Genomic DNA, 288,358 nt, shown 5'->3' on the forward strand with positions numbered 1-288,358 from the left:
GTAGGGGAGGTGACGGAGTCAGGGAATGGGAGGTATGGGAGGGTGTTCATGGATCTCATGTGGTCAATCAAGGTAGTTGTCTTTGGGAAGGGACATGCAAACTACTTATCTACATATATACAATATACGTGTAACTCTCACGTAAAAAATAATTTAACTGAAAATAAATAAATGCTTTGCACATTCTCTTAACATGCTGAGCCTTCAAGACTTAGGAAAATAGAAATATATATACATATATATCCCCCGCCGAAATCATGGTAAATCTAAGCGTCCTGGTAGCGCAACTGGTAGAGCACCTGGCCGGCAATCAGGAGGTTCTGGGTTCGAGTCCCAGTCAGGCCGCATTTTTACCCTCTGATTTCTGGCTTTTTTCCACCTACCACAGCACCGTTGTCCTCGTCCTTTTTCCATTATATGTTCCTATCCCTTTCTTTCCTTACCTCTGAATTTATATGTATGTTTGCGCTTAGGGCGCCGTGTGAATGAATGAAGTAGTATATATACATACACAATGTTTAGAAAAACGAGATGCACGTAGCTTGCAATATAAATAGAGACCACCGGATTTAAATACCATATTTAAAGCCACCCGCCCTCTTCAAAAGTCGCAGTCAGTCACTATCTCCACACCCTCACCTTGCAATCGTCCCAGGTGTAAAACTTGCAAGATATTCTCCCCACCCCCTGCCTTCTCCCCAAGCTTAAATGCCTACCGATTTTCCCCTCCACTACTTGTACTTCCACCAACATCATTTACCTTCGTCATTGTAATTTCTGCCCCGCTTTCTATATTGGCAAATGCGCTACCCCCCTCAACCTCAGAATTAACTATCATCGCGCCTCCTGTTGTCCATCTTCCCCCCACTCCTCTCTACCAGTTCCTACACATTGTCTGTCACACGACTCCATCTTCAATCAATGCTACAAAGTATCCATTATTGCCTCCCTCCCTCCCACCGACTCCGCCCTCAACCTCCACACCCTCGAATTGGCTTGCATTTGGCACTTTCAAGCCAATAGCTTTCCAGGTCTGAACGTCGCATCCTAACCCCTATTCCTAACTCCCCCTCCTCATATACCTCTCCCCTTACCCCTCTTCTCCCTCTTCCAACCCTCTCCTTTCCTCACCATTCATACTTCAGCTGACGAAGAAGCCTGAAGTGCTTCGATAGCTTCATATATATTATATATATATATATGAAAGCGCACTAAGCGATAATAAAAATATGGTATGTGGCCGATCAAGGCGTTCTGTTGAAGCTGAAGTTCACCTTCAGCACTGAGGATAGCGGATCAATCCGCTGAAACGTCTGAACGTTTTTTTGTGAGTGTTCCTTTTTTACGTGTGTCTATGTTTTTATTAGTACAATTTTTGTTCGTTCACCTTGATCGGCCACATACTTATATATATATAATATATATATATATATAATATATATATATATATATATAATATATATATATATATATATACACACCCAAAGTCGATCCTGTGATGCTCGTAAGCGACACTATCAAGTTTTGCCGACGGTTGAAATGGAAATTCTTCTGGGACGCTCAGTCCTCTCCAACAGCTCCGGCCACTGTTCAAACTCCTAGCTCTCATCCCTCTCTAGCTAAATTCAAACCTCCTTCGCCAGACGAACCGAAACCTCTTCCTGCCAATCACCCTGTAGAAATATTCACCAATCTTCTTCTTTCCAAAGTTTCGGACCCCGCTTTTCTTAACTCTCTTCATCCTCCAACAAACCTCTCCACTACCGAAAAAAGAGCACTGAGCAATCTGAGAAAAAATTCTGATATTGTCGTTACTTCCTCAGACAAAGGATCTACTATTGTTGTGCTCAATTCCACCGACTATCTAACCGAAGCCCAAAGACAACTCTCTGACACCTCTTCCTACACACCTACCTCGCATGATCTCAACCCTGCCTTTCACCGAAACATCCAATCCTTTTTAAAAAGGAAAGCAGCAAAAGAAGGCCTTTCTAGTGGTGACATTTACTTATTATCTCCACCCCATCCGCGAACCCCTCACTTCTACATTCTACCGAAAATTCACAAGGCCAACAATCCTGGTCGCCCAATCGTCTCCTCTTTAAATGCCCCCACAGAACGAATCTCTTCCTTTGTTGACTATTATCTTCAGCCTCTTGTACACTCCCTTCCTTCCTACATTAAAGATACATACGATTTCCTCAATCGCCTCCATTCTACCTCTCTCCCGGTTGATAAAGACATCATTATGGTCACTATCGATGTGACCTCACTATACACCTCTATACCTCATGTAGAAGGCCTTGCCTCCCTTCGACACTTTCTTAACAATCGACTTACCTCTCAGATACCCAGCACTGAGTTTTTAGTCGATCTCTCTCACCTAATCCTCACTAAAAACGCCTTCTCCTTCAACGATAAACATTATCTGGAGATCAAAGGTTGCGCCATGGGAAGCAGATTCAGCCCTTCATACGCAAATTTATTTCTTGGTCTCCTTGAAGAATCCTTCCTATCATCCTACCCACTTCAACCCTCACTTTGGCTTCGCTATATAGATGATATTTTCCTTCTCTGGCCTCATGGAGAAGACTCACTGAGCTCTTTCATTTCAGCACTCAATGAATTCTCCGAACTATCCTTTACCTCTAACCACTCCCCCTCCCGAATAACATTTCTCGATGTTACCATTTCCCTAGAAAATAAAAGTTTCATCACTTCAGTCCACATTAAACCTACTAACAAACAACAATATCTTCACTTCAACAGCTGTCACCCCTCACATACTAAACAATTCCTTCCTTACTCTCTCTCAGTAAGAGGCCACAGAATTTGCAATAATCCCGAATCCTTGGACATTTTTCTTAATAATCTTCACCACTCCCTTCTTCGTAGAGGATATCCTGAGAACCTTCTGCGTAAGAAAATCCTACACAATACTTACAAACCCAAAATTCATACCAAGAAACAACCCACACATCCCTCCCTTTCCACCACATACTTCCCGGGCGTGCAGGCTTTGAACAGAATCATCAAAAGCCTTTTTCCGATTCTTTCTAACAATGTCACTACTGGAAAAATCTTCTCTAGCTGTCCATCCTTATCCTTCCGTCGGCCGCCAAATCTATCTTCCATTCTCAAAACGACTAAACCACTCTCAAGGTTCACCACCCGTACTAGCTCTTTACCTATCCCTTGCCAACGACCCCGGTGCAAAACGTGTGCTATCCTCATTACCCAGTCACCTCCTGATAAATTTCTCACTTTTCCGCTTCCTTCCACTCCATCCCCCACCTGTACAACTAGTAATGTAATTTATATCCTTTTATGCAATTCCTGCCCCGCCTTCTACATTGGTTTAACCACCACCTCACTCAACCTACGGATTAACAATCATCGAGCTTCTTCCAAACCCACTTCCCAATCTGCTTCGCTTCCTGTCCCTACCCACGCCTTTTCCCACAATTTAGAATTTGATGATTGCTTTCACATAGGAATACTTGCCTCTCTCCCACCCTCCGCCTCACAGCTAGAATTGAAAACTCTTGAGCAGTCTTCCATTTGGCTATACCAAGCTTTCAACCCGCCTGGTCTTAACAGGGCCCACTGATCTCTATAGCCTTCTCCTCTTTCCCACCCCCCATTCCCCACCCTCTCCCTTCCCCTATCTTATCCTAATCCCCTCAGCCTTTGGGCATCCTCTGTCCTCCTCCTCAGTCTCTCCTTGTCTCCTTTCCGACGAAGACCCTAAGGGGTCGAAAATTTGAAACTAACGTGTGAGTTCTCTTTTATTTGTGTCTATGTTTTTGTGGCCCATCATGGCATTTATTTATGTGGCCGATTGAGGGGAACGGACAAAAATGGCACTAATAAAAACATAGACACACGTAAAAAAGGGACACTCACAAAGAAACTTTCAGATGTTTCAGCGGGTTGACCCGCTATCCTGAAGGTGAAGGTGAACTGCTGCAGGCATGGTAAGTTCCTCCAGTAGCCCTCCTTGGTGAAGTAGTGGGGGTGGAAGAAGGAGAGAGGGGGGGAAGGGAGGGTAGGGTTTGTTTTGGCTGTTAATGGGCGATGTTTAGCCCGGGCGTTTCAAACGCCCTTTCAACCCAGATGTGGGCCATCTCCCTAGTCCTCACCTCGATGATAGTTGCCCTCTCTGGCAAAACTTCAATGAAAGTTAGGGAAAAACATTGGTCGAAGGTACTGTTGTGTTAGGAAGAGTGAATGGGGATGGGTTCATGAAAGGGGGGAGTTTAGCAGGAGTGCCTGTGGTTATTCATTCGGATGGATATGGGTGTGGTACATTCTCCTATGTAGTACGAGGGGCAAAAATTACAAAACAGTCTGTAGACAACGTTGAAGGAAGTGCAAGACGGTGTGGAGGAGGATCTATTGATGGCAGGTGAAGTGGTGGGGCGTAGCAGAAGGCAGCACTTGCAACGGGGGCGGTTGCATGGAGTCAGGGAGGAAAGTGGGGGCAGTGCGTGCCGTAGGAGGGGGTGGGTGGATTTTAAAATATTACCTAAGCTAGGTGCTCTTCTGTAGGCAATGGAGGGGCAGGATGGAAGAAGAGCAGCCGTGATTTTGTTTTTGCCGATGACAGGGTACAGATCTTTTAATATTTTTTTAATTTTTTGAGTGCCCGGGAAGAATGCGATGGTGAGATTAAGTTTGCTGGTTTGTTCTTTTTTGGTGCATGGGGTGTACTGTTCGGAGGGAGAGAGTATTTTCTTTTTAAGCAGGGGTTCTGGATACTCTCGTTTGAGGATAGCATGGTGGAGGTTTTGTGTGGCTCTTTGAAGAGATGGTGAATTGTTGCAGATGCGATGGGCACGGACTGAGAGGGAGTAGGGGATTGCGTGTTTGGTGTGAGGTGGATGGCAACTGGTGTAGTGCAGGTATTGTTCATGGTTGGTGGGTTTTTTGTGGATGGAGGTGCTGAAGGTATTGTTTTCAAGGCGGATGTTTATGTCAAGGAAGGTAAGGGAGGAAGCAGAAATTGATGAAGTGAAAGAAACGGATGAGGTGGAGTTGAGGGATGCAATGAATGTGTCTAGCGAATCACGCCCATGGGCCCATAGTAAAAAAATGTCGTCGATGAAGCGGACCCACGGGAGAGGCTTAAGGGTTTGGGAATTTAAATAAGAGTTTTCCAGGTGACCCATGTAGAGGTTTGTGTAGGCTGGGGCCATTCTGGTGCCCATCGGGACTCCTCGCTTCTGTAGATAGATGGTGTTGTTGAAGTTGCAGGCGTTTTTGTTGAGAATCAGTTCAGCTAATTGGATGATGAAGTTGGTGGAGGGAGAGTGAGGCTGAGGGCGTTGGGCAAGAAAGTAATATATATATATATACAGTGGAACTTGGTTAAAACGGCATCGGCTGTAACGTCAACTCGGGTTTAACGTCACATTTTATACAGACCAGCCAAAATTGAACATTTTATGTTGTACGAAAACCCGTTTATATCGTCTACAAATATTGCGACGCTCGGGTATAGCGTCAAAAATTTTGCGGTTCTCAGGTTGCGAAAGTGGTAGTGTGATCGTATTATGTCCCAAAGTTCATAGAAACATCAAAAGCAAAAACAGGTCACAAGCTGGACGTTGAGCAGGTGACGGGATGCAACTCTTCTGCGTAAATGGTGTCTGGAGGGAGCGGGGGCTGTCCCGCATACCTGGGTCTTATCCCTTCCCACCCCTACATTCCATAAGGTCACTGACACAGGCACACTGTATTGTATTGTTTGTTTCGTTAGTTACGGTAGATCATCAGTCACACCACTACCTACCTCCATGTGAGCATCGCGTATGTTGGCAGTTGTTTTAATCGTCGTTAGTTGTGTTTTGTTTGTGCAATGTCAAGTTGCGGTGTCACTCAGATTTAAGGCTGCTTTTTTTTATAACGTCACTCGGATATAACGTTAAAAATCTTCTGGTCCCTTTGATGACGTTATAGCCAAGTTCCACTGTGTATATATATATTGTAACCCGTCTCGTCGGGTTTTGGGGGGTGGGGGAGGATTCTTTGGAGGGTTCGCTCAAGGCGAGCGGGTTGTGGTTCGGGAGTAGGGGGGGCGGTGGAAACAAAAAGGGAAAAGTGGGGTGGGTTTCAATTGCTGAATCGAGGCTGGCGTGCACGAAATAACGAAGGCTTACACGACAATTTACAATTTCAACAAAACTTTTAAAACACTATTTAACTTTGAAATGAACAACAAAACACATAAATGGATTATTCATCTGCATAAAAAAATTGAACTACTGCTACTGGCCTGTTAAATACTATGTGACAACAATTATCAAACAATAAAAGAAGAGAAACTCTGTTTTAACAAATTTTGGCGTAAATGAAAGAAAACGGAATTGATGAATAATGACAAATGCCAATATCAAATTATCACATTTGGTCCTAATTACTATAAATAACCGTTCACACGCACGCGGGGAAAAAGGGGAGGGCATTAAAAAAAGATTAAAAAAATGCACGGGAATGCTTCACAGTTCTTTTTGTCTTGAATAGTGGGGGAAATGGGGCTCTTCAGAATTCAGGGGGGGGGATATAGATGACAGGAGTACTTATTGCTCTCTCTGAGTTGCCATTTTGATACCTGTGTGTAAAAAGGTTAACATTATTAAAAAATGAAAAAGGGGCATATCACTGCACAATCAGACATGTACAAAGGCACAGTCAAAATTGTGTCGTGTAAAGCAGTGAATTGCTATAATGCATTCGAGAATGCATGGATGCGAGATGGTAAAATAGCCCCTGTTCTAATCCCAAGCTCACATTCTCAAAATTTTACACCATATTAAAAATCAATGCAGTTCTACTAACTTGCGCGATTACGTGCCCTGTGTAAAGCAGCCTTTAGTGATTATTGACCACCATCATTTAGTCAGTTTTTGCCCAAGTGTTTGAAAACCTGATTACTGATTAAGGGCCGGGCTTTAGGTGTGGTATTTCAACTACTACAAGCCTCTTGCTTTTTCAGCACTTTGTAGCTACAGCTCTGCCAGATCATATGATAAAATAAAATTACTTTGTTTTATTCCACACTTAATTTCAAATAGCACGACCCGGGTTTCAGCATCTAATGCTATCATCAGGTACAATTCGATTGGTGGCTTGCTCTTAAATAGGTAACTGTGGGTGGAGGGGGGGAACATGAAAAAAGGGGGTGGGAAGGAACTGATGACTGGTAAAGCTGTTTTTGAAGAAAGGGGTGGAGGAAGGCCTTGGGCTGGCTTGCATAGGCTAAACAACAAGGAAGGAAGATAAAGGGGATTCTCAAAAGGATTAAAAAGCACATGAGCACTGATATATTCCTAAAATATGTTTGTCCATAGTTAGATAATATCAACACCAAACCACTTTATGATTTTGAGACATATCTACACAACATTTTGAGACACTTCTAGCCACAAAATAATCAAAAGGTCAAGAAATACTGACATGAGGATGCTCACCAAAAATGTTAACCCAAACCATGAACATGCATGTTCATGACCCAAACATTCTGAAACCTAAATTACTCCCGGTGCCCAATTGTGCATCAAATATTAATATAATAACGGTTTCAAATTGATGTGTACTTTTCTATGCAGCTGAAGCCTAGTATTTCGCCTTTGCATTTTTCAATAACGGCAAACAACAGGTGCAGGTATTTCGAATTAGTAGTGGCCAAGTACCCTACACCCCCTACGCCCTACACCAAGGGGGCGACATACCCATAAGGATAATGCGTATAGGTTTTGAGGGTTTTGATACACCAGTGCCATCTATGCCAGTGGTCCAATGCTGCCGCGAAGTTTGAATGCACATCTCGGCGCGTGTTTCAATTTTTTTTACGCGTCACGATAGAGCGTGCTATTCAGGCCTAATAATGATACTGCAATTGCGAGAAACTTAAAAGCAGTGAATGTAGGAAAATCTTCCTGAAGAACTTCCCCAGGTTACTAAAGCAGTAACCATAATACAAGATTAATGTACAAAGTCAACTGGCGATCTGGTGGTTGGTAAGAATAATGATCTCGGAAACTTACTTCAGTGGACATTAGTATTTATTGATACAATAACTGGCAAAAGAAATACAACAATAACAATTTCAATATGACATACTAGAGATGAAATCTGAGAAAGTTAACCATTCTACAAGCACATGAGATGCACAAGCAACAAATATCAATGACAACATGAGATGAGCAGCCTTTGCGTAATAGGAGAAAGATTCCATTACTTAAGTAAACACTCCACAGTTATAGACAAAGAGGGTGACCCAATTTTCCTTGAGGTAGATGTATCTTGCAATAGCTCTGGTACAGGGAAAACAATGCTAATCCTGAAACCATAGACCATAACAATACTTCACTAGAAATAAGCATGCAAGTTTGGATATCATTTCATGGAAGATAATTATTTAATTATGAAAGGAGGACATTATTTCGTAGGAAGTTGTTCATGATGAGTACCCATTAAGATATGCAACATATCTTGGCAGAGGAGTCTTAAAATGAAAGGTTCTTATAAGTTAATATCAATCACTTATACGAAAGAAAGTATTCCAAAAGTAGAAAACGAGAAAAGTGAAGAATATTTTATACCAATGTAGTAGAAATTAAGTTCTTACTTCAAAATGAAAGAGATTAAAGTTTTAAGAAATGTAAACATCGTAGAACACTTAATGAATAATGCTCAATTAATGACAATTAAACAGTTGAAAGGACAGAGTTGAAATAGCAAATTACATACATAACCAACAAAATGATTAGCATTAAACAAACGAAAGCATAGCACTAGCGATAAATGAGTAGTTTGAACACTAGAAAAACTGCAAGTACAATGAAAAACATATTGAAATATAAGGAATACAAGACACCATAAAATTTTGAAAACATGAGAAAAGGTTAGCTAATCACAGGTTGAAATCAAAATGGAATAATGAAGGAAACAGAATTACTCACATTTTCATCACCAAATACATTTCATACCCATGCAATTTTGCAATAACCAAGATCATTGAGACTCGTATCCTTCATCGAGCACATTCCAAAATCGTAAGGGACACTATAAGCAATAAAAAGAGTCTGCAGTTAACACTAATGACTATCAATAAGCCTCAATATCACGTTTGTTTACATCGAGATTCAATATGGCAGCCCCCAGTTCATTACTGCACAGAAAAACAGGCTACACCAGCGCCTCTATGTTGGGTAGGCCGTTGGACCACTGGGGCTCCGGAAAAATCGAATCGAAAGAGGTTTTCTATACGATATATCGCAGTTCTGTCGCCCCCTTGCCTACACATTCCCGCGTGTAGTTACTCATTTGTTTTATTAATTCCAAATCTTTCAAATATCACCATAGGGGCGCTGTGTCAGATGCGTATCTGTGTACACGGGTGAAAAAAAGTTGATTGTCATCAGGCAGAATTTTGCGGGCTCATGCTTGGCAAGGTGGGAAATAGTATACTAATCAGTTAGTTACAAATAAGAATCAAGAGGGGCAGCTTCTAAATTAAGTGGAAACATGGCTCGAGGTAGCAGTGCTGGCTTTGACCGGCATATTACCATATTTTCTCCGGAGGGAAGGCTGTATCAAGTTGGTGGGTCCTTGTAAGGTTGGCGATGTTAGCCGGCCTCATATTCTTACGATAATTTTATCTTTAATTTTATATTTATAGAGTATGCATTTAAGGCTATCAATCAAGGAGGCCTTACATCTGTGGCCTTAAAAGGCGTCGATACCGCTGTGTTTGCGACTCAGAAGAAAGTACCTGTAAGTAATTCTGCCATGTACATGTAAGCATTTGTAACATGCCTTCACAACGGAAAAATTTGGCAATGAATCAATATACCCTTAATGTATTCCAGGACAAGTTGCTCGATGCAAAAACGGTGACTCACTTATTCAAACTCACGGACAGGATTGGATGTGTGATGACAGGAATGATAGGTTTGTTTTATCTACGCAATTAAGGTTAAACCATTGTAAGATATAGGTATATATTGTGTCAAAATCGATATTTTAGTAGTCTAAATAACTTTTCGTCTCGCGCTATGAAGTTATGTAAGCCAATCTTTTTTACTTGCCCATTTATATTCTAGCGGACAGCAAATCTCAGGTTCAGCGGGCGAGGTATGAAGCAGCGAACTGGAAGTACAAGCATGGCTATGAAATACCGGTGGATGCTCTGTGCAGAAGGGTGGCAGATATATCACAAGTATATACTCAAAACGCGGAAATGAGACCGCTAGGCTGCAGTAAGTTCTATTCCTTTCTTTTCGTTATTGTTGGCAAATGAGTGGCTGTTATTGCAATGCTATCAATTTTTCCTTATCTAATTGCAGGCATGGTTTTGATAGCCTATGATGAGGAGCTGGGGCCTTGTGTCCTTAAAGCAGATCCAGCCGGTTATTATTGCGGTTATCGTGCCGTTGCCGTTGGTGCGAAGCAGACGGAAGCAAATAGTTATCTCGAGAAGAAGTTGAAGAAAAAGCAAGAGTTCAGTGGCGACGAAGCTATTCAGGTAACTACATGCATTCAGCTTGTGTTCTAGGTCTTACTATGATGTCACTGATGCTAAGAACTAATTGACTAACTTGCGTGGGAAAACGTCATTTATTTGTATCTGTGATAGGGATTGTTCACACATGAGATTTTCAATTTGAAACTTATTGTAGATTAAACTGTGTAGAAATCATGGTCTTGTATGAGGTAATCAAGTATTACCCATACGACCTTTTTGGTTGCTCCACTTATGAAGGGAAAACAATTTGTCTAGACTTATCCTATTCCATCCTGGGTCCATAGCAGTATCAAATTCAGAAATGGACGATTGATGTTCAGGGGAATTGAGAGGTGAATCCAATTTGTGCATGGAGTCCATCCTTGAAGGCAAATAAATTATTTATGACGTTTGTTTAAGGTGGGGTAATTAAGTTGAAAGCTCTTCAAGCAATTTCCCATGGATATGTACCATCTTTTTCTTATGACTATTTGTCATGCACACTTCTTTTCGTGGAAGGCTTCAACAGAACTCACTCTGGAAGAGCCTTCATCGCAGACGAAATGCATGTCATGTTGGTACGAATCCACCTAAAAAGATGCAGTTAAGGAACAAGAGAAATAATACTATCTGTGCGTGCAGGAGATACTTACTCACCAATTGCCCATGATGGCGTGAAGCCCTTCTTTTTGATTGTCATCACTAATTAAGTCCACGCTGCTGTGGAATGCTCTACAGTAAAGTCTCCATTATGTGAAGTCAGTGGAACTGGAAAATTGGCTCTTTGTAATATTGAATTTTATAATTTCAACACTTTCATCACGAAAAAGTGTTTGCTTTTGTTTCCACCATTCTTTTTTGCTCATTGTGGCCGGTTTTTAAAGTTTTTGGTGGTTATTTATGATAGACATACTAGAAAAAGCTTTTTGTAATTGTTTTAATGCTGTGAAAGATTGTTAAATAATTATCCCACCCTAAAATTTGTATTCTTGATAGTTAAATATCTACGATCCTAGCACTAAAGAAATTCCTTTCTGTTTTATAAAACTTTTTGAGACAATGAATTCAAAATCTTGTCATAAGAAATAAATTTTAGGAATTTGTGGTCAGTAGCAAATAGCAATTATTATCTACGCATTAGGTAGATATTTGTTTCCAACACCGTTTTAATGGGGAAAGCCAAGCAGAGAGAAGAGGGAAGGATTCGTGGAAGATGTGATACTCTATGATGTCGCCCTCTATGTCTCATTGACAAGGAAAAAAAAGATTCTTAGCCCGTTTCCAAATTAATCTTCAAGGTTAATATTTGTAGTTCCTCCCGTATTCTTCTTTTATGCCAACAGGAACAAGATTCCTACTGGAGAAAGGCTGGAGAGGCATCTTCCATTATTGAAACCCCAAAACGTATATACCTCAACCTCACATGGTTTTCTTGTTTCTTGCTCCATCGCATTGAAAATTATGCTAAGTATCATTGATAAAGAGAGAATATTTGCTTAGTTTTTTAACTAAAAATTAGTCGTTCCATAATGGTAAATAAATAGTAGCATGTAAAGGGCAAAGCAAATAACTAATTTTCAATTGAAAAGTGTGTAGAGAAGAAGAGTGACAATTGTATAAACACAGCACCACACACCTGGTAGGTATCAATGGCCATGGTGGCTAATGATGGGAAAGTCTTATTGAAAGAGGTAGATGGAGCGGCTTACCCAGACAGAAACCCAAGAAGAAATTAATTTGAACATTAATTAATTTTTTCTTTCCCCCTTCAATGCTAATATTTCTTTCAGTTTATGCCGTGCCAATTTCTAGTGCTAAAATTAGCAAAATCTTTTGTCCATATCATTATAATATTATATAGTATCATTTTAACTATAGTGAAAAATGAAACCCGAAAACGAAAGAAGGTCAACGTATTCAGGTATAATTTTCAAGAGGTTGCGAAGGAAAACCAACATTTCAAATTTATAAACCTGGACGATACTTAGAAAATTATGAGCCCAAAGGCTACATAATTCTGCCATCATTTAAATTTGTTTATCATGTGTATAGCTGTTTAATGAATTCAAATAATAAGATCAGTATTTCAGATTGACGTCATGTTGTGGCTCAATCTTTTTCAATTATGTGGCAGATTGCTAATTTTTTAATCCCATAGAGATAAAATAATTAATATAAAAAAGTTCGTGTTTTGTTTAGTTTTCCCCAAACCATGACTTTTGCTTCCTGTCTTGGCTAAGTTGATTAGGGTCAGTTATGGGATATGCTGGGGAGGTAGCCCAGCCGTGTCTTTGGGTGAACGTAATGGGAGGAGATGCCATGGGAGCTAGGGCAGGCTAGAAATAACTTCTCCAGCCTCTTTCCAGTTAGAAACTTAACCCTGTTGCCGGTAGAGATGAATCAAGCCCTTTTAAACAGTCGGAGAACGTTCAAAAAGGGTGGGGTGACCAAGTGAAGAAAAGAGGTGAGTGTAACGAGAGGTTGAGAGGGCAGGAGAAAGAAGGGTGGGTCAAAGTCTCTCAGCCTTGCCTAAGATTACGTAAACGAGGAGGAGTGCTAGAGGAAAGTTCATGGCTAGAGTTGGTGTGCCTCTTCATTACGAATAGCCTGAAGAATAATTAGCTGGTAAACAGAGCCAAATATTTAAGATATTAAACTTGTTTATTCTGGAAAACTACGATACATATGAAAAGACATTGCTCAAAAAGGTATGAATTTATTGCTTTTTGCTCTTCTTCATCGCCGATTCTATTATGCATTCCATCTTGCATTAATGGGAACTTAATTCAGAGTCCAGATCGTTCACCTGGTCAAAATTTCTTAATGCTTGGAGGGCTGCATAAACTTCATTTTAATGTGGTGGAATTATTTCCTCACTTTCATCTTCGTCATCATAGCTGTCATGACCAGTCCTGGCTGCTGCTTCTTCCCTACTGTTTGTTGCTTAGACACTTGCACAGCACTGACTGATACCCTTTGCAAACTCTCTCATAAATTTAGTGCAAGATCCTGATTATGGGATCATGTATAAACTATGATATCATCGATGATATCCTTACTACCTCTCCCCACCACTTGTCATTGACAACCGCAGTATTATCCTTGACCTTCCCCCTTGGAAATGTAAGGTTGTCTCTAAAATGAAAAGTATTTTCTCTATCATTGAGTGACTTCTATTCCCTTCCTTCCTCATATGTCTCACTGATGATTTAAAAAGTGTTGTCACCAGGTTTCTTATGAAATTGCAAGAACATTGAAATCGAAGCATTAGAAGAATTCGAACATTGAAAGGGAAATGCCGAAAATTCTGCATTAGTGCTTCAGAGATATCGATCGGTGCAGTGAATTCTCGGTGAAGTTTCATTCAAATCACTGCGATATTCATGAGCTCTACCGCGTATTCTGGCATTATTAGATACAAAATCAATAAACATTAATATAGCCTAAGAGTTGCATCTTGAGCGTTGCCAATCAAAATGTGTAATATTATTCCCCAGATTGACCGATCACGTGGATTCGGGAAAGTACGATATCTCAATGCTACATTACTAAACCGAATACTTAAATTGATTCATTATGTTACAGTGGAACCTCGATCTGTCGTTTTTCAGGGGGATGGATGAAGAAAACGATGAATGCGGGAAAACGATTGATGCGGGAATGTTTGTCTGGGTTGCCTATGTCCCAGGAAACGCTGAATTTTTGCGAATTATGACATTCATTAATGGATTCAAACAAGATTTTAGCTGATTACGGGAATATTATTACTTTATCGAAACATTTAGGTCATATTGTTGATTCGACTTATCTCTCTTTCAAATATCCTAAAGGAACAAGCCGTCTTGCAGAAAAATGTTTGCACTCCATTCGGAATTTTCACTGCTATTATGCATTTCTGTCTGATGTAAAAATTCTTATCCATCAAATGCCATTTCAAGTACACGTATTTACGAGAGAAATGTGCGTGTTATGCCTCAAACAACTGAGTCGCACATAGTTCTGCGGGACTAGAAAAAAGACATAATTTTAGAAGGCCCAGAATCTGAGCAAGGCTTTCCAGTGAGGGATACTTGGGCTTAGGTCATCGTTTTGATGGATACATTTGCTCCTGAAATTGTGTGATGCTCTTTTTTCATGTGTTTCATTAAGGTAAAAGTTGATTTGCTGCTCCAACCTCTTGGAACAAGAGAGCTATGTAAAGAACATGTGGCGAATTTGTCATTAAAATTTATTTGAAAGTACTTCCTCACGTTTGAGGGCATTGTTCATAAAAAGAGTACTGGAATATCTAGCCAGTGCATTTGCAATGACACACACAGGACAGCAGTTCTATCAGTTGTCTCCACGCTTGAATGGCTTCATTGTTTTATTGCTGCGGTAGCCAAATTACTATGTAGCTTTCAGTGCATCCACTGGAGCGGCCTGATGAATGTGTTTATGCAGTGGTTGGAGCTCCGAATGCAGCATGTCAAGTTTGCCCACAGGCTGCGGCAGCTTACATATCCGTCCCTAAGTAACAAAAGGCCCCTACATGCATTTCTCAGTCGACCCTACATAAGTGGTGGGGGGTGATTCCGTCGTCAAGTTCTCTGAGATGACGTAGATGATGGCGCAGCGCCAATTTTCCATTCTGGTGGCATAATGGGACCTAACAATGAAACTTAAGAACAGACATCCGATAATTTTCAGGCGTATTGTTAGGGTAACGGCTCAAGGTAAATTAACAATCGGTGTGGTCTGCCAGGTCGTGTTGGTACATTAATTATCGCTACAAATACTGTCATATCGAGCCAAAACTAGAATCATATTGTCTTTAAATTACTTCAAAAGCAGTGTGGTAGTTTGTGCTATTGGTTTCGAAACATTGCAGAAGAAGCCAGGGTAGCCAATTGTGCTCTTTGATCTCAAAACTGTATCCTGTAGTACTTGCATCCCATGCAATATAATCATAGCAACTGCATGTCGTGATGTTCTGGCATCTCTCGGTGGTTTGATGTAGCCACTTATATGTGGTTCCTGGAAATCAGCGCTTTATATACTGGAACTCCCAAAATTCACGTAGAAGGTAAAATGATTATTTTATCATTTTTTGCACAATTTATTTCGTGTTGCTCATTTTTAAGTTGTCCTTTACTTAAGTGTGACAAAGAGACCAACAAAATGTATGGTGGTATACTCTTGCACGCTGAAAAAAATATATAAGGACACAGTCTCCAATGATTGCTTGTACTGATAGACATGTTTCTTTTTTGGAAATAACAGTTTTTCACTTCATAGTAATTGATGGCAGGGTGTAAAACTCTTTGGATATTGATAGAATGATTTCTTCCTAAACAACCACTAACTTTATATTTTTAAATTTTAAGACTTTATAAGATTGCATTCAATGTTAAGGAATTTTGTTGGCTTCATTGAAACTTATTATCATCATTACAAACTAAATCATTAAAGAAAATTTTGTTAAAGGTTAGCTTTGCAATATCAATTTTGATGATAATAATCTTCTTTAATTTTCTGATGATGATCGTCTGTAATTTTTGTGTCCATTGATTTTCTTTGTATTGAGGTTCTACTGTACATTTGCTCCTTTCTTTCAGCTTGCCATTACTTGCTTATCAACTGTCCTCTCGGTGGACTTCAAGCCATCGGAGATTGAAGTCGGCGTTGTCTCCAAGGATAATCCAAAGTTCAGGTGACTGATATAATTTACTTTTGATCCAGAGCTGTCAAATGAATAGTAATGACTCATGATTTGGCTACATATTTGAATCTGACAGCACAATGCAACTTATTTGTAAACTCCGCAGATCAACCCCCCCCCCCCCCCCACCATATGGGGTATAACCAATTATGTAAACAAAAAAAAGCAGCTGAACAATACAGGTGAAATGTATTCCCACAGAAGTAGCAGTCTGGTATGAGTAAGTTGTAGTCCCGTGTTTATGGATATTATCTATACAGGCTTTTATAAAATAAAAAGTAGAAATAAATTATAAAAACAGTGCCAGGCAAGGGCAATGAACCTAAGACCTCCAGATGGAAGTTGATCATATGTGGATTGATTTGCGGACAGCTCCCAATGGGCTGCCAAGTTTGATTGAATTCTGAGACCCGTTTTTCACGCACCCTCCCCCCCCCCTTGTGGGGTAAGAGGTTGATGGTCTTTTGCTGAAACGTCAGTTATTGATGAATGGTGAGCCCACCTCGTGAGCAAATGAGCACTTCTTACACATTGACATGTAGCTCTACCCCACATTTTTGTGTGACTCAAGCACAATCTCCGAGAGCATGCTGTGAGAGTTGATTGTTTTTTTCTAACATCTTTCTTATTCCAAGTGTGTTGTTCTAATTCATGTCACATACCTCCACCTTAGGCCGTTGTTTGCATGGCATCGTGGTCAACTTGTCCCACGCTCCAGATGAGTTGCACCATTGGCATTGCCACATGTATGGTAAGCCTCTCTCCCAATCAAGGCAAGGCATTTGCTGCACTCAACTTTCCCTCGCAGAAGTACATTACACTCCCGATTATCCAAATGGGCTAATAATGATGGGAAGAGATGGCACGAATAAGCGGAAAATACGGATAATCAAAACTTTCTCTTAAATGTCTAGTAATGTGCATAATTTACCTAAAACAGACAATATATTATTATTTATGGAGTTATTCTGTTATGTAACAGTGCTTCCCGAACTCATTGAGAGCTTTCTTCGCCAGTTTGTGATCTTTTTAGAGGCGATAACATGGTTGTAGTCGTATTATTAATGCTCCATGTAAGGCCTGGTTTCGAAAACCACACATCTGTAGCTGTGTGATAATGGCTACAGGAAAGTGGTTCGCACAAATGCTTCAAAACCACTGCTCGACGTGGGAAACTACACTGTCAGGCACCACACCACGTAGGCGCGTCTCTCACTAGTTGCCTGGGTTGCAACTGCTGCAGGATGTGTATTCGTGATCAAGGACCACGGTCGTGCACTGCGAGGCTTGGAAAACAGGGACACGGTGCTCCCGTGAATGCAGCTAGCGCGTGATCGCTTCGGTTTTATGAAGGGGATTCTAATGCTAATAATAAGCCTGGTGTACCCTGGAATTAATGCCCTTATTCCAATGATTTTTCGTCAATTTTTTTATTTGTTAAGGAGAATGGCTAATTCTGAGGATATGTAATCCTTTATACATTCACAGCTAAAGTCCTCCCTTAAAAGAGATTCTGGTTAGAATCACTGCCACTGCATTTGGAACAAGTGCAGGATGAGTTTCGGGGGAGGGAGGGGGGGTTTGAACTGCATAGGGAGGGAAAGCATAGAGAGCCATCTCATCCGAATCAAAAGAATTTCACCTGGTATTTAAAGATTGGTGGAACATGCAACCAACCCTGAATCTCATCTCCTCCTTTCATCTTAGCCCTTTTCTTTCGAATGTTGGACAAACTCAACGAAAACTTTGCGATTTTTTTCTCTGTATTTGTTGTTGATACGTAGTTCATACTTTTTAAAATTGGTAGTTCAATGCTTTTTAAAAATGTTATGAATTTTTCTAGTAACGAAATTTGATAACTTTTGTTTTTACAATGACTTTTTCACTTAATGGTAAGTTGTTATTTTAGGTAATCTTATAAGTTTACAAATTACGTGAAGTCTGAGGCACTCCATGAATTTAGTTCTCTGCAAATGCAATGATGCATTCGTTTTCTAGGTCGTTGCAACAAATTGGGCAAATTTGACAAAGTGGTTTTCAAATTATTTGAGAATAAACGAAGTGTTGCGTTAGTGCAACATTGGCAGGACTCCAATAATCCAGGGCAACGGCGTGCCACCGGCAGTAGTTGTTAAGATTATTTCTTTTAGGACTGAAAAATAAAAAGCTTATCAAGAGTATGTTACAATTTTTATGGCGAAACTTTAATTTTAGACAATTCTATGGTATTTGATTCCTACACTTACATCTACATAAGTGCTGAAGTGTTTGCTCTATGATGTTTGGTTGGTGGTGAGTTTTCACCGACTAGTAATAGTGTTTGATATTTTTAACTTCACTTATCGAGCAAGATTAAATCAGTGTTTACTTATGCTCTCGTGGGATTTTACTGTGACCTAAACATAAAAGATGCATCTTAACTCAAAACTTAACCATAAAGTTGTCCAGAAAATACAATGATTTCTTTAAGCGCCTGCAATTCCAAGATGTATTGGCACCCTAAGGTAGGAACGATCTGTTTATCACAGTTGACAGGTACTCTTGAAGCAAGTAGGTGTGTGAAAATTAGGAAAGAGATCGTAGAGTCTGAAGGTGGGTTAAACTGTTCATTTTGATGAACCGTTCGTTCACTTTGAACCTGTTCAGTAAAAAGAACAGTTCAAAATATCTGTTCATGGCAGACAGTCATAGTCATTCAGGTTGAAAATACAGTTTATCGGACGATTAGAGTAAATGAAACTTTAGTGTGGTATAATTGGGTTTGTGCAGCTTGTCATAGTAATTTCAAGAAAATTCTGTCCCGGGCCTCTACTTGGTTATCCGTGTGCAGGACAATATCTGCTGTCCACTTGTAGAATAAGCCAGAATTAATATTTATCAACCCAGCATCTGATGTTATTCGAAGCTCGAAGTTATAGCACCAGAAAAGTTTTTAAATGCAGCTCTTATTAGCAATCTAGACTTTCATGCACTGCTAACTGTTCTTTATAAATATTTTTAATCATCATCATCATTGGTCAACAATCCTAGGATTGGTTTGACGCAGCTCTCCACTCAGTTCTCCTATCAGCAAATCTTTTCACACCTACGTAATTCTTCTCTTTCACATCTCTCTTTACTTGTTCCATATATTTTGTCCGAGGTCTTCCTTTTCCATTCTTGCCTTCCACTTGCCCTTCGACGATTGTCTTCATCAGGCCATCATGTCTCAAGATGTGGCCTATAAGGTTGTTCCGTCTTCTTATTAAGGTTTTCATGAGTCTTCTCTTCTCTCCTACCCTTCTTAGGACTTCCTCGTTACTAACTCGGTCAATCCATTTGATTTTCATCATTCTTCTGTAGCACCACATTTCAAAGGCCTCTATCCTTGCTTTCTCCGCTGCGGTCATTGTCCATGCCTCACTTCCGTATAGGAGCATACTCCAGATGTAGGTTCTTATGAATTGTTTCTTTACTTCCATATTTAAGTTTCCCGCTGTAAGCAGGTCTCTCTTCTGGTGGAATGCTCTCTTCGCCTGGGATATTCTGCTGATAATTTCTTTCTTGCTTCTCCCGTCACTAGTTATCTTGCTTCCCAAAAAACAGAATTCATCCACCTCTATCAGTTTTTGCCTCCCTATTTTAATGTTGGTCTTGACTTCTTCTCTTCTGCTCCATACTAAGATCTTGGTCTTCTTCGTGCTTATTTTCAGTTGATATCTACTCATTACCCTACCCATTTTAACCAGAATATTTTTCAAATCCTTCTCTGTTTCTGCTATAACGGCTATGTCATCGGCAAATCTTAGCATGCTAATTTTTTCTCCATGGATATTCACTCCCAATTCCTTTTCTTTGATTTCATTAATGGCTTTCTCAATGTAAACGTTGAAAATTACGAGTGACAATGTACAGCCTTCTCTCATCCCATGTCATCGGTATCCACTTCCCTTGTATTCTTCCCGCTATCCCCTACCTCTCCCTCTCTTGCCCACCTTTCACTACAGTTAGTCAGCTTGCATGCATCAGCTCTACCTACCTCCCCATCCTCCTACTCCCCCTTGGTTTTACGACCAGGGGAAGACCCCTCCCCTCCCCTTCCACCCTCCTAACCCCCCCCCCCCCCAAGCCTACAGTCACCCATCCACTTGCTCTGGCTATATGTAAGGTATTTAAGGATGTTGAACCACTGTACTTGTCGCTTGAGAATGATGCGGAGCGTCGAAACCATGGTCGTGTAATTATAAATATATTCGGTGGAAAAACAAAGTTTAAATTTTTTATTCATCATGAGTAAGTTCCACTCAGTAACGCCTCATACCATCAACACTTCCCTCTCGTTTTCGATTGCATTGGTTCTGAGGCGACTTCCTTTGTACAAATCTTCCAGATATTGCTTCCATCTCTTCCCTTTTTCTTCGTTTTCAATCAATAGTTCTCCGTTTTTGTCCCTTAGGGTATTACATCTAGTGCCCCTTTCCTTAAAGTGGTTCCTCACTATCCTATAAGCGGCCTCTACTTTTCCATGTTTAAGATTGTTTTGCACGTCTTCGCAAATGCTTTTCATCCACGTTTCTCTAGCCTTCCGCGCTTTACGACATATTTCGTTCCTTATTCTCTTGTAACGATTCTGTCCTTCCTCTGTTTTTGCAGCCTTGTATTTTCTTCTTTCTTCAATGAGATCTAATACTTCCTGCGTGATCCATGGTTTTTTCATAACGACTCTTCTTTTACCAAGAACTTCCTCAGCTGCCGCCTGCAGACCACTTCTAATAGTTTTCCAACTCTCTTCCATTGGTTTGTTGGTCGTATCCTCCCCTATTTTATTTTCTACAGCCTCTTTAATAGCCAGTTGATGCTGAACCTCCCTCAATTTTTTCAACCTGCCATATGTTTTTCACGGCTTTCTTCAACTTTTTAAATTTAAGGTGGCATTTCATCATAACTAAATTATGGTCACTATCGATATCTGCCCCTGGATAACTTTTGCAGTCCTTCACCTGGTTCCTGAATCTTTGCTTCACTAGAATGTAGTCGATTTGGAATCTTCTACGGTCTCCTGGCATCTTCCACGAGTATCTCCTGCGCAGGGGATTTTTGAATGAAGTGTTGGCAGCCTGTGCTCCGTGCAGAATTCAAGTAGCCTTTCTCCTCTTTCATTTCGGTTACCCAACCCATATTTCCCAGTTATTATTCCGTCTTGACCTTCGCCGACGACTGCGTTCCAGTCACCTAAAATAATAAGATTTTCTTCCCCTCTTACCTGCTTGATAACTTCCGCTATATCTTGGTAGACATCTTCTACTTCTTCGTCTTCATAATCTGACGTAGGCATGTAAACCTGTACCACTACAGTAGCTACGGGTTTAGTATCTATCTTCACCATTACTATCCTTTCATTAAACTGCAGGTAGCTTTTAACATGCATCCCGGCGCTCTTTCTAAGCATTATGCCTACTCCAGCATTACCATTTAGCGATCCCGTGTGTATCATTCTGTAGCTTCCACTCCAAAAGTCTCCTTCCTGGGGCCACTTCATTTCGCTGATGCCTAATACACCGAGGTTCATTCTTCGCATCTCCACCTTCAAGTTCTCTAGCTTACCGCAGGTACGAAGTGATCTGACGTTCCATGTTCCTATCCGTAACATTCTATCTCGTTTGACCGATGTACCCTCTCGAGTAGTCCCCGCCCAGAGATCCGAATGGGGGACTAGTTTAGCTCCGGAATATTTTACCCGAGAGAATTCCATCATGTCATTATATAAATTGAGTGGAGTAGCTGTGACTCCTCGGGATGATAATGTGGTGGTTTCCCCTTGCCTTCCACATCGCAGTACTACAGCCATTAAAGTAAATGTTACCACGCCCGTAGTGGAATGTGTGTCGCTGTACTGACCAGTATGGTCTCCACCTTCGCACATGTGAAGAAGAGCTGCTGCCCTCTCCCCCGGGTGATGAGAGGCATAATTGTTGGCGGCCCCCAGTCGCCAAGTCACGGTATCTTCACAGGTTTTGGTATCTTTTAAATGGTCTACCTTACCCAAGGGTAGCCCAATACCTCCTCAGAATACCGCCGCTTTTTGTCCACGGCTGCTTATTCGACGAGAGAACTCGCTTATCTCGCAGCTAACCTCTATATCTAAAGGTCAACCCACCATCCACAACCCGGTGGACGCACTCGGTGGCTTTAAGCTCAGCCGCGAGGTATTTTTAGTATAAACTTCATTTATGAATCTCTCTCTATTATATTCCTTGGTAAGATAACAACTTTCTTCTCCTCGTTACAGCCTTTGTCAGGTATCTATCCACTCTAGCGATGCAATCAACTGTGAATAATAGCATGCGTAAGCCTGTGAGAAATAATCAGTTTCATTGCTAAATTATTACTTTTGGTAGAATGTAAAAAATGGTCAAATATGTTACACCCATGGAATTATGTAACATCTTTAATTTTTGAACATGGAAAGCAAAGAAAGAGTTAACGCTTTTAGGTGTATTTATGTGAAATTAAGCTTAGTGGTCAAAATAAACTACATATAATGTCGCGACGTGAAATGTCATCAAATAAAAGTGCTGGTAAAAAATTTCATTGCTCTACTGCGTATCAGCTAATTAGCTGTCTCCTTTTCCTAACATTGCCGCGCATGGAGTGATGTTCATTCAGTATTGCTATAAATTGACGTCCCGGACTCCCGATGGAAGAGTCAGATTTCGCGGCATAAATATGCACGCAAGACATATGACTGTTGCTAAGCGCAATAAAAAGTAAACTAGGATTGTTCACGAAAGCATTGAAAAAATTACCAAGGCGGTAGTAAGAAAGTGCTACACAGGGAAATATGGGAACAAAATAATTGCAAAACTGTATTTGATTTATTTCGAGTCGCAGTAAATTCATGAAATATTTTCATTTTAGGTACGGAAGTAGCAATTGGGTTGAGTAATTCTGTCTCCATGAATAGGAAAGAAGTTAGTTGCAGTATTTCCACCGGCAAGGGATTATAGGCTGCGCTGGTCGCCTCTTTTATTAACTGAAAATAGTATGTAAGCACTTACAGGAAAATAAAGCCATTGTAAGCACTAAGCTTAATAGGAAGGGCCAGGTTCGTAGAAGGCAGAATGAGATGACAAGTCTGGTTCCACACGTTTGTTACAAAGTGTTGGAGAAATACGTGGAGACCAATTCCCACGCGAGAGCAAGTTGCAAGTTGTTGATCGGAGTAGGGTGTCAGAGTCATGCATGAGGATGGATCCCACGCGAGAGGTTGCAACGTGTTATGAGTTTCAGATACTGGACCCATCACTCGAACGTGACTCTGCGATTCTTCCATTACCCCGAGAGCGAAACCGAGCTGACACAAGACGGCAAGCGACACCCTTACACCATAAATAACAGAAAGCGAGTGCTATCGCGCTATTTTTACCATGATTCGAGAGAAAATGATGCGTTCCGTCTTCATTTACTGTCACTTAAAATGATTAGGATAGTTGGTTGCCTTTTTCTTATTTACTGTAAGGTATGCTCTCATATGGAGCAAAATGGCCCTAACTAATGGTTAACATGAAAATTACATTATAGTAAAGGTGTGAAAGAAAAGAATAAGCGTGAAACATTTATTGCTGAAAATGTCATTCCATGTTCGTTATCGCGGGTGCATTAATGGTCTCTAGTTGTCTCGGTACGAATTGTGGAGGTAGTTAGGCCGTCTTGGGGGTGTCTCATTGCTATGATATATAGAGGTTTTACCATATAAAGAGGCTCACTATAGAGAGGTTTGCCTATAAATTTACATGTAAATCTGACAGGACCAGAGGGTTGGTACGAAGTATGGAGGTTTACGATGTAAAGAGGTTCACTACATAGAGGTTTTACTGTATCAAGTTACAATTTATGAGTTATGCTATAAATCTCTATTGTCACAGATGAAGGGATATTTTCTCAGGACATTTGGTTTTTCCCTGCTAACAACTCGAATTCATCTGCTTATCTCGTGAGAACTTCCAAAGATGGACTGAAAATAATTGAAGAAAAACCGGTGGAGAAGCAGGTGTATTTTGCAAAATGCTAATACATAATATTTCAAGATGATTTTGATATGTCATTCATTGGTTATCCTCTGCAAAATTCCTGTTCAACTATCCCCTTTTATCGTTAATCCAATTAGTTACAGCCATTCAATATATTTTAAGAAAAACAGATTCGATATTTATCGAATGTTAGACCAATAACACATCATATTTCCATTTGGAATTATAATAAATACCATGATGTACCCATTCATCAAATGTCATCAGTTCAACGGAAATACTTGTCAAGTTATTCTGATTTGCGATAATAATCGAATCAAACTTTCCATTATACTTACCCCTCTAAAGTGAAATCTGCAATGCTATTGAATTATCTTTCAGTCTATGGTCATGCACTAAATAATTCCTGCTCAAAAATGTCCGTGGATGTTAAATCCTATATATGTATTGTAGCAATTCGATATACTACTGAAAACCCAGTTTTGAGATTTATATCGAAAATGAGACTACATACAAAATATATTTCCATTGTGCTATATCAGGATTACCAAGATGTACCCATTCACCAAATTTCATTGGTCTAATGGAAATACTTGTCAAGTAATGCCAATTAGCATATTTGCTATAATAATCAAATCGAACTTTCGAGTGTACCAACACCTGTACTGTAAAATATGCGATCCCATTGATTTCTATTCCAGTTGGTGTTCATTCCCCATGTAATGTCGGCGCAATTATCCCCAGTGATGAATATTCCAAATAGTTATTAGCATTCGATAAATTTCAAGAAAACAAGATTCGATATATGTATATGGAAAGTGAGTCCACCAAAAGTAGTCAGTTCAACATAGAAGTATGGAGAATACCAAGATGTCCCCTTTCTCCAAATTTCATTTTTCTATCGGAAACACCAACCAAGTTGTGCTCTTTTGCGTTTTTCGATGGCGGAATAGGTAGTTAGGCAACCCGAAAAGGCAATGGTTGTTCCAATCATAAAATTCATCTACATATCCATGGTGCATGAGGTAATAGATATTTATCTTAAAACATAAGAACAATACATTTCAAAAAATGGACTGTGATGCTTGATTGTTAACCGTTGCATCCTTCCTTGATGCAAATTCCTTCTGTCTACTGACATCGCTCCCTCCTCTGATGCGGCGATGCTTGTATTTCTTACAGGGATCGACTTCGTCCGTTTCCTGGGGAGGAATGGCGGCTATTGCCGAGGACTCAAAAAATTTGGGAAAATTTCAAAATTAAATAATTCTTTATTTAATCAATAATATCAATTATGTTACCTAAATAAAAAAGAAAAACTAAAGTGTACCGTATAGGTACACTTTTAAAATTTTCATCGCGAGCTGAATCGCTTTAGTTTCCTTGGCCAGCTCTCAATTGGAAATCCCATAAGATCACATGTAAATAGATATCTCGAAATCGGCCAACTTGGGAGCTTCTAGCCTATGCCAAAAAATTCAGCCAAAAAATTAATGATGAGATTCTTTCCCGGCGTATTAATTGAGTGAAGTCCTCTCGGGATTTCCACCGGTTGATTTGATTTATAGGCACCAACGTTTCAATGAACACCTCGTTCATCGTCCTCAGGGTGAATAATAAATTTTTACTGATTAAAGAATGTTTATAAGTAACTATAAACAAATTGCAACAATTAAGTTACCCCTGATCGGCCGGAAAAATCTGAATTTTTATGAAACGGTGGGGTTCTATGATTTTTAATTTTCTTTAAAATGGGATTCCACGCATTGCTAATTTTGTATCCAGTGTCCCTATTGAAATTATTTTTATTAAGCCTAATTTCAATGGCCTCCTTAGCGAGTCTGTCCCAGAAGTTGTTGGAACGGCAGATTAATTTGGCGCTATCCCATTTAATTTGTTGATCCCTATTACTGCTATGTTCAGCCACAGCAGACTTATCAGGCTGTCCAAGTCTGAAATGCCTCCGATGCTCCTTAATCCTGGTGGCTATCATTCTACCAGTCTCCCCCACGTAGATTTGGCCACATTCACAGGAAATCTGGTAGACGCCAGGTGTCATTAGGCCAACGGGGTCTTTTGCCTTCACTAATTGGTCCCTCAGTTTACTAATAGGTTTATGTATTGTCTCTATATTGTATCTTTTGAGCATGTTCGAGATCTTAGTAGATACTGTCGACATATATGGCAGAACGGCCCTGGCTACAGGCTTAGACTCTTCTTTCCCACCCGACAAATTTTCGTTAAAAGTTCTTTTCATGGCCAAAGTGATCTGTCGGTCACTGTATCCATTTTGCCGGAATGTTCTCTTCAAATATCTCATCTCATCTGGAAGACTTTCCGTGTCCGCGATGGCTTTGGCACGATGTACTAAGGTAGAAAGTACCGCCGCTCTGTGAGAAGGGTGGTGATGGCTGCGAGCATTCAGATACAGATCCGTGTGCGTCGGCTTGCGATACACGCTATGTCCCAGGCAACCATTACTCTTCCGGTGGATCAAGATATCGAGGAAAGGAATCTTGCCGTTTATTTCTTTTTCCATAGTAAACTGAATGTTTTTATGTTGGTTATTCATATGTTCTAAAAACTTCATTAAAGCCTCAGACCCATGAGGCCAAATTAGGAAGGTATCATCCACATATCGGAAAAAATACCTTGGGCGTAGCGGAGCTGTGGAGAGTGCCTTTTCTTCAAAATGTTCCATATAAAAATTTGCAATGGCTGGAGATAGAGGGGATCCCATAGGAACTCCGTCCGTCTGCTCGAAAAATTCCTTGTCATATTTGAAATAAGTTGACGTCAGTACGTGATGGAATAGTTTCACCGTGTTGTCATCAAAAATATTCTGCAGCAACTCAACGGTGTCAACGAGTGGCACTCGAGTAAAAAGGGACACAACATCCAAGCTGACCAAAATGTCCGTATCTTTCACTTTAATATCATCCAGGATATTCACAAACTCGGCCGAGTTTTTGACATGGTGTTCACCAAGCCCAACATACGGAGAAAGGAGCCATGTTAAATATTTAGCCAAGTTATAGGTGGGCGAAGCGATAGAACTCACTATTGGTCTTAACGGCACTCCTTTTTTATGGATTTTGGGCAGTCCATAAAGCCTAGGGGGAGCCGGAGCATCAGGTTGTAGATTCTTTGCTTCTTCAGGTGCTAAACCGGACTTCTTGATGAGGGAAATCGTCTTTCTTGTTACCGCTTCTGTGGGGTCTCTATGCAGTTTCCGGTAAGCCTGGTCTTCTAGAATATCACGTATTTTATTACGATAATCTTCGGTTTTTAAGATTACGGTGGCGTTCCCCTTGTCTGCTGGCAAGATAGTAACCTCCTCGTTCCCACGAAGGGCTCTGATGGCAGATCGTTCCTCTCTGGATATATTAGGTTTTGGTGGGACGGCCCGACTTAAAACATAGGAAACTTCGACCCTCACTTCTTCGGCCAAATCATCCGGAAGTTTATGAACAGCATTTTCTATTCCACCTACATAATCTAAATATGGGATGGTCTTGGGTGCTGGAGCAAAGTTAAGTCCCTTGGACAATGCCGTAAAAGTTGCCTCGTTAAAACTTTCATTTGTCAAATTAATAACAACACGTTTTGGGTCCAATGGAGGAGCGACAGGCTTAGACTTTGGAAGGCGATCGTACTTACTCTTCTGTCTTATTTTCTCCTTTTCCAATAAAATTTCTCCCATGGCAGTAGTGACTCGGTCAATAAATTCCCAGTCCAGAGGAGAGAGAACCGATGCAATTCGAAGATGTAGTGCCATAAGTTTCTTTGCGCTGCAGTCCAAAAGTCTTCGCTTATCGTGGATTCGTTCACGGACCAAAGCCAAGCTGGTTCTTCTTAGAATGCGGCTTACTGCTGGTGACTTAGTGGACGCACGAACCATGGCGAATTTAGGTATAGTTTCTTCATCGCGACATCTCAAAAGGAAAGCAAGAGAACTAAGAAGTCTTGCCTTTTCCTTTCGCAGTTTCTCCAAGAGGCGTATGTTGCAGTGTATTTCCTCCCCGTAGAGGAATGTAAAATATGATGAGATTCTTTCCCGGCGTATTAATTGAGTGAAGTCCTCTCGGGATTTCCACCGGTTGATTTGATTTATAGGCACCAACGTTTCAATGAACACCTCGTTCATCGTCCTCAGGGTGAATAATAAATTTTTACTGATTAAAGAATGTTTATAAGTAACTATAAACAAATTGCAACAATTAAGTTACCCCTGATCGGCCGGAAAAATCTGAATTTTTATGAAACGGTGGGGTTCTATGATTTTTAATTTTCTTTAAAATGGGATTCCACGCATTGCTAATTTTGTATCCAGTGTCCCTATTGAAATTATTTTTATTAAGCCTAATTTCAATGGCCTCCTTAGCGAGCCTGTCCCAGAAGTTGTTGGAACGGCAGATTAATTTGGCGCTATCCCATTTAATTTGGTGATCCCTATTAATGCTATGTTCAGCCACAGCAGACTTATCAGGCTGTCCAAGTCTGAAATGCCTCCGATGCTCCTTAATCCTGGTGGCTATCGTTCTACCAGTCTCCCCCACGTAGATTTGGCCACATTCACAGGAAATCTGGTAGACGCCAGGTGTCATTAGGCCAACGGGGTCTTTTGCCTTCACTAATTGGTCCCTCAGTGTACTAATAGGTTTATGTATTGTCTCTATATTGTATCTTTTGAGAATGTTCGAGATCTTAGTAGATACTGTCGACATATATGGCAGAACGGCCCTGGCTACAGGCTTAGACTCTTCTTTCCCACCCGACAAATTTTCGTTAAAAGTTCTTTTCATGGCCAAAGTGAAAACGTTCATTGAAACGTTGGTGCCTATAAATCAAATCAACCGGTGGAAATCCCGAGAGGACTTCACTCAAAAAATTAATGTTTCCCATTTGGATCTCGACCCCGCACGGCGATGTTAAGTGGTCTATATCGCGCATTACTTTTTTTTCCTTAAGAGCCCATGTTAAAGTAGATCAATATATCACAAAGAGTATTGCACTTTTTGGCATCTTCAGATTCTTTCTCCCGATGAATATTTGTTTAGTTTTACCACAAAAATTTCAGCTTCAATCAGCCCGGTAGTTTGGGCTGTGAATTTTGGTCAAACACCCAATCAGTGAATCAAATCCTAGCTATAAATATGTAATAGATTTATGAACAAATTTCGCTACATTGGATCCATTTATAAATATGAAGTTGAAATTGGATCAATCATCAGTCAGATATATTTTCATTCTGAAATAGTGTTATGTTTTCTCAAGAAAAAGAAAAAAGTGAAGGAGCAATTACTCATTATCAATAGCAGACACTTTGTTACTTTTTCGGTACAAAAATTTCTAATATTTGAACGTTTTTTTTTCTGTACTTGATAATGGTGTAACAGCCGAAACCAGTCAAATAATAGAAATTTTTGTAAATACTTTGTGGAAGTGACAAAGTGTCTGTTATTGATAATATGGAGCCCCTCTACCATGTACAAGCTTCAAGTTTCGATTTGAGCAACTAACCTTGTAGTCACTAAAATTTCCATAATATAGGGCATAACAGAATAAATAGTTTGCGAAATGCAGTTACGAAAGACTAAGTTGGCCACAATATTGTTCGTGACGAAAAAATTCACGACAAAGTTGCTGAGTTTGTAGCATCCAGACAATTAGTGTGTGGCAAAAGTGCAATATTAATAAAAATATAGAAATCGATAATTTACCTCGTTTGCAGGGATGTGCGAGTACTTGAAAATTCAAGTCGAGTTGTTGCTACTCAACTCGAGAGATTCAAATGGTATTACAAATGTAGAGTCGAGTAATTTTGGCTGCAGAGCTGTCATTTAACCTATGCAATGGGTTAAATGACAGCTCTGCCGTATTTAAAGTCGATAAGTCAATATAATTCCTTGAACTGTGAGATTCAACTTTTGTATATGTAGCATTCAACCTCTTGAGTGTTCAACAAGGGTGCCGAATACCTTATCATCAGCAGCAGCAGCATCCGACCGTCTTCCGCCCCAGCACGGTGGCGTAATTGGAGTGGACCACAGCAACGCTCATACTTTCTTATGCTATACTTTTATACCCTACCATACTTTCTTTACTCTAAAGTTGAGGACATATGTAAAAATTGTTAGGATTTTTATGGAAAAAATTAAACTTTTCAGTATTAGTGGGCAGTGCCAGTTTTTCCCATTGTTTGACATCACAAGTAGTGCCTCAATCTCGTAGCCTTTTTTGAGCACTAAATACATTCAATTCTAATTGTTGTTTATTCCTTTATTGCGTTTAGTTTCTGTCTTGAACTAACAGAAAATAGTTGCTATGGTTAATTAAGCGAAGTAAGGAAGAGAGAAAATATCTTTTTTGATTTAAAAAGATATACCTAAGTTCTGTAGTTCGTTTGCTATGTCCTCTTAATGAATATTCAAGATTCATATGAATCGTTGATATAACTTTTAATGAAACTTCCCAAAGTTCCCATTGAAACTTTAGAAAGAAAGTACTTGTCCAGCTACTCAAGTGCGTTGCGGAAGACATATTTCTGCAGGCAGTAATACAGTGCTATGGAGACGTCAAAAACTGCTCCTGAGAATGTAGAACAATTTGTTTTACTGCATGATAGTTTGAAAGGATCAAATATTACATGATACATTTGCTGTTGCCGTGGGAGAAATGGCTGGGGCGAGGATGAGCATATTACCCCGGAATTCACGTGTAATTATGTATGTCCTCAAATTCGCGTGGTAAGGCACAATTCAGAGTTCCATTTAAAATCCATAAACTAATATGAAAATTAAAAAATCCCAAGTAACAAAATAAAAAAACAAATGGGGATGAGTTGTGACAGTGACCGGGACTCGAACTGTGGACTCACGCAGCGAGAGGCATTGGACGAGTGCCTTAAACCCCTCCACCATTAGGGAACAATTTCTCAGGGGAAGTCATGGTGCGCAAAATCTTTACATGCGAATATCTCTTGAACTCGGGCGTATGCGGAAGAAAGCTGTGACACTTTTTCTACATTACCTATGTAGTTTCAGAAAATAGCTTCGGCATTGAGATCCTGAACGTCACTCTCGCAATACCTCCTTGTTAGTCCGTACCGTTGTACTCATGATTACTGAATCCAAGACTCTTGTACTCTACAGGTGAGTGTGTATAGTTCAAGATGAGGCAAATTCAGTGTGATCCACTCCCCTCTGCAATGTTTTCAGTTCTCTATTGTCTTGGGTTTTCAAACACTCATAGTGTTGCCTCTAGCTATTGACAGTTTTGCTGCTGCATGTTGCCTCAGAATGAATGCATTCCTGAGGCATGTGAAACTTCATTCCCATGTTTTTTTGTCTTTGAAATGCATGCAGTTTCAGTGGGGTAGAGAGAGAGGGGCGAGTGCAGTGAGTTGTGAGCTGTCTTGCATTTTTACTTGTGCTTCATCTGTTTGTCACATGATTCTTCTGCATTTTGTGGGAGAGTGTTGGGAAGAGATCATTTGCACTTCTTACGATAGTGCTATTGAAACCCTTGTCTCTCTTTCTTGTCGTTACAGAATCCTTGGTGAAGCAGAAATTGACAAGCATTTGACAGCCATAGCAGAGAAGGACTGAATCTCTGAGGAAGCATTGTGTGCTTATTTTCTTCACATTGTTATGTCAAAGGCGTCAGTTTTGTTTTTAATTAAGGAGTCGGAAACAATAAATGTGTGAACATAACATTCATTCTGTTATTGTCAGCCTCAGTGTTGTTCTCAGTCATCCTCTCCTATCTTGTGACTTTATGAATTTTTATCCATTTCCAAGTGGGCTGAATGTTTGTAACATTGATTCCTTCACTTGTTTATTGTGAAGATGTTATGGCGACCATTTTTCTTCCGCAGGCTTTGGTGTCATTGAGCATTGTGAAGCAATTGAATAAAGCTGCGACCCCTAGTATTCGAGAAAGAAGCCTTTAGCTTCGTAAGCAAGAAAAATTGTTTATATACTTATGTACAAATAAATTCATTGGTAAGGAAAGAAAGGGATAGGGACAAATAATAGGAAAAGGACGAGGACAGTGGTGCTGTGGTAGGTGGAAGAAGCCAGAAATCAGAGGAGGGTAAAAATGCGACCTAACTGGGACTTGAACCCATAACCTCTGGATTTCATATTCACATAAGTCGCCACGGGCGAATGAATATACAAACATAGCTGACTGATAGCAATTGAAACAAAGAGACGGACTCATAAATGCATGATGATGACATGGCGTGGAGTGGAATATATGAAACGCATGTACCTGTCTTTTTCAGGACGAGGACAACAGTGCTGAGATAGATGGAAAATGCCAAAAAATCAGAGGGTAAAAATGCAGCCCGACTTGGACTCAAACATAGAACCTCTCGATTATTGGTCGAGTGAAGAAAGATTTGAGGCTTTCCCAGTGTATGATGATGTTGAAGTTGTTTTGGGTTTCCCACCGGATGAGGCTCTCCACCTTTGCCGACGTTTCGATGGCCGTATCGTCCATTCTCATCAGGGCTTGATGATGAACGACACGGCCATCAAAACGTTGGCAGAGATGGAGAGCCTCACGTGGTGGGAATCCCGAAACAACTTCAAAATACTGGTGGAGTGCTCTACCAGGACACTAAGATTCACCAGGATTAGGAAGGGGTTTATACGCAGAAAAGCCCCTTTGCCTTAGCCTACAAGAGTAACCAATAGATGGCACTGGGGCAGCTCACCTCTCATATATATATATGAATGGATGGGCTGCGTCTCGTCGAAAATTCAAAGAAACTATCTACCCCCCCATAATCTCCATGTTTTCATTTTTTCTATATAATGAAGGGGTTTTTGTGTGCCCACCGTAGGGCAAGGAGAAGTTATACCTATATATGTGTGTGTACATATTTATAACCTACTAGCACGAAATAAGAAACGGGAAGAAAGACGGGAAATTTTTTTGTAGCTTTTGAGCAATAGCCGGCCACGGGTGATGGAAATATTGAATCATATGATATTCGTCAGTCAGCAGAAAAACTGGTGGAGATCCTATATCACTGCTCTTGGCCTCATACCATGGCAATGCGTGATAAGCATTTCCAATCATCGCCACTATAAAACAACCGAATTTTGAGCTCCCTTCCACGGTATCGTGCATTGAACATGCGAATAGATATTTAGAGCCTGTATAACTCGATGAGAATGAAATTAATCGAGGTCAAATACTCAGCCGTGTGTGAGATCACTCTCATAGTAACGAATGATTCCCCTCTGTAAAGGCAATCAATTCGTCTCGTAGGAATTTTAAAACATAAGGCGTTTGCACACAACGGTGATAATAAACGCCGATTTACGATTAGGTTAATTGACGGCTCATTTTTCTTTCGCAACGGGTTGACTTTATAACCTACATGAATACCCGCGTCGTATATTTTGGACGTGACAAGACAGATATCCTATATCTTCGTAGTCGAGAGGAACTTCCATTGGTGCGTACACCGACTTGCGCCTCGTACCCGAAAGAAGTTCGAAAACAGTACGACAAACTATAGCGGTCCTAAGGTCCTATTATTTCATTCATAATCCGTAGTAGACTAAGTTCTCCTCCCACCCTGACACTCGCCAGATTAAATTGAAAATTGTGTGTGACAGTTAATGTAAAAGGCGGCATAATGTAAGTGCTTGTGATCCAAACAATGTAGATGGGGGATCTTTAACAAGAATAATCCCAATTGAGTTACCAGATGGTAAAATTAGGGATACAATATAAAAGTATGAGCGATCATTCGTTATCGAAAAATTACTTTGGTTTCAGAGTCCATGGTTAATGCTAGATCACGGTGGCGCCCGTCGTAGTCGCTTATTGATAGGCGAAGATTTACGCAGGTTCATTTGAAGTGATAGGTATATCGCAAGGTTCTCAGACTGTAAGAACCTTGGGTATATAGTAGCCTACGTACCCAGTAGGCTACGGATGCGAGTATTAAGTAGGTAGAATTCATACGCCCACCAAAAGAGGACTCCACCGACAGTGTAAACTCGAGTAGCGAAAGTAGTTGGAAGGGGGGAAGGTGTATGCTCTGAATTCACGTAACATTCGTCCAAAACAGATGTTTCAATCAATATGGCTGCGTTTCATTATGTCGAATTAGGTAGTGTGAGCCTCATGTTGGCTAAATTTGATTTTAATTCTTAGACTTTTATTAATTGCTTGATATTTATGTCAAGTAATGGTATGAAGTGATAACATGAGTGAAGGCTCGAGTGCTTTTTCGGACTCCCAGTCTGATTCTGCATCGACCTTGGACGATGTGTCCCAGGCTTCATCCCATCAATCCACAAGTGATCAAAACAGTACTAGAAAAGTTTGCTTCCCTGAAGAAGAAAGAAACTTGGTCACCGGTTATCTCGAACCACCCGATCCATGGCAGTATGGTGAGTTAAGAAAGTCACCTCCATTTGGAGAATTCAATGAACTGAGATAACTGGTTCTCTACTGTGTTTCTTTGTATTTAGTATTTGTTTGGTTATCAAGCAAAATCCGAGCGTGGTTCAAATTTATTCATGTTTCAGAATAACTTCCCTTTCTTAAATGTGTGTTAGCTTTTGCCACAGGTACAAGGTGAATGATAACTTTGTTAACAGGACCCGTGTTTTGTGTATAAATTGGATCCTTTCTCTTTCAGTTGAGCCAGAAATTTTTAAAAGCCATTGCCTCAATGTTAGATGTACTTATTACTTAGATAATGCTAGTATTCATATCTTATGGACTCCAACATCAGTTTTTAACTATTGTATCCATCGAATAACTTAATTTATTTTTTCATTCCTTGTACAGAAATTGATTTCTGAGTATAAAATGTTTCATACACTTTGGAGAAACATGTTCTGTAATACTTTATGCATGACATGAATTCTTTTTGTAAATAAATTTGTCTTCCTAAAGATCTCACTCTTTGAATGTCTCCTACCGTCTCCTGTCCATTGAATAACTACGTCCTACCACATATGGTTCAAATTTAATTGCGCTGTAGGTAACTTGGGATAGAAATTCCCTGTAGGATGAAAATGTTATGACTGAAGCTGTCTCTTACATGTTGATGCAATTTATTAGTCGTTGGCTATCTTGTAGCCGGATTGTGTTTTGATATTCAAATTTATTGCAATTTGGGAGGAAATTAGAATGCTTCGTAAAGTCTTTGTTCATGTTGACCTTTATGCCGATATATTCACATGACCCCATGCCTAGGTAGTGGTAAGGGTGCTACTCGATATATCAATGCTTTGGAAGTAGTTTTATATTATTGATGCACAAATGTAACTTAAGGTTTGATGTCTATCCCTTGTGTGAAAATATGTTATTTATTTATATGTATCGTTTATTGCACCTCAGTTGCTTTTAGCGTAATATTTTGGGCGCATTGCATCCAGGAACGTGGTATGTGAGAATTTCTGTGATGTTTGTTTTTTATTTTACTTTCACGAGTGGCTGTTTTGCTTATGTGTGCTTGGGCGAGGTTATTGTCATGCCCTTAATTGACAACCAAATACATCCAGTATGATATTTGTTTTGTTATTTTGTGGAATTTTATTCTACATTTTCCATTGACACTAATTGTAAGTGTTGGCTTATTGAATGAAAATACCTGATGGTGAAGAGTTATATTGGTTGAGCAGGAAGTTTCCCTGGACTCAAGTGTGATACACCATTTACTTAGCATCTGAATGTTTGGTGTTGGAATCTATGATAGCAATCACAAAATTCTATGCAAACTTAAAAAAATACATATAATTTCAATTTGTGTAGATGTTTGAAAGTTTCAATCTAGAAATAGTGAGGTACATTTCTGTGAAGGGTTTTGAGAGAATTGTGCAGATGATATTGAAAATTGGTTGAGAATGGTGATGCTGGCAAATAGAAGAACTTATCTCAAGAGTCCATGTCGTAACAAAGAAACTGAAACTATTAGATAGTGCTGTTGCTTGTATCGTTAGAGGGAACTCCAAGGCTCCTCCTAATTGTTATCTTCTTTTTTGGTTACAATCCTAGGATTTGTTTGCTACAGTGATAATTATGCATAACTCCATACATACTCCAATTAATTTCCATGTAGCTGTTAAAAGGATAGAGAAGTTTTTGGCTCCCACTCCTCTCCAATTTTGTCTGTATGTTTTATGTGGGGATGGTGTCATGGATTGTACAACTATGTGAATGGCAAGAGAAGAATAGTTATGCAAAGCACTGCTGTGCTTCGCTTGGAATGTCCACTTGTTGAGGGCAGTGACTCCTTGTGGGTGTGATCTGAGTGGTTGGGGTCTTCTTGCACAATTGTGAATCAGAGGGAGTGAACTCTATTGGAGACCTATGTCCCGTTGATAATCTGAGGTAACTTGTCAGATGGATGATCATGGTGTGAGGTATATATTCCTGATATGTTGATTTTCACCCCTAATTAAGCAACCACAATTGTGCACGTCCTTGCTCTCTTCTGCTGGGAGAGAGTGAATTAGGATCTTTGTATGTTGTTGTCATCTTTGTGAGATGTGTTAATCTTAAAGACTGGGTAATAGTGTTGAGGAGTTTTGTTGGGGGATCTTATTTGAAGGAGGGTTTAAGAGTTGTTTGTTTTGTCCAAGTTAATTGGTCTCATCAGGAAATGCCTTCCAGGAACTTGGATGTTAGTAACATAACAAGTAAAATGAAATTTAATTGGCTCTATAAATCTAAATATAGACTGATGAGGGTGAGGAGAATAGTTCTTGGCCTCACAGTGAAAGTATGACTTTCTGTTAAAAATTTGTTTTATTTTTGCTTGTGAAAATATTCATTTGTGGCCCTTCAAGCTTCTTCGTTGGATGCAAATTGCTTCCCTGAAAAATATCTTTCATCGAGTTTGGGAACAGATAAAATTGTGAGGGTGGTAAATCAGGAGAATTGGGGTATGGCTAACCAGTTTGTGCCCTGAATCCCTGAATAGTTTTACCATTGCTGACACACTCTTGTGTGCCTTGTCTGGATGAAAGATGGCTTTTTTCTTCTTCAGGCTGGGTCTATTCATGCGATTTTGGAATCCTGCTGTTTGCAAAGTTTGTAGTAATATTCACCTGAAATTTTTCTGCCTTTTTCAAGGTAATCATTTAACAGGATCGCTTTTGCAACCCAAAACATCCTAAAAGATACAGTGTCCGGCGTGATATGGTGGAAATCTTTGATATTCAGCTTAGTAAAACCACTTGTCTGTTTCGCACCAGTAGCTGAAACCATGGTCGGTTTGAATAAAAGTGTGTGGAAACAGACAATAACAAAACATCCTGGCCATGATCTTTCCAGCAGCCGCTGCATGGATGGCTATATTTTTCTGGCGTGTAGCGGTGCACCCATGTCTTGTCCATGGTGACAAGTTGCCTTACAAAATTGGACAGATCCCTATTGAATCGCTCCAGCAGTTGCTGCTAAAGTAGTTTGTGCATTTGCTTCTAATAGGCATTAAGCAAATGTGGCACCCATCTTGCGCAGAGCTTAGTCATCCTTAATTCTTTGTGCAAGGTCCTGCTCATTCTTTCTTCTGATATCCCCACTGCTTCAGCTTTCTCACTCCTCTACACTCTCCTGTCGCTATGAGAATTACCAGGTTGGGGTATGCCTGTTTCTTTTGTGTCTCTTAGAGGTATGGAATGCAACAGTCGGTGATTCAATTTCATATGGAAAGAAATTCTGTTGCCACCCAACTTGATGATTAATTTGAGTATGTTTTTAATGCAGAAGGTAGTTTGAAAAATGTGTGGTGGTTACTTCTGGTTTTTCAGTCAGAATTTTAGTATATTACTGCTCTACTAATTGCAAGTATATTACTGCTCTACTAATCTCCACATTGTATTTTAATGGAATTCAAAGTTCAGAGCTTAACACATTCAGTGCGGATGACATATATATATGTCATGAGGGCTTTTCCACTCAAGCGGATGACATAAATGTATGTCTTCGGGAGCTCGTTTTTCCGCTGGTCACTAGGGTGCTCCAAGCGCGCCTAGCGTTACTTTTTCACCCTCCCGCAGTTCGGGATTGACCTTAAACCATTGCAGAAGTGTCCGTTTCTAGTTCTACGTGTTCCTTCATTTTTAGTGTTTTTTTGTTTACTTTAGTGCTATTTTTGGAACAATTTGGCAGGTTGAGATTTTTCTTTTCAATTCCTTCACCTCTATTTCATTATTCCTATCGTAAATATCATCATCATGTCTTACATATGGATTATCTTTTTTAATTTGTTTCTTTACCTTCATTTTTTATTTATTCATATTTTATGTGCTATCACAAAAATTATGAGTAGACTAACTTTTTTATTAAAGATATTTATCCCCGTTTCATACTCACTACATAATAAAAAAATGATCTTAGTGCGGTGCTTCATTTAATGATGTTATATTTGAATTTGTTTTTGTAGGAACATTTTTTATTAATGCAAATTACGTTTATCCTGGGTGATTTTTTTTGGGTCTTTTTCCTACTTTTACGGCATATTTTCTCATTAGTTTCCCTAGGTCAATTACCAATCCTCTATTCATTTCGATTTTATTTCATTTTCTGAGTTATTCATACGTGTTGGGTTAGTTGCAGATTTTCTTCCTTTTCATAAAAAAAATAACATATTAATGGCGTATGCAACACTGCATTACATTATCTACAGTATTGGTCTGTATTTTTTTACTCGTTTATTTGTTTCCTTAGCTTTGTAAACAAAATTGCGGAAAAGAATAGACTCAGAGGTATTTTAAGCATTACGGCATTTAACCATTATTTATGCCCTTGAAATAGTATTTTTATCTTATTTTTTAATTTATTCATATCTTATGTGCAACCACAAAAATTATTATCAGACTTATTTTTTGTTAATAACGTGTATTCCCGTTTAAAAACTTACTATTTTATTTCAAAATGTTTCCATGCGGTCCATAAGGTCGTATTTTATACTTTATTAATAATTTTAAAATAATTATTGCAAATTACGTTTTTTTACATAATTTGGATTTTTTTCCTAATTTTACGGCATATTTTCTCAGTCATTGCTCCGCATCAATTACTTGTCCTCTGATCATTATGGTGTTTTCATTTTGTAGGTCATTAATACATTCTAGTGTTAGGTACACATACAGTCTAAATTTTCATAAAAACTAAGGTATTAATCACATATGCAACACTCCATTACACTAATTGTACTATTTTCCTGGATAATTATTAAGGCTCAAGGTTGGAGTCCCTCCCTACCAGCGGCACTCGCAGAGTTTATTTCAACTTGCAAATGATATTTCCTTTGAAATAATCCTCTCATAGACGGAGAAAAATGCAGAAAGCATTTTCCTCCAAAATCCTTCACCAAGGGCCTTCACTAAGGGCATAATGGATTGGAAGCCGTTGGACAGGGAGAACTGGAAACTTCCACACATGGGCGCAATTAGGGTTAACACGATTTCTAACGATTGGAGGTCAGAATTAGTGTGAGTAGCGATATTCGGGAGAAAATGTGCCGTGATAGGTTTTTAGGAATGATGCAGGCTCTTCATTTCTCCGCTAACCGTGAAGGCATCCGTGGGACAGTGACTACGATTTGCCCAGAATGTGAAGGTCAACCAGGGCTCTGTCTAAGGCCTTGCTTTCAAATATATCATAAACATTTGTGAGAACTTTTATTGAAATGTTTCAATTTTGCAATAACTCTGAGGTAACATAGATTAAAAAAAATGTTTATCCCATAAATTTATATTTTTCTTGCCGTTCATTGTGTGTTCTACTTCTGTGACTTGAAAAAATTAAATCTGCGGCCGTTGAAACAAAAAAATACACGTAAAGACTAATTCCAAGATATTTTCGTCATTAACCTAAGGAATCAACGGTAGAAGAAGTATTATAAACAGAAATATGAAAAGTTCACTTCTTCATGCAAGGAAAATTGCATGTGTGTAATGCGGGTTGCGTGAATTGTCAATTACTGGTGACGGGTGGCATACATGTATGTCATTAGGGTTTTCTACAAATTGCTTGAAATAGAAACAAAAAAAATTGCAAATTCTGTTGGATTACTTCCAAGACCACCGTTATGAAGGAAAATCACCCATCCGTCACTGGAGGTTTCGGTGAAAATATCATCCGCATTGAATGTGTTAAGGCAGACAGGTAAATGAAAATGAGTGGTTAAGAAATGAAGGCCACGGAGGAATGTGTAACCCTCATATGGATTCGCTGTGCCTTAGCGGGATTTGTGGTTTTAAAAGTGGTGTAAAAGTTTTCCATCCTCATGGATCATTTTGAAATTTTCTGTAGTCAAGTTTTTCTTCTTTCTTAGTATAAAAAAATGTTTTTTTTTTTGCTTAGTGTGGATAGATTTCATTTTATTGGCCCTTAAGGAAAAAAAGTTACCTTGTTGGATTTATGGCACTTCTGCAGTGCCGAGAATTTCCTCGTTACTACTTTGGGGACTGCACTCTCTATGTTAATTTTAAAGTAGGGTGGTTTCCCATTTTTTTATTGCCTAAATCAAAATATTATTACTCCTGGAGTATGCATTTCATGCTCTTAGATTTTTAAATGATGATATCTATTTTTTGCAATTAAATAAAAAGTGAAAATTTTCAAGCACACGAAAACATGACAGCGAAGTGTGATTGCTGGGAAAAGTCTGTTTGACATCATTCTGGTTCCGGCTGCTGCCATGTGAGGCCACCTTGTTGCGAGGCTATGAGCGCTGCTACAATGCAGGGTGCTAGCAGGGGGAGCAGAGAACCCTACTGGCAGGTAGCGCTTCGCTTAAATAAGGATTATAAATACCTTATCAAATGAAGGAAACTTTTTGACATAAGGAAACTTTTTGACTTTTAGGCAGTTTTAATATGTGATCATTAAGAGATGTTTCCCTGGGCTCTGTGCTTCATGCATGCATTGGTAATCTCAGACAATGTAAAACTCCTATCGACTCGTGTAGAAACTATGTCCCTACTATATCAAACTATGTCACGTGGAGTGGCATCACATGGGTGCCAATGTGGCCTTTTTCAAATGCAGTTAAAATTGACCATTGCCATTCATCTAAACTGGGATTTCTAAAACCAAGTAATTTGTATATTATGAATACACTGATGGTGGGTAACTATTCGCAATCAATGCCTTTTGTTTTCTTTGATGAAGGAAACTACCCTAATGTTTTGTATGAAGTGCTATAATCTATTAATAACGATATTATTTAATTTTTTAAACTTTATTAACAAAATGAAATTTGTAATAAAAGGAAAATATTACTTTACCAATTTTGCTATATCTATTAGCTAAGGATCATATTGTTTACCTCTTTATAATGTTCATTGACAAAACTTCATCTATTTGCATGAATTATTCTAAAACTAATGGCTTGCCAAGGTTGTATTTTCCATGGCCTCCGGCTTAGTTTTGCTGGGGCACTTTCTCTGTTCCGCATCCTTCCCTTGCATCCAGGTACCTGCTGTGGTGATGGTAACCTTTGGGGAAATCCCAGGGTTACTATGTTTAGAAAACATCACACTGGAATTTTAAGAAAATTTTAACACAATGTGTTATCTGAATTCGTAGAATAATGCTTCTTTATCACTGTGTGAATATAGAGGTTGTGTTGAGGTGAAGGGGTGTAGGTACGTAGTAGTGTGTGGGCTGCTAAGGATCAGGGAATACTGGGATTGTTAGGCCAGGTAAGCATAGAAAATCTGTATCATGAAAAAGCTTGAGAGTGAAAGGAGGCAATGGGGAACTTGCATGGGTCCTCTATTGCTATAAAAACTATTTTGAACGGATTTAACGGATACACTAGCTCGCAAAAATACCTAAAGTTTCTCCATTCACCATCAAAAGAAATAAAAAAATTGACTTTAATATTTAACAAGAAAAATTTCTCTGAGCTGACCACTGCGCAAAGACACCTGAGCTCTGCTGAAGCAAAGCGTGACGTCATAGGTGCCTAAACTGCTGTCAGGAGTCGGGAAATACACAGAGGGAATGCTGTTAACATTGTTTTGAGGGAGGATTTAGCCGCTCATCGTCATGTGCGTATGTGCTGTTACTCTTGGTAAGTTTTCCTATTGCTATTGTGCCACGATTATTACTTTGGATACTGAAAATGCGACATTGGGATGGTGAAGTACAAGCATTTCACTTTGTGTGATTTGTGTGATGTTTCGGCACCTATGACGTCATTGAGGCTTCGTCAGCAGTGGCTTGGGGGGTGAGGGAGTTTTTGGCACCCTTTAAAATTCGTTATATTTATCATTGAATATCTCGCTAAGGAAAACTTAGATTTACATGAAGTTTTCTTTGTTGAATTCAGAAAATAATTTTCTGTCCACCTGTGAAATAAAAAAAAATCATGCAAGTTCCCCATTAGACACAATAGCGTGCTCTATCTTTATCCTTCCATCGCTGCATTAAGGACAGGGAACACACGCCTTGTGAAAAGCCCTGGGGTGGCCCTCTCATTATTCCGAGAAGGTCAGGTGGGTCATTAGGGTGGGTAGAAGTTCAGTCACTTTTTGTGGGAGGAAGGAAGAAGGCGGTGAATGATGAATATGTAAGGTCAGTGGGAAAGTAGGGATGGTCTCAATGTTTGGTTCATTGCAATGCTATGGAAAAAAGTGAGCTGGATTCTCCCTACGTGAGTGTATTTTTGTCACCACAGAACACTAGTCTTCTTCCATCAGTCCCTCACGCAGAGCCGGACTGAAGAAAATAGATGCCTGCTCCTTTTTTCTTACCACCTATAACTCTTAGACTATAACCCTATAACTTCTTAGAAATAATTATTTTGAATTGTCCAGCAAAGAAGCATAATCTCATCTACTGCACTCCCTCGAATCACATTTACCATCCCATCTCTAAGGAAGTGTCCTCAGTGAGGACGATGGGCTCAGCTGTAGGCAAAAAATACTGGCTCTCCTAGCTCCACCTCCAAAGCGGCTTTGGATTCTTAAGATGCGTCCCTCATTATACCATATTCTTTATGTTTTAAAACCCATCTGACTTTACTTTTAGAAATTGCAGGGTATAAGCTCCCAGAATGCATATTGATGACATTTGCCTCGATCGTCAGAATCCTATAAAAAAACGAAAGTGACACTCGTCTCTTTTCACTTCACGTACACTTTTTCAATCATTAACGATTATGAACTCAGCCTTCCAAGTGCAGTATGCAGACATAACATGTTGCTGGATGCAGTGAAGCACAATATATCACATGGACACATACGACTTGTAGTTGGTCCTCATTTTTAGTATGGAGATACATAAAAAATCATCCTTTGTGCAAAAAATACATAAAAAGTGCATTTTAAAAACGGAACGGATAAAAAAGGAAGTAGATTTCATTAGCATTATCAATCAGAAAATATGCCAATAAGTGCCAAGTTTGGAAGATATTAACAAAATAAAACGCAGCTCTGCTGCAGCGCTGTAAATCCAACAATGTAACTAAAGTCATAAATCCATGTGAGGGTTAAAGAAGGTTTTTGAGCAAGAAGTAGTGTTGGTGTTGGCTGGGTTGGTGCTGCTCTCAAAATATGTGTTAGGTTGGCAGGAAAGGCAGCGTGGACAATCGTGAACGTGGTCAAGAGGTTGCAAGATGTGAATATAGAAGCTCAGTGCAGTTTGTGGGGTAATACATGCCATTGTCCATTTGATTCTAAGAAGTGCTATTAATCCCAGCTTATGTAACACAGAAGGGCGAAGTGGTGCAGCTTGAGGAGTGTTCATCTCTATCAATCAAATTTTCTACATGGGATCCTCTCTCAATCACTGTGAATGGCTCATAAAATGGCTCATGTGGGAAGTAAAATTGTATTTTTAATTCTTTCTTTCCTCTCGCAATGGATCCTCACAGCTTGCAGTGTGAGTGACACGAGTTGATTTGTTTGGCCGCTTGTGGTAGTTCAAGTCCAACAAGGTCCATGGCCAATGGATGGAGGAGTGCCTGCCTCATGGTGATGATTATTTGTACTTCAATGAGAATGAAAGAGGAAGGTAAAGGTGGGTTGCAGGTCGCAGGGTTGTTTATATGGAGCAGTGAAGCAATTTATGGGGGGATAGAGTTTTAGAAATAATTACTAGGTTTATTTCTAAACTCCTGAACTCTATATCTTTTATCCTGTTACATATCAGCAGTGAACAACCAACAACTCACACAACAATAATGTACATAGATACTAAACATAAATATTAAACATGAACTTATGACTGTCGCCACAACAACTATAGCAGTTAAAATATTGGCTGTTACCTAAATTTATAGAATAGAATAATTTATTAGTCCAAAAGACACTGTACGAAATAAAAGTATAGAGTAAGTGTATAGGACACGTCAAAAGAAAGAGTGAGGAAATCACAAAATCACATAAGATATTCTTTCACGCTGTAAAAACACCTCATGACAAGGAAGTTAAATAACTTTCTCGTAAACACTTTGTATCTGTCCTCTTGTTTTATATCGGCTGGTAATTTGTGATAAAGTTTTATGCACATGTTTCTCGGACTCCTTAGATGTTTAGTGGAGCATGATGACATCACATGCATATCATATTTTAGCCTAGTGTCGTAGGAATGGATTAATTATTCTTTACAAAATCTGATACATAATACCATTTTCACAATTATAATGCTGAATGCAAAGTAATTAGGAAATCTTATAAAAAATTCATCTGATACATTTTTTTCTCAAAGTTAACGATGGAATAACTGCTCTTGAATGCTATTATTAAATATGAAAGCACTACTATTATAATAAATTACTATAAGATGCAAGATAATGACAACATTTAGTGGTAAGAAAGTAACATAATATTTCATCCTAAAGCTAGCAACGGAAGAGCAATTTTTCATGTTTTGGGCAGGGTGTTCCAAAGATGTCACACAGTGACCAAGAAAGAATTTTGGAAATTCGTTGTGCAATGACTAGGAAAGTAAAGATACTCAGGATATCGTTGAGTACAGATACTATTCATATTGGAAGGTTTCACAGAAAACACGTAGAATAAACATTGAGGGGATTTTTCTTGAAATGAGCAGTAAAATTGGTGAATCTATTTCCTTTGGGCTTTAACATCATACCATCTAAGTTCATTTTAATAGAGGGTCATATGGACATCTCTACAAAATTTAAAAATAAACCTAATTGCATGTAATTAGAGCATGGTGTAGTATGGTGTTATCTTCTTCGTTGTAAACTAGACAACAGTAATCAACAACATGGAAGACCAATGATGAAATGAGCATTTTCCTACTGTGTTGAGGAAGAAATTCATAATGCACCTTAAATTAGTGTAGGATGGTGTCGAATTTATGAGAAATATTATTAATTAGATTACACCAAGACATATTTGAGGTGATGGTTGTTCCAAGACTTCAAACTCAGTCAGAGTAGGGAATGAAGGTACTGTCAACACAGATATATATATATGTATTTCCATGATGGAAACAAATTTTTGATCTTGGGGCTGCCAATAATTATTGATTTGGTCCAATTTGTATTTAGAACAAAGGTATCACGTTTGGACGTAGCAGAAATCACTTAGAAAAAGTCAAGATATGTCTGTAGGTCATCTGAGTAAAGCATGAATTTTCTGTCTTTTGAATTTATGGAAGGTCATTTGCAAAAATGGATAGGAGGAGGGGACCAAGTACAGAACCCTGTGGCTCTTAACAGTTGACTGTGGTCCAGCTTGAAAGGTTCCCATTAGTGTCCTTAGCGGGCTGTCCACAGTTAGATAAGAATGAAACCAGTTGAAGACTGAACGGGAGAAATTCAACTTCCTCATTTTCTTAAGTAAAAAAGCATGGTCTACCTGATAGAAGGCGTTACTGAAGTCAAGTAGCACAAGTGTCATCATCATGTTCTTGTAAAACACTTTAAATGTCATCAGTGATTTTCATAAGCACACATTCGGTAGAAAATCTGTGACAAAATTAAGATTGAAATGAACATTTAATTCTAGTCCTTTGAAGATGTTGCATGGATGGATATCAGTCTGTAATCTGACACGTTCGTTGGATTTTTAACCTGTTTCATTAGTGTTATAAGTGATAATTTCCAGAGGGTAGGGAATTAGGAAGATTTTTGTGAAAATTATTAAATTAGGATTGCTGGGAGATGGGAATCATTTATGTGTAGTCTGTTTTGTGGGATTTAGATGGGGAAGTCTAAAATATTACATGATAACAAACTGGCAATTTTCTAAAAAAAAAATTATAGAACACCTAATATCCATATTGCTCATTATATTTAATTATACATTGAGGCCGCTCTCAGACGGAACGACTTTTTGCCAGCCTCTGTTTATGTGAAATTCAGACGGCTATCACACGAGAGGACTCTGTAACACCGTGGTGTGTGTTATGCCGAGAACGGCGACCAGCAGAAATCATTTTGTCTGAAAGTGGTCTTATTATTGAATAATGTATATTTACAGTTAATCTTCGACATGCGAGGAAGATGTATTCCAAGAACTTGCTCGTAAGGTGCTAAACCTATGCAAGGCATCGAAAAGTGTTAATATCCTGCAGAGTGCAACACTGCATTATACTTTTGCGTTAGCTCACTGCCACTCAAATTTTCCACGGTGTCACTGTACCAGCGTGTTGAGTAGTTTATTGTTGTCGTTATAAGAACTGTGACAGTGAAGCATGGGAATCAGTTGTCAGTGAAAGTAAAAAATTAAGCTACATTGCAGAATACGTAATATATTTTGAACTGACTCACAAGTTGCAACAAATTAACGGATGGTGTCATCAGAAGTTGAGGGAGTTTCACTATTCATCCTGATGATATGCTATATGTATACACTGCTCCAAGCATATTTCGTGCCTTCAAAATCAACATCGAGTACATTTGTTGTTGAACACCTGTTCAATACTGCAGGCAATATTTCTGCCATGAAAAAAGATAGATTAGACCCAGACAGGGTAAGAATGTTGAATTTTTAAAATCAAAACCTGGAGAAAGAACCAGTGGCTGCCTCATGTGATGTAACACGTTGGTCTATCATGCATTCTTTAACGTGTTAATTAAACTGTTTTACTTGGCAAATAAAATTATGGAGATGATCTTAAAAGTTTATTCCACAAAGATTTCCTGCTAATTTACATCGTTAGTGAGATTATTTTAATCCACTTCTTGTGGTTTTATTTTGATTTGCCATTAAGTCAGATTATAAGAGTTCATCCTTGGAACAGAGTATTGAGAAGTGATGGGGAAGAACTGGACTGGTACTGAGAACCAAAAAAAATTTAAGAACCGACCCATCCTCAATTGATATAATTTTTAATAAGAATTCCCAAGGTTCTCAAATCTTGCAATTTTTGCGTTTTTTTTCAGGCACATGAGTGTGTAGCAGGAGGCAATTTTCTACAGGTAGTAATACTGTAACATGGAGATGTAAAAATCTGCAGCCTGAGCATATAGAACAATTGGTATTTCTGCATGAGAATTTGAAAGGATCAAATACTACATGATTCATTTATGAATTAAATCTTTATTACAATTGTGCAAATACCTTAACTTAGGACTCTTTCTAGCAATTTGAATGCATGTATTAATTAAATTTTTGACATATTACTAGAGGTTAATTCATTTCAATTGTGCTCTTGGAACTCTTTAAGACCTTGAATTTTAATTCATCTCCTAATTCAGACAATTACCATCAAGGTTCCTCATTTTCCTTTTTACATCAATCTAAGCATTCAGAAAAGAAAATTCATAGGGCGATTGGAAAAATGAGAATAAGAGTGAACATACATTGTTGTATTGCCTGGTCCAGAAATTACCATACTCGACTCAAAACTCTCTTGTAGTTTTCAATTTGACTTGATATGCGACTCGATATCAAAAAATACCTCACACGTCCCTAAAAAATAGAAAAAAAAGTTTAGGAATATCCTTTTTCAAGGTCATTAGAGGTGAGGGGATTTGACTTAGGTTATTAGGGGAAAGTCGTGGAATATTGCTAATGATGGTGCTAGGCCAGGGATCGTATTGGCCAGGGAAATACAAATGATGACTAGAAGTGATGGGAATGTGTGGGAAATGAGGCAATGGCTTGGAGAAAACTTCAGAAGCTTAGCAGGGACATGAATGATTGGAGCGTTGCTGCATTGGAGTGGGCATTTTGTTGGGCTCGTGGCTAGCCGGCACGGGGCCTGGCTTATCTTGTCGCTATTTGATGTCATTTCTGCTATTAATCCCCCTAATGCTTGACATAATTTCACTGTATATGTACCTAGCTGCAATTTTAAATATCCCGATATGTGACTGTTTTTCCATTGATCTATCAATGGAGAAATTAAACTTATTTGGACTTGAAGTTGAGAATGGGACCCTGCTGTGAATATTCTGCCATCATAGGCTGATTAAGGGGAGGGGAGCACATGCCCCCTCTCCCCTGATGCTTAAGAAGTAGACAAGATTTTTTAAACGGTTATCATTATGTTTTTTTGTGTATTAAGGAGCCTCAATCATTCAATTTCATGGTAATTGGTTTTATATTAAAAAAAGATGATATTTCATGCAGCTATTGTTGTTCTTAATCTCAAATGTGAGGAGACCATTTGCCTGTCAGACCCTTGTGCTCCCTCTTCGTCCCCCCCAGGAAAAAATTCTGGATCCACCCTTGTATGTCATGATGGATGAATCTAGATGACCATTACTCTTAATTCTGGCTGAGTTTTACTTGTTACTTTGGATAAATTAAATAAATATAGATACTGATATATCATCATACTGCATAGTAGGGATTATATTTTATTCACAGATATTCAACATGTTTTCTTACTTCCAGTTGATTCCATGAGCAAATTTCTCATCTCTGTGCTCAGCTTACCCTGTTTCTCTCATCAAATATGTTCCATCTATACGAGTTTCTCTGAATAACATGTGCAAACAGCAATGAGTATTTCATGGGCGCTCACAGTTAAATTTGGTTGTGGTTTGCTAAGTTGAGCAAGCAAAAGTGTCATGTGAAAGTAGAGATGGGGATGTGAATGGAGATTTTGATTTGTTTGGGGAATTTGGGAATCTTATCACTATTGAAATTTATGTACTTGAGAACATTAATTTATTAAAGAAACATTACAATAATTCTGTTTTACCTGCAGATACTAGTTTTCTTTTTCTAGTTTCTCTCTGTTTGTTGACTCCCTTAGTAACGTTCATAACTACAAAATCGGCGTCGCAGCACCATCTCTGGATCAAACGATAAACTTAGAAACCTGATTTTAACATAATAACTTGAACAGTCGCTTCAGTTTTTGCATCAAATTAGTAAAAGTGCACAAAGTCAATGGATCAATGAGAAATGAGTGATTTAATTTGCCTTTGAATGTGATGAATGAGTATATATCCTTATTAGTGCAAAAGAGTACTTATAGAGCTGCCAAATGTTCCCAGGTGGCAGAACTGAAAGGAGGGAAGTGGCTTTTTGGTCTGCCTGCCATTTTAAGTTGCCTTTGCTCCTAAGCTGTGGGAATAGCTGTAGAGATGAAATTGAGAATGCCACTTAATCAGCAATCATTTTGGAGTGCCAAGGAAGAGAAATAAATACTCCGTGAAGATAAACACGAATGTCATTATGATTGTGATTAGAGGCATAGCATAAAGGCAAACAGTGGTGAACTGTATCAGGTACATATGTAGTTTAATTACTTAAGTGGCCAGCACAATAAAAGGAGCGAATTGTGTGCAAATATCAGGAAGAAGAAGCTTGAGTAGAAAAAGGGGCATGAAGTTGTTGTTGGAAGGAGATCCAATGGGAGTGGCAAAATGCGATGGGGTGAGATTGAGGTGTATGTACGCAACCCTGTCCCTCTTCCCTCTTGTTTGTCTTTGCAGCCCAGAGCGTGACACAGGAGGAGGTTGTGGCGTGCTACAAGTGGTCGTGCCGTCGTCACGGCAGCGAGCCGCTCACCAGTGTCCTGCAGCAGCTCAAGGTGAGCTGTCTTTCCACCTCATGTGATATTCTCACGGGATGAATTTAAGGTTCTCGTGTTTCTGGATTGCAGCATGATATCAGTGACTGACGGCCTGACCAAATAATTGTTCAAAATTCCTTCAATGAATGCAAATTATTAAATGTGAATCCAAACTATTTTTAAAAAGTGGAGCTTGGAGACAAAGTGACCATGATGACCTCATTAGTGATGTCATTCCTGGTGGGTCGTTTTCCACTCACATTTACCATTCTAAAGATATTTTGCATATGTTTGGGAAATGTTTGAGGGTGCTATTGATACTGCATACTTCACTCGCGTAATTATTATGCAAGTTATGAAATGAAAAAGTTAGAACTGTAAATAGTTTTGAATATCCTTGACTTCATTTTGCCGGACCACATATGAGTGCCACGTAGGCATGATGAAGTGTGCCATCAAATACGTGTATTCGTTGTATGTGTTGCAGGGTGTGGAAGATGGAGGCGGGAGGGGGGTTGGCGGCTTGACCCTTGACCTGGCTGGGGAGCGCCTGGAGCAGCGCCATTGTGAGCCGTTGGAAGAGGTACTCAAGCGGGTGCAGTTTGACACCATCAGCCTGGAAGGCAGCTTCCTCGAAGATGAGGTGCGTGAGGTCTTCTTCTAGCCACCCCTAACAAATCCTCCTTAGCTTATGCATACATATTAAGTTGAAGGCATCCATTAATTAATTGTGTGACGAGGGGGTGGGGTAGGGATGGTTTGAAACCCCTGAGGGTGAGTGAGGTGGCCCTGGGAGAGGGACTGGCCCTCTTTCCCAGAATGTGTGATTTTCACATGCCTGTGACTTAGCCTTGGGTGACCTCTACCCTCACTTATTCAAGCCAACCTTCGCGTTGAAACGCTGACGAGGAGACATCGCCAAAGTGATGTTCGGGATCTGCATGCGGATGTTATTTTCTGAAATTATATAGGTAAGGTAGAAAAAGTGTCAGTGTGAGTGTCAAAAGTCCACATAGGCCTGGGTTCTAGATATATTCGCATATAATGATTTCGTGCACCATGACTTCCCTTGAGTAATTGCTACCTCTTATCTACGGCCGTGGCGGCACTAGCGGCGTGGCTAGGGTGCTAGTCCTCTAACCTGTAGTTGGTATCCCGGGTTCGAGTCCCAGTGACGGCAATATTTTTTCTCTCTTCTAATTTTTGAAATCACTGTTACATTTTATCCCCATTTGTTTCATTTAGTTACTTCGCAATTTTTAAAATTTAATATCAATGTATGGATTTTAAACGAAACTCCGAATTATGTCTTATCACGCAAATTAGAGGACGTATATATAAGTACTTACACATGAATTTCCGTGTAATGTGCTCATCATGTGCACTGATGCACACCTCTGCCTCGCATCAGTTAACCGATTGTACATCTATTTATAAATCGTTCCCCGGTTTTTGACAGGTGTGCCTCCACTCTCAATGTCTTTTTTCCATTTCTGAAGCACCGGTATTTTCTGGCTTCAACTTTTTTATTCAAAATATCATTTCCACTAGGCTTTCCCTCCATTAGGTTTTCTCCACAGCCCACCCACTGTCTTCCCAACAGATCTTGATCCTTACAGCAGAATATCCTTCCACTCACCATGCCTCCCTTATGACCTTCCTTCTAGTGTCCTTCAAAGAGTTCTGTCCCAACAACCCTCCCTCCACAGCTGACCCTCCATAATCCCTGAATGAAGCACCGATGCCCAGCTGTGTGAAAACGGGTGCGAAAGCTAAACAAAGAAGACCTCGAAAACGGCTTGATTAGGCTGCTGGAAAGCAGGGTACTGGAAGGGTAGGAGGGGAAACTGGCTAGGATCAGTAACTGAATGTGAGGATAGGCAGTGGTGTTTATTTGTTTACTTGAGATTACGAATATACAAAGAGGCTGTGGGAGCAATGGCTAGGACGAGGATGATCAACTTCCCCGGAAATTTGCGTGTAAGTTATATATACGTCCTTTAATTTGCGTGGTGAGGCACAACTCAGAGTTTCATTTAAAATCTATAAATTGAAATGAAAATAAAAAATACAGACACTTATATAGCCGTGACATATATTATTTGTGTTTGGGATTACTTTTTATTGTGATAGAGGGTTGTGATTCACATTTTTTAGTATCATCTGTTTCTCCATTAAATTTTGAAAAGTTGAGTCAATTTAGAAGCCTCTAGCTTCAAAATTGTTGAATTGTCATGTAAAAACGAGAATTTGTGCATGCTCATTCAGCATGCACACAATGCTTGGAAATCGGAATAGACTAAAACTTCAAATTACCACATCTCTGGAACTTTTTGTCGGAATGAGCTGAAATTTTGGATTTATTCTTATCTATATTGTGCCACTCCCAACTCCCGGATAAGCTTTTGCCCACCCCCCCTCCGTTCGCTCCGAGGATATTTGGACGGGTGAGGTTAGCCAGTGGGGCGACACACGTAATTATTTTTCCTGGGTCGGAGAAGTCATAGCCTTCATCCACCACTCCTTTCCTCCGATCCAGATGTAGGGAACTTGAATTTCAAGCGACCAGTGCCGTTTGATTTGCATAAAATAATAAAATTGAGAGGCTGTTGAGGAATCACAGAATAAGGTGAAAAATCTCCCCCCTTAAATAACAGGAAGCCAGGCCTATTTCTTTTTAATATAAACCAATTTTAATAAATCAAAGCATGAGAACAAGAAATAACCCTCAAAACACAAAATACCCTTTGAATAATACAACAAACTGCAATAATTATGAACAATGAGATTTAACACCCGTTAGCAATGCCTTTAAAAGAAAATGACTTCATTGTCAAGGCAATTTAGGTAAAATTGATTGCTTGAGGTGTAACTTTTTAGCAATTTAGGTAGATAGTGTACAGTGAGAGATTAACACTCTTTAGCAATGCTTAATAAGAAAATGACTTACTCGTCAAGGCAATTTAGGTAGATAGTAAACAGTGAGAGATTAACTAAAAAGGTCTTTCTTCTTCTTCAACTTACATGTATGAGAGCATGAAGCACTTGCTAGAGCACACTTTTTAAGCTTTAACAAGCTCCGCTAGGGGAAATAGGGAATTGGGGCGTAGTTAGCTTATGTTTCCTTTCCGGCGAGGATCAACTGTAGAAGATACTCTGACTAACAGACGGTGGATTGCGTCTGCTGGATCGTGGCGGGTACTTCTTCCAGGACGTCGACTCTCCAATGCCTGAGAACATTCGTAGCGTAGTCCAAAAAGTAAAGGCCCCACTTTTCCTCATCTCGGCATGTTAACTCCATCGTGGTGCGTTCACTAGAACCTTTCTCTCTCCTTCTGTATTACTGCTTGCTTGTGCGCCACTATCTGCCCCTGTCTCCTTCTGCGATTCCCTTTTTTATTCATCTCACCTACCCAACATTCCCAGCACAAACGTTGCCTGCACTCGGCATGAACAACGACGACATAGTGGGAACTAGGCGAACTAATTTCCAATCACATTCACCATTCACTTGTTCACTAATTCAAAAAAATACACAAATGCAATGCACACAATAATGAGTAATAAAATAAACTTTTTGGGTGTTATTTAAGGAATGCCATCACTATATCAATATAATATTAAGTACAATATTATAAATTTTCATGACAAAGTGTGACTTGTGGGTGTCAACCCCTGGATAACTTGACATATAATAGCCATTAATGAGTCCCTTGTACTTGAATTAATTCATTTATATACAGACTGTCCCAAGTGTCGTGTGTCATTTTTGACCTGTAATTTTAGTAACTTTCCGTAGAGCTATGTTCATGAAAATTGGCACACTTATGGGAAAAGGTCCTTAGTTTTGTTGAGTGTAAGCAAAATTTTAAAATTTTGACCATTTGACCTCACAATTTGGGTCCAAACCAAAAATTTGAATTTGCCTTATGGGGTTTCAATGTTAAAAAAATCGAGATAGAAAAATGTCTGAATTTCATTGACCAAGGTGTCAATTCTTATGGTTTCGGACCCGAGAAACCCGAAAATAACAATTTTATTTACGAAAATTCAACCTTTGACCCAGTAAGGTCACCGTCAAGGTCATAAGGGTGGCAAAAAGAATAGCATACCGACAAAGGTGTCGATCTATGGGTTTTATAGGGTGCCCAAGTCATTGGTATTGTCCAAATACCCGAATTATTCACTAATTGGCCTACGAGGGTCACAATGGGGGTCAAAGGTCATAGCGTTAAACGTCGGGCCATCGTGGCAACTAACGTGTCAAACCATAGGTTTTGAAGGGTCCCAAAGTCGGTTAGGCAGTTCATAGATCAGTATTGTTAGTTTTTTGACCTCCGAGGGTCACAATGGGGGTCAAAGGTCATAGAGTTAAACGTCGGGCCTTCATGACAACCAACGTGTCAAACCATAGGTTTTGAAGGGTGCCAAAGTCGGTTAGGCAGTTCATAGATCCGTATTGTTAGTTTTTTAACCTCCGAGGGTCACCATGGGGGTCAAAGGTCATAGAGTTAAACGTCGGGCCTTCATGACAACCAACGTGTCAAACCATAGGTTTTGAAGGGTGCTAAAGTCGGTTAGGCAGTTTATAGATCCGTGTTGTTGGTTTTTTGACCTCCGGGGGTCACAATGGGGGCCAAAGGTCATAGAGTTAAACGTCGGGCCATAATGACAGCCAAAACGTGGAACCATAGGTTTTAAAGGGTGCCCAAGTCAGTGTGGCAGTTCGTAGCAGTTTGCATATTGTCGATTTTTTTACCATCGAGGGTCATAAGGGGGGTCAAAGGTCACAGATGTATGTTTTGAAATAATAGGAAAACTAATTTCCCCAACTAAAGGTTTTGAAGGGTGACCATGTGAGTGGTGTAGTACACATATCCACTGCCTTTTCCGACAAGCCTCCCTTACCCTCTTAGTTTCACGCCGTTCGTGATTATTTATTTCCCTAGACATCCTTTTTCCCGACTCTGTGTCCACATTCTTTCACTACATCTCTCTTCAAAGAAGGTCCTAAGGAGGTCTAACGCCAAATAGGACTTTCTTTATAACTACGCTGAAATCCCATTGGTTTTAAAGATCAACAAGCAAATAACAAAACCCATTCATGCTGCTTTTCATTTAAGTATTAGACCTCCATTGGTAACGCTTAAGTTAAGGGTTGCGAGTTTTTCCCATGAAAGTCCTAAAAATATGTTAAATAAGTAGTTAAGAAAAAGTCCCAGTTTGACTGTAAACACCGCAACCTTCTGACTGACCCTCGTCCTGCAAACATTACTGGCTGCAAATTTATCAGGACCTCACTTCACATTCAAACTTGCAAATTGGTTGGGTATAACACCCAACAGTCTCATTGTTATGTCTTGGCCTTTCCATTAAGATGCTTTTGCCGCTGAGCACTATTGTCCGCGCAGCGTGTACTGGACAATTCCAGGTGTGCGATATAACAAAATTTAAATATTCTAAACTTGAATCCCTAGAAAGTGTAATGTTGCAACTTCGAGAAGAAGAGCATGGCAATCAAAACCATTTCTGCAATTGGATGGTTGACTATCCCAATGTAAACTAATTATTGACTAATTTAGACTATTAATTTTGTCGTTTAAAGATATTTCTCTTTAATGGTTAAATATTTACCACAACGCATGATACAATCAATATAAAAGCTGGATTTATCCATTTCTTTTACGTTTTACCTTATGGTTTCGGACATAGCCAATATCTTTTTAAACGGAGTTTTGTCTTTCACTTTGAGCTGAAAATCAAAATGATGTTTAGAGAAATAAATGATCAACTTCGGCATGAAGCTAAGATGTCATGGGAAGCCTGCCGGAAAGCACTGCGAGGAAATGGAAAATTTTTGGAAGGAAGGGGGGTAAGCGCATTGCATATTTTCTTTGTGACCTTTGATCCCCATTATGAATTTCGGAGATCAAAAAATCTGTTATGCGGAACTATGAAATGCAAAACTGACTTGGGCACCCTTTAAAACCCATGGTTCCACTTTTTGGCTGTCATGATGGCGCAAAGTTTAACTCTATGACCTTTGGCCCCCATTGTGACCCCCAGAGGTCAAAAAACCAACAACACGGATCTATGAACTGCCTAACCGACTTTGGCACCCTTCAAAACCTATGGTTTGACACGTTGGCTGTCATGATGGCCCGAAGTTCAACTCTATGACCTTTGACCCCCATGGTGACCCTCGGAGGTCAAAAAACTAACAATACGGATCTATGAACTGCCTAACCGACTTTGGCACCCTTCAAAACCTATGGTTTGACACGTTGGTTGTCATGAAGGCCCGACGTTTAACTCTATGACCTTTGACCCCCATTGTGACCCTCGGAGGTCAAAAAACTAACAATACTGATCTATGAACTGCCTAACCGACTTTGGGACCCTTCAAAACCTATGGTTTGACACGTTAGTTGCCACGATGGCCCGACGTTTAACTCTATGACCTTTGACCCCCATTGTGACCCTCGGAGGTCAAAAAACTAACAATACTGATCTATGAACTGCCTAACCGACTTTGGGACCCTTCAAAACCTATGGTTTGACACGTTAGTTGCCACGATGGCCCGACGTTTAACGCTATGACCTTTGACCCCCATTGTGACCCTCGTAGGTCAATTAGTGAATAATTCGGGTATTTGGACAATACCAATGACTTGGGCACCCTATAAAACCCATAGATCGACACCATTGTCGGTATGCTATTCTTTTTGCCACCCTTATGACCTTGACGGTGACCTTACTGGGTCAAAGGTTGAATTTTCGTGAATAAAATTGTTATTTTCGGGTTTCTCGGGTCCGAAACCATAAGAATTGACACCTTGGTCAATGAAATTCAGACATTTTTCTATCTCGATTTTTTTAACATTGAAACCCCATAAGGCAAATTCAAATATTTGGTTTGGACCCAAATTGTGAGGTCAAATGGTCAAAATTTTAAAATTTTGCTTACACTCAACAAAACTAAGGACCTTTTCCCATAAGTGTGCCAATTTTCATGAACATAGCTCTACGGAAAGTTACTAAAATTACAGGTCAAAAATGACACACGACACTTGGGACAGTCTGTATATTAGGGATGGACAGATCCAGAATTTTTTTCGGACCCAGATTTGGATAGGATCCTTGATTTTCGGAGCCAAATCTTTCAGATCGGATATTTTCGGATCCAAATGCATTTTTAAATTCCTGCTGTTTAACGAAGTAATTATTCAAGTTTATTCTGGGTACATACAATCTAAGGAATGCTTTTTAGATTTTCATGCACATTTTAATATTTTTATAAATTAAAAATCATTTTTATAGGCTTTCAATGTTGTGTTTTAAAGGACCTAAACTGATAAGCTTGGGTTTGGAAATGAAAATAGGAAAAATCTTCGAATAAAACACTGACCAGTGGCATAGGGAGAGGGGGAAGTCCGGGGGGTTCAGACTCCCCAAAAAATAAAAACACAATTAATTTCCTTTAAACAAGGAAACAAAATATTGAAAAATCATGAATTTACAATAGATTTATTTGAAAAATGAAGTTTTTTTTTTCGATTATGAAGGGTGTTAAAATTAGTTTGAAACCCTCTACTTTGTACCCTGTTGTTTAAAAATCCCCCCCCCCCCGGGTTTTGAACCCCCCTAATGAAATTCATGGCTACCCCACTGCCATCGACTGAATTAGAATTTTCCTCACGCATGTTTCACCCGAATTTTATCACTTTCTGATCGCATACAGACTTGTGTTTCACCCGAAAATGCTTCAGTGTGGTGAGGTGGATTTAGCACTTCCTCGCGATAATTTCACACCACAGTGCACGCACATGGCATACATCTCCTTATCTCAATAGAAATGTTTCTACAAAGTGAAAGACATTTTTATCAGTGTATCATTAAATTAAACTGCGCAATCAGCTACACAATTAACAGTATTTAAAACATCATTAACGTCACATGTGACAAGGTACTCGACCGCTCAGCATGAGGAAGGGGTGGGCCGCAGAAGCGCGTAAAGGGGAGGTGGAGGGGATGGAGTGCGCTCCCTCCGTATTTCAAGCAATGAGGCTAAAAATGAGGGAGTCGAGGACAAGCAAGTCAGATCTTTGTCAGTTGGTGAGACGGAGTAGGGATGAAACACGATTTAATTGCTCCTGTGTAATTTGATATTCTCCTTAAAAGACAATGATTTATGGTCTTTGTAATTTCGGAAACTAAAAAATCAACAGATGCACAGGCTGATGGACAGCAGAGTGTAGTTTTCTGAAATCTGCAACGTAGTTACTTTTGACGTTGTTATCCTACGACATTGAGATTCCCCCGATGATTGTTCAATCTCTTGGGAAGAGTCACACTATGTGCCAGTCGTATTTTGCCTTTCTTTTTTCCACGGCTGAATTTCTGCTATGTAACCTCTGGGAGAGCTTTCAAACAAAACGATTCATGAGTAGGACAAGAATCATATGCAATCAATGCATTCAAAGAGAGAATCGGAACTCTTTCCACTCATTGCATTCGCTAAAGCTGTATTTTAAAATTTCGGATCCAGATCCGATGTCTTCCTCAACTTTGGATCCGATGTATCTGATGAAGGGCAATATCCGTTGATATTTGAATTATGATGATATTCTTTCTCACCAAGGTGTATCTTTCTCTTCTATTCACCTAATTCTTGGAATAAATTTAGATTTTGGGTTGTGAGTGAAGAACCCCATTCTGATGGGGTAATTTGATGGTGAGTTTCAAGTGGCCATATTAATAATCAGAGAGGCAGATATGATACCGGGTGACTGAGCCAAGATGATAGCCTACCTCTACATCTCCCAATAGAATTAAGAAATGGAAAGCAAAAAAATTAAGAAAGTGCTTTTCTCCAATTTTTAGTGGGGGGTCATGTTATTGCTTGCACATCTGTTACGTGTCGGTACATATCTCCTCCCGCTGTTGTGTTATCCAATGTATCTTATTTGTATTAGTGAATTAGTGTGATAGATTAAATGTATTCTTATACAACCCGCATGTCTTTCTGCCAAGAAAACTGCACTTTCCTCTGATTTCTCTACACTTTTCTCATCCTTTATATCTCAATTATAATTACCTAATCCCTTTAATTTTAGTAATTTTAAGAGGAATTAAAGTTAACTGTCGAAAATCATTTAGTCGTAAAAAACCTTGAAAGACATCACGTGTTCTTGCTGTACATGGATACTGTCGTAGTGTTACATGGGTATATTTGAGTGGATCCTTTCCAATGATGTTGAAGATTTGTGTTGTCTTTTCTTCAGACTACATGCATTGTGCTCTTTCCCTTTCTGTTTGAAGGCATCTGTGGCAATGTTTGACATGGTGGAGTACTACGAAGCAGCCAAACAACTGAACATCTCTTCTAATGACCACATCGGGCCGAGAGGTTGGCAGGCCTGCTCGCAAATGCTGAAAAAGGTGTGTTGACATATGTTTTGCTTTTTATTGAAACAGAGTGAGTTCATTAGAGCTGTTATGGGTGATTAGGGCAAAGTCAATGGATTTGAATGGGGTAATCAGGGAAATCTTAATGATTGTGCACGACTCAAAAGAACTGCCATATTGTTGCCTGCCTCAGGACCTATGCTTATGCGATGTCATTTGACTGAAATTAAATCCAAAAATTAATGGTTTCTTAAGTGTTCATTGTAAAGAACAGTGTGTTCGACAGTAACATCTGACGGCTGTATTTTTCTATCCAGGACCCATTCCATCATCAATAAAAAGTGGTTCTTTAAACTTATTGTGTTTTCCAACCAATACTGTATTGTGGTCGCACAAGTTCAAGGCCCAGCAAATATACCTAAATGATTTCTCCTTTTGCTTATTTTGATAATCTAGTGAGGAAAATGTTGGGTAAAAAGAGAGAATCCATTAAGGGTAGCAATGTCGATTAATGCAAAGAAGACAGACATCGGCCACCTTCTTGTAGATCTTTTGGTGGAATATGTACTTACATAGCATCTGATCAATAACATCAACTCCTCCTTTGGTGTTGTAGTAGAAAAAATTCATATCATATTTATTTTTGAAACAATTACTGACATTTATATCTGAAATGAATAAATTTCTATAAGCTGTGTTGATAGAGAAACGATATTTTTCTTAGGTTTCTCTTTGGTGATGAATGATAACAGTCACTGGTGGACTCCCTGAGCTCGGGTCTGTAAATTCAAACAAACTTGCAAAACCTTTCCTGACCAGCTGTTCCTTTCAATTATTCAGGAATATGTTTTCTATTACTCTGCATAGCTCCTACCATAGTCAATCCAAAATATTCATAAAGTTCTTCTGCTGACTCCACAGACTTATAGTATCTACCCGTTGACACATTTTGCCCGGAATTCTTGATGGGGACAACCAGGCATTCAATATTTCGTTTGAACCTCTACTTGTTGATGGTTCATTTTTTTCTCAGGCGATAACTTCCATGTTGAGCACATACCTCTCATCACAGTTGGTGAACATTCTTATAAGCATCCCATATTGCCCTGGTTATTCTTTCATGAATACTTTGAATAGACACCTTCCCCTAAACAAAGGTAACATTTCATCAACTAACATATAGGGACCACAAATGTGATATTTGGATTATATTGCATTGACCATTTGGAATTCCGAAAAATAGGTGCAACTTAATCTTTTTCTCTCCGTCTTTCCCCGATTAGACTTGTCATCAAATCTAATTATAGGCAATAGTTCCTGATATTAGTTTCGACTTTTTGTAGCAATATAGGAGGGCCTTCTGAATTATGTAACCACCAATGATGCAATTCTAACTTGCTATCACCATTGGCACCAAACAGTATCTAAACTACTAGGAAGGATTGTTAGTTCTACCGTATCCTTAGTAGACTTCGAGGTCATTCAGCTTCTTCATCCGCATGCTGTAAAAATCATGTCAAGAATTTTAGGAGTGAAATTTTTTCAAATGCCTTGTGCATATTCTTTTCCTTTGCAGTTGGTAGTAATCATTGCTTTTTCCGCAATAAATTCTGAATGGATCGCTTAGTCATGCCGAGGATCACTTATGTTTTTCTTTGCTGTTTTTGCAATGTACTCGATATCTTCCTCGCTGCCTTTTTTCCTACAAAAATCACTTCCTTCTCCTACCTCAATTTCATTATTTGCAGAGATGGGTCGAATAGCAGATTTCTCGAACTTGAATATCGAATAAGAATAGTAAATCATAGCTCGAATACTCGTATATCTCAATTTTTAAATACCGTGAATACTAGAATTGCTCAAAGCATATTAAATGTCATTCATTTATTTCACTCGATAAATGTATTAATAAATAGGTTTATACGAAATACATTTTAAAAATCAACTGTTTATTTCAAATTTAATGAAATCATTTGCATTAAAAACCGCAATTAAATATAACAACATTAAAACGAAGAATCATTAAAACCTAGAGATGGGTCGAAAGCTGATTACTTGAATAGTAAATCATAGCTCGAATAATAGCGGTCCCTACGTATAATTTTCCTGCATCCATCTTTGGCGAAAATGAGACGAAATATATACAATGTGTCATTTATGGCTAATAACGACTGATATATACACCCATGTCTCGTATAGCTCAATTTCAATTAGCGCAATTTCGATATAGCGCAAATTCGTTCCTCGGGGAAACATAGCAACACAGTGTAGCCTAATCAAAAATTTTAAACGCTCTCGTGATAAAACGTGAACTTGCGCTAAGTACACACGTAATTTCTATCAATTTACGCATATTAATATTATTTCTTGCCTCAAATCTTCTTTTTTGTTTATATATTAATCGAAATTCATTGCTGTGCAATTGCCAAAAGTATTACTCGTCATTGGGTCCAGATAGCCGGCCTACCGAAGATTTATCTCGTCTCCTTAACAGAATGATAATAAATAATTTAGATCCTTAATTAAGCGTGGGGCTAGTGGAAATGAGTTTTTTTTCAGCAATACGGTTTGAGACATATTTTTGCCGTCGTAGGTTACCGGGCGATTGACTTCCAGGTAGAGGGTCTACGCTAAAGCCTTCAAGGTCATCAGTATTCACGGGGGAGAAATGGAGCGGTGGCCGAGTTGCGCATGAATAGCATCAACACATAAAAGGGTCCGCTATAGAGTCTCAAACACAATGGCTTCGTTCCCTCCCCGCAGTCTTAGGCCTTCTGCGTCTCAGGAATACAGTTCAGCAGAAGAAGGTGATTTAGATAGAGCCATACAGAGTAAAAACCAAGAGAATATGGCAAAAAATAGGAATGCGTGTAGAAAAATCAAGATTTTATCAAGAAAAACCAAAAACCTAGAAGAGGACTTGAGAGAGGTCAATTGCTTTGAAAATGGAGAGCGTCAAAGCGATATTGCGCGGAAGTTTAAACTCACGATGCCTTATTCTGAATAAAGACGAAGCTAAAATATCAGTGACCTCAGCCGCACCAACTTCAACCAAGCAGTCTACACATACGGAAAGTTCATGGTGAATCAGTACAAAAAGACGAGAGTGGTAATCGCTCCGAGACATTTAGTGAAAGCTCCGGTTGGTTCCAGAATTGAAACGGCAAGAAGGTATTTTCAGTGCGGCGATATCAGGTGAATCTGCAAGTGTTCATAGCGCAGCCACCACAACATTTTCTGATGAACTCCAAGCTGTTATTGAAAGTGGCTCCTTTCCCCCTCAACTAGTTTTTAGTGTTGACGAGACGATATTCTTTTGGAAAAGAATGCATTCTCATTCATTCATTTTCAGGGAAGGAAAACCTGGGTCAGGTTTCAAGGTATTTAAAGACTGTTTCACGTAGCTGCTAATGACTCGGAAGACTTCAAATTAAAATGATTTATCATTCATAAACTCCGCTAGCTATGAAATGGCATTTAATGTAGCATTTTTCTGTCATTTCGATGAGCTACAAAAGGGCCTGGGTGACACAATAGTTGTTTTTAGACTAGTTTGAAAAATCGTCAACTGCCGGCAACGCATTACGATCCCTTGAGATAGCAGATGTTAGCCCACCCGCACGACAGGATGGAATTTCGAAAGCACGTAAGAATTTTTTTTAACGTGAATAAAAGTCTTTGAATGCGTGAATACTATCTTTAAAGATGTTTTAAACTATAAATATTTATAGAAATAATGTTTTATAAGGCTTTTTATGGGAATATAGATGTTTTAGAGGAAATTCAATACCAAAGACCTATGCTACCAGGAACGCATCCCTATCTTCCCTATGTTAAAACGCTCTCGTATAACGCAAATTCGTATAGCGCAAAGACCCCAAGGAACGCATCCCTTGCGCTATACGAGACATGGGTGTAGTTTGAATCTTCCCTTTGTGATGAAACTACCATAGGGAGAAGCTCAATGCCATGGGATAGTAACATAAGCGCATTTCCCAAGATCCGCTATACCCCTATATTCAGCACTGCCCTTCCCCCTCTAAGCTTTCCTTTTCTCCAAAATCAAACAAAAGATTCCAGCTGGCACATTGATCGTATTACGAAGACCTTAGCTTCGAAAGAAAATATCAAGTTACGCAAGAACAAAAGAAACCTTTTTTCACGCCTCCCCCTTTCTCGCCCACTGACCTTTTTCAGCTTACCCACTTCAAAGTTCCTCATTCCTGGAGGTCAACTGCAGCATGAGTCCCAAAACTGCTGCCCAAAAGGCGTCTAGCGATGACTTTAGGCAATTGATATTATACTTTTATTAGATTGAAATATTAGTAATGTGGGCGTAATTAAAAAAAGATTGAGACCAAATGCTGCGTATTTCTATCGTTATTTAAGCATTTTAGGCAAGGAATTAGTTGGAAAAATACAATGGAGACTTTGATTTCTTTTTCTTCTTTGTTTATATATTAATCGAAATCCAGTGTTGCACAATGGCCATAAGCATTACTCATCCTGCGGTCCAGATAGCCAGCCTACCGAAGTAATTTATCTCGCCTCCTTAGCAGGATAACATTAGTGAATTTAGATCATTAATTAAGCGTGGAGTTAGTGGAAATGAGATCGGCCGAATTGACTTCAACGTAGATGGTCTACGCTCAAGCCATCAAGGTCATCGGTATTCACAGGGAAGAAATTGAGCTATGCCCCAGTTCCGTGTGAATAACATCAAAACGTAGAAGGGTCCACCAGAGAGTCTAAAACACAATGCCTTCATCCCTCCCAGCAGTCAAACGCCCTCTGCATCTCAGGAAGTTCAGCAGTAGAAGGTGATTTCGATTGAGCCATACGGAGTACGAACCAATGTAACAATGGCAAAAAATTAGAATGTGGGTAGAAAAATCAAGAAGCTATCAAGAAAAAGCATAAACCTAGAAGAGAAATTTAAAGTGACCAATTGCTGTGAAAATGAAGAGCGTCAAATCAATATTGTGTGTGTATATGTTTAAACTAGAGATGGGTCCATCAGCAGATTTCTCGAACTCAAATATTAAATCATAGCTCGAATATTCGAATATCTGAAATTAGGAATGCATCGAATACTAGAATTGTGCAAAGCATACTAAACGTTCATTTTCAGATTTCTTCTCCCCCCTCCTCCCGATCATTTTCGGTTCCCCATGTCGAACGATATTTATTCACCACTCTTTTCCGCAAAGGGCATAGCCGAATAAGAGGGTGAAAAGTCCTCTCTCCGGGATTTTTCTCGTACTTGGTGTGCGCGATTTGGGATCAAATTGGACAAACCTCCCCACATTTCCAGCCCGCTAGAGGCCCATCAGGGCCGGCTAGATCAAAAATACGATTTTCACTCTTTTTTAAATATCTCAGTCAAGAAGGCATATTTTTTATTATTTATTTGCGGTTTGCGGCATTTGAAACCTTATGAAATGGAGCATATTTCCTATTGTTTTCAAGAACTTTGAGCGGGACATGAAGATGTGGCGTTGAATAGGAAATTTCTAACGCATGTTTTTATAAAATATGTTTGAGAGGGCCAAAAAGGAAAAAACGTTTTCTGGAGGTGTTTTTTAATACCTTTCGGCTGGTGTATTGAAAAAATAATTTTTAGGTGGTGGAACATCGCGAAAAAATAAGCTAAAAAATATGCGATTTTGGCCGTTTGGCTCTATGCTCTGGCCCTCCATAACACCCCTTTTTATTTATTATATAGTATTCTACTGATTAAGGTGCCCACCACAAGGACAGAATTGCATGTATACTGGTGAAGAAAATGACTTCAGGGCCTCCAAAAACTGCCTGGAATTTCAGAATATAGATTGAGAAAATGAGCTCGATTTGAGTTTTCCCCGTGTTGTATCTATGCATAAGTGTTGTTTCATTTGTGTATATACTAGAGATGGGTCGAATAGCAGATTTCTCGAATTTGAATATCGAATTCGAATATTAAATCATTGCTCAAATATTCGAATACCTCGAAAACTAAATGATGAATGCTGGAATGTTTGACTCGGTTGCCTATGCAGCAGGCAACACAAGATTTTGGGGAGTAATTTTGATTTCCTTTAAATGATTCGAACAGGAATTTAGCTGATTAATGAATATTTTAATTTTATGGAAACAATTGGGCATATCATTAATTCAACTAGCATCGCTTTACCCCCACTCCTGCTGCCAAGTGCTAGCTGACAATCTGAGGCATTTTGCAAAATACAAGCTCTATTCCACCGGATTTTCTTCAATTATTTTCAGTCCATCTTTGGGAGTTCTCACGAGATAAGAAGATGAATTGGAATTGCTATCAGGGAGAAACCAAATATTCTGAGAAAATATCCCTTTGTCTGGGACTGTAACAATAAAGATTTATAGCACCATTCATTAATTGCAACTTGATATACCTATGCTTTCGGAAAAAAATAACGCATCAACTTCCAAGAAGCTCTGCTGCTCATATCGAGTTTCGCCAGAATGCTAAGACTCCGTCGTATTTTGACATTTATTTCTTTGCGTAAAATGCTTAGATAAATTCAGAAATACGTCGTGTTTGGTCTTATTCTTTTTGAAATTACGCGCACATTACTAATATTTCAATTCAATAAAGGTGTAACATCAATTGACGAAAGTCAATCTTAGACGCCTTTTGTGCTAATAGATGACTGAATAGATGAAGAATAGTTTCCCATGTTAATCTGCATAAGGCCAGGAGCGCGGTGTTGTCAATAGCAGCACGAAAATTAATGTTGTGTTATGCTCTGATTAAAAATTCCATTCTAATGTAGAAAGATATGCTGCATTCATAAGTTCTAATAATTTTTCGCTAAAAATTATAACAAAAGCTATAAAAAACATTTCCTTAAATTTCCGTCAGAAACGTGGATTTTTTTACTTTATCTTCTTCTCGCAATTTCTGCCTGACCGTTGTCTGTATTGAATTGAATCTTCTGCACAAAATTCTTCACACTATTTTCTCTTTAAAGGTATTCACTAATTGTACAAATATTGAGTTTAAATGTTGTTATGCCGACGTAACACCCTTTAAGACATGAAAATTTTTATTTTTGCAATGTAAAAAGTAGTCGCTTACTAACTTACGTTTCTTAGGTCGTAGGTCCCTATATGCCGCGTATCAAATGTGAAGAAAACTACAAAGTTATTTTTGGGGAAAAAATAATTAACTTACATCAATTCTGAAGCGAGTTACAAGGTTTTGATCTTAAGAAAAAATATTACGGCGCCGCTGGGCCGGGCTTCTTGCTTTTTCTTACGCGCAGAGGGAAAATTCTCGGGCGGAAAAGGAGTTTTTTGTCAATGCATACTATGAAATGTACATATCTATTCATTTGATATCCTAAACAGAGAATACTCATACGTCGTAACAGCAGTGTTTTTACCTGAACATATTGATACACGAAAGTAAGCAAGCGGCTTGGAAATAAGACGCTTTCGCCTTGGGTGTTTCGGTCCCATCGCGGAAACCAAGAAAGAGAATATATCTCATAATCTGTGCGAAACACTACCCCATCCAGTGCACGCCTTTTACAAAAGGGGGCTTGGGTTTTTTCTGAGTTCCTTTCATAGGGTACCATAAAACCTGCACCAGAATCGACCCTAGCCGAAGGGGCCGTGGGAAGAATTTACGAAGGCGTTCAGTTTGTCGTTGCATTTTTTTTTGAGTGAACAAGTGTTGTGCGGTCTATTAAATTAGAGAGTTGTGAAGTGTGTTTTACACTTATCTCTGCTGTAACACGACCAATCAATATGTCCGATGCAAAGAAGAGGAGAAAAGGTGAGAAGCTCATAAGCCGCGAAAGACAGTTGCTGCTCAAAGTGTTCTCGTACTTCAGGAAATCTCTCAGTATTAGTGAGGCCTGCCGAGAAACTTCGAAGGCTACTGGGTGCTCGGAGTCTACTGTTTACACAGTGAGAAAGGAAAGCTCCCGTGGTCCATTGGTAACTCCTTCAAAAAGTAAAGAAATTAGACAGCCTTACAAAAATTCGAGAGCGGTGATTTTCGACGATTTTGTGAGATCGGGAATTAGAAGGAAGGTAGTACATGAATCCTTCGTGAAAAATATTCCTCCGACTTTAAAATCCATCTTAAACTCGGTATATATGGATAGTATTCTCCCAGATTACAAAAGGACAACACTACATCGTCTTCTTTTGGACATAGGCTTTGTGTACGAACACAGGGGGAAAAGAATCATCCTTATCGAAAGGGATGATATTATTCGTTGGTGGAACAATTAATTATTTAAGGCAGCTAAAAGAATATCGTCGCGAACACAGGACGAGTGTATTCACAGGCGAAAGTTGGATTAATGTTGGACAAATAGTGAACATTAGTTTGCGAAACAAACAATTAGAAAATCCGCGTCAAGCTTTCCTTGCTGGTCTAAATACTGGGCTTGGCCCCCACTTCCCGAGGAGGACGATTTGCAATTATACACGCAGGAACGGAAAATGGGATCATAAAAGGAGCATTGCATATGTTTCTGTACAAACAGAACTCAATGGATTATCATGAAGAAGTGGGTGGCGAGTGTTACGAGAGATGGTTTGAGCACTCACTTCTTGCAAACTTACCCGAAGGATCAATTATAGTGGTAGATAATGCCTCTTATTACTCAAGGAAATTGGAATCCATGGCTACTACAAGGTGGAGGAAAAAGAACATTAACGAAATTAGCTTTGAAGATGTCAGCTTGAAAAAAGATCTTTAATTTACAATAATAATAATAATAATAATATGTTTTATTTGCCCAAAAGACCAAGGTACATTTGCACAGGTATAAGGCACGTCCATCAAAAACATCACAAGCATAAAATAAGTGTACATATATATCACATATAATAAAACACTCATAACAAAGAAAGGAAAAAAAAATCACGTATAACATTCCATCAAGCCCTTAGCTCATGTAATATTCTTCCAAAGAGTAATATGAACCTGAAAGAAGGAACCTTTTTAATTGTATTTTGAAAGCATTAAATTTTTTAATATTTTTTAAATCAGCAGGGAGTTTATTATAAAGTCGTACCCCCATTTCCCTCGGGCCCAGTTTGTTTAAGTTTGTTCTTGTAGTAGTGTAATGTATGTCATGCTTGCATCTTGTGTGATGGGGGTGATGGTCACTATTAAGGGGAAAGCTTATGATATTAGATTTGATGTACAGCACAGTAATCATGATATAAATGCAAGGCAGAGGCAGAAGGCCTAGCTCCTTGAATAGGGGTCTGCATGAGTATCTGGATGGTTTCTGGGCTATTATTCTTACAGCCTTTTTCTGAAGTCTGAAAATGCGTAATGAGTTGATATGAGAGGAGCCCCAAAAAATTATACTGTGTAAGATATGGGAATAAAACTCCCCATAGTACAGAGTAAGGAGTGTATCCCTTCTTACTGAACTACTGAGTTGTCTTAGTAGGTAACATGTGGAACTTAGTTTATGACTCAAGAGATCAGTATGTTGGTTCCAAGAAAGATTTGAACTCAAACATACACCCAGAAACTGAAGAGAAGACACTTGCTCAATTGATTTGTGATTACTCTTAATAAGTAGGCTTGATGAGAGATTTTTCGCTTTGGAGAAATGAATCAATTTGCTTTTTTCAGCGTTTACAATTAAATGGTTTTCATTGGCCCACTTACCAAGTATTTCCGTAACTTGCCTAGCTTTATCAATTAGGTAGCTACGTGAAGAGGAGGAGATGATCACATTTGTGTCATCTGCGTATAGGATTGGTGTAATATTATCTGTGTATGATAAAGTTGTAGGTAAATCATTAATGTATATCAAGAATAGAAAAGGTCCAAGAATAGACCCTTGTGGGACACCCACTGAGGATGAACAAATACTAGAGGTATGTTTAGTGCCATCGATCAAAAGATTTACCGTCTGAGATCGATTGTGAAGGTACGATGCAATCCAGTTGAGAGGTGTGCCTCTGATGCCCATACTATCTAGTTTGCACAAGAGCAGCTTATGATTCACAAGGTCAAATGCCTTGGAGAAGTCAAAGAAAAGCCCCAAAGTTTCACGTTTGTTATCAATGGAAAGTAGTATATTGTCGATTGCTCGATAAATTGCAGAAGTGGTAGACTTACCTTGAAGAAAACCATAAACTAAGTACGGGAAAATTTTGAAAAATTAAAGATTGATGTCTTACACAACATCGCCTTTCATGTAATACTAGCCAGAGCCAAAAAATATTGCATAATATGGGAGGAATAGAAATTTTGTCTCATTCAGGAGTGGCGATACTTTTTATTATCCTTCAATTTATAGTTATTTTTTACATTACAGATTATTCACTATTCAGCTTGTGCATTGAATAAGTACATACATAAAATAACAAAAGACTTTTCCTTTTATATTGCAGCAAAGGTATAGTAATTTTCGCTAAAACATTCCTTAATTCACGCCGTCTTTCGTGCGATCCATAACTCCTTTTTGAACTAAACCTTTTTGGCGCCAAATTATGTGTGGTTGCATACGCCGTTAGGATGCCTGTCGGCGGAGCGGAAGTTTGGCAACACTGTTATCCATAAGGCCCGTACTGTCAACTAAATGTGGAACGCTCTATAGGAAAAAAAAGGTCAGTGGGGGAGAAAAGGGAGGGCCCGAAACACGTTTCTATTGTTCTCGAGTAACTTGGTATTTTTTCGAAGCTAAGGTCTTCGTAATATGATCCCTGCGCGAGCTGTGACCTTTTTTGTATTTCGAAGAAGAGGAAAACCTCAGTTGGGGGGGGCTAGTGCTGAATGGAGAGGGATACCGGATCTTGGGAAATGCGCTAATGTAAGTATCCCACGGTAGTCACACAGCAGTCGACCTCCAGAAATGGGGAACTTCGAAGCAGGTAGCCAGAAAAAGGTCAGTGGGTGAGAAAAGGGGGAGGGCGTGAAACACGTTTTTATTGTTCTCGTAACTCGATATTTTTTTCGAAGCAGTGGTCTTCGTAATGCGATCCCGAGCTGGGACCTTTTGTTTGATTTCGGAGAAGAGGAAAGCGTCAGAGTGGGTGAGGCGAGTGCTGAATGGAGGGGGATAGCGGATCGTGGGAAATGCCCTAAGGTTGCTATCCCACGGCACTGAGGTTCTCCTGGTGGGGGGAATCGGGGATTTTCAGATTTTTTCACCCGAGCATTTTCGGTTCCCCTCGTCGAACTCTTTTCACCGCTAAAATCCACGAATTTGATGTAATTGGTCAACTTGCGTAAAACGGCGCTGCGAGCACTAAATGACTACAGTTCTCTACATTTTTCCGAGTCAACTACCAGCGACGTGTGTGCGACAGTGTATGACTCAAAATTCAAAGTATTCGAGGCGGTACTTTTTGCATAACTATTCGAAACCTCGAATATCGAATACTTTCTAATATTCGAGGTATTCGAGTATTCGCGGATACTATTCGCACATCTCTAGTATATACCGCTACAATTTATCTCCATCCTCGAAAAAGGCTATTCGGGCTTCCAGCCGGGTGGTCTCCCTCCATTCTGAGACCACCCTGCTGGAAGCCCGAATAGCCTTTTTTGAATATATTCACCGTAAAAGCATCAGGTTTTTACTCCATCCTGTTACCGTAGAAGCTCGATTGCAGGTGAGAGAAGGTTGATCAATCCTTTCAAAAATGTGGCCTGTAAAGATTATCTACATGATGAGTGGTTTTTACCTATGAAATTACCACTTTCCGTACCGATCGCATAAGTAATTCCTTGCATGTTTCTAAAATTCGTCTATGACTTTTCACCCTCTTGACCGGCTATGCCCTTTGATGTAGTTCTTCAACTTGCCTAAAACGGTGCTGCATGCACTAAACGACTAGAGTTTACCCTATTTCCAAGTGAACTACCAACGACGTGCGTGCGACAGTGTATGGTGCAAAATTCAAAGTATTTGAGGTATTTGAGATTGGGCTTTGAACAAAATTATTCGAGATCTCTAATAATGAATACTTTCTAGTATTCGATATTCATCACAATTGATCGCGCTCTGTAGCAATTTCTGCGCCAGAATTTGCCGTTACATTTTTTAAAGACTCTCTCTTCAATTCCTATGTATCAATCCTGAAATATTTAGAATTAGGCGCTTTCTCACCTGAAGAATTAGAAATTATGAATTCAAAAGTGCCGAAAGAAATTTAACGCGGCCGTGGAAGAGTGGAAATACAAGCTCATGCGCCCGGCATGCGTCAATGCCGAGAAGTAATTCCGGTGACTCACCGCGACGCATTAGATAGCATTATTGGATAACTTGTTGCAGGAAAACCTTGAGTGTGGGTCTAATGTAACAATTCTGTTGACTTAACCCTTAGGTGCAAGCATCTGCACTTAAAGCGCCAGTGCACGCTTGCGGCTTTTTTGCCACACTTTTACATTTTTGATTTTCCCAAATATATATTCAAATTTGAAGGTGGTTTAATGTATTTGGGTAACTTTTAATAAATTGAAACACTTTAAATATTTTTCACATTTATTTATAAACAAAAATATCGTATAATTATATGCAATTTTTTAAATAAAGACTAATTTTTCTAAAGGAATTGCAGACGATAATCTAGGCACTATCAAGTCAAAAAACACACATAAAAAGGAAATGAATATGCCAAAGGTGGAATGGTTATTGCATATAAATCAAAAACATTCGTATACTTGCCATCTTATAATTTTTATATTTTCCACGTGTAAAACAATGACCCGTCTTACATTGAGGTTCATGTGCAGAAGCAGATAATTCAGGAATTTTCCCAAGTCTCATTGCTAGAAAAGCCTTTGTGTCTGCTGGAAGATTACCTTTTTCACCCTGGACTTCAGATGTTCATCTACAAGGCTTAACGTGGGAGCTTCCGTGAACTCCATTCTTGGTTTTCGATGGATTAAAAAATAATATTATTAGCTACAAAAATCATGTGGTCGCTTAAAGTAGCCATATCAAAAAACAGGAGAAATTGTGATAGAGGTCACTTTCGTGTTCGTCTTGAAGGGGAGTAATTTACACACTTCTGGTTTACAGAATTGACATCTCCCTTGGTTGAGTTGTAGTTCAGGATCATTTCAGGTTTTGCAGTTTCTACATCGATGTCCTCTTTGCAGTGCAACATAGAAAGCAGAATTTTTACATATGTTTGGTTTAGTGAAGTACGAAACAAGAGTGCAGGTATCCTGGAAACCAAGAAATGAAGTTCATGCCTATAGAATTTTGCAGGGTAGAAACTCACTGTGGATTTAAGGTTTTTTTCACGGGACCTAATAAAGTTAGACCATTTTATAGCAAATGCATGGCTAAATCAAGACTTGAATAGTAATATTTTGTTGTTATTTTCCCATTTGAATTCCCGTACTCCCGTTGCTATCCCAAACGCTGTTCTCATTTGCTTGCAAATCATCAGGCCTGTTCCATCTGTTTTACAAGCTCTTCTCTAGCATCTGGCTTGCAACTTTTATTTTCAGAGAGAGTGTATTTAATTCCAAATAAAGATATTATTTCTATACGGGAAGTAGTGATGCAATCTTTGATTCTCGAGTACACATGAGATGTCAGTTTTCCTTTAATATACAAGTTGGTATTCTCGACACTTTTTCAATCACGTTCAGTGAAATCATTTTTGGCAACAATTAGAGTTTGGTGGCAACATTCTTAGGAAATGATGTTGGCCCTGGTGAAACACAAACGATATCTTTAGCTTTTGTTTTGGTGTTAGCAAATTGTATCGAATACTTAAGCCAAAACGTTTAACTGTTTCCGTTGAACTAGGTAAACGTTGAAATTATGTGGGTGGCTAACTATATTATTATCATAATACTGCTAACTATCGCTGGAATGTAATGCGTCTTCAAAAACATTCTTCCTCCCCTTCACTTTCATGTGAGAAATCAAAAAAAATATTCTCCATATCGTGATTGACCTGCCCTTCCCTCCCATCTTCATTATCAAGCTTTTGAAGCACTCGTTAGAACTCATGAGGGTGATAAATGCGTTTTGACCTGGGAATTTCATATACTCTACATTAGTCACCACCGACTCAATTTGTTCACAATTCGATAAAATAGTAATAGAATTTACGTCCATAGGGAGGTTATGATTCCCGAATCTTGTTATAATGCCATTGCAGCATTATGTTCTTTTCTCGCAGATAGATACACCAAGTGCCGACTCTTCGCATTCAAACTCCGATGCATAACACATTATAAAAAACGTGCATAACTTATTTTTCGGTCTCTAGTAAAGTGTAAATAACGCATTTTTGCACCAATGTAATTTATATTTGAGTGTGAGGATGAAATTTTTAAATTACGACATGTGGTTTGAGGTTGAGATAAATTATACAAACAATAATAATAGCGACATAATAATGCAAATGCTTACAAAAAATATTATAAATACGAGAAAACATATTAACATATTATTGGAAAAAGAATTATGCTTCCAAGTTTCCACGGTAGCGACAGATTAACAGAAATTCCTTAGTATCGTGTGAACACCATCTAGCAGCAAATCACCCGAAGTTACGTTGTTCTCAATTTGTAAGATTCTTACGCAATAGTTGATCGTCACATTGACGCAAACATATGTTCTTGGTAGAAGGAAAGGTACAGAAATAGAATACCAAAGGGTACCACCAGTGATCCATGTGCAATAAACGCGCTATTTCGAATTTTTGAAAAATGCGGCAAAATCCCCGCTTAGCGTGCACCTAAGGGTTAAACACGGCCGCTGCCGCCGTTCACAGCCCACAGCGTGGCAGGGAGTCGTCTTATCTGGAAGCGGCCTGAATTTCACGGAGTCATGACTTGAGCAGCGGCCGGCAAAAAGTCGTTTTGCCAGAAAGCGGCCTCCATGTAGCACCGCCTGTATTTCATGCCGTAGATGGTACACCAGCAGGCCAGATTGAAATGGGCACTGTGGGGGTGCCGTGGTGACCAGGGAGGCCGTCAACGGCACTGTGTTGTCAACTGTGCGATTCGATTTGCTTAAAGACATCCATAGACAAGTATGATTATTTGAAAGAAGAAAGCGCTAGCAGTCGGGGGAAGGGAAGGAAGGAACAGTAAGGGGAGGAGGAGAGGGGGTACCCCTTATTAGCGGACGGATCGTCGGATATTCGGCTCTCCACAGAGCTTCAATACAAACAAAAATAATTTTGACATTGGCCAAATCTAATATCTAATTCTTCAGCTGAGAAAGCGTATCATTCTAGATGTTTCAGGATTGATAAATGGGAAATAATTTTTCAAGTTTCTTTGAATTCGATTATTTTTAGTTGTGTGCTTCTTTCACTGCCTTTCCTCACCGATTGGCTACTGCTGTAATCAAAACTAAGCGATTTTGTTGTATGTAGTTGCTATCCTACCTTCCCTCAACACCTGGGTGAGGGGTATCGAAAGGGAACCCACAACATGAAACATTTCGGCCAATTTGTAAGTTATACAGTACTATGGTTATACTGTAGCTACCCAGCACTCAAGTTTGAAAACACCATCGTGAGTGGTTGTTGTTTACAATTAGACTTTTTTTATAGTAGTTCCAGCTTTAAATATCAAACAAAGGATAGGAATTTTAAAATGCCAAAAGCTAGTGATACCGCTCATACCATGGCGAGTGAATTCAGCTCAGAAGGATTTTATGTGAAAGACAGAGTATTAATGTGCTAAGTTTACGATAAAAGATTTTAATATGAAAGATGTGACACGCTGTTAAAGCACATCAGTAGCGATACACATAAATGTGCAAAAGAAAGGGGACTTGCAAAACGACAGCTATCATTTGAACACACAGTCACTCACTCAAAGAAAGCAAAGGAGGAGCTTGTTGTTGCTACTACAGAAGCATTTTTAAAGGCTTTATTTAGTGTAGAGAAACTTGACAATCCAAAAATTCTAGAATGGCTCTCAAAGTATACACATATGAAGTAGTGGGAATTTGCCGTTTGCCGATTGAATTCGCCAAGACTACGTACTTGAACCATTCATATACCTTGAACCAATATAACTTGAACCATTTCCTTCATTTAGTTTTATCAGAAATTTCGTACAATCGAAATTGTGTTAAATTTGATGTAAAATGCTTAATAAAAGTATAAGTATTCATGAAACGTGTACCATAAAATAATAAAACGCCTATAAACATGGAAAAATTGTAGCATTATAATGACTCCGCCAAGATTTTCTATACCACCGAAATTACACGGTTTTAAAACGAATTTGAGCACAAAATGAAACCACTTTTACGGACCTCCAATTATTGATAATGATAAGATATTTTCAATAAAAGATAGATATTAAATGAGATACTTTTATTTTAAATTTAAACATGAGTGCTAATATTCTAAAGTAACACTTATGAGGTAACACCACTTTTCAGGTATGTTCTGTTTTGAAATTTAGCTATTATTTTTTAATTACGTAGTGATGATATGAAAGGTACTTTTGTCAACTGATTCTTCCACAGAATAATAATTTTTTTAGTGTTTGTCTTGTTCTCTTGAATTAAGTGATATTTATCTTGGAGGGTATGGCTTCAGAATTGATGGAATCGGTATCGGTAGAATGGGAATTGAAATGTCATAGTCGGAATCGGGATCGGAATCGTTAAAATTTTTTAATCGACCCATCGCTAATTTTTTCCATAGAAATCCTAACAATTTTTACGTACTCCCTTACTTGGTGTTTGAGTAAAGAAAGTGTATAAGGGTAAAAAAGTATCGCATATGAAAGTATGAGCAATGCTGTGGTCCACTGCGTTTACTCCGAGTACGTGGAAGACCTTCGGACGCCATGGCCGACGAAAAGGTATTCAGCACCCATGTCGACTACTATTAGCTGAAACTCTTAGGCCAAGGCATTTGAATGACTTATTGACCTTATAAACGATATTACTACATGAGTTTCATGATAGTGCATTCGGTTGGCAGATTTCTGAACTTACTGGCTATGACAGCTCTGTAACCGAAACTACTTTACTTGATTCGACACTCGTTATGCCACTGGAATGACTCAAATTTTCGACTACTTGCACATCCCTATAATTGACTAATAGAAATATGCAGTGGAGTGCATGAGCACTTGTACTTTTGAACATGCGAATCACACTCATCTGTCTACCTTTTGTATTTCAGACGAGATGCCTCGAGAAGCTAGTTGCACGCAACACTAAGCTAAGTGAGCAACAGATGCCAACGTTATGCCGTGGTCTGCGCATTGGCACCAACCTGCAGGCTCTGCACCTCGAGAACTGTGGCCTCAGTGGCCGATCCGTCGCCATCCTCGGTATGCAATGATGCCCTAACATGTGCTTGCCCTGTACTCTGGGACACCCTCTTACTCTCTTGTTTACATATGAAAATATGTACCTTATATAAAGGGAGTTTTCTGTCCTATTACCCCCACCAAAATTATGGTGGATTTGAATTTTATGTAAAATAAGTCAAAAATGTATATTAGCACAACTGTAGAGGCAGTGGAACACCAATGGGAAGGTTTTGGGTTTGAATCCCAGTCTGGCTACATTTTTTCTCTCTGATTTCTGCCTTTTTCCATCTATCCCAGCACCATTGTATGTGTGTGTGTGTGTGTAAAATGTGTTAGCGGCACAATGATAATGTTCCAGACAGCTAAGCATAAGTAAAACTATATACAGTAAACTCTTGATTTTACGAAGTCAGTGAGACCGGAAAATTGGCACTTCGTAAAATCGAGTTTCGTAATTTCAAACCTTTTTTTTCAAACAATAAAGTTATGTATTGCATTGCATTACCAGCTGTTACCGTATGGTACTGCTAGGCATTAGCGGGCTAAGATGGCAGGGAAAGATTTTTAGTAGTTGTGGAATTACTTCAAAGAATGGGTTAATAATCCTTGAAAATTTTTCTTTAATTTTCTTCTTAGCCAGGTAAGTAGGTCATACAGATGGAAATAGTATTTATGGGTTTTAGATTGTTTAGAGGCTTGTTACAATAAAAGGTTCTAAGGATTTTGTATTCATTTTTTATTTAAAGAATGGTGGGACATTTTGAACTGATGATATTTCCCTCAGGATGTTAGTTGAAAAAATATTAACATAAAAAATATATTATTAGGATTATTATTACTAATGTGATGGTGGTGCTGAGAAATGAAAAGGCAAAGTGAGTGTAATCCTGTGTCTGTATTTTCTCCTCTGTCTCTCTTGCTAGTGAATGCATTGAAGACAAACACATCCCTCAAGGAGCTGCACCTGGCGGACAATGGGCTTGGCGTTGCGGATGCCTTGCACATCCGGGATCTCCTGAGGGTCAACTCAACGCTACAACTGCTGGATGTGAGGTGCGTTCCCACAAACTCACCCAAAGTGATCTGCTGCTGAGTGACCAGGCCATGCCCTTCATTTCAGGTCGTCTTCGACTTGAACTAACACCTGATGGTGAATTTGAAAGGCACTTTTTGTGATTAGTGGTGGCCTGAGCAATTGTTTCCATTGACCAGTGGTTTGCTTTGGCTGTCCACTAGGGCAGATCGGAAAAATTGATTTTTTTCAAATCCATCTGGCCATTTGAAGTAAAGTTGTGGGACCGATCAAAAATAAGTCCTGAAAAATTTGAGACCTCTAGGTGAACCCCTGACCTTCGATCAAATGCGATTTAGGGGGGGAGGGTCAAAATTCGAAAAATTTAATATTCTATGGTCATTCCTTATCGATTTTACCGAGATTTGTTTTTTAGGACAAAAATTTTGTGTTAAGCCTCAAAATGCCAAATTTAGGCCCATAGATTGCCCTCCCAATTTTTATGTCGCAATGCTAAGCCAACTTAGTGCAATTAATAAATATACATTGCAAGGGATGAAATAATATTTGATGCTTTCCCTGCGAATAATGTGGGTAAACTCTTCTTGGCGTTCAATGACATTTATCCCTGAGGATGAGCCCCGAGTCGGAGCTTGAAACGTTGGTTGTAGTGGAAAAATAAACCGGGTGGAAATAGCGAGAAGAGTTTACCCACAAGGCAAAGGATTTTGGAATTATGCTTGTAGCAGACGGGTGATGCCTCATTTCGAGGAGGTATTCACTTGGTACCATCATATCCAATTCCTTCTGAATTTGGTGTTCCCACTTTTTCTTTCGCAAAGAAATCGATAATCGCAGATTTTATAACTTTTGCTAATGCTCCGATGGGAGAGACAAACCCCAAAAAGTGGGACCCTGTTTCTTCGACTAACATCACTTATTCCTCTCTAAACTGGGATTGATAACTTCTCTTGCCATTTTTCATCAGACAAGAGCGTAAGTCTTTCATTCCATCAAAATGGAGTCCTTTGATGACACCTTTGAGACCTCTCTTTTCATTTTCACTATAATTAGCATCTTTTTCTGTCTATGTAAGTATTCTTGTGCACTACCTGAATGTATTTTACGAAGTTATGATTTTTGCGTCAGCCAAAGTTGCGAGGGTGATCATTGCTGTTGCTTGGTTCTTGCACATACCTCTATCACAGTTAACAGTCGCATTTTCCCTGCAGAAGGTCCAGTTTGATTGTACTCCTTAGTGTGTATTACATGAGGAACATAGGTATACAAATGGGCTGATTTCTTATCAGTTTAATTTTCTTCGAGTGAATTGATGAAGAACATTTATGATACTTTTTAACTATACCATACTAGAATTGACAATGTTGACTCAACGGATTCCGAAGATTCCTTTTTTTCCTCAGTTGTCGTATTTCTTAAGGATTCAAACCAGCAGCCATCATATATCGTTTCGTCTGCTGGTCTCTCACAATGCTTTGCTCATTAAGAGGAGCCTTATGCTCCTCCTTGCACTTGCAGTGTTCCCACTCAACCGTGAAAACCTTAAAACCGTGAATAAGCCGTGAATTACGTCTACCGTCAAAAAACCTGGAAAAAGCCGTGAATTTCATCTTAAAACCTTAAAAATCTCTCAATATTGATTTTACGATGGTAGAACTACGATTGACCGATTGAAAGAAAAATGGATATTTCGTTCATATTTCAAGATCAGCCACGCGCAGACATGGCCACGGATTTATCTGCTTACATATATTCGAAGTGCAATTATTGGTCCGTGTGCCATGATGACTCATTGAACCAAAGCCTGTATCGAAGCCGGAAGACTGGTAACCAAAGTTTATTGACACTTGCGAAAATTCAGACACTTCTCAACTTCCCTGACACCCTGGTCCCTCTGTTTTCCCACTCACAACCTTTAGTCGGAGCTGAATTTTGCAAACGATATGTGACGTCAGGAGAGAGAGAGAGCACTTTCATTGCTGCTGCGTTTGCATTCACGGCGTCGGTCGCGTTTGTTAAATTTTTAGTTAACGTGCGGCCGATGATTGTTAAGTGGTCAATATTTCTGCCTAAAATGGTTTATCTACAAACCGTGAATTCGAAGACATTTAGACCGTGAAAACCTGGAAAAAACCGTGAATTTTATAATTTCGTTAGAGTGGGAACCCTGACTTGTGCACATGCACATATATCTCATAATTTCAAATGTTCTTTAAAATTGTTTGAATTTTGTTTTTCAATGCAACCCCTCTTTTGGCCTCTTCGCATTTTCCGTAAGTTTTTCCAGTTCCAGTGTTTTTACCACTAAATCCATTTAGTCACAGACATTATGGAAGAGAAGTGCATATCCATAGTTCGCACAACTTTATAGCCACTCGAGAGGCCTCTTCATAGACCATAGGCTCCTTGCCTCTGTTCTCAGATATAAAAATATTCCATCACTTTTCTACTAGTTGGTAACATCGATTTGTTTAATGCCCACGAGGCGCCAAATGAGGGACAAGTCGTCTCACTACGCATCGTTTTTTACCTTCTACCATCTTCTGATTTATATTATCAAAGATAAACGACCTCCTAGCAGCACACGCGGGATGAATTTTGCTGTATTCGAGGCATTGGAGGGGGAGAAGCGAGCAGGGAGGGGACGGGAGCGGCCTGCCGCTAATGTATCCACGAAGCTGCGTGAGCGTTGGAATATTTTCGTCACGGATGCGGACTCAAATTAGGCATTTTGAGGCTTAACAGTGACAGATACATCAAAATACACACAATATTTGTCCCAAAGAATAAATCTCGTCAAAATCTATAAGGAATGACCATAAAATAGTAATTTTTTCAAATTTTTACCCTCTCCCCCTAAATCGCATTTGAGCGAGGGTCAGAGGTTCACCAAGAGTTCTCAAAATTTTCAGGACTTATTTTTGATTGGTCCCACAATTTTACTTCATTGGGCCAGATGGATTTTCAAAAAATTGATTTTTCCGATCCGAACTGTACACGCCCACGCTCTTCCTGGGTGATAGGGTCTTTGATGTCGTCTCACTTGCCCTGAATTTTGGAAACATTGGCTTATAGAAGGGGAGTGTCCCAATAGTGCCTCTCAGAATTCAATCAAACATATTGAGTCCATCAGATGCTGTCCACACGTCCACTCCCTTTTGGGGTCATAGAAACAGTAGTTCAACAAAAAAGCATTTTGAAGTTTGTAGCTATTATGAATTCTTGTATGGAAACCATCCCCTCCATATCTTAGATAGCTATGACGCTTGATTCTTAGATGTTTTTGCATTGGTGCTTGAAGTTTTTTCTTCATGTTACTGTATAGACGTGTGTTAGAGACTCACCCCTATTTTGAGAATAGTAGCTAAAGAAAAAAATTTTTGCTGCATCGTTTTTAATTCTATCACGTGGTGTTGCACGTATAAGCCAGGACTTTCGACAGTTATCAATATTTACCCTTTCAATACCAAAAATTTATGCGACATTTTTCAGCTAAATTTACACGATATGTAAGGCACTAGGAGATAAGTAGGTGTTCACCTGTAGTGTTAACCTTATGATGCTTACTAGGGATGGTCGCTTTGGATACCTTGGATTCTAATATCCACGGATAATGCTATTCTTCTTATACTTCGGATCCAAATTGGGAATTCCACTGATAATAGATGATTATACAGTGAAGAAATATCCTCCACACTGAAAATTACAGTGAAAGCAGTTCTTCTATAACCTGCATATTATTCGTGATATTCCACTTTGAAAATTGTGTAGTAATCTTGCGCTCCAAGCAACCCATGACCATGTTTGCTGAGCGTGACGTCAGAGTCCAGTAAACAATACGTTTACGTGGTGCCAGTAGACTAATTGCCCCAGTTTTAGAAAAACCTATGTATTTAAAGTACCTTTTTGTTGATACAATTTATTCTCCAAGCTCTAGATTACTAGCAAACGAGATGGTTGATTTAATTTATGTTACATTTCAATTTTGTGGCTTCTCCACTCCTCGCCAAGAAATCTTCATTGTCGGAGAAGAAATACGCACCCATAATTAATCTACATTCAGAATGTTTTGAAATGTGCCTTTTCAAAGTCGGAGTGAGTCGTTGTGCAATATGTACGCCGTAAAATTTTTAGAACTATTCAAAACTGTTTGTCACACACTCTTCAAGTCATGAATTAGTATTGTCATTGCTGTTTGTTATTGCTATGGATTGAATCTGCTTACACGTATCCTGAAGTCACAGGGTGTTCCTGTAGCGCGAAAAAATTTAGTAATTCTCGAGAACTTTGAAGCTCTGTTGCAACAAGATTTTTTAGAATTATGAAGTCATATTTTGCATACGTCAATAACTTCCACTTAATTATCTATACATGCAAAAATATTATGTACTATTTTAACTCTATGAGAGCACCCCATTCTTCGAAGAAATTGAATCATGAATTCCTCTATGATGCTTGTCCTGCTCACAAACAATTTTTAAAAGCTCTTGTAGGAGTAATGCAATAGAATTTAAGACGTGGAAAATTTTAAGGCAAAACACAATAGGCAGATAGCATGAATCTTCCCAAGAGATTGAACAACAATCGGGGGAATCTCAGCACGGTAATATAATAATCATTGAGAGGATTTCACAAAACCACCCTAGGGCGTACATCACCTCATGCCTCTAAGTTTTTTCCCTTTGCGAGGCCACCCACACCGTAAATCACTATCTTCGAAGGAAAATATCAAATTACATGGGCACAATGGAAACGTGTTTCATCCTTACCCCATCTTACTGACTGACTTTTTTCGATCTAGTGCCTTCAATACTCCCAGTTTCTGGAGGCCAAATGCTAGGTGAGTCACTTACTGAGCCTGAATATATCTCAATAGCTTTCAGCAACTGTACGATGTGCACAAGGTTTGAAAAACAATGAGACCTAATGCATCGCATATCTGACAGTATTAAAGTTTTTAAGCTCTAATTGATTGACACAAAAGCTTTATAGTTACAACAAGGCTACTGATTGCGATGCTTTACCTGTTAAACCTAATAAGTTTGGGTGCCAGGTCTACCAGACCAACGGAAATTCAGGATCAAGGTTGCATCCGACCATAATCCAACCTGGTAAATTCAGTGGTGACGACTGCCAGGGTTCAAGTGACTTTGGACAAAAGCAAAACAAATAAAACAGGATCCCCACTCTGGCTAAACTTAAGTATTTATTTAAATAAATTTGTATAAACAGTGAAAAGGTCGGCAATACATAATAGCACCTGATACATAAATTCATTAAGGCTCATTCCCCTCTCTTGACAACTCGGAAGAGACTATGATTAATTCAACTTCACACAAAATAATCGATTGTTTAAACTGAAATAAAATACACCTCGAGACAACACGCGAAAAAGCAACCCCACCGAGATGCTAAACACACTATCTGCGCACCAAGCCACATACCTTACATTTGGAATATGAGATTTTGAGATGAACACTAGTGGTAGGCACTTTATCAATTTCACCGTGCTTTCAACCCACACTGTAGAGCTGACAGGGAGAACCATCCCCGCTGAAGTCCGAGATCCTAGAGAGCGAATGCCGCGCGACCAGCCATGGTGGCAGGCTATGACTTCCTCCTTTCTGCACATGCGCCATCTTGTTGCGTCGTCTGCTTTCTCCACGGCCCGCTACCGACACACCAGCTTTCAGTCGATGGGCCCAGCCGAGTTACTTGCTGGCAGGCGGAGTCGTGGGAGACTTAAATTGGCCAAATCTCAGCCCTCTCCATCAGCACCGCAACCACTCTCTGTCCCTCTCTCTTCTCTCTCTCTCTCTCACTCTCTCTCTCTCCGTCTCTCATGGCAATGGGAAGAAGCAAGGTACATGGCTCGATTTCCCCCCAACACAATGCTAAATGGCATAAAAAAAAACAATCATCAATCATAGTTTCTCAGAGTTTCCCCCAAAACATTTACAAAAAATACCAGACAGGCAGTCAGAAAACATTTCAAAAAAAGAAAAAACTTAATAAAAAAAATAAATACGGCTTTTACCACAAAAATGACAAATATGGCTTAACACAAATATTGCTTTTGCTAAACAATTACAAAATACCTTTTTTTTTTTGCTCTTTGATATCTGACTTTTACTAATGTGCCAAACGCACTTTCCCCCATTACATGATATTCAACATAGTCCAAAAGAGCACAATTTCCGAAGAAACAAGCATAGCGTGATCACATTCAAATAAGATGAGATGGACTGGAACCTTCAGGCAACGCAAATTGTGTACAGATGTGTATCTTAAAATTTCGCTTATACATCACAAAGGCTTTACACCCTGTGGGCCTGGGTTCAAGTCCTGGCAGTAGCAGAAACTTATCAGAGATGGCCCTATCCCTACTTGAGTGTAATGTGGAGGGCACTTCCAGTGCACCACTCTGTTCAGCAGATGGGAGGGAGATTTTCCTGGTCCCTTTTGAGCCTATCATTACAACCTGGCTAATGCCAACATAGGGTTCTTATCCCCCCAGCCCTTACTTCATGGCGCAAATACACCAGCTGTCGCTTACCTCCTTCCAAATAGCATACCATAGATAATACGGAGCAAACAGGACCCAGGATATTCGGAAATTCAGATTTTTCCGGTGTTTAGATCACTTTTTTAAGTGAGCTATTTAAATAACGGCGCAACTACCGTCATGCCGCCAGTGATGAATAAAAACATTATTAATAGTCCGGAATAATTTTTCCTCTTCATAATTTTTACGCATTAAAAAAGCATTTTCTCATGAAATTTTAGCATCAGTACACCAATGTCTCGTATAGCGCTGTCTTTGCGCTATACGAATTTGTGTTATACGAGAGCGTTTTAACATAGGGAAGATAGGGATGCGTTCCTGGTAGCATAGGTCTTGGGTATTGAATTTTCTCTAAAACATCTATATTCCCATAAAAAGCCTTATAAAACATTATTTCTATAAATATTTATAGTTTAAAACATCTTTAAAGATAGTATTCACGCATTCAAAGACTTTTATTCACGTTAAAAAAAATTCTTATGTGCTTTCGAAATTCCATCCTGTCGTGCGGGTGGGCTAACATCTGCTATCTCAGGGGATCGTAATGCGTTGCCGGCAGTTGACGATTTTTCAAACTAGTCTAAAAACAACTATTGTGTCACCCAGGCCCTTTTGTCGCCCATCGAAATGACAGGAAAATGCTACTTTAAATGCCATTTCATAGCTAGCGGAGTTTATGAATGATAAATCATTTTAATTTGAAGTCTTCCGAGTCATTAGCAGCTACGTGAAACAGTCTTTAAATACCTTGAAACCTGACCCAGGTTTTCCTTCCCTGAAAATGAATGAACGAGATTGCATTCTTTTCCAAAAGAATATCGTCTCGTCAACACTAAAAACTAGTTGAGGGGGAAAAGAGCCACTTTCAATAACAGCTTGGAGTTCATCAGAAAATGTTGTGGTGGCTGCGCTATCAACACTTGCAGATTCACCTGATATCGCCGCACTGAAAATACCTGCTTGCCGTTTCAATTCTGGAACCAACCGGAGCTTTCACTAAATGTCTCAGAGCGATTACCACTCTCGTCTTTTTGTACTGATTCACCATGAACTTTCCGTATGTGTAGACCGCTTGGTTGAAGTTGGTGCGGCTGAGGTCACTGATATTTTAGCTTCGTCTTTATTCAGAATAAGGCATCGTGAGTTTAAACTTCTGCGCAATATCGCTTTGACGCTCTCCATTTTCAAAGCCATTGACCTCTCTCAAGTCCTCTTCTATGTTTATGGTTTTTCTTGATAAATTCTTGATTTTTCTACACGCATTCCTATTTTTTGGCATATTCTCTTGGTTTTTACTCTGTATGGCTCTATCTAAATCACCTTCTTCCACTGAACTGTATTCCTGAGACGCAGAAGGCCTATGACTGCCGGGAGGGAACGAAGCCATTGTGTTTGAAACTCTTTAGCGGACCCTTTTATGTGTTGATGCTATTCATGCGCAACTCGGCCACCACTCCTTTTCTCCCCCGTTAATACTGATGACCTTGAAGGCTTTAGCGTAGACCCTCTACCTGGAAGTCAATCGCCCGGTAACCTACGACGGCAAAAATACGTCTCAAACCGTATTGCTGAAAAAAAAACTCATTTCCACTAGCCCCACGCTTAATTAACGATCTAAATTATTTATTATCATTCTGTTAAGGAGACGAGATAAATCTTCGGTAGGCCGGCTATCTGGACCCAATGACGAGTAATACTTTTGGCAATTGCACAGCAATGAATTTCGATTAATATATTAACAAAAAAGAAGATTTGAGGCAAGAAATAATATTAATATGCGTAAATTGATAGAAATTTCGTGCGTACTTAGCGCAAGTTCACGTTTTATCGCGAGAGCGTTTAAGATTTTTGATTAGGCTACACTGCGTTGCAATGTTTCCCCGAGGAACGAATTTGCGCTATATCGAAATTGCGCTAATCGAAATTGCGCTATATGAGACATGGGTGTAGATTGAATCTACCAGAAATAGCTTCTCTGTTGGCATTCTTCCGCAAATTCAGCGCCGGGACCTTGGACTCACAAGCCGTGTGACTCATCTTCACGTAATACATATTTTGCTTCCCCATATCTGATAACAATGCCGGACACTTTTTGTATTTGTATTTAATGGTGCTAACCCATTCATGAGTTTAAAGGGACTGCCTTAACATTCACGTCTTGAATTTGACTTCAATGATTACATGACGATTGACGAAGCAAGTTATTCTCCGAGGGCATAAACCCCTGTTCCGTTAAAAATAAATGCTAGCCACCTACCGGAGTTAAGCTGATGGCTTTTCAAGTTCCAACCATGTTTAATTTAAACCCACCGACAATGAGATACAATGAATTCAATTGTTGAGGCCTTCACTTTGTAGAATTCCATATTTAATGTTTGGAAAGGAAATTGCTTAGCTTTTCTACAAAACACACACTTTATTGCCGACTAGTTTCGGTTACACTGTACCATTATCAAGACTAGTGATACACATCAGAATTTGCCGGTATATATACTCTGTGGTCGGGTGATTGGAGGGGAAGGGGAGGGGGGAGAGGTAAGTGACGGGGAAGGTGAAGGAGGGAAGAGATAGGGAGAAAAACCAGAGGTAGTTACAAAGTAGAGCGTGGGTTGGCGTCACAAGGATTTTTTGGGGTGTAATAGTGGAATGTCTAGAAGGGGGGAGTGGAAAGGGAAAAGGTGGTCATTAGCAATGGGTTCTTTCCTCTTTACAATTTTTAAAATTTCCAACTGTTCTCTGATGTCCAGCTGTGTTCCTTTTTTGACTCGGTGAAGCAATTCCGGGGTAAAATCCGCTTGGTGGCCTTCCTCCCGAAGATGGGTAGCGAATTGGGACATCCCAGTGTTGTTGTAGTAATCGCGCCGGTGTTCCTCCGCTCGTACGGTCAGACTTCTTCCTGTTTGTCCTATGTATTTGGAGTCACAATCACCAATTAAGGTGTGGTGATTGTGACTCCAAATACATAGGACAAACAGGAAGAAGTCTGACCGTACGAGCGGAGGAACACCGGCGCGATTACTACAACAACACTGGGATGTCCCAATTCGCTACCCATCTTCGGGAGGAAGGCCACCAAGCGGATTTTACCCCGGAATTGCTTCACCGAGTCAAAAAAGGAACACAGCTGGACATCAGAGAACAGTTGGAAATTTTAAAAATTGTAAAGAGGAAAGAACCCATTGCTAATGACCACCTTTTCCCTTTCCACTCCCCCCTTCTAGACATTCCACTATTACACCCCAAAAAATCCTTGTGACGCCAACCCACGCTCTACTTTGTAACTACCTCTGGTTTTTCTCCCTATCTCTTCCCTCCTTCACCTTCCCCGTCACTTACCTCTCCCCCCTCCCCTTCCCCTCCAATCACCCGACCACAGAGTATATATACCGGCAAATTCTGATGTGTATCACTAGTCTTGATAATGGTACAGTGTAACCGAAACTAGTCGGCAATAAAGTGTGTGTTTTGTAGAAAAGCTAAGCAATTTCCTTTCCAAACATTAAATGAGATACAAGTTGAGTCAGTTCTGATAAGCGTGCCGCGTAACTTTCCCTCGCCTCCATTTGTCCTGCAGATTTGGGATTAGCCTGCAGAATGAGACAAGGCATGCTGCTTTTACCATCGTGTTGAATCACCATCGACTTATGTCCATACTAGAAGTACGAATATCTTTTTTGCATTACCTTGGAAGCCAAAATTTTGGCACCGGAGGATTTTTAACGACTCATTTCGCCGGGGCGACGGAAAACATATCGTTGGCAAAATTCTAGAAAACTAGTGATATGTGAATAGTATCCACGAATACTCGAATATCTGGAATACTAGAAAGTATTTGATGTGCGAGATCTCAAATAATTATGTTAAAGGCACGACCTCGAATATCTCAAATTCCTTTGAATTTCGCGCCATACATTGTCGCACGCACGCTGTTGGTAGCTGACTCTGAAATTGTCGTTTAGTGCATGCAGCGCCGTTTTAGGCAAGTTGACGAACTACATCAAACTTGCAGATTGGAGCGAAGAGAGTTCGACATGGGGAACCAAAAATGATCAGGTGAAAAAATCCTATAACCTCCACCAGGAGAACCTCAGTGCCATGGGATAGTAACTACGTAACACAATTCCCAAAATTCGCTACCCCCTCCATCTATCAGCCCTAGGCCCTTCCTCTGATGCTTTCCTCCTCTCCAAAATCAAACAAAAGGCCCCAGCCCACGCAGGGTTTGTATTACGAAGACCATGAATCAAAAGCTTCAAAAAAATATATCAAGTTACAGGAGAACAATAAAATCATGTTTCACCCTTCCCTCTTTCTCCTCCACTGACCTTTTTCTGCCTACCTGCTTCGAAGTTCCCCATTGCTGGAGGTCAACTTCTGCATGAATCACCTATTAGCCAAAAAGGTATCTAACAATGACTTTCTGCAATTTATATTGCACCTTCATTGATATGAAATATTAGCAATGTGCCCATGATTCAAAAAAGAATAAGACCAAACACAAAATATTTCTGACTTTATTTAAGCATTTTACGCAAGGAAATAAATGTCAAAATATGATGGAAACTTAGCATTCTGGCGAAACTCGATATCCTTGCAGCTGAGCTTCACTTGCAGCTGCAGCGGATCACATGGACCACGAGTAGTCTATTATCTGAAATGTTCCTTTCTAATGGGTATATTTTTAATATAATTGAGGCAATGTGTAAAGGGTGAACAATGTTGTGTTAGCCGTCAGTGGCACGCCCACCTCATCCTCAGCTTCATCCGATTTATTGTTTTCACCTATCTATCTCGCTCCTACCCCTACTGTCATGTGCTAGCGGAAAACCCAAGGCTTTTTGCAACTTTCACGTTAACTTCACTTCGTACGAGTGGTTCCGTACTTACAGTGTGGGTTGACTTTAAATCAGTGAGTGTTTTCCATGTGGGTCAATTAAAGTCCAGTTTCATTTTTATTAGTTTTATTTTTATTTGTCTTCAGACCATGACCCTTCCAAAGAAACAAGTGAGAACTTTAAAGGATGGAATGAAAATAATTGAAGAAGAAGAAAAGAATCCGGGGGAGATGCCAGATCAGTTAGTCACAATCGTGAGTTAGCGCTCAATTGTTATGCAGTGTTGCATTCTGCAGGATAACCGTACTCTTCGATTACTTGCATACACACTGGCTGGCGAGAGTTGTCCGATTACGGCACAATGGGAGGGGTGGATAACCCTGCGCCAGCACGGTTTGCAGCCAATTGCTCTGTCCCCCAAACGCACCTCACACCCTCGCCTAGTCATGCAACATTGTCAAATGCATAAAGGAGCACCGAAAAAAGCCTGATCCACCAAAACAAGTGATTGTTCCTCTAGGTCCTTCACGGTCGTCGTCCCTTCCAGTTTTTTTCTTCACGGAACCCTTTGTAAGCGCTTCCCTTTCTTACCTGGCAGCCTTGCCCCCTACCCAGACCTAGACCATTTTGTCTGTCGTTGGACAACTCTTAGCGGCCGTACTGTAGGTTTATCAACCTAGGAACAAGGTTTTGGAATGCATCTAGTTCGTATATCGGACTTAATGTATTCGGGAAGATATCAACCCTCGATTGCATCATGCCGCATTCTTCTCATGAAAAACTGAAACGAATTTTCCTGTTTATATATATTTCCGCATAATTTAATCGCGTTTATGATATATTTATTTTTCTCGACGATTCCTAAAGGAAACGTTCCTACGAACTTCGTTATTATGAACCTCAGGTGTTTCGGTCCTGTGAACTTCATAATGACGAGATTCTACTGTAGTATGATTGCTGCTTAGACTTCAAAATTACTGGAATTCTAGATTCTGAAAGTAATTTCACAAAAAGATTATTTAAATAAATGATGCATATTTCAATAAATAAAAATCTTTGAGATAAAAGAGCAGACCTTGGCAATTTAAGTAAAATTTATTATTATTTAATTAATCAAAATTGATAGGTAACTATGAACTAACTCAGCTTAGTTACCATCAATAAACAAATCCAATTCAGTGGAATAAAAGGTATGTGTAAATTCTAGTCTCTTCTTTTTAATTAATTTACAACAAAATATTTTTACTATCGTAACAAAAATTCCCATAACCTTTTATATATCACAGTTATGTACTCATATTCATTCATAGCCTGGATGAAGGAAGGCAAAAACTTGAATTGAAAATTCCTCAAGACCTAAACTGCAGGACAATTAATCAACATTAATTGATAATGTTGCTCTACTCCTTTGAGAAATTAAATAAATTGTAAGCTGCTTTGGAAACTTCAAATTTGGAATCAGAGGAGGAAGCCCTAATTAGAAAGAAGCGAAAGGCAGTGAGGTTCCAATATTCTGGAAGAATTTCTAGAAGATACTATACCATCACCTCCTGCTCCACCAGCAGGATGTCAGTTGAAAAATAAACTCATGCTATGCTGAAATATATTACATTTGAGTCATTTATCCTGAATTTTCCCCATGGGTCCAATTTCAATATGATTATCTAGAAAATATCTTCTCAAGATATCTTGTAGATATCAGAAAAGCGGACATTCAGATGACTGCAAAATGTCTGGAAGCTACTACAAGATATTTTCTGGATATTTTATGCTATGTCGATCCTTTTTCTCATCTATGCAATATTTTTTATTTAAAAATTCATGAGATGAACCAAAGCATTGCAATGGACATTAGCTTTCATCATGAAGAACTATCTGCACATTGTTAGGGAAGAATTCTAAATTTCCTGCTTATTCAGTGGTGGTATTTTGCTGGGAATGTATAAGAAAGGACTTAAGCTGCTGGGTATTTGGTTTAGATATAGAGTGGTTGAGGTTTTGGTCTCTCATTTCTTCAGGGATTTTCCTCCGCGTCAGCTTGTTTGTAGACAGCAGTTTTGCTGGCTATCCTGCCAGCGTCTTCAGGTCAAAGGCGTCGGCTGTCGGTTTCTGCCTCGCTAATATCCCGTAGGCTGGATGGGAGCTGCTCTGTGATTGGCTGTTTGACTGGGCACTTCTCTCTGATTGGCTCTCTCTTTGACGACTCTTTTCGAGGCACTGTGAGGTTTTAATGGTTTTAGGACAGCACCTACTGCTGTTTTAATTTTTCCACCCAATTTCCATGTGGGTCCCACGTTTATTCCACGACCAAAAACGCATGGTATCCACGTTACATTTCCACTTAAATCTCCACCGTAATTTCCACGTGGGTTCCATGTGGATTCCATCACCCATTTTCCAAGCAAGCATATCCTTTCAGTTGAAAAGGTGTATGAATGAAGGTGTATGTATGTCCACTTATGGCTCCACCTGGTGATAATATGGTGTAATACGTACGTATGTGTGCTCATGTATGCTGTGGTGTGTGTTTGCAATTGCAGTAACAACTGCATGCAGGACAAGGGTGTGGGCCACTTGTGTGATGGGCTGGTGGACCAGGCCATCCAGCATGGCCACTACAGCAACTTGCTCAGGGACCTCTCAGCCATTGGTGGGGGGGGCTCGGTGTCTGGGAGTGGTCAGCAGGCGGCTGCGCCAGCTGCTGGTCTGAGCGTCCTAATCCTCTGGAACAACCAGCTCACCAAGAACTCAGCATTTAGCATTTACAAACTCATTGTAAGTAGTTGCTGTCTTCTTATTCTCTTGGGTGAATTGTTGCCATGACACTCTTCCATGTGTTTTTTTGTTTCATTGTTGTTGATTCCAGGTGGTTTGAGGATAAGTGGGATTTGGCATGCTTTATTTTCATTGCCATAAAATTGTTTATGGGTGCAATGATGAGGTATCTTAATTGGATTGAAATATTTGCATTGTGCACAAAATTCAAAAGAAAATGACACCAAACATGGTATTTTTGACATTTTTAAGCATTATAAGCATGGAAGTTGTACCCTGTGAACAATAGAAGTGGAATAGGAAGTAGGAATGGATGGAGAAAATTTCACTCCAGTCAAGTAAAAGTTACAAGTTCCCTGAGAACAAAGGGAAGTGGTTTTGTTTGAATAGCTTCCCCCCTCCCCTTCTTGCCACTCTCGACCTGCCTTCTTGGTCATTAATTTTGGAAACACGCTGATAGCATGAGTCACATATGTACCCTGTTCTTCGGTGACAACCAATAACTTTCTGCAATCAGTGTTTTACCTCAATATAGGAAGGAATAGGAATGCGCACCAAATATTTAAAAGAATGAGTCCAAATAGGACGTATTTCTGACATAACTTGGTTTGTTTTGGTCCTGTCACTTTTATTTATCAATTCATCAACGAATCACGCGTTCCTCAACCACAGACCACAACCAAATAGGAATGAGAAGTTTTCAATACAACATAATCATGATTTTGCATTAATTTGCATTAAATTACAATTGGTTTTCGCATTTAGTGTTTATTTTTTGGGGTCCCGATTCATTCCCCATTCGACCAATGTTAAAATTATCCTCATTTAGTGTTTCAGCATTCTGCGTTTATCCGCATTTAAGGTCATAAAAAATTTTCTGGCTCAAGATATTTATGCCCAATTTAATGTTTTTTCATTATGGCTGATTCAAATGATTATGGAAATCTTTGAATCTCTGCTCAGCAGCAATAAAATTTAATGAAATTTTAGTAAGAGTTGAATCTACCCAGGAATGCGTCTTCATCAGCATTCTCTCGCGAATGTGGCACTGGGACCTTCAACTTGCAAGCTGGGTTATTTGTCTTCACAGGATGTTTCACTCCCCTTCTTATCCAAACACTTTTTGTTTCAAATTATTATTTGATCTAATGGAGTTATGTCATCCCTTACTAACCTGTAACGACCTTATCTTTCACTTATTGAACTTGACTTTGATGATTATGTGACGACTAATGACACGTTATTCTCGGAGGGCGGCTACTATGATGGTTTTCTGGGAATGCTTTTCATTGATGGCTTACGGACCTTTCAACTTTCATCTCTGATCTCTACAGGAAGTGCATTGTTAGATCAATATTTATTCAGTCCGCTATTTTCCCTTCGAAAGAGGAGGCCCAATATCATTTGTGCAGTTTATCTGAAGATTCTTTCTACAATCCATTCCAAGGTCAGTTTCTATGGTTGAACCGTAAAAGAAACCAGGAAGTGTTTTCCCTGACATGATGGTGGGTGAGAGCATTCTTTCTCTGTGGAAAAACATCACATTACATGGTATTTAGATATCCCGGAGCCCATTCGCGACATGCGGATGGCTATAATCTAGGGATGGGTCGAATAGTAGATTTCTCGAATTCGAATATCGAATTCGAATATTAAATCATTGCTCGAATATTCGAATACCTCGAATTTCGAATACCTCGAATACTAAGCGATGAATGTGAAAATGTTTGACTAGGTCGCCTATGCAGCAGGAAACCCAAGATTTTGGCGAGTAATTGTGATTGCCTTTAAAGGATTCAAACAGGAATTTAGCTGAATAATGGAATATTTTAATTTTATGTAAACAATAGGGTAGTTTCCTTCATTAAAGAAAACGAAAGGTATTGATTGTGATTCGTTACCCACCATTAGTGTATTCATAATATACAAATTATTTCGTTCTAGAAATACCGGTTTAGACTAATGGCAATGTTCAATTTTACCTCATTTGAAAAAGGCCAGATCGGCGCCTATGCGATCTCAGGGAAAAATTTCTGCTGTGTAAGTCATTTGGAACTGTCATTTATCTGCTTTGTACCACTGATTTGTATGTGCTTTTGAACTACTGTGGAATTGAAACACGGTACACAGCAGTTCATGACGTCATAGCATCCTACCATGTCATCAACTCATTTGTAGCACATTTTGAACTGCCTTGGATTTCCATTGGAAACTGCTATGGGACTCATTTGGATTTAAATTTGGAACTCGTTTGTACCACTCGTTCATCCGTTTTGAAACTGATTTGTACCACTTGGACACCCATTTGGAACTCATTTGTACACCATGCCACCTGCTTTGTAGCAGTGCAAGATAGCGTATTCAATTTTCTTGAAGTTTATTTTAGTATGTTTCGGATATTTAGGCAAGATGAGTATTACGAATTGAAGTGCGGCAGTGCCGCCATTTCGCAATAGCTCCATTGCTTTGAAAAGCATTAGTCATAAACGAAAGACCTTCAAGCTCGACAAGCTTAACACAATGTTAATGTTTTCCTATTGCGGAGTGAGGGGTAAGTCACTTTGGTGGCCAAGAAAGTCCTTATCGAGAGCTTAATTCCGATCTTACGTGGTTGATGTGGATCATTCAGTGTCCATTTTTGAGTGAAATGCCTTCGTTTCTGGACATTTTTTCTTGAAAACCGTCATGTTAAATATCTGAAAATGCAATGGGAAATGCGAAAAAAGGCCTTTCCGGGTAATCGAACTTGTCAACCTCGACATAGAAATATATTTTCGAAGGAGGGATTCATGGCGAAAAAATTCAGCCCTAAAATACGGATCCAAATATGGACATAAACCATTTCCTAGGGATCGCGAAGGCAATTAATACATCGGTATGTTTTATCATAGAGTAAGTATATTATATACTTACTCTATGGTTTTATGTATATTAATCTATGGAAAATACTACTTTTCCGGTAATATCAAAGAACGAAAGCAATGAAAGAAAAGGTTGCAAAAATGCCGTAAAATTCGCAATATTTATAATTGCGAAGTATACTTTGAAAGTATAGACATTGAATTTTTACGATAATAATATACTTGGAAACGCAAAAAAACGCGAGCGCTATGAATTTGTTATTGAATACCTTTATTATACGCAACCAAAATTCTCGGTACGTAGTGAAGATAATCTTGTCGCATTTCAAATCGGACCCAAAAATACGATTTAAGCCACAAGGAAAATAGAATAATTTTTAAACTAATTCGAGTGATTATTTGGGAGTTCCGTTTCTATTAACTGACTTGCGATTATTTCTTAAACCACTTATGCATTTTTATTGCATATATTAAAGAATTTTCGTTTTCTCGACCAAACGTATCAGACTGAACCTGGCCATGGTATGTTGGCGCGTAGAAGACAGTTCCAAAACAAATGATGACGTATATAAATCGCATGGATTTGTTCACAAAGAATTACAAACGTATGGAAAGCCGTTATACATGAATCTTCTCAGTACACAACAGTTACAATACGAATGATGACGCCCGGAAATCCTGTCATCTCGTTCAAAGGGAGTTCCAAATGAATTTTCTCCGTACACAGCAGTTACAATACGAATGATGACGTCTGGAAATCCTGCCGAATCGTTCAAAAGTAGTTCCAAATGAGTAGAAAGCAGTTCCACACAAACACACTCTGTACAAAGGAGTTCCAAAGGGGATCACAAATGAGTTACAAACGTCTTCATATTTCTAATTTTTGGTACAAATGAGTAAAAATGAGTTTCACAGCAGTTCCAATGCAGATTTTGGTGTTCCAAAGCAGTTTCAAAAGGGTTCCAAAGCAGTTGCAAAGCAAAAATTTTTCCCTGAGATGCCACTCCACGTGACATCACAGGGACCTAGTTTCTACACAAGAGGATCGGAGTTTTACATCGTCTGAGGTTACCAATGCATTAATGAGGCACAGAGCTCAGGGAAACATCTCTTAATAATCACACGGTCCGTTTGATAAGGTATTAATAATCCTTATTTAAGCCAAGCGCTACCAGCTAGCATGGTACTCGGCTACCTGCTAGCATCCTGCGTCGTAATAGCGCTCAGAGCCTCGCCCCAAGGTCACCTCACTTGCGGCAGCGGGAACCAGAACGACGTCACGCGGAGTTTTTCCCGGCATTCATACTTACCCGTCGCGTTTTCGCGCGCTTGAAATTTTTCACTTTTAATTTAATCGCGAAAAATAGATATCGTCTTATAAAACTCTAAAAGCGTTAAATACGTACTTCAGGAGTATTAATATTTCGATTTAGGCAATAAAAAATAATAGGAAACCACCCTATTTGAGCATTACGCCTCCGTCGTATTTCTTCTTCTTCCCGGTATTTATTTTCCTGCGCAAAATGCTTAAATAAAGTCAGAAATATGTCGTGTTTGGTCTTATTCTTTTTTAAATTACGCGCACATTACTAATATTTCAATCCAATAAAGGTGTAATAACAATTGCCGAAAGTCATTGTTAGACACCTTTCGGGCTAGTAGATGACTCATGCAGCAGTTGACCTCGAGAAAGGGGGAAATTCGAAGCAGGTAGGTAGAAAAAGGTCAGTGGGTGAGAAAAGGGGGTGGGTGCGAGACACGTTTTTATTTTTCTCGCGTAACTTGATATTTTTTGAAGCTAAGGTTTTTGTAATACAATCCCTGCGCGAGCTGGGATCTTTTGTTTGATTTCGGAGAAGAGGAAATCGTCAAGAGTGGGTGAGGCGAATGCTGAATGGAGGGGGATAGCAGATCGTGGGAAATGCGCCAATGTCACTATCCCACGGCATTGAGTTCCTCCCTATGGTAGTTTCATCTCCTGGGGAAGATTCAAAATAAGTGCCTGTCATTATTAGCTACAAAGGACACACGGCAAACACCTCCTCTCATTTTATCAAAAGATGGATGCGGGAAAATGGTCAGTGGGGAGAAAGAGGGAAGGGTGAAACACGATTCTATTATTTTCCGGTAACTTGATTTTTTTTTCAAAGCTGAGGTCTTCGTAATACGATCCCTGCACGAGCCGGGACCTTTTTTTTTGTTTTCGGGGAAGAGGAAATCGTCTGAGGGGGTGGGGCGAACGCTGAATGGATGGGGATAGCGGATCGTGGGAAATGCGCCAATGTTGCTATCCCACGGAACTGAGGTTCTCCTGATAGGGGACACCTGGGATTTTCGGATTTTTTTCATCCGATCAATTTCGGTTCCCCACGTCGAACTCTTTTCACCGCTCGAACCCGTGAATTTGATGTATTTCGTCAGCTTGCCTAAAACGGCGCTGCATGCACTAGACGACTAGAGTTCTCATTTTTCCGAGTCAACTACCAACGACGTGCGAGCGACAGTGTATGACGCGAAATTCAAAGTATTCGAGGTATTCGAGACGGTACCTTTGGCATAACTATTCGAGATCTCGAATATCGAATACTTTCTATTATTCGAGGTATTCGAGTATTCGCGGATACTATTCGCACATCTCTACTATAATCGAAATATCGATTCAAAGATCTGCTACTACACCTCGTATAGCGTTTCACGTATCGCGCTAGGGATGTGTTCCTTGGGGTCTTTGCGCTATGCGAATTTGCATTATACAAGAGCATTTTAATATTGGGAAGATAGAGATGCGTTCCTGGTAGTATAGGTGTTGGGTATCGAATTTCCTCTAAACCATATACATTCCCATAAATAGCCTTAGAAAACCTTATTTATATATAAATTTTTATTGTTAAAAATATCTTTAAAGATAGTGGGCATGCTTTTAAAGACTTTTAATCACGTTAAAAAATATTCGTACGTGCTTTTGAAATTCCCTCCTGTCATGCGGGTAGGCTAACATCTGCTATCTCAAGGGTTCATAATGCACTGCCAGCAGTTGACAATTTTTCAAACCAAACTATTGTGTCACCCATGCCCTTTTGTGGATCATGGAAATGACAGACAAATGGTACTTTGAATTCATTTCATAGCTAGTGGAGTTTATGAATGATAAATCATTATAATTTGTCCTCTGAGACACTAAAAGCTACTTAAAACAGTCTTTAAATGCCTTGAAACCTGACCCAGGTTTTTATTCCCTGAAAATGAATGAACGAGATTGCATTCTTTTCCAAAACAATTTTATCACATCAACACTAAAAATTAGTTGCGGGGGAAGGGAGCCACTTTCAATCACAGCTTGAACTTCATCAGGAAATGTTGTGGTGACTGCGTTATCAACACTTGCAGATTCACCTGATATCGCCGCACTGAAAATACCTGCTTGCCGTTTAAAATTCTGGAATCAACCGGAGCTTTCACTTAATTTCTCGGAGCGATTACCACCCTCGTCTCTTTGTACAGATTCACAATGAACTTTCCGTATGTGTTGACCGCTTGGTTGAAGTTGGTGCGGCTGAGGTCACTGATGTTTTAACTTCATCTTTATTCAGAATAAGGCATCGTGAGTTTAAACTTCTGCGCAATATTGCTTTGACGCTCTCCATTTTGACGCTCTCCATTTTGACGCTCTCCATTTTGACGCTCACGCCTGAATACCTGTATAATTTATTCACTTACAGGACTAGTGTTTCCCTCCGAAGAACCCGGTCAGACCTTAACCTTCTCCATATACCCCAAGCCCGTACCAACCTATACCTAAATTCCTTCCATATCACTGCTTCTAAGTTTTGGAATTCATTACCCCCCTTAATAAAACGCTCCTCCACCCCGGAAGCTTTCAAGAGTAAACTGTATGAATATTTAAAACCGTAAATGTATTGTTTTGAGTTGTACAAATCATTGAGTTGATTAATTTTGCTTATGTTGCTTATGTTGTGATATTTCATAATTATTGTATTTTTGAGCAGAATGTTTAATTGTATTTAGGTTTTTTGCTCTTATGGGTTTCCCAGAGCATCAATAAAGCATTCATTCATTCATTCATTCATTTTCAAAGCAATTGACCTCTTTCAGTTTCTCTTCTAGGTTTATGTTTTTAATTGATGACTTCTTGATTTTTCTACCCGCATTCCTATTTTTTGCCATTTTCTCTTGGTTTTTACTCTGTATGGCTCTATCGAAATCACCTTCTTCCGCTGAACTGTATTCCTGAGACGCAGAAGGCCTATGACTGCGGGGAGGGAACGAAGCCATTGTGTTTGAGACTCTATAGCGGACCCTTTTATGTGTTGATGCTATTCATATGCAACTCCGCCACCGTTCCATTTCTCCCCCATGAATACTGATGACCTCGAAGGCTTAAGCATAGACACTCTACCTGGAAGTCAATTGCCCGATAACCTATGATGGCAAAAATTACATCTTAAACCATACTGCTTAAAATAAACTCATTTCCACTAGCTCCATGCTTAATTAATGATCTAAATTAACTATTGTCATTTTGTTAAGGAGACGAGATAAATTACTTTGGTTGGCCGGCTATCCGGACCTAATGACAAGCAATGCTTTTGGTCATTGCGCAGTAATGTATTTCGATTAATACATAATAAAAAGAAGATTTGATGCAAACAATATTATTAATATGTGTAAAATGATAGCAATTTCATGTGTACTTAGCACAAGGGCACGTTTTATCATGAGAGCGTTAAGTTTCTTGATTAGGCTACACTGTGTTGCGATGTTTCCCCGAGGAACGAAATTGCGCTACGGGAGACATGGGTGTATTTATATGTCAAAAGAGAATGGCAATCAGAGTTTTTAAGGCTGTATCACAGTCCATGACTCTAAATAAATCGCTCACACAGGAAAAAAAAACTGCATAATTATGGTAAAATCAATGTGCTCGGAAAAATACAAAATCCAGCAGGAATTCCTTGGTGGTTGACTTGGATATCTTAACTCTCACGAAATTGCCGAACTCCAGAGGCAGTGACAATTTTTCATATTAGCTCAAGTTCTGTTGAAGATGAAATCTTTTCACTGCGCAGAGTTAGCTAATTGTTACTCAAGGTCTAACTATGTTTTATTAATAACTGACAATAAACAAGGTGAGTCAGTCAAGGTGATCAGTCATAAGCAACCTTTCCTGGCTCCAATCGACCTGCATGAGGCCGTGGATACGGCAACAAATCTGGAGTTACCATCAAGTTCAATCACCTTCGACTTGTATGCATACTCGAAATAAGATTCTCCTATTTTGGATGATCTCGGAATCAAATATGTGCAAAATGAGGATGTTTAACGGCTCATTTGGCCCTGATATGATGAGGCAACAGAATACATTAAGTTGGCAAAATTCCTGATAACCTTCTGTTAAATAGATATTCCGTAGTGAATACAGAATTAAAGATTAAGGATCTTTTACTGTCCCTTTATTCCACTTGTCTATAATGGTGCCGTGATGAGGATTTTTTTGCGAATTATACGTATTAAATAATTTTAGACTTGCTGTAGTCAGCAACATGTCACTCTTATACATGGAATAAGTTTTTTTTAATTCATCAAGACCACTGAAAAATGAGTAAAAATGAATTCAAGTTCATTGTAACATTCTGCAAGGAAATGCTTTTAAGTTAATGTATATAATAATTTTCTTAAAAATATAATCCACTCATTGCTTTATTTTACTTCCAAATTTTTTTAGCTCTCTCCTGAAAATTGTCTTAGTGGGATGGGAACATTTAATCTAGAGATGTGGGAATAGTATACGTGAATACTCTAATACCTTGAATTCTAGAAAGTATTTGATATTTGAGATCTCGAATAATTATGCTAAAGGTACTGTCTTGAATAGCTCAAAAACTTTGAATATCGCGCCACACACTGTCGCACGCACGTCATTGGTAGTCAGGGTTCCCACTCAACTGTGAAAACCTTAAAACCGTGAATTAGCCGTGAATTTCGTCTACCGTGAAAAAACCTGGAAAAAGCCGTGAATTTCGCCATGAAACCTTAAAAATATCTCAATCTCGATAATAATACTACGATTGACCGATCAAATTCAATATGTTAATCATGTTTCATGGTCAGGCACACGTAGACTCTTAGTCTGCGCATTTGTCTACACACGAATATTCGAAGTGTAGTAATTGGTCCGTAATATATGATGAAACATTGACTGATATTTTCCATTTTAATGGAGGAAGTCTGCTAATTTTGTCTAAGCGTTTCAATTTCAGTGATAGCTTGGGATGGTGTATTCGACAAAGGACAAATGAAATAACTTGCATTTCTAATGGACCCAGAATGAACCATTTACGAAAATTCTGATTTGTAACTCGAGGTTCAGTTCCCCCACAAAATTAGGGCACATGCCATATGCTTTGAAATATGAGTTTGCCAATGGAATTTTACATAAGGAAACATTTCTACGGCAATTTGGCTTTCAATTTATGGCAATGGCTCTCAATAGACTATGCTCACCACGTTTGAATCTAAGTGAATAACAAAGTAAAAGTGAAAATAACATGTTTCAGTAGGTATTTATTTTGTCTTTATTTATTCAAAACCAAGTGCATTATACAGTGGAACCCCAATCTATCGTTCCCGCATTCATTGTTAGCCGTTCCTGATTCCCAAATAAAGTTCCGTAAAGGCTATGTAATTTTTTCCCGCATCCATCGTTCTCCGAAGTATCATTTGCTCTCATTGATCGTTTGAAGATTGCGGTCCCATTGGATAATTTTCCCGCATCCATCGTTTGACGAAAATGAGAGGAAGTGTTTACAACGTGTTATTTGTGGCTTTTAACGACAGACACCCCCAGGAGATTGAATAACTATGGGGAAAAGCTGAGTGCCGTGGGATAGTAACATTAGCGCATTTCTCAAGATCCGCTATCCCCCTCCACTCAGAACTTGCCTCCCCCCACTGAAGCTTTCCTCTTCTCCGAAATAAAAAAAAGGTCTCAGCTCGTGCAGGGATCCTATTAAGAAGACCTTAGCTTCGAAAAAAAATATCAAGTTACACGAGAACAATAGGAACGTGTTTTGCACCCCTCCCCCCTTTTCTCACCCACTGACCTTTTTCAGCCTAACTGCTTCAAAGTTCCCAGTTTCTGTGGGTCAACTGCTGCTTAAATACCTATTAGCCCAAAAGGTGTCTAACAATGAATTTCGGCAATTGGCATTATACTTTTATTTGGTTGAAATATTTGTAAAGTGCACGCATTTAAAAAAAGAATGAGACCAAACACGACGTATTTCTATCGTTATTTTAGCATTTAAAATAAGAAAATAGTTGGAAAAATACAATGATGATTTCTGGTGAAACTCGATATCCTCGTAGCTGAACTTCTCGGCAGTTAATGTGGCATTTTTCCGAAAACAGGATATCAGGTTATCATCAGTTATCAATTTACGAGTTATACTATAAGTCTCAGTTGTAAGAGATACTGAGGAAGGGATATCTTCTCAAGATACAGTAAAACCTCTATGTAGTGAACCTCTTTACATCGTAAACCTCTATACATCGTACCAACCCTCTGGTCCCGTTAGATTTACATGTAAATTTATAGGCAAACCTCTCTATAGTGAACCTCTTTATATCGTAAAACCTCTATATATCATAGCAACGAGAGACCCCCGAGACGGCCTAACTACCTCCGCATTTCGTACCGAGACAACTAGAGACCATTAATGCAGCCGCGATAACGAACATGGAATGACATTTTCATCTATAAATGTTTCACACTTATTCTTCTCTTTTACACCTTTACTTTACTGCAATTTTCATGTTAACCATTACCTAGGGCCATTTTGTTCCATACGAGAGCATACCTAACAGTAAATAAGAAAAAGGCAACGAACTATCCTAATCATTTTAAGTGACAGTAAATGAAGACAGAACGCATCGTTTTCTCTCAAATCATGGTAAAAAATACGCGATAGCACTCGCTTTCTGTTACTTATGGCTTTATTTTCTTGTAAGTGCTTACATACTATGTTCAGTTAATAAAAGAGGTTACCAGCGCAGCCTATAATCCCTTGCCAGCGGAAATATTTCAACTAACTTCACTCCCATTTATGGAGACAGAATTACTCAACCGCATTGCTAATTCCGTTTCTAAAATGAAAATATTTCATGAATTTACTGCGACTCGAAATAAATCAAATACAATTTTGCAATTATTTTATTCCCATATTTCCTGGTGTAGCACTTTCTCACTGCCGCCTTGGTAATTTTTTCGATGCTTTCGTGAACGATTGTAGTTTACAATTTATTGCGCTTAGCGACAGTCATATGTCTTGCGTGCGTATTTATGCCGCGAAATCTGACTCTTCCATCGGGAGTCCGGGACGTCTATTTCTAGCAATACTGACGAACATCACTCCATGCACGACAATGTTAGGTGAAGGAGACAGCTAATTAGTTTATACGCGGTAGAGTAATGACATTTTTTACCGTCGCCGCCGCATTCTGAAGTAGTTCGCCCAGCATTCTCACTAGGAAATCACGTAGTTTTGCAGACCTAGCGTTTCTTTGTGCCCTCAACAGAGTTTTTCTACGGAGCTCTACGAGCACTGTATTTTAGAGATAGGGAATTCAACGAAATTTTCAAAATTACGCTCAATTTCTTGTTTATTTTTTGCAACAGCCACGTGTTTATTTATTTTTTATAATCTTTAACAAGTCATACGTTATACGAATGATAAATCAATTTTCTAAAATATATTATAAGGAGTATTTTCAATTATTTGCCATAAAATATGAAAACATACGAAAATTACTTAATTAATTATAAGTTGATGATGGATTCGACAAATAAAACAAGGCGGCTGCTTGACATTACCACATTCCGAGGAATTTTCCAAGCCATCGACGAGGGCAGGCAGAAGAAAGATGTAACAGTGACCTTTGGAATACCATCTATTTTAAACAACCGAGGAAAAACAGAAGAAACTGTATATCTAGGCTGCACAAATAAAAAACATGGGCAGTGAAATAAGAGGATGAAGGAATTATGTTAAGAAATATAAAAGTTGTGTACTTCCCTCCAAACACTACTAGTAAATTACGACCCTTAGACCAGGGAATTATTTCTTTGGTCAAAAGGCATTATCGAAAACAGCTAGTGATTTATTTTTTATGGAGAGTGAATAGTGAAAACGACATTAAAAGTGCTCATGGAACATCCTTCAGACCATGCACAGGCTGTGCCTTTCCTCAATTTTTGAGAAATGCTTCGTCAAGGCTGGATTACGGGTGGTAGCAAACAGGAGGAAAGTGAGATATTTGAGAATGAACCTACAGAGTACGATAAAATCAACAAAATAGTTGACACAAATTCAACATTTGAAGACTTTGTAAATGTTGATAATGATTAATTCATTTGTTCCCCACATGAGTTGGAAGATAGTGGTGAAGGAGATGTATATTGCAGGATGCCGGAAGAGATGGATTTAGAGGAAGATGTTGGTAATGAGGAATCAGTTACAGTTCCCACCAAAACAGAGGTTGAGGATTTATTGAACATAATTAAATGGTTTTTTATTAAGCATGGAGGAATGCGATCATAATATGATTGTATTCAATAGAATTAAAAACATTATATCGAAAGAGTTTTAAAAAGGTTAAAGCAAACCCAATAACTAATTTCTTTCCTAAAAAGCCCTCTTGAACAAGTTACTTTTACCTTTGTGTAATCATTAAATTGTAAAAATATGTTCACTAATACATGCATGTATGTTTAAATATATTAATATTATGGTTTATCAATAAAATGGTGCCTATCACTAAAACCTCTCTATAGTGAACCTCCATACATCAAAATGCTCAAATTTTGGTCCCCTCCATTACGATGTAAAGAGGTTTTACTGTATTTTATTTCTCCCTACTAACAATCCGAATTCATCTACTCATCTGGCGCTGCGATTATTAGAAAAGAATTTGTAAGTTGCCTTCTCTTTAGAACAAAAATTTTCATGGCGCAGTCATATGTTTATGCTTCACGCTCTGCAGTATGTTCTGCGTAAGACGTATGCGATAGCATCAGTTCCGAACTTCACCTCGCACGAGTGGTTCTGTGCTTTCCAATGTGGGTTCACTTCAAACTAGCGAGTGTTTTCAATGAGGGTTTAATAAAGTAAGGTTTCATTTTTTTAGTTTTATTTTCATCCGTCTTCGGACCATCGCCCTTCTGAAAAAAAGTGAGTACTTTAAAAGATGGACTTAAAATAATTGAATATGAAGAAAAGCATCCGGGATAGAAGCGCGTGAATATTGGAGAACGCCTCGGGCTGTCCGCTAGCACATGACGGTAGGGGGTAGAGCGAGCTACCAGGTGAAAACAAGAAGTGGGATGAAGCCGAGGCTCAGGCGGGCGTGCCGCTGATGATTAACGCAACATTGTTCACGCTTTACACATTGCCTAAATAACATGAAAAATATATTTATTAGACAGGAACATTACAAATAATGGACTAATTTTGGCCTATATGATTCATCTCACAACCAAACACTGCGCCGGCAAAAGGGGTTGTTTTAGGTATAACATGCACATGGCTCTCGTGGATACGTGTACTGGAAATGGCGTTTCATGGATTTTTATATCAGAGAGAAATCCATAATAGCAGGGTAAATGCCGAGGCAAACATTTTTAGTGAGGTGGCGTGTTCCTTCAGGATATTTGAAAGAGATATTATTCGAATCAACAATATGGCTTTAGTGTCTCGATAAAGTACTAGTATTTCTGTAATTGGCTAAAATCATCTTTGAATCCTTTAACAAATATCATAGTTACGCGTCAAAATCCTGCGTTTCCTGGGACATACGCAACCTATCCAAACATCCCTGCATCAATCGTTTTCCCGCATTCATCGTTTTTTTTGCCCATCCCCCTGAAAAACGATAGATTGAGGTTCCACTGTAATTGTATGAAATTGATTTATTACATTTTATAAACATTTTTAATAAAAATTTTCCGTGATCTCAGAAAGATTGGGTAAGGGAAATTTGGTTACTGTGCGGTAATAACAACATGTGCAAAAAAACAATCTCTCAGCGAGGAATTAAAAAAGGACTTCCGGTGTTCAGACAGAAGAAGGTCCTAAGGGCATTCGCATATTCAAGGAGGCCATGGTATTCGGCGTCCGGGCAAGAGTGCGGTTGGGTTGGGCCTTTAGTTGGCCCTGAATTTTCCAAATGTTGACGTCATAACAGTTATCACTTTTCATTGCTGTATTTACATTCACGGCGTATGTTGCGTACGTTAATTTTAAGTTAATATACGGCCGGTGATTGTCCTATTGTTGACTTATAAACGGACCATGAATTTGACATTGAGACTGTGAAAACCTGAAAAAAACCTTGAAAACCTGGAAAAAAAAACCGTGAATTTCATTATTTAGGTAGAGTGAGAACCCTGGTAGTTGACTCGGAAAAATGTAGAGAACTCTAGTCTTTTATTGCATGCAATGGCATTTAGGTAAGGTGACGAACTACATCAACTTCGCGGATTAGAGCAGTGAAAAAAGTTGTATGCGGGGACCCGAAAAGGATTGGGTAAAAAAATCCGATAATCCCCGGTTTCCCTAACCAGGAGAACCTCAGTGCCGTGGGATAGTAACTACGTAATACAATTCCCAAAATCCGCTACCCCCTCCATCTATCAGCCCTAGGCCCCTCCTCTGACGCTTTCCTCTCCAATATCAAACAAAAGGCCCCAGCCCACGCAGGGTTCGTATTACGAAGACCTTAAATCAAAATCTTTACGAGAAAACACCAGTTACAGGAGAATAATAGAATCGCGTTTCACCCTTCCCTTTTACTCCCCCACTGACCATTTTCCCGCATCCATCCAGTGCCGTAGGATAGCAACATTGGCGCATTTCCCACGATCCACTATCCCCCTCCATTCAGGATTCCACTCAACCCCTCTGATGATTTCCTCTTCTCTGAAATCAAACAAAAGGTCCCAGCTCACGCAGGGATCGTATTACGAAGACCTTAGCTTCAAAAAAATATCAAGTTACGCGAGAACAATAAAAACGTGTCTCATGCCCCCCCCATTTCTCACCCACTGGCCTTTTTCTGCCTACCTGCTTTGAAGTTCCCCAATGCTGGAGGTCAACTGCTGCATGAGTCATCTACGTATTAGCCCAAAAGGTTTCTAACAATGACTTTCCGCAATTGATATTACACCTCTATTGGATTGAAATATAAGTAATGTGCGCATAATTTAAAAAAGAATAAGACCACACACGACGTATTTCTGACTTTATTTAAGCATTTTACGCAAGGAAATAAATGTAAAAATACGATGGAAACTTAGCATTCTGGCAAAAGGCGATATCCTCGCAGCTGAGCTTCTCGGAAGCTGATATGGTATTTTTTTTCCGAAAACATGTATCAAGTTACAATTTTTGAGTTAAAATATAAATCTCTATTGTCACAGTCACAGACGCAGGGATATATTCTCAGGATATTTGGTTTCTCCCTGATAGCAATTTGAATTCATCTGCTTATCTCGTGAGAACTTCCAAAGGTGAAAATAATTGAAAAGAAGAAAATCCGGTGGAGAAGCGCGTGTATTTTGCAAAATGCCTCGGATTGTCCGCTAGCACTTGACAGTAGGAGTGGGGGTGAAGTAAGCTACCTATTGAAAATAAGAAGTTGGATGAACCCGAGTATCAGATGAGCGTGCCGCTGAAATGGCGTTTGGTAGATAAGAATATATACATTGGACAGTAATTCATCGTAGCAGTGTAAATGCTGAGATGCAAGAAATCATTTTTTCGCGAGGTGGTGTGTCCCCGTAGGATATTTGAAAGAGATGTTAGTTGAATCAACTTTATGCCCGAATTGTTTCCATAAAATTAAATTTTCAATTAATTAGCTAAATTCCTGTTTGAATCCTTTAAAATAAATCACAATTACAGTGGAACTTGTTTAGTACGTTTCTGAAGGGAACACAAAAAATAAACGTACTAACCAGGAAAACGTGCTAACGAGGAAAGTAAAAAATAGCAGTCTGGGTAATTGCAATCTGTGGAAAAGTCGTCATAATTACACTTACTATCGGTAGTTCTCGTAGGATCGCCTTCCTGAACTCTTTTCACCTTTTAAATAAAGATAATGGGCGCTACATTGAATAACAATACCATGTGAATAAAAAATCACAATGTTTCATAGATTTCCCGAAGACAATTACATGAAAACGGCGTCTTTCTCCCGTGATTTATCCTATATGTATTTATAGAAAGAGGACAAGTAAAGCTAAGTCATTTCTTTTTTGTCACAGCATACTCGGAGAATATTACAACAACCCTGAGTATGTCAACGGGTTGTTTTTAAACATCATAAAAATTGGACAAAATTATATTAACCTTAAATTTACGGCAACAGCTGTACACATTCGCTTCTGGAATAAAGCCATATGGATTGTTATAGCGATCGATATATCGAATAATAACACGCAAGATTATTAAATTACGACGTAATTACAAGAAGATTATATATTATACAGTTGAAATTTACTTTTAAAATTTGTTTAATGTCGTATGCTTTCGTGCCGAGATCAAGTATTTTTAAGCGAAGCTTCGCGTGGAGATCCAGAGCATCGTCTGCTTCCGCAGCAGTAGTCAAATACGCACGTACTCCGTAGCATTGACGTCGTGCTGTACTGCTTTAGATAAAGTGGGAATTGGATGAGACTCATTTCTTCATCATGAGAACTCGTGCCATAGCAACAATTGCCCACTCGTGAAATTTGTGCGCAGTGGGCACTCCAGAGGCAGCAGAAGGTGAGGAGCTCGGGGTGGGGAAAATTGGGGCTTCTCATTGGCTGCAGTTTTGCATAGTCAGGTATTCCTGATAAATGGCCATATTTTATTATTCATCGCGTCATAAGAATTGAGAAATGCATTTGGATAAATCACGGTCGAAGAAAGATATGTGGAATGAATGCAAGAATTTTAATGGCTAGTAATAATAAATTAAATCATGAATTCGGAGCTTACGACCCTTAAGATACTGGAGAACGAATTGCGGGTTGCGTCACGGCTAGCAATTGAGCATACTAACTAGGAAAGCACAATTTTTTCAAATGTAATAACCAAATACTTTTGCCTGTATTTTGTTCCGATGGTACTGGGACAGAGAGAAATCGTCGTACTAAGGAGGAACGTACTAACCAAGTTCCAGTGTACTTGCAAAAATCCTGAGTTTCCTGCTGCATAGGCATCCTAGTCAAACATTCCCGCATTCAATGTTTTTTTCGTCCATCCCCTAGAAAAACGATAGATAGATTGAGGTTCCACTGCATACCTTTTTATTTATACATTCATCGAGTGAAATGGAAGAAGAAACGTACGTTTAATATGCTTTGCGCAGTTCTAGTATTTGAGGTACTTGAAAATCTAGGTACAGTCGGATCCGGATTTAACGTCTTCGCATTTAACGTTTTTCCGCATTTAGCGTTTATTTTTTGGGGTCCCGATTCATTCCCCATTAGAACAATGTAAAAATAATCCGTATTTAGTGTTTCCGCATTTTGCGTTTTTCCGCATTTATGGTCGTAAAAATTTTTCCCGCACAAGATTTTTTTGCCCGATTTAACGTTTTTTCATGACGGTTCCTGCAAATGATTATCCAAATCTTCGAATTTCTGCTCGTCAACAAGAAGAGTCCCATAGAAGTTTACCAAGAGTCGATAGAATCAACCGGGGAACGCTTCTTCAACTGCTTTCTTCCGCGAATGCAGCGCTGGGACCTTCAACTCGCTAGCTGATTTGTCTTCTCGTAATGTTTCGCTCCCCTTCTAGTCCAAACACCAGGCATTTTTTGGATCAGATCCGATCTAATGGAGCAAAGTCATCCCTTAATAACCTCGAACTACCTTATCCTTCACTTTTTGAATTTGACTTCGATGATACGTGACGACTGATGACACGAGTTTTTCTCCGAGGGCCGCTACAATGACGGTTTTCTCGTAATGTTTTCACTTGATGGCTCGTAATGTCAATGACAGTTTTCTCGTAATGTTTTCACTTTATGGCTTATGCCCCTTTCAACTCTACTCTCTACGGGCAGTCCATTTTTAGCCCAATATTTTTCCAGTCATCTACTTTCTCTTTTCAAAAGAGGAGACACAATATCATTTGCGCAGTTCACCAGGTGATTCTTTCTATAGATTTCAGTTTCCACGGAGGAACAGAGAAAGAACCGAGGAAGCGTTTCCCCTGTCATGATCGTGAAAGATAGCATTCTTTCCCTACGGAACAACATCGTTTCACATCGTAATTTAGATATCCCGGAGCCCATTTACCGACATGCGGTTGGTTGATATCGCTGTCGATTCAAAGATATTTATCTGGGGCTATTTTATGTCAAAAGAGAATGACAATCGGAGTTTTGACGAATTATCACGGTCAATGACTCTAAATAAATCGCTCATTCCGGGAAAAATCACCGCATAATCACGGTAAAAAAGATCGCGGAAAAATACGAAAACCCAGCAGGATTGCCCTTGGTGGTTGACTCCGACATCATAACTCGGACGAAGTTGCCAAACTCTGTAGGCACTGACAATTTGTCAGAAGAAATCCAGTTCTGTTGAAGATTAAACCTTTTCACTAAACAGAGTTTAGCTACTCGCTATTCAAGGTCCAACCAAATTTTATTAAAAGCTGCGGTGAAACAAAGTGAGTCGGCGTCAAGGTGATTAGCGCGCCGCGTGAGCAACTTCTCCCGGCTCCATTTGACCTGCATGAGGCCGCGGATATATGACAACGAATCTGGTGTCATCATCGAGTTGAATCACCATCGACTTGTAGGCATACTAGAAATAAGATTCTCCTTTTTTGGATGACCTCGAAATCCACAATGTGCGCACGGGAGGCTTTTTAAAGGCTCATAAATCCCTCGTTTCGCGGGGGCTACAGAAAACTAGTTTTAAAGTATACCGGGATTTAAGTTTTAAAGGATCCGGGTTCGAATCCCGGTCAAGGCGAATGATTTTTTCTCCGTGGATCTTTCGCACGCTGCAGAAAACGTTAAGTTGACAAAATTCCAATAAACCTCCCTTTTACTAGTTATTCGGTAGTTTAGAATTCGGAATTAGCGATCTTCTGTTATCCTTTTATTTAACTCATCTTTATTGTTGCAATGACGATTTTTTTAGGACATACTTACACCTTTTCTTATTATATTAGAAATGCTATAGTCACCTACATGTCACTTTTACAGAAAAAATTTTAAAATTTCATCGAGACGACTGAAATATGAGTAAAAATGGAATCATTGATGTCCGTAATGATATTCCGTGTGGGAATACTTTTAAGTTGATGTACATTATAATTTTCTTAAAATATTTCATTAAAACAATTGTCATCCTCTCATTACCTACTTATTTCTACTACCCATTTTTATTAGCTGATTCCTGAAAAGTATTATCCAACCCTCACTGGGCAGAGAACATTTAATCAATGAATTTTTTCTGCATGCAGCACCTTTTAGTTACTTAAAATAATATATTTTATTCATAAAAAGCCATTCCAATCATTACAGACCCTAAAACCTGAAAAAAATGGCAGGTCCTCATTTAGTGTTTTTCCGCAAGTGTTTTAAATTTTGTCCCCCCTGAAAAACCTTAAATCAGGATTCTACTGTATTTGAAATTTGAGGTATTCGAATATTCAAGCAATGATTTAATATTCGAATTCGAGATTCGAGTTCGAGAAATCTGCTATTTAAACCATCTCTAATTTAATCAGTGAATTTTTTTGCCGCGTATGGCACTAGTGACGAGAGGTTGGGGTCTGGAATTCCCCCCACACCCAAATATGAAAATTCAATTACTTTGATTCTTCACTAAAGAAAAAAAAAGTTGAAAGTTCATATATATTCGCAAAAGATTTATTTGAAAAATAAAGTTGTTTCCATTATGAAAAGTGTTAAAATTAGTGTAAAACCTTTTATTTTCTAAATTTTTTAAAATTTTCCCCCTCACCCTACTTTTGGACCCCCCAAACAATATACCTGGCTATTCCGCTATGTGGCACCTTTTAGTGGCTTTGAAATATATTATTTATTAATAGAAAGCCATTCCAACAATCCTATCCTGATCAATAGTGCGAAATTTTGAATTTATAAACGTCTTGTGAAAAATATCGCATGAAAATTAATTAATTACAACCAAACTAAGGCCCATTCAACAGAACCACTACTAGTTCAGAGATGTGTTCATCATTCCGAAGGCCATAAAAAATGCGGCATTGAAAAAGTCGGAGCAAGATACGTGGTCTCCCCTTGTAAGTGAAGTTAATTAATTTCTGATTCATACAGTTTTTCCTTAGAGATATCCTGGCTGAATTTCAGTCTAAGTAATTCATGTTAGTGTGACTGATAGCCAGGCTTACATTGTAATATCTCTTGTTCGTATTGAGGTCTGTCTTGCCATGTCAGAGGTAACATTGTGCAATGTTGGCAAAGAACTCAGTGCTGAATGTCACAAAAAGAGCTACACAGCCCAAACATTTATTTCAAAGAACATCAACAGAAGTGGACTGAGAATTAATTGCCTTGCGGTGGAATATGTATTCCTATTTCAATACTGTTGATTGTGTGCTCTCAAAATCTTCATTGCTACATAAAGAAATACGAGTGTTATCAGTTTAAATGCTGTAACCATTTTTCCATACATAAAGGTCCTGTGAGGAAATTTCTGAGGACCATACCTCTAAAAAAGTGTAAGGCTGTGAGAGCAGCCTATTTTGCCATGCACATCGTGCATTATGTGATCAATCTATTGTTTTGATATTTTCCACTGAAAATTCAACTATTGCTGATAAAACTGTATCGTGGTAATTTAATGGCTCAAGTGCTACCATTGGTGTATGTTTATTGTTCCTGAACATTTTGTGGAAGTTATGTGAAATAACTTGTTGCATTTGTTTCTGCTGACGGAAGGTGGTAGAACAACCCTGCCTCAGAAGACCTTTTATATCATCCAATGTAATACATTCATTATCTTCAGAAAAAAGTCTGCTAAACATTAATGATGTGATTAAAATTGCCTATGTTTCGAAAAAGTTCCATTTTGAGAGTTACGCCCACGACGTCATTTAAAGAATACATTGAGTATATAGCAACAGCACTGCAATAAAAACGATTTGAATTAAAATTGGTAATATCAGAAAAGGTATTAACTTGATATTATTTCATGAAAAATATAACGCCAATATTATGCTGATATCACTTAGGTAAAACTGATAGAAACAAGAAACTGCGACTAATATAACAAGCATGGGTAGTATGTACAACAAAATGAAAAATCACACGGATCTGATGGATCCTAAGGCCAACAAAACTTACTATGTAGTATGAATTCATTGATTTAATATTCTTAATAATGACTGAAAAACATGAAAAATAATGAAGAATTATTTAAAGTAAATAAACTAAAAGAGCATCATCAGCTTTTACATTTGTCATCATTAACAGCGCATTACATGTCTCTAGAAGCATCATTGCAAGGGTTTTGTGGGGAATTACCTTCAAATGCTCTCTATTCACACAACTCACAGACGTGCGGGTATGCTATCAACTGCCTTCTGCCACCTGAGGAACACAGATCGAGCATTTGCAAATGTTAATGCCACAGTATTTTCACCAAAATGAACTAATTATTTATCGAACGACGGTTCACCACATGCATTTGAGACTGAGCACTCCATTTTAACTTCATTTTTAACATATTGCCAGCAATTACAGAGATAAGGAACTCTTGGTGAAGGTTTTCTGGCGATGAAAACTCTTGCTATGGCAAGTGCCAACACCAAAAGGGCCTCGTAAAAACAGAGTTTTTTACATGCTAATCATAGGGTCAATTGACAGTGCTTCGGCTATCTCTCGTAATGGCGGGGGTCTCACAATAGCCCGTACTCGCTGTAACGGGATTCCATTGAATTTAATTTGTTGGGCAATTAGTATCAAGAGCTCTCAATTATTTTTATGGCAATTTTTCTTTATCTTCATGAGACAATATCCATGCCTGAGAAGGAATTGGATGCCGAAGCTGTTTGTTGTGTGCTGTGGTGTGGACTGCAGCTTTCCTCATACATCCTCAGAGCTGTACTGAGGTGTATATAGCCATTTCGTTCTGCAAGTCTCTGCTATGGGAGGTGTAGTGAGTCACTTCTTGTACTTTGACAAAGCATTGTTGTTTTTAATTGCGCTCTGCCATGGAAGGCTCTGCGCTACCAGCATGAGCTCTTCATCTCCTCTGGCGTTGCTATTGCCACGCGCGCATCTTACTTGTAGTGCCACTTTACTCCACTCCAGAGTGCACTAAACAGTTGTGATATGCAATCAGGAGATAGTCTGCTGTGTTGTCAATGTTGGTAAGTATTATTTATTTTGTTTTCTGAGTTGCATGCAAAATCTGCCTTTGCATGAATTATGTTGATTATGTGTTATGTGGCTGTTTTGGACTTCAGGTGGCGTTTGTGTGGGAGCTACTAGTTCTTTGAGTCATCACATGCAAAGGTGGACATATTCAAAGAATGACTCGAAAGCATATGAATAGTAATTGAGGATTTTGCAGTGGTTGTAGGAATATTTTCCTGTAATGAGGATGGAATGGATGCTGAGGCTACATGTGGAAGGAAGGAGGGAAGAAGGATGAGGGAAAAATGCTGTGGCATCATCACGCCTGTCTAGTGACAATGCCTTTGGAAAGAAAGACTGCAGCAACAGGTGATGATGAAGCATCCCAGTAATTTCCTTGAAACAAGGAGAGTTTGCAGGTAAGCAAGAATTAGCCTTGTGCTTAAATTGATGTAACTTTACTGTTTAGCTGAAAACTCGTGAAGGGTGGTTGTTGACTTACAATAACTTAAAATAGCATAGGTAAACTGAGGAAAGTAATGAGTCAAGAAAATCTCATATTTCTGTAGTAATTAATCAGTAACAAGGAAAAACTGTCATCCAGAGAGAGATGTAGTAACTAAGGTAAGTGAACCTCTAAAATGGATTTCATGAATGATGAACGGCTGCGACTGAAGGAATCAGTTACTAATTGCTTTCATTTACAATTCGTCAAGTTACATTAAGTTAAGTTGTTGAGGATGGGGCTTCACTTTGGATTCTAAATTCTGAGCACTCCAGCTTGACGGTGTGAAAACTGAACATAAAGAGATTGACCAGCTCATGCTAATTTCCAATAATTTGAAATGAACTAATATGAATATTAGATGTTTACGAGGAAGTGCCCAAACATTTTTTAGGTTGCTACTAAAGATTCATTTGTAGCTGAAGATCGGGCACCTGAAATCAAGGATCTGATCTGGATGCAAAAGAAAATCCTGGATATGTACATCCCAAATAAAAACTTTACATTAAAGTTTTACTCATTAATATTTCATGCTCATCCAGCAATGACATTTCAAAAATCATACTTGAGTTGTTGCTGTGAAATGAATGGTCTAGACCAGTGAGTGACTTAATGAGTAAACTTCACTGCTATCTATTGCATGATTTTTTTCATGCCTTCAATTTACTATGTTTCATCATCACGCCTTTGTTGTCATTCTTTCGATAGTGCAAAACGTAAACATGCAAACTGAGCGCATGACATCAGAGCAAGTTGTTGCTCCCTCTATAAAGTGAAAAAAAAAGTTCCAGCTTAAATGGCTCTTGATTTATTTACAATATGCAACATAAAAAATTTTACCTTGGGATTGACACTACAAAGATGTGAAGTTCACTGTTCAGTCTCTCAATGGCCAACCCAACCCAAATAGTCTATCAGTTTCACATGGTTAATCTGTAGTCAAGTTATTATGTCTCATTAATGTTGGGTCCTTGGTGGTGTACCTACATTTTCATTAGCCTAATTTATGCCAGCCAGCATCATCTGTAGCTCCAAAGTATTTCATTCATTCAGAAGCATTTCATCCGTTGATTTTTTTTGTTGAATTAGCTTTTGGTGTTCTCTCATCTGTAGCAAGTTAGGAATAAGTGGTACAATATTGAGTGAGGATGAGTCATCAGTTTGACTTTTTCGTTGGATCTGATTCCACTTCAGCACAAGTGTTCCATTTTCATGGCTTGATTTTCAAAAGCTATGCATGATATTTATTATGGCAGTGTGAAAACTGTCGAAAATAACACGTACATATTATCAAGTGATCATCTTTAAAGTGATGGATGCGACAGTGTCCAAAGTGTGTGATGTGATTGTGGCTTTAGGAAAAAAGGCTACCAAAATGGGTTTGCTGCAAATTAATTCTGTCCCTATTGTATTTGGCCCCAGTTCTGATTTGGATTCAAAGCTTACGAAGTAATGGAACGACAACTTAAGAGCCAAACGGACAGCCATCCATATAATTTTAAGATGTTTTGAGTGGATGTGAAATTACACATCATCATGAGGAGAGGATATTCCACCCCTCCAGCATGACTACCATCACGTGACTTTCTCAACCATGTTTGCTCATTGAGACTTCATTCATTCAAAGACAAAACCTGTGAAATACTCGTTAAGACTTTTTGTCAATAAAGCTAGAAAACACGTAACATTTTATTAGAAATAATTAGAAAATTGAACTGAAATTAGAAATAATTAGAAAATTGAGCTAATTAGAATGAGCTGCACAATACTGTGAAGAAGCAGGAACGTCAGTATGGCTTACAATGCTTTCTTATTTGCAACTTGCGCAAGACGCGACTACGTAGTGTGGTGCCTGACAGTATAGTTTCCGACATCACCCAGCGGTTTTAAAGCATTGAAGCAAACCAGTTTTCTAAATCCGTGATCTCACAGACACGGGTTTGCAGTTTTCGGAAATACGGAATTTTTGGAGGCATGTATTACAAGGAGCAATAGGAATACCAGTGTAATCATGTTATCACCGCTAAAAAGATGGCAGTCAGGAAAAAGAAAGCTCAAAATTATTGCGGAAAGCTATTTAAAATAGCAGAAAATGTGTGTAATTAAGAATAAACTGTTTGATTTATGTAAATTATGAAAATTACAAGAAATTAAAGCCAAAGTTTGGATTATTCATGTTTTCTGTTTACAGTTGTTTACTCTCGTTAGTACGAAGTTCAAGGGACTGAAAAAGCAGAGGTTCATAATAGCGAAGTTCCTTGAATGTTTCTATTAGGAATCATTGAAAGAGAAAAAATCATACTTTGTCAAAATGTCTTGTCTCAAGGCATCAAGGAGAGTGGTTTATCCTGCATAATGCAACACTGCATCACAATAGTACGTTAACTCACGATTGTGACGAACTGATCTAGCTTGCAACGTAGCCGAAGCCAAAAAAAATCACTGTCTGCGGGATGAAAGAATGGGCGAAACGCTGAACAGTTCCTGACTTCACACTGGATTAAATAATACTTTGGTCAGCTTATGCCCTAAGTACGAGTTGCTCAACGCCACGTCATGTCGCATTCGCAAACTCCAAAGGCGCCAACTTTGAAATTTTGGGCACACTTGAATTTTTTGAATGTTCGTATCTCTGGAAGTTCATAAATCCAATGTACGTAGGAAGAGAACTAACTGTACGTCCAATTTATGAGCGTTAATGAGTGGGTCACCATAATTCCACAGAAATGAAGCTTATTACATGATGTTGCGTACATATTGAAGTATCTTCTATTGGAGAAAGAACCAAAATTGATGGTCTTGGGCACAGTGCAAGAAGAGAACTTAAATGTAGATCAATGATGATAACGTAACGTTGTGTATATCCACCTAAATGCCGTTGATTTTTTGCGGAACTTCTTAATAAAGTTCATTTTGTAACCGCTGGGACCGGGACTGAGGTTCGTAATGTTTAATTCAAGTTCGTTAGTGTCATCTAAAATTGGCAAAGTGAATTGGTAAGCTGAGACGTAAATTAAAAATGAAGAAATATCATTCCTTTTAGACCAAAGATCAACCGGAGAACTATTGATTGGGGCCATTGATTGGAAAACCACAGAAAAACATAGGAAGAAGGCTGCCAAAGAAAAAAATTGATAGAAATGGAGAAATCATTTGAAAAGAGGGCATCCTTTGCCTATGAAATTTGTTCTAAACTCAAGTCTTTGTTCTTTAAAGTTCCAGATGACTTGCCGCCTGAGCTCTGGCAGCCATCCTCAAATAGCGCAACATCCTGAAGCTGCCTGTGACCTGCCAATTGGTGGAAAGGCACAACATAGCAAGTGGTTTGCGGCAGCTATTGTGACTGCAGTGCTTGAAGATGTCGGCCAGGTCACCCCTGAGAATGCATTGATGATTGTCGACCGGAAGAAAATTGCACGCCAAAGGAAGAAATACAGAGAGCTTGCGACTGCAGGGGATATGAAAAAGCTTAGAGACCAACTGAGGATAGCATTGTTCTTCGAGGGAAGAAAAGACTAGAGGAAAATCAGGGAATTGTGCAGCAACAATAAAGTGTGCCTCACGAGTCAACCGAAGACCATGTAGTTATTCTTGCAGAACCCGGCGGGGTTTATTTGGGACATGCATCAGCTGAAACGGGAGATGCTGAATGCCTTGGAAACTCTATCCTCAACTTTGTCGAAGCGGCTAGAATTGACACGTCTTCCATACGGTGCATCGGTTGTGATGTAGCACCTTCAAACACCGCGACCGGCTGGAAGGGAGGCACTCTTATGTTTTATTGAAGCACATCTCGGGCATGCCTTATAGATTTGTGTGGGCCTTAAGCATTCAAATGAACTCCCTCTTCGACATATAATGGAGAAATTTGATGGGCCGACGACAGCACCAAATATGTATCTACATTGGGTCAATTGGTCGCCAACTGAAGACCTGTGTGCAGCTACCTCTACTCAAATTTCAGACGGTTGATCGTGGTCTACCTGATCCTGAACTAGATTCATCACTCATCAGCACACACGAAAAACATTTGCTGGACATGGATTGTGGTATTGCCAGGGGATACATCCCACAAGAGCTGGCTTATGGCGATAATGGGGAAATGAATAACAGCAGATGGGGAATGATGGCCAACAGAGTGATCCGCGTTTACATAGGAACCAGACGACTAACAGTGGCTTTGAAAACAATAACCAAGATTATCATGAAACTATATTCCTATGTGGTTCACAATAAAGGAAAATTGGAAGATTACAGAAGGAGCAAAGCATGTCTGGGAAATGCTGTAAAAAGAGAGTAAGAGAATTCCCAAAAAGTACAGTTATTGAGAAATTCATCCAGAAGAAATCGTTCTTCTCTCATCCAGAGAACATCCTCATTGCAGTGGTGAATGATGAAAGGGCCAAAGTGCGGGGAGTGGCCTTCCAAAGGATAGTGCAGGCAAGAAAGATGTATTCGCCAGAGGAAGGCATCAGGGCTTTTCACATCCCTGAGAAGTGCGTTGACATTAGTTCATAGGGGGGTCATACGGAGATGAGGAGATCCTTACTTTAGGATGGGAGAGGGGAAAAGTGTTGTTCTATGTAAACGGTAGGGTCATATTAGTGCGATGATGCCCATACGAGTGTACCAAATTAAAATATTTACCATTAATTAAGAAATTTTCAAAGTTTTTTAAGTTTCTTTGAATTTTAATGTCAGTGATTGTATAAAAAACGTAGGTCTTCGATCTATGTTGCTTACCTTGACAAGTTAAGACATGTCTGGTAGAGAATCGGCTTAAAAAATGATTTAAATCACAAAATTTATCGCTGAAATAGTGCAAAAAGAGGTTCTGTGTTGCGGGTTGCCTAGTCTCAACATAAATTGCCCTGGGTGCCACCGTAGGATGTCAACCTACAGGAACAAAATTTTTTCTCTGTTCATTTGGTACCTCGGGCTACATTTTGACGTATGTCGAACTTTGAATTTCGAAAAAAGTTGTTTGATGAATTTATTGTAACTACTACAGTGAGTCCTCGTTTAACGTCACTTACCGTTCCTGAAAAATGTGACAATAAACGAAATGACGTTTATCGAAGCACAATATCCCATAAGAAATAATGTAAAAAGTGAATTTTGGCTCCTAGACCTCACAATTCCTACGCGAAAAAAATGTAAGCGTATCATATGTGGGGCATTTTTTACGGTGGGAATGCCAAACTATCGCATAAATACGAGTTCCTGTCTTCATCGACGACAATAGCAGCAGTGACGTAAATCCTTCTCCATTTTTGTATCTTCCGGCATTTGCATTTCGGCTTCGCTATGGTGGTCGCCCGGGCGAGCGTCGCCTGGGCATCATCATCGCTGAAACATCGTCGCAGTCACAGGAACCAAAATTATTGTGAACTAGGCAAAAAAGTGACGACAAAAACTCCGAGTTCTACACGGAAAAATGCCTTGAAATCACTTTTTAGGTTCCTGAAAACCATTATGTCAAGTAAAACCTTGCGCACCTACGTAAGAATTCATTTTGCAGAAATTTTTGCCAAAACCGTAATCGCAGTTAAGAATAAACACACCATTTTATACTTTGCTTAGACTGACTGTATTACCGCCCACAAAACGAACAACCTGCAACGCCAGCCGCTTCGCTTTTTTTTTCCGCGCGAAATTTAAAAGACTTGACGTTATCGCGAAGCGAAGTTGCGATAAACGAATGACGGTCTCAAAATTTTCGTGACATTATCGCGAAATGACGTTAAACGGGGTGACGTAGAACAAGGACTCACTGTATTGCTGCAAAACAGGTAGAATGCTGAACTTAAAGCAGTTGTATGAAAATCTGCCAAAGCCCCATAGGGGTGTGTCATATATTGTTTTACTCATTGTTTATTATGGCTAGAACAATGAATCATGAAGCATTGTTTAAACGTAAAGGTTTAGCTTCTACGTTCGAAGGAGTGAAGAGTAGAGATGTGCGAATAGTATCCGCGAATACTCGAATACCTCGAATATTAGAAAGTATTCGATATTCGAGGTTTCGAAAAGTTATGCGAAAAGTACCGCCTCGAATACCTCGAATACTTTGAATTTCGCGTCATACACTGTCGCACGCACGTCGTTGGTAGTTGACTCGGAAAAATGTAGAGAACTGTAGTCATTTAGTGCTCGCAGCGCCGTTTTACGCAAGTTGACGAATTACATCAAATTCGTGGATTTTAGCGGTGAAAAGGGGAACCGAAAATGGTCGGGTGAAAAAAATCCGAAAATCCTCGATTCCCCCCACCAGGAGAACCGCAGTGCCGTGGGATAGCAACCTTAGGGCATTTCCCACGATCAGCTATCCCCCTCCATTCAGCACTTGCCTCGACCACTCTGACGCTTTCCTCTTCTCCGACATCAAACAAAAGGTCCCAGCTCGCGCAGGGATCGCATTACGAAGACCCCTGCTTCGAAAAAAATATCGAGTTACGGGAACAATAAAAACGTGTTTCACGCCCTCCCCCCTTTTCTCACCCACTGACCTTTTTCTGGCTACCTGCTTCGAAGTTCCCCATTTCTGGAGGTCAACAGCTGTGAGAGTACCGTGGGATACTTACATTAGCGCATTTCCCAAGATCCGGTATCCCTCTCCATTCAGCACTAGCCCCCCCTCTGAGGCTTTCCTCTTCTTCGAAATAAAAAAAAAGGTCACAGCTCGCGCAGGTATCATATTACGAAGACCTTAGCTTCGAAAAAATACCAAGTTACACGAGAACAATAGAAACGTGTTTCGGGCCCTCCCTTTTTTCCCCCACTGACCTTCTTTTTCCTACCAGCTTCGAAGTTCCCCATTTCTGTGGAGGTCAACCGCTGCATGAGTCATCGATTAGCACAAAAGGTGTCTGAGAATGACTTTCGTCAATTGATGTTACACCTTTATTGAATTGAAATATTAGTAATGTGCGCGTATTTTAAAAAAGAATAAGACCAAACACGACGTATTTCTGAGTTTATTTAAGCATTTTACGCAAAGAAATAAATGTCAAAATACGACGGAGACTTAGCATTCTGGCGAAACTCGATATGAGCAGCAGAGCTTCTCGGAAGTTGATGCAGTATTTTTTTCCGAAAACATATATCAAGTCACAATTTATTAGTGGTGCTATAAATCTTTATTGTTACAGTCCCAGACAAAGGGATATTTTCTCAGAATATTTGGTTTCTCCCTGATAGCAATTCCACTTCATCTTCTTATCTCGTGAGAACTCCCAAAGATGGACTGAAAATAATTGAAGAAAATCCGGTGGAAAAGAGCTTGTATTTTGCAAAATGCCTCAGATTGTCAGCTAGCACTTGGCAGCAGGAGTGGGGGTTAAGCGATGTTAGTTGAATTAATTATATGCCCAATTGTTTCCATAAAATTAAAATATTCATTAATCAGCTAAATTCCTGTTCGAATCATTTAAAGGAAATCAAAATTACTCCCCAAAATCTTGTGTTGCCTGCTGCATAGGCAACCGAGTCAAACATACCAGCATTCATCATTTAGTATTCGAGGTATTCGAAATTCGAGGTATTCGAATATTCGAGCAATGATTTAATATTCGAATTCGATATTCGAATTCGAGAAATCTGCTATTCGACCCATCTCTAGTGAAGAGGAACACCTGAAAAACTATGGAAACGGCAAAATGGTTGTCTTCTTCATCTCGTCACCAGATAAATATTTGATTGCTTCATTTCATTTTATTTGTTATAAAAAAAACAACATGTTCGCTTTAAATGGAGCTTTTTAAAATTTAATATCACCTGTTCCTTGATTTTTAAAATGGCTGAAAGACAGATTTCAATTTCCGAAGTTTAGAAAAATGCATGTATATTGGAGTTATGTATGCTATATTTAAAAAATATTTCTAAAATTTTCATCTAAGGAAATGTTGTGTTCCTATTACTTAAAATAAACCATAAAGATGACAAATGCCCCTAAGCCATGCACTGTACCGAAACGACGATTTTACCAAATCCAAATCGTCGTTTACGAAAGTAGTGAGTAGTGAAATGGGTATTGTACAATTTAACTGTAGTAAATTGTTTGAATTTTGTTAAGAGCAGGAAACAGTGTCAGCAGGTGAAGGCAAATGCAATTATTCACAGAAGTTATGTTTCCGACAAATAACATCTTGGAAATCTTGCTGGATTATGGGGGTCCTGGATTAGGGAATTCTGGTTTTAAACTGTAGTTAAGAGTATTTTAAAAGCTGTCATTTCAGTTGCAGCAGAAATGACCCATTGATGTCTATGGTAATGGGGGATGATTGGATTTCATAGTGACCCCTTTTTTATCTAAAATGTTTTCAATTCTGCTTGCGAGGTTGATCTCTGGTCAAATAATTTCATCCACTTCCTCTGAATTGAAAGAAATTATTAAGTTGCTCAATGCCTAGCTAAAATTGCATATCCTCATCAATTCTGTTATTAATGAGTTACTTTTACTACTCTTTACCACTACTACGGCACAAATGTCTTGCATTCATTTAAGTTTAGACCATACATTTAGCCTACATTAATACTTTGGTTACTTTGTCTCAATGTCTTTCATTTCTCTCGTAGTTGGTGGTGGACAGTGTGGAAGAGTGGGGGTCAAGAGGCCGCAAATGCAAAGTGATCGGAGCCGCCAGGAGATTGTGTGTGCGGATCCTGGAGTGGTTTATTGCCAATGCTGCGCTACTAGCACTTTCACAATGCTATGTCCACTTGGGAATAAATCTGAGGAAACGAGCTTCAATAAAACTTGTGCTTCATCTTTCACTGTGTACATTTTATTGATCACTGCAAGGTGAGAGGCAGACTGGTGCGCTGAGTGATCAAGTGCGTCAATTTGTCTTCCGCCTCCAAGTGCTCTTCTCCAAGGATAGCATTAATCATGCATTATTTGCTTTGATGCTCTGCCCACGGTTCACATTCACATTTTCAGGGTTGGTTAAGGTTAGCGCAAAGTCTCGGGATTTTAAAAGGGTCAACTGGGAAACGTTAGGAAATCTCATCGATGGCATCTGGGAAAATTCTCATCGCTTTAAAGGTTGAGTTGAAGTAAGCGCCATTCTGTGCTTTTGGGTGGCTGAGGAGCTAGCATGTTTGATGACACGGAAGGATGAATGGCGAATCTGCCACTTGAAATATTGTATAGAATACTTCAATTTACAACGTATTACTCATTGCTATAGGATGATGAAGGTTCTGATAAAGTAGCATTATGTGAAATTGAATATATTCTTCATCACCAAATATTTTTTTTCTTATATTCCAGAAATTGTTGAATAGAACTCCATTACTATGGTCGCACATTTGCAATGTTTCTGTTGTCTTAAATTTGACTGCAATTCAAGCTACTCCAAACACCTTGTGAGAACTTCAAATTGTACCTATTTCCTAGGCTTACTAAAATCGTAGGTAAAGTTGGCTGTGACTGACTGAGCCAAGCCAAATTGATCTGTAATGAGTGAAAGGAGAGTAGTTAACAGATGAATGAAGATTCATGTCTGGAAAAAAGGGGGCTGAAGTCAGAGAATTTGGATTCTGGAATATTGTGACAACGCTGATTTTGTCTTTGGAAGTAATAATATTACTGTGTCATTTGTATTCCACACTAACAATAAGTCATTTGAAGCGAATAACATTGGAAAATAATTGCTGTGTGGAATGAAATACTGCAACATACTCTTATTATTTCAAGCATAAGGTTGTAAATCATTTTCAATGCATCCATCAGCTGACTAGTATTCATTACCACCAAAATGAAGGCATGTACACCCATGTCTCGTATAGCGCAAGGGATGCGTTCCTTGGGGTCTTTGCGCTATACGAATTTGCGTTATACGAGAGCGTTTTAACATAGGGAAGATAGGGATGCGTTCCTGGTAGCATAGGTCTTTGGTATTGAATTTCCTCTAAAACATCTATATTCCCATAAAAAGCCTTAGAAAACATTATTTCTATAAATATTTATAGTTTAAAACATCTTTAAAGATAGTATTCACCCATTCAAAGACTTTTATTCACATTAAAAAAAATTCTTACGTGCTTTCGAAATTCCATCCTGTCGTGCGGGTGGGCTAACATCTCCTATCTCAGGGGATCGTAATGCGTTGCCGGCAGTTGACGAATTTTCAAACTAGTCTAAAAACAACTGTCGTGTCACCCAGGCCCTTTTGTAGCTCATCGAAATGACAGAAAAATGCTACTTTAAATGCCATTTCATAGCTAGCGGAGTTTATGAATGATAAATCATTTTAATTTGAAGTCCTCCGAGTCATTAGCAGCTACGTGAAACAGTCTTTAAATGCCTTGAAACCTGACTCAGGTTTTCCTTCCCTGAAAATGAATGAACGAGAATGCATTCTTTTCCAAAAGAATATCGTCTAGTCAACACTAGATCTAGTTGAGGGGGAAAGGAGCCACTTTCAATAACAGCTTAGAGTTCATCAGAAAATGTTGTGGTGGCTGCGCTATCAACACTTGCAGATTCACCAGCTGATATCGCCGCACTGAAAATACCTGCTTGCCGTTTAAATTCTGGAACCAACCGCTTTCACTAAATGTCTCGGAGCGATTACCACTCTCGTCTTTCTGTACTGATTCACCATGAACTTTCCGTATGTGTAGACCGCTTGGTTGAAGTTGGTGCGGCTGAGGTCACTGATATTTTAGCTTCGTCTTTATTCAAAATAAGGCATCGTGAGTTTAAACTTCCATGCAATATCGCTTTGACGCTCTCCATTTTCAAAGCCATTGACCTCTCTCAAGTCCTCTTCTAGGTTTATGGTTTTTCTTGATAAATTCTTGATTTTTCTACATGCATTCCTATTTTTTGGCATATTCTCTTGGTTTTTACTCTGTATGGCTCTATCTAAATCACCTTCTTCTGCTGAACTGTATTCCTGAGACGCAGAAGGCCTATGACTGCGGGGAGGGAACGAAGCCATTGTGTTTGAGACTCTATAGCGGACCCTTTTATGTGTTGATGCTATTCATGTGCAACTCGGCCACCGCTCCATTTCTCCCCCGTGAATACCGATGACCTTGAAGGCTTTAGCGTAGACCCTCTACCTGGAAGTCAATCGCCCGGTAACCTACGACGGCAAAAATACGTCTCAAACCGTATTGCTGAAAAAAAAACTCATTTCCACTAGCCCCACGCTTAATTAACGATCTAAATTATTTATTATCATTCTGTTAAGGAGACGAGATAAATCTGCGGTAGGCCGGCTATCTGGACCCAATGACGAGTAATACTTTTGGCAATTGCACAGCAATGAATTTCGATTAATATATAAACAAAAAAGAAGATTTGAGGCAAGAAATAATATTAATATGCGTAAAGTGATAGAAATTACGTGTGTACTTAGCGCAAGTTCACGTTTTATCACGAGAGCGTTTAAAATTTTTGATTAGGCTACACTGCGTTGCAATGTTTCCCCGAGGAACGAATTTGCGCTATATCGAAATTGCGCTAATCGAAATTGCGCTATACGAGACATGGGTGTATGTATATTATTCTGATAGATTATATTAGTTCAGAGGGTATTAGTGTGCAGTGGTATGGCAATGGTGGCGGCTACGCCTAATGGCTTCCGCCGTGCGCTACCCAACCCACCCCCATGGTCCGTCGACCACACACTGTGATTTAGCCAAGAATCGCTACGCGCAGTGCAGTACCAGAAAGTATATTCTTTGTATATTTAGTTACTTTTCCTCGTTCAATAAACAGTTATTCTCCAATATTAATGTCGATTTTGTTCATTAATCGTGTATATCAAGAACCAGGGTTCTTGGTGTATATGAACACTAAATGCATTAAAGCTATGTACTGTTAGTTCACAATAGCACCGATAGAGGGGGGTGTCATCAAGTTTCTTTTAAAGCTGCACAGATGGCTCTGATGTTGCATCGGGAAGTTTTACTCAGAAAAAGTATGAATTTTACTTATGTTTTACCACCAAATTACCCAAATTTTACCACTTAAATTTACAGATATTTTACCCGTTAGCGCGCAGGTTAGCCATATTTTACCACAATTTTACCGGTGTAAATAAGGGTAGTAATGGGGTAATTTATCTTTTGTGCTGACTGGGATGTTTATTTTCTTTGCTTGGAGCATTTATCATCAAGCCTTATTGGCCACCCTTGAATTTCCCCATAAAATTACTTCAAATTTAAGGTGGGAATGGACGTTGGTATAGGAGACCATTTTAAATTTAGCGACAGATGTACAGTCCGGCCGCCGAGAGTTGTCCGTTGACAGCTCAGAAGAAGGGGTGGGGAACCCTTCGCCAAAAACGGTTTGCAGCCAATCGCTGTCCCCCAAACGCACCTCACACCCTCGCCTAGTCAAGCAACGTTGTCACATGCTAATGAATCACCGAAACAAGCCTGAATCACCAAAACAAAACTTTCCATAGATTGCTATTTTTCTCAATGAGGGCAGAGTAGTAGGAAAGTCAAGGATAAAAAGGTAATGCTGACCGCGATTCTTCCTTTAGATCCTTCACGCTCGTCGTCCATTCTGCCACCTTTCTTCACGGAACCCTTTTGTTTACATGTGAGGTGGGCGTTTCCCTTTCTGACCTGGCAACATTGCCCCCTACCCCTTCTAGCTGTCAACGGACAACTCTCGGCGGCCGGACTGTAATTGGAGCTAACTTTCTTATGCAGCCAATTGCCAATTTTACTTCTCAATTTCCCAGCATATCCTGTGGGTCGTTTCCCTTTCTGTTGTAAAAAATTTCATTTTTGATAAATATTAGATCATTTGATTATTTTAAACAAAGGGCTACTCACTGGAGATAGTATAATACAATAAATTTGCATGTAAGAAGTTTGGATATTTATAATTTTTTATAGTTTATGTAATGGCACAAGAAATGATTGGGGATGGAGGGGAAAAGAAGATTTTAGGGGCAAGGCAATTGTGAGATTGTTTAAAATGTTTCTTTTTGGGTTTGGGAATGCTAAGTGCCAATTTTACTTCTCAATTTCCCAGAATATCCTGTGGATCATAACCCCCTCTATTATCAAAAGAATTGAGTCTACCTTGAGAAAGGAATCCTTAAATTATCATTAGTGCATTATTGCCTCATATGTAGTCTCTTTTGAGCCTTTTTAGTTACAGGATATTTGAGCAATAGTACTTAATCCTTCAGGTTACATCATATTTTATTTAAGAATTCATCAAAGAAAAATCAATGAGACAAATTATCAATGGTAGAGGCAAATACAACTCCATATATGTATGTATACATATCAATGCATTTACTGTCATTCTACCACATTTCCTGCGCTCCACATCCAATCTCTCTCCCATTACACTCTTTTCGAAAGGACAACACTTACCATCTCTCATCTTCCCCTTGCACTTTTTCCATTTAGCTGTAATTTTTCCATTACTTATTATTGACTTACTTGCATCCTTTTAACCTCTCCCCCTCTTCTTAGCCTCTTCCTGTGATATGTTGGTCGATTTAACAATCACGCCAGAAGCATCCCTGGGTAATGCTGAATTGAGGACAGTGTTCATAATTTAATTGCTTCACTCATTTCATATTCCGTTGCTAGCTCTCATACATATAACCAAGGGCATGTGTGTTGCGTTTCAGGCAAACAGCAAGACGCTGGACACCCTGAACGTGGGTCGCAACATGCTCACGAGTGAGAGCATTTTGCAGATGAAGGCAGCGCTGCAGCAGAGTTGCTGCTTGGGTCGCCTTGGCCTCCAGTCGACCTGCATCTCCTGCGAGGGCGCTGTTGCACTCGCCGAGTGTATTGCCGTCAACTGCCACCTGCAGGTACCCAATCTCTCCCTCTGCCCTCCATCCCGTACGTGCTACATATTTACACTGGAACCATCTTTGGAGCCTTCAACTCCAATATTTGGAAATGGGGTTTAATGAGTACATACGTGGAAGCTAATGGTGACTTACAGGGGTGTGATTGTTAGGGAAGTATGAAATTTTGGAAAAGTGAGGCAAAGGTTGTGAGGAAATGCACGCATGGGTTGGGGAGCAACTTGGATTCCGTTGGTTTTCTATGGGTTTGTTTCTTAGTCAGCCTTGCCCTCCCTCTAGTTCACCAACCAATACATGTGTTTGTCACTGACATGCGTGCTTAGTAGGGTGAATCAGAAAAACTGATTTTTTTCAAATCTATCTGGCGATGAAAAAAAGGTGTGGGACTGATAAAAAATAAGACCTAAAATATTTGAGACCTCTAGGTGAACCCCTGACCCTCACTCAAATGCCATTTATGGGGGGAGACTCACAAATCAAGTAATTTAGTACAGCAGGGTCTCGATTGTCCAGCTGCGGTTTATTCATGTTGCGGATAAATCGTGCAGGAGTTCACTATCCTTTGACGTTTTCAGCTACATTCATGAAAAAGTAAAATAGAATGCAAAAGCACCTAGATATTTGAATTTTAATGCAAGGCTACACCGGTCTTTTTATTTCCATTAAGAGTCCCCTTCGTAAAATGGAATTATTTTATTTACTTGCTTCCAAGGAATGTTTTAAGTATATGTATTAGGACGTCTGCTCTAGCATTGCAGACGATGATCAGCAGTAGAAAAAATACTCATGATTAATTTTAGAAGATTCTTCAATGGTTAACCAATTGCAAATTAAGAGAAATGTTACTAACGATCTCCAATTGTATATTTCTTATCGCCAATGCGCAATAATTGCCGTGGTCTCACATGCAGTTGAATACGGCCCAAGGGAACCGGAGATTTTGTTGCACTCGGGCATGTCTACGCGGTTACCAGTCAAGGCCAAACTACTAAGGAATGGAATAGTAGATGTGAAAGCAGCGGGGGAAGTGGAAATAAAGATAGCATGAGTCATAGCCAGGCACTCCCCTACGTAGACGATTTGCCATAAGTCCTGGTTTCCTGTAACCAATGCCGCATGATGGCGTGATCGGGCACCCGTTGCCTTTACGGGAGTTCTGTGGTCCTTTTTTCCAAGTGTGCATAGTGGGGTGCGATCGCACTCAATGATCACAGATCTGTGTCCTGCAGCAGTTGCAGCCTGGGCAACTTGCGCAAGAGGCGACTACGCAGCATGGTGCCTGACAGTGTAGTTTCCGATGCCATAAAGTGGTTTCTGAGCATTCGTGCAAACAACTTTTCTGAAGCAGTGACCTCACAGTCACGGGTGTGTGGTTTTCGGACACTAGGCAAACAGGGAGCAGTAGGAATACAATAGGAGTGCAATCGTGTTATCACCACTAAAAAGATTGCAGTTGGGAAAAGAAGTCTCTTAATGAAAAGCAACCTAAAATAATAGACATAGGAGGTCAATTGTTGATGTTGTATGTGTAAGCAGACTCCTCTCTCGCTCTTGGGTTGGGTTTGTGGGTTGCCTGCGGTCGTTGGTGAGAAAAATAACGAAATGAAACAGACTTTACTTTTCAAATCTAGTTATATTAAAGCCTACACTGGATACAATTAACAAGACTCTAGTAAGCTTGAACAGCAGGAAAAATAGGATCCCGGGAGGTATTCAGGTGCCCGACTCCCACGAAGAAGCCTCTCCTTTGTCCTTGGACTGCTCCCGCTTGCACCTTCCCCCAGTCTCTGTGCCCTCCGTCCTCCCTGTCGCTGCTTCTGCTCCTTTTTGTTTTCTTTGTCCGTATTCCGGCCGCTGGCGCTGTCAGTCCAGGAGCGAACACCATATTGGTCACTTATGCAATCTCCTGGGACCTTATAAAGCTGATACTTATTTAGAGATAGAAGATTAGGTACTCGAAATTTTAAAAAACATTGGATGCAATATGAGTTCACTATTTACATAGCCACTTTGAACATTTCCCAAAGAATTTAGAAGAGATAAGTGAAGAGCTAAGTCAGATATTTCATCAGAATATGACAAATATGGAGGACCACTGCCAAGGACGATGAAATACAATTGCAAATGATTAAAGCTGGAACCTTCAGAAGTGCTAATCTATTCTTTTTCATTGTTTTTATTCTTCAATTGAGTATATGTAGTTGTAAATATGTACCCACAATATTTTCTATGAGTTATTTCTTTCTTCAGTTACTCAAGAAAATATAAAGATAATAGCAGTCAGTAAATTATTAATACTTATGTCGTTGGTAACACCACAAAGTGAATTTAGTGGAACTTGGTTAGTATGTTCTAGGGTGCCTCGTTTTGCCACTTTTTTAAAGGAGCGAATCGTAATACCCGGCAAAAGTTGCGTACCCGGGTGGGTGTTACAGATATGATTTTTTCAAAATCAGTTAATATCTTCTGTTCGCCATTTTGTCTTGAAATTTGGAAATTTTCAACGAAAAACGTTAAAATTTAAATAATTTAAATATGGTTTTAACAAGCTCTCATTTTTTCTACTAGAATATAGCATTGGTCTTTCCTTGATATTTTAGACCAAAAACGTCACTTTTATTGCTTTCAATTATCAAGAAAATGACCTTTTATCGTGTGCCCGAAAGCAGTTTGGTGGGGTAGGCAACCACAACTCACCGCCTCAGTTTACGCCATGCATGCGATAAATGACGCGAAATAGAGATTTTTTTCAGTCAAAAACGTGTAAATCATGTCTGAAGTTGTCAAGGGAAGCCACTAGGAAGATAGTATGCTCTTTTATGCCATCGCCGACTACATTGACCACATTTTTGTGCAAGAAGATATTACTGAAGATGGTAACTATCATTCGGAATTCACTATGGTGGTTTTATGTCCCTCTAGGGTCAAATTCACCTCCCCTGCAGTTAGAAAAGGGGTTTATTTTAGTATTCACTAGCAAATGTGCAGCTCCTCTCTAGAGAAGATAGACAAGCGACCCAGGGCCCACCTCGTGGAGATGGCTGTACCTTGGGCTCCTCCGCCTCCTCTACCCAACTAACCAACCAACATATGTAGACCAGTTTGTTCGTTCTGAATCGTCACCGTCCGGAAATATTGTAAAAAATTGAGATTTCGATTGAAATTTTTGCAGAACTTGCCGTGAAATCCAAGTGGATCGGATGACGCCATCCCTGGCGTTATTGGCACATACATAGGTAGCCGCTTTGGAGAATAGCTTCACAGTCCGTTCCATTGCCACTGTGTGACAGAGATATACAGCGAATGACTATTCTGGCGAAGTATTTTAAGGAAGAGACAGTTTTCAACTATTTCGTCACTTGATATATTCCTCACAACTGGTGGTACGGTAATAGAAACATCGGTGCTTTCCCAATGAATCATTTCTTCATAATCGACATGGCCACAAAAATCAAATGGGGAACAATTTTTCATCTGATGCAATGATTTGAATTATCTGCTTCGTGTTCTATAGCTCCAAGAATTTTAATCAGTGCCTCCTGTCGGACAGTCAGCTGATGATCACTTATCACTGCTAGAAGAATATTTTCTGGGAGTGCGGGAAACTGGCATCTTTCAGTTTTAAATGTTGAGTCTCTGTTTGGCACCTAACTAAATGTGTAAGTGAGATGGAAATGATTTAATTAGTGGAATTAATTACAAAGTAAATTTTCTCTCCTATTCTGTGGAGACGTGCTCATGAACAGGAATACATTCCACTTTGCTTGCTGCCTTTGTGAGTGTGAGGAAACACACTGTACGGGTGTGGTATCTTGTTGAGTAAACTTGAGTTGAATTGTGGACATGTTCTCTTGCAGAGAATCGACCTGCGAGACAATCCCATCCAGATAGGGGGCTTGATGGCGCTTGCTCGATCCATGAAGGAGTACACGGGAGTGACGCGCATTGACCTTGACGATGCTCCAAAAAGGCCGCTGGTGAGTCTCTCAAACAATCCCCCCCTCACGCTTACTCCAAGTCAGAACATGATGACTGCAATTGTTGCCGTGCCAATGCGTTTACTCCCTGCTTAGTGTTTATTTATTTTGTAAAGTTTATATTAAGAAGCTCTGAATTTTGGAATTTGCTTAATTTAGGAAAATGCAGATTCTTTTTAACATTTTCAAATAAAATTTAGACTATACCGTAGTAGCTTCATTTTTTAAGTGAAACTGGAAGAAGATTTATCATTCACTTATCTCAAGTTAAAAATGGTGAAAGATCACTATTATACCTGCATGCCTTTTTGCACACCTTTTAATCTCAATGATTTCTCTGACTTCCCATGGTGATGCCTCATTAAGAGTTATAATATTTAAAATTAATTTATGATTGGCTGTAGAAGATGCATGGCAGAGAAAGTATTTATTCCGTGCGAATCACAGTACGAATGTGGGAAAAGTGATTAATGGGTTCTAATAATGGGACTTCCTGCTCAGATATAATTATGTTTAACTGATTTATGTTGCTTATTGCCATAAAAATGCTTATTACCATATTAAATATATTTTTAATGGTAAAAACCTCAATAAAGAATGGTCAAAGCAAATGCTAAAGGAATAAGTTAAGCATTTGTTTGATACATATACCAGAAACATTCTTTGCTATGAATGTACATATTTCAACCTCATAACGCTAGAGAAATGAGGGAGTTGTACAGACGGGGAATATTTTTGATTGGTATACATTTCACTGTCTCATTGTCCTTCATGATGTAAAAAAACGTATAGTTTTCACTTAACTAAAGATGTGCGAATAGTGTCCGCGAATACTCGAATACTAGAAAGTATTCGATATTCGAGGTCTCGAATAGTTAAGCTAAAGGTACCGCCTCGAATACATCGAATACTTTGAATTTCGCGTCATACATTTTCGCATGCACGTTGTTGGTAATTGACTCGGAAAAATGTAGAGAACTCTACTCTTTTAGTGTATGCAGCGCCATTTTAGGCAAGTTGACGAACTAGATCAAATTCACGGGTTAGAGCGGTGAAAAGAGTTCGACGTGGGGAATCGAAATTGATTGGGTGAAAAAATCCGAAAATCCCTGGTGTCCCCTATTAGGAGAACCTCAGTGCCCTGGAATAGTAACTACGTAGCACAATTCCCAAAATCCGCTTCCCCCTCCATCCATCAGCCCTCAGGCCCTACTCGGACACTTTCGTCCTCTTCGAAATCAAACAAAAGGCCCCAGCTCCTGCAGGGTTCGTATTACAAAGACCATAAAGCAAAAGCTTCAAAAGAAAATATCAAGTTACAGGAAAATAATGGAATCGCGTTTCACCCTTCTCTCTTTCTCCCCCACTGACCATTTTCCCGCATCCATCCAGTGCCGTGGGATAGCAACAGCATTTTCCACATTCCGCTATCCCCCTCCATTCAGCATTCCCCTCAACCTCTCTGACGATTTCCTCTTCTCTGAAATCAAACAAAAGGTCCCAGCTCGCACAGGGATCGTATTGGGAAGACCATAGCTTCGAAAAAATATCAAGTTACACGAGAACAATAAAAATGTGTCTCATGCCCTCCCCTTTTCTCACCCACTGACCTTTTTCTGCCTACCTGCTTCGAAGTTCCCCATTTCTGGAGGTCAACTACTGCATGATTCATCAACTAGCCCAAAAGTTGTCTAACAATGACTTTCGTCAATTGATATTACACCTTTATTGGATCAAAATATTTGTAATTTAAAAAAGAATATGACCTAACACGAGGTATTTCTAACTTCATTTAATCATTTTACGCAAGAAAATAAATGTCGGAAAGAGGAACAAATACGACGGTGACTTAGCATTTTGGCAAAACTCGATATCCTCGCAGCTTCTCGGAGGAAGTTGATGTGGTATTTTATCTGAAAACTAGGGGTCGACGGGGCCCCGAAATTTTCGGGTCGGGTCGGGTCATCGTCCTGACCCGACCTTCGGGTCGGGCCGTTTCAAATCTCGGGTCAAAATCGGGTCGGGTCGAAAATCGCGAGAATTTTATCCATCGCGAAAAATATTTCACTTTTCTTTTTTATAACTTCTATTGTCCCCAGCAACATTTTAAATTGATTATGGCCATCATTTGTGACAGCGCTCTCAAAATATAACATATTTCATACATTTTATGGCGTTAAAAGTCGTAAAATACAAGCCAGCGAATATTTTCTATGTAAATGGCGATCTTAAGAAAACCTAAGTAACGTTAAAGTTAGACATTATTTTATATTAGAATGCAATAATCAGAACTAGCTGACATTAGAAGGCTAGCATCAATTAAGGGCGCTAAAGGCAGAAAGTAGTTTCTAATATCTACGCAGTAGCGAGGAGTGGCGACAGGCAGTCGTGACGACTGCCGGCCCAATTACGTTTCAGTCTGACTCCGTCACTGAACTATGAAATAGTAGGGACTATAAAGAAATATTCACGGGTGATTGGTATTGACTTCCATATTTTCAGCTGAACATTATACATATATGCGTTATTGGGCTGAAATATTATTTCTTTCCGATCGATAATAACTTGACAAATGGGATACGGCATATATTCCATTTCTTATCCATTTTAGCACCTGCGGTAACGAATAAAACTTCTCGGCTAGGCACCAGGTTAGGCTGAAAAGTTTTTAAAGCCTAACCCCTAGAGATGTGCGAATAGTATCCGCGAATACTCGAATACTAGAAAGTATTCGATATTCGAGATCTGGAATATTTATGCCAAAGGTGCCGTCTCGAATATGTACTTTTAATTTCGCGTCATACACTGTCGCTCGCACGTCGTTGGTAGTTGACTCGAAAAAATGAGGAGAATTCTAGTCGTTTAGTGCATGCAGCGCCGTTTTAGGCAAGCTGACGAACTACATCAAATTCGCGGGTTAGAGCGGTGAATAGAGTTCAACGTGGGGAACCGAAATTGGTCGGGTGAAAAAAATCCGAAAATCCCAGGTGTCCCCCATCAGGAGAAGCTCAGTGCCGTGGGATAGTGACATTGGAGCATTTCCCACGATCCGCTATCCACCTCAATTCAGCGTTCGCCCCACCCCCTCCGACGATTTCCTCTTCTCCGAAATCAAACAAAAGGTCCCGGCTTGCCCAGGGATCGTATTACGAAGACCTCAGCTTCGAAAAAATATCAAGTTACCGTAAAAAAATAGAATCGCGTTTCACCCTTCTTCCTCAGGAGATGAAACTACCATAGGGAGGAACTCATCAGTGCCGTGGGATAGTGACATTGGCGCATTTCCCACGATCTGCTTTCCCCCTCCATTCAGCGTTCGCCCCACCCCCTCCGACGATTTCCTCTTCTCCGAAATCAAACATAAGGTCCCAGCTCACGCAGGGATCTTATTACGAAGGCCTTAGCTTCGAAAAAAATATCATGTTACACGAGAAAAATAAAAACTTGTCTCACGCCCCCCCTCTACTCACCCACTGGCCTTTTTCTGCTTACCTGCTTCGAAGTTCCCCATTTCTGGAGGTCAACTGCTGCATGAGTCATCTACTAGCCCAAAAGTTGTCTAACAATGACTTTCGGCTATAGATATTACGCTTTTATTGGATTGAAATATTAGTAATAAGCGCGTAATTTAAAAAAGAATAAGACCAAACACGACATATTTCTGACTTTATTTAAGCATTTTACGCAGGAAAATAAATGCCGGAAAGACGAAGAAAGACGACGGAGGCTTAGCATTTTGGCGTAATGCTCAAATGCGGTGCTCTCCTATTATTTTTTATAGCCTCAATCGAAATATTAATACTCCTGGAGTACGTATTTAACGATTCTAGATTTTTATAAGACGATATCTATTTTTCGCGATTAAATTAAAAGTGAAAATTTTCAAGCGCGCGAAAACGCGACGGGTAAGTATGAATGCCGGGAAAAACTCCGCGTGACGTCGTTCTGCTTCCCGCTGCCGCGAGTGAGGTGACCTTGGGGCGAGGCTCTGAGCGCTAACACGACGCAGGATGCTAGCAGGTAGCCGAGTACCATGCTAGCTGGTAGCGCTTGGCTAAAATAAGGATTATTAATACCTTATCAAGCGAAGAAAACTTTCCGACCACAGCCAGTTTTAATAAGTGATTATTAAGACATGTTTCCCTGATCTTTGTGCCTCATGCATGCATTGGTAACCTTAGACGATGTAAACTCCTATCCTCTCGTGTAGAAAATAGGTCACTGTGATGTCAACTGGAGTGGCATTACATGGGTGCCAATCTGGCCTTTTTCAAATGAGGATAAAATTGGCCATTGCCATTGGTCTAAACCGGTATTTCTAGAACCAAATATTTTGTATATTATGAATACACCAAAGGTGGGTAACAAATCACAATCAATGCCTTTCATTTCCTTTAATGAAGGAAACTACCCTATTGTTTATATAAAATTAAAATATTCCATTAATCAGCTAAATTCCTGTTTGAATCCTTTAAAGGCAGTCACAATTACTCGCCAAAATCTTGGGTTTCCTGCTGCATAAGCGACCTAGTCAAACATTTTCACATTCATCGTTTAGTATTCGAGGTATTCTAAATTCGAGGTATTCGAATATTCGAGCAATGATTTGATATTCGAATTCGAGAAATCTACTATTCGACCCATCCCTACTAACCTCATTAAGGTTTGTGAAGGTAAATGATGATATTTATATCATTCTTTTAGTTTACGGAGACATAGATGAAGGAGACTCCCGACCTGTTCTTAAAAGGCCGTTGCAGATGCCAATGCTGTTGTCAATGCGACTACGACTTTATCTCAGCAGCTGATATCTTAGAAATGTTTAACATTGATTTAAAAGGATTGTTTTTGGCTGGAGTGGAATCAATATTAACAGCTTTATTTTTATAAAAATTTATAAGTTCATTTATTTTTATAAAAACTTATAAGTTCATTAAAATTATATATGTGAGGATAAGTTTATAAAAATAGCCATGCTTTCCATTTTTGCCTATTTTAAGCGGCTATCTGCGAAGTCTAGAATACGGAACGAGTATTTTCCTTCCATCTACCCGTTCATATAACAACTCTTGATGTTACCCCTGCCCAAACGCGTTCCACTCCCCTTGTTTACAAAACTCCAGAAGGGTTCGGTGTATTTAATTTTCCATACGGAAAGCATAAAAAACGAAACCAAATTACTGTCGACACGTCGACTTACTGGAAGATTATTTAACCCATTACTTCAATCAGCCAATCATGATCACTGCTAAAATTACTTAAATAAACCCACGTTTATCAATCTTCCAGTTTTTAATTGTCTCGGCCGGTTTTAACGTCATAGTCCAGTCGTTTTAACAGGTCTGGAAAGAAACCTGATGTGCTGCAGTTGTAAATGAAAGGATTTCTTCGAATTAATGGAGAGCGCTCTGTGGGGTTCTTGGTGCAATTGGAGTGCCCTGGGTGAACAAACTGGAAGAGAAAGGAGAGAGCAAGGAATATTTGCAAGGTTACAGTGCGGGGAAGAGAGCGGAAATGGGTGGAGTAGTGTGTGTGGCAGTTAAGATTGGCCTTTACAGAGATTTATGGCCATAAAACCAATCGGAACCATGCGGTGTACATTGGGGTACAGACTTTTTTTTAGCTAATAGGAACCATATTCCTGAATATCCGACTTTCTTTGCCCTTTCTTCCAGTTTACTCTCCCAACGAATCCCAAGTGCACCCTGAACCCTTCTAGAACGTTCTCCTTCCCATGTCCCCGCACCCTCAAGAGAATTGTATAGTTAAGACCTTGCTTTACAATTTTTATTGCCAGACGTCCTTAGAATGACGTGAGTGTGGCGTCGAAACGGGTTGAGGTTAAGTATATACAGTAAATAAAATAATTAAAATGTGCATTTACAGAACGGTTGTATGAAAATATTTCATGTTGAAATATATGTTAGCAACAATGACACAATATCTATGCTATTACATGAAATTAGTTTTCACTGACCTCAGTATGTACATGCATTCATTTTTATTTGAATCATGCTGAAAAATCCAACGGCAAGCGAAAAATCACGTAATGAATATGAAAGATTAGTACTAGCAACAACACAAATATTAAGCTCCTTTCATTCTAAGTTTAGATATGTTTCTTAGTGACCATTAGTGTTCTTACACCAAAATTTAAAAAGTTTGGATGTATAATAAACTTTTAGAAGACAGGAATGCTGTTGTTTTTGAAGTGTTAAAACTCAAATTTTTATTTCCAGATTATATTTACACGAAGGACTACTTCATTTGTTCATGTTACTTTCATCCTTTGTATTATTAGTGTAAAAAAAATAGGTTTAATATTTTTCACTTCTGGCAAAAAACTAATAATTTATAGATTGTGTAATTAATAGTAAATAACTAGACATAAGTCATTATTATAAGGCAAATATTAATGGATAGTGATAATTGTTATTAGCTTTCATCAGTTATCATTCTATTTTTTTAAGACTGAGTTTTTGGTTTCTTTAACCTTTTGTAATTAAAGAGTAACACATTAATGGAAACAAAATATTTCTTGTGTATATTTGTCATTGATTTTAAACATTTGTAATATGGGCCATTGAGTTTAATAATAGCCTATCTGAAATTGAGTGCACTGGAAGAATTGACTTTGGGATATATTTACAGGAAATACAGGAAGATGTTTGTTTTACCTTGACCTCATTATCCAACTTAGTATTGTATTTATTTGTGTTATTTTTGTAGTAGTCTGTTTCAGATATGCATTTGCATTTCTGTTTTGAGTGAATACACTTAAACTAATCTACCATTTAGGTATAGATTGTTTATTTTTATTTCCTTTTATTGGCCTTCATAAACATATTTTTTGACATTTCTGCTTCAAGAAAAAAATTATGATCAAATTATTGGATACGACCCGACCCGAGACCCGACCCGACCCGAGGGTCAAAAAAAATACCCGACCCGACCCGACCCGAACCTTAAAATTTTGACCCGTCCACCCCTACTGAAAACATATGTCAAGTTACAATTTATGAGTTGTGCTATATATCTCTAATATTATAGTCACAGACGAAGGGATATTTTCTCAAGATATTTGGTATCTCCCTGATAGCAATTCGAATTCATCTTCTTATCTCCTGAGATCTTCCAAAGATGGACTGAAAATTATTGAAGAAAATACGGTGGAGAAGCACGTGTATTTTGCAAAAGGCCTAAGATTGTCCGCTAGCACTTGGCAGCAGGAGTGGGGGTAAAACGAGCCTGTTAAAATAAGAAGTTGGATGGAGCTGAGTATCAGCTGAGCGTGCTGCTGAAATGGTGTTTGGTAGATAAGAATGCATACATCAGACAGAAATCCATCATAGCAGTGTAAATGCCGAGATGGCATGCAATCATTTTTTCGCGAGGTGGTGTGTCCCCTTAGGATATTTGAAAGATATGTTAGTTGAATGAACTCTATGCCCAAATTGTTTCCATAAAATTAAAATGCAGTGAGTCCCCGTTTAACGTCACTTACCTTTCCTGAAAAATGTGACGATAAACGAAATGACGTTAATCGAAGCACAATATCCCATAAGAAACAATGTAAAAAGTGAATATCGGCTCCTAGACCTCACAATTCCTACGCGAAAAAATTTTAGCGTATCATATTTGGGCCATTTCTTACGATGGGAATGCCAAACTATGGCATAAACACGAGTCTCTGTCTTCATTGACGGCGATACCAGCAGCGACGTACATCCTTCTCCATTTTTGTATCTTCCCGCGTTTGTTTTTTTGGCTTCGCTATGGTGGTCACCTGGGCATCATCATGGCTGAAACATCGTCGCAGTTACAGGAACCAAGATTATTGAGAACACGGCGAAAAAGTGACGACAAATACTCCGAGTTCTACCCGGAAAAATTCCTAGAAATCACTTTTCAGGTTCCAGAAAACCGTTATGTCAAGTAAAATTTGCTAAAACTTTACTTGACATTTACGCAGTTAACATTTGCGCACCTACCTAAGAATTCATTTTGCAGAAAATTTGCTGTAAACGTAATCGAAATTGACAATAAACACACCGTTTTACACTTCGTTTAGACTGACTGTATTACCGCCCACAAAACGAACAACCTGCAACGCCCGCCGCTTCGCATTTTTTCTCGCGCAAAATTTAAAAGACCTGACCAGACTTGACGTTATCGCGAAGCAAAGGTGCGATAAACAAATGACGGTCTCAAAATTTTCGTGACGTTATCGCGAAATGACGTTAAACGGGGTGACGTAGAACGAGGACTCACTGTATTCCATTAATCAGCTAAATTCCTGTTTGAATCCTTTTAAGGAAATCACAATTACTCGCCAAAATCTTGGGTTTCCTGATGCATTGGCAACCTAATCAAACATTCCCGCATTCGTCATTTGGTATTCGAGGTATTCGAATATTCGAGCAATGATTTAATATTCGAATTCGATATTCGAGTTCGAGATATCTGATATTCGACCCATCTCTACACTTAACACATTGATAACAAAAGTCTTTAAGGTCTTACACAAGAATATAATATCAACACTCACAAATATGTATTTATCTACTAATAGATTGCTTCTATCTATAAAAGTTTTTTTGGAATATGCCATCTGAAATTATTCACACAATGCAATTTAAAATTGGCTGAAGCTTCTTTTACTGTAATTGAGATCCATTGGTCAAACTTGACTTAAATTCTGCATTTTTTGGAAGTGTAGTGGTTCTTTTATTTATATTTCCATACACGGAAAAACCTTTTTGTGCATCTACATTTGCCACAGGTATTAACAGGGTTTTCACACAGTTTTCTACAAAATGGGGAAAATCATTTTAAAGGGCAAGAATAAGTGGACGTACTGAAAATTCTTTTCCTTCTTCCTGAACTGATCTAACAGAATCCTTCAAAGCAGAATAGCCAAGAAGTTCTTGAGTTTCTGTTATTGATAATATGAGGGCATTAGCAACAATTGTGCTTAAGTCCTTCACATCAGTTGTCAATATACACCTTGTGCTGAATAATCTTCCCATGGCTGTAATAATGTTCCTCCCTGGGTCACGGTATACAAGGAATGACATCTTCCTATTAGTCTTTCAGCCTATTTGCTTCAGGACCTCACACATGGAAAGTTGCACATATTTTTTGAGACTATTAAGTAGAGATGTGCGAATAGTATCCGCGAATACTCGAATACCTCGAATACTAGAAAGTATTCGATATTCGAGATTTCGAATAGTTATGCGAAAAGTACCGCCTCGAATACTTTGAATTTCGTGTCATACACTGTCGCACGCACATCGTTGGTAGTTGACTCGGAGAAATGTAGAGAACTGTAGTCATTTAGTGCTCGCAGCACCGTTTTACGCAAGTTGACGAATTACATCAAATTCGTGGATTTGAGCGGTGAAAAGAGTTCGACGAGGAGAACCTCAGTGAGGTGGGATAGCAACCTTAGGGCATTTCCCACGACCTGCTATCCCCCTCCATTAAGCACTCGCCTCAACCACTCTGACGCTTTCCTCTTCTCCTAAATCAAACAGAAGGTCCCACCTCGCGCAGGGATCGCATTACGAAGACCTTAGCTTCGAAAAAAATATCGAGTTACAAAGGGATATTTTCTCAGAATATTTGGTTTCTCCCTGATAGCAATTCCAATTCATCTTCTTATCTCGTGAGAACTCCCAAAGATGGACTAATAATAATAACTAACAAAAAAAACTAACAAAATAATTGAAGAAAATCCGGTGGAAAAGAGCTTGTATTTTGCAAAATGCCTTAGATTGTCAGCTAGCACTTGGCAGCAGGAGTGAGGGTAAAGCGATGTTAGTTGAATTAATTATATGCCCAATTGTTTCCATAAAATTAAAATATTCATTAATCAGCTAAATTCCTGTTCGAATCATTTAAAGGAAATCAAAATTACTCCCCAAAATCTTGTGTTGCCTGCTGCATAGGCAACCGAGTCAAACATACCAGCATTCATCATTTAGTATTCGAGGTATTCGAAATTCGAGGTATTCGAATATTCGAGCAATGATTTAATATTCGAATTCGATATTCGAATTCAAGAAATCTGCTATTCGACCCATCTCTAATATATTCTTATCTACCAAACTCCATTTCGGTGGCACGCCGATCTGATACTCGGCTTAATCCAACTTCTTATTTTCAACAGGTAGCTCGCTTAACCCTCACTCCTGCTGTCAAGTGCTAGCGGGCAATCCGAGGCGTTTTGCAAAATACACACGCTTCTCCACTGGATTTCTTCAATTATTTTCAGTCCATCTTTGGAAGTTCACACGAGATAAGCAGATGAATTCGAATTGCTAGCGGGGAGAAACCAAATATCCTGAGAAAATATCCCTTCGACTGTGACAATAGAGATTTATAGCATAACTCATAAATTGTAACTTGATGTATGTTTTCGAAAAAAAATACGGCATCAGCTTCCGAGGAGCTCAGTTGCGAGGATATCGAGTTTCGCCAGAATGCTAAGTCTTCGTCATATTTTGACATTTATTTCTTTGCGTAAAATGCTTAAATAAACTCAGAAATACGTCGTGTTTGGTCTTATTCTTTTTGAAATAATGCACACATTACTAATATTTCAATTGAATAAAGGTGTAACATCAATTGACGAAAGTCATTCTTAGACACCTTTTGTGCTAATAGATGACTCATACAGGGATTGACCTCCACATAAAAGGGGAACTTCGAAGCTGGTGGGAAAAAAAAGGTCAGTGGGGGAAAAAAGGGAGGGCCCGAAACACGTTTCTATTGTTCTCGTGTAACTTGGTATTTTTTCGAAGCTAAGGTCTTCGTAATATGATCCCTGCGCGAGCTGTGACCTTTTTTTATTTCGAAGAAGATGAAATCCTCAGAGGGGGGGCTAGTGCTGAATTGAGGGGGATACCGGATCTTGGGGAATGCGCTAATGTAAGTATCCCACGGTACTCACGCAGCAGTTGACCTCCGGAAATGGGGAACTTCGATGCAGGTAGCCAGAAAAAGGTCAGTGGGTGAGAAAAGGGGGGAGGGCGTGAAACACGTTTTTATTGTTCTCGTAACTCGATTTTTTTTTCGAAGCAGGGGTCTTCCTAATGCGATCCCTGCGCGATCTGGGGCCTTTTGTTTGATTTCGGAGAAGAGGAAAGCGTCAGAGTGCGTGAGGCAAGTGCTGAATGGAGGGGGATAGCGGATCGTGGGAAATGCCCTAAGGTTGCTATCCTACGGCACTGAGGTTCTCCTGGTGGGGGGAATCGGGGATTTTCGGATTTTTTCACCTGACCATTTTCGGTTCCCCTCGTCGAACTCTTTTCTCCGCTAAAATCCACGAATTTGATGTAATTCGTCAACTTGCGTAAAACGGCGCAGCGAGCACTAAACGACTAGAAGTTCTCTACATTTTTCCGAGTCAACTACCAACGACGTGCGTGCGACAGTGTATGACGCGAAATTCAAAGTATTCGAGGTATTCGAGGCGGTACTTTTCGCATAACTATTCGAAACCTCGAATATCGAATACTTTCTAATATTCGAGTATTCGCGGATACTATTCGCACATCTCTAGAATATATACATCAGACAGAAATCCATCGTAGCAGTGTAAAAGCGGAGACGGCATGCAATCATTTTTTCGCGAGGTGGTGTGTCCCCTTGGAATATTTGAAAGAGATGTTAGTTGAATCAACTATAAGCCCAAATTGTTTCCATAAAATTGAAATATTCCATTAATCAGCTAAATTCCGGTTCGAATCCTTTAAAGGAAATCTTAATTACTCGCCAAAATCCTGGGTTTCCTGCTGCATAGCAACCTAGTCAAACATTCCCGCATTTATCGTTTTTCTCGTCCACCCTGAAAAACGATAGATCGAGGTTCCACTGTATAACTTTTTATTTACACATTCATCAAGGGAAATAGAAACTTAGTAAGAAATAAGAAGCTTAAAGAAATAATATGCTTTGTGCAATTCTAGTATTCGAGGTATTGGAAATTCGAGGTATTCGAATTTTCGAGCAATGATTTAATATTCGAATTCGATATTCGAGTTTGAGAAATCTGCTATTCGACCCATCTCTACTATTAAGAGAAGATTCATTTTCTTTTCCAAACTGTGCATTGCTGACTAGGCTAAAGGAATTTAATAAATTAAGGTTGAGTCGGTTATTTAATTTTTCGGTTCTCGATAGATACCGGTCTCATTCTTCCCCTCGCTTCTCGATACTCAGTTCCAAGGGTGAACTCTAATTATATGAATTAATGGCTCATTTAAATAAACAACCACAAGAAGCGAATGAAAATAATTTCATGAAAGATGTTAATCAGCAGGAAAGCTCTGTTAAAGAATGTCTCCATAATTTTATTTGCCAAGCAAAAAAGTTAAATAACACGTTGTTTAGCATGATCTATCAACCATGTCTCATTACATCAGGCAGCCACTGGTTATTTCACCAGGTTTTTTGTTGTAACTTGTAAGTCAGATCAAAATACATTCTGTGATGTAGCTAACTTAAATTGTTGCTTTGATTGACAACTTATTTGCATGCTTCACTGTCACAGTTCTTATAACCTTAACAATGAACTGCTCAACACGCTGGTATAGCGACACTGGATAAACTGAGCGGCCATGATTCAACGAAAAATTGTAATGTGGTGTTGCATTCTGCAGGATAACCGCAATTTTCCACACCTTGCATAGATTTATCACATTACGAATAGGCTCTCGAAACTCATTTTGCTCGTATGTCGAAGACTTACTGTATATATGCATGGCAGACGAAAAGTCAGCTTGTTTGAAAGCAGCCATGGAAAAAGGAGGAGATAATGTCCTCCTACTTCTTCCATGGCCGTGGCTACAGAATGCTACAATGTTGGCGAGAGCGACAAACTGATGAACCCTTAAATGCGCGAGTTTGCAAGCAACTCTCGAAAGAAAAAAAAACATGGATGCCATGCAACCGGAAAGTAATGTATAAGTTTTTTTTAATACTTTTTTTCACTTTTTGCCATAAATACGCTGCAGACCATTTCGGCTTTGGGCACCAAATTCAAATCCTCGCCACAGTTCGGAGCCGGTTGCAAAGCACCGACTTTATGCGATTGGTTACTGATACTGGTTTTTAAATTGACCTTGAAGTGACAGGGTATTTTTTATCGGCAATGGTAGAAAATATCGCGCAAAATTCACAGAAAAAGTGCCTAAACGCAAAATTTTGCAGAACCAAGTGAATTTCATGCAGCCTTGGAAATTTCGTGTTATAATTCGCGTTTTGCAGTTTGCAAAAATTCGGTGCCCCTACCCATTACATAAAAATATTTATTTCCTAATTTTTTCCAATTTAAATTTTATTGGAAGAAGGTGAATACGGCTAAATGTTTTTCACCTCTCTACCATGTGGCATTCACATGAAGTCTTTTACCTCTCTCATTTTTTTTCTGAAATAAAGCCGTGTGGAGTGCAAATGAAAATTATGCTATCCCACTCAACCCTAAAACTGTGAATTTCGTCTGCCATTAAATCCGTAAATACTGATGATAGAGCTTCGTTCAAAATTTGAAAATTCTCAGTTAAAATAAAAAAAATCAATTGGAAGTCTGCAACTTTCGTTAATCAACAATTATCCATATAGCTAATTCATATAAACAAAGCGTGAGTTGAGAGCGAACCAATGCCGCTGGTAGGGTTATAAACTGCGAAAGGAGGGAGCCCAACTACCCTCCGAGTCCCCTCTAGGAAGGATCGAAATAGGTTGGTGTTGAGTGTGTGTGATTATCTGTAATACCCTTCTTTACAAATGTTCAGCATAAATGCTCCATAAAGGGGGAACTGAAGAGTCTCTTGGGGCTCAGTCTTGCTTTCATGCTAAGGAGACGACTCCACCATCTCGAAAGAGTTAAGAAAGTTAAAAATGAGCCTTTAGAATATTCATAAGAGTAGTTTTTTCGATATAAAACCACTTAAACCTATACAGTGGAACCCCGATTTATCGTTCCCGCATTCATCGTTTTCCCGCATTCATCGTTCGCCGCTCTTGGTCCCAAATTAAGTGCCATAAGGACAATGTAATTTTTTCCCGCATATATCGTTCCCCGAAGTATCGTTTTCCCGCATTTATCGTTTGAAGATCGCTGTCCCGTCGTATAATTTTCCCGCATTTATCGTTTGACGAAAATGAAACGAAGTGTTTACTACGTGTTATTTATGGTTAATAACGACAGACACATAGTTTGAATCTTCCCCAGGAGATTGAAATACGATAGGGAGAAGCTGAGTGCCGTGGGATAGTCACATTATTGCATTTCCCAAGATCCGGTATCCCCCTCCATTCAGCACTCGCCTCTCCCCGTCTGAAGCTTTCCTCTTCTCCGAAATAAAAAAAAGATCCCAGCTCGAGCAGGGATCGTATTACGAAGACCTTAGCTTCGAAAGAAAATATCAAGTTACTCGAGAACAAAAGAAACCTTATTCACGCTTCCCCCTTTCTCGACGGCTGACTTTTTTTTAGCTGACCTGCTTTTAGGATCCCCACCTCTGGATGTCAACTGCTGCATGAATCACCTATTAGCCCAAAAGGTGAGTAAAAATGAATTTCGGCAATTGGTATTATACTTCTATTATTTTGAGATATTAGTGATGTGCACGTAATTCAAAAAAGAATGATACCAAACACGACGTATTTCTAACGTTAATTAACCATTTTAAGCAAGAAAATAGTTGGTATAATAAGATGGTGATTTCTGTCGAATATCGATATCCTCGCAGCTGATAGTGAGCTTCACAGCAGTTGAAGCGGGTTTTTTTTTCGAAAACAGGGCGTCTGGTTACAATTTACGAGTTATGCTACAAGTCTCACCAGTCTGAGATGCTAACGAAGCGATGTCTTCTCAGGATATTTTGTTTCTCCCTACTAGCAATCTGAATTCATCTGCTCATCTAGAGCTACGCTACTTATTGTTAGAAATGAGTGGGTAAGTTGCCTTCTCTATAGGATAAAAAATTTAATTGCGCAGTCATATGGTCATGCTTCACCCTCTGCAGTAAGCTCTGCTTACGCCGTACGCGATAGCATTAGTGCCGAACTTCACCTCGTACGAGTGGTTCCGTACATTCCAGGGTGGGTTGACTTAAAACCGGCGAGTGTTTTCCGTGTGGGTTCAATAGAGTCCGGTTTCATTTTTATTAGTTTTATTCTTTTTCGTCTTCGGACCATGGCCATTCCGAAGACACAAGTGAGAACTTTAAAGGATAGACTGAAAATAATTGAAGACGAAGAAAATCCGGGCTAGAAATGCGAGAATATTACAGCACGCCTCGTTATGTCCGCTAGTACATGACGGCAGGGGTGGGGGTAGAGCGAGATCCTTGGTGAAAACAAGAAGTGGGATGAAGCCGAGGATCAGGTGGGCGTGCCGCTGGCGATTAACGCCACATTGCCTCAATCATATTAAAAATTTAATTGCAAGAAAGGAACGTTTCAAATAATAAACTATTTTTGGCCTTCTTGATACATCCTATAGCCAATCACTGCGACGGCGAAATCAGTTGTTTGAGGCATAACACGCACATTTCTCTCGTAAATACGTGTACTTGAAATGGCATTTGATGGATAAGAATTTTTACGTCGAACAGAAATGCATAATAGCAGTGAAAATTCCGAGTGGAGTGAAACATTTTTTAGCAAGGCGGCGTGTTCCTTCAGGATATTTGAAAGAGATATAATCCGAATCAACAATATGACCTAAGTGTTTCGATAAAGGAATAATTATTCCTGTAATCAGCTAAAATCTTGTTTGAATCCATTAATGAATATCATAATTCGCAAAAATCCAGCGTTTCGTGGGACATAGGCAACCCGGACAAACAATCCCGCATTGATCGTTTTCCCGCATTCATCGTTTTTTTCATCCATCCCCCTGAAAAACGATAAATCGAGGTTCCACTGTATTACATTTGCAAAACACGACAACCTCTAAAGCAGCAGCTGTTAAGTCAGTACTGATGCAAATGGCTTAACCCAAACTTAGTTCTCTTTTGGTAGAAGACCGAAGCAGAAAAATAGCAATTTGAGAAGATCTCAGTTTTTGATCCCAAAGAAGTTCCAACTGCATATGTGAACAAGACTTAAAGACAAAAATTAATTGCTTTGAGTCACGAAGACAGCAAAGTTGATGTTGGTGTTGGGAGATTTACAGAAATTACTAAAAAGGCAAAATTCCCACGATTCAGTGGATATACCGTATAAGCGCGTGTAAGAGGCGCACCTTTTTTCCCAGAAATTGCAGCCGAAAATGAGTGTGCGCCTCTTACACAAACTTCTTATCTTCCCCCCTCCCCTTCACTGGTCGCAAGTCTAAGGGGAACTGAGTGGTCTTGGTTTTCAGCGTGAGTCAGTCATCTGAAACCTTGGGTCAAACACAAGCGGCAGGCTTGGAAGTTTCTCTCTTAGTGAAGTATTTTTAAAATGCTCCTGTTGGCTTTTCTTGTAAGCATCGCGCCGTCACGTCGGTACCCCAGAGGTGAACATGGAAGATTGCGCAGGGTTTTTCGCTCCGAAGGGCGTACTAAATTTACTGCCACGAGTGGGCATCTCGCTGCATTTATACTGCATATAGTAATCGGTTATCAAAAGTAGAGAAACGCGTATTTTTGAAGGACATACCTCGTTAATAGTCAATATCTGTCTTGCCGAGTAATTTCCATTACGCTGAGGACCTGATTTTCCAAAAATCATCTTCAGACGCTAATATGAGGATTATTGCAACTGAAAATTATATAATAATAATAATAAATTGGTGTCAAAACCTGCGCTTTAACAAATTCGAACGAGGGTGTTCATTGTTGGACCAAATTGTGGATGGAAGAAATCAGAAATGCTTACAAGTGAAGAGCGCGGAAGGAGAAGTCCAGGGGAAGGAGCGCGATCCCTCTGTCTTCGAAGCAAGCAACGAAATACGGAGGGGAAGGAGCGCGCTCCCTCCCCTCCGTATTTCAAGCTACGAGGCTATGAGCAATGGAGCACGGGAAGAACACGTCCGATCTTGCATGTGAGGTCGTTGCCTTCAAAGCGAAGGGGCGAAGGCGCAGCAATGTGATAAGCGCAGTTTGCGTTGCCTAAAGTTTCCAGTCCGTCTCGTCTTGTTTGAATGCGCTTATGCTACGCTTGTTTCTTCCGAAATTGTCCTGTTTGAACTATTTTGAATATTAGTAGCCTTGTTTTAACCATAAATCTTTGTGTCAAACAAATAGAGCTTAAAAAACTTAAATTCTGTCAGATATGCGTCGCGTTAATCTCTTTCTTTTTTTGAACATCGTGCGTGTCATACAATTATTGAAAGCTATCGAGATATCTTCGGGCTCAGTAGATGACTCACCAAGAATTTGGCCTCCATAAACTGGGAGAACGATCAAGGTCAGTTGGTGAGATGGGGTAGGGATGAAACAAGTTTCCATTGTTCCCCTGTAACTTGATGTTTTCCTATTTTCCTGTGGGGTCTTGGAAAGGAAAAAAAATGACAGAGGCATTTGCTGATGGAGGGCTGAGTGTGGCTCCATTAAATCTACGACATGGTTATTATCCTATGGCGCTGAGATTGCCTCGATTGTTGTCCAAGCTCTTGGGAAGGTTCATGCTATGTGCCTGTCGTGTTTTGCCGTAAAATTTTCCACGGCTGCAATTCTATTGCAATACTCCTGCGAGTGCAGTTAAAGAAAATTGTTCGTGAATAGGACAAGCATCGTAGAGCAACGGCGTCTGCGAAGAGAGGATCGGAACTCTTTCTACTCCCTTTTATGCCGCTAATTAATATTAAAAGAGAAAAGTTCGATAACTGTCGAAATTCCAGGCATACGTCTGCAACACCGTGCAATAGTATTAAAAAAATGCCGCAAAATTTTTTTCTCCGATGCTCAAAATAGGGGTGCGCCTCTTACACGTGTGCACCTCTTACACACGCTTATACGGTAATTCAAGCAATGAAGGAGCTCAAATTGCCTATGACATCGTTTGTATCTAAGTGCCTTTAAGCAATTTGATCCCCTCTGTAAATGTGGAATCAGAAAGATCTCTTTCCTGCTTGTCATTTACATCCACTCTAGGTTTCTTCTTAGACAAAACTTGTTCAATCGGAGATACTGTCAAGCTGTCAGCAAATGAAACACCTTTCACCTCCTTCACTAGCTTGCTCTCCATCGTCAGCTTTATTAGATTCAATAACCAAGAAATCAATGCGAACTGCAATGCGAAAGTTTAAGAAAAAAGTACTTGGTGAATTACTCGAAGAAAATCCGAAATCCTTTTGGTCGTACGCGAAAGAGCGTCAGGGAAAACATTCAACCGTATATTCGTTATTTGATAAAGATGGTAAACTTGTCACCGAAAATATTGACAAAGCTAACACTTTAAATGCCCACTTCGAAAGTGTATACACCACTGGCGATACTCAATTCAATTTAGACATCCCATATACTGAGGATTTGATGGAAGAAATATCTATGAAACGTGATGGGATAACTAAACAACTACAATCGATTAAGAATAGTAAATCTCCGGGTCCGGAGGGAATACCCGCGCGTGTCCTCAAAGAGTTAGCTCCACAGATCGCGCCTTACTTAGAGATCATATTCAAGAAGTCACTCTCCGAAGGGAAGTTACCGCCCGACTGGAAAATTGCAAGTGTTACACCCATTTTCAAAAAGGGAAACAGAAATGACCCAGGCAACTACCGTCCAATTTCCCTAACATCAATTATAGGCAAGATACTTGAGCATATCGTTGTTAGTAATATCATGACTTTCTTGGACAGACGTAACTTCCTCCATGACTGTCAGCACGGATTCCGAAAAAATAGATCCTGCGAAACACAGCTCACGCTCTTTCTTCACGACGTTATAAAATCTGGTGAATCGAGAAGACAAGTTGACGCACTATTTCTAGATTTTAAGAAAGCTTTCGACACTGTACCTCACAACAAACTTTTATACAAATTACAGTCATGCGGATTAAACGAAACAGTTGTAAACTGGATACGCGACTTCCTCAGAGATCGTAAACAAAAAGTAGTTCTTGACGGAATTAGCTCTGATGTTGTAAAAGTTACATCAGGTGTTCCACAAGGAAGTGTAATCGGCCCCCTGTTGTTCATTATATACATTAACGATCTGTGCTCCCGCATTAGCAGTAAAATACGCTTATTTGCTGACGACGCTGTCATCTATCGCGAAATTAGTGATCACTCTGACTATGGAAATCTATCATCGGACTTAAACAACGTTCATTTGTGGAGTCAAGAGTGGGGACTCGAACTTAATCTGAGCAAATGCATGGCGGTACATTTTTTGCGGAATTCGTCCAACACTAACAATGTTTATGCAGTGGATGGCATTAACATAAAGGCAACAGACGAAGTGAAGTACCTGGGAGTTACGATAACCTCGAACCTCACTTGGGGAACTCATATAAAGAATATTTGCGGTATAGCCCTGAAGAAATTAGGATTCGTCAAGCGTATTGTGGGAAGATTTTCGGATGAGAAAGTAAAAGAAAGGTGCTATTTCGCTCTCGTCCGACCGCACCTTGAATATGCAGCGAGTGTATGGGATCCAGTGCAGAAAGACTTAATCTGCGAACTGAATAAAATACAAAGGAATGCTGCGCGTTTCGTCAAAAACCGCTACGGGCGTACAGACAGTATTACCCAGATGTTAAGCGAATTAGGCTGGGAGCCGTTGGAGACTCGGAGGCTGCGCGCTAGGCTTAGATTGCTTGAACAATTAAGAATGGATATATTTAAGAGCGACACAGAGAACATAATCTTAGAGCCACACTATATTTCCAGGTCCGACAGAAGCGATAAATTAAGAGAGATTTTTAGCCGAACGGATAGATATAAGAATTCGTTTTTCCCCCGAACAATAAAGGACTTTAATAAACGCTTGTCCCAACCTCGTTAGAGCACTTCTTTTTTTTTTTTAATAGCTGTAAACGGCTGGTGTCCTAACACCCCCTGCCACACGCCTTTTAGGCAGCTTGCGGGGTATTATGTAGATGTAGATGTAGATTAGTTCATTTTTTGAGTTCAACGTCCGTAGGCATGTTGCAAATTGAATATTTAGATAAGCGGCACTGCATGCACTTCCAATACATGTTGCGGTTCTCAAGTAACGCTTTAAGCAGTAATAAGAACATTTTTATTTACCCAGAGGACACAATACATCAAGGTACAAATGCAAGTGTATAGGGCTCATCAAAAGAGAACATATTCACAAAGGAATTGTTACCATTTGTTGTAAAGATATTCTTTTACGTTATAAAAACACTTCTCTAGGAAGTATTCCGAAACTGTCTTTTTAAAAACGTTAAAATGCTAAAACTACATAGGAAGACCAAAGTTATCAAACTGTTAACTGAATTTCAAGGAAACATAAATTTATGCACGCGAAGTTTTACTCCCGTCAGTTAAAGTCAGTTCTTCTAGTCATATTTTAATAGGTCCTGAAGTATCCCAATACAGGCAATACTGAAAGGGGATTCCTAATTTATCCTGTTAATTAGAAATGTCAAATGTACTTGTAATGATGATTCCACGGATAAATAGAAATAAATTTATTATTTATGCGGTTTCATAAAGTGTTACGAGCACCAGTGAAACTCAAGAATAAAGTAGGTGGAGAAGAATGGAGAAGGTGAAGCGGATGGAGACGAGAAGGAACGAAGAAGTGCTGAGCATGATGGGTGGGGCGAGAGGGCTTTCAGTTGAGAAACGAGGGAGACAGAAGGTTTGAAGGAAGCGAATACTTAGCGGAGAGGGGATGCTGGAAGCAGAGTTAGAGGAAAGAAAGTTGGGTAAACGAGAGATAGGAAGGAAAGGAATAAGATATTTCATAGAAAGGAAATTCATTGTGAATTTAAGAGGAAATCCATGAAGAGAGGATGTACTGCCAGAATGTTTCGTAAATAATACCTACCTTAATTGGTACAATACTTTAGTAAAAACATTTTCTTTCTATAGAGCGTTCCACATTTAGTTGACAGTATGGTCTCTTATGGAGAATCTTTTCCCATGTTAATCTCCATAAGGCCAGGAGCAATAACAGCACGAAAATTAATGATGCATTATGCACTGATTAAAAATTGCATTCTAATGTAGAAAGAAATGCTGCATTCATTGGTTCTAATAGACTTTCGCTAAAAATTATTACAAAAGCTATAAAAAACATTTCCTTAAATTTCCGTCAGAAACATGTATTTTTTTACTTTATCTTCTTCTCGCAATTTCTGCCTGACCATTGTCTGTATTGAATTGAATCTTCTGCACAAAATTCTTCACTATTTTCTCTTTGAAGGTCTTCACCAATTGTACAAATATTGAGTTAAAATTTTGTTATGCCGACGTAACACCCTTTAGGTCAAGAAAATGTTGATTTTTGCAAGGTAAAAAGTAGTTGCTTACTAACTTACGTTTCTTATGTCATAGGTCCCTATATGCTGAGTATCAAATGTGAAGAAAACTACAAAGTTATTTTTGGTAAAAAAATAATTAACTTACATTAATTCTGAAGCGAGTTACAAGGTTTTGATCTTAAGAAAAAATACTACGGCGCCGCTGGTCCGGGCTTCTTGCTTTTTCTTGCGCGCAGAGGGAAAATTCTCGGGCGGAAAAGGAGTTTTTTGTCAATGCATACTATGAAATGTATTAATCTATTTGTTTGATATCCTAAACAGAGAATACTCAATACGTTGTAACAGCAGTGTTTTTATCTGAATACATTGATACACGAAAGTAAGCAAGCGTTTTGGAAATAAGACGCTTTCGCCTTGGGTGTTTCGGTCCCATCGCGGAAACCAAGAAAGAGAATATATCTCATAATCTGTGCGAAACACTACCCCATCCAGTGCACGCCTTTTACAAAAGGGGCTTGGGTTTTTTCTGAGTTCCTTTCATAGGGTACCATAAAAACCTGCACCAGAATCGACCCTAGCCGAAGGGGCCGTGGGAAGAATTTATGAAGGCGTTCAGTTTGGCATTGCATTTTTTTGGAGTGAACAAGTGTTGTGTGGTCTGCTGAATTTGAGAATTGTGAAGTGTGTTTTACACTTATACCTGCTGTAACGCGCCCAATCAACATGTCCGATGCAAAGAAGAGGAGAAAAGGTGAGAAGCTCATAATATTTTACTTTTGACATATTTCTTTCCTATATGCATTATGTTTACAAAAACTTGTAAAAGTGTCTAAAATACCATGTCACGCATCATTGTCATCCATAACATCCAGTTGCAGCTACCTGGAAGAAGAAATTGCTTCTGGAGATTGTTCACTACTGTGAAATGCGGGAGGGAAATATTTATTCTGAAGTGAAGTTCAGAATTATTTATGAAACCCAGGAGAAACTCAATATTTGAAAACGGGTCTTACACAGGGTTCCCACTCTTACTAAATTATAATTTTCATGGTTTTTTCCAGGTTTTCACCGTGTAAATGTCTTCAAATTCTTGGTTTGTTGATAAGCCATTTTAGGAAGAAATATTGATCATGTCGCAATCACCGCCCTCACATTTGCTAAAAATTTAACAAACGCAACAGACGCTGTGAATGCAAATGCAGCAATCAAAGTGCTGCTGCTACTCCTAACGTCACATATCATTTGCAAAATTCAGCTCCAGCTAAAGGTTGTAAGTAGGAAAATGGAGGGACCAGGGTGTTGGGGAAGTTGAGAAGTGTCTGAATTTTTGCTAGTGTTTATGAGCACTTTGGTTTCCAGACTTCCGGCTTTGGTACTGATTATCTGGCTCCAGTTTTATATTTTATGCCCTTACTCAGATATTAATATTATAAATAATACAAAATATGAGGGCTTCCGAGCCTCTATGGTCTGATATTTATCTTTAAATGGAAAATAATCAACAAGTCTCACAAACGAAGCTATCACAACTGCTGGCAACTCATGCAAACAATGACAACAATTGCTTCGTGTGATGTTTCGGCACAGATGACGTTATTAGGGCTCCTTCAGCAGTGGCTTGGAGGATGAGGGAGTTTTCGGCGTGCTTTAAAATTCGTTATTGGAATCATTGAATATCTCCCATAGGAAAACTCAGATTTACATGTGGTTTTCTTTGTTGAATTCGGAAAATAATTTTCTCTCCGCCTGTGAAATAAAGAAGTTCACGCAAGTTCCCCATTCTTTGTTTTGTCTTTTTCCAATGGTGAATGTGGGAATTACAATGTAGGGACTGTGATTTGGAAATATTCGTTCTGGGAAAATCATATTTCAGGGAATTATGGATGTGGGAATTACGTTATGATACATTACTTACATTACATTACATTAAATTAGATCATTATGAAATGATTAGTAGTTGTACTAGGAAGGAACGTATTCATGGCGGGGTTTGCATTTTTGTAAGGAATGTGTTATTCTCTAAATGGTCTAAAATAGATATCGATTTCTCTTGTCATGAGCTTGATTTGGAAGTTGCCTGTGTTGTTGTTGAAGGCATTAACTTAGTTATAATTGCATTGTACAGATCCCCTAATGGTAATGTGTCTGTATTCTTAGAGAAGCTGGAAGAACTTCTAACCTTTTTCAGCAAACCCTGTTTAAAAAATTATTGTTTAGTATTTGGTGGTGATTTAAACTCTGATTTTGATGTTACAATGGCAAAATGCTCAGCGCTTGAGTTTAGGAATATCTTAAGGCAATTCAATCTCAGAATTCATAATCAAAAACCAACCAGAGGATTAGTATGTCTTGACAATATATTTAGCAATGTAAATTTGGCCAATGTGTGTTGCAATGTATCTAATTTTTCTTTTTCTGACCATGACTTTGTTTGGGTTAGCATATGTAATTTAGCCCCTAATAGTGAGTCTCTAACTGAAGTTGGGAATGTATATACATATAGACCAATCTCTAATGAAAGATGTGTTACCTAAGAGATACACTTAATAGTACTGTTTGGTCCAAATATCCACTTGAATCGGATCATACTGATACAATATTTAATAATATATTCAATGTTTTTATCCATAATTTTAACATATGTGTTCCTCAAAGAAAGTGTATGAATAACAACCCTATAAGTAGCTAAATCTAAGTCACTAACAAAAGGTAACAATGTGAAGTGGTACACACCCCAACTTGCTGGAATGAAAACCAGAGTGTTGCTTTATAGAGATTTATCCAGAAGGGATAAATCTGAAGCTTCGAAGTTAGCCTATCTGAATATAAGAAAACTGTACAAACATGCTGTAAATGAAGCTAAAAAGGCATTCAATATATCACTAATCGAATCTGCAAGCAACAAATGCAAAAAGGCTTGGAATGTAATCATATCAATCAACAAAACTAGGCAAAAGACTACTACTGTTCCACTAGATACCCTAGGAGCACAAAAAGGATTATATGTATCTAGATTTAATACGTATCATTGTATACACTGTATACATATTATATCTGTATAAAATGCATGCAAATGTCCTCTACCATGCCTATAATATCTAGATATTTTACATATTATATCTGCTGCCATAATATGGATTTTATACAGATTAAATATGTGTACATTGTTGCAATCTGTATAGTATGCGTATTTTATACATGTCTGATGATCCATGGTTACAAAATAAGGATATTATTTTATATTTCAAATATTCTGGTATTCATCATATACAGATACAAATATCCGTATTATATACATATTTATCACATGTAACAAAGTCTCTGCTTCTCTCTGTGGATGGTTATAAATTGAGATTTATTTCTGGGTGTAACACAACACTAAATAATATTGGCATAACTCGAACTGAACAAACCTTAAAGAAAAACTGTTGATTGAAAGTAAATTGAAACGGTTACCAAACTTAAGAAAAACTGAGTTAAGAACTTTTGACATAGAGTTAAGTAACTTAAGCAAACTTTTCCAATAACTTGAGGTCAAGTTTTAAAACAAATACAACTCTATGTCCTAAGTTACTAAACTGAGAACAGTGTTACTGTGGAAAAAATAACTTCCATGAAAACTTTACTGGAATAATTCCCACAATCAAGTTAAAATACTCAGCAGTATGCATCGATTTAGCACACATCCCTTTCTGCAAAAGAATTGTTTGCTCGTAGTTACTTACCAAGAATATTCACAGCTTCAGCCATGTGTTGGTATCATTAGAGGAGTTCTGTATGAAATAATATCATGCTGAGTCTTCCACAAACCTCTATTAATGACCAGAAAATCGTGACGTGTTGTTGTGCTGTGTACCCAGTGCCATATTGATATTTGATATGCTAATAGTAAAATGTATGACTACTGATGTCCATCATTTGAAGTTAAAGCGGTTCCAAATTTCAGGGATCAGGTTTAAAAAATGCTTTGGAAGCTTTGTCAAACAGTGCGTGTATGCAAATGGTAGGGCTACCCTCCATAGTGCTTTGAAGAAGGATAGTCTACATCTAAGTAGTGTAGGGAAAGGGTAAGGCTAACCTTCAAATCTAGGTTTCACATCAAATAAATAGTAAGTGGTACATATATTTGAATGGTGTAATAACGCATTTGTATGTATTTCGATTCTTCAGAGATTGGTACACTGCATCACCGAGACCTATGAGACCTGATATATATTAATGATCTCCCTCATAATCTACAAACAGACTGTTCAAAGATTGACCTTTATGCTGATGATACTAACATTCTAGTTTCATCCACATCACTACAGTGCACAATTGAGAAAAGTGAAATACTTCTTCAGCAGTTGAGAGACTGGTGTTCTTTAAATTGCTTAGATATAAATGTTGATAAATCCCTAGCCATGCACTTTAATCTCAGGAGAAAACATGGTGTTGACCGTAATCTTGCCCATGATGGTCAATTCATGCGCCAAGCTCAAGATGTTAAATTCCTAGGACTTACAATCTCGTCAAATCTATCTTGGGAAGAACATATCTGTTATCTACCTAAAATTCTATGCTCCACTTGTTTTCTTATACGTTTCATTAGATTTTCTGTTAGTTCTGACGTGCTGTTAACACTTTATTATGGCCAATTTTACTCCCGCATCATTACTAGCATTATTTACTGGGGATCATCACTTGCTTCAGTTAAGCTTTTTAGGCTGCAAAAGAAAATTGCACGACTTATGGTCTTTGCTCCTTATAATGCCCCATGCCGACCTATTTTTAAAAGACTCAATGTTCTCCCACTCCCATGTGTGTATATTCTTTCTGTCCTCATGTTTATCAAAACTAATTTCTATGAGTTCCCTAAAAACTGTGATGTCCATGATTATTACACAAGAGGTCATGATACCATTCATTATAATTATGTCAGGACTAAATCAGCCTTTCTAGGTCCAAAAACTATAGGGTTACGCCTGTACAATAAATTACCATCCAGTTTAAAAAATTGTAAAACTTCTGGTTCATTTAAAATACATGCAAAACGCTTTTTACTAGAAAAATTATATTATTCCGTAGATGAATTTCTTCAGGGTAATAGTGTAAAATTATTTGTCTATTATATTTTTTTATGTACCTGTGTTATATTTTTTATGTACCTGTGTTATATTTTTTATGTACCTGACGACTCCTATATCAGTGTAATCTGGTCTTCGGATAATAAAATATACTATACTACTACTATGGTTAAATATCCAATACAAATTTAACAATTATGCTGACTCAGTAGCGGATACAGAAAAAACTCAAAGGGAGGGGGGGGAGGGGGGCGCAAAAGATATTTTGAACTACCTACCTATACTTTTATCGTAATGAAAAATAATCAAGTTACTATGCAACATTTAAGATAGTTTTATTTAACTGATTATACGCATGTACAAGACAATGCTTCTAATGATATAAAAAAGTTACAATAGGGTAGTTTCCTTCATCAAAGAAACCGAAAGGCATTGATTGCGATTTGTTACCCACAATTACTGTATTCATAATATACAAATTATGTATTTCGTTTTAGAAATACCGGTTTAGACGAATGGCAATGGTCCATTTTTATTCTCATTTGAAAAGGGCCAGATTGGCGCCCATGCGATGCCACTCCACGTGACGTCACAGGGACCTAGTTTCTGCACGAGAGGATAGGAGTTATACATCGTCTGAGATTACCAATGCATGCATGAGGCGCAGAGCTCAGGGAAACATGTCTTAATAATCACCTATTAAAACTGGCTAAGGTCGGAAAGTTTTCTTCGTTTGATAAGGTATTAATAAACCTTTTTTAAGCCAAGCGCTACCAGACAGCAAGGTACTCAGCTACCCTCTAGCATCAGTCCTATCAGCGCGTTCAGAGCCTCGATCAAGGTCACCTCACAAGGCGGGAGGGGGAACCAGAAATACGTCACATGGAGAGATTTCCTTACCCGTCGCGTTTTCGCGTGCTTGAAAATTTTCACTTTTCATTTAATCGCGAAAAATAGATATCGTCATTGAAAAATCTAAAAGCGTGAAATACGTACTCCAGGAGTAATAATCTTTTGAGTTAAGCAATAAAAAAATAATAGGAAACCACCCTATTATGGTTCTGCAATGTTTGGCAATGCGGGCATCCCCGCAAAGGGGGGGGGGGTGACCCCTGTGCCCCCATATGTATGTGCCGCTGTGCTGAATGGTAGTGCATTTCCCTAGTAGTGTCCAATCTCTCAAGCAGGTCCCTCATAATACTTATGTATGAGAGGCAACACAGACTTTAAAATGTGGCTAGTAGATGAATAATGACTGCCAAATCATGGGCCAGAACCTTTACGGAATCATTTAATTTTTTTTAAGCATATCATGAGATCACTAGTAGATACATCAATACGGTCAGGTAATAAGGAATAATAATATAAACTGGAATCCCTAAGTAGAATTGAGGATATCTATGTAAAATATTATGTGTTTGACATTGATTTCCTTTATTTTCTTTCCTCATCCTTTGAATGGTCTGAGGAATCACTACAGACACTTTCAAATGACAAATTCAAGTTTTTATTGGAAGTACTATCACAAACGTCACTTTAAAAGTTTTTTGCAAGGGTGGGCAAAGCAAGAGACTAATTTTCAACTTTGACTGGAGAAGTTGCAATAGGGTAGTTTCCTTCATCAAAGAAACCGAAAGGCATTGATTGCAATTTGTTACCCACCATTACTGTATTCATAATATACAAATTATTTCGTTTTAGAAATACCGGTTTAGACAAATGGCAATGGTCAATTTTATCCTCATTTGAAAAAGGCCATATTAGCGGTCATGCGATGCCACTCCACGTGACGTCACAGGAACCTAGTTTATATACGAGTAGATAGGAGTTTTACATCGTCTGACATTACCAATGCATGCATGAAGCACAGAGGTCAGGGAAACATGTCATAATAATCACCTATTAAAACTGGCTAAGGTCGGAAAGTTTTCTTCGTTTGATAAGGTATTAATAAACCTTTTTTAAGCCAAGCGCTACCAGACAGCAAGGTACTCAGCTACCCTCTAGCATCCTGCGTCCTATCAGCGCTCAGAGCCTCGATCAAGGTCACCTCACAAGGCGGGAGGGGGAACCAGAAATACATCACATGGAGAGATTTCCTTACCCGTCGCGTTTTCGCGCGCTTGAAAATTTTCACTTTTCATTTAATCATGAAAAATAGATATCGTCATTGAAAAATCTAAAAGCGTGAAATACGTACTCCAGGAGTAATAATCTTTTGAGTTAAGCAATAAAAAAATAATAGGAAACCACCCTATTGTTCAAGAACAGCCACTTGTCACTTAGCACACATTGCCCCTATATGTACTTCATTCGAGTCAGTACTTTTCTGTAGAAGTGGGAGCCACACTTGTGCTAGGAAGAATGTAGTCCTCTTGCATCAATGGATTCGAATTATCTTCATCAGCCTTCACGTTATCCTCTCCGGGGATAGTATTCGCACCTCCTTGGGCTCATCATGGTCCTGGAGGAGTTGAAGAATTTTTCTCATCACAATTACGGGGCAACCTGGAGAAACTGATATGTTCCGATGTAGGCATTATTCTTTTTCCTTATCCTTAAAAGGCCTCCCATCATTTTCCAGTATATGTAGTATTCTGCGTCCTCTTCCAACTGTAAGGCATTAGTGAAAAATATGTATAATAAAAACACAAATCAATACCTACCTACATGATTACAATCGCAGAAAATTAAATCGATGGTTTTTATTTTAAAATGGTTATCAATTAGTAAAATTATTCGACATATTCTCAATATTTATTCATTTTCAAGTAAAACCCTCCATATATATACACGAGATAATTGAGAGAGACTATACTTGCCACAAAGAGCTATTAACAATGTGAATTCGCGAGAAAACTAATATTTTCAACTAAATCTGTCTGAAAGGATTGCACTTCCTCTATGCCAGCAAAAGGAAAGATCAAGCTAAATTGTAAGCAGAGACGAATAATCTTAATTAATTATTGGATTGAAAGTAGTTATTCATTGATTGTCCAGATAGGGTAGATACACAGGTCATGAAAATAACGTTCCATTTACTTACATTAAAATGGCCAGCACAGCAGTGAGAAGGGTTAATGCTGACAAAGGCATCTTCTTTAAATCTCTTTGTGCCGCTAAGACCCACTTTTTCTGCGAATCCGGTGTAATTGGTCTGTTTACAAAAGCTTTATCCGGCGTTGAATTCATTTTGATGGATACAAAATGGCATGAAATAGTATTCTCTCGATCCCTTTTCGCCAGTCTTATCTTCGAAACACGTATTATTTCTTCCATAACGCACTTAAATGTAAATTTGCTTGTAAAGCACTATTTTACGGCACATACAAGGCACACAATACTGTAACTACGAATGTAAACAAAGTTTGAAGCGATGTTTGATTTCGTCAAATAGAAGATGAAGTCATAGAAGATGGCCGCCGATCGTGTTCGTGCAAGGTTCAAAATAATCCGTTTTAGGTAATGAAAGGTTTTAGTCTGTAATATTAACATAAGTACGTGATATGATGGGGAAAAATTTGTAATCTAATTTTTTTATTGGACTCAGGAATAAATCTCAAATTATAAATATCCACTAAGAGAAGCAGAGATTTTAAAATATATGATTAATATGTATACAATACAGATATGTGTATCTGTATATGATGTATACCAGAATCTTTAAAATATACAATTAATATCCTTATGGTGTAACTATGGACCATCAGACATGTATAAAATATGTATGATATACAGATTTGCGAATATGTATACCAATGTATTTCAAAATCTTTAAATATACAGATATAATCCTTTTGGTGCTACAAGGGTACTTTCAATGATTACTTTGTGCAATCAGTTAATGAAGTTCACAGTAACATTATTAAACCTAACATTACTGCTCATAGTTTACTCGAGAAATGTGTTGAACCTCTAAATAATGGTTTCTTATTCCAGGAAGTCTTCCCTCTGGATGTTGTAATAATTGTACGTAAACTTAAGTCATCTCATAGTAAAGATATCAATGATTTATCTACGAATTTAATTAAATATATCATTGATTGTATTGTTTATCCACTGACATTCTGTTTGAATAAATGTTTAGTTGAAGGACATTTTCCAGATGTATTGAAAGTTTCTAAAGTAGTTCCAGTTTATAAAAAGGGACCTAGAGATTGTCCAGAAAGTTATCGTCCCATCTCTCTAGTTCCAGTTTTTGCCAAAATCCTAGAGACCATTATGCTTGAGCAGTTTTATGACTACCTTGACCGAAGTAAATTAATGAGTTGATGAGTAGTTTTCCGTGGCGTTGTCTAGATGATGTCTTCATGTTTCTGGGTTTCACCACGTGGATTTTCTTTGTGACGACAGTTTCTCCGGTATTCCAAGCGGCGTCTTCAGGTCGTTATGGTAATGATTAATGACATCGACCTGAAGATGCCGGTTGGAATACTGGAGAAACTGTCGTCACAAAGAAAATCCACGCGGTAAAGCCCAGAAACATGGAGACATCATCTAAATTAATCAGTGATTCTCAGTTTGGGTTTGTTAAGGGCAGATCAACAACAGGTGCAATGGTCTCATTAATTGATAACATTATAAATTCTTTTGAAAATAAAGAGTTTGCTCAGGCCACATTTTGTGACCTGAGTAAAGCATTTGATTGTGTGGAACATTCTATTCTTTTACATCAATTAACTCACTATAGTGTAAAGGGTACTAGCTGGAAACTGTTCAGCTCCTATTTGGAAAACCGAAAGCATGTGGTCTTTGTAAATAAAGTTAACTCTGGTTTGGCTTATGTTGATTTTGGTATGCCTCAAGGCTCAGTGTTGGGCCCTCTTCTATATGTGGTAATGATTAATGACTTGTCTTATTCGCTTAATTCTTACTCCATTTTATATGCTGACGACACTACCTTTTTTTGTACAGTTCTAATGTACAAACTCTTAAAAATACCACTGAAAATACAATGACTCAAGCTGCTTTATGGCTTCAAGCCAATGGGTTTATGTTGAATCAAAGTAAGAGCCAAGAGCTGTACTTTAGTTTAAGAAATACACCAGAAGATAATAGGGTGGTTTCCTATTATTTTTTTATTGCCTAAATCGAAAGAATATTACTCCTTGAGTATGTATTTCACACTTTTAGATTTTTAATGACGATATCTATTTTTCGTGATTAAATGAAAAGTGAAAATTTTGAAGCATGCAAAAATGCGACGGCTAAGTTTGAATGCTGGGAAAACCCCGTGTGACATCATTCTGGTTCCCACATCTACTGTGTGAGGTGACCTTGGGGCGAGGATATTGTACGCCGCTGCAATGCTGGCTGCTAACAGGTAGCAGAGTATCCTGCTAGCAGGTAGCGCTTGGCTTAAATAAGGACTATTAATACCTTATCAAACGAAGGAAACTTTCCGACTTTAGACAGTTATAATAGGTGATTATTAACACCTTGAGTGCGGCATGACGTGATATCACGTCATGGTGGGCTATCCCCTGGTGCTGATGACGTGATATCACGTCATGCGTACCCCGAGGGTTCCGGCCCTCCGTAAGTGCTCGGTTAAGTTATAGTATGTTATTTTGCCCCCCTAAGTTACTCAGCAGGGATCTAGTAGCGCATTTGTGAACGCCGTTTCAAGCAACCTTTCCTGGGAGGATCAGGAGAAATTTTTTCTTTTATCTTAAGGTAAGCCAATTTCCATTCATATTCCCCCTGTATTTTATGCTGTTATTTTTATTTATTTCTATTAATGCGTGAGTATGACAAATTTTATTTGAGTTTTATTTTACAAATCATAAGTATTTACTATCTGGAACTTATTTACGTGTGTTTATTAATTTTTTTCTATTTTAATAATGTTAAGCGAGAATATAGATATTTTTTTCCATCCTTCCTTTTTTTTCTTGCGAGCCTAGTATTTTTCGAACCTTTATTGTTTGATGTTAATAAGTTTTATTCAATTAATATATGAAGTACTGTCATTAGTTAAACTTAAAGGAAATTTGAAAATGCCATTACATTTTATTTATGCAACGTAACATATCTCTAGCTTTTGCACCCTTAATTTGTTTATCAGTGCAACTCCTAAGCAGGGAGGGGATCGACAAGCGGCAATATTACGAGAGTGAAGGAAGTTATTTATAATATTTATTGTTCATTTATGTATATTATGCACCTATAAACATTCTTATTATAATTGCAAATAACTGTTTGCACATTATCCTATGGATTGGCGAAGAAGTGCTGAGGAGTTTCTTTATAAAAATGCTTTTATTTTCCTGATAACTGTGAAATCCAATGAAATACAATGTATTTATTGCAGATGGTACGGAAGCGAGGAGTAAAACGGAAAATTTTTCATGCTGGCTGGTAGTCGATGCCACCTGAAAGAGGTGAAATTCTCTATTCATCAGCTTTTGCAGATGATCAGCAGTCTTTGACCTTCCATCAGGACCTGCAGCCATCGACGTCGAGGGAGGAAACCTCCGCAAGGACACAAACATTTCCTTCTTAGCTCTCTGCTGTCTCTAGACGAATGTACACGAAGAAGGAATAGCAGGAGCTCCTGGAAGAGAGCGGGATCAGGCATTCTCTGAAGACTCCGAGCTATAAATTAGAGGGGAGAAGGGTGGGGAGGAGGTTGAACCTTCCCAGTCAGGTACTCCGTTGCCTCCTTCTACGCCCGATCCCTTTATGTCAATCCCTGGCCCATCCCCTTTGTCCTATTCTTTCCCTGAACCCTCTAACAATACCGTCAGTCCTCCTCCATCCGAACGTCCTTTGCGGTGGACCCGTAGTTCAGTGACACCTAAAAATATCACTCTCATAGAAAACCCAGCTCTCAACACTCCACTCCCTTCCAACGACCCAAATGTTTTTTCCGTCTCCATTTCCCAGACACCCTCTTTCGTATACAGACATACATACTTTCTTATAATCTCCGAAAGAATAGGTAAGGGATTGGAAACAATGGGGAACTTGCATGAATTTTTTTTATTTCACAGGCGGACAGAAAATTATTTTCTGAATACAACAAAGAAAACCGCATGTTTATCTGAGTTTTCCTTCGCGAGATATTTAATGATAAATATTACGAATTTTAAAGCGCGGGAAAAACTACCTCACCCCCCAAGCCACTGCCGACGAAGCCTCGATGACGTCAAAGGTGCCTAAACATCACGCGAAGCTATTGTTGTGATTGTTTGTAATAGTTGCCAGCAGTTGTGAGAGCTTCGTTTGTTAGACGTGTTGATAATTTTCTATTTAAAGATAAATATCCGACGAAAGAGGCTTGGAAGCCCTCATAGTTTGCATTATTTATAATATTAATATCTGAGTAAGGGCATAAAATATAAAACTGGAGTAGTTAAACCAAAAATTTTACAATGCCTAAATAACATCGTTGTAGGAGTCTGAGCCAAGGCCGTTGGAAGGGGGATACGTTAATTGTAAGTTGATGTTATCGACGGCATATCATTCATTTAAGTATGTAATTAGAACGATTTTGATGTTTACTAATGTCCGCTATGCTTTTATATACAATAACTTCATCCGTTTATTCGTAGGTACCGTAGAATTCGCCGTTTAGGACTGTCTGTGCTTGTATTATGGGGTGAGTTCCAGTCAATGCAACTTTTGCTCGCTGATTGGAGACATCTAGGAACATTTTTGTGCCAAAATAGTGTTATTTTCAACGTGACGTCTCCCGTTAAGCTACTGCTAATAATCACAGTGCCAGTGGTTGTAATGCACAAAGTTTGACAAGGTTGAAAAATATCGGCCAAGAGTTGTCATAGTGTACCATCGTGATTGAATTGTAAAAAGTGCTATTACGCTATCGATAAATGTCTAACAGTAGTGTAAAACTTGTCAGTGGCGTGCTAATCTCCGTTGTTCACCGTAGATATGACATTTCACGATCACGCTATTGAAATAAAAACTGTGTGTGAAGTTTGTTATTCCATTATTTCAACGAATAGTAGTGAGAAAAGTCACTTGTGTGGGCTAATTTAAGGGTTTAAATCAGTGAATAAATAGTTGTATTCATCATAACGAGTTCTGTTATTGTAAGTTGTACGTGATGAATATAAGAATGTGACAGTGACATCCAGTTTTTGATAAGAGTATTTGCCTATTTCCCGCTATATTTTTATGGTATATGCTAGTATATTGTTTATGGATTTACCTATATTATTGAAATAGGTTGTAGCTTGTGTGTGTGTTGGCAGCGGAACCGATCGCGATCTCACATGTGGATTGTGTGCAGACTGTTTTGCTGTGAATTCGTACCCATGGCCATGTTCGTACCGTAGGACGGATAGGACTACCTTCTCCGCTAATCCGGCGTTGCCAAATTCAACAGCACAGCTTACTGCTTACTCTAATGTCAACAGCACAGCTTACGATCGTTATCCTCCAGTATTACAAGTTTCTTTTACAACTCGATTTGCCGCCAACGTATAGCAATAATTTGTCTTAACAAATTCCATGAGGGTCATGGCATCAATTTTTGGTGTCCTAAAAAAAGGCTGGTGTCCTAACATCCCATGCCACACGCCTTATAGGCGGCTTGCGGGGTATTATGTAGACGTAGATGAATTTCAGGTGTACTATTCGAACGAGTGGCAACGTTATCATCCATTTTTCTGATAACTAAAACACACGAAGTGAAACGCTTGTACTTCATCATCCTGATGCCGCATTATTAATATCCCAAGTAATAATCTAGGCACAATAGCAATAGGAAAACTTGCCCAAGAACAACAGAACAAAATAAAGTGACGATGAGCGGCTAAATACTCCCTCAAAACAAATTTTACACCAAGCGCTCAGCGTATTTCCCTACTCCCCACGGTTGTTTAGGCACCTATGACGTCACGCCTGGCCTCGGCAACGCTCGGGTATCTTCGCGCAGTGGTCGGCTCAGAGAAATTTTTCTCGATTTTAAATGCAATTTTTTTATTTCTTTTGATGTTGAATGGAGAAACTGAAGGTATTTTTGCGAGCTAATGTATCCATTTGACTTATTCAAAATAGTTTTTAGAGCAATCTACGACCCATGCAAGTTCCTCATTGACCTATGAAGAGTTTTACCTTCATAGGCCTAATATTTCACAAGTTAGGTATTCCTATAACCAATATATCCGACTATTGGAGCATTGCTATCTTATTTGACCTGCTTTGCTTTCGGAAATATATGAGTCGTGATTGATTCTTTAGCATTCTTCCAGCCCTTCATTTTTCACCGAACACCAGTCCAAACAATTCAGAGCCTGAGTATTTTCTCTAAAAAAATCCGTCCCTTTTAGATTCATTTCACTCCTCCATTGATTCCCTAATAATTCCTTCCCGAAAGCTATGCACGCTTTTTCATTTATCGTGAACCCGCCGGAAAGATTTCCCTTTATAAATTCCGTCTTTCTGTCATTAGATCCTTTATTCTTCCATCCTACATTCCTTATCCAAAGCCACTTTTACCATCAATATCTCAATCCCACTTCCCTGGACTCATCCAAGAGGAAGGTGGCAGAAAGAAGAATCGATGGTGCAAGTATTGCACTATTGCGGTGCAAGCACTCTTGGGCGTAAGAAAGAGACCACAGATATCTACATTGGCTGCTAGGTCTCCTCTACTCTATCCCGTGCTTTTTTCTTTCTTTCATAAGAAGGCATGAATAGTATTATATATTTTTGTATCATATATTGCAATAGTATTATAGGTTAAATATATTGTTATAAAATTTGTGAGAGAGGTATTCCCTACATTGGTAAAACATACATGACTGTACGTAGTTGTATATAATATATAATTTGAAAATGGTCATCATTTCGATTGTATTGAATTTTTTTTGGGTAAATATAATATTTTTTCATGTCATGTGATTCCTTTTTTCAATAGACTAGGGCTCTTTCATAAATAAGAAGTAACTAGAGATTTCCAAGCTCGATGGAATTAGTCTTTCCCTCGTGTAATTAGAAAGAAAACGCCATCGTTGCTTTCGGTAATCGGGTAGGTAATAAGGGGCATAGATGCTGCAAATCTATTCCTAGCAATACGTATTATTGAATGGTTTACTCGGTAAAAATTTACATCATTTTCAGATTTTCGCAGAATATTCGTAGTAAGAACCGCGATACGTGGCCTAAGTGAAGATTACTTGTAAGATGTTTGCTTGCAAATACTATTAGTTCCAGTTTTTATGCATTAATTTCTAACTCGGTAACATCATATTGCAAAAATATGTTATTGGCTTGAGTTCAGAATATAGTAATGAGGAAGTTATGGGTTGATTATTTCTGTTTCCACATCCATTTTTATTTCGGCAACGGAGTCTATACCCCAATGACCAAAAAAGGACACGTAACAGCAAAATCTTTCCCCATACCTTCCCCATCTTTTTGATATACCGATGGCATCTCCAAAAAAGTTATTCCTAGTTCTTACAAGTGGACTGACTAAATCTTACTATCACCCCTCGCTTCATCTCCGTACCCCCTCCAACCTTAGAACAGCCGGCAGGAGTGATGTGCGTCAAGAGAAACCCTTATACACCATCAGAAAATAATCTCGCAAGCGGAGTGCCACCCATCTCAAGTACCTGCAGTAAAGGGAATACATAATGGTATGTGAAAACCATTTTTGTTAAATATCTGATGCTTACGGGTGGAAGTATGGGAATAAAGGAATTGGAGCTGAAAACATGAAACAAGTAAAGGAATTTGTGACGAGAATAGTGGCTTGAGATGAAAATGCAGAAATTATTCAATATTACAGAACCCTACTCCGATACTTAAGAATTACTAGTACAAGGAATACGCCGAAATATCTTGCGCAGAATTACCATCAGAATCAAACAGCTGTTCACGGCGACTCCTTGCACTTATAACTTGCATTACATCCATCTAAGCCAAAAATTTCCCTATGGCAGTGGCAAAATACTAATGGCGATACCAGTAGAACATTACAAATTCATTTTCCTCATATTTTTTTGGATACATAGCTCAGAAAAAAAATTGAAAGAAAACGGTGGCGCGGGGAAAAATCTGACAGTATGCAACCCGCATTACGTTAATATCCCGCTGTGCGGGTGACGTGATATCACGTCATAAATAAAAAAATTCATAGCTAACAAATTAGGGCAAAGAAAATTTTTTCATTATTTTTCCCAGCTCTTTTGGCACCCATGCATGCGTTTTGCATTAAAAAACAACAGCCGCACCGGGGGACGATTTTGAGTTTTACATGGTCAGCATTGAAAGTGTTAAGAGATGTTTCCCTGAAGTCTCTGCCTCATGCATGCATTGCAATCTCAGACGATGTAAAACTCCTATCTACTCGTATAGAAACTAGGTCCCTATGACATTGCGTGGAGTGGCATCGCATGGGCGCCAATATGGCCTTTTTCAAATGCAGTTAAAATTGACCATTACCATTCGTCTAAACTGGGAATTCTAAAACCAAATAATTTGTATGTTATGAATACACTAATGGTGGGTAACGAATTGCAACCAATGCCTTTCGTCTTCTTTGATGAAGGAAACTACCCTATTATATGACTCACATTAAATTTTTAGGAGTACTAATAGATAGTAAACTCTCTTGGGAGTACCACATTGATTTCTTCACTGGAAAACTCTCTTGAGTTATTTTTTTACTTAAACAGTTAAAAAATCACGTTTCAGATCATTATGTTCGGACTGCTTATTTTGTATTTTTTCAAAGCATAGTCACCTACAGAATTGTACTCTGGGGTAACTGCAATTGTACTAATGAAATCCTTCTGTAGCAGAAAAAAGTAATTCATATCATGATGAATGCTGATAAATTAGCTCACTGTAAGCCTTTGTTCATCGAACTTAAAATTTTGACAGTTGTTAATTTGTATATTTACTCTGTTTTATTACATACAAAGAATAATTTACCTCATCCACTTCAGAGACAAAATATTCCCTGTCATAACACCAGGAATAGCAACAAACTTAACTTACCATACTTCAGGTAATCCACATCTTTTAACAACTACAAGAACATAGGGATGAGAATCTACAATAAATTCCCATGTAGTATGGTAGATATTTCTGCAGATAATTTCAAAAATAAAACATTCGATTGGCTTGTTGCAAGACCCAAGGAATTTTTTTAAACAAAAATCTAGGGATGGGATTGCTGGTCTTTTATAATTGCTGTCAATGTGTAAAGAAAATTGTACATGAATTTGTGTAATGTTCTTGGTTTTAAATTGCATAAAGCTACAATGCATACTGTTATAATATCTCTAGATGTAAGCTTGATGTTGTCTATTGCTGTAAAGGCTGAATGACATTAAAATCATTATTATTATTATCTTCTTGGATATTTATTTGGGACCTGGCATTACGCACAATAGATGGGGAAAAATGGTCGATGTGGGAGTGATAGATGGAGGTGCTACTGTAATCGAAATGTAGTTCCAAGATGCTGACGAAATGCGGACAGTTTTTCAATGTAGTTGTTGAGGTGTTTCATGTGCACAATGTAGTGCATGTGTGTTGCGTTCAGATGGGTGACTTTGTTTTTGAGGTGCGTCGCTTGCCTTGTTGCAGGATGGAGGTGAGGAAGCCCTGCAGCAGTATGTTGCATTGGTGCGGGAGATTCGTGAGTACAGTGAGCACAATGCTAGGGAGGGTCGCAGTGTGAAGGAGACATCTCAGCCTGTGCAACGTGTGGTGCTTTGCCCTACAACAGCTAACCTGAGGAAGATATCGCTGACGTGCGAGACACTCATGCGAGGCAGTCCACCTTGCGATGACATGAGGAAAGGTAAGGATAACTTGATGGATCCAAGTATGCTTTTTTGGTTTCTGGCACCCATGCATGATTAGTACTTGATTTCTAAGTGTATGCTGGAACATAGTACACATTGCACATAATTTCAGGAGTTCAATGGCAGTCTGTCAAGGATTAATAAATCTTAATTAATACTTATTCAGTCGTGGGTGGTCACTGCAGTCAACTACATATTTTGCCAGCTCAAACTGATGACTGTGCTCAATCTCTTCGTATTTGAATGCCTTATTTATGTTTGTAACAACTTAAATAAATACAAATTTACTGTCCATTTTAAAAGTAAGCTCCCATGTCTTGCTTAGTGCAATTTCGATGGGCACAATTTCAACAATTGGCTCAAATTCGTTCTTTGGGGAAACATCCCAATGCTGCTCAGCCTGCTTATCAAAGAAACTTCAAATTCTCTTGATTGTGAACTTAAATCATGAACTTGTGTTAACTACACACAGAATTACTCTCATTTTACGCATATTAGCGGGATTGCTTGCCTCAAATCTTATTCTTTGTTTGCATATGAGTCTAAATACATTGCAGCACAATGGCCAAAAACATTACTTGTCATGCATCCTGTATAGCTGACCTTCTGAAGTAATTTATCTTGTCATCTTAACTGAATGTCAGTAATGTTAATTTTAATCATTAGTTGAGTTTGGAGCAAGTGGAAATGAGCTTTTTGAAAGCAATGTGGTGTGAGATATCATTTTTGCTGTCATAGGTTATGAGGCAACTTGACTGCCACGTAAAGTAGAAGCCCGATTTAACGAGTGCTCATAACCCCTCAGAAATTACTCGCAAAACTGAGCACTCGTTGTATCTGAAGGTGTTGAATACAGTGGAACCTCGATTTATCGTTTTTCAGGGGGATGGACGAAAAAAACGATAAATGTGGGAAAGTGATCGATGCAGGGATGTTTGGCTAGGTTGCCTATGTCCCAGGAAACGCTGGATTTTGGCGTGTAATTATGAAATTCGTTAGAGGATTCAAACAATATATTAGCCAATTACAGGAATACTAGTACTTTATCGAGACACTTAGGTCATATTGTTGATTCGACTAATATCTCTTTCAAATATCCTAAAGGAACACGCCACCTCGCTAAAAAATGTTTGCTCTCCACTCTGCAGTAATATTGACAATATGGATTTCTGTCTTATGTAAAAATTCTTATCCATTTAATGCCATTTCCAGTACATGTATTCAAGAGAGCAATATGCATGTTATGCTTAAAACAACTGCTTCCGTCAGCACAGTGATTGGTTGTGAGATAGATCACATAGGCCAAAAATAGTCAATTATTTGTAATGTTCCTGTCTAATAAATATATTTTTCATGTAATTTAGGCAATGTGTAAAGTGTGAACAATGTTGCATTAATTTTCAGCGGCACACCCACCTGAGCCTCAGATTCATCCCACTCATTGTTTCTACCAGGTAGCTTGCTCTACCCCCACCCCTACCATCATGTACAGCTACTTTGTATTGCATTTAAGTCCTTGTATAATCAAAATTGCAGAGTTCTCTTCTAAACTTTGGTACATAGATATTAAATTATTATTAAGTTCTTCTTAAGGACATGCGTTGGTAATAAGTGGTCCGTTCTTACTTGTTACGGACACTCATATGTACTCACTGAGAAGTGAAGATCTATGAATCGAGTTATCATTTCCCAAGATCCGAAAGATACCGCTGTTTTTCATGCAAAGCTGGGTGGCAAAATTCTTAGCGTGGAAGTAACTTAAATTACATATTTTGCTCTGGGTGAGTCAACAATTTTTGAGTGCACGTGTGTGGAGTGACTTTGAATCCATTGTCTCATTTCAGGGTGCTGGGGGAGTGGGCTGCTGCAGCCAATGGAGGCGCGGCGCTTGGGGTGTCGCCTGCGCAGCCCTGCGCCCAGCCCCATCCCCTCACCCTCCCCCTCCCCCACTCCTTCCCCCCACTCCAGTCCCGTGCCCTCCCCCTCATCGCGATTCCACGTGTCACGCGTCCCTGACCCCCCTCCACCTCCCCCACCACCCCCGCTCCCCCCCTCTTCCCCCTCCTCCCGCTTCAAGGTCACACTGGTCTCCGAGCCCCCCCCCACCCTGGTCACTACGTCCACCGGCAATGTCACCATTGGATTCAAGTGCCAGCAGGACTGCGTGACCCCGGCCCCCCCATGCCCCAGCGAGGCGTCGTGGGATTTTGGAGGGGGGGAGCAGAGGGTGGAGGAGGGTGAGCAAAGCATCGAGGCATCGCCCTTCTCTGTCCCGGGGCGAATACGCAAGTTCTCTAGCGTGACGCCTCCCCGCAGTTTGGAGCCAGAGCAACCAAAGAATGCATCAAGTTTGGAGCGTCTCTTGGGATTGTTCCAGAAGCCAAGCAGTATTTTCAGCAAAGGGTCATCTTCATGCTCACAGAATGGTCTGAGTCAAGTGTCTTTGGTGGCTGATGAAGCATTGGCCACGGCAGCCAAGCCTTCATGCGGACAGCAATTGCTGCTGCCTGCGATCAGCAGCAGTTCCCCCTATGCATGCACATCAGGGGAGGCATCCAGTTGTGCATTCCAACTGCACCAGGCACCAGGAGGCAAGGCAGGAGAGGTGCATTGGTGCAGTGCACAAGGAGGGAAGGAGGAGGAGGAGGGTGGAGATACGCACGACAGGCGCAGCGCAGTGGTGGACGATGAGAGCGAGGGGAAGCAGCTCTGCTAGGTGCGTTGATTCTGATGAGAGCCCATTGGAAGGATCTGCAACACGTCTTATCTCCCACGTGGCAGTTCACACAGTATGCAGTATGATTAGAAGCCAGCAATGCTCTGATTGCTCTTAGATGTTATGTTATCAATACTTCAATTTTTATCATAAACTAAATGCTATTTGTTTAGTTCTGCATGAAAAAATAACTTTGTCTCTGCAATAGCCAAATTGTTACAGTATGAATTTAACTTTTCAGACGTGCAACTATCATTGTTTTCAATAGCCAATGCATGAGAGCGAATTTAAGCTTCAGGCATTCAATTCATGTGAGGGACAAGCTTTGAGCTTAATCACAGAAGATAATAATAATAAATAAATAATGCATCAAGGTCTAAAAAAATATTGAATTACCAAAAAACTTGTTCCTTGTGATACAAAAAGCAGTGATTTTAAATACTTGTTGAATAGTAAGCAAATTTTTAAATTTAAAATGAAAAGACGAGAGTACTTGGTGTAACCCGTACAATGCCATAACAACAAAAATACTGTGGGGAAAAAAGAAAATAATAATAATAGTAATGTTTATTTTTCCTAGAGATCACATGTATTGGTGACAATGGAATTCATCAAAAAATAAAATAATAGTAATTATAGTTACAATAAATGAAATGTGAATAGTTACTAAAGTTTAGTTACAAATGGAAAAAAATCACATGAAGTCCTTTAGGCCATGGTAGTTGTTGCTCAGTAAATATTTCTACAGACCGTTTTCAAATGATACAGATGAAGGTATTTCATATTAGGTGGTAATTTGTTGTGGATTTTGGATAGGGAGAAAAAGGGTCCTTTTTGGGGGTAGTCTGTCAGGTACATGTCATTTAGTTGTTCCGGTTGCATTATGAGTATTACTATTTTTTGGAAAGTACCGTATAAGCATGTGTAAGAGGTGCACCCCTATTTTGAGCATCGAAATTTTGCGGCATTTTTTATCCTATTGTGCGGTGTTGCAGGCGTATGCCTGGAATTTCGACAGTTATCGAAATTTCCTCTTTCAATACTAAATTGAAAGAGGAAATTTTGATAACTGCAGTGGTAATAGCGGCATAAGAGGGAGTAGAAAGAGTTCCGATCCTCTCTTCGCACACGCCATTGCTCTACGATGCTAGTCCTACTCGCGAAAAATTTTGTTTAAAAGCTCTCACAGGAGTATTGCAATAGAATCGCAACCGTGGAAAATTTTTAGGCAAAACAAGACAGGCACATAGCATGAACCTTCCCAAGAGATTGGACCACAATCGGGGCAATTTCGGTGCCATAGGATAATAACCACGTCGTAGATTTAACGGAGCTACACTCGGACCTCCATCAGCTAATGCCTCTGCCGTTTTTTTTCCTTTCCGAGACCCCACAGGAAAATATCAAGTCACAGGGCACAGTGGGCGGAAATCGAAAAAAGCTTGACAAAACCCTAAATTTTCAATATTTTTTTGGTAAACAAAAATGGTACAGTCCGATAGAATAATGTCCAAGGATCAAGGAACTATGGCTATTTAAATAATTGGTTCACCCATTAAATCATTAGAATCCGTTAAAGACAAGAAAAAATTATAAAAATATTCAATTCCAAATTTTTGCAAAAATCGGGTATTTACTTTTGCTAGTGAGCCGTTAATATGGTTTTTCATAAATTTCAACGCATATTTTCTAAAAGAATAAACCTTCCTTAAGAATTATACGGGATGGTTTATTTATTTTTATCAATTTTTCATATTATAATTAAACATTCTAAAGTGCATTGTTTTTGGATTATTTTTGACATAAAGTGGAAAAAAACTTTATGAGGGCGACGAGACTCGATCGTAAAATTCATATGGAAAGAAAGACCTGAATCTTAACTAAGTGATCCAAAAGAGAAATCTTGCTCCAACTTGCTACCTTGCTTTCAAAGATGGGATATGTATAAAAAGTCAACGCAGCCGCCCAGCCCGGCCGCGGAATATCCTCATTTGGTTTTTGCTCCAGTTTAAAGCAAATAATGTATCCACCACCACTATTTTTACCCCAATTTTTAGGAAAGATGTGAAATCTAAAATTAAAGGCAATGTTTTGTCAAAAAAAACTTTTATACTCTCTTGTGGCACATTGAAAGTGGATAATAGGGTAGTTTCCTTCATCAAAGAAAATGGAAGTCATTGATTGCGGTTCGTTACCCACCATTAGTGTATTCATAATATACAAATTATTTCGTTTTAGAAATACCGGTTTAGACGAATGGCAATGGTCCATTTTTTATCCTCATTTGAAAAGGTGTCAGAAAGCAAGGAATAGGAGAAGTTTACTCTTCTTATTTCGGACACATTACAAACCTTTATTTACATTTCACATGGCAATATGCCTCAATAGGCGTGTGGCGGGGGATGAATAGGGTTCAAACCCTATGAATACTATTTTAATACACCCTATCCTGGAGGACGATTTATGTGTATGTCGAGGGTGTGTTGATGGTGGCCTAGTTTTCTTTTTCTTTTTTTTATAATAGGGTAGTTTCCTTCATCAAAGAAAACGAAAGGCATTGATTGCGATTCGTTACCCACTATTACTGGATTTATAATAAATAAATAACTTGGTTTTATAATTCCCAGTTTCGACGAATGGCAATGGTCAATTTTAACTGTATTTGAAAAAGGCCAGATTGGCGCCCATGCGATGCCACTCCACGTGACGTCACAGGGACCTAGTTTCTATGTGACTAGATAGGAGTTATACGTTGTCTATGGTTACCAATGCATGCATGAGGCGCAGGGCTCAGGGAAACATGTCTTAATAATCACTTATTAAAACTGGCTAAGGTCGGAAAGTTTTCCTCATTTGATAAGGTATTAATAATCCTTATTTAAGCCAAGCGCTACCAGCCAGCAGGGTACTCAGCTGCCCGATAGCAGCCTGCGTCGTATCAGCGCTCAACTCGCCTCAAGGTCACCTCACAAGGCGGCAGCGGGAACCAGAAATTTGTCACACGGAGAGATAATATATTTCACACCGGAGACGTGGCATCGCCGGGCTGGTTTGAAATGGGCACCGTGCCATCAAAGGTGCGAATCGACTTGTTTGACATAGAGCCCTGGTAGGTTGAAAGAACAGTGCCGTGCATGGCAGCAGGCAAAAAGTCAGCTTGTTTGAAAGCGGCTGCGGCTACAGAAATGTTGTAAGGCTGACCAGAATGACAAACTGACGAATACTTAAATGCACGTATTAGCGAGCAACTCTCCTAAGAAAAAAACGTGGATGCCATGCAATCGGAAAGTAATATATGCATTTTTAAATCTTTTCATTCACTTTTTGGACTTGAATATGCTGCAAACCATTTCGACTTTGGGCGCCAAATTCAAATCCTCGCCACCGCACTGAGCCCGTTCCAAAGAACCGACTTTATGCGATCGGTTCTCGACACCAGTTCCATAGCCAAGAACTGGGAAATGGAACCGACCCATCTCTTATGAAAAGTAAAGAAAACTTTGTAATGGGGAACATGCACGAAATTTGTTCATCATGCTAGTTAGTCTCATTGAATAGGAAATTTTCTCACGATTCCAAATATATAAGCCAAAACTCTCCTGGTACTCTGCAAACGTCAATAATTGGTAATTAAAAATGCTCGAATATCGCTTGAAGTCACGTGACCTGAAACGCCTTCTGACGTCATAGCACGGTGCACCATTCACTTCGCTAAAGAGAGTTGAGTGGTAGAGTCTTGAATGCAAGATACCGAGGTAAAAATCTTCGTCGAGCTTTGTAGAAGTTCCTTAAAGGGCAAATTGACTTAAGAGGGATTTAAGAAAATACCTCAGTTAACTTTAGCTCGATTTCCTTATTGCGGCTGATTTTTTTTTCTTACCAAATCTCCCCAAACAATCCCCTTTATTTATTTCAACAACGCCTTTGCAACCCAAAATATTCAGTCTGCATTTTGTTGTTACAACAGCAATTGTTTTCGCAAAATTTGCATTTGAGTCCTAGTAGATCGATTTTCTATCCACTTCTACAGTCTGTCATCAGTGGATTCCGTGCCGTGACGTCACGCTCCGATGAAGTCGTGTTTTCAAGCAGCTGATGGAGATCAATTTTTAAAGACTCATAACTCAGCTAAAAGTATTATTCATACGCGAAATTTTCGGCGAGCACATTTGAGGTAGAGGCCTTCTTATTCCAGTACTTTAAAAAAATTGTGCATGTTCCCCATTCCACATAAACATTAAAGGTACGACCTAGGTTTCAGTGTGGTGCATCATTGAATGGTACAAATGTATGGAAGGCAGAGAATAAATAGATTCACGCAAAATTATTTTTTTTAAATCCAGAAAACACAGCTGTCTGAGGAGAGGGTCAAGGGGTGGGATTCCCAGGGGCAGCCAAAGAGGTCCAGGGGAATGGGTTTAGGAGAGCATGGGGAGGATTTCCGTGCTTACATTGTCTTCAAAAATAAAGAGGGGGAGGAGGAGCTAGGGGGGGCGTGGGTCGGGTGAAAGGGAATGAATAGCAGTGCGTCCATGAAAACGTAGTCATGAGAGGGAAGGAAGCAAAGGATTTGTCTCCTTTTAGGTGGCTAAGAAAGAGAAGTGTATAAGGGGGAAGGATATTATAATGTTCCTTATTTTTGACACTTCTTAAAATTTCAAATTATTCTAAGGCATCTTGTCTTGGTTCCTTTTTCTCTATTTTTAGGATATCTGGTGTAAAGTCATTAATGTGGTTCCCCTCCAGCAGGTGTTTGGCAAAGAGAGATGCCGGGTCCTTATTCTCGGTTGATGTTCTTTAATTCTCTAGCTTTAACCTTGGGTCCAGTCTGGCCGATATATGTTTCTCCACATACACAATCCAATTTATACATGCAACTTTTCTTATTTTTCAGAATTCTGTCCTTGGTATGTGAAACCAAATTTCTTAGGCACTGTTCATTGTTGAAAGCTAATTTGATTTGGTCTTTGGGGATTTTATTGCATACCGTAAGGGATAATGGTCCGAAAAAGAGGAACCTTCTCCATTGAGTACATACTACTCATTATTTCACTTGGCTGAGACCCATAGATATCCCATCTTGCTATTTTGGACAATTTATTCTGTTATATGTAGTTTGTGAATCAATTTTTTTGGGTTGCCATAGCCGTTATTGTTTTTATAGTATTTAGTTCCTTAAAAATTTAGGAATTAGACATTGAAATCGATATTACTCTATGGATCATAGAATGAAATGCTGACAGTTTTTTTGAAGGTAGTATGTCTGGAGTTAAAATGGATGATATGGTCTGTGTATGAGTCTTTCTAAAAAATGGATAATTGAAAGTGTCCTTAGGACCTTGATATGTTAATATCTAGAAAATACGGAGAATTTTTTTTTTGAGAGTTGAATATTAGGATTTAATAAATTTAAATGAGTTTGGAACTTGTCTAATTGTGTGTCAGTCCTGACCAGACACAGAATACATCGTCCACATATCTGTGCCAGCTAACCACATTCTTTGTCAGGGGGTGGGTGGAGGTCTCATAAAAGTCCATGAAAATATCTGCCAAGAGAGGGTAGAATCCATGGCTAAATCATTTGACTGTTTGTTGAATGATCTGTTGAAAACAAAATAATTCTGGAAGATGCACCTTGATATAAGATGACATAGTTTGCTGACAATAGGTGCCTGTATGGACTTCCAATGGAGTATGTCTTTAGCAAGGTTCACGGCTTCTTTTGGGTTCACGTTGGTGAAAAGATCTTTTACATTAAAAGACACTAAGGTGCACTTTTGTGTATTTTTTTTCTGAGAGCTTGTTGTCCAAGTCCACTGAGTTTAACACACTTTACTTTGCAGAAAATGGAGACAGGTCTCTAAACAATACATTATAAGTTTTTTCACTAGCAGGTGGTTAGGGGTAGACTCACTTGAAACTAGTGGTCTTATCGGAATGTCTTTTTTATGCACTTAATGTAAACCGAAAAATCTTGGGGCAGGAGGATTCATTTGGAAAAGATGAAACACTTCCGACTAATTGAGTAGTTATTCACAAACTTTTATCTCATTTTTGCACTCTTATTGATTTTGGCGTGGAATTGGTATGAAGGACCTTTGGAATGTTATTTGCTGATGAAGTCCTCACATTTCTCTTGCTGCCACGTTGAAACCTAAGCTATAAATTAAATATTTATGTGGAATCACAAAGTTTTTTTTACTTTTCATTACAGCTTTCTCGTAATAAATTGATTACCAGCTAATATGAAGGGGGCTTCCTGGTGGTTGGAATGCCTTCCCCTGTGTGACAGTGGCTAATGTGTATGTGCATACCAGCATACATGTTACCTATGCAAGGAAAATATTTATTGTAGAGAAAGTTAAATTATAAGGCATGCTACTTCATGAATAGAAAGTATTGCTATAGAGCGTTCCACATTTAGTTGACAGTATGGTCTCTTATGGAGAATCTTTTCCCATGTTAATCTCCATAAGGCCAGGAGCAATAACAGCACGAAAATTAATGATGCATTATGCACTGATTAAAAATTGCATTCTAATGTAGAAAGAAATGCTGCATTCATTGGTTCTAATAGACTTTCGCTAAAAATTATTACAAAAGCTATAAAAAACATTTCCTTAAATTTCCGTCAGAAACATGTATTTTTTTACTTTATCTTCTTCTCGCAATTTCTGCCTGACCATTGTCTGTATTGAATTGAATCTTCTGCACAAAATTCTTCACTATTTTCTCTTTGAAGGTCTTCACCAATTGTACAAATATTGAGTTAAAATTTTGTTATGCCGACGTAACACCCTTTAGGTCAAGAAAATGTTGATTTTTGCAAGGTAAAAAGTAGTTGCTTACTAACTTACGTTTCTTATGTCATAGGTCCCTATATGCTGAGTATCAAATGTGAAGAAAACTACAAAGTTATTTTTGGTAAAAAAATAATTAACTTACATTAATTCTGAAGCGAGTTACAAGGTTTTGATCTTAAGAAAAAATACTACGGCGCCGCTGGTCCGGGCTTCTTGCTTTTTCTTGCTCGCAGAGGGAAAATTCTCGGGCGGAAAAGGAGTTTTTTGTCAATGCATACTATGAAATGTATTTATCTATTTGTTTGATATCCTAAACAGAGAATACTCATACGTCGTAACAGCAGTGTTTTTACCTGAACATATTGATACACGAAAGTAAGCAAGCGGCTTGGAAATAAGACGCTTTCGCCTTGGGTGTTTCGGTCCCATCGCGGAAACCAAGAAAGAGAATATATCTCATAATCTGTGCGAAACACTACCCCATCCAGTGCACGCCTTTTACAAAAGGGGGCTTGGGTTTTTTCTGAGTTCCTTTCATAGGGTACCATAAAACCTGCGCCAGAATCGACCCTAGCTGAAGGGGCCGTGGGAAGAATTTACGAAGGCGTTCAGTTTGTCGTTGCATTTTTTTTTGGAGTGAACAAGTGATGTGTGGTCTGCTGAATTTGAGAATTGTGAAGTGTGTTTTACACTTATCTCTGCTGTAACGCGCCCAATCAATATGTCCGAAACAAAGAAGAGGAGGAAAGGTGAGAAGCTCATAAGCCGCGAAAGACAGTTGGTGCTCAAAGTCTTCTCGTACTTCAGGAAATCTCTCACCATTAGTGAGGTCTGCCGAGAAACTTCGAAGGCTACTGGGTGCTCGGAGTCCACTGTTTACAGAGTGAGAAAGGAAAGCTCCCGTGGTCCATTGGTAACTCCTTCAAAAACTAAATAAATTAGACAGCCTTACAAAAATTCGAGAGCAGTGATTTTCGACGATTTTGTGAGATCGGGAATTAGAAGGAAGGTACATGAATCCTTGGTGAAAAATATTCCTCCGACTTTAAAATCCATCTTAAACTCGGTATATATGGATAGTATTCTCCCAGATTACAAAAGGACAACACTATATCGTCTTCTTTTGAACATAGGCTTCATGTACGAACGCAGGGGGAAAAGAATCATCCTTATCGAAAGGGATGATATTATTCGTTGGTGGCACAATTAATTATTTAACCTCTTCCCTATGCAGGGCGTGATTTCACGGCCCGAATTTTCTGATGCTAAAGGAGGAAGGCCGGCTTTTCACGGCTTGAATTTTTCGAAGGAAAAGGCCAAAGGCCGTGTTTTCACGGTTTCGCGGTCAAGCATGCCAAGTGGGTCCCAACCGCCATTAGGGTCCCTCGGCGCGAGAGGTCCGACCCTTTCCTATTGTCCGTGTGGGGATTACCTCGGCCCATTCTGGCTCTCAGTGTCCCACTCAAGGAAGGTGCTTATCGTCACTTATTTGTTTATAAGGTGGAATAACTAAAACGTAAATGTTGCATTTTTTGAAAATCAATGCGAGTAATTACATTCTGTATGTTCTGCTGATTGGTTCCAAATTTTAAACGGAATTCTAGCGTTCATATTAACGGAGTTGATCATCACCTAGAACAATTTTTGGAGACGCTAAGGTTAGATGTTTAATTGTTATTTTTATAACTTACTAGCAAGTTTATAGGAGCGATATTGTAATGATTTACATCTAAAAATATACGTTACTCTGTTAGCTACATTCTAAGTGTACATTTGCGGTGAAATTCGATAGAATATCCGATTTAACTTCTATGAAAAAAGCCCTCGTAATGTAATAAAATTTGATTCTCTCAGTTCTTTGTCGTGAGCCAAAATTACAGCGGCTATTTTTAATAACCTCTTACCAACCTTTGAATACAAAGGTATTATAAACGAATTTCGCTATAAATACTTATTAATGCATATCCTAAAAATTCGTAAATTTAATGTACCAGCAGGGAATGTTTTACGTAGAAATATGTTGTGAGAAGCATTCCATACCATTGCAGGAATAAGAACTGCTCTACCCAGGTAATTACTCTCATATTGTAAGTACTCTCATTGGTGTAAGTATTCTCCTACTGAAATATGTACGTGGAAGATGATAACCTCACTCTTCTCGGAAAAGCTCATTTGGCTATGATATAGTGCCGTTTTGCTGAAAACCCTAAAAATAACCGTAGAACTTCGTTTAAAAATTCTACAGGCATTGCAAAATGAAAGGAATACATTGATGAACTGACATTTAATGCAACAGTAACAATTAAAAAAATTAAAATTGCACTGGCAACAATAAACTGACCGCAAAAGTACGCCGGGATGGGCTGCCTTCGGGGAAAAGGGTCGAGGATTATATTTGCTCAGTTGCCGCGGAAAGGGTCCGGCACCCCGCTAGAAAAGGTCATTAAGGGGAGGGAGCGACTACCTGGTCAGTCCCAAGCCGAAAAAAAAAACTCCGTACGGGGCGAAAAAGAAAATCTCAAACCCTTCGTAGAGCCAAAAGCAACTTCCCGCGAAGAAGCTCGGCGCGAAAAGGTTAAGGCAGCTAAAAAAATATCGTCGCAAACACAGGACGAGTGTACTCAGAAGCGAAAGTTGGATTAATGTTGGACAAATAGTGAACATCAGTTTGCGAAGCAAACAATTAGAAAATCCGCGTCAAGCTTTCCTTGCTGGACTTAATACTGGGCTTGGCCCCCACTTCCCGAGGAGGACGATTTGCAATTATACACGCAGGAACGGAAAATGGGTTCATAAAAGGAGCATCGCATGTGTTTCTGTACAAAAAGAACTCAATGGATGAGCATGAAGAAGTGGGTGGCGAGTGTTACGAGAGATGGTTTGAGCACTCACTTCTTGCAAACTTACCCGAAGGATCAATTATAGTGGTAGATAATGCCTCTTATTACTCAAGGAAATTGGAATCCATGGCTACTACAAGGTGGAGGAAAAAGAACATTAACGAAATTAGCTTTGAAGATGTCAGCTTGAAAAGAGATCTTTAATTTATAATAAACCAAGTACGGGAAAATTTTGAAAAATTAAAGATTGATGATGTCTTACACAACGTCGCCTTTCATGTAATACTAGCCAAAGCCAAAAAATATTGCATAATATGGGAGGAATAGAAATTTTGTCTCATTCAGGAGTGGCGATAATTTTTATTATCCTTCAATTTATTGTTATTTTTTACATTACAGATTATTCATTATTCAGCTTGTGCATTGAATGAGTACATACATAAAATAACAAAAGACTTTTCCTTTTATATTGCAGCAAAGGTATAGTAATTTACGCTAAAAAAAATCCTTAATTTACGCCGTCTTTCGTGCGATCCCTAACTCCTTTTTGAGCTAAACCATTTTGGCGCAATATAATGTGAGGTTGCATACGCTGTTAGGATGCCTGCCGGCGGAGCGGAAGCTTGGCAACACTGTTATCCATAAGGCCCGTACTGTCAACTAAATGTGGAACGCTCTATAGCAGCTGCAGTAAATGTCTCCCCACTTTAAAATTTGTGAGACTGTAACTTTTTAAAAGCTACACTCTCGTGCTTTCCTAATTTTCTGACATGGTCGAATTGCCCTCAGTTTGTTGCCTCTTAATTTGACTTCAAAAGCATAGGCCCTCATTCCACCATTCTCTGGTACATCTTGTATCTCACTGCCATGTGCAAACAATGTTGATTGCAATACAGCAGGAGAGGCATTTACCCATGTGGCAGTGTCCATTGGAATGATGTTTGTGTGTGCACATGCATGCGTGGGTGCGCTGTGTTCTCATCATTTTGTGTCTCTTGTTCTTTGCAGAGTGAAATTGCAGGTCACATTGCCGTTGCTGCGTGATGGCTTTGCGCTATCGAATTGGTGTGCACCTGCAAGTTGTTGATAATTTAAAGTATTTATGTGGAGGAAGAGGCATATCAGAAGATGTTTCTATTGAATGAGGGCCATGGTTTACTTAAAAAGGTCACTGATATTTAGTGTTTTGTATGTATGATGAATTTTGGATTGTTGAACGGGATGTCGTTGGAGACGCGTCGCTGTGGTGCTTGTGCACAAGTCCAATTTTAGCGTGTCTATTTTAAGTACTGACGAAGTGCTTACATGCCGTTCATTATTGTTGATATCATAAGTTCCAAATGTTTACAAATGTCTATTTTTGTTATGATTCTTGTTTACATTGGTAAGAGGCTCATCTGATGCATCACACAGTACTGCAGTTGGAAAGGTAGCTTTAAAGAAGAAATTTATCAAGTAGAGGACTCGAGGAGTTGTCTTGGGGACAATAAGCGCAGACTCCTCATTTGGGTCTCCTCTCTAGTTATTTGTACATTCTCTTGTTCTTTAAGTCTAGGATATTATAATACGATGCACCATGCTGCTACTGGTCTCAAGGGACTACAGAGGATAAATATTTTTTTAAGCGTTTGGTAGATAAGGACCAAAAATAGAAGTGAAATCATAATGAGTGAGTGAAGGTAGCTTCTTCTCCTTGTTTGTGTGTAATTTGCATTTGGAGGGAACCCCCGAATGTGCTCATGGTTGTGAATCGTGCTAATTCTCCACATTGGACTCACATTGGTGTGCGCTTTGCATCAAAGGAAGTCAGTCAGCGTGTGATTGTCAATATGACTAGTCGCTTCGCTTTGCCCAAAGGTGATATGTACTGCATGCGTATTGTGTTGGTCTCTCGTCTGCACTTAACATTGCCTTATGACTGTGTGTGATCCTGCAGCACCATGTTGTTGCGTGCAGGGACGGATGCCTTGTTGAGAAATATGATTTTAAAGTGTGTAAGTGAGCTTCGTCCCCCTTTTGCTGAAATGTCCGTTTTTTAATGAATATGACTCTTTGAAGAGGACTGTGGGGTTTTGATGGAATGTGTGTACTGGTGCTAGGCCAAGGCGAGCCAAAGAATGTTGAATTTTTTGATTCATCCAATCGATCGATTGAAAGATTATTTTGTATGCGAAAAAGTTATAAAAATAGTACATATATATTTATTAATGTGTGTGTACATATATATACATATAGTATATATATATACATATGTATATATATATGTGTGTGTGTATGTTAAATTTTGAGAGTTAGATCTCATGCTGTAAATGAGAAAGATATTCTGTTGTTTTTCCTTTGTACATTCTCAAACGAGCACAAGTGCAAGAGTAATGAGAGCAAATTTGCTGTTCAACGTGCTCCAGGAAGAATGGGCTCAAAATAGGTTGGTTACCAATAATATTGGGATTGTCTGTCTTGTTAATGTGCAATGGTTATGACCACTGCATCACTCTGTTGATTAATAGCAAGGCATTCTAGTGCGTGATTTTTTTTGTACTCCAACATTTGTTCATGCATGCCTTTGTGTACACATGGCAACAGGCATGGAAGAAAAAATTGAATTTTTGAAGTTTATAATTGATTGATGTGTGAGGGTTATAGTGGAGAATCTTCACAGTCATTGAGCGTATCTTGTTTCCAAGCTCATCCATCAGCTTGCATACATTTTTTGTATTTTATAATTTGCGCCAACTTCGGATAGCATCACCTTGCCAGTATTAAGCCTTAAGCATGTGCTGGACTCACAATTTCATTATGCGTGAATCTATGCTTTCTCTTTTGTTCTTCTTGCTTTCAGGTACTGTTTTGTGATAGCAATTTGAATAGTATAATATAGAACAGCGAAATTACGTCTCCGTCTGTGAGAAACTCCTCCCATTGGTCCCCTCATTGTCACCCATTGTCGGTGACATTTTAACGATGATTCTCTACGTATACATTGTCTTTTTTGTGAATTTTTTATTGGTAACCATGCAAGTTTTCTGTATTCATATTTTTGCTTTTACATGGAATAGTGCATTCTGTTTATTTTCTTGGATGCTTCTCAGTTTGGATTTAAGGAATTACTGGAGCTTTGATAAATATGAGTTTTTTTAGTGAATACATTTCATGCCCACAAATTGAAAAGTGACCTTTTGCATTTTCCATGAGTGCAAGTGCATCTGCTCCTGCTCCTTGTGGGCATAACCAGGAGGATGTATATGTATATGGCTGAGGGGGAGAGGGGTGCAGCTCTAATAACCAAGGCAAGAATAATCGTCCCTCAGAAAATTCTTCTAGTATCATGCTTCTCAGAAGATGGGTGAAGCCTAATTTCTGATGGCATTTTTTTATTATAAAATATGTGCTCAAAGAGGGGGTTGTCAGCATTGCATGCATTTGGTTGTCACTATTTCAATTTGTCAAATTTTTCTGGTTTCCCCCCGGGACCCTCCTAGCTATGCCCATGACTTGACATTGTTGGCAAAGTAGCCCAAATGAGAGCTCATAGCTGTGATTTTTGGGGCCTCTTGACGCGTGGCTAGGCTCAGCTTGGTTGCCTGTGTGGGGTCTGTATCTTGTCAAGGCTGGTGATAGGCTGCCGTGACTCGGTCACTTCCTTGGTTGTCATGAGAATATTTTTCATTCATTATGTGCTGCAGTGTGTTCTGAATATCAGGACAAAGACAGATATTTTCCCATTTATTTTCCAGTAATCCTCACATCCAACTCAACACAAAAGTATTTGCAATGCAAAATATTTTTCAGTGGCATGTGACCTGCCTGCTAAGTGGTTCTTTTCCCTCATGAAGGATCAATTTTAAGCCAAAGCAGCAGTTTATGTGAAATGTTGAATGAATTTAGAAGCCTGTGGATCTCTGGAGATGCTCTTGCTAAAGCATGATGGGATGCAGTGTGATTTGGAGAAGCAGGGTTTCCCAATTGCATCACACACTCACCATTGTGATACAAACACTGCACTCAACGCCCATTCCTTTTCCTGTTCATTTTCTTCTTCCAACTTCTCTGATGCATTTCATGTTTATCTTAATTTATGTATTCAACCTTGAAGTTATAGTTTGGAAAGTAGAGCAGTCATGAAAAAAAAGAAGTTTTGAAAGATGGCAGTAATTCCTGCCTAAAAACCCCCTTTCCAGATATGTTTCATGGTCAATGGCTTCAGCTTTTTTTTTGTTTGGTGAGTTTGATAACTGGAAACTGACATGAGGACAATGCACACTGGGTGGCTTGAAAATTTTATCCTTGATTGGCCTATCAGTCATTCCTTTCTTCCACGGAAGGTCGGACCTTATTGCTTTAGCACAGCTTCAGGTGAGGACTAGTAGTAGGGTCCTTCCTCTTTTTTTCCTAGGGTTAAAATGTCTCATAGTTTGGCATAGTGTGAAATCTGGCTCGAGTGGCATTATGAAATTTAAGTTTTGATATTTTATATTGCCTCTCTCCTCATCCGTCAAACCCCTCTGTGTTGTTGGGCACAGTCAGAGTTTCCCTTCGGAGCCACTAAATCAAATCACTGGCTTTCTAATCAATTATTGGGACCTTCAACCATGTTGGAACAATTCCTCTCATTTTATAAATGTGCAATGATGGAAAACCATTGGTAATGGTGTAGTCCTTCCAAAATGATTTTAATAAAGTGATTGTGTTATGGCATGGAAAATCTTGTGAATTATTTATCTGCCTGGCTGGTTGCAAGAAACTTCTGCTGCCAGCTTCCAAAAACACAAGACCCAATAAGACCTGTGGTGGCTCATTACACTGCTCGCAGCCACCCTCTTGTAAGGAAACTGAATGTACTCTACCGCAACATGTCCAAATTTAAACCTAAATTCGGGATAAAGAACTCTATAGAGCTGGCCGAGAAGCTATTAGCACTTCCACCTCCACCACGCAATAGCATATTGGTGTCCTTTGACGTAAAGAATTTGTTTACGTAAAGAATCTGTCTGAGCATTAGAAGCAGTCACCATTAGCCACACACCGCCCAAGGGAGACAGGTTGCAACAAAGGAATTATTAAAGAAATGAACAACCTCATGAATATTTGCATAAAAGAAAATTATTTTTCGTTTAATGGCTGTTTTTACTCTCAAATGCATGGTTTGAAAATGGGTTCTCCATTAATAATAATAATTTTATTTCATCATTGGCAAATTATACATCTGCAAGGCTAAAGTCAATTAGAGATTTACAAATAATTACATACAAACATACATACATGATTGAAAATTTTCCAGGTTCTTGGGAATTCTCAAGATAATCATGTCACTATATGTACAAACATTAGAAACAGAGCCGAGAGGGTTATAAAAATACTAACAGAAAGTATGGAAAAAATATAGGCATTCAAGTTGCCATCTAGAAAATTTCCTTTATAATGCTTCCTCCAGATATTCATTAATACTGTAGCAGCATTTTTCAGCTAGGAGGATTTTTAGTCTTTTTAAATTCGGAAGGTGATTTGCTATTCTTTATTTCATCGGGAACTTTATTGTGAAGGATCGAGGCAGAGTGGTAGGGACCTTTTAGGCAGAGAGAGCTGGAATACTGGTTTGAATGGATGTTATTTCTAGAACAGGTGAGGTGATCATGGTAGGTAGAGTTTTGAAGAAAATGGGAAGGGTTTGCTTTAACAAAACAGGCACCTGCAAGGATATACAAAGAAGGGAGGGTGAGGATTTTAGATTTAGCGAAGAAGATTTCACCAGGAGTGCAAATAGGGACATGGTGCATAGCTTTAATGGCTTGTTTTTGGGCTGAAAAGGCTCTTTTTGCTGCAGGTGAGTTTCCCCAAAACAGAATGCCATAAGAGATATGGGAATGAATTTTCGCGAAGTATACCATTTTTAAAGTATCCATTGATACAATCGGATACAACCTTCTAATCATAAATATACCCACGGAGTTTTTTTTTAGTACGACCTGTACGTGAGGTGCCCAGTCAAGGTTGGTGGAGATTTGATGTCCAAGGAACTTTGTAGTGTCAACATCAGAGGATTGTGAGATTTTGTTTATGTGAGGGATAAGATCCTTTTTGAAGGAGTTTTTATGTAGGAATTGGAGGAAGACAGTTTTCTGGTTGTTAACTATCAGATTGTTCCTTTTACACCATTGATGCATTTCATTGATTGTGAGGTTAGTCCGGTCAACAATAATTTGAGCATTATTTGCAGTAATGATGGTGGAGGTGTCATCCGCGTAGAGAGTGATTTTAGAATGAGACAAATGAGTAGGGAGATCGTTGATGTAGAGCAGGAAAAGTATAGGGCCAAGGAGGGATCCTTGAGGCACTCCCCTTGTGGATTTCATGGGGCTCGATTTGATACTTGAGTTGGTGCTACTGCATTGATAGCATACTGTTTGATACTTAGGTATGACATGATCCAATCCTGGACTGGCCCAGTGATACCAAGAGCATTTATCTTATTTTGCAGAATGTTGTGGTCGATCAAGTCAAAGGCCTTAGTGAGATCAAAGAAGATTCTGACTGTGACTAGTTTATCATTGAGGCCCTGTAGGATATTATTTATCAGCTCAAAAGAGGCCGAGTTAGTAGACTTTCCAGCCCTAAAGCCATGCTGGTTTTCATGAAGTAAGTTACAAGTAGTTAAATAGTTGTGCAATCAGTTGAGGAACACTTTTTCAAACAGCTTTGAGAAAACAGATAAGATTGATATGGGTCTATATTTATCTGCTTTGCTGTTTGAGCCTTTTTTGTGCACAGGGATTACGTGCGAATGTTTGATGGTTGATGGGAACTGGCCTGAAGAAAAGGAAGAGTTTACTATCTCAGCCAATGGTGTAGCAATGACATTAGATGCCGCTTTTAGTATGGGCATGGGGAGATCATCAAGCCCTGCGGAATAAGAGTTATTAATAGAATTTATAGTCTGTACAATCTCTGAAGGAGCAGTTGGAAAGAGGAACATTGTGTGAAGTGAGGGGTGACAATGAAATTCACTGGGAGAAGGGGTATTTGCATCAAGTTGCAAAGCAATGTTGCAGAAATAAGAGTTAAACATGTCTGCAATTTTTTCAGGGTCGGTGAAAGTCTGGCCATTGAAGTTCATGGATGAGGGGTGAGTTTTATGGGAGGAGGCATTCGTTAAGTTACTAATTACTTTCCAAGATGATTTGACTACATTTGAAGAGTTCTTGATGTAATTTTCCACATGCAATCTTCTATGATGAGAAAGGAGGGTTTTAAACTCTTTTCTGGCCATAAGATACGTTTGGCGTAGATTAGGATTGTTGAATTTGTATTGAGAGTGGAGAGTGCGAACATGCTGTGACATTGCTTTGAGCTCAGGTGAGTAGATTTTCGATTGATAATTTGCTTTCCTTATCTTTTTTGCTTTGTATAATTTGCTTTCCCCCCACAGCCTTAATTCCTAGCTGCGCCCCAGACTTCATCAGTTTGTCATCCTCCTCAACACCTTGCATGACTTCATACAGTTCACCAGTGAAGTTGGTACAAATTGTCTTCATTATCTAGATCTAATGATATGTATTAAGGGAGGTAGACATCGATTCTCCACATGCCATAAGGACACCTTTTCGGACGTGTCATATCATTTGACTCAAACCATCACAGTTCTCATAAGTTGGCATCCTTTTACTCCCTGATCAATAGACTTACCTCCATCTCCTTGGAAGAAATGGACTTTTAAAAGGAAGTGACCTTTATTAAACAGATTGCCTCTAACAATGAGTTCAGTGCTTCCTTATAGACAAACTAATTGACTGGAAAAAGAAAAACCAAGCCATTTGACCATTAGCGTAAGGGAAAAAACTGGACTCTTTAGAAAATTTCGAAATTGTGTCACATTAAAAACTATGTGGTAATAAATTGCTCAATGGCATTGTGCCTACCCACTTGTTACCCCTCCTCAGTGTTAACCTTCCCCCCCCCATCAATACCTCCCAATTCCACACCCAGATTCCAATAGTACGTGACCCTCGCCACTCAAACCACCCACCAACCTTCACCTGACCTCCTTTCCACGTTACCTACTTCCCCCCTTCCCCACCTAGCAGCATAAATACGAACTTTGGCTTGTTTGGAGATGGAAGTCTAGCTTGAGAATGACATAGAACATGTCAAAACCAGACGTAAAACATTAAAATTGTGTGGAAAGTACAAAGGGGTTTTATTTTATCATGTATAACTTCCACAAAGTTAATTCACCAACCATCAACTTCATGAGTACATTCTCATTCTGTGGTGAGCGATCCACATGCACAATTTGAAGGTGGAGAGACAAATGTCAAGAGCAAGTAATCTGAATTTCTTGTGATTACGTGAATAAAATAATTAGAAGTAAGCATCAGTCAGTCTTAAATTTTTTCAATTTTCAATACCTGTCTGGTCTCGGTTCTTGATACATACTGTTCCAATGGATGAACTCTTATTATTTGAATTAATGGCAAATTTAAATGAACAACCACAATTCAAGTGAATGAAAGTAATTTCACTAAGCATGTAAGTATGCAGGAAAGCTCTGAAAAAAAAGTAAGATCATCCCCATAATGTTATTTTTCGAGTAAAAAAGTTCAAATAGCACGTTGTTAAAGAATGCATGATCGACCATTATGTCAAATTACTTCAGGCAGCCACTGGTTCTTGACCTGTCAGAGCCATTTGGCACATTTGTTACCATTCAATTCTGCTACTAGTCCACTTGTGTCGAGAGAACACATCAATAATTATTTATGATAATTATTCCTTAAGGACACATGATTTAACTTAAATGATTCATGAATGCTACATTTTTGTAACTGTTATGTAGATCAGATCTTATGACTTTGTAAGATATATTGTGAGGTAATGAAAATTAAAACTAAGCTATTGTTGCCGTTCATATATTAATCCAATTAAGGATATTGATTCCTAAGTGTGTGGAAATAGGGTTGTTCACCATATTTTTTTTATTTAAGAAATCGAAAGATCGTGCTTCAGAAGGAGCAATGACAATAATATTATGCTATTTTCTTAATTGTACATGTATAGAGAAGGCTTTAAACAGTGACAAATTTTACGTTACGCCAAAAAGCCCTACTTCCATCTTGAATTGATGTGTGACGTCACAAGCCTGTAGATGCCCTACTGCAGTGTTGTTGTGGCTCAGCAGGGTTATTCCACTTTTTTTCAAGATCTCCAGCGTCTGCCGCCAGATCAGTGTTTAAAGAAAATCCAAATTTATCCTTTAATAAGAGTAATAATAAGCAAAATTACCCTTACTTGTACATATTTATTGCTCATCATATCATAAATAGCACTACAACGTACACATTTCACGAGTTGTCTTTTTGATACGAATTATTCGAATATATTCCGAATCAACTGATTCAATGAAAAACTTGACTCACAATAAATATAAAACACTAATAAAACATGATAATCGGTTTTCCAATCACTATGCACACGCTAAAAGAATTTGCACTCCTTGAAGTTCGAAAGATTCTCCACACCTCACTTCTCACTCATCACTAACGACTTAGAATCAGTTTACGTTATTTCACATTGACATTTCGAGGACAATGAAATGAATAGGCTGAAACAAATAGCTAAACCGGTTATTGTAACATCAAAAAACTTCGAATTTCACTATTACTCTTACCGTAACCCAAATATGACCAAAACAAAAACAAACAACAGCGCAACGAAATTCGTGAAATGTAAACACTCGTGAATGCTCAAAATGAATAGGTAATAAAATCACACGGAACTTAGAAGCGAACAAACGATTGAAAATTAATATGCGTTCGATGTATCCCTAAAGCACAACTAGCTCAAATATGAAAAATATCCCCTAGGCAATAGTTAGATACCTTAGATCGAAATGTATAGGGTTGATTGAACTAGCATGGAAGAAATAAATAATTTCGTCGAAGCAGTTACATTCACAACTCACTTCACTCTTTATTTCATCGTCTATATGAAATCATTCACTTAGGGGTACATTAAGGGCACAAATTGTGTTCACTTGCACTAGAAGCACAATGAAAGTTCACTGCACGTAGTTTCCTAGCAAATGCAGCAATACAAAACTTTCAATTCCTGTCAACGCTACATACATTGCCTGCCTAACTTGAAGAATGGATTTCATGTCGCCTTGATCCATCCGTAAGCTTCATGCACAACATAGGCCATTTCAAAATAAGGAATAACCTTGGCAAATGTCCAGTCGACATGCAGAGTACTCAGCTTGGCATCGAGGGTACAGGCCAGCCGTACAGGCTTGTGTCGTCATCACCTCTATTTCAAGATGGCCGACCGTTTTTGGCGGCGTTTAAAATTGTTCGAATTTTGATTGCTAATAATTCCATCATTACTTTTTCAACGCATCTGTCATTCATCCCAATCAAAATGAAATTACATCAGAAGTGATATACATTCGTTTTTATAGACCGTTTTGATAGGCTTGAACAACCCTATTGTAAATTTATTCCATGGCATATATCTTGAGAACTGCAGTTAAAATGTTATACTTTTGTGAGATTCAATAGTGATTTTAAGTTTGTGGGTGAACCAGATCAAGGAGCTGTAGTTTGGGACACAGTGATTCTGGCTCCTCATTTACCAAAAGTGAAACTGGTGTTAACATCAATATTGGTTATAATCCTGTGTTCGATGTTCTGATTCTGATGATATGTGGTAAATGTATGTTGAGAAAGGTAGTTGTTGATTAAAGGGATATCCAATATTGGACCATCAAGTTTCAAGTCACCAACGTGGCACTTTCAGCACTGCTAAGTAAGTGTCACTGGTTCTGGTTCATTCAGTCTTGCTATTTTGTGCTGGTGATATTTTCATTATCTATTATTTTTTTAGGAAGTAAAGAATTTGAAGGCAATTCATGGAGTAATGGGCTAAATGAAGAGCCTGCTGTTGACAAAAGTCATATCAATCTAGCTGACTGTGAGATGAAATCAATAATAATTTGAAAAATATCACAACAGTGTCGTTTTGGATATAATGAACTTTACTTATCTACTTTAAACTTTTCTCATTATGCATATATACTCCCTACCATAAATATTTAGATAGAGAAATAGAGTATATACTCTACACTCTAGTAATGTAAACTCTATGCTCCCTACAATGATCAGCGCTGCTATCGGCGGGATTAGAAACCATATTAACTTGCGACACAAACACAGAAATTTGCGCAAATGACGATCGGAAGCGCACCGAGAAAACCTTCTTCATGTAAGGTTCTTAATTATTTCCAGTTTGAACCGGACGGTACTGGATTTGATACTGGACGTAACGGGGCTTAATGCAGCCTAATTTTTATAGTCTCCTTGGTTGGATCCATTTGTTTCAACAGCTTGCAGTTGAATATATGTAGCGGTTGTTCAGGGTTATTGGCTTTCGTGTGATTTCGTGCTGGTGGATCGTGTTGATAGAGACAAGATAGACTTTACTGCGCATATTAAAAGTGTGTCGATTTTTCTTTTAAAAGTGAGAACTAACTGGCTATGTTTTCACGTATGTAAACGGTGAAAAGAGGAGAGAATATTGAATTACGATTTTATATTTCAAGGCACTTAAAAAGTGACGTATCTGATTTTCTTGCCCCCTTTCGATCATTTCCATCAACCAATGCTGCTTATTTATTTATAGGATGTCTGCGAGCATTGGTGCTCACATTATGTTTGTCCATGAATTATTGTGAAAGAATCTCATCGTTAACCCCTGTGCATCAGAGCTTGGAAACATTTGCGAAGAATCTCCTCAAGGTAAATGAACTTAATTATTATGTAACTTATTATTAACTGTATTTAAATTTTTTGTTCCATAAATTGTTCGCAATCTTGGACGGTGTTGGTAATCTTTATTTTCATTTATCATCTTGGGCATATCTTAAAGAAAAAACTTTTTACTATGTGTGTCATTTACTTAATGAGCCGCTAGCTTTTTTTCACGATTCACCAGACTGGAGTGATTTTTTTGGGTGAAGCTATACAATGTTTTTTTTTAAGACTTAAACCCCTTTTTACCATTTAATAACTTGGTGATTCCCGAAATTTGCTATTGCCCCAGTCACACAACTGTCATTCTTGACCAGCGTAAAGATCTCTGAATCTCTCCTGGGTTTTTTTCCGCATCAGCTTGTTTAGAGACAACAGTTCAAGTTCAAAAATAGTTTATTCCACGAGCAGATACATATAAATTTAACAAAACAACTATAACAATAACAATAGCTCGTGGAGCTGGTGTAGGCTTGCGCCTCTTCATCAAAGGACAACAGTTGGATTCTGCCTCGGTTATATACCGTAGGCTGGATGGGAGCTGTTCTGTGATTGGTTATCTGACTGGGCGCTTCTCTCTGATTGGCAATCTCTTAGATGACTTTTCAAGGCATTGTGAAGGAACCCTGAGAGTACATGTTAAGTTTGCAGTATACCAAATGTTAACCAGATATAGACGCCTATATCTGGTATACAGCAAAACAAATGGATGACTACATTTGGTCTACATCAGGTCTACATTTGAGGCAAATTTGGTCTATTGGTCAAGGTGATAGAGGGTGAGGTGGTCTCACTTCGCTGTCTACGTTTCGTTGATGACTTCACGGCAGACACCTCGCTTGGCCGCCTGGCAGGAACAACGTGCTATTCCCGTGTTTCTGCTGTCGTATTTATTTAAATTCTTACTGATTAGCTAGGTATGTCGATGAAAGGACTGTGGGTTGGTGGTATATATGTTTTGCATTTGATTTCGTTCAATAAAATAGCCTGTCATATTCTAAATGCATATATAAAAATTGAATAAATAAAGGACGACGTTGAACACCAGCAATTGTTTTGCATTTCCCAGTGCACAGATTTGTCACCACCGAGCTGAAAAAGCGAAATATCCGAAGAACAACTAAAAGTGCCATTTACAAAAACAATCTTATTAACCCGTGAATACAAAATTTCTTAACTACTAGTAAATACTTGTAAAAATCAGGGCATTGGTTAATGGTACATGCATGATTCAGTCAACCGTTCTTTCTTCCTCTCTCGCCTCCTAGAATGAACTCGTATGTCCCAAGTCTTTGATGTTGGGTACCATTGCCATAAACTATGATCTTATCCCAGGAATAGAATTGAAAATTAAGTAAGCATACACTTCGCGGAATCTACGCAGATGGTAAAGCCTTCAGAAATGAACATCTATGTGAAGAATCGTCATCATCACTGGTCAACAATCCTAGGTTTGGTTTGACGCAGCTCTCCACTCAGTTCTCCTATCAGCTAATCTTTTCACTCCTACGTATTATGTGAAGAATGATCCTATGAATCACACCAGGCTCCCTATTTTCCTACTTATTATTGATCCTCGTTGCTTTATTTTTAATAGAGAATGCCTGAAAATATCTCACTAAATAGCGGAGAGACCAACCGATAATTAATTCCCGTTTGAACGTTTCCCAACCAAAATCGATCTACAATCTCAATAACCAGTGTCTTCAACTTAATATATTTTCAATTGTAATCATAAATAAGGATTAAATGTGACCAATTTAAACACATTTGCTAAATTATAATGACATTCATGGCACGACAAATAGTGGTGACATGAGCAGAGGGGTAGCCAGGAATTTTGTTCAGGGGTGAGTCCAAAATCAGGAGGAAAAGTTTTGAAAAACAGAATACTAAGCAGAGGGTCTTATAATAATTTCAGTACTTTTCATAATCAGGAAAAATTCATTTGTCGAAGAAATCTTTTTTAAATCCATGATTTTTATTTTTTCTGTAATGAAGGAAAGTATTTGTATTTTTATATTTAGAGGGGGGGATCCAAACCCCCGGAAATATAAAAAACAATTTCTTTCCGCTCGCTATGCCAATGGGCATAGGGTTGTATATTTAAACCGAATTTGAAATTTGACAATAAATTTAAAAAAGCTGAAGATAATAACAAACTAAATCATTCTCCCCCTCTTTAAGCGACTTGAAAGTGGAAAAAATAAAATCTATGTATATGATTTAAGTATTATGATTTTGTATTGTGATCTGAGAATGTGGTAATGGAAACTTGCGTAATGCATGGAAATTTTGTGAATTGTTTATAAAACCTGTTAAACTGAAAAGTGGAAGTTCTCCTTTTCAGGGATTGTAGTGCTCAATGGTATTGATGAACAGAAAAAAAATAAAAAAAATTTAGGATCGGCATTTTCGAGAAAAATTTTTTTTTAATTAAAAAAAATTAAAAAATAAAAAATTGCAGAAAAAAAATGTGGGCACAAATTTTCAAATCAAAGATATGAATTTAATCACAGAATTATTATCTTTCAAATAAAACAGAAATTAGCAAAATATCTTGAACCATTCCTGAGATATAAGCATTTTAGTATTTTGTCCAAAATTACAAGTGAAAAATAGCACCTGCGGGTCCATGTTCGGTGGGATGTATCTCGGGCCAAAAATTTTTTTGGACAAAAATAAAAATGACGTATTACTTACTTTGTCCTGAAGTTTGACATACGCTAAATTCAACAATGGACTAGGCCACCATTTTTTTACATTAATGTACAATGATATACCCTTATGATAAGAAAAACCAGTATCAAATATATTTAACTCACAATTTTCCCTGAGAATATTTGTAATGATTTGATCTACAATGGATTTGCTAGTACTGGTAACCCTGGTGGGTTCAGTAGCAATAGCACTAGCCTGGAAGGAGTCTAAAACTGACAGAATTTGTTAAACTCTTTCACAATCGCCATTAAGAAAATTTACATTTAGATCTCCACATACCACAATATTATTTGCTTGTTTGTACAAGGTGTCAAGTAAGTTATATAGATCATCGATAAAGACATTAAAATTTCCAGCTGGTGATCTATACAGGCACACAACAAATATTTTAGGTTTCAACAGCTGTATAATGGAAAATTCAAAATCTTTCTCTAATACATTAATGTTATTTGGAGTAACATTTTTGAATTCTATGTCATTTTTAACAAATATACATGTCCCCCCATTTTTGAATTCATTTCTGCATGAAAAACTACCCAAATTATAGTTGCTGATGTTAATACAAGTTAGTTCATAGTGCCTGAGCTAATATTCAGTAAAACATAAAATATCCATCTGATTTAATTCACTTTCTAATAGAACATCGAGCTCTGTCAATTTGTTTTTTAGACTTTGAACATTTTGGTAAAACATCTTAAGAGTTTGTGTCTTTGGATTATTCTATTATTAGCATAGGATGCAATGCCTTAGCTTACGAGCCGTGCTGTTGAATTAGCTGGAGAGCCTTAATCACAGACAAAAATACTGAACTCCAATGAAATATTCATGGTTAAATAAAAAACACAGTACTATTCCACAACCTTATATTTTTGCAGTCTACTAGTTTCAACGTTTACAACGTCATTATCAAGACTCATTATCAGTCTTGATAATGACGTTGTAAACGTTGAAACTAGTAGACTGCAAAAATATAAGGTTGTGGAATAGTACTGTGTTTTTTATTTAACCATGAATATCTCATCGTTCCACCAAGTAACGCCTAAATCTGTTGATTTTATTTCCAATGAAATACATATAATCGGTTGCTCTGCATTCTTTTCGTGTATGTAGCGGAGTTTGGAAAGCTATATGTGATGCCAATTCAGGGAGCACAAGAAATGCATTCTAAAATAATGAAAAATAACTTTTAGGCAGTTATCTATGAAAAGTAATAGACAGTTAAAAAAACACAAGGCATGCCCTTATTGTAAAAAGAAACTTTTATTTCATGATAATGTGACAAAGTTTCACCATTTCCGTGGTTTCACTAGTACAAATTCACAGCGAGTGTCTGCACACAATTCATATCTGAGATCGCGAATCGGTTCCGCTGCCAACACGCACACAAGCAACAACGTATTTCAATAATATAGGTCAATCCACAAACGATATACTAGAACACAACATAAAAAGATAAGGGGAAATAGGCAAATATAATCATGAAAAACTGGAAGTCACTACCATGCTTACATTCATCCCGTACAACTTACAATCACAGAGCTCTTTATGATGAAAACTGCTATATATTCACTGATTTTGAGATTTAATTGGCCATGCAAGTGGCACAGGTGACTTTTCTCACTGCTATTCGTTGATTTACTAGAAAAATAAACTGCACACAGTTTTGATGTTGAAAGCTTGATCGTGAAATGTCATACCCATGGTGAAAAACTGTGGTGAACACACCACTTACAATTTTTACATTACTGTCAGACATTTATCGATAGCCTAATAGCACTGTTTACAATTCAATCATGATGGAAATCTGATAATTACAACTCTTGGCCGACGTTTTTCAACCTTGTCAAACCTTTTCAAAGGCTGCTTTCAGATGCGATGACTTTTCGCTGGCCGCCATGATGTCTGGAGAGATGTCTCATTTGAAATCGTTTGAAATTTCAATCTGGCTTCACGGTGCACTGGCGTGAAATACACACATTGCTCCCTGGAGGCTACTTCCAGACGTGACAACTTTTCGCCGGCCGTCGTTCACGGACGGCGCCGTGAAATTCAGGCCGATTTCAAACGAGACATCTCTCTGGATACCATGGTGGCCAGGGAAAAGTCGTAGCACCTGAAAGCGGTCCTTGATATCATCTTTCGACAAGTAAGGCATTTTTCCAAAACTCTCTTGCGCATTTTTTTTTGGTATGAGTTCATTTACGTTCATTATGCATATATTAGATCAGTTATTAGTTTTCTCTCGTTAATAATGCTTCATCCCCTGCTGGAAAATTTTTAATGCACTGAATTAGAGCTGCTTAAAATTTTATACTATAGGTGAAAACATGACTCCGTTATTTCTTGCTGATAACTTGTTTAAGATCATCAATTTCTATTGCGCAGCACAGTTATTTTACTTCAAATTGTTGAAAATTAGCTAAGAAAGCTAAATCTAAGCGAAAGCTAAGAAATCTTCACTAACTAGCTATGAGTGAAGAGAAACGTGACTTCTGTGCATGTGTCAACTACTGAGATGGGGATGGGAAAAAGAGAAAGGAAGGAAGAAACATTATAATCTTCCAATGGTGATAACTCATTTGTGCAATGGAAAGGGGGTGAGGGTATGGACCACGTGAGGCAGTTGAATTTTGTTCAAGGCATGGAAAACAAAAAGCACTTGGTAAGCAAAATTGTTCATCTCAACCAGTCGCCTCTGCTAGACATCAGCCTGTAAACCCTAGAAATTGGGCTGTACCCGCTTGTTTACCCTCATCATAGATGTAGCCACTTCTTTCTCACAATACCGGGCTCATTCTATCATGCACAGCCCATGTACCGCCTCAGGAGTCGTCTCCTCTTAAACAAGACACTGTGTTGAATGAGGTCTCATAGTCGGGAAATGGAATCCATATCATCTTACTGGTAGTATAACAACAAGAGCTTTAAGAAAAGGTCACGAATAGGAACACTTGTGAAAAATAAGAGTAAATCTAAGAAGGAAAATTTTTCAAAAACAGTATTATGAAAGCAAATTTTAATTTTGTTGTGAGTATTGAGTCAGTATCGCTGACTCATGGCCCAATAAAGCGGACCCGTTGAACGGAATATACTGTAATGCCAGAAAGATGTTCTGAAGCACAAAAAAGCATGTATTAGTTAAACTTATTTATAAGGATAAGCTTAAAATTCTCAAAAATGAGCTCGACCTGATGTAATGACAATATAGATACCTATGTGTCTACTGAAGTTAGTGGTGAGATCTTTAGGCCCTCTAGGTTTTACATTTGGTATATTGGGTATAAGAGGCTATAACATCAACAAGTTTTCTTTTTCAGCATACTGAGTAATCGGACGGTTCCGTCCTGAGAGATTACTTGGATCTTTGCATTAATTGAGCACCAGAGAACACAAAATCCAAATGATGGAGCTTGTGATGATTATAAAGGCAATTTACACTATATATGTTACTCAACTGTGACGTCGCATGATGACGTGCATAAAGGTAAATTAACCAATGTCGAGGATCACAAAATGCACAAACTTTGCAAAAGGTGCAAATAAGTTTTCAAGCCTTACAGCACAACAGAGACAACCGTCGGCAGTGTGTAGTTATCAAATTCTAGCAAATAATTAAAACCCACATTTATCTAAACAGAATTATAGTTCTCTAATAATAAAACAAAATATGTGACTCCTTGCAACAGTTTATGAATTGTTCATTTATGCCACCGCTGGGTTTTTATTTGCCCTTTATGCCAGCTAACCTTCATTTCTGAATCCCTTGCCCTTAAATAAGGTAGTTTCCTTCATCAAAGAAAACGAAATGCATTGATTGCGATTCGTTACCCACCATTAGTGTATTCATAATATACAAATTATTTGGTTTTAGAAATACCGGTTTAGACGAATGGCAAGGGTCAAATTTTATCCTCATTTGAAGTAGGCCAGATTGGCGCCCATGCGATTCCACTCCACGTGACGTCACAGGGACCTAGTTTCTACACGAGAGGATAGGAGTTATACATCGTCTGAGGTTACCAATGCACGCATGAGGCACAGAGCTCAGGGAAACATGTCTTAATAATCACCTATTAAAACTGGCTTAGGTCGGAAAGTTTTCTTCGTTTGATAAGGTATTAATAATCCTTATTTAAGCCAAGCGCTACCAGCTAGCATGGTACTCTGCTACCTGCTAGCAGCCAGCATCGCAGCGGCGTACAATATCCTCGCCCCAAGGTCACCTCACACAGTGGATGTGGGAACCAGAATGATGTCACACGGAGTTTTTCCAGCATTCAAACTTACCCGTCGTGTTCTCGTGCGCTTGAAATTTTTCACTTTTCATTCAATCGCAAAAAATAGATATTGACAATTAAAAATCTAAAAGTGTGAAATAAGTACTCCAGGAATAATAATCTTTCGATTTAGGCAATAAAAAAATAATAGGAAACCACCCTATTGTAGCCATTAAAGAAGTATAAATCACGCCTTGCCCTATTCCATAATTTTATACGACTCCATATCCATTAAAAAGTGTATAAAGCTGTTGCTATGAATTTTAAATGATTCCAAACCTTCAAGAAACACAAATGAAGTAAATGAGCTGATAAAAGTTAAAAGTTTTCTTCCATGGACACTCATTCTATCACCCATTACAGTCTCAGTAGGATATTTACTCCACCGCAACTACTTGTGATGATAGTCCTATAATACTTAAAATACTAGCCGACAGTGAAAACTGGGGCAAATATGCTTTAATGCACACAAAATAATCATCAAATATAACTTTAAATCAATCATTAAATATAACTTAAATCAAAACAGATTCATAAATTTGTGAATAATTTCTCCCTCCGAGAGCACATATCTTCACGTGCCAACAAAATGTTTGCGGTGCGTAGCCAATGGCAACAAAAGTAATGAGGGAAACTAAATTTCCTTGAGGAGCAGAAGTGTTGCCATAAACTTTGCTCTGAAACTTTTGAAAGTGACTGTACATCAAATTATGGTTTTGGTAATGGTGGTCTGCATCACCCTAATGACTGGGTAGATTCTTCTATCCCATTTTTCCCATCCTTATTTCTAACCTAGAAGCGTTGTCGGGTTCACATCAAGGTGGAGCTTTCGTTACTTTGTCTTTCCCCTCTCCACGGTCCCTATCCCGAGGTGACTGGGCGTATGAGGTGTGGCCCTACTTGGCCCTCGTGGTTGTATCCTATAGGGCACCACCCTGGGCCTCAACCTGCCAAGCAGCGTAGCCCCTTGAAGTCAATGTAACCCTCTCTCTGGGGTAGTTTGTGACAAAAAAAGACCTCTACCCCAGGATCCTCTCTCAACTTGCAATTGGAAGTGTGACCCATTGAAAATTGGGATTGAAAAGTGAAATGAAGTGACTTGGTCATCTCTTCTTTAGGAAATAGTTCACGAGGAGAATGAAGATGGGAGGTACAACAAGAACCTGGTGGTGTCGCCGGTGGGCGTGTGGTCTCTCCTGGCACTCATCTCAGAGGGCGCCTCTGGAGAAACGGAATCGCAGCTCAAGACAGTGCTCAGCCTCACGAGTGATGCAAACATTGCGAGGCGGGGATATCGATCCATCCTGAAGGCCATGCTGGTGAGTTTGTTTGTCTGGTGGACATTTGATGAATATTGCTGTAGTTGTCACTTTGATTGTGTCATTGCCAATGCACGTTGGGTACATACTGGCTGGGGCACAATGTGGCATGAACTTGCGTGAAACAGGAGAGCAACATGAATGGGGAACATGAATGAAATTTGTTAATTCATCATGCTGGTATGCCTCATTGAATAGACATTTTTCATAAGCCCAAATATATTAGCCAAAACTCCTGTAGTACCTATTCCACAAATGTTATTAAATTTTAATGAAAAGTGATCGAGTATTGTTTGAAGTCACGTGACCTGAAACGCCTTCTGACGTTATCGCACAGTAAACCATTTACTTAGCTAAGAGGGTAGAGCGGTAGAGCCTTGATTGCAAAATATTGAAGTAAAAATCATTGTCGAGCTTTGTAGTGTTTCCTCAAAGGATAAACTTACTTAAGAAGGATTTAAGAAGGCACAATATGACAGTTTGCTTTTGGTCGACTTTTGGCGAAGGTCCTTATGGCGGCTGATTTTGTGAAAAACAGTGATTGCTTCATCACTAGCGTGATGCATGGAGTACAAGCAAGCAGGTAAATAATTATGCGATTAATAACAATTACATAACCAACGTTTATAAATATTTATTTATTGTCCATTAAGATTTATTGGATCCATTGCTAGCTGAAAATCTATCCTATGTATTTACTTAGTAACCTACCATGCGAAATTTAGATAATTATCCCCAATTGGCCAGAGTAGAGATTCAAATGATCGTTAAAAGGTAATAAAAAAGTATTTGGTAGACACAAAAATTAGTTTCAAGCTCTATTTACAGTTTTTGAACTGAAGCCCACTCCAGAAATTGGTCGAAATTTTAGGTTCGCCATTAGCATACAGCGGATTTTGTGGGTGTCACAATAGCAAATATTGATTTACGTTGCCAAAAGCCTCATATTTCTTGTATATACCTTGTTTTTCCCCATGGTTTAATCTTAATCAGTATTTATTCTCATGAATAGCCACCTTCCTTTATATTCAATCCTGAAATGGGTAGACCATTTGGTACATTTTTGGGGTTGTTTACCTAGTGAAATGTGTGATAAATCCTAAATTTGGTGGCCATCCGTGAAAAACTGGCAATTCGATAAAACCCTACAGTAACCCTGATTCAAGAATGCACTTCCATTGAGAAATATCCTGTTGACAATGTAGATAAAGTATTTAACTCCATTCTGTAATTTAAGTATTCCATGACTGGCCACGGTGATAACTGTACAGGAGTCACCCACAATGTATAAATTGTGCGAAAAATCCACAGTGAAAAAAATCATTCGCATTGACAGAGATTCGAACCGGGATCCCTCGATTTCTGGGTGAGTGCTTTAGCTAGAGAATGATGCCTCTGTAGCTTAGTGAGCCCTATGTACCAGTTGAATAATCTTTATTTCTGTGGTTCTCTGGAATTAATGAATCATCGAATCACCAGATTTTTAGTTATCAATGCACTAGAACTTCCTTGCAAGGACACTACAATCACGAAAATTACAGCCAATAGAGGACCTGTCAATTAGTGGTGGGCATTAATAGAAAACGAGTTACTGAAGAGTTCCAAAAAGTTTCAACCGAAACTCGGAAGGGTTAAAAAAGGGGATTAATGGTCACCCATGGGACGGAACCTTGGTCTTCCTCTGCATAACTTGGTGGGGTGTGGTTGGACTGCATAATAAGAAATGTGATATGTTTGAATTTTGTGCAAAAATGCATTCTGGCGGCAGACCTGCAATCAAACCCATCCAAGTGGAAGCAGGTGGAGGGTAAAAACCACATTTAGTTAACTTTTTTCAGTTTCACTTGCAGTCAAACCACCTTTGGGTAAGTCAAGATAAGGTCAAGATGGAATGTAAAGGTGTACCAGTCAGAGATAGCAAACAGTCCCTTCCCACTTTCCCTCTGGTCCAGCGCGCGTTCGGGAAATGGGTCTCCTGCTGCTTCAGATGGAAGAAAGAAAAGCCAGTGGTGGGTTTTCCCAAAAGCATCCCGTCGTCTTCACATCAAAGGATTAACAAAACGCGATTGAAGTCATACTGAGAAGCGATCAAAGAAAATATTTTCCTCATCCTCTCCCAGCATCACAAATGTGCTTAACATCAAACACCGAAATTATTTTATATATTTCCCTATAGTAAGTTTGGACAGCAATAAAATAGAAAATAATATATAAATTGTTTAACTTCTTTTTCTTGTAACACTTATCACTGAGACATAGGAAGACACATTTTAACACATGCCTACACTGCGCTGATGCTCGCTTGTTGACGCTCACGTGTATGGTGGATAGGCAAGATCGCAGTCGACAAGATGGTGTCTAGTGGAACGTACGCAAATGTACTCGGCACCGGTAAAATATTGGTTAATAGTATAAAATGCGCTATCTGCCACAAAAAAGTAGTAAACGGCGTTAATTGCAAGTCCTGCAAGTCATCATTCCACATTAATTGTGCCAATGTTCTGAATGTTAACGTCTTAAGTTTTGAAAAAACGTGGTCGTGTTTAGCGTGCTCGTTGCGCTCCGTTCAAGACGAAAACTTCTCACTTCTATGTAACCTCGCCTCTAAGGAAGCCCTGATCTCGCAACTCCTGCATGATATGAGTGTTCTACGGGAAAAAAAGAAAAATCTAGAGATTCAGCTACATATCTTGAACAAGAATCAACATGCGAGCAGGCCCGTCGTCGCAGCCAAAAGTTCCGTGGAGATGAACGACGAATGGATTCAACACGGCAACTGGCGTGTGAACTGAACGAGGAAAACAGCTCCTTCTCCACCCTTGTTGCCGCTGCGTAACAAATTTGAATTGTTAAATCAACTCCCTGGAAACAGTGATGTGCGACATTGTGAAGACCATCCTGTTCCTGTACCCCCCAAAAACGAAAACAAGTGTCTTCATCGCGTAAAGCGGAAGCTGAAATCTATTCTGCTGTATTCGGACAGCCATGGCCGTGGTATTTCGGCTAAAATTGCTGCAACCGAGGTTAGTAAAGTGTACAATACATGTGTTGTAGTGATGCCGAACGCCGGGATCAGCGAGGTCACGAACTCCTGCGAAAAGATCTCACATAACCTCACCAAAAATGACCACATAATCATCATGGCCGGCACGAACGATGTGTACCTCAATGAGGGTAAAGTTGTTGTTCACACCATGAGTAATCTGATGTCAAAGCTTTCAAATACCAATGTAATAATTGCTAACATTCCTCATCGCCATGACCTTCCTACTACCTCATGTATCAATGTTGAGACTAAAAAGGTAAATGAGGATCTGCTAAAACTTAGTACCAACTTCGATCATGTAACAATGATTGATACAAATAGCCTAGACCGTTCATTCTACATTCGTCATGGTCTTCATTTGAATAGTAAAGGGAAAAATCATCTGTGCTCAGAAATAATTAAGTGTGTTAAAAGTGATACAAGCAAGGAATTTAGATTCTTCTACTATTGCAGAGCAAGATTCAAGTGATGTGTCCTTATGACACAACATATCCCATCATCTACCCTGTACCAGTCTCAAAGTAGCCCATAATATTCAATGCTTAAGAAATAAGATTCCTCAGCTGGAGATTTCCCTCAGTGGCAAAGAGCCTCCTGTGTATAAGTGAACACTGGATGAAATCTGATGAACTCAAATTGGTGTCCATTAGCAATTACAACTTGATGTGCTGTTTTGGAAGGAATACCTATAAAAACGGTGGGGTTGCTATCTTTGCACGTAACAGTTTAAAAAGTGATATAAATTCTGTCAATATTATGGATCTAGTTGAAGAGAAACACTTTGAGTGTGCAGTGTGTACAGTTAAAACTACTTCAGGAAGTGTTGCTATAATCTCACTTTACAGATCTCCAACAGGGATCTTCAATGAGTTCCTAATCAAACTGGATAAACTGCTTGAGTCCCTTGTTAAGAAGCATAAAATTATTATAACTGGTGATCTTAATTGTGATTTAGTGGATTCTCCCCAATGTACAGACCTGTTTAATTTGTTCCTGTTCTATGGGCTACACTGTCTTGTTGACAATCCTACCAGAGTGATGCCCACTTCCAAAACTTCAATTGACTATATGGTGACAAGTATTGATTCTGAAAATGCCTCAGCTTTAGTTGTAGATCTTGGTCTATCCGACCACTGTATGGTAATGACTGACTGTAACCTGGAAATACAATCTAAGGATGTTAGGAAATCCACCTTCAAATTATTCTCACCTGAATATCTTTCATGTCTTAAACCTCCTTAGCCATCGAAACTTGGGAAGGTGTATACTCACTTAACAACTTCAATGACATATACACCCAATTTCATGACAAACTACTCTATCACATTGATTATTGCATACCCACAGTCACTGTAAAAACCCACGCCAATAATCAAAGTAAACCTTGGCTCACTGATACAATAATTACCCTCTCACGAATCCTGAAGGTAAAATCATCTAGATGTAAAAAGGGCTGCAGTCAAAAAGATTATACCGAATTTCTCAAACTGAAAAGTGAATACCAAAAACTACTAAAGCATGCAAAAAGAACATACAACGATGGACGAATTGCCAATGCTCACAATAAAATGAAAGAAACCTGGAAAATAATTAAGGAAGAGCTTGGTAAGAAGGCTAATCCATCTACCCCTAAATTCTATAATAACGATGGATCCTTGGTCACTGATTCTAAAACAATATGCAATATGGTGAATGATGCCTTCTGTAATCTCCAAATAATCAACTCCTGCAGTCATAGTACTAATTCCACTGTAAAGAACGCATCCATAGTATCATCCCTCTACCTTCACCCCTGTGAAGAAAAGGAAGTCCTATCGTGTTTAGGTACCTTATCTAAATCCTCAACTCCAGGTATTGATGGGATTCCAGGCAGAATACTTGCTGAATGCAAACACTTATTGGTTAAACCTTTAACTCACTTAATTAACACCTCGATGTCCACTGGTATCTTCCCAGACCAACTGAAGCCTAGCCGAATAGTACCTGTGTATAAAAACAAGGGTGACAGAAATGATGTAGGCAACTACCGACCTATCTCTCTATTGCCTCAGCTATCAAAAGTATTTGAGCGTATTTTTTATAACCGGCTGATCTCTTTTCTAGAAAAGAATGCAATTCTCTCTGACTCTCAGTGGGGTTTTCGCAAAGGTAGGTCGACAGGCAATGCTCTTCTGGATGCCTGGACTTTCATCTCAGAGTCATTTGATAATGGAGACAAAGTTTCTGCTCTCTTCATAGACTTCTCTAGGGCATTTGATATGGTTGACCATTAAACCACAGCCACCGAGAGAAAAGGCCCGTTCACAGGCGTGTGACGTCACTCATTGTAGTGCTACCGCCAGAGCATGGCAGAACTGAAGTAGCTGCTGTCTGCGACGGTGGATTAGCCGCCATAGTGAAAAGATAACTATATGTTTATTTATTATGTTAATTTACTTAGTCAATAAGAAAATAGTCAGCGGGTTCTGAGAAAATACTGACATGTTTGGAAGGAAATTTCTTAGCTTTTCTACAAAAACACACACTTATGCATAAACAAAAATATTTTTCAATCTGAAGTTAATCGTTAATATTACGTCAAATCCACGTACCTTATAACTTCGCCGTTCTCCAGAAAAAAAACTATTTATAACTGATTCATAAATTGCCGTTGTGAACTAGAAGTACGACATAACAAGATTAAAATCTGAAATAACTATCTAGAAAAGGTTCTTTGCATCCAAAGTAAATTTATTCTTAAAAAAAAAAAGCGTCTCGAAATTCGATAGCATAAAGTGATGATGTTAAGTATTTGATTAAACCCGGTTGCATTCCATATACTTTCCTTTGATAAATAATTTATTTCTAGCAGAGTAAAAGGTGTTCACACGAGGTTCCAAATGTATCTTTTAATTAAGAGTAAATTCTTCTTTATTTTTACACTGAATTAGATATGCCCAGGGGCTATGAAAATCTTACCCTAGAGCCTGACGAAATAAGATTTTCAATGATAATTACTTGTGAAATATAAGATCGTTCACACATCTGCTATTACTACGCTCGAATACATCAAAATGCAAGCCAAAATTTAAGTACAGTCCAGCCTCGGCTAATAAAATGTACCTACCCGTCCCAGGCGCTTAAGTATTTGAAAAATTATTTGGGATGAGCTAAAGTTTCAATGTCACTTCAGTAGATGTATCAGTCTCAAAAAATCTGAAAGTCCTGCCAAATCACCAGCATAAACATTTGTATAAAGAACACGACATCTCTTAAATCACACCTCAGATCTTACTTAACATGAATGAAGTATACACCACAAGGAATTTTGGTGGCAGGAAAGAAAAAAAAAACAGAAATAAAATACAAATATTTTGTATTTTCATTAGTCAATCACAATAATTCCGGCAATTTTCTCTTATTACCATGAACTAATTTGGTGAAATAAATACTGGTATTCTCTTTTGAACAAAAATTATTTAAAAGAGCACTGGCAGAGGCCACAATAACTATCTTCAATAGTTTTTCTGACGAATGTCGATTGGAACATCATCCTTTTACAAAAAAAAAACACCTTAGTCCTACATGTCACTTCAACTACTATGCCATTCTGTCTCCTAGATGATGGTTTGGTGGCACCTTCCTCGAATCTGGGCACCTTAAGATGATTTAATTCAACACGAATTATCTCCCGCAAGGCCAAAGATTATTTTCTGAGTTCTCTTGTTGTGAAGTGAAGCTCGCACCACTAAAATTAATGAATAAGAAAATACCATGTAAATTACTATGTAGTTATTTCATTTCCCATTTTGGGCATTTCTGCATGAGAGATATATCTAATGACAAGGCCAGGAAATATAGGAGATCATTATATACCTTAATGATTTTTTTTATTTAAAACTAGACCATAAGATAATTTCAGATGATGAAAGCCGAGCACAGATAAATTACGGTTCATTGTACCAATTGTAAGAGAAAAATGCATATTTTCATTCACGGTGGTTAATACACACAACATACTATATACGTTTTTGACGAGACTCATGAATTTCCCATGATTATATGGTTTTCGTACAATTTATCAAGTAAATATCGTTGGTCTTACGAAATGATACATAAGCTTAAATTAATTTGAACTCAAGAACCCTAGAAATTTAAGTGCTTTCCCCCGTAATATAAGGCACAACGCCAAAAATAAAAGACTCTGGTAGTTTCATCGAAAATACCCAAGTACATAACTTACCGCGCAAATAATTCAAATGGCTTTTCAACTCTAAGTTACAAAAGTATAGTTAAATAAGCACTTTTTTACTGAGTTTCAGACGCATAACACGGCAGAGGGCAAGATAAGAAACAATATTCGATTCTATAAACTTGGCTGCTATATTATAATTCCCAGAAACTCCTTCAACCTCACGTTTACTGAAAGAAATAATACAATAAATACAGCTAAAATATAAGAATTTCCTATTGAATTGTCGCTTCTAAATTTAAATCAACACTTTTAGTACAGTCATCATCCCCAAGCCACACCTAGCTAGAAATTACATCCAAATAATTACAGCGAGAAAGGGTACATACCTTACTGTTTTTCGTGGAAGTGAAATTCTCTTTTCTTATCCCTGAAATACACTCCTTCTTCAAATCAGGATCTTTTGGAAAGCTAAAAACTTGAACTTCGGCTCCACTCCTGGAGTTTTCTTCGCATCCCGGCACCACACACGTGAAAGGAACTTTTAACAAAAATGCCTAATAAATACACGTTTCTGAAGGCCAGCAAATACAATTCATGAATAAAGGAAACTTCACTATCCTCAGAAACTTCAATTTTCACCAACTAACACCACAAAAACCCCTAAAATGTGGTAAAACGTAACGTAAATACACTCGTAAACAAAGTGGTCTCCAACGGCAGCCGGAACAACAGAGCACTTCTCGTGGTGACGTCAGAGCCTCAGCCGTCGCTCGTGATCGGGCCTTCTCTCTAGGTGGCTATGATTAAACCCTCTTAAAAAAATGTTGTAACTATGGAGAGAGAGGTAATGCATTGGCATGGTTAGATTCATACTTGAGAAACAGAACTCAGCTAGTTGAACTAGTATTACACGACTCAGTGGGAAAATCCAACCCTAAGGTGATAAACGTAGGTGTACCTCAAGGCAATATTCTTGGCCCCCTTTTGTTTCTCATATATATCAATGACCTACCTTCATTTATACACGGAAACAGCAACATTAGACCCATCATGTATTCAGATGATGCAAAGTTCCTCATATCAGCGAGTAATATGACTGATCTACATTGCCAATGTCAGGAGGTATTGAACTCAGTGTGGACATGGAGTGCTGCAAACAAACTAAATTTGAATACCTCAAAAACTCAACTCTTGCTATTCAATAATGATGCTACTTTTAATCAGTTGATGTTAAACAATGCCCAACTCTATCCTACTACTAACACAAAATTCCTAGGTCTAATAATTGAAAACTCTGGTTCTTGGTCTATATACGTCAATGAACTTTGTACAAAATTATCTACAGTCCTATATAGTCTGAGATTACTTACCAACTCACTATCCCATAAAGGACTAATGACCCTGCATCACTGTAACTTCCTAATTATAGTTAATTATGCCATTGAATTCTGGGGGTCAACAATTACTCTCCTAAACAAAACGTTTCTCCTGCAGAAGAGGGCACTCAGAACCATTTTGGGTATACCTAGAAGAGAATCATGTAGACCACTGTTTGTTAAGCTGGGAATTCTCACGCTTCCTTGTCTCTATATTGTAACATAACATAAACAAGCCACCATGTTGTTTGTATGTAATTTCAAACTAACAATGGTAGTGAGGGACGGGGAGATTGTTGTGGAAAGGGAAAAAGGGCAGTCGTGTATGGAGAGAAGGAGGAGGCAGACGTGTTAAAAAGAAAGATCGGGAGAAAGACTAAAGTAGCGGTGTATTGAGAGAGCAGAGGAAGAGATACGGCAGAATTCAAGATCGGCACGGAGAAGAAGAGAACGCAGAGAAAAGGAGGCGCCTACGAGAGGAGAAGAGAACGGAAGGAAAGGGATACGAAGAACTCAAGATCCACAATGGTGCAGTACATGGCGGTGGTTCAGTGAGTGGTAGTACAAAATATAAATGGGATTGTGATAATCATGGTGGCTTTTTGATGTTGTTTTTTTTTGCTCCAAAGTTTTAAAATATAGAGCTGGTTTTTAAATTGTACAGTGAGTCCTCGTTCTACGTCACCCCGTTTAATGTCATTTCGCGATAACGTCACGAAAATTTTACGACCGTGATTCGTTTAGCGTCCCTTCGCTTCGCGATAACGTCGCGTCTTTTAAATTTTGCGCGAGAAAAAAGGCGAAGTGGCAGGCGTCGCAGGTTGTTCGTTTTGTGGGCGGTAATACTGTCAGTTTATAAAACGTGTAAAACGGTGTGTATATTGTTAATTGCGATTACGGTTTTAGCAAATTTGAGCATCGGAGACATTTCCACGAAAATGTCCAAGAGAAGTGAATCTTCTGAACCAGCGGGAGAGAAACAAAGGCGGAAAACTATAACTTTGGAGCAAAAACTTGATATTGTCAGACGAAGTGAGAATGGAGCCACTTCAGTTGATATTGGAAGAATTTTAGGCTTTCCACCGTCAACAATTAGGACAATTTTGAAAGAAAAGGAAAAGATCAAAGAGTTTGGAAGAGTTGCAACTCCCTTGGGCGCAAAACATTTATCACGAAATAGAAACACCGTTCTAGTGGAAATGGAATGTTTGTTAACGTTGTGGTTTGAGAGTGTAGTGCAAAAAAATCAGCCAGTTGATTTGGCTAGATTCCATAGAAAGGCATTGGCCATATATGGTGACCTTACCAAAGATACACCTAATCCGGAACCTTTCACGGCTAGTCGAGGGTGGTTCGATCGCTATAAAAAGCGATCTAATTTGCGTGGTGTTGTGAAAACGAGTGGTGAGGCAGCCAGTGATGATGGTGAAGCTGCCAGCGCATTCGTTGAAATGCTTCGAGAAATTGTTGAGGAAGGCGGTTACTTACCTCAGCAAATATTTAATTGCGATGAGACTGGTTTATTCTGGAAACGGATGCCTTCTAGAACATACATCTCCAAGGAGGAGAAGTCCATTCCAGGTTTTAAGATGGTGAAAGATCGTATGACGATACTTTTGGGGGGCAATGCATCTGGTGATATGAAACTGAAACCAATGCTTGTGTATCATTCGCAGAACCCTAGGGCACTTAAAGGGATGGCAAAACATCGCTTGCCTGTAGTTTGGAAGGCTAATAAAAAGGCTTGGGTGACACAGTCTATCTTCAGTGAATGGTTTGACGACCATTTTCTTCCCGCCGTAAAACAATACTGCGAGCGAATGAATCTTTCCCATAAGATATTGCTCCTGTTGGACAACTGCCCCGGTCATCCTCCCAGTATCGGCAATGACTGTGAGAATGTAAAAGTTGTGTTCCTACCTCCGAACACCACATCCTTGCTGCAGCCCATGGATCAGGCCGTCATAAAGACTTTTAAAACACACTATCTCCGTCGGAACTTTGCGCAGGCAATGGGTGCAGTTGAAGGGGAGTCTTCTGTAACTCTTCGCGAGTTCTGGAAGTCATACAATGTGAAAGACGCAATAGAAAATATTTCTAACGCATGGAAAGATGTGAAGAGCTCTACAATGGAAAAGGCGTGGGGAAAAGTTCTTCCTGGCTTCCTGGTTTGAGGATGAGGAACACATTCATGAAGAAATTGTTGGAATCGCGAAGGACCTGGGCCTGGAAGTTTCTCTCGATGATGTGGAGGAGTTGATTTCATCCCACGGAGAGGAATTGTCGACAGAGGACCTTCAAAATCTTGAAGGACTGAAGGCTTTGGAAGAGGCCAAGGAAGATTCCGGGGAAGTGGAAGCGAAGCAGCTTAGTGCAAAACACTTAAGTGAAGCCATAAAACTAATTGAGAGGGGAATAGCTATTTTCCGAGACTGTGACCCTGACTTTGAGAGGAGTTCACGTGTGTATAGGGCTATTGTGGATGATATGGCCTGTTACAGGGAACTCTACCGCGACAAAAAGAAAGCCGCCACTCAGAAATCCCTCCACGCTTATTTTTTCAGGGCTACCAGTGAGGTCGCAGATTCCCTTCCATCCACATCCACGCAAAATGTGTAATATAAATTTTCTAATGAAAACATCGAAGTAAGAATCCCCGAGCGCACTTTTTCACTTCAAACATAGTTTCTTCTCAATTTCAATTTTTGTCGAAAAAAATTTCAAAAGTGTAGCTTGTCCTTCAACTTCTATACAGTGCTAAAAATATTTATGTGTTACAACGGAATTAAAATGTTTGATAAGGTTGGTTTTTTTTATTCCATTCTCACTATGAATCTTTTATAGTTACGCTGTGCAAATCGACCACCAGGTGGCATTCTTAGGTAGGTGCGCCGAGTTTACTTGACATGATGGTTTTCAGGAACCTAAAAAGTGATTTCAAGGCATTTTTCCGTGTAGAACTCGGAATTTTTATCGTCACTTTTTTCACCGTGTTCACAATAATATTGGTTCCTGTTACTGCGACGATGTTTCAGCAATGATATGATGCCCAGGCGACACCCGCCCGCCTCAATTCGCAATTAAAACCATCTCCTCGATTTCATAATCCCAGTTTGCCCGGTCTCGTTCATTTCCGACATTTTGATTTCGATCCTGACCGGTCCGAAAAGAAATTCTCGTAGCGAACGTAGCGCATATGGACCGGTGCTGCGGAGCACCTTCTATAGCGCCTGGTAGCGGAAGTAGCATTCATTGGACCGCACCCCATAGCGAAGCTGAAAAGCAAATGCGGGAAGATACAAAAATGGAGAAGGATTTACGTCACTGCTGCCATTGTCGTCGATGAAGACAGGAACTCGTATTTATGCGATAGTTTGGCATTCCCATCGTAAAAAATGCCCCAGATATGATACGCTTAAATTTTTTCGCATAGGAATTGAGAGGTCTAGGAACCGATATTCACTTTTTACATTGTTTCTTATGGGATATTATGCTTCGATTAACGTCATTTCGTTTAACGTCACGTTTTTCAGGAACGGTAAGTGACGTTAAACGAGGACTCACTGTACTAAAATTATTTGTTTGGTTAGTAGTGGATATTCTTAAAACGTTACAATATATTTAAACTATGTGTACTAGTTAAACTCAACCTTCATAGACTAAAGCTAAATCAGGATATACATAATCACCAAACTAGATCACATACATCCATCCACATAACCCTCCACAGACGAAAACTTTCCTACACAAGCCCCATAGCTATAGGCTCAAAAATATATAATTCACTCCCCCCCAAACTTAGGAGCATCTCCTCAATGAACAGATTTAAAGCTGACCTAAAAAGATATCTTGTAAACAAATCTTACTTCAGCATCCAAGAGTTCTATATTGATCCCTAAAAATATGTATAAATGTATGTGAATGTCACTTATTGTTATATTGTGTTCAATTGTTTAGTGTTACATCTACTGTTCAGTATGTTACATTTTTATGATTCATTTAACTTCCATGACGTGTCCAATTTTTTAAATTTATTTATTTATTTATTTATTCGCTCCAGGACATGCAGTTACATGTATAGAACAAGTCAAAGTAGAGGAAAATAAAATATACATAGGTCATAAATATATGTATATACAAGTACCAGTCAAGTATTCCACTTCAACGAAATAAATTCATCCACAGAATAGAAGGAATTACTGAGGAGGTATTTATACAGTTGGGATTTGAACAGTGAAAAGGGTTTTGTTTCCCTTAATTTATGTGGGAGGCAGTTGAACAATTTCACCCCTGCATAAAGGGGGTTTTTACTAAAGAGGGTGAGGCTATGAGTGACCACCCTAAAATCCCTGGACGCTCTGGTGTTATGATTATGTACTATCATTTGCAAAAGTCTTGCAACAAATCGAGCGGCGCCACTTTCGCTCCATTGTCGATTTCTGGCCACCATTAAGTTTGAATGATCACTATCTAGGTATGAATCTTCATGGTAGCTCGGGAACGACTCACGAACGGGTCATCGTGACACGGGAGTGAGACGTAGGAAATCATTACGATGTTCAGTTGAGTAAACGAGCGTAGATGTTGTTAAGTTGCCGCGGCGTTTGAGATTATTTTTGTACCCGTAGTTGACTGAAGTAGATAATTGAAAATATTTACCCGTTAAAAGAGTGGTGAGAGTTACCTATGACGCCTGGCTTCCAATGGTAAACCCCAAAAGGCCGGCTGAGGGCACGAATTCGCCATTAGGAACACGGAAATCAACTCGCTCGTAACCCTTTTTTTAGGGATTCAACGTCGTTCAGGAGACTTTACATTAAGTTGTTGAAATATTTGTTCGATATAGAAGAATTAATAAATGAAAAAAAATTAACTGGCAATTTTCCGAAAAAAAACACGACTCTGTCGTCTCCACCATATTTAATTGATTGGCATTAAATAGTTCTTTACGTCAGCTAATAGGTCCTGCACCTCGTCTTGCCCTACATCTTTATCCCAACTTTACCAGCAAGGGATGAGGAAGTAGGTTACCTGGAGTAAAACTTGCAGGCCGTAAGTGATTCTCACGTACTTCCAAAATAGTGAAAATAGGGCCAATAGGGTAGTTTCCTTCATCAAAGAAAACGAAAGGCATTGATTGCGATTCGTTACCCACCATTAGTGTATTCATAATACACAAATTATTTGGTTTTTGAAATACCGGTTTAGACGAATATCAAGGGTCAAATTTTATCCTCATTTGAAAAAGGCCAGATTGGCGCCCATGCGATTCCACTCCACGTGACGTCACAGGGACCTAGTTTCTACACGAGAGGATAGGAGTTATACATCGTCTGAGGTTACCAATGCATGCATGAGGCACAGAGCTCAGGGAAACATGTCTTAATAATCACCTACTAAAACTGGCTAAGGTCGGAAAGTTTTCTTCGTTTGATAAGGTATTAATAAACCTTTTTTAAGCCAAGTGCTACCATTCAGCAAGGTACTCAGCTACCCGCTGGCAGCCTGCGACGTATCAGCGCTAAGCCTCGCCTCAAGGTCACCTCACCGGGCGGGAGGGGGAACCAGAAATACGACGTACGGAGATATTTCCCGACATTCATACTTGAGCGTCGCGTTTTCGCGCGCTTGAAAATTTTCACTTTTCATTTAATCGCGAAAAATAGATATTGTCATTTAAAAATCTAAAAGCGTGAAATACGTACTCCAGGAGTAATAATCTTTCGATTAAGTCAAAAAAAAAATAATAGGAAACCACCCTATTTGTAGCCCTATCATATATACATGTTGATGCCACAATTTGCTTGAAGAAAATACGCACTAGAAAAATAGTTGATAAACACCTCAAGATAAGCCTTTCCTATATTTAAAAATAAGCGCCGTGGTGCGTGCACGATTAAGGATTACCATTGCATAGGTTATTCCTAGGATTGTACTTAGTAGATAAGCTAGTCTCACATTCTGTCTCTTTCCAACAAAATTACTGTATTAAAAAACACTGATTGTAGAATACTGAAGCCTAAGGTTTAAAATAAAATTCTTCACTTAATTTATATCTTTTTCTATCTCTAAGAAAAGTTTCCGTCACTGCTCATTTACGAAACGAAAAAGGGTAAAATTGTTCTGAAAAACTTTACTGGAGAAATTAACTTGGTAGGAAATGGCGACAAGTTGATGACAAATAGGCAGCATACAACATAGGCGGGCAGCATAATCGCTGCAAAATATCATTCATAATTTTCTTTTTAATCAGATAAAATTGATTCTAAAATTGATTAAAATTGATCTGATTGGAGTTCCTTCAAGAAAACGCAATTGATTCGTCCTACCGCGCTAACTACGCATGATTCCCGTCGCACGGTCATTTAAATTAGAAATTGTTGCAAAAAATGCTCAAATGCAACAGCTGGTACCCTCTTAACATAAATTTCAAAAATAAAAAAACTTTAAATACGGCTGTGCGGGGGATAAAAATTTTCGGCCATGGGAAGGACTTGAACGCGAGCCCCTCCTCACACCAGCCCGACTGTTTATCCACTGAGCTATTTCTACCTCAAGGTCATCGCATCGTAATTTTCATTATTTGTTGGTATTGTAACACTGAGCTCCTTCATGTGCTTCTGCTACGGCATCTCACTTGAACGAATTTGATCAAAATAATCACTTTCTCGGTATATTAGTCTTTTATTCGTTGATATGTTTATAACTTGAGCACGGAGGCTTTCGCATACTCTATGTTTCGGCTGGTTAGTATATACAATAGGAATATAATGATGTTGTCGCCTGCGACTTCGGTATGGTGTCGTCTTTTTAAGTTATTATTATTTGTTATTATGTTTCAAACTCGGTACTTGTATTTCTAATGAAGCAAGCGTATACATTCATTACAAATAGAAATTCTGTTAGGATTTGCTTACGTCCTTCTTACTCGACTTGAAAGGTTTTATGAAATGAGCTGCAGTTCCACTGATGCCTTAAACATAAAACGTATGGCCAACAAACACATTTCCTAATACAATGTAACCTACTTAATGCAAGTAGATAATTCAATTAATAATGCTAAGTAAGTATCCTACATTATCCCGAATTCATCAGTGTATATGTAAATGATTGCATCTAAATAAGATAACTTAATCATCAACGACATATCAGCTTAGAGTTATTATTCGCATTCACACTAATTCAGCTGTAGAACATATTATCAAACAATACCTGTTGAAATCCGACAATCATTATAAATGGGACTTAAGACTGGAATTAAGTTTTCCTCGTCATACTTTGAATAAGTGGAAAGGAATACATCTTTACCGATTGACGGACGTCGGAGAACTCTGTTATTACTTACGCAACGATTAATGCCGATCAGCTTAACTAATTCATACTTTACGTGTTTGCTCAGATATTTATATGATGAAACACTGGGAATTTCAAAGCTGCCTCGTATCATATGCCGTATATATTGTATTAAAACATCAACCCGAGTCGATAGATGTAAACAAAAGTCTACCATGTTCACAGTGAACGACTCGTGATTTCCAGCTCTCTGAAAAGAGCTGAGATCACTCAAAAAGAGCCAAGCTACCAACTTTTTAAAATCTCTCCGAGGAATTACCTTCGATCTTTCCTACTGCATTAATTGCTACAATGTGTTTGGGGGAATATCATGAACATTAATTTCACTTAAATGGAAGCGGTCAAATCCCGAGACTGAAAAGGATGACAAAATACCTCAACCACCCAATGACCCGTTCTCCATGCATTGAACCATGAAGACTAGTATTGGATTGTTGCATACACCGGATATCCATACAATTTCTGGGCACAATCTTTGTGGAGCGAAAGTGGCGCCGCTCGATTTGTTGCAAGACTTTTGCAAATGATAGTACATCAGCATTAATTTCAATTCCAAAGAAACTTTTATGGAGACAGACAAAAATAACAGTAGAATATATATACAGACTAGGTAATGTTAGTATTCCTAGGGATTTAAAGTGTGTCCGGCAACTACTTCTCCCTGGAGTGTTGCTTAAGATCCTGATATCTATATCTATGTTCTGTGGCTCACTGTAATATATGATCTTCTGGACAAAGAAAATTATTATTATTATTATAGGCACAAAAATCGCTGTTATTTGGTTAATTGCAAAAACTTGCAGCTGGTTTTTTGCTAATGTTTTCATAGCACTGTACTTTCTTATCACCAATTTAGGTTTTTGCACAAATCGGCGTCACTTTGTTCATATCTCAACATGTATGCGAATTTATGCAAAAAAATTGACTCCTATTCAATTACTCCTACTGCAATCATCAACATCCCTAAATGGTTGAAATGTAGATTATATGATAGCATAATGTCTATATTAATATAGTATGAAGTTATTTTTCCAAAATAATGGACAAGGTAGCCAAAAATAAGTCTAAAGTACGTGATTTTTGAAAAAATGGAAAAAGCATGTTTCCATTAGTAATAGTGCAACATTGACGTAGTGTATCTAAGTTAACAAATTTTTTATAAAAATGTAAGCATGGAGTGTGATGCACCAGACATGTTACTACCTAACTTGCAAAGTCAAAGTGGGTTTCAAAAAAGTAAAAAAAATGATTTTTATCCATCTTTTTCCGTATCCAGACCACTGTGCATTGTGTGTGCCTGAGGATCTAGGAGATTTCAGCAAACTTAGAACTGTTACTTGCCTGCAGCTCGTTCTGAATCCCTTTACTGTGGGATTGCGATTAAATCTTCCCTTCTGCCTTATCACGGAGAAAAAGTTTTCCAGGGCGTCTGGATTTAGTTTTGTTGTCACAACTCCTCTTCTCTGGAATCTAAAAGTGTTGTAATGGACCTAATTGACAATAGAAAGCCGTCGAAACATGGTAGTTGACTTCCATCTTCTTTTGTTATCCTGCTCATTATCCTAAACTCTTCATGCAGCAGCTCCTTGGTTTTAATGTTACTATCACAAAGGTGGACATTTAATTTACAGTTAAGCAAATCAAAAATATTGTTTATCAGCTCCGCAGTGGAGGTAGCGGGTGATAGTGCCAGCTCTCCTGTGAAACAACTCACGCGGATTGCGGCGGCGGCAGGCAAACTGAATTCTTGAGTAGCCAGCTTTACTGACATCTTCTGAAAGGCATTTGGATATAAATGAGCCAGTGTTAATTTCCACATGGCTCTTGTGGTTGAGCTCTAAGTGTCGCTCCTATAAACACTACGGATATTTTGGAAGGAAATTATTTTTCCATCCGCTACAAAGTCACTAGAAAGTAAGTTCTTTCTTAAAGATTTGACAAGATGAGGTGCATCATGTATTCAGTAAAATTTTCTATTTTTTTTTACCTCGAAATAAGGTTTTTCAAATGAGATGCCCCTGTCTTTAAGTGCTTATATGTTTGAGCTGATTACAAATAAAACTTTGTGGTCTTAATCCAACGTCCAAAACCTTTTCAATTAGATCATACAATATTCTTTTCTATTGGGTGCCTCTTAGTCCCTTTTCCGATATGAAATATGCAACAGGTATTTTCCAGTTTTGCTGCATGCCCCTTACAAGAAAGACTGATACTTATTTCCCAACATTTTTCATCCTGCCAAGATGTCCCAGATCCCTCACTTATATCCATTGAGTTTGAATAATCAAAATTTGACGTGAGGGACATATCATAAAATAAAATTACAAAATCTTTGCATTTTTAAGACATCATGGACACCTTAAGCGCTAGCTTTTGGAAGAATAACTCATTAAACCCGATCATGTACTTGGATGAGCTAACTGCCCATTTCCTCAGAAGCAGCTGGAAGCATGAGCTTTTTTAATTAGAATCTATACGCAGTAGGGGATTTGAAATACAGAGATATCACAAAATTCTGCTCCTCCTTACTCCATGGAATCAACTTCTTTTGGCTCAATTGCATTTGTGTGAGGATGAAAGATTCCCTAGATTTAAATTTTTTTCCCATCGATGCTAGGTTCATATACTTCAAGGTTTTCATAGCCCTGTTGGCTCTCCTTAACCGCAAAATAGATGAGTGTAGTCTGGCACTAACTTTTTTATAATTTTCCATTTGAGCTATCAGGCTTTTCTTTTTAGGAGTCTCAATAGCAGTAATTTTCGTTGCAATTTGATGAATGGGAGATGCATTTGGCTTTAGAGGAGAAGAGAGACTTGTTTCTACAGTCCATAACGTCCTGCGAGCATTATCAAGAGGAGTTGACCTAGTAGTTGTGGGAGAGGCATGTCAACCAGTAGCAGTGAAATTACACTTCAGCAGGTCCAGGATGGTCAACACTGGCACTAGGAAATGTAGTTGCTGGTGATTTTTTGCATGATTGTCTCGTATACCGATGAATATTCTTTTGAGGTGAAATCAATTTCAAGCAGCTGCTGGCATCCTCCGTACTTTGAACCTCCTTGGTTGATTGATGATGATATGGTAACGCCCACTTCCTCAGTCGACCACTCGGACATATATCCTCCTTTTCAAAATGATTTTCACGCGTTAACTTTTTGTGTAGAGATTTCGGTGAGAATGCAATCAAGGAAGAATTACCTGTAAGAAAATAAAGGCATACATTCAATAATATCTCTTAAATGGAAATAATTTACTTTCCTAGTTAGAAAAATATTAAAAGAGTTGTATTATTGAAGATTTGAAAGTGTGCTAAAGGCAAGTTTTAATGGTGTGATGAATTTAATATTCTTTGCAAGTGGATTTTAATTTCGAATGCTGTTTAACATTTGCACTGTCATTGCTCTGAAGTAGATAACCTGTACATTTCACCTTACCACTCACCAGTATTTTCTACCCACTGATTGGAGATATCATAGCTGACAGCTGGGAAACTGGTTTTAAGAGATTCAAAGCGTTAGAAAACGTTTTTTGTCCGTAAATTGCAACAGTAATCGTGAAAGTAATCTTGATGAGATCCCCTGCAAAATGGAAGCAAAATAGCTCTATATTTTTACAATCCATAAGAACATCAATATTTTGCCCCTCCATATTTTTCAACATGCACCCGCTGCAAATTCCAAGTCATTTTTACGATTCCCAAATGCACCTCAAACCCTCGCCCAGTTATACAGCCTTGTCACATGCGTATGGAGCACCGAAACAAGCCTGAGCCACCAAAACAAGCCCTTTCTTCGAATCACCATTGAAACAAGTGATTCTTCATTTGGATTCTTAGTCCCTTCCAGCTCCTTTCTTCACGGAACCCTTGCGTTTACTAGTGACATGTGCCGGACTGTAGTAGTGGATATGGGTGCCGAATACCTTTCTGTCAGCAGCGGCAGCCAACCTGTCCCGTCTTCTGACACGGTGACGTAATCAGGGTGGACCTCTGTACCGCTCATACTTTCTTATGTGATACTGTTGTTCTCTACCATACCTTCATTACTCAAACGTTAGGAAATGCATAAAATTTGTTTAAATTTCTACAGGAAAAAAATGCAACTTTCTGGTTTTGGCAGATAATGCTGGTCTTTCGCGGTGTTTGACATCACAAGGGAGTGCCATTCTTTAGCCTTTTGAGGACCATGTACTTCCAATGTTAATTTTTGATTATTCCTTTACTGCATTTGGTTACCCTCTTGAAATTACAGAAATAAGAGTTACTTTGGTCGATTAAACGAAGTAAGAAAAAAAAAATTTAATCTCTAAAGCTAAAGCTAAGTTCTATAGCTTGTTTGCATGGTCCAATGGAAATCCATGAAAATTCTAGATCCAAAAAAATTGTTGATACAACGATTAATTAGAGGTGGGTCGAATAGCAGACTTGAATATCGAATTCGAATATTAATTAATCATTGCTTGAATACAGTCGGATCCGGATTTAAGGTCTTTGCATTTAACGTTTTTCCGCATTTAGCGTTTATTTTTTTGGGTCCCGATTCATTCCCTATTAGGACAATGTAAAAATTATCTGTATTTAGTGTTTCCGCATTTTGCGTTTTTCCGCATTTATGGTCGTAAAATTTGTCCCGCTCAATATTTTTTTGCCCGATTTAACGTTTTTTCATGACGGTCCATCCAAATCTTCGAATTTATATGCTCATCAACAAGAACAGTCTCATGAAAGTTTACCAAGAGTAGATAGAATCAACCGGGGAACGCTTCTTCAGCTGCTTTCTTCCGCGAGCGCAGCGCTGCGACCTTCAACTCGCAAGTTGGGTGATTTGTCTTCTCGTAACGTTTCGCTCCCCTTCTGATCCAAACACCAGGCTTTTTTTTGTATCAGATCCGATCTAATGGAGCAAAGTCATCCCTTAATAACCTCGAACTACCTTATCCTTCACTTCTTGAACTTGACTTCGATGATACGTGACGACTGATGACACGAGTTATCCTCCGAGGGCCGCTACAATAATGGTTTTCTCGTTATGTTTTCAATTGATGGCTTATGCCCCTTTCAACTCTACTCCCTACGGGCAATCGATTATTAGCCCAATATTTTTTCAGTTGGCTACTTTCTCTGTTCAAAAGAGGAGGCCCAATATCAATTGCGCAGTTCACTAGAAGATTCTTTCTATAATCCATTCCAAGGTCAGTTTCCACGGAGGAACAGCGAAAGAACAGAGGAAGTGTTTCCCCTGTCATGACCGTGAGTGAGAGCATTCTTTCCCTACGGAACAACATTATTTTACATCGTAATTTAGATATCCCAGAGCCAATTTATCGACATGCGGCTGGTTGATATCGCTATCGATTCAAAAATATTTATCTGGTGCTAATTAATGTCAAAAGAGAATGAAAATCGGAGTTTTGACGAACTATCACGGTCCATGACTTTAAATACATCGCTCATACTGGAAAAAAAATCACTGCATACTCACGGTAGAATAGATGAGCGTGGAAAAATACGAAAATCCGGCAGGTATCCCTTGGTGGTTGACTTCGACATCATAACCCTGACGAAATTGCCAAACTCCAGAGGCTCTGACAATTTTTTGGATGAAATCCAGTTCTGTTGAAGATTAAACCTTTTCACTTAACAGAGTTTAGCTAATCGTTATTCAAGGTCCAACCAAATTTTATTAAAAGCTGCCGAGAAACAAGGCGAGGCGGAGTCAAGGTGATCAGCGCGCCGCGTAAGCAACTTCTCCCGGCTCCATTCGACCTGCATAAGGCTGCGGATATATGACAACGAATCTGGTGTTATCATCGAGTTGAATCACCATCGACTTGTACGCATACTAAAATAAGATTCTACTTTTTTGGATGACCTAGAAATCCAAAATGTGCGCATAGGAGGCTTTTTAAAGGCTCATAAATCCCTTGTTTCACCGAGGCAACAGAAAACGTTAAGTTGGCAAAATTCCAGAAAACCTCCCTTTTACTAGATATTCGGTAGTTGAGAATTCGGGATTAGCGATCTTCTGCTGTCCCTTTATTTCACTCATTCCTCATGATTTTTCGAGTACCTACTTACACCTTTTCTTATTTTATTAGAAATGCTATAGTCACCTACATGTCACTTTTACAGAAAAAATTCTAAATTTCATCGAGACCACTGAAATATGCATAAAAAGGGAATCACTAATGTCCATAATAATAATCTGTGTGGGAATGCTTTTAAGTTGATGTTTATTAGAATTTTCTTAAAATATTTCATTAAAACAATTGTCATCTCATTACTTATTTTTACTAGGTACCCATTTTTTTAGCTGATTCCTGAAAAGTATTATCCAACCTTCATAGGGCAGAGAACATTTCATTAAAGAATTTTTTGCTGCATTCAGCACCTTTTAGTTACTTAAAATAATATTTTTTATTCATAAAAAGCCATTCCAATCATTACAGACCCTAAAACCTGAAAAAAATGGCAGGTCCTCATTTAGTGTTTTTCCGCATTTAGTGTTTTAAATTTTGTCCCCCCTGAAAAACCTTAAATCAGGATTCTACTGTATTAGAATTCCTCAAATACTAGAATTGCGCTAAGCATATTAAACATACTTTTTTCTTGTATTTCACTTGATGAATGCATAAATAAAAAGTTATATATATAGCATACATTTTAAAAATGAGCTATTTTATTTTTAATAAATTCCCCTCATTTATTGTTGTTGCTTTTTAGGAAAAACAATCAATGAGAGGAATTTATGGTACAGAGGTTGAACTCAGTCATTGTCAGCTCTCTCATTGCAATCCTTCACTCACTCAAACACTATTGTGAAAGTATATATGTAGTGCAGTTGAGGAGGCATCACTCAATTGTATCTCAAGGCCTGAAGATGAGGCAAAACAAAGAAAGATGCTTGGTTTGTGTCAAGATGTATGGGCAAGATGTGTGTCCATCCATGCCAGAAAGAATTGTTTCATTAATTGTCTTTGTGACGCTTGTTCCCTTCCATCAATGCAGCATGCCAACCGGAGCAGCACATCATTGGAGTGTGCCAACGCTATATTTGCGGATGCCAATCGTCCTCTCCTACCTGATTTTGAGTATCTAGCGGAGACACACTATGCTTCTGCCGTGCGAGGAGTGGACCTGCAGAATGCATCTACAGCTGCTGATGCTGTTAATGGGTGGGTGTCATCTGCCACACACGGACGTATTACCAACGTCATTTCTGCAGGTGAGCATTGCATTCTTATCAAGCCTCAGTCTCCCATTGACGAGATCCAACTATACTTCAACACATTAGGGTGATCCTTATTATTATAAATATGCTAAAGGTATGTCTTTTTAATGCTATCAAAATGATGAGTGTATTACGTGTTGAACAAAGATGTGGCAAAGATTTGAATTTGGCTCCCTAAGCTGAAATGGTCTGCAGCATATTCAAGGCAATGGCTAGTGTCTTGCATGTGATTCTTTCAGCTTTCATTTATAACTTAAAATACCGTATTGTAAGAGAGCATTATTGGCAATTCTTTAAAACTCTTTTATATGTTCAATCTACTCTTTGTGTTTTTGCAATATAATGATGTCATCAGATGGCAGTGAACACACACCTAAGCAGCCATGATGAGCACCTAAACAGGGACGCCGACTTGCAAAAAATATTAGGGGGGGGGCCCAAACCGGGGATCTTGCCCCGAAAAATTTTATAAGTAGTGAGTTTTTAGTTTTTTAAGCATTTTAAAAGAGTCATATGATCAACATTAGAACCCTGATAACTTGAATCTCGATATCTGGACACTCCGGGGAAAATCGACAAGCCTGGCATATTTTTTCCACACACCCATAACGAATTTTTGAGGGGGCTCGGGCCCCCTCAGGCCTCATGGAGTCGGCGCCACTGCACCTAAATGACAATGTAGTGTTTGGTGCATCCACATGCACCAGGAGGGTGTTTCAGAGTCACCCTTTCTGATTGAATCGGGAGACTTGACTCGAATTCTACGTCACTTTCTATCGTCAAGACATTCCATGCGTTTCAGACAGCATCCGATTGATTCAAGGTAGGCTTTCCGACTGGATAGAAGTCGATTGGGCTAGATGTATCGGAACGTCATTCTGACTGCGTACGCTGATTTCAGGTTGATCAGTTATGATGTTGTGGGTGTTAATTATTTGGATATAATTAAATAATACCACATTATATCGTTGGTGATGATTTATGTGGATGTTCTGCCAGAGTAGTGTAGGTGAAAGTCCATTTAATTATCGTGTGAATCAGACAATATATGCGTAGATGGTATCACTGTCAGTGCAAGTTTGTTTACATATTATTTGGACGAGTAATTTAGGAAAAAGAAGGTGAAACAAGTTGGAATGCATGGCGTGATGGCTTACAATTATTAAAGTAGCATAATGTATTGGAAACGGGTCCTTGAGTTTGTTAAAAGTTAAATTTAAAATGTGTGTGCTGGGCATTGGTTGGTGTTTGTTAGTTTATTTAGTCAAAAAAGTATAAATGTTGTGTTGATTGTTGTTGGAAGTAGCCATGTTAAGAGAATAAATAGTGCTATTATGATGCTGAAAGAGACAGAGATATATTTTTAAGAGAATTTTGGGAAGTATATCAATTTTACTGGTTTGATGTTATTGTGTGCATGACTGGACATCATAGTTACATCGAAGTTAGATGTGGTTATGTACTTAATTCGGCTGATTCCATTTTTTTACGTCCTAAATGTGTATTAGTTTTAAAATGACATGATTAGCTTGAAGTGATATATCTTTTGCGATATCAGTTGTTATGTTTACTTTCCGTTGCACAGCTGATTCTGGATATCACTAATGTGGATGTTATGTCCTAAATTTATTTGTTGCCATTAAGTGGACAGCTGCCCGTAATTGCTCTACTAATCAATATTATCTGTTTACTTATTTTATGTAACCTATTCTGTACGTGGTGCAATAAATGAATGATGATGCACAGATTATCTTGAGCTACTTTTACTCTAAATTCGTAACGGCTACAAAATGTTTCTTAATGTGATAGCAATACAAATCAACAACAAATTATGCCTTAAGGAACCTAAGGTACCTGCAGAGGAGATGAAGGCGGCAGCAGATGCTAAGAAGTAGCAGATGATTCAAATGTTAAGAAACTGCTGGAAAAAAATAAATCTCTCTAAATTGCTTAGAGTATTGAATTAGCAAAAAAATACCTTAATGAATTATAAAGAGTATCAATTACATCAGGGGTAACGTTACTTACTTTTATACATCAGATGGAGCTATTGACATTAAATTTGTTCTGTGAGTAGTTGGAGATCCATTCAAATGGCATCCATATAGTTGACGTAGTTATGCTATATACTTTAATGCAATGTTTTTAAAGTACAATTTATCAAGGAAATTATTCAGGTGCTTTATAGGATGACATATCATTTCCTAAACTCGATTGTTTCAGGCTTAACTTTGTGTAAATCCATTGTAAACAATTAAACAGTTATGGTACTTATTCACACAATTTATTTAAGAAGACCGGTTTCGTCGCAGAGACATCATCAGGTACAGAAATCGTTATTTTTATAGTTATTTTGTTGTTTATATGGTTGCTCTTCAACAAAATCTAAAGTATCATAGTACCATAACTTTTTAGTGTTTATATAAATTCCTAGTTAGAATTTAAATTCATACTCCTAGGATATTGAGGTGTCCATATGTTATCTGTTGTGCATGAAATGAACTAATGTAAAAATTCCTTGGAAACTTGGTCCTTTGTGCATTTATTTCTATGCCCAAGGCTCATATCAGAAGTCCGTGGGGAGCAGTGCCCATTTAAGCCTCAGCCATGCCAGTGTTAGTAGGGCTATTGAGCAAGTCACCTATAGCTTGAACATGGCTGGAGTTTTAGGAAAGTGGATTGTATTCCCCTATACGCATTTGCAGAGGAGGCAATACATTGAGAAGTACAAATTTTAATTTTTAAAAGTACCTAGTTGATTTTCATATCACTTGGACAAGTTCATTCATTTCACTACATATTGTGCTGCTCCCAATTCCCAGATGAGCTTTTGCCCCCCCCCCCCCCTCCGTTCGCTCCGAGGATATTTGGACGGGTGAGGTTAGCCAGTGGGGCGACACACACGTAATTATTTTTCCTGGGTCGGAGGAGTCATAGCCTTCATCCACCACTCCTTTCCTCCGATCCAGATGTAGGGAACTTGGATTTCAAGCGACCAGTGCCGTTTGATTTGCATAAAATAATAAAATTGAGGGGCTGTAGAGGAATCATCGAATAAGGTGAAAAATCTCCCCCCTTAAATAACAGGAAGCCAGGCCTATTTCTTTTTAATATAAACCAATTTTAATAAATCAAAGCATGAGAACAAGAAATAACCCTCAAAACACAAAATACCCTTTGAATAATACAACAAACTGCAATAATTATGAACAATGAGATTTAACACCCGTTAGCAATGCCTTTAAAAGAAAATGACTTCATTGTCAAGGCAATTTAGGTAAAATTGATTGCTTGAGGTGTAACTTTTTAGCAATTTAGGTAGATAGTGTACAGTGAGAGATTAACACTCTTTAGCAATGCTTAATAAGAAAATGACTTACTCGTCAAGGCAATTTAGGTAGATAGTAAACAGTGAGAGATTATTTAAAAAGGTCTTTCTTCTTCTTCACCTTACATGTATGAGAGCACGAAGCACTTGCTAGAGCACACTTTTTAAGCTTTAACGAGCTCCGCTAGGGGAAATGGGGAATTGGGGCGTGGTTAGCTTATGTTTCCTTTCCGGCGAGGATCAACTGTAGAAGATACTCTGACTAACAGACGGTGGATTGCGTCTGCTGGATCATGGCAGGTACTTCTTCCAGGACGTCGACTCTCCAATGCCTGAGAACATTCGTAGCGTAGTCCAAAAAGTAAAGGCCCCACTTTTCCTCATCTCGGCATGTTAACTCCATCGTGGTGCGTTCACTAGAACCTTTCTCTCTCTCTTTCTGTGCCACTACATACTTGCTTGTGCGCCACTATCCGCCCCTGTCTCCTTCTGCGATTCCCTTTTTTATTCATCTCACCTACCCAACATTCCCAGCACAAACGTCGCCTGGACTCGGCACGAACAGTAACGACGTCGTGGGAACTAGGCGAACTAATTTCCAACCACATTCACCCTTCACTTGTTCACTCATTCAAAAAAATACACCAATGCAATGCTCACAATAATAAGCATAAGTAATATGTACAGTAATTATAAGTACAATAATAAGTAACCAATATAAGATTAACAGAAAAACTAGTTCCTCTTCACTAAAAGGTGGGTCACAATACTGAGCAGCCGCAATCTTTCTTATTGCATACCCCTCCATTCGCTCCCATCCTCCTCTCCGAAAATTGCCTTTCAATATACAGTAAACTCTTGATTTTATGAAGTCAGTGGGACCGGAAAATTGGCACTTCGTAAAATCGAGTTTTGTAATTTCAAACCTTTTTCACGAAAGTCACGAAAAAATGTTCGCTTTTGTTTCTTCCGCCTTTTTTGTCTTTAGTGGTCTTATTTAAATGTATTTGGTGGTTATTCTTGGTATTATTCATAGAAAAGGCTTTTTGTTATCGATTTATGCTGAGAAAGATCGTTAAATAATTATACCACCATAAAATTCCCATTTCTCGTTCATACTTCAACATCAACGACGCTTAAGAAATTCCTGACCAGTTTAGAAAACGTAATCAAATAATGTATTGCAAAGTTTATTATAAGAATTTAATGTGCGAAAAATCCACAGAGAAAAAATCATTCGCCTTGACCGGGATTCGAACCCGGATCCCTCGATTTCCGGCCGAGTGCTTCAGCCAGTTAAGCTACCGAGGCGTCATTCAACCCTGTGGAAATTTGTGGACTATACCGGACAAGGTGGTATGGACTGCTGAGCATATTATGCGACGAGCAGTCCAAATCGTGCGCACGGCGCCACAGCCGGAGAGTAAAGTCCGAACTTTGAACACATATAGGTGTTCTCTCTTTGACGAATTTAAGTATACCGGGACTAGCCACGGTGATAACTTTTACGGGAGTCACCCGCAATGCACAATTGTGCGAAAAATCCACAGAGAAAAAATCACTGGCTTAACTGGCTAAAGCACTCGGCCGGAAATCGAGGGATCCGGGTTCGAATCCCGGTCAAGGCGAATGATTTTTTCTCTGTGGATTTTTCGCACAATTGTGCATTGCGGGTGACTCCCGTAAAAGTTATCACCGTGGCTAGTCCCGGTATACTTAAATTCGTCATAAGAATTTAATGTTATGAATTTGTGGTTAGGAGCGAATAACAACTATTAAGTACGCGTAAGATAGGTATTTGCTTCCAGCACCCACGGAATTTTAGCGGCAGCCGGCCTAACTGCCATTTATGTCGCCCCCTATCGCTCAGTGACGAGAAAAAAAAAAGAAAAACGAGGACTTTAACCCATTTCCATAATAACCTTCGTAAGTTAATATTTCGAGTTACTCCGTATTTTCAGCTGAATGTGCTATCTTTTCAATTAGTTGTTTTCATTGAGATTCAGTCACGATCATAAATTACGTAGGATATCTTCTGGCGAATATGTGAAGTAAATTCTGTTTGAGTTCTCCGTCCGGATGCTGTGCTCCGTCATCTTTGCAGACGTTGCTACGAAGGGCTTTATTCTTCATCGGGACCATATTCTTCATACTGGGTGTGAAATGCTATGTTCATATAGTATTTCTCTCTTCTTTTATGCCGACAGGAGCAAGGTTCCAACCGGAAAATAACTGGAGAAACATCTTCCATTATCGGAGAAAAAAAGAGAGAATCGTTATTATCCGCATTGATTGTTTTCCTACAAGAGATGTTTCGTCATTTCTCAACGTGTGTGAAGTATTGGTTCACTTGCGTGAATTCCCAAAAATGACACGCAAAAACCTGAACGTTCACCTCATTTAGTTTTCGTGTTCCTTTCTCCGCCGTATTGAAAGTTATGCAAAGGATCATTGACATAGAGAAAAGATTTTCTTAGCTTAAGCACTAAAATATAGTCGCGCCATAATCGTAAATAAATATAGTGTGGAAAGAACAAAGAAAATAATTTCAATTGAAAAGTCAGCAGAGAAGAAGAGAGACAATTATAAGCGTGGCACCATTTCCCCGATAGTGGAAGATACTTCTTCAGCCTCTCTCCGGTTAATAACTTACCCCCGTTGCAGGTAAAGATGAACCATGCCCTTCTCCACAGTCGGAGAACGTACCCAGTGGGTGGGGTGAATAAGAGTGGAATGGGGATTGCTTGAGGAAAGAGGAGTGAAGGGGTGAAGCATAATGAGGGGTGAAGGGGGCAGGAGAAAGAAGGGTGGGGAAAGGGCCTTCAGCTCTGCCTCAGTTTACGTTTGGGGGGCGTATTTTTCTACGACGCACTCAAGCTCTGTAACCTTAGGGAGGGAGTGAATGGGAAATGCCGGCGAAGGAGGGGTTTGGGATGTGTGGGGTGGGTGTTAGCAAGATCAGTAGAAGGCCGCGGGAGGAAGTAAACAAAGACTTTGGAAAGAAAGATCTCTCAGCATGGGAAAATGGGGAGGCGCTCGAGAAGAAAGTTCATGGTTAGAGTTAGAAGTGAGTCTTCATTACGAGTAGCCAGAAAATAAGTCGGTGGTAAATAGAGCTCAATACTTAAGATATTTAAGTTGTTTATTATTCAGGAAGGCTAATATATAGACGAAAAGATATTGCCCAAAAAAAGCTGTTATTTTTTTTCTTTTTGCCTTTCTCCATCGCCGCTTCCACCATGGTTTCTCACTTGCATAAATGGGAATGAAATTGGGGACCTAACTCGTTAGCCAGATCAAAGTATCTTAATGTTTGGAGGGCAGCGTGTACTTCTTTTTTATTTGGTGAAATTACTTCCTCACTTTCATCTTCGAGGGTGAGCTCGTTGAGGAAAGGGTCCCGGATTAGGGACCCTTCGAAGTGCTTCGGCGAAAAGTAGTCAAGTAGTCTTCGAAGTACGTTCCCAGCAGCCTGCCTTGCGAACGTACCACGTACGTTCACAGCAGTGCAAAGGGTTAATTAGGAGTGTACGAAATACCCCGCGCGACCTTCCTGACATGTTAAACTACGAAGTATTGTCGATGCGATGTTTACGAATAGGCACGTAAATAGGGGCATTATGTCAGTCGCGATATTTTACTGCACTCCTACTTCCCCTAAATTCCCACCGTGAGATTTTAGGCCAACCCTTTCTCTCCAAAGTTGCACCATCATTTATGATTTCACACTTTTAATGAACCATAGTCGGAAGCGCTGATTTTTTTAGCTACAGTAAAACTTCGATTTTACGCACTTTGATTTTTCATCGAGTCTCGTTTTTACGCAGCGGCACTCAAGTCCGGCGGGAAAGCATAGGGAATTCCAATGGTGAATCTTCGATTTTACATCTTTTCTTGATTTTACACAGTTTTTCGATTTTGCACTGCATAACCCCAGTCCCACAGAGGCCGCTAATCTTGATTTTACGCAGTTGTCTTTCGACTTGTTTTGAAAATCCCGACTGGAGCAATATGAAGTTAGGTTATTTATTAGTCTCAATGAGTTGCAAAAATGAATACAAGAACGGTTGAAATGATGTCGCGCTGTTGAGAGTGAACCTAAAAACATCGCGAATCTAATTATTGCTTCCCCCTACACCCTCTCAGTAATATTTCAGGCTCCTTTATGAATACAAATATCGCTCCTAGTTAAAATTTGCCGTAGAAGGATATTGAAACCTAAAATATACAGCAATCGCCGTGTATGCATGATTGAGACAGATGATTGGCGGATATATTAACATTATCACCTTTCGTATATTATTCGACTTATTGATCGACGCTTTTATAACATATTTATTGTAATTACAGTAGATAGTCGTTAATCCAGAATTATGAACCACGGAATATCTATCCCTAATGTAAGGTTTTCTAGAATTTTGCCAGCGCTATGTTTTCCTTCGCCCCAGCGAAATATAACGGTGAAATGAGCCGTTAAAAATCCTCCCGTTCCAAAATTTTGGCTTCCAAGGTGATCCAAAAAAGGCAGTCGTACTTCTAATATGGACGTAAGTCGATGGTGATTCAACACGATGGTAAAGGCAGCATACGTCTCATTCCGCGGGCTAACCCCACATCTTCGGGATGAATGGAGGCGAGGGAAAGTTGATTGCACGGCGCGCTTATTAGAGCTGATTCAACTTGTATCTCATTGTCAGTGGGTTTAAATGAAACATGGTTGGAACTTGAATAGCTAGCAGCTTAACTCCGCTAGGTGGCTAGCGTTTATTTTTAACGGAACGGGAGTTAAAAAACGGAGTCTCGCATCGTCATTTAAGTCAAATTCTAGACGTGAGTGATAAGGCAGTCCCTTTAAACTCATGAATGGCTTAGTACCATTAAATCGAAATACAAAAAGTGTCCGGTGTTGCCATCAGATATGGGGAAGCAAAATATTACGTTAAGATGAGTCACACGGCTTGTGAGTCGAAGGTCCCGGCGCTGAATTTGCGGAAGAATGCCGACATAGAAGCTATACCCGGTAGATTCTATCTACTAATGCTAAAATTTCATGGGAAAATGCATTTTTAATGCGTAAAAATTATAAAGAAGGAAAATTGTTCCGGACTATTGATGATTTTTTTTATTTATCACTGGCGGCATGACGGTAGTTGCGCGGTTATTTAAATAGCTCACTTTAAAAAAGTGATCTAAACACCGGAAAAATCTGATTTTCCGAATATCCGGGGTCCTGTGTGCTCCGTATTATCTATGGTATGCTATTTGGAAGTAGGTAACTGACAGCTGGAGTCATTAGCGCCATGACGTAAGGGCTGGGGGGATAAGAACCCTATGTTGGCATTAGTCAGGTTGTAATGATAGGCCTTTAAGGGACGAGGACTTGACGTCCCATCTGCTGGACAGAGTGGTGCACTGGAAGTGCCCTCCACATTACTCTTAAGTAGGGATAGGGCCATCTCTGATAAGTTTCTGCTACTGCCAGGACTTGAACCCAGGCCCACAGGGTGTAAAGCCTTTGTGATGTATTAGCAAAATTTTGCTCCCTGTTAATGGGGTTAATTTGGATGACTATCCTCAGATATCTCATTTCTTCAATCCCCAATCTTTGTTTGTTTGCAGGTGGTTAAACGGATTTCCTGAAAACTGCTTTTAATGAGAATATTTTCGAAAATTAGCTTCTCTGCGAGCATTTACTATCACCATTCCGAAATTTCTCCTGGATAACAGAAGTAATCTTAGTGCCTGAAATGCTAGCAGTTCAACCATGTTAGACATTGTTCAGGAATGCTATGTTGTTTCTCTTAAGGTAACACGTCATCTGTGGTGTTGCTTGTGAGTAAATAAGATTATTAGGCTTCATTTTCTTGCCTTCAAATGAGTAATTGAATCCGGGAAACATATATCTGATGCGATTGAAAAGGATTTCATGCTCTTTTACCGTAAATCCTCAATATGAGACTTTTTCTGGATCCGGTTCTGGCTCAAATCAGAACTATACAAAAGTGTATGACCAAGCGTTCTAAAAATAGTGAGCAAGGGTTATCCTGAAAACTATACTTCACCTCAATACCAACTCTTGATTTTTAACTCTTTGATTTTACTCAGTGCTCATATTTCGGTCCCTCCAACTGCGTAAAATCAAAGTGTTACTGTACTTATGCCGGCGTAACTAGTTTTGTTGACAAATATTTCGCCATAGTTCGTATAAACGAATGCCTTTCGCTCCTGGGGACCGATCTGAGGTTCGTAAATTTAAAACATTTCGTATATTCGAAACTTGGTATAATCGAATAGCGACATGTATTTAGCATAGGCTTTTTGCCGGGACCGCAATATCATTTCGTAAAATCGCAAACTTCGTAAAATCCTGCTTCGTATAATCGAGAGTTTACTGTATTCCTTCTACACTGATATTTCGCTCTTACATCCCAATAATGTTCTGTAAACTTTAGTTTTAGACAATCATAAGTCTGCTGATCAGGCTTTAACATTTGGGCCCATAGGTGAGCTCTTTCCTTCAACATACTCAAAAATACAAGAGGGTTCTGAGCTAAAGGACACGATAGCATGGAAATATAATTTTCCGCTGCTTTTATAATTGCTATGGCATTTTCGTGTTCTCCACCCCTAAACAAAAGCATTATAAGTGCTTCCCTCAGAATCGTGACTCCCGCTACTGTCTGATTGGTTCCCATTTCTTCCGCTCGCTATACCTCCTCTCCCAGTGAAAAGTGTTGTTACTCCTCAATTCATTTAATGTCCCTCTTTCCAACTGTTCCTTTGGAGATTGTAAAGACTATAAATTCTTTCAATAATCCTTATTTGGCAGGACTTGATGAAATCCCTATGCCCATATTAAAAGCTGCATTAATGTCATTGCTGCACAATTGGCAGAGTTAGTAAACTTTTCCTTTTCTTCTGGCTAGTTCCCATTAGCTACAAAACATTTGCTCTTTATCCCTGTGCACAAAAACGGCTCAAAAAGTGAAGCTGATCACTATAAACCAATGTCAATTTTTTTCTGTTTTCTTAAAACTGTTTGAAAAATTGTTCCTTTGGTTTAATGGTAGAGGGTAAGTCATCTGGTGGGATTATTAAAGATAATACAAAACATAGCTTCCGAGGAAATCTGCATTTCGAAAGTAAGCTTAGGAGCAGTAACGCCGGACAACAGCATCAACATCCCCAAAACGTGTGCTCCTGAGAAAGAAAATATACCAAATGTTATTAGCACTCCCTGTAAAACTCACCCGCCCAGTACACAAATGCTTTTTAAATAACCATCTGAAACGAAAACAAAGAAATATGACTTTAACCTTGTTGTAATCAATTGAGGTTGCATAAAAAACAAGCGTGCCGGAATCGAGCATATTTTTCAGGACGCCGACGTGGTCATGGGGACAGAGAGCTGGCTTATGGAAGAAATAAGCGATAGCAAAGTTTTTCTTCCAGGATATAAATTTTACAGGCACGATCTACACAATAGAACAGGTGGCAGAGTTTTTATAGAAGTTAAATCACATTTACACAGTGCCGCCCATGAAATAATTGACAACGAAATAGAAAGCGTATGGTGTACAATTAAGCAACGAAACAAAAGGAGTATTCATGTTTGCTCTTATCATAGACCTCCTAACTCCAAAGTTGATATTTTTTACGGATTAGAAAATCCGCATTAACTCTGAGAGAAAGTAAAAGTGTAGTAGTTATTGGGGGAGATTTTAATCTTCCATCTATAAATTGGGATACTTACACTGTAACACCAAATTTAAGGAATTGAGAAATCAGTGAGATCTTACTCAATGTACTTGCAAATCACTCTCTAGCACAAGTAGTTGATAAGCCTACGAGAGGAAATATGATATTAGACCTTTTAGCAGTAAGCCATCCAAAGTTGATAAAACAAATCGATATTATTGATGGTATAAGTGACCACAGAGTAATTTTTCAACGTTAAAAATTGATTTAATGTCAGCTGTAAAACCAAAATGCAATATTGCCTAATTTGATAAATGCAACTTCATTAAATTTGACGAGACGCTTAACGACTCTTACACAAAATTCGTCGCTAAAACAGAGGATTAGAGCACAGATGTAATATGGAAACACTTATTAGAAATTCTGCACCAAGGAATCAACGAATATGTTCCGGAAAAACTGAAAAGGGATAGTAAAGAACCTCGCTGGTACAACAACGATGCCAGAAGGGACCTTAGGAAACAGAGAATACTATACATCTTATGCAAAAAGGCCATTACGTTTGGTCATAAATTGTAGGAACTTGCTGCGAAAGAAAGATACGCTGCACAACACTCAATAACCAAAAAATCAATGTGAACTGCACTGCGAAAGTTCAAGAAAAAAGTACTCGGTGAAATACTCGAAGAAAATCCTAAATCTTTTAGGTCATAAAGAGAGAGCTTCAGGGAAAATCTTCAACCATAGATTAATTTGATTGATTATGATTGGATTGATGAGTTGATGTGAGTTGATTAAGTATGGAAGTAATAAATAATTTGGCCGAAGCTCATGCACTCACAAATCACTTCACTTGTCGCTTCACTCTGTACTTCATCGTCTATACGTAATCAATTCACTTAGGGGTGCACTAAAGCCACAGATTGAGTTCACTTACACCAGGGGCCTAAGTCCGTAACTTGAAATCTCCTTTCTCCAGAGAAAGTGTTTTCTACCGTAGTTTTCTCTCGACTGTAGTCCGTAACTTGGCGGAGAAAACATCAGTTCCTGGCCGCTACCGGAGAAAACTCTAATTCCCGGTATCGGATAGGAAGAGCAGATAGGTATGAAAAATATTGAATCCGAAGCCGGCGATACCATGAAGAACCAATCAAAGTGCTTTGTTTCAACTAAAAAAACGAGCGGGAAATCAAACGATTCTCACACGTAATAAAGGCTATTCATTCATCATTAGAGTCAAACTTTCAAATAAAAAAAATTGATACATCGAAATTATAATTGGTAATGGACAAATCGATTTAAATCCACCGCAGATATATTTGTTCATAACTACCCACAAATGAGCATATTATACTATTGAGAAAGGAGAGACTAATGCGTAATACCAAAGCATTTGTATGTTTTAGATGCAGGTATTCTTGTATACAAACGGCCCCTGTATTCATTGATGATATATATTGCATATTTTTTGCACTTCGGATGCTTACTTTCATTGGTGAATGCGTGATGAGTATGGAAAAACATTAATATGGATTAACAACGTCAGTATTATATGCATTTATACTCTAAAAGCTGAAATACACTATGTTGGAGTGGAAAAAGAAAATTGAAAAATTTTACTATGCAAAAAAGAATCGTAAAGAAAATAATGTTACAGTAAATGTGTGAATGGTACACATTTATTACATTGCAAATACCTACGTGCGGGCAATTAGTAACATATGTTTACAAACTCCCAAAATGTTATAGTTAAGGAAACACAACAACGTGCCTCGCTACATTTAAAATTTTCAAATACTGACAGCGTAGAAGAGCGAAAACATGGGGAAAATGGTTTACTAGTGGTGTTAATGTATAAAAAAACAAAGCAAAATTACCCTTACTTGTACATATTTATTTTCTAATTTAATAACTAAATTTCTCGGTTTATATCTCAATATGAACCTTGACTGGCAGCCTCACATAACCAAATTAATCAATAAAATGAATACTGGGATCTATATGATCAGGAAACTTGCCCAAACCACCTCAACTCAGATTCTAAGTCTCATCTACTTCGCCAAAATCCATTCTTTTTTAGTTTATGGAATTGTATTCTGGGGTAATAGTAGTGCTGCAATAAAGGCATTTTCAATACAAAAGAGGGCTATTAAGAGTATGCTAAGGGTCTCAATTAGGACCCCAGGAAGACCCCTATTCAAAGAACTTAAAATACTTACTCTCCCCTGTATTTATATCTTGAATTGCTGTACTTTTGTGAGAAACAATAGGCACCTGTTTATGCCCAACTCGTCAATCCATAACCACGGGACACGTAGTAAAGACAATGTCCATCTGAACAATCAGCCTTATAATGTAAGCAGAAAAGGTCCTCACCACTCAGCCTCTATGGTTTACAATAAAGTTCCAAATGCAATAAAATGTGCAGTGAGTAATAATACTTTTAAAAATAAGCTAAAAGAACTGCTACTTAAGAAATGCTATTATAGCATTGATGAGTATCTAAATGACAAATTAATATAATTATGTATGTATTTAACTGCTTATCATTTATTGTAATTTCTATGTAACTTTTGTATAAACTTTTCTTCTTTTTTGACTAAATCCTATGTTATACTTGTATAGCCAACAGGAAATTAAATATTATTATTATTATTATTATTATTGCTCATCATATCACATATAGCACTACAACGCACACATTTCACTAGCAGTCTTTTTGATACTTATAATCAGTATATTCCGAATCAACTGTTTCAATGAAAAACTTGGCTCACAATTAATATAAAACTCTATTATGTAACACTAATAAAACATGATAATTGGTGTTCCAATCACTTTGCACACACTAAAAGAATTTGCACTCCTTGAAGTTCGAAAGGATTCTTCACACCTCACTTCCTACTCATCACTAACGACTTAAAATCAGATTACGTTATTTCACATTAATATTTCGAAGACAATGAAATGAATGGACTGAAACAAATTGCCAAACCAGTCAACAAACTTGGAATTTCACTCTTACCGTAACCAAAATATGACCAAACAAAAACAAACAACAACGCAACGAAATGCGTGAAATGTAAACACTGGCAATCCTCACAATGAATTGGGAATTGGTAATAGATGCAATACGTAATAAAATTAAACAGAACTTAGAGGCGAACAAACGAATGAACATTAATAGGCGTTGGATGTATCCCTAAAGTACAACTACTTCAAATATGAAACATATCCCCTTCGCAATAGTTAAATACCTTTGATCGAAATGTATTCGGTTGATTCGTAGCCTACATTATATGCGTACGAAATAATTTCGTCGAAGATGTTACATTCACAACTCACTTCACTCTTTACTTCATCGTCTGTATGCAATCAATTCACTTGGGGGTACACTAAGGGCGCAAATTTTGTTCACTTACACTAGAGGCACAATGAAAGTTAACTGCACGTAGTTTCCTTGCAAATGCAGCTATACAAAACTTTCAATTCCTGTCAACAATTACTCTACATACGTTGCCTGCCTACCTTGAATTATGGATTTTCGTGTTCTATTTTGGCACAAATACATAAAAAATATATAAGAGTATGCAAATAGAACCGCAGTTCGATCGTCCACAATGGTCCGCCATTGCTATTTTCCTCGTTTTCTCCTAGGGAGAAAATGAGTCGGCGGGTCCCTGTGCGGGTGACTCTGAAGCACCCGTCCAGGGTGCGTCAGTTTCTCCAAATCGCGTTACAGACTTCAGTCGGGAGAAAGATATCCTCCAGGAGAAACTCTTTCTCCGTTACTTGGAGAAAGTTTTCTCCGTTACCGGGAGAAACGAGTTACAGACTTCGGTTGGATGAAACGGGTGCCTCATGAGTCTATTTTCTCCCAACTCGGGAGAAAACGAAGTTACAGACTTAGGCCCCAGAGGCACAATGAAAGTTCACTGCACGTTGTAGCTTCCTTGCAGTTACACAAAACTTTCAATTCCTGTCAACAATTACACTACATACATTGCCTGCCTTGCTTGAAGAATGGATTCTTATATTCCATTTTGGCACTAATGTATAAAAACTCTATAACAGTATACAGTTAAAGACCGGAGTTCGATCATCCACCACGGTCCGCCGCTACTAAGATAGTAGCATACTAAGCTTAGTAGCCCATACTAACGATCTATGAATACCATTGTGCTTGTATGCTGCTAATTAGAACGCTACTTAGGCGTTAGTAGCTTACTAAGGAATCTATGAATAGGGCCGTATGACAGTAAACAATTGTGCACCTCACTCACTCACCTAGCAGATTAGTTCTAAGGAACAAATTAGCAGGTAGGTCTCAATCACACTCACATTCAGGTTAGCGAAGCTTCTGTTTACACCAGTGACCCACTCACACACAAGAAATAGACAAAAATATGTATAAAATTAGGAATATCACGCTCACATTCACGCACCTCGTGGATTTGCTCTTAGGTGTGATTGAGACCTACAAAGTAATTTGTTCCTTAGAACAAATCTGGTAGTTGAGTGAGGGAGCTGCACGATTGTTTAGTTTCATAGTGTTTTAGCTTAATTTTCGTGTATAACCCCATGGTCAGCCTTGTACTTCCCACCCCCCTCCTATGCCCAACAAAAAGTACGGCTTTGGGCAATTTATTTTCTTTCACTCAACGATAGGTATGTTGGTTGGTTAGCATATGAATTTGTTTTTCCCATAAAAAGTAAACAGCCTTAATGAATGCAGTATGGAACTTCATTTTAGCATTTCCTTATTATGTGGCAATGCATGGTGTCCTAACACCCCTTGCCACATGTCTATTGAGGGGTCTTATGGGGTAGTACGTACATATGTAGTTGCTGATGAAATGGACAAAATGAATTCCTTGTGAGTTGTTTGTTATTTGATTTTTCAGGCGACATTGTCGATGCAGAGATCATCATGGCTAACGCTGTGTTCTTCCAAGGCGCTTGGGCGCTTCCCTTCAATGCCACCTTCACAATGGAGAGGCCCTTTTATGCTGACTACCGGAGCGGGTCAGATGAGGTGTTGGTAGCCAACGTGCCCATGATGTACCAGTCAGGTCCCTTCAAAATGGCTGTGGTCGATGCGCTCAAAGCTCACGTCCTGGAGCTTCCCTATGAGGTGAGTGTGCACCACCACGCTGTTACTCTCTTCATCGTGTGTACATAATTGGCTCCTCAATGGAATGGAATTGAATATTCGACATCATATCCACTTATTTCAGATGTATTAATGTGATCAAAATAGCCTTCTTTTGTGATGTCTCCCAAATTTCCTATTAAAATAGACATTGGTTTATATTTTGCTGATGAAAACAGCAATTTGTTTATTGTCTCCTGTATCTGTTCTCCTGAAAATAACCTCCCTCAGCATTCACTGCATCAATCAAGAATATCTGAGCTGCTGTGGTGGTGAATAACCAACAATCCAACTAAAAATAAGAAAAGTTTTAGCAAAGTATCCAAAACTTACCGAAAACATTTAAAATTATATTTTAAAAAGCACTGGAAATGACAGTTGTGTTAGATCTCTATTGTTTTGAGCTCTGGCCATTATTGCCCAGCATCAGACAGCAAATGAACCTTAAATGTGATGCCTTGTTGTGATGTTGATAAGTGTGTGCAAACGCATTAGTGAGCTTGACTGGATCTGTATTTTGTGTGCAGTTGAGAGGCATCATATGCATATTGAGGAGTGTACGTCTGTTGCTGTGGCACATGAGTTCAATTAAGATGATAATACTGAGTGAATTACTTCCTATTAGCTGTCATTACTTGAGTATTAGTTATTTTTTTTAAATTTTCCACTCCAAACATCTTGAGCTGTCAACCCTTAATGTCGTTACAATGCCAATAAAGCATGGTGTGGAAAAATTTATTGAGATCGGAACATTCCTGTTCACAACCAATTGAAGGTGAAGTTGTGCTACAGTTTAAAGTTTGGCCCTTGTCTCTTCTTTTCCACTGCATACTTACTTGGTATTGATTTTCAACTTATGCCTGGCCTAAAGATGGTTCGGTTCTTAAATTTTTTCGGTTTTCGGTACCGGTACGGTTCTCCCCCATTAGTTCTCGGTTCTCGATACGCAGTTCCAAAGATGAACCACAAGAAATAAATCAGAATAATTTTGCTAAAGATGTACATAAATTAGCAGGGAAGCTCTGTAACAAACTTAAGATTTTCTTCAAAATATTTATTTGCCAAAAAAAAAAGTTTAAACAGCACTTTGCTAAAGAATGCATGATCGACCAATATGTCACATTGCATCAGTCAGCGACTGGTTCTTTCTCCAGGGTTTGATTTTGAAAATTCAACAGTTTTACCCAGTCTGGGTATAATCTATCTTTTTTTATGGCAGAAATATTGCCATAAACACACGTTCACTGAAAACAGTAGTGGTCGATGCTGATTTTGAAGGGCCGTGCTAATGGATCAACAGTGAAACTCCGCCAACGTCTGGCGACATCATCCCTCAATCTGTTGCAATTTGTGAGTCAGTTCAAAATAAACAGTAAACTCTCGATTGTACGAAGCAGGATTTCATGAAGTTTTCGATTATATGAAGAGATATTGCGGTCCCGGCGAAAAGCCTATGCTAAATACATGGCGCTATTCGATTATACGAAGTTTCGATTATAAGAAGTTTCGATTATACGAAATGTTTTGAAATTACGAACCTCGGCTCGGTCCCCAGGAGCAAATGGCATTCGTTTATACGAACTACGGTGAAGTATTTGTCAACAAAACAAGTTACGCCGGTGTAGTTAGCTAAAACAAAATCAGCGCTTCCAACTGTGGTCCATAAAAAGTGTGAAATCGTAAATGATAGTGCAACTTTGGAGAGAAAGGGTTCGCCTAAAACCTCACGGTGGGAATTTAGGGGAAGTAGGAGTTCAGCAAAAATTTCACGACTGACATAATGCCCCTATTTATGTGCCTATTTGTAAACATCACATCGACAATACATCGTAGTTTAACATGTCAGGAAGGTCGTGCAGGGTATTTCGTACACTCCTACTTAACCCTTTGCACTGCTGTGAACGTACATTCGCAAGGCAGGCTGCTGTGAACGTACTTCGAAGACTACTTGACTACTTTTTGCCGAAGCACTTCGAAGGGTCCCTAATCCAGGACCCTTTCCTCGACGAGCTCACCCTCGCTGGCCCCTCTCCTCGACCCTCCGAGCGGGGGCCTCCCTCGCCAAAAGTGACTGCTCTGACAGCATTTTGAGAATCTATCAATCAATGCCATCATCAAAAAATAATTGTTTGCATCGCACTCCTGCCAATCAGGCAAATAAGTATGTCTCTGAACCGTGTTTCTGCGATGAGAAATAATGATTTTCTTAACTTTGCTAAAATGGCCAAGTTAATAAAATTGTTATTTTTTATCGCAGGAACACGGTTCAAATTCTCTAGTCTGGCCATTCCACATTGATAACTATTTCCCTCTCTCTCTATATATACAGCACACTTCGGATTATCCCAATGGGCTAATAATGGTGGGGAGAGACGGCACGAATAATTGGAAAACACGGATAACACAAACTTTCTCTTAAATGTCTTGCAATGTTCATAAATTACCTAAACCCAACAATATATTATCATTTATGCAGTTATTCTGTTATTTTAGAGTGCTTCCCGGACTCATTGAGAGCTTTGTTTGCCAGTTCACGACCTTTTTAGCAGCGATAACATGGTTGTACTCATATAATTAATGCTCCATGTAAGGTCTGTTTTCGAAAATCACACATCCGTGGCTGTGTGATCATGGATACGGAAAAGTGGTTTGCACGAATGCTTAAAAACCACTGATGAACGTCGAAAACTACACTACCAGGCACCATGCCACGTAGTTGCGTTTCGCACAAGTTGCCTGGGTTGCAAGTGCCGTGGGACATGTATCCGTGATCACAGAGCACGGTCGTGCACTGCGAAGCTTTGAAAACAGAAACACGGTACTCCCGTGAATGCGGCTAGTGTGCGATTGCTAGAGTTTTACAAAGGGTATGCTAATGGAAGTAATGAGCATGGTGTATCCTAGCATTAATGCAATAATTTCAATGATTTTGCATCCGATTTTATTTAAAAAAATAAGGATTGAGGACAAAAATTGAGCAAAAGTGAAAAATCATAGGTGGATAATCCGCAGCCGGGAGTCTGCTGTTTATAGTTTCAGGTGCAGGTTTGCTCAAGCGATCTTGAGAGATCCTTTCACTCCCAGTTCTATATTGAAATGCATCTTCCAATTTTACATTCAGTTTGGCAAAAAAGGTTAATGACCTCATGTTGAGATGAAATTTTGTATTAAGTCCCTCGTGTCCAAAATGTGAAGGATAAGGAGAGTAAGGGTACATATGAAAAGTATTTTTTTTTTGCTAAAAACGAGGTGCACTCTATCAGTAGCGAGTAATGTAGCATTTGAAGATGGATGGCATTTGCTCTCTCATTGACAGGGTGGTGGGCTCTCTATGCTGGTCGTTCTGCCACAGAAGGGCACTTCGCTGGCTGAGGTGTTTGGCCGTCTGCGCAGCACTACTCTGGAGCAGCTGCTGCAGATGTTGGAGGCACAGAGCGGTGGCGAGGCTGGGGAGGAGGAAGAGACTTCCATTGACGTCTTTCTCCCGAGGTTCGCCGTCAACACTAGGATTCAGCTCAAGGACCACCTCAAGAAGGTACCCTCCCTCCCTCTCTCTTTCTGCCTCTCCCCCCGTATCCATGTATCACTAAGCAGCAATAATCCTTTCCTCACATGAGGGGGAAGCTAATTATAGGCAATGTACATGGCGTATGTACGGTATAACTTAGATTTTGCACACTTTGATTTTACATCAAGTCTTGATTATATGCAGCAATACTCAAGTGCATAGGAAAGAATAGGAAATTGCAATGGTGAAACTTCGGATTTTACGCAGTTTTTTGATTTTGTACGGCATAGCCTCCTGAAAGAGTCTATAAATATTGATTTAACTCTGTTATCTATTGACTTTGAGCAAAATAACCTCAGTCTGAAAGAGAATACTGGTCTCAATTACACCTGTATTTCATCAAGTTTCTCAAGGAATTACTTATACCTATTTCTTGCATACTAACTACTTCCCAGGCGTACCATCAGGTTTAATAGATTGAATCAAAACATAGGTATCGCATCAGGGGGAGTGGTGTTGAACAAAGCTATATTGATAACAGCAAAGGTGCTTTCCACTTACAAACTTCCGAATCGTGTCCCCATGTAATTACTCTACATGCACGGGGGTAGTCTGTTTCCATAGTCTGGCAACTTCATACAGTCTTCACGAGATGGTAATGATGTAAGAAGCTTTCGCGGCAATCCTGGCCTGACTTTGCTTTGGGCTCCTAGGGAATGTTGTGGCTACGTACCATGTTCATGGCCAGAGTAGCTTTGATTGCTATCAAGAGTTGGAAAATACCAACTGGAGTAACATTAAGTTATGTTCTACTATCATCTGATTGAGTTGTGAAACTGAATACAGGAATGGTTCTCATGATGTCTTGCTGTTCAGTGTGAAACCGACTCCTATACTTTTGGGTAAATTAGGCATCACCCCCCCTTCCACAACTCTGCTTTTTATGCCACGCTGGAATCCATTGGCAAGGACTTAGCTTGAATCTAATTATTACTCCTCCCCTTGCAGCCTCTCTGTATATTTTCAGCATCCTTTGCATACCTGCTGTTCAATCTTGGTTCAAATTAGCCATAGCAGGATATCGAAACAGCTAAGATACAGTTATCACCGTCCATGTGTATCTAATTTTGATTAACACAGACAATCATAGGATATGTAAATGCAATTACCAAAGGCCCTTATAAACAATCATGACTAGGGCTCCTACATTATGGTAAATAAAAACTTCACTTAGCGGTTTAAAAATGTACCAAAATTCAGTTTATAAAGTCGGTAAAAAGATCCATTTTTTGATAAAGGGGTAAAAAAAATCGTTGGATAAAACATCCTTTTCCAAGAACAAAAATGAACTTTTATCGATGAAAATACTACTGAGCAACTCATATCGAAGGGAAGAATACTGATCACAAGGTAATGCAAAATACTTAAAACTTAACCGAGCAACTTCCTTGCATAGAAAATAGTGAACTGTCTTTTATAGCATGTAAGTAATCCCTTCATCTGAAGTTGACCAAAATTCTTAAGTTCTTCCAATATTCTTTAATGTTTTCTGCTAACATATCCAAGCTTGTCCGCCTCGTTAATACAGGAATAGGAACAAGTTAGTACAATTTTCTCCATTAGGGTACTTGTTCCTTAGGTGTAACAGGTATTGATGCTTTCTTTGAGAACAAAATTTTGCATAGTGTAACACGTGGTGAGCTCCTGATTTGTGTAGACTAGAGATGGGTCGAATATCAGATTTCTCGAACTCGAATATCGAATTCGAATATTAAATCATTGTTCGAATATTCAAATTTCTCGAATTTCGAATACCTTGAATACTAAACGACGAATGCGGGAATGTTTGACTAGGTTGCCGATGCAGCAGGAAACCCAAGATTATGGCGTGTAATTGTGATTTCCTACAAAGGATTCAAACAGGAATTAAGCTGATTAATGGAATATTTTAATTTTATGGAAACAATTTGGGCATATAGTTTATTCAACTAACATCTCTCTCAAATATCCTAAAGGGACATACCACCTTGCAAAAAAATGATTTCATGCCATCTCGGCATTTACACTGCTACGATGGATTTCTGTCTGATGTATACATTCTTATCTACCAAATGCCATTTCAGCGGCACGCCCATCTGATACTCAGCTCCATCCAACTTCTTATTTTCAACAGGCAGCTCGTTTAACCCTCACTCCTGCTGTCAAGTGCTAGCGGACAATCTTAGGGCCCGCGCGCGCACTGGCAACTTAATCACCGGCAACTAAACAATTTACTCACCCAAGAGTTGCTTGCCTCCGCGTGCTGGCGATTAAATAGTTGCCTCTCAGCTTAGTTTACAATGGATCTCGTGGGGGCAAGTTGTATTGTTGCGCTCATTCTGAGACTGCGAAAAAATAAGCAAAGGAAACAAAAGGTTTTGGATACAGCATTTGTCCTTGTGGACTATCCTCTTTTTACAGTAATTTACATAAACTATACTGTATGTAAAATTGGTAGGAGAAGTTCATAGAACTTTCGTTTAATCTAAAATGTTGTTGCCTTTAATTCCAATTAATTATCAAGTTACTTGAAAATGATCACAAATTCAATCACCTAAATATAGTAGATATCTTAATCAAATTCAATAAACCTAGTTTATATAGGTACCAGGAATGAACTTCAATGGCTTTAATTGAAAATTGGGCACCAGAGAAGCTGTAAAAATGGTGGAGTGGCTATTTAATATGGGACCAGATATCAGGGAATACAGTGGAACTTGGTTAGTACGTTCCTCCTTAGTACGTTTTCCTCCTTAGTACGACGATTTCTCTCGGTCCCGGTACCATTGGAACAAAATACAGGCAAAAGTATTTGGTTAGTACGTTTGAAAAAATTGCGCTTTCCTGGTTAGTACGCTCAATTGCTAGCCGTGACGCAACCCGCAATTCGTTCTCCAGTATCTTCTTAAGGGTCGTAAAGCTCCGAATTCATGATATAATATGTTATTATTAGCCATTGACATTCTTGCATTCATTCTACATATCTTTCTTCGACCGTGATTAATGCAAATGCATTTCTCAATTCTTATGACGTGATGATTTTATCAGGAATGTCTGACTATGCAAAACTGCAGCCAATGAGAAGCCCCAATTTTCCCCACCCTGAGCTCCTCACCCTCTGTTGCCTCTGGAGTGCCCGCTGCGCACAAATTTCACGAGTGGGCAATTGTTGCTATGGCACGAGTTATCATGATGAGGAAATGAGTCTTATCCAATTCCCACTTTATCTAAAGCAGTACTGCACGACATCAATGCTACCGAGTACGTGCGTATTTGACTACTGCTGCGGGAGCAGACGATGTTCTGGATCTCCACGCGAAGCTTAGCTTAAAAATACTCGATCTCGGCACGAAAGCAGACGGCATTAAACAAATTTTTAAAGTAAATTTCAACTGTATAAAATCTTCTTGTAATTACGTCGTACTTTAATAATCTTGCGTGTTATTATTCGATATATCGATCCATATAACAATCGATATGGCTTTATTCCAGAAGCGAATGTGTACGGCTGTTGCCGTTATTTAAGGTTAATATAATTTTGTCCAATTTTTATGATGTTTAAAAACAACCCGTTGACATACTCAGGGTTGTTGTTATATTCTCCGAGTATGCTGTGACAAAAAAGAAATGACTTAGCTTTACTTGTCCTCTTTCTGTAAATACATATAGGATAAATCACGGGAGAACGACGCCGTTTTCATGTAAATGTCTTCGGGAAATCTATGAAACATTGTAATTTTTATTCACATGGTATTGTTTTTCAAATTAGTGCCCATTTTCTTTATTTTAAGGGTAAAAAGAGTTCAGGAAGGCAATCCTATGAGAACTATCGATAGTAAGTGTAATTATGACGACTTTTCCACAGATTGCAATTACCCTGACAGCTATTTTTTACTTTCCTCGTTAGCACGTTTTCCTGGTTAGTACGTTCATTTTTTGTGGTCCCTTCAGAAACGTACTAAACAAGTTCCACTGTATATCCATCTAGTTACACATGGAAAGGAGACTAAACTATTGAAAAGAGACTACGTTGGATCGAGATACACATGAGGAGGAAACTCAAGAAAATAAAATATGACGTGAGCTAGGAAGGATTTGGCTGCAGTCAGTCGCTTAAATATGATAGATCCCACCAAACCATCAGAGAAAAGAAAGACATTAGAAAAATTGCCTAGTATAGAAATATAATAACTGTATCTGCTTAAATTTAATTTTTTAGTGCCAAAATGATGTAAAATATATATTGAGGCATGTCATTTTTCAAACATTTTCCTGCCCCAGGCCATCCCATCCCCCCCAGGATAATTTTTCAGCATTAAATTTTAAACAAATAATTACGAAAAAAAAAGTGGTTCTATGGAGTGACCCACACCTGAGCAAATTAGCTCCAAATTCGCTGCAGGAACGATTGGCACCGCCTCAGTCAAACTTACGACGCGATGATTAACGTGGATTGCCGAATCTTTCCGTGAGGGTAGATGACCGTTGGTTGTGAATTTATGGCTTCCAAATACAATCCAGAGCTAGTTCAATAAATCAAAGTACCGCAAATAATCCCAAAAAGTAATGAGGCCGGCGCAACATTTGCAGTAAAATTGAGAAATAGGACGAAAGAACGGGAGGAAAAAAAAGAAAAGAAATGGTGGCGTCGAGTGAAGGGGTAACGCACATACCGAAGCGGTGGGACAAATCGACCTACCCAATTTGGTGTTTTTAAATAGAAATCCTATTTCGAACAACAGAAATGATTAAAATAATCGACGGTGACGACTTGAACAAAGAAAAAGAAATGAATCAAGACCAGAAACGTAGATTGAATGCGAGAAATTCCAAGGCCTAGCATTATATAGTCTCTACAATAGAGATCCGTGGTCCATCATGTAATGTGCTGTGAAACAGTATTAGTTGGAAAAGTAGACAAAAGAAGTATAGGAAAGTGAAGAGAAATAATTTCGAAGAATCTCAAGAGTATGAAGAAAATTAAGATGAAGAAAATTTAATGAAAGGTGTTAAATGAAGGGAAGGCGTAACTATGTAAGTAAAATTATTCTTAGGTTGTTGTGTATTTACATGATGCAAGTTAGTGCAGTTGTGAAGATATGACTTCCAAATACAATCCAGAGCATGTTCAGTGAATTACCGTAAATAACCCCAAAACTTAAAAACTATGAGACCTAAGCAAAACACTTCCCAAGATGCACTCCGAACAATTGCCATCAAGCAACTGAAAAGTTGACAGTGTGCGGTGCTGGGCAAAAACCCACGCAATCTATTCCTGCCGGCAACACTTTAATCACCCTCAGAATAGGTCCGGACGCAATTATTTAGTTGCGGCAACTAAAAAGTCGCCCGTGTGCGGGGCCCCAGTCAATGCCATGTGTTTCATTTGAACTTCCATAGAGCAACTAAATAGTTGCTTTGAAAAAGTTGCCAGTGCGCGGGGGCCCTTAGGCGTTTTGCAAAATACACGCGCTTCTCCACCGGAATTTCTTCAATTATTTTCAGTCCATCTGTGGAAGATCTCAGGAGATAAGATGATGAATTCGAATTGCTATCAGGGAGATACCAAATATCTTGAGAAAATATCCCTTCGTCTGTGACTGTAACAATAGAGATTTATAGCACAACTCATAAATTGTAACTTGATATATGTTTTCAAAAAAAAATACCGCATCAACTTCCTCCGAGAAGCTGCGAGGATATCGAGTTTCGCCAAAATGCTAAGTCTCCGTCGTATTTGTTCCTCTTTCCTACATTTATTTTCTTGCGTAAAATGATTAAATAAAGTTAGAAATACGTCGTGTTTGGTCTTATTCTTTTTTAAATTACGCGCACATTACTAATATTTCAATCCAATGAAGGTGTAATATCAATTGCCGAAAGTCATCGTTAGACAACTTTTGGGCTACTTGATGACTCATGCAGTAGTTGACCTCCAGAAATGGGGAACTTCGAAGCAGGTAGGCAGAAAAAGGTCGGTGGGTGAGAAAAGGGGAGGCAGTGAGACACGTTTTTATTGTTCTCGTGTAACTTGATATTTTTTCAAAGCTAAAGCAGGGTTCCCACTCAACCGTGAAAACCTTAAAACCGTGAATTAGCCGTGAATTTCGTCTACCGTGAAAAAACATGGAAAAAGCCGTGAATTTCATCCTAAAACCTTAAAAATCTCTCAATCTTGATCATATTACCTTCCCAGAAATTTTCAACTTCGTTCGTAGTGAGCGCAAATCTATTCATTGTGGCGAGCATCGTCACATGGGTCAGAAAAGCGTGGGAACGAATGTTGCCTGAAGAAAAAAAAAATCTTTCCCCAGCGCAAGCCTTTTCTCTCCCCCTCCTGAAATATGACACCACTTCTCATCAGCTTGTTTACTTTCCTTGACTGGCTTGGTTTCCCCTCCCTCGATCATTGCTTAGTCCCCCTTCTACCCAATTAACCTTCCCACTGGCTGCTGCGACCACTTTCGAAACTAAATCTAGATGGCCTGTGTGTCGAAAAATTTGAACGTTTATTCAACACCCTCAATGCTGTGATTGGAAGACCGCTAACCTTGACAACCTGCTATGCGCTGTGGACACTACGCTCCCTGCGTTTGAACCGGGCGACAGCGAGCTTTAGGCACGACGCGACATTACTAATTCTCGCGTGTTGCGGCCTGAAAAAGAGAGAAGATTTCCGCTTATGGCAACACAGCATTACACGATTTTCGCATGCGTCGGCCTGGGACTAGCCAGTTTTACGTCGCAACCGGAAAGTTTGTGTGGAAATATTTGATAAGTGATAAAGTAAAGTGAAAGTGAAAATAACATGTTTCAGCAGGTATTTATTATGTCTTTATATATTTCAAATAGAGATGTGCGAATAGTATCCGCGAATACTCGATATTCGAGATCTCGAATAGTTATGCCAAAGATACCGTCTCGAATACTTTGAATTTCGCGTCATACACTATCGCTTGCACGTCAATGGTAGTCGACTCGGAAATATTAAGAGAACTCTAGTCATTTAGTGCATGCAGCACCGTTTTAGGCAAGCTGACGAACTACATCAAATTCAAGGGTTAGAGCAGTTAGAGCAGTGAAAAGAGTTCGACGTGGGGAACCGAAATTGATCGGGTGAAAAAAATCCGAAAATCCCAGGTGTCCCCCATCAGGAGTACCTCAGTGCCGTGGGATAGCAACATTGGCGCATTTCCCACGATCTGCTATCCCCTCCATTTAGCATTCACTCCACCCCATCTGACGATTTCCTCTTCTCCCAAATCAAACAAAAGGTCCCAGCTCGTGCAGGGATCGTGTTACGAAGACCTTAGCTTCAAAAAATATCAAGTTACCGGAGAATAATAAAATCGCGTTTCACCCTTCACTCTTTCTCCCCCACAGACCATTTTCCCGCGTCCATCTATTGATAAAAATAAGAGGAGGTGTTTACCATGTGTCCTTCGTGGCTAATAACGACAGGCACTTATTTTGAATCTTCCCCAGGAGATGAAACTACCATAGGGAGGAACTCAGTGCCGTGGGATAGTGACATTGACGCATTTCCCACGATCTGCTATCCCCCTCCATTCAGCATTCGCCTCAACCACTCTGACGATTTCCTCTTCTCCGAAATCATACAATAGATAGATCCCAGCTCGTGCAGGGATGGTATTACGAAGACCTTAGCTTCGAAAAAAATATCAAATTACACGAGAACAATAAAAACGTGGCTCACACCCTCCCCCCTCTACTCACCCACTGGCCTTTTTTTGCTTACCTGCTTCGAAGTTCCCCATTTCTGGAGGTCAACTGCTGCATGAGTCATCTACTAGCCCAAAAGTTGTCTAACAATGACTTTCGGCAATTGATATTACACCTTCATTGGATTGAAATATTAGTAATGTGCGCGTAATTTAAAAAAGAATAAGACCAAACACGACATATTTCTGACTTTATTTAAGCATTTTATACAGGAAAATAAATGTAGGAAAGACAAAGAAATACAACGGAGGCTTAGCATTTTGGCGTAATGCTCAAATAGGATGGTTTCCTATTATTTTTTTATTGGCTAAATTGAAAGATTATTACTCCTGGAGTACGTACTTAACGCTTTTAGATTTTTATTAGACGATATCTATTTTAGGCGATTAAATGAAAAGTGAAAAATTTCAAGTGCGTGAAAGCACAACGGCTAAGTATGAATGCCGGGAAAAACTCCGCATGACGTTGTTCTGCTTCCGGTTTGCCAGAGTGAGGTGATCTTGGGGCGAGGTTCTGAGCGCTGATACGACGCAGGATGCTAGCAGGTAGCTGAGTACCATGCTAGCTGGTAGCGGTTGGCATAAATAAGGATTATTAATACCTCATGAAACGAAGAAAACTTTCCGACCTTAGCCAGTTTTAATAGGTGATTATTAAGACATGTTTCCCTGAGCACTGTGTCTCGTGCAAACATTGGTAATCTCAGACGATGTAAAACTCTTATCTACTCGTACAGAAACTAGGTGCCTGTGACACCACGTGGAGTGGCACCGCATGGGCGCCAATATGGCCTTTTTCAAATGAGAATAAAATTGACCCTTGCCATTCGTCTAAACCGGTATTTCTAAAACCAAATAATTTTGTATAATATGAATACACTAATGGTGGGTAACGAATCGCAATCAATACATTTCGTTTTCTTTGATGAAGGAAACTACCCTATTGTTTACATAAAATTAAAATATTCCATCAATCAGCTAAGTTCCTGTTTGAATCCTTTAAATGCAATCACAATTACTTGCCAAAATCTTGGGTTTCCTGCTGCATAGGCGACCTTGTCAAACATTCCTGCATTCATCGTTTAGTATTCGAGGTATTCGAATATTCGAGCAATGATTTGATATTCGAATTCGATATTCGAATTCGAGAAATCTAATATTCGACCCATCCCTAATTTCAAACCAAGTGAATTATAATTTACCTATTTACCTATCTAAGACAAGGTTTTTTTTCTCCTAAAAGTGACACATGAAGTGAATTCTGTAGAAGTTATGGTAACTTCAAACCTATCATGGGAGCAAAATAGTTTGTGGCAGAGCCTTTAAGAAGCTAGGATTTGTCAAATGTGATCTGGGAAGGTTTTTGGATAAAAAAGCAAAAAAAGATGCTACATATTTCACACTAATCCGGCCACACCTTGAATATGCAGGGAGCATATGGGATCCGGTGCAGAAAGACTGACTTTGTGAACTTAATGCAATTCAAAGGAAAGCTGTGCGATTCATCCAAAACTGCTACAAGCATACAGACAGCATTACACAAATGTTGAAGGAATTAAGCGTGGAGCTGCTAGAGACTCAGAGGGTCTAGATTGCTTGACCATTTGAGAAAAGATATCACACAGAGTGATGCGGAGAACATCATATTAGAGCCCCAAGATATTTCCAGGTATGACAGAAACAATAAATTAAGATAGTTATTTTGCCCCTACCGATATGGGAATTCACTTCTGAGGGAAAAAATGCACTTTGAGTAAGAGCTGAAAACGATACACTCTTCTTTCTTTTGGTGGCTATGTATATATATCAAAGTTCTGTTTAAATTGTGCTGTCCATTCTTAAACTTCTTCTTAACAAGGTAACCTGCAATTTACAAACTGCTCTCAAACATCAAGCAAACATGAAGGGGAAACTTAAGTAAAAAATCTATGCTTTGCAAAAACATGTTTAATCTAAACAAGGGGATTTGCTGTTGATTCCATGCCTTTCCTTCAGTATACACCGGAGAAACGTATTTGGTTCGTACCCTTATTCTATAATGACTTCATGGGGGCAGGTCTTAAAATTTTTGCAAGTATGACATCTTCTCGTCGACAAATCTCAACTTTGGAATGAGCTTTCCTTATAATTTTCAAGTTCTTGGCTGCCCAAATGACTCCAACTTCATGGTTTCATGGTTTAGATGTGGGGGTTGGTAGGTTCATTGGGACTGGAAACAGAACGTAACAAAAAGAACCCTTACCATAATAAATGTTGGGAAAACCTGTTTGAACCTAGTTCACTCATTGAAAGGAAAGGTTTTGCAAAATGAAATCATGAAATGACATTAAGATGAAGATCATGAATGCAGAAGTACCTTTTCAACTGAAAGTTTTCTGGAATTTTTCATCGTGGATTGTTTATTCTGCACTGATGAAAAAATGGTTGTGCAGTAGAATCTCGTCATTATGAAGTTCACAGGACCAAAAAACCAGAGGTTCATAATAATGAAGTTCCTATGAATGTTTCTTTTAGGAATCGTTGAAAAAAAACAGTAAATAATAAACTCGATTAAATTACGTGGAAATGTATATAAACAAGAAAATTTGTTTCAGTTTCTCAATAGAAGAATGCAGCATGATGCAATTAAGGGTTGATATCTTCCCGAATACAGTAAGTCCTCGATATATGAAGTAAATGTGTTTTGAGACCTTGTTTGTTAGTGGATAAACTACAGTCCTGTCTCCGAGAGTTGTCCGATGACAGGCAGAATGGTCAAGTTAAGGGTAGGGGGCAAGGTTGCCGGGTAAGAGAGGGAAACACCCACGTCAAAAACGCCTAGTAAATGTGTTCTGAGACCTTGTTTATTTGTGGATAAACTACAGTCCTGTCTCCGAAAGTTGTCCGATGACAGGCAGAAGGGTCAAGTTGAGGATAGGGGGCAAGGTTGCCAGGTAAGAAAGGTAAACGTCCACGTCACTTGTAAATAAAAGGGTTCCGTGAAGAAAGGAGCTGGAAGGGACTATGAGTGTGAAGGACCTTCATAGACCTCTTGAAGAGTCACTTGTTTTGGTGATTCGAAGAAAGGGCTTGTTTTGGTGGATCAGGCTTATTTTGGTGCTCTATATGCATTTGACAGCGTTATATGAGTAGGTGAGGGTGTGAGTTGCGTTTGGGGGAAAGGGATTGGCTGCAAACCGTGCTGGCACAGGGATTTCCGCCCTTCCTACTGTGCTGTCATTAGACAACTCTTGCAAGCTGGACTGTATGCAAGGAATCGAGGAGAGGAATAAGGAAGAACAGGCGAGACGCTGAACAGTTCCTAAATTTACACGGATTCAATGATACTTTGTTCAGATTGTGCCCAAAGTGCGAGTTCCTTTCTCTACGCCGCAGGAAACCGCGTAGCAACGGCCAAATCAAAAGGTGCCAAATTCGAAATTTGAAATTTTTGGATGCTCGTATCTCTGAAAGTTTGTAAATCGAATGTGTGTACAAAGAGGACTAACTGTACGTCCAATTTACGAGTGGTTATGATTGTGTCATCATGACTCCACAGGAATGAAGTTTATTATATGATATTGTATGTACATTGAAGAAAGAACCATAATTGATGCTCTTGGGCACAGTACCCGAGAAGAACTAAAACGTGGCATGATTATTAAAACTTAGTGTAGTGTATATCCACCTAAATGCTGTTGCTTATTCATTAAACTTTGTTTCTTTTTACTATAGCTTGGATAGGCTTTTTTGCCAGGACCAACGATTTGCTTCGTATTAATGAGGACTACGTAATAATGTTGTTCGTATTAACGAGAGTCTACTGTATGAGCTGTTAATAAGCTCAGTTTGGCCATCCTAAAAAGAGAATCTCATTTCTTGTGAGAAAAGTTGCTGGTATTTTTATACAGTGGCTAAAGCTATACTTAATATGGGAGATCATGCCACCTCTCTGCAGGACAAACAGTGGGGTGAGTAGATTGCTTATATGTCCTGCAGATCAAAACTGACTCTCATTGTATCCCAAGAGATCTAAGGTTAAATCGAATTAAGGGAGAACATGAGCAGCTAACAGCTGAATTCCACATAGACAAAAAAATCTTCTACCAAAAAAATTCGTGGTGTTTGTGGGGAAACTGCCGAACAATAAATGCATAAGTCATTTCTCATAAGTGATTGGATCCATATCAACACACTATAGCTTTAAGTATAAAATGCTTAAGAAAATGCTGAAATTGTCATGCTTTTGAAAGTTTTAATTTTAGGTTTTGCGCAAATAATTTTGTGCGAATTTATTTTGTCTTTAGTTCCAATAACAGCTCTATCCCGAAGAAGTGGTGAATGAACCAAAGAACTGAACCACCCATACCTATAATCCATTCACTTTGTGGGAGAGCTTTTGTGTGAGCCCTGATACTCTCGGAGGTCTTAGCTGATGAGGGAGGGGTAGAATGGAGAGAGAGAGAGAGTGCAGTGGCAAATTTAAAATTGCCAAATGTACAAAGCCACTGAAAACATTGCCAAATACAATCACTGAAAACATGTGAGTCATAGGTGGCCACAGGTATATTGGGTCTGGCACGTAGACAATATAATCTCTCATGTGGAAGGTATCAAGGACAAACCTTTCACGAAAGCCCATGACATTACATATCGCCTACCACGCTGAATGTCGTACTATTGGTGAAAGGCATACGTAAACACATACAAGGAGAATGTGTGAAGTTTTGCAACACTACTCCACAGGCAGATTCACAATGTTAATACAACAGAGGTCTGAGAGAGACGGAATTTCCAAAGCGCTATGCCATGTCTTCTGATTGGCCGAGGGATGTGGAGAAACTTCCCCTCCACTCGTCCCTTCCACTAGCTTGAGCCGCATCTGCTCAGCCACGGAGATAAAGTGGCCAGAGTCGAAATTCATAATTTATTTGCTGCTGTATTAGGTTTAGGCTTGGTAAATATCAGTTTTCATGCATTTTTGCCTGAATCCTATTTAAATTAATGGCAACTATGCATAAAAAGTGTGTAGCTTAGCCAGGGGCAAGGGTAGTTAAAAAAAAGTATAAAATATTTCTTGTAATTTATAAAACAAAGATCCAGAAGGTTGAATTTGCTTTAAGCCAATTTTCCAGTCATGCTGTCTTTCTATTCTTGTGAATTCATTACTAAAGCCCTGGTTGCCAAGAACCACGTGCATTGATCATGGATCCAGGAAAGTGGTTGCATACATAGTTGGATCAGACCTGATGTCAGAAACTAGAATGTCGGACATTGCGACATGTAGAAGTATACCTAATGCTGTAAATAGTTGCTGGAGGTAACTGCTGTGGGACTTATAAGGGGTTTTCTGAAAATCGATTGAACGGTGATATGACCACCTTTGTATAATACTCATGTATGGGATGTATGAAACGTTCTTTAGTGAAGTAGTCATGATGAGAGTGATGAACTAGTTAATATTTCTTATGTTGAGTTATAGTGCATGTGCTGTCATTTTGATGTAATCTTTTGATGCATGTGTGGTGCAGTTGGGGCTGTCGGATCTGTTTGACGCGGCACGCTGTGACCTGAGGAAGCTGGCCCGATCCAGGCTCTTTGTCTCCAAAGTGCTGCACCGTGCCGAGATAAAAGTGGCCGAGGAAGGAACAGTGGCAAGTGCCGTCACAGGTGAGAGAAAATGCTACTGGTGGCCAAAAGTAGGGCTCAAGTGGCTAAAGAACAGACCTCAGTCCATGAGAGCCTGGGTTCAACTTCTGCCTATTGCAATCCATCCTTCCTCTCGTCGTAAATGTTTAATGTTCTACTTTGACATGACGGTAAATCTTGCCAATTGTATTTGGAGGTTTGCTGTGTGGTGTAGTGCTTTTGAATGGAGGTCACTAATCATTGTTATGCCCTGGTGGAGGACAAAATCCCTTTATTTGTTGCTGACAGCGAGTGTGGGAAACTCCGTGTAGAAAAATCATTACAAAAGGCAACTATCCAACAACAAGTGCAAACCAAAGAGAGTATGATGGGACTTACACTCAACAAAGTAGCATTCTTGGACAGTGGGTGATGTTCCTACTGGTTTGAGGTTTGAAACCCCAGAAGCTACGTGCATGACAAGTGGGAAGTTGATTTACAGTGAATGATTAATGGAGGGTAGGGATGTGTGAGTACTCAAAAATTTGAGTCGAGTAGTTGGTACTCAACTTGAGTGTTTCGAGTAGCATTCTGAATATAAAGTCGAGTCGAGTAGTTTGGGTGACAGAGCAGTCGAAGCCAGTAAGTTCTGAAATCTAACGACAAATTAATCTAACGAGGGGCCGTCACGGAACTCATGTAATAATATCGTTTTTAAAGTCGATAAGTTGCTCTAATGTCTTGACTTGGGAGTTTTAGCTTGCTATATATGTACACTATAGTATTAGATGTGGGCACCAAATACCTTTTTGTCAGCCATGGCGGCTGATAGTGTTCCGAACCGGCAGCATATTCGGAGTAATCAGAGTGCACCACTGCATTGCTCATACTTTCTTATGCGATACTTTTATACCCTTTCCTACTTTCTTCACTCAAATGCCAAGATAATGCATAAAAGCTGTTAAGATTCATGAGAAAAGAATGTAATTTGTAGGGAACAAAACCAAGCGTAAGCGTACAAAACCGGTTTTCTCCAGAGTTTGATGTCACAACTCCACAAGTGGTGCTGTATTTTAGGCGTTTTTATTGCTACCAACATCCGATGTTATTTTTTCTTTATTCCTTTGTTACGTTTAGTTTCCTTCTTGAAATTACAAAACAAGAGTTTCCAAGGTTGATTAAACGAGGGAGGGAGGTTTTAGGTAGAAATGGTTGGTGCTTCCATTGAGGGCAGTGGACTGAGATGTTGGGATGTACACTTACCACAGGTGATTAGATAACTCCAGTCAGCCGATTTCTGGTGAATTCTTCTCGTCATTTTTAAGCTGGAATGAGAAACTCCTGGAAACCCTTAGTATGCAAAGGATATCTTCCTATTCTTGTCTTGGTCCTCCTACCAGCTTTCGCGTAGAATTGAGTGTGATCATTGAGGTATGCAATTGGCAGCCATGAGGGAGAGGAAAATTGGAGGATTAGTACTTGAAGGGAAATATGAGTGGAGCATTGTAAAGTAACTTTTGTGGAAAACTGCGGAATATGGGCAATGAGCCTCATTCCTTTGGCCCCCAGAACTGTAGAATCCATCCAAAGGACCGATATTTAGGTGTTGGAATGCTGGTAGGTAAGTTCGGAGGCAGGTCGGATGGAAGTTTGAATTCCTTTCACTTTGGATTTGTAGTCTTTGTGGCTTTAGTAGTCGTGGCATTTGTAGTCTCTGGCCTGCTGAGTTGGAGGCACTTTGCCTGAGTGTCCTCAGCTCGAAGTCCTTTTAATTGCCAAAGTCCTGTAAAGGGTAAGGAGGATAAAGTTTCTGTAGGGAAGGGGGTACTTAGAAAATGTCACAGCTGTAATGGTGAGACCACAGAGGTATGTCATTTGGCTGAATTAATAGGTGAGTCACTCTGTGAAGATGGATAACGTGGGGTGAAGTACCCTTATGAAACAAATATGCCAGCTTATGTTTACATCAGGTGATTGGGTCAACATTGATAAGTTTTCATTGATATATTGAAAACTGAGAAGATTTTATCTATATTTTGTTGATGCATTCATTAAAATGCACTGGCCTTTGGAATGAGATGTCTATTCACTTCTACGCTCATAGAGCATATTTTTTAAATCTACTATGGTTGCTGATTTATTAAAGTTAATCTTCATTGGTGGAGGTACATGTAAATAGCACTTTCATTTGAATTTTATAGTACTTTTGATAGCATTTTATTGCATCGATTTTTTAATTTTCATAATGCATCATAAGTAGATGATGACAAAGTGTGGTGGAACACAGTTATTTGACAAAATATGGAATAGTTTAAATAATTATGGGTCAGACCATAACAAATAATGGAATGAGATGTATAGTAAATAATTAAACATGAGATCAGTAGCCTGAATATCATTTACACTAGTTGAACAAGTTTCAGCACTTTCTTCCTTCAACCAGTTGCATCTGTCAGTCACAACTAGGGACAGTCAGATGAGATCCCTCGGATTCAAATATCAGCAAATATATTGTCCTTCATCACATACTTCGCATCCAACTTTGCAGAAGGCATCGGATCTGGATCCAAAATTTTAAATTTATGCTTCAGTGAATGCAGCATCCCATAAGGGGAAAGAGTGGAAAGAGTTCCGATCCTACCTTCGCATTTGCTGTTGCACTGTGATGCTTGTCCTACTCATGAACCATTTTGTTTAAAAGCCTCGTAGGGGCTATGCAACAGAAATTCAGAGGCAGAAATTTTACGGCAAAAGACGACAGGTACATAGTGTGACTCTTACAAAGAGATTGAGCTACCACCTGGAGAATCTTAACGCCATAGGATAACAACCACGTCAAAAGTGACTACGTCGTAGATTAAAAAAAAACACCCTTGCCCCTCCATCATCCCATGCCTCTAATTTTTTTTTCCTTTCCGAGACCACACAGTCCATAAATCATTATCTTTGAAGAAAAATATCAAGTTACACAAGAACAATGGAAGCGTGTTTCATCCCTACTTTCTCACCCACTGGCCTTTTTAATCTTACCTGCTTCAATTCTCCATTTCTGGAGAACAAATGAAGGCAGGTGAATGACTTACTGGACCCAGAGATGTCTCGATAGTTTTCGGCAATTGGATGACGTGCACGAGATTCAAAAAGGAATGAGACCAAAAGCATCACATTTCTAGCATACATATTCCCATAAATAGCCTAAGAAAACCTTATTTATATAAATGTTTATAGTTTAAAATATCTTTAAAGATAGTAGGCACGCATTTAAAGACTTATTCATATAAAAAAAAATACATACATGCTTTTGAAATTCTCTCCTGTCGTGCGGGTGGCCTAACATATGCTATCTCAAGTGTTTGTAATGAATTACCGGCAGTTGACGATTTTGGCAGTTGACAACGCTTGGTTGAAGATGATGCGGCTGATGTTTTAACTTCGTCTCTACAGGCATCCCCCGAGTTACGTAAGAGATGCGTTCCGGCAGACTATGCGTAAGTCGAAATTTACGTAAGTCGAACCTTTGCGTTGGCGCTTCAGAGATTGCTGTATAACAAGTTGTATCGTACAGGAATGAGCGCAACCACATACGCCACCACATCCATCGCTAGAACTGCAAATTTTCACGTTGATTGCTGACTTGGAATTTATAAGCGATTTTTCTACAGAAATTAATGAAATTTCCTTCGAGGAATGACAAAAATGGGTCACTTTGTTATTTTTAGCACGAAAAAACTATAACTATTCGATATTTTTTCTACCATAGGTTGTACGAGCGAATATCTACTTCTTCGCGCTCGCATTCGAAAATTAACGTAATCATTTGAAATACGGTTATCGCTTACGTAAGTACGGATTTACGTAAGTCGAGACATACGTAACTCGGGGGATGCCTGTATTCAGAATAGGGCACTGTGAGTTTAAACTTTCGCTAAAAATCTCTTTGACGCTCTCCATTTTCAAAGCAATTGACCTCCCTCAAGTCCTCTTCTAGGTTTATGGTTTTTCTTGATAAATTCTTGATTTTTCTACACGCATTCCTATTTTTTGGCATATTCTCTTGGTTTTTACTCTGTATGGCGCAATCGAAATCACCGTCTACTGCTGAACTGAATTCCTGAGACGCAGAGGGCCTATGACTGCTGGGAGGGAATGAAGCCATTGTGTTGAGATTCTATAGCGGACCCTTTTATGTGTTGATGCTATTCATACGCAACTCGCCCAGCGCTCCGTTTCTCCCCCATGAATACCGATGACCTTGAAGGCTTAAGTGTAGCCCCTCTACCTGGAAGTCACTCGCCCGATAACCTATGATGGCAAAAATTACGTCTCAAACCGTATTGCTTAAAAAAATTCATTTCCACTACCTCCATGATTAATTAATGATCTGATTGCCATTCTGTCAAGGAGACGAGACTAATTACTTTGGTATACAGGCTATCTGGACCCAATGACGAGTAATGCTTTTGGCCAATGTACAGCAATGGATTTCGATTAATACGTAAACAAAAAATAAGATTTGAGGCAAGCAATACTTTTAATATGCATAAAATGATAGCAATTTTGTGTGTACTTTGTGCAAGTTAACCTTTTATCATGAGAGTGTTAAAGTTTTTTGATTAGGGTACACTGCATTGCGATGTTTCCCCGAGGAACGAATTTGCATTATATCAAAATTGCACTAATCGAAATTGTGCTATACAAGGCATGGGCGTAGATATGGTTTAGACGAAATGAGATACCCCACACCTATGCTACCAGGAACGCATCCCTATCTTCCCAATGTTAAAACGCTTTCGCATAACGCATGCGTTATACGAGATGTTATCAAATGCCTTCTCTAAATTGATGAATGCTATGAAAGTCAGTTTGTTTTTCTCCATTATCTTCTCGATGAGCAGCCTAAGAGTCAAAATTGCTTCTCTAGTGCCCTTGCTTTTCCTAAATCCGAATTGGTCCTCATCCAGGAATTCTTCTGCTCTTTGTTCTATTCTCCTGTTAATGATTCTTGTCAAAATCTTCGACGCATGTGTCGTCAGGCTCTTGGTCCTAAAGTCTTTGCATATCTCAGCTCTCTTCTTTTTGGGTATGGGAATGATGTTATTCTTCTTGAAGTCACTAGGTAAATCTCCTGTTGAGTACATATCGCTGATAGTTTTATACAGTTGAGTCAAGACCTTTTCTCCTGCACTTTTGATTAGCTCTGCTGGAATGTCATCTATTCCTGGAGCCTTATTCTTTCGCAGGTCTCTTATTGCAGCATCAAATTCTGATCTTAAGATGCTTGCTCCAATGTCATCCTTTTCAACTTCACTTTCCTCTTCGAAACCTTTTGCTCGTTTTAAAGCTACGGAAATGTTACGATGTTGGCGAGAGTGAAAGACTGACGAACCCTTACGTGCGCGTGTTAGCGAGCAACTCTCATAAGAAAAAAACGTGGACATCGGAAAGTAATTGATGCGCTTTTAAATCTTTTGTTTCACTTGTTGCTGCAGACCATTTCGGCTTTGGGCACCAAAATCCTGGGCACCGCTCCGAGCCGGTTGCAAAGTACTGACTTTATGTGATTGGTTCTCAATACCAGTTCCACAGGCCAAGAACCAGGTGTCGGAACCAGCCCATCTCTAGTTTTGATATTATGAGAGCATCCAATTATGTTAATGAGTAATGGGAAGCACAATTCCTTCCAATTTTCTGCCATATTCATCGGAATATCAAATGCAGAGCACTGACAGTTGTGACTATGGAAATTTGTCGTAGAAATGATGAAAAAAAGCTCAATCATATCTTAGCAGTATGGAAAACTAGCTGCCTTTCTAAGTGAAACACATGAATGTTGATTGGTGAATAATGATGAAGGACCAATGATGTTTTGCTAGTTAGAAATGAAAAGAATGAATGTACGTAATAATAAGCATAGAATTCAAAATCTAATATAAGTTAGTGTGGTGTATTCACGAGTGTTAAATTATTGCTATTGCATACTTTAGTATCCCTTAATTTTGTCCAGGTTGACTGTTTAATGGAAAAGAGCAAATAAAACTGACAAAAATGAAGGGATTTTCTGAAATATTCTTCTAAATTGTGCCTGCCGGAGGAGATGCATAATAGCCTGCACAATCCTTGACTCTGCTGTGAGAATATGGGACACTTGCACGCATGTATGCCTGTGCCAACTGAGTTTGAGGGTGAAATTGATCTTGTGCTTTTGCTGTCTTTCAGTGGCCACTATTAACAACTTCAGCATGCCCACGGTGTTCAACGCAAATCACCCATTCCTCTTCATCGTGATTGAGAGAAGCACTAAAGCCATCATATTTGCTGGCAAAGTCAGTAATCCAAGCATTCCTTGAATGCGTCACGTGTGCTACTCATGATATGCGCTTGCACACATTCACTCACCTCAAATATACTTCATACCTGTGGGCTGACTTGGCAACATGGGAAGGTTCAAATGTACCTGCATCCATATTCATCGTGGACTGTGAAGCGGAATGGTCAATATCCTTTTGTTGGCCAATTGAATTTGACCTGTTTGCACTCATTGGCCCTCTGACCTCGACCAGACTGCAACCTGATTTCTTTGAATGACTCGTTAATGTTTCCTTTGTCTCTATGCTGAGGTTGGTTGCATCTGATTGAACATTGGATATTGTTCTCAAGCGGCGTCCAAGCACTTCTTGCCACCTGCTCTATAGTTTGTACAAGTTCTGTACTTTTGAAGTAAACTTTGGGATTTGGATGACGAAATATCTTGATAATTTCTCCTAAGTTTCCTGAGTGTAGAATGATCCTTGTATTGCATTAGTGTGTGCAGCATATTGAAGCCAGAGGTAGTGTGTGTGTGGCGCATCTCTTCATCAAACCTGTGTGTCTCCGTCAAAATATCTTTCATTCCTCAAGGTTGCATGCACTAATTTACAAGTGGCAGAATACATGTTTAATTCACATCAATAGGACCTGTAAGTATTTCTCAAATGACCACTCAATAAATCCACTGCACAAACGCTCAACAATTGCCCACTGAATCAAATCCGCTCATCTAGTACTGTTGGGGCCACAAGATGAGCGGATTTGATTTGGTGGGCGATTGCTGCGTGTTTGTGCAGTTGTTGTGGTTCCATCCCTCCCACCTCCAGCGTCATCTGGAGGTGGGAGGGAGACTCACCCCGGCACTCGGGATCGGGTAATCATTTTGTTGAAGGTTTTGATGAAAAGATTTTGTTGAAAACTCGTTGAGGTAAAGTTATAAAACTCCAGGGGGTTGGTTTATTGGTTTCTTTCCCATACAAGAGTGAGTGCAAAGGTATGTGAGGCCAGCGAGGTCCGCGGTGCGGCTACTGCTTCTGCAGGGCTGGGGCTGGATCTGTCCGGAATTGCCTCCCTGGGGATCTCCGTGGATCCACGGCAGCTCTTGCGGGAGTTCCGGCATTGGTGGCGGGTCCATGAGCCACAAGTGGTATGGTGACGTCAGTGGCCACGTGCTCTGTCTGCTTCCACGGGCGATGAACTCAGGCGGGTGGCTCCCAGATGCGGCGGTGTCCGTGGAGGGGAGCCTATGGGACGGCGTGTGTGGTAACGGAGGGCACGATCCGTTCCTCATGAGACCTCCGGTTGGGTGAGGGGACGAATCGTCAAAGCCTAACAAGGGCAGAATGAGCGATGAGAAACTCGCTCGGCATCCTTACCCCATGGCTCCCTCCTCCACACTTCCTTCGACGGTATCGGGCACCGCGTTTTATACCCGATCCTGTCTGTCCTCGGACCAATGAGGGTGCTCTGTTAGGCATGTGGTGTGAGGGGAAAGTTCGTCACTGGGGGTGCGTGCTTCAACGTGGGATTTGTCCGTGTTACGTTGAGGCACAACGCAAAGGAGGTATTGCACTGCCAACCTGCATCTTTGATTATACAATGTAAGCTAGACCAGAAAATTGGCACTACACAATATAAAATTTCATAATTTCAAGCCTTTTTAATGAGTCTCAAATAAATGTTTGCGTTTATTTCCACCACCTTTTTTTTTCTTTCATGGCCTTTTTTTCAAGGTGGTTATTTATGCTAGAAATCTTAGAAAATGCTTTTTGTTATTGATTTTATGCAGTAAAATATCCCAAAATAACCATACCACCCTAAACTTTCTAATATTTATAGTTAAATATGAACGATCTTAGGGCTAAAGAAATTCCCGTTCATTTTAGAAAATGTAATCAAATAATGAATTGAAAATTTTTGTAGATTAATTTAATCTTAGAAATTTGTGGCCAGTAGCAATATTATCAATATTATCGACGCATAAGATAGATATTTGTTTCTAGCATCTACGGAATGCTAATGGCATCTGGCTTAACTGCTGTTTATGCCGCCCTCTATTGCTCAGTGGTGAATAAAAGAAAAACAAGGGTCTTAGCCAGTTTCCGAATTAACCTGTGTAGGTTAATATTTGTAGTTCCTTCAGTGTTGTTTGTTGAATTTATGATATTTTTAATAAGTTATTTTCATAATGATTCAGTTACGATCATAAATTATGTAGGATATTATTTTTTACCGGCGAATATTTGAAGCAAATTCTTTTTGGGTTTTGCATCTGGCTGCCATGCTCACCTTCTTTGGAGATGTTAAATGAAAGAATTTTTATTTGTTATCAGGGCCATTGATGACAGGTGTGAGGAGGTATGTTTCTATGGGAATTCTTTCTTCTTTTATGTCGGCAGGAGCAAGGATCCCTCCAGAGAAAGGCTGGAGTAGAATCTTCTGTTATGGGGGAATTAAAAGGAGAAATGTTATCATCCATATTAATTTTTCTCCTACAAATCAGGTTTTATCATTTCTGAAGATATTTAGTGAAGTTTTCATTAATATGCGTGAATTCCCAAAAGTGAAACCCCAAAAGGTGTACCTCAACCTCTTATAGTTCTTGTGTTTCTTGCTCCATCGCATTGAAAATTATGCAAAGTATCATTGATGGAGGGAGAAGATGTTATTTGTTGTAGCACTGAACATTAGCCGCGCCTTAATTGTAACTAAATGGTGGCATGGAAAAGGCAAAGCAACCGACTACTTTCACTTGAAAAGTCTGCTGAGAAGAAAAAAGACAATTTTATAAACACGGCAACTCACATCTGATGGGTATCAGTGGCTATGATGACAATGGAAAAGTCTTCGATTGAATCGTCGGCGGGGAGGTAGATGGATTTACCTTAACTGGGCAGAAACTCGAGAAGAATTTAATTTGATCATTAATTAGTTTTTTTCCCCATCCGGGCTAGTATTCATTTCCGTTTTTATTCCTCCTATTTCTAGTGTTCAAACTTAATAAGTTTTTTCTATGTCATCGTTACATAGCATCATTTTAAATAATATAAAGAATGAAAGCCGAAAGCTTAAGCAGACCGTTAAGTGTATTGAGGTATAATTTTCAAGAGCTCATGAAAGTAACCAACATCGCAAGATTTTAAATCTACACAATATTTAGAAAATAATGAACCCAAGCATGATGTATTTCTGGCATTATTTTAGTTTATCATGTTTATAATGGCTAAATAAAACCAAATACATAATAAGCTCATAATTTCAGTTAAACGTCATATTTTTCAAGTAGGTATTAAGTAAATTGCTAATCCCATGGTGATGAAATAATGAATTTTAAAAAAGGTGGTGTTTTGTTTAGTTTTCCCCAATACCTATGTGACTCATGCTTTGTAACTAGGCTAAATATTTTGGCTACATGATTACAATTGTTGGGTCAGTTGCGACGGGATGAGCGAGGCAGTGGTGGACTAGGTATATATATATACTATATCTTTGGGTGAAAGGGTTATTGGGACGGAACACTTTTCCATCATTAGGAGCCATGGCAGTTTTAAAATATGAAAAGAAATGACAAAACTAATTTCGTATCCTATAAATTGAGTGAGAATTACTACCTTTTCCTATTCATTACGGAAAATGCTTCTCTAGCCTCTCTCCAGTTGGAAACTTGTCCTGGTTGCCTGGAGAGATAAACCATGTCCTTCTCCATAGCTGCAAAACGTTCAAAGACTGGTCGCTTGTCCCGGTCACAGCCGATTTCCAACTCAACCGTGACCCTTACTTTACCCTGCATATATATACCTGAGCAGGCCAAGACTGCCGGCCTAGGTATATTAGAGGAGTGAAGTCCGGGATGGACGGTCGGCGAGATTGACCACGGATGGGACAAACCTCCAGGACACGTTACGTGTTGGATCCTTTATTATGCGTAAATACATATCACAATACATGCCATCATTAAATAAAAGTCCGCTGCCTTTGCGGAGGCAGGCCAGGATGGCCTGGTTGTCAATACAAACAATAAGGTTGATAAATTCAGGCATTTTCGGATAAATCAAGAGCACGCCACGCAGGGCGGCTTCACCTTCTGCGTAATATACAGGAAGCTGATGGGAGAATTCAATGACCTGCTCAAAACCGATCATGGGGCACACCACTGCCCCCTGGAAGGATGTAGCGTCCGTGTAGGCGACGTAGTTTACAGTGAATGGAGAACACCTTCGCACTTTCTTGAACAAGTCCTCGTTCCAGCTTCTGGTTTGCCATTCAGTACGGCGAGCATACGAGTGGTTAATGAGAAAGTAGGGCAGTTTCAGGATGTAACATATCCAGGCTACGTAGCCTGCCAGCTAAGGAATGTCGAGTGAACGGAGACGTGGAAGGATGTTGATCGCTAGATGCAAATGAGAGAGTGTTGACGGAGTCAGCTTAAGGGTAAGTAAGAGTGGGATGGGTATTGCCTGGCTGAGGCAGTGGTGAGGGCATGATAAAGAGAGGTGCAGAGGGTGGGAGGAAGAGGGTTGGGGAAAGGGCCTTGCTTCAGACTACAAAAAATGGGGGAAATGCAAGGGGATGGGGATGCATATAAGTTGGGTGTCAGGAAGATCAGCAAAAGGAATGGGATGGGCTGGGAGTGCCTCTTCATTACAAGTTGGCTTAAATATAATTTGCTGGTAAATTGAGCCCAATATTTAAGATATTTAATTGCTAATTCTGGAATCTATGATCTGATACCGTCGACGCAATGCTAACGAGTAAGCACGTAAATAGGGAAATTGTGTCAGCCATGATATTTTTACTGAACTCCTACTTCTCCTCGATTCCTACTGTAAGTTTTTTGGCAAACCCTATCCCTCCAAAGTTGCTCTATCATTTAATATTTCACTCTTTGATGCACCACAGTCAGATGCACTCAGATGATTTTTTGCTGCTTTCTCTGGAATATTTAGTTTTGTAAAAATTTTTTGCCGTTGTTCATATTAACGAATCCCATTTTCTCCTGGGGACCGAGTCCGATATTTGTAATTTCCAAACATTTTGTATTTTCTAAACTTCCTGTTATCGAATGGTGCCATGTTTTTACCGTAGGCTTTTCTCCGGGACCACAATTTCACTACGTATTATCGAAATTTTCGTAATATCCTGCTTCGTATGAGCGAGAGTTTACTGTATATGCATTCTCAAGAGATTTGTACATTTGACACTTGTCAACATCTGAACGTTTCCCTAGAATGAAATTTCTTCCTCCATGTATGTGCAATAGGCCGGCCCTTATTTTTCAGAATTGCGAAAAGTTATGTTTTCCTAGTCTCAAAATGATACAAATGGTGTTTATATTCACATGTTAAAATTTGGTCACTTAAAAATAAGGGCAACCCGTGCCCCAAGGGCCCTAAGTACTGAGGACCCTCAATTGAGTTTTTTGGAGCAGAAAAAGTACTATCCCTATGTAAAACGTAAAAGTAAAGGCCTAAAGGTCCGATTTTCTGTTTGTTTTTACCTATCTCTAAGCGTTTACGAGATATCGTTCGTCGTAATGCAATTCACCCCCAGGGCGCTACCCCGCACCGCGGCGCCGCTGAGGTACGGGCCGCACCACTTACTAGAGACTTCCCCTCCACCCCCTTCCCTCCCTCGACAAAGTCTTTACTCCCACTAGCAATATCTAGGCTCTGAAAAAATGTGCTTACTTTGAAAAGAATAAAATTGCAATGACAATATTTCCAATCCAATTGATCAATTTATTTACACGGTGGTCATGAATTTCAGTAGATATCAACCAAAATAAAACAGATTTTCAGAGTACATACTTCTAATCTTTCACTGAAACCGCATATTTGGCAATTAAAGTGTCTTTGCGCACGTTAGGGGTTGTATTACGTTGAAAATTTTCACTTAGTAATACATTTTTAAAGCTTTCTTCCTTAACTGACTAAAATCTTGAATTTGTTTCACCCCTCTCTCTGCACAATCATTTACCACTTGTGGACCGAGAATAATTTTCAAATCGTTCTTGGTTGTTCATCCCATCCTCGCATGTGCACATCAAAGAATCGAGTGCATATTTACAATGTATTAAATAGCTTTCTCGAATTAGTAGTGACAAAATTTGATATAGATATCTTAGTCATGTCTTTATGTTTATTCGAGACTCAAATGACCGATGGCGGCGCTGCTGTCGGTGACGTCAATTTCCAATATGGCCGACAGAGTGATGGTAAAATCAAAACAATCGTAAAGCATTGGCGTACGGAGAGAACATAAACCATAATATCACGAGCTAATAAGATAGAATTATTCCTTTAATAACCTTCGTACGGTGTATTTTTCGGCTTCTTTCGTCCGTATGAAGATCTAGAACTAAAGAAAACAGCTTGTCGACGTAACTAAAGGTGTTTATAATGTACAGGTCAGCATTACGACTCAGGTTTGATTCTCGACTTCCGTTCATCCGACTCGTATTGCGTTACTTCATAGTCATTTCTATGGAATACACTACAAAAGAACTTAATAGTATTTTATACACAGTCTGCCGCTTCAATACACGGAATCATAATCCATTTCAGGCAATTTACGTGTTGTATTTGGGTGCCACAGCCGTCTGCTTCACTGATGTGGATTGCTGTGTTCACCTATATTATTATCATATTTCCGGATAAGGAATGAACTAAATAGTTATGTGATGTGATTTACCATTGGGAAATGAAATTGTTTGGTATGATTTAGAAATTTAAGGACGACTTAAGGATAATGGAGACGATATAGTTCTTCATTCTTTATCCCCATGTTGAAGTATGTACATACTAGTTACTGAACAGCAAGGTTTCAGATAAATAATGTCTACCACTACTAATTTAGCTATATTTAATAATTCCTCACATGAAAATATACAAGTTGCTGTAATTTGCAAAAGGCTCGTATGTATGTTAGGTTTTATAAATCGTCTGCTTTGAGTTACAAAAACACATTCATTTGCTCAAAGTATTGCATTCAGAACTGGTATGCCCTATTCTTGACTTTAACAGAGTTATATGGCATCCTTATTATAAAGTGTAAATGATTACAACTGAAAGGGTACAAAGCAAATGTCAAACTACTATGGTGGATTCAATACTAAAAATACCCCATACAGAAAAACAATTCATATTTTGGATAACCAATCGCTGATGGTTAGAAGGAAACTGAATGACCTGATATTTTAACATGACTTATGTCATAGTATGATATGTTGTACTTGTCTTAATAATATTAGTTTTAACACGTTCACTGCGGCGTGCGACACAGTGTCGCGTGCCAAGTTTGTTTCTCCCGGCGGGCGTCGACAATGCGTCGCTGTTGACTGCTTTACTTTTTTAGTGCCCGTATTGGTTTCGCTTGCAGCGAATTTATTTCCGATGCATTCTCAGCCCTCAGAAACCCTAGTAGCACAATTTGTGTTCAGAGTATGCTCAGGGCATTTTCAACACATATGTAAGATGTGTTCAACATAATTTGAGCACATGCTGAGCATATGTAAATGTCCGGCAAGGCATATGCTCAACATATGTTCAACACAAGTTTTCAACATATGTTCAGCATGTTTTCCACACATGCTCAACATATGTTTTTAACATATGCTCAGCATATTACCCACTTATGCTCAACATATGTTTTTAACATATGCTCAGCATGGTATCCAATTATGCCCAACATATGTTTTTAACATATGCCCATCATTCTCCCAAAATATTCTCAGCATACCCTAGTGAAAATATCTACAGGATTTTTTTTCCAATAGTAATTTGACAATGGGAAACATTTGTTTCTATAGGAAATTTTTATGTTCCTACAGGAAAATTTTATTTTCCCATAGGAACCTAAAATTTTCCTATAGGAACAATCATTTCCCATTGTCAAATTACTAAAGGAAAAAGAAATCCTATGGAGATTTTCACTAGGGTGAGGTTGCATCCATTTATCCCCCTTATGAAAAGTATTCCCTTACAACCTTGCAATACCTATAGATGCACAAATTCTCTCCTTTTTACCGCTCCTGCCTTTCACTATAGACTTAGGGCATGATGTCAGACCTACACATTGCATTCACTCAAGTTATCAGATTAGCACTTTAAATTGAAAATGTTTAATCATTAATACAACTAAATTTGGTCAAGGATTTGAAATCGCCAATGTTAATTTAAAATTTATAAATGATAAGCATTCGACAGAATAAAGCATTGATGGTACTGATTATCATGTTGTCTAACCCTTCAACATCCTCTTTAGCCCTGTCATCGTACAGCTCTCACCAGCTCCACTGCACATGTGCATCTGAAAGCATTACACTCCACACTGCTAGATTACAACGTACGAAAGATTGAACGAACGAGGAAAAGGGCTAAGGCATGTTTTAGTAACATTAATAAGAATATTGATACATAGGTGGTATCATGAGCCACTATAATGCTTTAGCCCAAATTATTTGCAATTATTAAAGTCTACTGCCACTTTATCCTTTGATGGAGCTCCTACGGAACATGTAATCAATTGGTAGATAATGGATTACATAGGATATAATAGGAGAATCAAGTATGACATAGTTCTGCAATTTGATAATGAAGTAGATTTATTCTAATAAAAAAACATAAGCATTTAACATTATCAACAAATATTTCAATCCTATTCTTTTCCTTGATTTCTCTCAGTCTTCTTCAGGCAGCACGACCATCGTAGCCACTCCCCAGTTAACTCAAGAAAGGCACATTTATCAGCACTGCTAAACATAAGACAAGAGTGGGGAGCATCTGTAGATTAAAATAAACAGAAATCAATATTTATCCACTAAACAAGCACTAAACAGCAAAAAATTATTACTTCTTTAACCTGAAAATGGTGAATATTGACATCTTTCATGAATGGTAAATTAACATTAAGTTGTAAAATTTAAAATTTGCATGAGACAGACTAAGGAGAGGAAGTAGCAGTAAGGGAAGTATTGCATCATAAGTTCACACAATACGTAATGTAAAAGTTATTCATGTCAGCTAGTGTATATACATTGGTCTTAAATATCAATAATCCTACAATACATTTCCATGTAAGTCCATCAACATAATACAATTATTGAGAGCTAGATGAAGATAATACTAATAGATTAGTGAGGTCATGAACATTTTAAGACACCCGGGATTCATTTCCATGCAAGAGGGTGAAGTTCTTCAAAAAATAAAAATGTCATTTTTTTGCATGACTAAACAGACATTTCTCATTAACAGATTTTGCATTGTTTAAAATATGTGATGAAATATGGAAAGCAAGAAAATTATGATGAACCTGAGAGTATCATGTTTAACAGAACAAACGGTTCAATTGACAACATTAAATTTAATTCCACTATAATGTGGAGCCTTATATTCCATAAAAAATCGCTTAAGATACACATTATGTGACTTTGGTCTCTAATTGTCCATGAAATTATAAATACCAATGCGCATATGGTGTATGTCTTGAAATCCGTGAAACCCAAGCAATATATATGCCAGATTTGGCTAGTATTTGAGGCACGAACCACAGGAATACTGTAGATACTGCAAATAAACTCGATTATTTTTGTCTCCTTACTTCTGAGTGAATCGCCTAAGTGCTAAAGTAAATTTTTAGTAATCTGATGGAAAAACTAACGATAGTACGTATCATGCACTCCTTTTGAGCCATCCCCATGGGTTACCCATGCCAATTCTTTGTTTCGTTCCCTCATATCAGAGTGCAACTGTGTTAACATGATTCCTAGTCGAGACTACTCATATTTACTGTTAGCACTTCGCTGCGACAGTTATTCACAAAATAAGTTCGTTAATGATACTTGGTTACAAATTAGTTAATTATGCCTCAAAATGATACCATGAAAGAGAGGGCTAATTCATCATCCAGCGATTAGTTTAGCATTCATGAAATGGTGCTGTTATCATAATTTTATGGCCTTGTTACAATATTAGCATGAACAAAAAAAGTTTATGAATAGATTCACAAACGAAATTAGAATAGGCTATAAGCCTTGACCAAGAATTTATTACTTCCTTCACATTTTATTGTGGCTATGATTGATTTTGATCGAACATTTTCGCACTCACTCGGTTACAGGCATCATATTCGATCCAAGTATTTACATTGGGCAGGAATAACTTAATACGGCATTTACGACCACAATTCAGTTCATAAATAGCCATTGAGAACTTTTACCATACCACACAAGAACAGTCAGAACTAAAATAGTAATATCATACATTCATCCGTTCATAAACAGCGATTGAGAACTTTTACGATATCACACAAGAACAGTTAGTACTAATTGTAAAATAGTAATTTCATATATTTATCTACCAATGTACTTACATTTCATGCTTCTAGATGATTCCGAGGTAACTGGGCTCTCTCCTCTTGTATAAAGTAACGTAAACAACGTCCGATTTGAGCAATGAAATCATAGCAACATGAACACACACAACAACGTCGACGCATGCGTCTCGCTCTTCAATTATTTTTAAAGTGTTAAAATCAGGGCCTTGGTTAAAATTATGAATTGATATGAATTAGAATAAACTAGAACTAGATATATTCCTTTACATTAATTATAAAACTAGCATGCAGTATTCGAATCCTGATCGCTGATTTGTCGACGAAATATTTCTCAGAACGCATAGATATTTTCTTGAAAATATGATCAACATATTTCGTTGAACACATGTGGAGCATATGTCTACGTATATATGCTCAACATATCTCGTTGAACACATGTGGAGCATATGTCTACGTATATATGCTCAACATATTTTGTTGAACACATGTGCTGCATATTTCTATGAAAATATGCTCAACACATCGTCTGAACATATGCTGGAAATATTTCGAGCATATGCTGAAAACATGTGGTTTTAAACATCTGCTGAACATATTTTCAGCATATGCTAATGTTGTGTGCAAAACATATTTCCCTGACATAATCTGAGCATATGCTCAACATTTCTTGTGCTACTAGGGAAGGTCCACAGATAGTCCCGGTGGTTTCCGTTGTGAGTTTAGAGTTTTTTGTTGCCGGCCAAGATACTCATTTTGTAAGGTGGGTTAATTGGCTCCTGATTTTTTTTTCGGATTTTATTACCGCATATATTCTATTTAGATACATTTCACTAGGTGGACATTAATTTGTATTTAATTTCATCCTTTTTGCCCGTATCGTGTATCATTTTCGTATCTTATAACGTCTTTGCGCTTAATGTTTACAATATTTTTCGTGGAGGTGTTTTTTGGACATCGATACAAAATGTGTCAATGTGGTGTACCCGACCTTCAAAGGCCCGACCTTTTTTGCCAAGGAGAAAAATTAAGTTCAGTGTTTGCTCTGATCCCGTCAAGACCAAAGGATATTACCGGCGGTAGTCGTCTTGTTTTTTTTTTTTCCTGCTCAGTCCACTTTTTCAACGGTAAGTTCTCCTTCTTTTCTTATAAATATTTGGTGTGATTTGATAAACTTATATAGGATAACATGATATCTTTTTGCAACGAGTAATAATGAAGTATTATTCTGTATATTTGAACTCATTGAATTAAGGATTCATTACATTGGATTATTTTTCAATGATTTTTTTAGACATGGATCAACCAAAAAATGGCGTCAAACGGCATTTATTTAATTCCTTGAACTTTTATGACGATCCATCTCCCGTTGTTCGTGGCACTTCCTCTGCACTGACGTCGCCTGGACCCTCATCAAGTGGCCCACTGTTCTGATCTACCTTCACCCAAGAAAAAAAATCCCTTGGGCTGGTCAAAAAGCAGTGGACAGACGAGAAGCTACTCGATGCGTTGCAGAATTCTGACAGGGAGGAGGATCTCAATTCTGATTCGGAATCCAGCCCAGTGGAATACACCGATGAAGATGAGGATGATGATGATCATGAAGAAGAGGCAGGTGATGTTGATTTTTTTCCAAATGCAACTCCACCTATTGCCGTAACAACCGTGATGTCAGCTAGCCCACCAGCCATAACATCTCCTAGGAGTCAAGTGTCCCAAAATCACGGTGCAGCTGTTGTAAATGTACCACCAGCTGCAGCAGGGCAACCCTTAATATCCACTTGGTGTCAAAACGCGCATCCTTCCGCACAAATTCGTTTTTCAGGAAATTCTGGGTTGAAAATAATTCCTCAAGGAAATAAACCTCTATATTATTTTTATTTGTTATTTTCTGATCAAATATTCGATTTAATATTGCAGCAGACAAATTTGCAGGCACAAAATTTGCCATCTAAGAATGTTTCACCTAAAGCACAAGATAAATGGATAGAAAGACATCAGCCGTTATGATTTTGAGGTTTTCTTGGGTTTGCTTTATCTTTCTGATCATATTCATGTACCCAGTTTTGCACATTATTGGATGAAAAATTCGGTATATAACTTTCCTATTTTCCGAAATGCCATGGAGCGCGACAAATTTTTACTCATTCTTAGAACTCTTCACTTTGCGAGAAATCCTCAGCAAGGTGAGCCTAAACCGTCAGACCCACTTTTCAAAATCAACCCATTGGTAGAGTTATTTCATCAAAGAATGTCAGACCTTTATTACCCCTCTAAAGAGTTGAGCATAGATGAGTCAATATTGTTATGTCTCTTATTGAAATTTAGAATATATTGTGGTTCGGCTGATAAGGTAGTAGGTGGATCGGGCCGTGTTGAAAAGGTCGTGAAACACCTTATAAAAGATCACATAGATGTAGGCCATGCAATATATATGGATAACTATTATTTTGGGGTTGGTTTAACAGCTTACTGTCTTTATCGTAAAACGTATACGTAACAGGAACTTTGAAGGCGAACCGGAAAGGTAACCCATCAGATTTAGTGCAAAAAAAAGTTGAAGCCTGGTATTGTAAAAGCATGCTTTTACAATACCAGGCTTCAACTTTCTATCCAATTCTATAGAAAAGTTTAAGGCTCCTTCACTCCAACATTGTTTGAGGAATCTTTAAGTGCAACCTTTCCTTCTTAGGAGGCACTCATGCAACTGAAAACAGAATAGATAAGCTTTACACTTACATTTGCACATGATAAAGCACTCAAAAAAGCAAATTCTTATATGCAAACATTTACCAGGTGATGGTGGTTTCAGTATTCTGTCATCATCAGTCTCCATAGATGAAGAATTACTTACATCAGGATACTTTCAATTCTTTTTTGTCCTTTTCCTTTCCCAGTATTTTTTGATTTCAGTGACTAAAATGCCTCCATGTCTGTTCTCCGTCTTCACAAGTAGCCATCTCTGTTCAATAGCGACAGCTGCCACTACAGTCTCTGGAAGATGATTATTATAAAATGCCACCATTAGCCACACATTTCAAAGCATGAAGTCAATGTCAAAATTAACTAAAATAAAAATATTTAATACTTGGCTTAGAGAACTAGTTTAACATGTACAACCAAGTCAGTGCTCTCACACACACACACACCATGAAACAACCCCTTTGAATACATTTAAAAGGCACCCTGCCCTTGCAAGTCAAAGATGTTAACCATCCCTTTAATCAAAACAAATGCTCACAAATATTGTTTCAAACTCACCAAATGGAGGCATGCAGAACTTCACGCCCAAGATACCCCATTCCTCACTGAGTCGAGAGCCATTTTATGACCTGTGACACTGAAGACCAGTTATAGCCTAGGGTAATATTCAATAATCTTATCTCCATCCAATTTTACCCATGACTATGCAAAAGCCTGCACTGTGAGGCCAGTAAATTTTTTTATGTGGAAGAAATATTAACACTTGCCAAGGCATCCTGAAAAAAAGAGGAAAAAAAATCATGACTATGAGGCGTTCACTCTTCAGTTACTTAAAAACATGAGATCATAAAATTCCATTGAAAGTAAAGTTAATTATTGTATATGAAGACTAGTTAATAGTGATGCATTAAATGATTGCACACTCCAGTAATTGAGGAAATATCTCTGCGATTATGCTAAATTTTACTGCTCAACTCAATATTTCAAGAGTGTTTGGTAGGGGGTGAGTTCTCACCAACGTGCAGTACTGAACGTTGCACTCCATTGAATGAAAAACTTAAGCGTTCCATCGTGCACCCACAAACTCGAAGTATGAGCACCCACCAGACATACATCGATCCATACTATAGAAACACAACAGAACTAACTCAATGGTAATGAAAACTTAAGTGTACTGTTAATGAATTTCATAATGAACGACGGTAAACAGAGTCTAGACTTACCTTTCACGAATCCTGGCGGAATACGGTGGTTGAACCCTCGAAGAGGCTTCTAACTTGCACTGCCCTAGCCAAAGCCCAAAAAACTTGTAACCACTGAACACTTTTTCTCACTAAGAACACAATTTAACAAGAGTTAAAATCACTCGCGAAAACTTAAGTTAGTGAAAATTACAAACGAAAATTCACGTCAGTGAAAATTAGGAATACAATAAGGTCAGAGTACGACGGGTGGACATGATAATCGGATATGAAGGTGAAATGAAATGAAAAGTGAAAATGGAGAAGCTGAAACCACGTTAAGTTTGACGGATGAAGTAAATGAACAATTTAAGTAAAATTAAAGTTCTTGAAAAAATCTATTTACTAAAGGTTTGGTGAACGAAAACCGTCCCTCGACCATTCAAAAAGGAGAAAAGCATCACGACGAACACAAAGCATGAATTCACATATCAACAAAGCTATGTACCAAAGTTACTATTCGAGAATCCAGACAAGGGAGACGCCAACTATCGGCCGAATTCGAAAGTAGAGCTTCGAGGGAACCTTTGGTGGCTAGGCATTTACCGCAGTAAGCCACGTTGATCAAGCATTGGTATTGTTCGGTATTCTCTGATTTCTGTAGTTATTTTGTTGACATGAAGCTATCATTACGTCGTAAGCAATATATTTTATCCATTGATATTGTGCTTGAGGCTTTTAGTTTGGTTTTATTGCTACAATTCGTCACTCAACTACACAACGTTGGTAATATAGAAACACGTTGCGAAATCATAGGCATTGTAGGGTAGGTAGGGTAGGTAGTCAGTTTTCTCTGGATAAATTGTTAGTGTTAAGCTTGGATAACTTCGTTAGTAATGTACTTTATGCATTTATATAAATGTGTGTGAGGTCTTTTAATTGATTTTGAGCACTGCAATTCATCATTCCCCTTGACGGTAAACCCCGACGGTGGGAAACCACGTTGAGAAATCTTTGACATTGTTGGGTATATTGTGTTTTCTCTAATTACACTCGACGGCAAAAACAATTTTTTTGAGCCCTGATACCATTCCTGCTAATTATTATGCAAAATGACCTCCTGAATCCGAACATGACATCCGCTTTCATCCATCACCTACCATTTACAGGGGGAAGCCCCCACTCTAATTTTCATCACTTTCATATGTCTTGGAGGAATGAAAAGGATTATATTAGAATTTATATTTCTTATTAGGTTTTTTAGAGGTGAAAAGTTCTAAAACATGATAATTAATGGTAAGGTTGTAGATTTGGGGGGATTGATTTCCGTTAATGATTTTAAAAACCCATTAAAATGATGAACCTTTCCTTTTTTCGCAATTTTTTCACTTATTTTCTTCATTTTTCAGCTCCTATTTTATTTTCCCATACCCCAAATATCCTACAATGATGGAAAAATATACATATCAACAGATTATATCAGCAATAATAAGAATATTTAGGTACACGGCATAGAAAAATTAATGAAAATGTGTGCCAACAGTTGAGAAGGTACGCTACCATGCTGGTGCCCTCAATACCACACGCGCATCAACAAAGAGAAAAATAACCAGTGTGAAGTGAAGTAGAAGTTTCACATGCAAAAACAGCAGTAGGCCTAATATATCAACATGCCCGCATTCAATTTCCCTGAAAATCTCCTCAAAAATTTGATGATGTCTTTATAGAACCATTCCCTGTGTTAATCTGAAACTGCACTTAAATATTCTATGAAAATATCCAGGTGTGAATGAAGGAAATGCATTTTTAGTGACACGTTAAACCCCTTGGCCTAATACGCTGACAGCAGTTCACACGTTTCTGAGCTCATTCTCACAGCTAACACACGTTTCAGAATCCAAGCCAAGCTCGATTTTATTTATAATTCAGGTGTTTCATGTACGTCGAATCTTTGAAAAGTTTCCTAATCTGGGGGTCCACGAGTTCCTTCCTTGGTTTTAGCCTCACTCATTGTAAGACGAGGAAATTAAGTTAGAAATCGAAATTCAGCTCCTGTCTTTTCGATTGCCTTCACTAAGTATTTCATCTGTCTTAATTTGATGTGCAATGGTGGCAAGTGAATATTTTCTGTCGAAACCAGGGAAACATAAGCAACATTTTTATAACCATGAGTAAAGCTTTCTCGCAGAGGCCAATTCCGTACTATGTAATGAATTTTCACGGGCGCGGCCGTTGTATTCACAAAGAAAGCAGCACTATTTCGTGAAGCCTGATTGCAGTCCCATGAGTAGAGCGACAACTTTCAGATCAGCGCAAACTTACCAATTGTAATCACGACAATTGATTCTTTCAAGGATTCAACTGAAATATCTGTACGTCTCCTTCATATCAGCAGAGTATGCAGACAGGACAGAAGGTAACTCATTCCCATTGTCCAACAGGTCCACTTTAAAGCTTGTCTTTGACAAATCCATAAACAGTCTCCATTTTTTGGGTCACATGGCATCATCGGTTCTATCAATAATGCATTTAATTATAGAAAAAAACAAGTCTTTACCTTCCATAAAAAGTAATTTCAGTGCTGACTGACAGGAAAAGATTTTTATGCCCTTTTCTAAGGGATTGTCATTCATTTACGCGAAAGTATGTGCCATATGCTACAGTGGTTTGACCAAATATTTGGTTAAATTGCTGTAACAAGTGGTGCAACAAGCACTTGGAGCTTAATCCTAGTCCTGACCGCCAACTTGGCCGCCAAAGTAAAATTTATAAGCAGTTTTAAAAATTAAAAGAAGAGGTAATTGTTGCGATGCTTAAGTCAATTCACCGCAAACATAGTAGAAGCGATGAAGATGATTTTTACACATTTAATCTCGGTAATGATCACAACTCAAGCCCATATACTGACATTCACTTGGAAAAAGCCGGAGTGAAACAACTTCTACTGTAATCCTTGTGTAGGCTTTCGCGGTGTGGTGAGGATTCAGCGTGGAGGTTTTCGGGGTTACTACCGCGTAGATTCTGTAGATTGATTTGCGATCAGATTTGTCTGCAGAGATGAATCTATGTAACCCCGAAAACCTCCACGCTGAACTTCTACTGTTTTGCACAATTTTAACTACTTTGAAAAAAAGGATCATCCTTGTCCGAAACAGCGAAAAATGTTGACTCTGCGATTGCTAGAAATACCGAGGGAAGATTACGACAACTTCAATACACACAATTGATTAGAGAGGCTGATACTTTGTGCAACTCCATTCTTAAGGAGAAAGAATACTTTTTAACTGAAATGAGAATATAAAATCTTAGTCTTATATTTTTCGTGGACTAAGGAAGTATTACTTTTCCTTTTTGGCTGCGAAAGCTAAGAGTATTGCCGTCCAAGGCTAAGCGGGCGAGGCATTGTGAGGGCCAGCGTAGTAAAGTGAACCTTCCGAGGTATTGATACAAATTTTAATCATTGTTGCTATGCAGCAAAATATTTTTATTATTGCTGCTGTTTCTTGTTTTATATATATTTTTATCATTCGATGGAGGAAGACGTGAAATGGGAACTGGAAAATTTTTAAAATACGTGAAAATTTGCGAAAAAATGGCAAAATTGATAATTCTTAATGCGTTTTCACACAATTTATGGAGACTTATTCCCCCCGAATCTACCTCCTTACCATATTTGCACCCCTCAAAACCCTTAGAAAAAATTTAAATGCTAAAGTAATCGTTTTAATTCCTCCAAATGACTGAAAAGTGATCAAAAATGGAGGGGGGAGCTCCCCCGAAAATGGTGGGTGATGGGAAAAAACGGAGTTCATATTCGGATTTAGGAGGTCATTTACAGTAGAAGCAGCAGGAATGGTGTCAGGGCCGATAATCATGCCGTCCAGTGTTAATTTGTTAGTATTGTGATAACGTTGTAAGTAATATATGTTATGCGTTACCAATAGCCAATACTTTACAAAGCCAATACTTTCAATTCACCGCCTTGCTGGCTAAGGCAACCAACGGAAATTAACAATTCCCTCATTTAAAATACACTCTCCCTGCGTGGCACAGCCGCTATTCGTTGTTGCCCCTAGGTATCTATATACCTCTTCATAACCAAGAAAAATCTTCCTCGACATATTTCAATTGATACAGCGGGATGCCTCGACGATACTTAATACCACAGAGTTGTGCTCCTACTACGCCTATGCTATTATCAGAACCCTAACCTCGCTGCGTCGGCCATATTGTCAGCGCCTGCAGCGCCGCCATCGGTGATTTGAGTCTCGAATGGCTACCGGCAACGGCGGATAACGGGTTCTTCCCAAAGTGCATTTCGCATTGCGCGCACGATGGTTTCGCATGGCCTCGCTGTCGTGAGCAGACGATATGATCGAGCGTAAAATTTCATGCGAAGGAGGAAATCGTAATGGTACAGCCTTTAATTATCGATGGTATTTTAGCAATTTCACTTCGCCGATAATAAATATCCAGAGAATCGTCAACCTTGAGAGACGCTTATTATATTATCTTAATCTTTTTCCATCGCCACCGAGTGACTTGGAGACATATTAATTTATAAATCCACAAAATAGTCGAATAAATACCACTTATCCCATAAAACACATTATGCAAAGTTAATTGCGTAAGTCGTGAAACCTTTTATTTCTAGCAGATCGTTAATTAGAGCGAATGCATTCACATAAAATAGGATATGAAGCAGCCTTCCAAACTGAGCAACTTCACGGCAACGCGTTGCCGTCATGTTGATATCATCCACGGCGCAACGTCAAAGGATAAACTGTTGCCGCTTCGTTGTCTTGGACGTTTACATAAACGTCGGCGAGTGTGCTGGCTGGGCAGCTTACTCTAATAATGGCATCTGTGTTCTCAAATGGCGAGACAAATGTGACGTTCTGTCACTGTCATTGTGTCCTCATAGGTTGGCGCCCGTATGTCTGAACACAAATCCCGCTCTGGTAAGGCTACTCAAAAACCTGAGGCTGTCCTAAAATATAACGAGTGTATGGGAGGGGTCGACAGATGTGACCAATTACTAGCATACTACCCCTGTGAAAGAAAAACTCTTCGCTGGTATGCCAAAGTTGGCGTTCACATATTCCATGTTATACTTAACAATGCCTTTATACTGTATAATATTTTCAACAATAATGAAAAACTGACTCTCTTGCAATTTCGGGATAGTGTGATTCAATCACTGATTTATCAACATCGTCCACCTCCAGAATCATGGGCAGAAGATCCCAAGTCAAAAAACATCCATATGTCGAAAGAAGTTCCCCGGAATGAAAAAAAAGAAAAATAAGAAAGATGTATCATCTGTAAAAATGTAAATATGCGGATAGAGTCGAGCTATTACTGCGATCTATGTCCAGGCAAACCAGGATTATGTCTTGAAAGCTGTTTTGCACGATTTCATGGCTATTTGACTGTACTGATATTTTTACATATTCCTTTTTGTAAAAAACATCTTACCGATTTGAAATTTGTAATTATACACTTGTCTCTTGTAAGAATGTGTTCATAAGGATGGTGAAATAAATATTTATGTTTCGGGAAAGTATACTTGGTTTCAATGTCCAAAAGTAATGGATGGTAAAAATGTGTAATGTTACTGTAAAATTGATTTGGATCTTAACTATATATCTTTAGTTTACAATAAACATAACTTTTTGATCTGACATGAATAAAGAGAGAATCTGACAAAGTAACATTATTTGGAAAATCCAACCGAGGAAATGGGTTTTTTACATTTTACGCTTTTTCAATAATTTATATTTCATGTGCAAATTTTTATTTGGTTGTGTGTGTGCGAGTAACCTAGATTAACTATTTTAAAGCGATACACTGGTGTATTCCTGTTGTTATATGAGATATATTTTGCATGTGCCCAAAAATCTTGCGCTTTTGGCGGTGATCTACGCACACATAATCGTTCGCCACTCTCGAATGGTTGCGCAAGCATAAAAATGACTAGCACTAAAATAATCTATAATTATTGAGCCCGTATACAAATTCTTAGGAAACTGGATAAATACAAAACCTGCCGCAAATACAGTATGTCATAGCGAATGTCAACAAGCAGGAATTCCCGTGTATTGCGGGACTGCATAAGCACACCCTATTCTAGGGGCTTTCGTACGGCGGCAGTCGACACTGTGTCGCAAGTCGTTTTATTTTATAAACAATGTACAAAATGCAAAAAAGTATTAAGATATAGTTTCTATATGTCAAAAAGAGAATATTTAAGAAATAAAACATTTCAGCCATCGGGGAGGCTAAAGAAATTTAGCCCAGCAGTGAATGTGTCGTTCGGTTACCTCAGAAAGGAATTGCAATATTATCTTTGTAATATTCTGTTGAAAAAATATCACTTATAGCAATCTTATTAACACCAGGTTATGGTTATTCCACAGAGCATCACATGAAATTGGCTGGGTTTTGAATTTAAATTGGGTGTCACAGTTAAATAATAATCCGTTGAATGAGTTACTGTAACTGTCTACGGGGAAAGGAATTTGGGGACTAAGTTTCTTTGCCCGCTATTACATTTCAAAGTCGAAATGAAACTTGGAATTGCCTTGAACAGGTTAAAGTCGTCCATTTCTTGTCTGAAAGCAGTATATTCTGTGTATGACTTCGAATTGACTACTGAATTGGCCCCTGGAATCAATCAAAATAGGATAATAATGTTTACCATAATGCATATTACTAATTTACATCGTGACACGCTGTTAAACATCGTTCTTTCGGTGCAGTAGGTTCATCCTCCTTGCTATTGATACTTAACGTCAATATTGAGTTACTTTACTCAGCAACTTTAGGTAAATTGTTCAATAGTACATCGCGCACAGAAGAAAAAAACACATTTATCAGACTAACACGGGCAAATACCACCCCGCTCATAATAATGGCAATGTAAATATTGATTATGATACATTGAAAATCTCGAAAACAGCGATCACGGATATCGGATCCTTTGATGCATTGGATATACGCTATTTTTCTACTTTTTCCTGCGTAACCTGACATATGAACGATTTTCAATTGAAATAACACTATATTAATAGCTATAACATATAAAACCAACGTATCTCCATTAAAATCGTCCTAAGCAAGAGCTTTCTGCTTCTACCTACGTGCGGAAACAACAGCCGTCGTCTCGCTTTGAAACAATTACACTTGTGCTGCAGTTATTACAGGGTCGTAGAATTAAAGAATATTT

General features: G+C 38.9%; 3 protein-coding genes and 1 long non-coding RNA gene across 11 annotated transcripts; 3 read left to right on the forward strand and 1 right to left on the reverse strand.

The window, feature by feature from the left end:
* Nucleotides 1-9,376: 9,376 nt before the first annotated feature.
* LOC124157019 (proteasome subunit alpha type-6-like) lies at nt 9,377-31,935 on the forward strand. The gene is made up of 7 exons (XM_046531483.1): nt 9,377-9,607; nt 9,686-9,780; nt 9,876-9,957; nt 10,110-10,265; nt 10,353-10,531; nt 16,108-16,202; nt 31,773-31,935. Exons 1-7 carry the CDS (start codon nt 9,532-9,534, stop codon nt 31,828-31,830), a joined length of 741 nt encoding a protein of 246 aa, XP_046387439.1. The 5' UTR covers nt 9,377-9,531; the 3' UTR covers nt 31,831-31,935.
* Nucleotides 31,936-32,267: 332 nt separating this feature from the next.
* On the forward strand, nt 32,268-188,945 carry LOC124157018 (protein phosphatase 1 regulatory subunit 37). Of its 2 annotated transcripts, none has more exons than XR_006864515.1 (12): nt 32,268-34,641; nt 50,088-50,185; nt 50,655-50,810; nt 59,489-59,608; nt 76,709-76,859; nt 77,765-77,894; nt 91,815-92,049; nt 128,460-128,648; nt 132,506-132,625; nt 171,664-171,880; nt 173,729-174,673; nt 185,252-188,945. XR_006864515.1 is itself a non-coding variant. In XM_046531482.1 (12 exons), the coding sequence occupies exons 1-11, from the start codon at nt 34,455-34,457 to the stop codon at nt 174,598-174,600; spliced, it is 2,475 nt and encodes an 824-aa protein (XP_046387438.1). In that variant the 5' UTR covers nt 32,268-34,454; the 3' UTR covers nt 185,252-188,945. The 2 variants fall into 2 exon arrangements, 1 of the variants encoding a protein (XP_046387438.1); XM_046531482.1 differs by having other exon boundaries at nt 173,729-174,600.
* A 6,532-nt stretch (nt 188,946-195,477) lies between these two features.
* On the forward strand, nt 195,478-267,355 carry LOC124157020 (serine protease inhibitor-like). Its single transcript, XM_046531484.1, has 8 exons — nt 195,478-195,778; nt 195,914-196,029; nt 204,158-204,358; nt 227,315-227,531; nt 243,468-243,697; nt 247,032-247,250; nt 260,515-260,653; nt 266,828-267,355. Exons 1-8 carry the CDS (start codon nt 195,769-195,771, stop codon nt 266,956-266,958), a joined length of 1,263 nt encoding a protein of 420 aa, XP_046387440.1. The 5' UTR covers nt 195,478-195,768; the 3' UTR covers nt 266,959-267,355.
* A 12,505-nt stretch (nt 267,356-279,860) lies between these two features.
* On the reverse strand, nt 279,861-281,644 carry LOC124158279. Of its 7 annotated transcripts, none has more exons than XR_006864751.1 (6): nt 281,537-281,644; nt 281,173-281,231; nt 280,965-281,073; nt 280,508-280,725; nt 280,040-280,240; nt 279,861-279,953 (listed from the first exon to the last, which is right to left on the reverse strand). It is a non-coding gene; the product is annotated as an uncharacterized LOC124158279 (long non-coding RNA). The 7 variants fall into 7 exon arrangements; XR_006864752.1 differs by having other exon boundaries at nt 280,965-281,092; XR_006864747.1 differs by having other exon boundaries at nt 281,173-281,236.
* Between the last annotated feature and the right edge of the window lie 6,714 nt (nt 281,645-288,358).

This window comes from Ischnura elegans, chromosome 4 (genome assembly GCF_921293095.1).
Source record: "Ischnura elegans chromosome 4, ioIscEleg1.1, whole genome shotgun sequence".
Classification (NCBI taxonomy): domain Eukaryota; kingdom Metazoa; phylum Arthropoda; class Insecta; order Odonata; family Coenagrionidae; genus Ischnura; species Ischnura elegans.

What these genes read in the sequence shown, in the direction of transcription:
- LOC124157020 (XM_046531484.1), top strand. An exon ending in TACCAACGTCATTTCTGCAG is followed by an intron (nt 227,532 to 243,467) that starts GTGAGCATTGCA and finishes TTGATTTTTCAG; the next exon opens with GCGACATTGTCGATGCAGAG. An exon ending in TCAAGGACCACCTCAAGAAG is followed by an intron (nt 247,251 to 260,514) that starts GTACCCTCCCTC and finishes TGTGTGGTGCAG; the next exon opens with TTGGGGCTGTCGGATCTGTT.
- LOC124157018 (XM_046531482.1), top strand. Translation starts at nt 34,455, where the DNA reads ATGAGTGAAGGCTCGAGTGCTTTTTCGGACTCCCAGTCTGATTCTGCA. An exon ending in GCTCGCAAATGCTGAAAAAG is followed by an intron (nt 59,609 to 76,708) that starts GTGTGTTGACAT and finishes TTTGTATTTCAG; the next exon opens with ACGAGATGCCTCGAGAAGCT. An exon ending in CCGTCAACTGCCACCTGCAG is followed by an intron (nt 128,649 to 132,505) that starts GTACCCAATCTC and finishes GTTCTCTTGCAG; the next exon opens with AGAATCGACCTGCGAGACAA.
- LOC124157019 (XM_046531483.1), top strand. Translation starts at nt 9,532, where the DNA reads ATGGCTCGAGGTAGCAGTGCTGGCTTTGACCGGCATATTACCATATTT. An exon ending in TGTGATGACAGGAATGATAG is followed by an intron (nt 9,958 to 10,109) that starts GTTTGTTTTATC and finishes TTTATATTCTAG; the next exon opens with CGGACAGCAAATCTCAGGTT. An exon ending in AAGGATAATCCAAAGTTCAG is followed by an intron (nt 16,203 to 31,772) that starts GTGACTGATATA and finishes TTGTCGTTACAG; the next exon opens with AATCCTTGGTGAAGCAGAAA.